The sequence below is a fragment of the Mytilus californianus genome, unplaced genomic scaffold (genome assembly GCF_021869535.1).
Source record: "Mytilus californianus isolate M0D057914Y unplaced genomic scaffold, xbMytCali1.0.p SCAF_8, whole genome shotgun sequence".
Lineage (NCBI taxonomy): Eukaryota > Metazoa > Mollusca > Bivalvia > Mytilida > Mytilidae > Mytilus > Mytilus californianus.
Window position 1 is genome coordinate 22,045,137 of NW_026262734.1, and position 266,610 is coordinate 22,311,746.

General features: G+C 32.6%; 10 protein-coding genes, 4 long non-coding RNA genes and 3 pseudogenes across 16 annotated transcripts; 8 read left to right on the forward strand and 9 right to left on the reverse strand.

Annotated features, from left to right (window-relative positions):
* Nucleotides 1-11,522: 11,522 nt before the first annotated feature.
* On the reverse strand, nucleotides 11,523-13,082 carry LOC127711946 (GTPase IMAP family member 4-like). Its single transcript, XM_052218103.1, has 3 exons — nucleotides 13,025-13,082; nucleotides 11,861-12,271; nucleotides 11,523-11,707 (listed from the first exon to the last, which is right to left on the reverse strand). The coding sequence occupies exons 1-3, from the start codon at nucleotides 13,080-13,082 to the stop codon at nucleotides 11,523-11,525; spliced, it is 654 nt and encodes a 217-aa protein (XP_052074063.1).
* Nucleotides 13,083-29,473: 16,391 nt separating this feature from the next.
* LOC127711947 (uncharacterized) lies at nucleotides 29,474-34,827 on the forward strand (annotated as a pseudogene).
* Nucleotides 34,828-41,064: 6,237 nt separating this feature from the next.
* Nucleotides 41,065-42,348, reverse strand: LOC127711545 (uncharacterized). Its single transcript, XM_052217627.1, has one exon. It carries the CDS (start codon nucleotides 42,305-42,307, stop codon nucleotides 41,087-41,089), a length of 1,221 nt encoding a protein of 406 aa, XP_052073587.1. The 5' UTR covers nucleotides 42,308-42,348; the 3' UTR covers nucleotides 41,065-41,086.
* Nucleotides 42,349-56,556: 14,208 nt separating this feature from the next.
* On the forward strand, nucleotides 56,557-68,256 carry LOC127711948 (polypeptide N-acetylgalactosaminyltransferase 13-like; annotated as a pseudogene).
* A 2,257-nt stretch (nucleotides 68,257-70,513) lies between these two features.
* On the reverse strand, nucleotides 70,514-73,375 carry LOC127710878 (uncharacterized). The gene is made up of 3 exons (XR_007986378.1): nucleotides 73,286-73,375; nucleotides 72,160-72,271; nucleotides 70,514-70,539 (listed from the first exon to the last, which is right to left on the reverse strand). It is a non-coding gene; the product is annotated as an uncharacterized LOC127710878 (long non-coding RNA).
* A 24,142-nt stretch (nucleotides 73,376-97,517) lies between these two features.
* LOC127710978 (uncharacterized) lies at nucleotides 97,518-110,802 on the forward strand. The gene is made up of 8 exons (XM_052216924.1): nucleotides 97,518-97,571; nucleotides 99,342-99,454; nucleotides 101,831-102,058; nucleotides 103,163-103,252; nucleotides 104,158-104,256; nucleotides 105,144-105,246; nucleotides 108,763-108,800; nucleotides 110,459-110,802. Exons 2-8 carry the CDS (start codon nucleotides 99,382-99,384, stop codon nucleotides 110,764-110,766), a joined length of 939 nt encoding a protein of 312 aa, XP_052072884.1. The 5' UTR covers nucleotides 97,518-97,571; nucleotides 99,342-99,381; the 3' UTR covers nucleotides 110,767-110,802.
* Nucleotides 110,803-116,761: 5,959 nt separating this feature from the next.
* On the forward strand, nucleotides 116,762-134,612 carry LOC127712989 (multiple epidermal growth factor-like domains protein 10). Its single transcript, XM_052219571.1, has 9 exons — nucleotides 116,762-116,879; nucleotides 120,589-120,734; nucleotides 123,780-123,839; nucleotides 125,256-125,368; nucleotides 128,991-129,155; nucleotides 130,080-130,235; nucleotides 130,751-130,835; nucleotides 132,098-132,138; nucleotides 133,331-134,612. The coding sequence occupies exons 2-9, from the start codon at nucleotides 120,601-120,603 to the stop codon at nucleotides 133,627-133,629; spliced, it is 1,053 nt and encodes a 350-aa protein (XP_052075531.1). The 5' UTR covers nucleotides 116,762-116,879; nucleotides 120,589-120,600; the 3' UTR covers nucleotides 133,630-134,612.
* Nucleotides 134,613-137,574: 2,962 nt separating this feature from the next.
* Nucleotides 137,575-170,237, forward strand: LOC127712988 (uncharacterized). Of its 2 annotated transcripts, none has more exons than XM_052219570.1 (10): nucleotides 137,575-137,877; nucleotides 142,303-142,461; nucleotides 150,285-150,344; nucleotides 154,611-154,726; nucleotides 156,842-157,000; nucleotides 157,700-157,807; nucleotides 158,758-158,847; nucleotides 163,050-163,161; nucleotides 167,260-167,303; nucleotides 168,141-170,237. In XM_052219570.1, the coding sequence occupies exons 2-10, from the start codon at nucleotides 142,319-142,321 to the stop codon at nucleotides 168,647-168,649; spliced, it is 1,341 nt and encodes a 446-aa protein (XP_052075530.1). In that variant the 5' UTR covers nucleotides 137,575-137,877; nucleotides 142,303-142,318; the 3' UTR covers nucleotides 168,650-170,237. The 2 variants fall into 2 exon arrangements, with proteins under 2 accessions (XP_052075530.1, XP_052075529.1); XM_052219569.1 differs by lacking the exon at nucleotides 137,575-137,877 and adding an exon at nucleotides 140,078-140,236.
* Nucleotides 170,238-178,327: 8,090 nt separating this feature from the next.
* LOC127710476 (mutS protein homolog 4-like) lies at nucleotides 178,328-231,161 on the reverse strand. The gene is made up of 26 exons (XM_052216352.1): nucleotides 230,896-231,161; nucleotides 227,624-227,699; nucleotides 226,993-227,083; nucleotides 226,393-226,658; nucleotides 225,888-226,036; nucleotides 222,965-223,088; nucleotides 222,106-222,172; nucleotides 217,146-217,267; nucleotides 205,715-205,858; nucleotides 204,667-204,938; nucleotides 204,012-204,131; nucleotides 203,454-203,466; nucleotides 201,055-201,108; nucleotides 199,892-200,064; nucleotides 199,154-199,166; nucleotides 198,024-198,069; nucleotides 196,957-197,081; nucleotides 195,901-195,995; nucleotides 194,104-194,151; nucleotides 193,165-193,332; nucleotides 192,688-192,760; nucleotides 184,880-184,944; nucleotides 184,334-184,404; nucleotides 182,344-182,447; nucleotides 179,336-179,424; nucleotides 178,328-178,650 (listed from the first exon to the last, which is right to left on the reverse strand). Exons 2-26 carry the CDS (start codon nucleotides 227,658-227,660, stop codon nucleotides 178,492-178,494), a joined length of 2,688 nt encoding a protein of 895 aa, XP_052072312.1. The 5' UTR covers nucleotides 227,661-227,699; nucleotides 230,896-231,161; the 3' UTR covers nucleotides 178,328-178,491.
* On the forward strand, nucleotides 185,731-188,332 carry LOC127710477 (uncharacterized). Its single transcript, XR_007986205.1, has 2 exons — nucleotides 185,731-186,143; nucleotides 186,820-188,332. It is a non-coding gene; the product is annotated as an uncharacterized LOC127710477 (long non-coding RNA).
* Nucleotides 189,213-192,388, reverse strand: LOC127710474 (uncharacterized). The gene is made up of 2 exons (XM_052216349.1): nucleotides 191,665-192,388; nucleotides 189,213-190,462 (listed from the first exon to the last, which is right to left on the reverse strand). Exons 1-2 carry the CDS (start codon nucleotides 192,219-192,221, stop codon nucleotides 189,295-189,297), a joined length of 1,725 nt encoding a protein of 574 aa, XP_052072309.1. The 5' UTR covers nucleotides 192,222-192,388; the 3' UTR covers nucleotides 189,213-189,294.
* LOC127710475 (uncharacterized) lies at nucleotides 214,297-216,991 on the forward strand. 2 transcript variants are annotated; one of them, XM_052216351.1, is made up of 2 exons: nucleotides 214,297-214,332; nucleotides 215,687-216,991. In XM_052216351.1, the coding sequence occupies exon 2, from the start codon at nucleotides 215,690-215,692 to the stop codon at nucleotides 216,479-216,481; it is 792 nt and encodes a 263-aa protein (XP_052072311.1). In that variant the 5' UTR covers nucleotides 214,297-214,332; nucleotides 215,687-215,689; the 3' UTR covers nucleotides 216,482-216,991. The 2 variants fall into 2 exon arrangements, with proteins under 2 accessions (XP_052072311.1, XP_052072310.1); XM_052216350.1 differs by having other exon boundaries at nucleotides 214,311-214,402.
* Nucleotides 218,601-221,511, forward strand: LOC127710472 (uncharacterized). Its single transcript, XM_052216347.1, has 2 exons — nucleotides 218,601-220,504; nucleotides 220,811-221,511. Exons 1-2 carry the CDS (start codon nucleotides 219,084-219,086, stop codon nucleotides 221,379-221,381), a joined length of 1,992 nt encoding a protein of 663 aa, XP_052072307.1. The 5' UTR covers nucleotides 218,601-219,083; the 3' UTR covers nucleotides 221,382-221,511.
* A 3,369-nt stretch (nucleotides 231,162-234,530) lies between the features above and the next one.
* On the reverse strand, nucleotides 234,531-237,943 carry LOC127711532 (probable thiopurine S-methyltransferase). Its single transcript, XM_052217612.1, has 3 exons — nucleotides 237,926-237,943; nucleotides 236,749-236,879; nucleotides 234,531-235,269 (listed from the first exon to the last, which is right to left on the reverse strand). The coding sequence occupies exons 2-3, from the start codon at nucleotides 236,851-236,853 to the stop codon at nucleotides 234,625-234,627; spliced, it is 750 nt and encodes a 249-aa protein (XP_052073572.1). The 5' UTR covers nucleotides 236,854-236,879; nucleotides 237,926-237,943; the 3' UTR covers nucleotides 234,531-234,624.
* Nucleotides 237,944-239,755: 1,812 nt separating this feature from the next.
* Nucleotides 239,756-241,729, reverse strand: LOC127711377 (uncharacterized). The gene is made up of 2 exons (XR_007986663.1): nucleotides 241,650-241,729; nucleotides 239,756-240,510 (listed from the first exon to the last, which is right to left on the reverse strand). It is a non-coding gene; the product is annotated as an uncharacterized LOC127711377 (long non-coding RNA).
* A 1,711-nt stretch (nucleotides 241,730-243,440) lies between these two features.
* Nucleotides 243,441-244,530, reverse strand: LOC127711949 (probable thiopurine S-methyltransferase; annotated as a pseudogene).
* A 5,950-nt stretch (nucleotides 244,531-250,480) lies between these two features.
* On the reverse strand, nucleotides 250,481-253,380 carry LOC127710497 (uncharacterized). The gene is made up of 2 exons (XR_007986209.1): nucleotides 253,125-253,380; nucleotides 250,481-251,266 (listed from the first exon to the last, which is right to left on the reverse strand). It is a non-coding gene; the product is annotated as an uncharacterized LOC127710497 (long non-coding RNA).
* Nucleotides 253,381-266,610: the final 13,230 nt, after the last annotated feature.

A 266,610-nucleotide genomic window follows, 5' to 3' on the forward strand; every position in this document is an offset into this window, starting at 1 on the left:
TTGGTCGGGTTGTTGTCTCTTTGATATTCTCCATTTCCATTCTCAATTTTAAACAATAAACTAATAAGACAATAGTGGTTTATTGGGGTAATAATTGTATTGATTGTATAAAAAAACAACTTTAAACTTAATCATAAAAAATAGAGAGAAAAAAGGTCAACATTAATGTATATATATATATATATATATTATTTTTATATTGAGGATATCCAGCTAGATTTCGACAAGGAGAGACAACTCCACCATTCTAATATTGCATATGTGGGTTTGATTTATTGCGCTTCATTTGAACTTTGTTAGATAGTTGTCTCATTGGCAATCATACCATATCTCCTTGTTTTTATATTAGTAATGAATCCCGATTTTCTGTTAGTGTAGATATCATATCTAATACAAGTTTTAAAACATAACTTTCTTCATTTAGTCATTAACAATAAAAATGTATTCTCTGAAGAAACCTTGATAAAAAATTTATATTTATAATTAAGATAATTGATGAATGGCTTTCTACAATTTTCAAGAACAGAGCAAACTAATTAGAAATGCTTCTCATCTTCTACTGTTTCCTTACATAAGTTACATTTTCTGTTTTTAATTTTTAAATGTAGGTTTCTACGTCTCTCTATATTTAGGTTATGATCGCTCAGTCGAAATTTGGCCAAATATTTTCTTTGCTCCTCTGAGCCTATAGTTAAGTAAGCTTCTAGTTCATATGCATATTTAGATTTTTGTATGTTCTTAATTTATTTCTAGCTTTGGCTCTTGTTTTATCGTCATCATTTAGTTCTCTGTGCCAAAGACCTATACATTTTGTTTTTAAACAAGATTTTACTTTATTTATTATATAACTCTGTTTATGTTTTGATATATTTATATATAAGTGTTCTAGATTCAAAAATTGAATATTTTTCTGAATACAATTAACCCATGATTCTTGCTTGGCAGTTGCCATAGCTACTGATTCTTTAAAACAGCTATTAAAATTTTATTATCATCATTACATTGAATTTTGTTCTTTTGAAATCCATTACAAATGTCCTGTAGTCGTAACAAAATTTAATCATACATAAGACATACACGATACAGCAATGGTAAACTTCCAAGTTCCCCCTCAGAACCCCTCATACCATTTCTTAAAGTATTTGGTCCAAATCCAAATTACAATTTGACAGAATTTTAGATTAATGTTCTCTTGGTTTATATTGTCCACATTTATATGATAAATTTTTCAGGGTCATTCATAAATTTCTGAACTTGGAATTCTCCTCATATTTTAGATTCATATAGTAAGACTGGTTTTACTGTATGATTAAATATTTGTATTAATGAAGAGATCTTTGGTTTAAATGGAATTATAACTTTTCGTAATTCATATAATGCTTTTTAGCCTTTATTATGAATATCAAGCTTGGCATATGAAAATGTACATTTTCAATTTCAACGCTATCATATCTGAATAAACTATTTTTCTTGATTCTAACTGAAACTAAAACTTTAGTCTTTGTAGTATTTATTTATAGATGCCATTCTTTGGCATATGATGGCAAATTCTTAATTGAATTTTGCAAGCCATTTTTACTGGTAGATATCAAAACTAAATCATCAACATATAAAAGGCAGTTAATATTAATGTCATGTAATGTAACAGGGTCAAACGAGGAGTCAAAATGTGATGGTAAATCACTGAATTATAAATTAAACAGATTAGGGCTAAAATTGTCTCACTGTCCAACACCAATAGAGGATGAGAAGTTAGTTCTCTAATTTCCTATTTTAACAAATAAATGTATATTACTATACAAAGACTTAATAATATCATGAAACTTGGATCCAACCTCTGCAGTTTCAGCTGTAAATAAACCAGCATGAGATACTGAATCAAAAGCACGTCTGAAGTCAACGAAACATGTGTATAATGACTTCGAATTATTTCGAATAAATTCTAATTTCTAATTCAAACATATGATCTGCAGCTCGGTTACCAGCTTTAAAGTCTATTTTTGAAGTATGTTGTTAGTCTTTTTTTTAAATATTTTATTGAATAATTTACTGACATTGTCACTTATTGTGATTCTCCTATAATTTGAAAGGTCACACACAGAATCCTTTTCATGCAGTGGTGCTACATAACTTTGTAACCAGAATTTAGGATACATTCCTTGTTTCATTAAAAACTTTTGTTATGAAAGGACAAAGTATATACTGTCCATCTTTTATCATATCATTTAATATCTTACTTAAACCACAAGCGTTTCCATATTTTAATGATTTTATTGCAGTCGAAACGTTTGATTTTATAGTCAAGTTCATTAAAAATTTTGTCTTTTTCAATATCATTCAACTTCAATAACAGATTAGTATAATCATACTTTACTTATTCAACTTTTCAAAATGATCTTTCCATTCTGTCACAACAATACTGGGCTCATTTTTGACACAATCTCTATGATTTTTCAATTTGTCCACTAAGTTTCAATATTCTTTTGGATTGTTTCTACACAAATTGTCTAATTTTACTATAAGATCTTTTCTAAAAGATCTTTTGGATTTTTTACTTGTATTCCTATATAATTTTAAACACTTCAAAACATTTCCGCGAGTATAGGGATTACTGGAGCATTTTTTATTTTTTTTACACTTATAATCAAGTTCCAATTTAAATTTCTTTATGTCATCATTGAACCATATTACGTCAATATAAATAATTGAATCATAATAGCCAAATTATATAGAAAAGAATAAACTTTACATCAAGTTTCATTTTCATCTTTACATCGGATTCCAATGAATCCACTGAAATAAAATTGTTAACATCAAGAAAAAAACCCTTCCATGCTTCTTTAATTGAACATCACTCACTTAATGCTGCCAGGGACACTATGTTGTGTTCAATACGAAAATCATATCATTATTTTCTACCTTTGTTAAGTGTCATGTCTAAAAATTCATTATTATTACACAATATCTGGATTTTATCTCAGTAAAACTTATAACGACATTTAAAAGTGTTTTAGTGCTTAAAGCAGGGAACAATAGACAAAGTGGTCAGTTTTGAAAGGAAGACAAAAGTGCTTTAATAACAAAAATATTTGTTTCGAAAAAAATATTTAAAAAAAAATGAGCAATTTTCGCAATCTTCTCTATATATGTATAATGTCTCACCCTGTATGATTATACGTTTATCCTCAAAGTAACTTGATCCTTACAAAGATAAGAATAATATTTCAACTAAGATTCAACTATGAGTTTTATACTTATAGCTTCTTTTTTGCGCTCTGCAGCAGTTTATCTACCTTCCGTTCTTTCAATCTTAGTCACAACTGGACTGTTTTATATAAAACTGCAAACTTTAGGCCTTGTGCTAACAAAAACAGAGTCAGATCGAAGGTACGCATTTGTGTGAGACGTTTTTATTAATTTAAAACAAAACAAAAATAATGTTAAAATAACGAGCATGAAAACTCTGGTAAAGCATAACTCAGAATTGAAATTTTAAAAGAAGAAAAAAATCAGCTGCAGAAAAATCATAATCATTTTTTATAACTAAAGGAAGAAGCCCTGCTTGCGGTTTCCTTCATCCTCTTTATCATTTTACAAGGTACATTTTTCTAATTGAGAGCAGATTGATTGTAATCTATCATATCCTCAGTCAATCAAGCTAAAACAAAATATGGCCTTAGAAAAAAATCATATGAATATATTTTGAATTATATTTTACAATATGAATATGCAAGTAAATAATAAGAACGGAAACAAACCAATAGATTGCTGGAGATTTTATATTTGTTTTGCTCTTGGGTGAATACATTTAGTGACATGAGTACACAGACTCTTCTACCCGTTTCACAAGTATTCCCTATTCCAAACTGAAAGAAAAATTAAAAGAATTGGTCCTGCATTGTTTCATAAAAAAGAATAGCCAAAATAGATACAAGTATCCTGTCTTAGGGAGGTCTACCTCGTATTTTCTAAAAAAAAAATCCTTCTGATACAAACAACAAGTTTTCTGCAACTAACTATATCAAAATCCTTTATTCCTTGATTAACTGCATATTTGTTACGTTTGGAGGACGTGTAATTCAACAAACTATAGGAACCAGTACAGGAGCTTCGTAGAGAGAACGAAAAGAAGCTAGCATGATCTTTTAACTTTATGTTCGCTATATAGATGATGTCTTCTCACTAAATAATTCAAGGTTTGGTGACTATGTCGAACGTATCTTTCTCTACGAACCTAGAATAAAGATACAACATATACAGTTTAGTCTGCCTCATATCTTGACACATCTAGAAATTGAACTGACACTGATGGTCGGATGAGAACAAAATAGATGAGTTCAGCTTCCCAATCGTGATGTTTCCATTTCTATGAAGCAATATTTCAACAGCGCCTGCATACGATATTCCAGAGCTTGCATTTCCTATGATTTCCTTGATCGATTTAAGAAAGAAGCTATTAAACCAAGAGTTCCAAGTAGTGAAGTTGATATCATTCCTTTAAAAATTTAAAGGACACCATTACAAGTTGGTTTACTGTTATGGAATATGTGTTTCAAAAATGACGACAGATACGTTCCAATTGTGAACAAAATCTGCTTACAAAGCTCCAGAGCACCTGACTTCACTCCCTGTGTTTGGTAGGGTTCGTGTTGATGAGTCTTTAATTTTCTGTGTTTTTTGTTGTTCACTGTTGTTTGTTATTTGATTGTTTTTCTTTTTTTCCCATAGCATTGTTAGTTTGTTTTTCGATTGATGAGTGTCCCTTAAGTATCATTCGCCTCTCCTTGATTGCATTTTTAGAAAAATAGGCATTCATGAAATATTAAAATTTGTAATAAGTTGTGTAAAACCTGGTCACAAAAGGATTACTAGGATAGTTAATTTTGTCACTCAGAAGGATCATATAAGTAAAGAAGGATCTAATAATGTGGTTAGCATTACTTAGAGAATAACAATTGGGAATGTTGAGTATCCTTGTTAAAAAGGAAATTGACTTTACAAGACGAATGAATGGCACATGATGCATGTTAGACAGGTTTTGAGGAATTTTGTAATGATGCTTTTTTAATGTATTTTCCAGTAAATAGATTAGTGGACAAAATATCCTTTCATATCAACAGATTTTGAAATTCAAAACGTAAGAGTCTTTTAAATCAGCACATGCTCCAAGAGCATTGAATAATATGAAGTCTCAATGCGAAGCATTGATTTGATTTTTTGTTGTTGTTATTGTCATCATTCCTAACTGAAATCATTATTATGTGATTTGAATTAGATTTGTTAGTATGCTTGTTTAGTCAGTGTTTAAGCATCCATATAAAAATGTGGATTCGATTAGAAATTGAAATCGTGGCAATTATCTTAATGTTATATGTACTAACAATTCAAATGTCAACACCGTTATTCAGAAACCAGTTCAAGATAGCCAGTTGATTATATACTAGTGTTTTTTTTGCTATGATGAAATTTATAATAATGCCATAATGTATGTGTTATGTGGCTTGACGAGTGCTTTAAGTAGATGAATAAAGAGATCAAAAGTCTTAATGAACTTGAAACAGACTCATAACTTCGAAGATGCCATAATTTGTAAGTGTTGTGTGGGTACATTTTGGGTATTTGCATAAATTAATGACACTGATTGTTATACTTAATATACGATAATGTTATGAGGTTGGTCTGCAAGCGCACTAAGATGTTTGATATTTGTTTTTGAATAATAAAAACGAAAAGGGCCTTAGAACCATTTTTTAGAATCTTCTCATACATGTGTAATATAGGACAAATTAGTAAAACCAAAAAATATAAAACGCATTTAACAAAATCTACTATGTTTTCACGCCATAATATGTGTACATTTCATAAAAAAGATACTGTTGGGTTTTATACAATTTTGAATTATAATACCTAAAGCTTCGTGCAAGGCAAATAGCATCAACATGGTTTTTGCAATGGTTGCTATTTGGTTTTTGCAATGGTTAATTGTCTAATTTGTTTTCCTTTGTGAACACTAATTGCTTAATTCATGTTTGGGGAAGTTTATGATAATTGTTGGTAACTCCTTTGACAATGTTTGAAAAGGGGAGTGGTTTATAAACTGTGATATAATTGCAATCTTTTATTAAATAGCGCTTTAAAGCATCAACACAATTTGTTTTGTTTGAAGAATAAAATGTAATAAATGATGAAAAAATAACAAAGCATAAAAGACAGATAGGGAAAATTCCAACCATTAGGGCTAGCTCTACATTATTTCAGGTGTAAGTACGTTCGTCGATTTATTTAACAGAGAATATTCACCATGTGCCATGAAGATCCGTTTCTTAAAGAACAAGATACACAGAAATCGACTAGAATTGGCCTACTATGAAGTTAGTAGAGTAGCCAATAGAAAGAATAACATCTGAACAACCTAACAGAATAACAGATTATACGATATATCAATCCAAATGTACCATTATTGAGTATAGTGGAAGACAAGTTACAAAATCATGACAAAGTAAACGCTCCACAAAATTACTAAGAAAACTACTTGCGGTGCAAATACTAAATTGAATTACAATTGAAGAAGGCAATTGCCCTATGTATTTTTTGGTGTGTATGAGAGAGATAGTCTCAACATACCATCCATCCAGCAAGCGTAAAATGTGTCATCTGCTCAGGAATAGACAATAATTCAAGCGAACTTGAAATAAAAGATACCACAGATACGATTTAGAATGCTACATATCTTAACTTGCATATAGAAATTAACAGAAAGGTCGACAAGAGTAATTTGAGCTTTTAGCTTTCAAATTTTGAATTGTCTTTAGATATGTAGCAACATTCCAGCAGTGCCGGTACACAGGTAAAATAGCTACGGACGCAAAACGTCCGTTTTACGGACGTTTAGTACCACGGACGTAAAACGTCCTTTTTTTCCCATCCGTATAACGTCCGTATTCATCTGTTACACGTCCATCATAAAGATTGTTAAATTACATCTATTTCATGGACTTATGAATAATAGTGACATAGCTCAGTATAACCACTGTACGAAACACAAATATGAGTATACACATAGTATTTAAATTTATGTAATTCTTTCAGACAAAGAGAGAGCCCTGAAATATGTTTAGTTGTGTTTCTTATTCCTCGGTTGTTCCCATGCAACCTTGTCTGGGTAAATACTGTTTGATCTCCTCATCATGGTTTTTAATAATCGATGTGAAGGTATATTACTACAAGAAGGTGTTATGCATATCACCATGATCATCATCTGATCTTAATTTAAAAAATAATTGATATTTTTCACACAGGTGCCCTATTTTGATCACAATGTTTGTTCGTCAACACATCTTTGTCTGACGATACGCCGAGATTGTCTCAGCATCTTTTTAAAGTCTTTAAGCACAGTGTTAGTATCTATAAAAGGAAAGAACCTATTTTTTTTGTGTTAAATTGAGACAGTAATTGTGATAAAAACTCAGTTTTTGTTGAAAACAATCTGTCAGAAGCATCTTCTGGAGCTAATATTTCATTAAAAAAAGTTGAGATATGGGTGCCATATGCTATTCAAAATTGTTTGAATATTAATATGTCAATATTAGTTTTTTCAATAAAAGAAGGGGAGGGAATTTAGTGAAAAATAAGATATTAGTTACAATATTTATTCCAAATTTACAATGGAAAAATTTTTTTTTTTAAGTTGCAGGTAAAAGTACCGTTAAAACTTAATTTCTGTTAAAAATTAAAGGAAAAGTTGAAATATCTTAAATGGTGGTCAGATTTTAAGAAAAATTGATGTATATATGTATTATATGCTATTCAAGAAAGTTTCCAGGTCCGAAAACTTGTTTTGTTTTTGTTTTTAATTAAAGAAGGAGATAAAATTTAATGTTGGCAAATTTATTTATTGTCAAAAATCACCAACTTTGTAGAATGTCTTCTTATGCTAGGATTTAAACTTGAGGCTCTCAAGAGCACGTGTCGCTCACCTTGGTCTATATACTAATTCAACAGTACACTCTCCAACATTGTAGACGAGAATAGAATTAATGACAACAGATCAGTTTTTTTGTTTGTTTTTTTTTTCATCTTATAGTGCTAATCATTGAATTCTGTTTAGTTTCTCTCTATCTTCATGATCTTATTTAGCTTTTGCTCCAAACACAAAAGAGGGTAAAAAAACTCCTATAGAGAGTAACAGTCTACTTATTATATCAGCAGCATTTGACTTGTTAGTAAGTCTTGTCTTGCTTATCATTTATGATTATCTAAGTTTCTATCTATCTATTATAATTTTTATCATATAAGGCAAAACGCAATAAAAATGGTAATAAACGTAATTAGAGGACAATAACTCCAATAAGGAGTCGTCAGACAATTTCCGCCATTTGTCTTAATTAATTGTATATCTTGTCTTGCTGATCATTTTTGTATGTTTAATTTTCTTTCTATCTATTATAAGTTTTTAGATATAAGACAAAAACGCAAAAAAATTGTACCTAATAAGTAGTCAACTGATGATTTCATCCATAGGACTAATTTGTATAACTTGTCCTTCTGATCATTTTTGCAACTTTAAGTATCTCTGAGTCTCTATCTATTTATAGTTTTCAAGATAATAGGCAAAAAAACGAAAAATAGTGGTATTTATTTTCAGTTAAGGGCAATACCTCCTTCAGGAAATCGTCTGACAGTAATGACGTATATGACACATTTTTAAAAGTAGATATGATGATTGTGGCCGAGTTTGGTTAACTGTGGCCCAGTAGTTTCAGAGGAGAAGAGTTTTGTAAAAATTAACTAACGACAGACACCAAATGATGAGAAAAGCTCACTTGTCCCTTTGGGCCAGGTGAGTTAAAAAAGTGATATACACGTGTAATAAATTATTTAAAAGTGATAGAAGGTACAAAAAAAATAATTAAACGAGTGGTATGAACTACCTTTTTGTTGAAAAACCTTAATTCTGGGAATCTTCAGTTTAAGTTAGGATTTCAAATTGATATATAGATATAAGATTATATTCCAAATTGTTACTCAATGTCTAGCAAAGAGTAAAAAGTTAGTTTTCGTGAGAATTTTTTAATATATATATAGGTGTAACTACATTAAAAATGATATATATATAAGTATAACTACATTAAAAATAATATATATAAGTATAACCAAATTCTAAATTGTTTCCTGATGTCAACATTGTGATATAAACTCCTTTCTTGTAAAGAGATGATAAACTTTAAGCAATATCATTCAGTTTTGCATTTCAATGGAAATCGAAAGATTTAATAACTCTGCAGATAACGTAATGATAAAAATATGCATATATGTATTGTTTTCCATATAAGTAGCCCATGTCAACACATCCATTTAACAAAAAAAAGACAATTCAAAAATTTTGAATACACTATGAAATTTACTTAGCAATTTTTATAATACAAAGTCTATCAACAAGATCTTTCTACGGCACTAAGTGAAATTTATTCTCATTTCTCATTAATTAGTCTTTGCTGGCAATGTAATACAAACACTTTTATATTTTTGTATTTTCTTCTTTTGTATGAATCAAAAGGTCAGTTAACCCTTCCACATGTTCATTTCACTGAAACCTAGTAAAAGGTTGTTTGACAATTCTGTCATATTTTATTTTGAGTATTTGTTGTTGACAGCTCGTCTCGATTGCTTCTGTTTAATCTATTGAAACTTGTATAGACTTGTGAGATTTAAGAGATCGGCTTATTGTTTAGACACCTGTCTATTGTCAAAGACCACATATATTGCCCTTTATATGTTGGTTTTTTTGTCATTGGGTTGCTGTCTCAACGATGTATATCCTTCTGTGCGTAATCTAGATATTTACATATACAAGTTACATGTGCATGTAAAACATGCCTTTCAGTTTACTTACAAATGTGATATGTATCAGTATCTTAGCACACTTTACACGTAATTCTTGATTGTACAATATTTACAATATGTGGTACACGTATAAAAATACTCTAAAAAACACTTGTGAGGATCTTGCGATTTACAGACATCGCTCGATGTATACATGACATTTACTTTTGTTGACATTCATAGATACATCATGCAGGCACCTTTACTACAAGACAGCAAACTAGTAACACAAACACGTAAAAGACAAGTTCATGCTATATTTGCAGGGCAGTATACCCTTAATTCATGACGGGATGTCAAAAACATGAACCTTTATTATAAACCAAAGCATGATATTTTCTTTTAAACCATTTTTTCACGTTAATATATCAATTTCTTAATATTAAAGTGAAAGAAATGTAAATATTTTACAAGGATTTTTTAATGAAAATAAAACATGTGATTTTACAGCCGTAATACGGACGTTTTAGAAACGTCCGTAAAACGGATGTTTTAGAACGTCCGTAATACGGAAGATCCGTTTTACGGACGTGGTACTATTTTTCCGTAAAACGTCCGTGGTACGGATGTTTTACGGACGTATTTCATAACGTCCGTAAAACGTCCGTAGCTATTTTACCTGTGTATATGGAGTATATATATCTCCGAATTTGTACTTACCATGATAACACGTCGGGTGCCACACATGGAGCAGGATTTACAGAGCTTACAATCTTGAGCATCTAATGTGACATCGTTTTTTTGTGAGGTTCGTTGTCTATGTAGTGTATCGCCGTTTTTTTTTTTTTTTGTCATGACTTTGTCGGTTTCTCTTCGACTTATCAGTTTTAGTTATCCCTAATACCTCTTTTTTATATACACAGGGGAATGCTTTTCATACCTGTACTTATTCTTGACAAATGGAATGACATCAGTTCGTTGTGCTATACAAACTATACAAAGAGAATAACACATCCTTTATCCTTTGCATAAAAAAAAATCTTAGGTCATTGCGTTCTACATTAATATTACAAGTTGGAGTATCTCAAATTATCATGATTTATACATGTATTTATCCTGCTCGACAAATCTAATTTGATAAATATTCCAAATTTGTAACTGTAGCTTTGGTCATACGCCTTGGCTTGGTAACCAGATGGAAACTAAAGCAATTGCCAAGCACCTAATAATTTCCATGTTTACACACCTTAGTCATTATCTTATGTATCGACAATAAATTTCATACATATATAACAACACAGGAGTCAACAATGAAATAGCATTTCATAAATGCTGCTCATAATGCAATATCAATTAATACAACACAAACATAAGTTTTTTTAGAGAATGTGCACTTATACATCCATGCTATTAAACAATGAAAAATGTAAATTTACATCAACTTATATAACTCTTGAGTGAATCTTAAGGAAAAATTGCAATTTTTGCTTATTAATTCTATCTCCGGATGGACATTATATATATATATATATATATATATAGATTTATTACACGTTTTGTTCACATATTAGTTTTGTAAAGGTTCTCTTTCAGTTTCCAAACCAGCTTGCTAAACCATTGAAAAGAGCAGGAGTACATGTGGCCTGCACAGCTGTTGAGACCATGTCCTTTCCAAAATCATAAATTCCATTGCCAATTTTCTATAAAATACCGCCGTCGGCTTCCACTTCGTTTCGAACAGATGTACGGCGATCGACCGCTGTCATTCTTTCATTTTCTTTCCTCAATTCATCCATTCGTTTTTGCAGTTCTTCCTCAGCTTTCTTGTACATTTCGTCTGTATAAAATGGTTGATCATTTTCTGTGATCATTTTGTCAATTATTTCTATTAACGATTTTAGTTGTTTCGTCTTCTGATTTTTTTATGTGAGTTTATTATTGAAAACTACAAACCTGTTGTCGCATTTCTGGACGAGTTTCTGAAGAGATGGTGCTGAATCTGCAACTCTTTGTTCAATAGAATCTTCTTTATGAATACTGTCTCCATGACTGAAAATAATAACCATGTAGTTCATGAGTTTTTCGCCAAATACATTAATGAATTGCAATGCAGTCGCCTCTTCTTTTTTGGTAAAACGAACCGCGAGCGGCACAACAAAAATAATAGCATGTGGACCTGGGGAGGTTATTCCGATGCACTTAACAACTTCTTTGGTTACGTCCACGGTTTTCATACCCGTGTCAAATAATCCAGGAGTATCGACAACAATGAGATTATATTTCTTGTTTCCTAGGTCGTGAATGTTTTCACCTCGTCTGCAGTGTGTCGTAGAGGATGAACTACTTGATGCTGACGCGAAAGCCTCTTTCTGAAGGATACTATTACCTGTTTCACTTTTACCACTTCCTGTTTTCCCGATCATTACTATACGTACTTCATTTTCTATTCCTACAAGGGAACAAATGTTATGGTACAAATTCGGTTATCTAAGTTAAAAAAGTAGACCGTAGTTGTTTATAACAGTTGTGTGCAAAAACTATTTAAACTTCAATTGAATGAAGATTAATTATGCAAACTTACTTATGTTTTGAAATTTTTCATAAAAAAATATGCTTGGGTTCTCAGTGAACTTCACCCTTTATCCTTTTCGTTATTATTACAACTTTTAAAAACTTATTCAAACTGACTAAAAGTCGATAAAGTTAACTCATTTGTGAAGTCTGCTGATTCTTTGGTACATTGAATATATTCCAATAGACTTTGTTGATTTTTGTGTTTGAAAAACCGACTTTACATCTGGAAAAACTTTGTAAAATAACTTTTGTTTCATCTTATTCCTGTACAGTAAACTTATTCAAAATTATAACAGTAATAATACTATTTGGTCTGTTTAAGAATGAATGAATAGATATCAAATTGTTATTAGTATCAAATATTTGATATTCGTGGGATACCAATTTGTGTGGAGGTCAATCACGAATTTAAATGTTCAACGAGGTTCAAATGTTTATAGGGTGTTTTGCAGATCCACAAAATCCAATATTGACGAAAATATAATTTTTACCAATCTACGCATATTGGTTTTCAAAAATAAAAAAAAATGAATCCACAGTACATTGAATTAATTTTGATATAATCCATGAATAATCATAATATCTAAATGAATACGCACTGGTGAAATAATGGATAACGACAACTTACGAGCATTTAAATCAACAACAATAACTAAAAATTGAAGTAATTTCTTATGAACAGGCATTACATTAATCGATTCCGAATACAAATGCATAGAGAATGATATCATACAAATGCTAGACTTTTTGATCGACAACATCATTTTTGAGTTTAATGAACTAGTATTTCAATAGTCCATGCCAACAGTCGGTTGTCCAATGGGAACTCATTGTGCACCCTACGTGCCGACTTCCTTTTGTACTGATATAAAGCAGAAAAAATGCAAAACCTTCTCAGAAACAAACAAAAACAGAAACGCAACGTTTTTCTAATGTTCGAATTCGCTTTCAAATAAATTAATAATGTCCTATCACTCAATAACCCAAATTTCAGTTAGTGCTTGTATCACTCATATCCCAATGATATTACCAACTAAAAGGTAGGCTTTATATCTTGATCGTTTTCTCGATACTGACACATATATGAACGACTTTATACTAGAAACTTTAACTCACTTGATGATTTGAACTTTCCATTCGCCTACTTTACATTTTTCAGAAATAACGTACTCCCTGTCCCATTGTTTGACCTTTACATATCTCCATTTATACGTTAGGCGGTTGCATGTTAACACTATATGGACTTCATTTGTGGGGGTCTGCTCATAACACAAAAACTGCTCCAATAGAAGTTTTTTGGTCACCATTACCAATGTGTTGATCGATAAGATATGACTGTTTCTCAACTCATTTGCGACACATGTTTACTGTCTAAGATCTGTTTGTACAAGTATGGTCGTCTTACTTGTATTTCTTGTCCTTTTTCCGATTGTGATATTTTGACTGATTGTGATGGCTTGTGGTGCATGCATAGCAGGAGACACTTATCACATCGACGCATACGGTTTAAGTCCTTTAGATATTCATGTGATTGTCTTATTTTGTTTGTTACCCTGATTTGTTTTCTTTGTCTATTTATGGTATTTGAACATCGCCTTAATTCATTGCATGACAAGCATCGCGTTGCATACAACATTAACCTGTCGGAAAACATAAAAAAACCGTTCATCACAACTAACATAAAAAAAAACAAAGATTAAAGTAAAATCATAGTCTTTGAATGATTTCCTGTGGTCGGCAATCGATATGTAGGCTGAAAGTAAAATAACAAAAATACAAATTTCCAATGAAAATTTAAATCGGAAAATCCCGTATCAAATGGCAAAATCAAATATTTGGAGAAACAAAAATTCAAACAATTGTTTACTTTCCATTACAAATAAACAAATATTTTCATACCTGCAGAACTGCATGAGAAGGTATTTCCCATTTCTATGATTTGTTATAGTACAAGTTTGCAATTTTCTGAAATAAATGAAATATGTCAAATCAAAATACAATCTAAGATCTTTATATGACAATTGATTGGGAAGAAAAATATTTTTAGAATCAAAAATAGTTAAAAAGCAGTTAAAAGAGTTTAATGTAAACAATCATATATCAATCCTCTGTGTACAATATTGGAGAGGTCTGATACCTTAGACTTTAGAATTGAACATCTCAAGCCTTCCATCATACTTTTAAAACATAATGTCAACGTAGACGTCATATGTGTCAAGAAATATCAATGCAATGTACTGTATTTTATTGACAAACAACATAGATATATATCTATATATATATTTGCCAACTAAAAAAACTTTTATCCTGGTATGCACTATTTTTTTTACATCAAAACTAATATGAAAATAAACAATAATGGATCGGAAATTGTGTATCGTTTGTCTTTTTGTCAGTTATTTGTCATGTATAGTAGCAAATTGTTGGGTCAACTACTTCTTATATAGTTTGTTCTAATGTAAATAATTCTGTCACAATCTGTATGTGCGTGCAAAAGCAATGATCCTATGTTCCAGTGGTTCTCGTTGGTGTCAATTAGCAATTATTATTTTTAGTGTAATGGTATTAGCTTTAACAATGTCGTTTATTCTCTATTATGCATTTGTTGATATTGCTATACTTACTATACGGTATATACGTTTTAGCTTATTGCCAAAGGCCACATGGTGACATGTTGTGGTTAACAGTGATGTCTGTTCATTTATTCATTAATTCATTCATAAATGCATACATTCATAAAATCATTCATGCATTCATTCATAAAATCATTCATGCGTTCATAAATTCATCCATTCATGCATTCATTCATGCATTCGTTCATTCATTATACATATTGATAAAACGTTTTAGAACCATTTAGTGGAGCAGAATTAGTTTAAACCCTGAATCATCAGCGTTTTAAATCTTTTTGTTTTTGTTTATTTTCGTGTAGCAGAATCTTTCATTTTCTGTTTAACTATTGGCTTACAGTTACAACAATTGGAAATATATTATGCTCTAAGTCGGTCCAAGTATAAAACTGTTGTTAATTAATTAATCAAATGCTATTGACAAACGCAAAAAATACTAAACTTCAGTCTGATTGAAAAAAACATATATTATACGTTTCTTCTCTTCACTTAAATAAATCTGACAACCCTCTATTTTTTATAACAACAAGGAGATAGTTATGTTTGCTAATGAGACAACTACTCACAAGAGACAAAATGCCGTAGATAAACACTTATATGTTCAGCATGTCCATCAACGTTGAACAAAACCTATACTGTGTATAAAATCTTTAAAAGACCCCGACATGACAAAAGGTAAACATATTTAAACGAGAGAGCTAACGACCTGAAGTACAAAACAGTAAACAAAATACAAATATTATAGACAGCAACCAACGACAACTACTAGATTACAAGCTCATGTCTCGAGACAGGTACACACAGAATGTAGCCGAAATAAAGACAAAAGACATAAAGTACCGATCTAAGAGTACTCGAAGTTCATGAATGCCAAAAACAACGCCAATTACAATTAATAGATGAATCATGTTCTCCAAGACTAAACTATCAATCATTACACATCTAATGGATTAATTTTAATGATGTCATAAACGGTCTGAGAAAAATATGACATGATTCAATTCCAAAATACAAATATCGACATATTTAGGACCATAAGCGTCCATAACTGTATTACGATACATTCTTAGTTATGTTGTTTTTAATAACAACATAATACATCTTAGTACCGATAGATTCAAAAACAATATTAAAGCATCTTATGGGATCGATGAGTTTACATGTATCGCGTCTTAAGTAACGAACTCTGTAAACAACCACTATCAAAAGGACAATGTGATAGCTCGTTTTTGATAGGTTTTATACAAAAAAAAACAAAATTCCAAACCAAATCTATATAACTATGACAAAAAAGGTAAAGGTTTTAAGTAATTTATTGTAACGAAATCCCTGACTTAATGTTATGCTTTCATAACCTTTCCATCAAGCGATGCAATTTATGAAGACAACATATTTAAGAAGAGTATGATTACATGTGTAACGTCACAGTACCCATATTGCACTGAGTACCCAAATTGTACCTATTGAGCAAAAATAGCAGCGGAAATCTTGAAAGTTTTCTTTGAGACGAAACCATTTGTATTTTTATGATTTGACATTATACACGTCTTTCAACATAAGTAAATATATTCAAATATACACAAGACGTCCACAGTATATACCAATAGATGAAGTATGAACTGGAATTAGTTAAATCTACGGAAACGTCGCCATGCGACGTCAACAAGAAGTCATCTTTTAAAAATGAGCAAATACAATATGTTACAAGCATCCATTTCTTAAAAAATGAATAGTAAGCTTGGACTAATGTCAAATTCTTCTAACTGTTTGAAGAAATAAAACAAAACATTTGTTATTCGATTTTTAGGGATGTTAATTTAAGCATGGATGCAATTTGGGTACTCCTCATTAGAGAGTAATTGATGATTTGGAGGTCGGTTCAAACCCATTTTTCTAAAAAAAAAATAAATTGGTGTAACTATATAGTAAATAAGGATACATCTACAAAATAAACACAGAATGGAAACTTTGGTGTGGATCATATATAAACGTAGGTAAAGAACTGTCAAAATAGGTGCAATTTGGGTACCCTCACGTTATACATCAATAAAGGCCGTGGCATTTCCGGCCTTTTCCAATGCATGCGTAATTTCCTTTGACACATACATAAATTTGATATTAGCTTTCATTCAATTCAAAGAGTCATTCTTTATTAATAAATGACGACATTTGGTATAATTGCGAATGAGACAACTTTCCACCAAAAGGACAATATGGCGGTACCAAACATGTTTGTAAGTAAGTGTGCAACCCTACCAATAATCAGTGACAGTGTTATTATAACAAAACATTAAAGCAGACAGTAAATATCGGGAGTAAATTTGATCATCAGATCGATATAAAGTTCAAGCCAATGGCCAATTAAAAAAATCATAATTATTGAAATTAGTTTTCAATTAGTACATTTATATGGTGTAAAAACGTCAAACGCGATCGGAGGAAATCAAGACCTTGTTCAGTATGGACAGGAACACAAGCGTTAATAGTTGGATTGTAATACATGCAAAATAATGCAATAAACTGTTGAAAATTAAATCAAAATAAGTGTATAATGCATCGATAAAAACAATATTCAAAGATCCTTGCCACAATAGTAAATTGATAATCTTTAAATTTTTAGCCATATAAATAACATTGTCGTAAAATTAGAATGTGATATCCCGTCTGTGATAAGACTTTTACAGATGAGCTAGACTTTACAAAAAAACATGCACAGTTTATTTTTAGTATTTTTTATGTAATTTGTAGTTACAAATCGCTGACATAATAATTTAACTAGTTATGAATTGATTATCTTAATATTGTGTTTCATTCTACAGGTGAAGGTCGAAGGTTTTAACTGAATTTTAAAATATAACGCAATTGTCGGAGTACAGACGCTCAGGTAAAAAAAACCGCGTAATATCTGTGTGTCTTTACAAAATACAAAAGCACTTTTTTCACGTAGCACGTAGAAACTTTGATGATATGACAATAAAAACATGCAATAAAATTTTGTTTTATCCATTTCTGTGTTAATTTGTTATTATTTTTTCTGTTCTAAAGTTTAATTTTGTTGTGTTTTTCTTCTTGTTTTTTTGGGGTGACGTCTTTGCTTGTTTTAAAAATGTTTTCTGCTTGTTTATTTGTTTGGTTTTTAAAAATTTTATTAACACCTATAAATAGAAAACATAATATTTTTTCATGAGCAGTGATATAAAATATTTGTTACTTTTTTCAACCAGCATACTTTTTTCAGATGGATAGGCATTTTGTAATTACTGATATTGTTCTTCTCTATAAAACTTCAAATACCTTCGAGGTATATTTTACTATGATATAAAACGTAGAGAAATATATTGAAGACGAAACGACAGTTTTGACAACTTAGAGCTAAGACAGTTTTTTGCTTAAGGAAAGCAACTACATTTGTAATATATATAAAAAAAATAAAGTGCACCAGAAATTGTCGCCACATAAATCCTAGAAAGATAAAAAAAAACTCGGTTACGGGGACAAGCATAAACATAATATCAGAAAAGGCAAATTGAAATATTGTTACTGCTATGAAACTTTTTATGAGACTACTTTGAAAACAACTTTATTTCGAAAACTGACAAACAAGAGATATGAATGAAACGTCTTACCTTTAAACCATCTACAAGTATTCAATTTCTATAATCACGTCACGAAATAATTGTTGACATATATCTCTTCAGATGTCAGTGCCACGGTAGTTCGAAGTATCCAGCTGCGTTCGTGTTTTTTTCTAGTAATTTTATCATGCATTTTCAAGTTTGATCAAGTTTTGTTTCGAGTGCATATGATCTAAGTTGTAAACAATATAAAATTAAGGAGATGTGGTATGATTGCCAATAAGACAACTGTCGACCAAAGTTCAAATGAAGTGGATAGGCAGCCGTACGGCCTTCTACAATGAGAAAAATCCCATTACGTATAGTCGGCTATAAAAAGCCTCGACATGAAAAATATGAAACAATTCAATTGAAAAAAATCATGCCCTAATTTATAACAAAACAATGTACGAAAAAATAAACATAACAGACATGAACAAAGGACAACCATTGAAAACAGTCTCCTGACTTAAGACAGGCACATGAAAAAGTGGCGGGGTTAAACATGTTTGAAGGCACCAACCCTCCAGCTACCCTGGAACAGTGGTGTAACTGCACAACATAAGAACAAACTATAAAATCAGTTGAAAAGAGCTTAACTCATTGGATTGATGCAAAGTAGAAAAACATCTAGCAAAAACACAAACCGGACATGGCATGGATCTAATACATACTTCCTTTCTAGTAAGAGGTGATTCAGAGCTTGAACTAAAAATAGAAGATCATACAATATAAACACTTATCAAAGATACATTACTTCTGATTTGGTACGCCAAACACACTTGAATCAAAACAGTTTGAAGGTCAGTTCAAATACGAAATTCAAATTCGAAAAATCCAAAAAGTTGAATCAAATACGACTACGGCAAACTATTACTGGGGGTAGAAAACTTAGTAATTCCAATAATACAACATTGTGAAACAGCTAATTTAGGAAAATGAACAAATCAATAATATATTATGTCAGCTCAAAAGTACTGAACTGCTGAGTTCGTATTTGTGAAGATATTATCAACCACACATTATTTTGTGTTTTTAATGTTTGATTTAGTCTTGAAATGTTTTTTGATACCCTAAACACAAAATAAAGCCCTTGTATACCCATAAGAAAGCAAATGCCAAAGGAAATGCATACAAAGAATATGTATATCCTTAAATATACAGACATTATACAAAAGTTCTTGTTATTGCATTAATAATAACATTTTTTGAGAATGTCCTGTTTTTTCGAGAAGCGTCCAGGGTTTCAACGAGTGAATAAACAAAACTCCTATGTGTTAAAATGTCGTTTATTAGTGCATTTACGTTTGAAGAAATAATGTTACTAAAGTCTCAAATAACGTATTTTTCATTTCATAAAATAATTGCTTTTAATCGAATTTGGTATTGCGATTATGCTGTGTTTACACATTTCATAGAAAAAACCATCATTCATTCTTATAAATTATCGTTTGTCACATCGAATAAACGCCTCGACACCGTTTTACGTATGTTTCGATAGGTCATACATGTTTGCGCAAAGGTAAAGACGGATAAATCCAATATGTGCACAGCCATGCTCTAATTATACGTGTGCAGATGTCGATTGCGTACTGTGAATTTGCTTGATGTATACAATCTTTTTGTGAATATACAGATGTAGATGCCATACAGTAAACTTTCGTGATATGAACAATCTTTGTTTATTGTATGAAAGGGATCACATTTAAGCTGATAGTTTATTCAATTGAAGTTACAGTGCCGTCACAAAAACTCATCAAAGATACTAGGCTTATAATTTTGTGCGCCAGACGCTCACCATATACGTCCTTTGGTCTCTTGTGGAGAGCTGTCTCATTGGCAGTCGTACCACATCTTTTTATTTTATAAAGTAATGTTGTGTTTTTACGTTTTGCGAATACGTTATTGTCCTTCACAAAATTACAACTATAAAATCAAGTTGGCATTTTTTCATATTCGTATTTTCTTTACAAAAACTTGACCATTTTTGTACACCTCCAAAGTTTAAAGTTTTTAACTAAAAAAAAGGGCAAAGGAAAAGGCTGAATTCAAGTGAAATACAACGAAATTGTGCGTCACTTGTGCTCAAACCAACTGCATAGTATTTAAAACAATAAGACGAATGGTCACGAAAAGAACTATAATATTATACTTGCGAAAGAGTAGTAAAACGATCTGATTGCATATAATTTCACTCAAAAAAAACCTATATAAATCCGACACTATACCTAAATTGAGTGTTGTTATATGTTATATTTCTTTTTTTCTGTATAGTCCTATTACAAATTGACAAGATAATATCTTTTTTTTATTATATTCATCAACATAAAGATTTTTTGTATTAAACTTACTCATTAAAGATACCAGGCTTATAATTTTGTAAGTTCAAAAAAAAAGTAAAGTACATTAAGGACCCAAAATTATGAACGTTTTTACTAAAGGCAGATAGGTAATCTATTTCTGGTGTAGAAAATCTTAAGTATAAAGGATTTTTGTTTGCTTGTAGTTTATTGTAAATAAATCAGAAGGATGACACTTACAAATTGACATGATAATACCTTTTTCAATAGATTGTAGTAATAAACATTAAGATTGGTTGTGTAAAGGAGTGTCGTTTGCTTGAAGTTTTTTGTAGATACACCGAAAGATACTTAAATGCAATATAAAACATGTATTGATTAATTATATTCCTTTGAACATTTAAATGCTTACGGATTAAATTGCCTGTGTAAATTTCAAGCATGTTTTTTCTCTCTTCATAATGATGACTAGGCAGACATGAATCATACAGGAGCCTCTTAGGAAGAATGACAAAAATCTAACACTATCCCTTAACTATACGTTCCGCTATATAAATGATGTCCTCTCACTAAAGTTTGGTAAATATGTTGAACGCATCTATCCCGTCGAACCTAAAATTATGGATACAACAGATACAGTTATTTCTGCTTCATATCTTGACTTGGGCCTCGAAGTTGACAAAATTTTACGACAAAAGATATGATATTACCTTCCAAATTATGAACTTTCCATTTCAATCTAACAACATTCCAGCAGCGGCTTTATATGGAGTATATAACTTCCAGTAGATACGATATTATAGAGCTTGCATTTCATATCATGATTTTCTTGATAGAGGGTTGCTGCTTACAAGGAAGCTATTAATCGAGGAGTTCCAAGTGTTCCAAAATTTTACGGACGCCATCCCGAGTTGGTTAACTGTTATGGAATATCTGTATCACAGCTGACGACAGATATATTTCAGTTAGTTATCTTAACCATAATCCTAAACTTTTTACCTTAACATGTGGAGCAGGATCTGTTTACTCTTCAAGAGCACCTGATATCCCTCCCTGCTTTTGATGGGATTCGTGTTGCACAGTCTTTAGTTTTCTATGTTGTGTTTTTTATACTGTTGTTTGCCTTTTGATCGGTTTTTGTTTTTACTATGGCCTTGTCATTTTGATTTCGAGTTTGAATATTCATTTGGTATATATTGCCATATATTCTCTTCTAAGAAACAGAAAACCAACCGCCGTTCAATTTTCCAGAGGAAACAAATAAGTTTGTGAATAGCAAATGCGTCTATAATCATGTGAGAAATTAAGTGCTGGTTGAATATGCAAGTAAGACGAGGGAAACTTTTAGAATTCTTTAATAACGTAATACAATTTAGATGTTTACAGTTTCTCTAATGCTGTATATATATGACCCGATTTATGACACACATAAAAAAACATAATAGACAGCGACCAAAGACATACCACTGCATTAGAGGCTCTTTACTTTGGACAGGCACATCAAAGGTCGGGGTTAAACATGTTTAGGATGTCTCAACCGTTCCATAATCTAGTAAGTTGTGTAACTGCACAAAATAAGAAAATTGTTAAATTCCCGACTCATCAGATCAACAGGAAGCTAAAGAAAACCCACAAAAGACAAAAGACACAAAGTACAAATCCAAACTGACAACTTTTTTAACCATCACAAAGTTGTTTTTCTTCAAGAACATGATAAAAGGGGAGTAACCCATTTTTGATTTATTATGATCAATAGTTGGTTGGATGCACTATACAGAAAGGACAGTTATAAAGTACATCCAAAAATATTATGTAGCAACATTCATGTAAAGAGGTCATTATCGACATATAATGCAAGTTTATCTTCCCCGATTTTTTATTAGCCTGATCAATTCGTGACTCAACCAAAGTCCAAATTATATTTGTGTATTCTTCTCTCTCATGTGCAGTGTCATAAAGTCTATACATATTTACTGACTAACATTGAATTAAAGGCAGTAATTTGATATAATTCTTTAAACAAAATTAAAGGGAACAAAACGTTACAGGTTGATCACTTTATCTGTGATAAATGACTATCGATAATGATAGTTGACCATCTAAATTTTCTATTTATAAAAACAACAAATTATATATCATGGCCTGTTTTTGTTTTAACCTATTTATTTATTTAACGACAAAATATAAAATATCAAAACTGAATGTGGAATAAGCAGAGCATTTATGGATATTAATTTGGAATAATAGTGTACTATTGGATGATGAGCATATATATAAAGATCTTATCTGAGGTGAAATTGAAAATATTGAAAAATACCCCAAAAAAATAAAAATACAGATCCATTTGTGTACTTGCAGTTACTGAAAGCTAGTAAATTGAACTATGTTATGACGTCACAGCTATATTTATAATGACATCATATATCGTAAAATACTGTTTTTTTGTACTTCCTCAATTTTGTTGTATAATATGCACAAATGAAAAATTTAAATTATAACTTGAAAAGTTAGCCCAAATAAGAAACTTGTTGCAACATGTTCTTTCAATTCTGAACTCTTTCTTTTCCGTGAAATGTACGAAGATTACATTTGATTTCTTTATGCCTAAGATTTGTTAATAAAATATGTAACACTTATCTTTCATTGCATCAACTTTGTGGATCACAGTGACTTATAATGTGTACCTATTAAAAGCTGATGTTTCTATCAAATTCAAACAATAAATGGACTGTATTCACTCAAACAATTCGATCCATGGAATATGATTCTCCATAAGAAAATCATGTAGAAAAGTTAATTGCATTATATGTCATCTGCATTCAAAATTTTTAATCTTAAAGAAAGAAGTGCAAAGGAAAGCTGGTGTTTTTCCCCATTTATCTAGCAAGTTTCAGTAATTTTATGTTATAAGCTCATATTGCTTGGCATAATCTGATTCTTTAACCCGGTGCTGTTATTAGAGTTGATTTCATTCTACCAATTCATAGATCAAAGTTTAATTTTTTTTAAATAGTTTTCATGAAACGATTTAAAAATAGATGCATCATATTCAACTTTCTGTTACTTTAACAATTTTTCATAAATGAACAAATGGTCTAGTACAGGCAATACTTTGTGCACATATATCGTACAAAACAAGAATAACGAAAACACCGAACTCCAAGGCAAGTTCAAAAAGTGGAAGCCCATAAAACTGACAAAATCAAACGCTATCAATCAATGGAAAAAGTAAAAACTACTGTCAAATTCCTGACTTGGTACAGACAATTCCCGAAGAAAATGGTGGGTTAAGCCTGGTTTTATAACTAGCATAACATCCCACTTGTGTGAAAGTTGTTTACAGTTCCGTTATATTGACTAACTTGAGGGAGCAACCCGAACAGAAATAATAAGTTAATGTGACAATAATAGGATCCAGCAGCCAAAGCATAAACACACCACAGACATACAACAAAACTGACTAAAAAATTCAAACAAACATACAAATTAATCTCACAAAAACGCCAATTAAAAAGGTGTAAACTTGACATTCTAATGCAATCACAACAATCCAGTAAAAGTCTGAAATGGCCTATAACTGTACTCGACTGTACTGATTTTTACTCGACCAGTCTGAATTGGTCTGAATTTTACTTAATATTACTTGACCCAGTCTTAACCATACTCGACTGTACTGATTTGTACTAGACCCTCATCTTTGCTATTGAAAATAGTCTCAAGTATTACTCGACCAGTCTGAAACAGTCTTAACCCAATCTCGACCTGTACTCGACCAATACTTGACCAGCTCTCAACCTATTTTTTCAGTCTGAACCGTACTCGACCAAAGGTCTGAACAATACTCGACCAGTTCGAACCATACTTGACCAAATAACCTCTACTTTTTATAATTTTGATTGTTAAAATGACTTTTTGACTGACATGACAACAGCCACAATAAAATAAAGATATATATAAAAACAGATTTTACATCCTTACATGATTCTCTTAGATTTATCAAATCGAGATAGTTAAATTATTTTAAAGTCTGAGTCTTGTTAAATAAAAAGACTTTCTTATACCTGAAAACCACACCTATACCGTGGGTAATAAAACCTTATTAAGGTTGTTTATGTTTGGCATGTGTTGTTTTTTTTTAAACAAAACTTGATTTTCCTAAATTCCTAAATAAAAACTACTTAGGTTCATGGTTACATACAATAATGATGTAACAACAGCCAACAAAATCACTGACATTGTTTAATCTTATATCAGAAATATACGGAAGCGTATATCGGTCACGCGTTATTAGTAATTTCGACGAAAACTTATTTTATGAGAATTAATGCCTTATAAGATGATAATATAGGACTATTATACAACGATTATGTCATTATTAATTATAATGTTGCGTTAGTTTTCTTTGGGTGTTACTTTATAATATTAAAAACAATTTAATTAAACTGTCGATATTATTATAATTGTAAACCCGTATTATTTTATGAGAATTAATGCTTTATAAGATGATAATATAGGACTATTATATAACGATTATGTCATTATTAATTATAATGTTGCTTTAGTTTTCTTTGGGTATTACTTTATAATATTAAAACCAATTTAATTAAACTGTCGATATTATTATAATTCTAAATTTGTGTTATTTTGTGAGGATTAATGCTTTATAAGATGATAATATAGGACTATTATGTAACGGTTATGCCATTATTAATTATAATGTTGCTTTAGTTTTCTTTGGGTGTAACTTTATAATATTAAAACCAATTTAATTAAACTGTCGATATTATTATAATTCTAAACTCGTGTTATTTTATGAGAATTAATGCTTTATAAGATGATAACATAGGACTATTATATAACGATTATGTCATTATTAATTATAATGTTGCTTTAGTTTTCTTTGTGTGTTACTTTATAATATTAAAACCAATTTAATTAAACTATCGATATTAATATAAATGTAAACTTGTGTTATTTTATGAGAATTAATGCTTTATAAGATGATTATATAGGACTATTATATAACGATTATACGGAATATATTTATTTCCCACGAAGTTCATTCTCACCATCATTCTATATGCTACACATGGAAGAAATGGGAGATGTAAGTGTCATTGCTCCGCCCGATGATAAACTGTGAATGAACATTGTTCTTGTATACTATTCACAGCGGTTCTAGAAACCGGGGGGGGGGGGGGGGGGGGGGGGGGGGGGGGGGGGGGTGTTACTTTTAACATAATACGCAAATTGCAGAAAACATAGGGCCTACCAAAATTGTTCATAGATTTTTTTTTCAGACTCCAATTTTATACATATAGTCTAATAAAATAATATATATAATAAAACTCATGGAATAGACACTCGAATATATTGGAAAAAACTCACCCTCATTTATCGCACATCCCCGTATATTTTATATATAAGGAGTCCCGCTAACATGTTTAACCCCGCCACATTATGTATGTATGTGCCTGTCCCAAGTCAGGAGTGTGTAATTTAGTGGTTGTCGTTTGTTGCTGTGTTACATATTTGTTTTTCGTTCATTTTTTGTACATTAATTAGGCCGTTAGTTTTCTCGTTTGAATTGTTTTACATTTGTCATTTCGGGGCCTTTTATAGCTGACTATGCGGTATGGGCTTTGCTCATTGTTGAAGGCCGTACGGTGACCTATAATTGTTAATTTCTGTGTCATTTGGTCTCTTCTGAAGAGTTGTCTCATTGGCAATTACACCACATCTTTTTTTATGTTATAGACTGACAAATGTTGCGATTTTGAGTTCCTTGCACTGGAAACTCTAATAGTTTGGATCTATTGATAATAACAAAAATCATGTTACATACATGAACATAAAAACATACTAAGCCATGAACCAGTTTGTCAAGATCGGTAATTTAAACACACTATATTGTGGAATTTTGTGGATGTCAAAGACAGACAAATAAAGGACACTGCACGTAAAACGAAAATTAAAAAACGGTCAGGATGTTGAACGATGTACGTTGAACTTCAAATAAACTATAAACAATGGTTTTATATATACATGCATGTATGTATGCCTAGAAATTCCGTCGTTTGTAGGACTACCGCATTAGAAAAGGTGTCGAGGAAGAATCTTTGGCATTCTGTTTCGGTACACTAGATTATTGTGGTGTCTTAACTTACCGCATCCCCCTCGGGATTTCATGTTTTAAGCTCGGGATTTCGGGATCCGTGAGGACCCCTCCGATCCCCCCTCAAATATCCAACTAAAGACATCTCGGTCAAGAAATCCTAAACATGGACCTGGCAAATAAAATGATGCAGAAACTCATGTTTATGATATTTTTTTGACAAAATTGTCAAGAATTTTTTTAGCATAAAACGTAGTCCAAATAATTGTGACGTCTTGCAAGGCTTTTTTAAATATTTTTTATGACGCCTTCCGACAACGTTTTTTTCGTAATTTTTTGTAATCTTTTACAAATATCTTTTCCGCTGAAACTACTAGGCCAAGTTCATTATAGATAGAGATAACTGTAAACAGCAAGAATGTTCAGTCAAGTAAGATCTACAAACAAGTCACCATCACCAAAACAGAGAATTTTGTCTTGAATTCTTTTATTGTCTTTATGTTGAAGATTGTCCTTTGTTTAATATGCACTGCAGCACATAGACCAAGGTGAGCGACACAGGCTCTTTAGAACCTCTAGTTCTTTCTTATTTTGGTCCTCATTGTTTTGTGGATCCCAATAGCAGATTTTGGATGTTGCTAGTGGAGGGGTTATCAATTTGTGAGCTTTGATCACGGTACATCTAGTTTGACTTATTATTATTGGCTATTTAAGACGCATCATTTTTATACGACCGCAAACAAATTTTTGCGTTGTACAATGCTATGATGTCATCGTCGTCCGAAGACACAATTGGTTTCCGGACAATAACTTTAGTTTAAGTGAATGGATCTCTGAGAAATTTTACCAGAAAGTCCAATACCACAAAAGGAAGGTTGGGATTGATTTTGGGGGTTATGGTACCATCAATTTAGGAATTAGGGGCCAAAAAGGGGCAAAAAACGCATTTTTGTAGTTTCTGGACAATAACTTGTGTGTAAGTGTATGGATCTCTCTGAAATTGTACCTCAAGGTTCCATATCACAAAGGAAAGGCTGGGATTGAGTTTGGGGTAATTGCCCAAAACGTTCAGGAATAAGGCGCAAAAAAGGGGCCAAAAACAAGCATTTTTCTAGTTTCCAGACAATAACTTGTGTTTTAGTGTATGGATCTCTCTAAAATTGTACTACAAGGTTCCAAACAACAAAGGGAAGGCTTGGATTGAGTTTGGGGGTAATTACTTTAGGGGGGGGGGGTTCAAAAAGTTTGGCGGGGGGGGGGATTTTCCTTTTTCAATTTTTTTTTTAGGGTTCATATTTTTTTTGTTGAAAATTTTTGAAATTTCAAATAATTGCACAGTATTGCGCAATAGCAAGAAATCTTCAATTGCACAGTATTGCGCAACAACATAGTATTGAGCAATAGCACAGTATTGCACAATAGCAAGACATCTTCAATTGAAAATAAAAACAAATCTTTTAACCAATTTCGATGGAATAAATTTAAAGTCTTTAATTCTTGGGGGTTCTAACCTTGTATTACATTTTGGATATTGGTCTACATTGAGGTCAAAAGGGTCCAAAATTAAATTGTGTTTGATTTCATTAAAAACTGAATTATTGCGGCAGTATGATATGCTGAATCTTATTGTGCATTTAAATTTTTTTTTTAGGCCCTGTTTCCGGTTTGAAGGGTCCAAAATTAAACTTGATTTCAACTAAAATTTTGGGGTTTGTTTTATGGTGAATCTAACCATGTTGTAAGATTTTGGATATCAGACCATTCTAGGTAAATTAAATGTCCCATTTCAAAATTTTAAGATCTTTAACCACATTTATTTTGTGTCAGAAACCTATATTATGTCAAAAATTTTATCACAATCCAAATTCAGACAGTATCAAGCTTGAATATTGTGTCCAAACTTGCCCTCTGCGGTCGTATCAGGCTGCGCTCAGCGAAGCATTTCATTCTAGTTTTCCCTCAATTGTGGGAATGGGCGTATCATGCCTTCATGTGCAGCTGTTTCTCATATTTGGACACAAAGCGGTGCGGATCACTTTACTCCATGGTCCTTTGTGTCCAAATGCAAAATTGACCAATCAAATAGTTAAGATTAATTGGTTTCTTCGCATTCTTTGCTGTAAACTTGAATTGGTTCCCTTTGTCCAAGTATCCGGCATAATTAATTGATCTTTTAATAAGTTTCTGAAAATCCATTAACTTTCAATGGTCTATTTCTTTTCAAAAATGCCATATTTTGTTGTTCTAAACTGGTTTAGTTTCGTTCCAACCTTGTTTTAAGTGAATCACCTTCCGAATAGATCGGCCCAATAACTTCTCCCCATTGAAAACCATATAAATTTCTAAAATTGATTTCTATATTTACAGGAAGATATCGACGTCAAAAAAGTAATGAACACGGAGGACCGAAAAGCATACATGCCACGTCATGGTGACCGAATAGCTACTGTAACAGTTGATTTCATTAAAAATATTGGAAAACAAAAAAAGGTTTCTCAAGAAGAAAAACTGTTTGCAAGGCTAAAAAAAAGGATAAGTAATGAAAAAGAAGTAGTGGCTGAAGGTAGTACTGACACAAAATCAGATCTGGAATCAGAAAATAATAAGAAAAGGACAAAATTAAAAGAAAAACGTTTTAAACTGAAAGGAAATGAAAATGCCAAAAAATTCAAAAGGCGGTTTGATTTGGGTTGGATAATATCTAATCCTAATAAAGCATCAGAGCCACACCAAGTAAAACAGAACGAAGGCGGAGGTACCCGAAAGTTAACAATCAACAAAACATTCACAAAAGAAGACGTCAAAGAAGAGGGAAAGAAGATTTTTTTTCCAAAAGGAAAAAATAAACATGGAAAACTGGAAGATTTCACCTTTGACGTTTAGGACTTTGCCCAAGATCCTATGATAACAATGTTACAATTGAAGATATATATGAGAAATCAAAAGTGAAAATTCTGAGATTGTACTTGGTATCTTCATTGCAATCTGGAAAATATTCCAATAAGGATTCATCTGGTAGTGAACTTCCTGACCCACAATTAGAACCTGGCAATCAAGAGAAAACAGATTTAATGTCCAATGCGGTGAAAAATGATATACTATCTGAGGCTTTGAAAAGCAGTGGTATAATGGATACATCCAGCAACGAAGATGAAAAACATGAAACACTAAATGATACAACATGTGAACAAGAGGTTTTCTTCAAACAAAGCAATTCAACTTTGGATCCTGATCCTGATCCTTATTTATTACCTAATCTTGTTTCATTAGAGACTACGTTGCCTTTAAATGTTAATATTGGTTCAACTAGTAATTTATTCAATGATTATCTTGATCAGTATGGTGCAGGTGAGGCAATGGCACATGAATATTCTAATTATACACGTATTTTGAAGATACATCAAGGTAATGTGCTCAAAGAGATGATTGCTTACTTCAAAGATCCACAAATCATAAAAGAACATTTATCAATAAAAAGATTCACAGGCCCAAGTGGACCTGAAAATGGAGAAGGATCGGGCTTACTTAGGGGTGTATATACTGAATTCTGGCCAGAATTTTATCTTGAATGCACAAATGGATGTATGTACAAAGTTCCAGTCCTCAGACATGATTTTCAGGAAGAAGAATGGGAGGCAGTTGGGAGAATCATCCTGAAAGGATATTTGGATGTTGGTTATTTTCCTGTTGGTATATCCAAATTCAGATATCCAAATATCCAAATTGTCGGCATTCCTATGGGAACGAACTGTGCGCCTCTCCTTGCCGACCTCTTCTTTTTTTCATATGAATCGGAGTTCCTTCAGACACTTGTCAAAAACAAGAAGATCAAAGAAGCCAGGTTATTTAATTTCACTTTCAGATATATTGATGATGTTCTTTCCATTAACAATCCGAACTTTTCTGATTGGGTTCCATTAATATATCCACCAGAACTAGAAATTAAAGAAACAACAGACACGGCTTCCTCCGCCTCATTTTAAAACTTATACCTCGAATTTGACATACATAGTCATCTCAGTACCAGAATCTATCACAAACGAGACGATTTTAATTTTGAAATTATCAATTTCCCCCACCTTAGTAGCAATATACCAACTTCACCTGCATATGGGATATATATTTCCCAACTTATTCGGTATTCAAGAGCTTGCAGCTCCTACTCAGACTTTGTAAAATGTCACCAGTGTCTGAGCAGAAAGTTGATAAACCAGGGATATGTCAAAGAACGTCTTGTCCTTTTTCTAAAAAAGTTCATCGGAAGGTACAAAGACCTTGTTGATAAATATTCCGTATCAACTTCACAAATAATACACGATGGTCTTGAAGTATAGATTCTGCGTACTGACGTTGTTTATCATCTTAAAAACGTGTTATAGTATTCTTTTATTTGTCTTTATTAATATTACTTTTACTGTTAAGTCTGTTTTTTTGAGATATCCATTTGACGTGACTCTGTACTTATGTATCCCGTCATACTTTGAACGACAAAATTATTTTATTTATTAATATTACTTTTACTGTTAAGTCTGTTTTTGTGATATCCATTTTACGTGACTCTGTACTTATGTATCCCGTCATACTTTGAACGACAAAATCTACCTGTGCGAATTTCAAACGCGCGATTTTACGCCAGTACTTAAAACCTTCCATCCTTTATGGGTGGATTTTACATAGATAAATAAAATCGTATAATAAAAAAGCAAAATGAGGATGTTAAATTTGATGTATGCCTTTTTGTGCTTCTTCGTTACATTTGTTTGTTTTTATAATGATTAAGATGATAACACAATGTTGACTGCTGTACCCCTATTTTTGACATTTTTACCTATTGTGTCTGTTTGTTTTGTTCACGCATCGTTGTCAATATAATGGAATCTGATGCGACTGTCATACAAGCGAGAGGTTTAGCTAGCTATAAAACCAGGTTCAATCCACCATTTTCTACTTAAGAAAATGCCTGTACCAAGTCAGGAATATGACAGTTGTTATCCATTCGTTTGATGTGTTTGAGCTTTTGATTTTGCCATTTGATTAGGGACTTTCCTTTTTGAATTTTCCTCGGAGTTCAGTATTTTTTGTGATTTTACTTTTTCCCCTACAATTATTGAAGAATGTTTATATGGCAAATTTTTGTCCAGTTTATTGGAATGTTTTTTTTCATTATATACCACAGTCGGAAGTAAAATGTACAAAAGAGGCTTTTGAAGATATCACAAGTGCTGACAAAGAGGAACTTGATGATATACTTGGCTCTCATCAATCTCATAGTATCTCAACCGCAGAAAACATAAAACTTTTGATATTAGAAATAGCGAATAAAGAATTAGTTCAGGATCCCAGATTTGTTGTTGATGCTTGGAAGAATGTTTTGAAGCCTTTAGCACACAGAGTGTCGCAATAAGAACTGAACAGTTTATATCAATCAGTTGTCCCAAATACCAAGAAGGTTTTAGATTTGTTGCAATTTTCAGATGCTTTAATCTCTGGACAGGCAAATACAATAAGGTTTATGAAAACCTTTATCAGGGAATTATACAATGAAATGATTAAGCTATTTCTCCGCTATTGCACTGGATCTGATCTAATCACCAAAGACATTGAAGAGTCAAAAATTAAAATTGATTATTTACATATGGAAGAAAATATCAGAGGACCGATAGGTCATACATGTGGATGTGTTTTACAGCTGTCTGATAATTTTAAGTAATTGCCTCAATTTAGTTCAGAGTTCAGTAATGTCTTGGAGAGTGGAGTATTCATAATGGATATAGTATAGATCCATGCAAAATGCCATTGTGGAGCATATTTCAATCATACATTGTAGTTTGCCTGTACCATACATCCAATTACTGGATGATCCAACATTGTAATGTCATTATATAAGTAATTACTTATTGTAAAAGTAGTTTCCATTTCATCTCTCTGGTACCAAAGCAAAATATTATCATCAGTCATGTGTCAGTGTCTTTTACTGAAAATTGAACAATATTTTTCTTGTGAACAAATTGTCAAATAGTGTCCTCTTAATACCAGATAAATGTTTTCTTTTCTCGTAAAAAATATCGCTTTCTACGAAATAGTTAAAAGATATAAAAAGATGATACCCTGTTTGTTCAAAAATTGTTTGCTTCAAAGAAATAAAAAAAATAAAAATTGCTCGCTCACTGCTATTTTTTTCATCAGCAGGTTGTAGGAAGAATTAGGAATTAATTTGGTGTAGCCTATTATTTATTTTTCTGGGTGATTTCTTATACTAGTAGTATGCCTTTATTTAGAAAAAATGAAAGTCCTAATTCTTAAGAGTGAGCAAATAAACCCTGTTTGATAGATTTAAATGAGAGAGTCATTACTGATTTTGTTTTAACTGGTGCTAAGGAAAGCATGGAGTTGTTAACTGCCGAAGGAAGGCGTTAGTTATTTGTTATTTCTTAGAAGCATATAGTCACCTGTAGGATCACTGATCGTGGTATTTTTTGCTGGCAACCTGTTAACTAGCATAAATAAGTTCTGTTTTCTGCTCCAACTTTGTTGATAAATAATGAACGAAACTTAAAATCAGAGGGTTGATAAAAAGCTATGAATGTAATAGTGAGTAACTAATACATTGGTTTATAAGAATTAATAATCCATCAAAATATTGTTCTGTATATAAAGTTAGAATCCTTTCATATATCAACATTGCTTGCGTCATCATTGGAATGGAGCTTGGATTATTAGCTAAATTGTTGAAATCATCAAGGCAGATCATTTCACTCCTATTATCATAGACTGGTGTAGGCTCCTTAACATTTTCTTTTTCCACTTTGTGACCAGGATCCCCATATCTCAGATCAATGGGGTATTTCTGCCAATATAACAGTTGATATTTGTTTCACTATTACGTCCACCCAAGATGGTGTTTTAATGTTGTTTGACAATTGGAGTATTTTTCCAATCTAACGGTAGGGGCCTCGGTGGCCAAGTGGTCTAAGTAGTTCTACTACAGTTATCACTAGCCAGTCAACACTGAAGTTGTGAGTTCGAACCCCGCTCGTGCTGGTGCACTCGACTCCAATCTTAATTCACTAGGATTGTCAGTTTTCCTATCGAAGGTCGTGGTTTTCTCCGGGAACTCCGGCTTCCTCCACCTAGAAAAACTGACCGCCACGAAATAGCCCAAATGTGGCGCTTAAAAGTGGTGTTGAAACACCAACAATCAATCAATCAATCCAATATAACGGTTCATATTTCTTTCACTACATCAACTAAGATGGTGTCTCATGTTGTTTGACAATTGAAACAATTTATTAAAAACTGTGTATAACAACCTGACATTTTGGTTTAATTAATGTTTTGTTCCTGATGAGCATAAGACCATTTGTTTGACAGTTGGAATATATAAAATTAAAATCTAAAACAATTGTACACCAGGTTTTGATGTCTACCAATATTCATGTCAAATTTTTTTTGTAAGATTATGTTATTGCTCCTCCAGAAGTCTCTGAATGAAAAATGTTTTAAAACGTTTAGGGGATCATTTCTGGAGTCTTTTTGAAATTAAAAGTTTATACATGTATTTACAGACATTTTTGCAATAACTTTTTATGTTCTCTGTTAATCCTTCGACTTTTTGAGTTTAAAAAAAAAAAAAAACTGCCCTTAGTACAACATATACAAGGAGAAATTGTCATTTTATTTATTGTTTTGAGACCATGATAATAAAGATGTTATCTGTTTAACTTTTATATCCATGGATTTCTTTCACTTGACAGGTTATTGATACTGAATGAAACTAAAGTCCCCAATCCAGTGGAGAGTATAATGGTTTGTCAGTAATCCTTGACATTTTTGTCGAGCCTGCGACTTTTGTCGCAGTAATCTTGACATAGGGATAGTGATCCGGCGGCGGCGGCGGCGTTAGCTAACCTCTTAAAAGCTTTATATTTCAGAGGGTAGAAGACCTGGATCCTTCATACTTTGTAAATAGATGCCTTATGTTATAAAGTTTCCGTCTGTCATATGTCGATTTTTCTTGACCTCATTTTCATGGTTCAGTGACTACTTGAAAAAAAAGATAGATTTTTAGTATTCTTAATTTTCTCTTATTATGAGTAATAGGATATCTATATTTGGTATGTGCGTACCTTGCAAGGTTCTCATGCCCGTCAGACAGTTTTCACTTGACCTCGACCTCATTTCATGGATCAGTGAACAAGGTTAAGTTTTCGTGGTTAAGTCCATATCTCAGATACTATAAGCAATAGGTCTCCTATATTTGATGTATGGAATAATGGTAAGGTGTACATGTCCAACTGGCATGTGTCATCTGACCTTGACCTCATTTTCATGGTTCAGTGGTTATGGACAAGTGTTTGCGTTTTGGTCTGTTTTTGTCTCGCCTTGACGGAGTCAAAAAGCGAGACATAGGTATGCTGTTGCCGGCGTCGGCGGCGTCATCAACAATGTATTAGTTTGTGATAAGTTCTAGTTTATGGTGAACCAATCATATTTGGTATGCAGTTGTATTAGCATTGGCACATCTCATTTCCATGGAGTTTATTTGGCCCTGCCCCCTCAGTCATGGTCTATCGACTTAGAAACTTTTGCTTAGTTTACATGTATTAGTTTGTGATTAAATCAGTTTAAGATGAACTGCTTATGTTAAGTCAATGATATTTGTATGCAAATTTATTGGCATTTGCAAGTATCGTTTCCATGGAGATTATATAGCCCATTCCCCTCTTTATGGTTCATTGACTTTAAAACTTTTACATAGTTTACAAGTTAATGTTTGTGTTTAGGTTTGTTAAAAGGGAACGACTTATAATGAGTCAATGGTATTTGGTATGCAGTTGTTAGCTTTGGCACATCTCATTTACATGGAGATTGTTTAGCCATGTACCTTAGTCATGGTTTATTGACTTTGAATATTTGCATAACTTACGAAATATGTTAAGGTATTGCTATTTTAGTTTCAACTTTTGCATAATCAAAATTACAAAAGGGCGAGACATATCTCTGTGATAACAGTTTATTCAATACCGTATGCAATAGGTCTACTATATTTGGTGTATGGAATGATTGTAAGGTGTACATGTCCATCTGGCAGGTGTCATCTGACCTTGACCTCATTTTCATGGTTCATAGGTTATAGTTAAGTTTTGTTTTGGTCTGTTGTTTTAATACTATATGCAATAGGTCAACTATATTTGGTGTATGAAAATATTTTACGATGTACATGTCAGTCTGGTATGTTTTATTTGACCTTGACTTCATTTTTATTGTCTCGCCTTGACGGAGTCAAAAAGCGAGACGTGATAGGTATGCTGTTTCAGGCGGCGTCGTCAACAATGCATTAGTTTGTGATTAGGTCTAGTTCATAGTGAACCACTAGTGGTATGTCAATGATATTTGGTATGCAGTTGTATTAGCATTGGCACATCTCATTACTATGGAGATTATTTGGCCCCGCCCCCTCAGTCATGGTCTATTGACTTTTGAAACTTTGCTTAGTTTACATGTATTAGTTTGTGATTAGGCCAGTTTATGGGGAACCACTAGTGGTAGGTCAATGATATTTGGTATGCAGTTGTATAAGCATTGGCATATCTGTTTTCCATGGAGATTGTTTAGCCCTGTACCTTCAGTCATGGTTCATTGACTTTGAATATTTGCATAACTTACATGTTAAAGTATTGCAACTTTAATTTCAACATTTGCATTATCAAAATAACAAATAGGCGAGACATATCTCTGTGTTAACAGTTTATGGTTCATTGCACAATGTTATTTTTTTGTTTGTTTTTCGGTCTGTTTTTCTAATACTTTAAGCAATAGGTCAACTATATTTGGTGTATGGAATGATTGTAAGGTTTATATGTCTGTCTGGCAATTATCATCTGACCTTGGCCTCATTTTCATGGTTCATTCATCAATGTTAAGTTTTCCTGGTTTAGTTTGTTTCTTCAATGTGCAATAGGTCAACTATATTTAAAGCGTATTTGGTGTATGGAATGATTGTAAGGTGTACATGTATTTCCAGTTTTGGTTTATCTGACCTTTACCTCATTTTCTTGGATCATGTTAAACTGATGTGATAGTTGTAGTAAAGCTTTATATTTAGGACTATCAACATAATATCAATGGTTAGTAAAGAAGGCGAGTCATTTCAGCGTGTGCACTCTTGTCTATATAAATAAGAAAATGTGATATGAGTGCCCATGAGATGACTCTCCATCCAAGTAACAATTTATTAAGGAACCGACCATTTAACTTCAAGGGAGGGGGTTATGTGTTGATAATTGTGTTTCGTCAAGAAACATAGCCGCCATAGCTAAATATAGGGCAAACTGCAGTTATTTGCAAAAATCTCAAAAAGTGGCATATAAAGGAAAATTGAGGGGACTGTTAAGCATTAAAAGCTCTACAACAGTCTTTATTTGGGTCAGATTCTATGATGACTCTTGTAAGAGTTATTGGTCCTTAAACGTCAACTTTCACGAAGTGATAAAAAATTACTACAACTAAGGAAAACTGTTTTAGATGACTAAAACATAACGTCTCTATATATTACTTTTATTTGACGTTGATGTAGAAGGTTGAGGTCACACGAAGGTCATTTCAAGATGTGACACATCGCCTTCTGAACACACATACTAAATGTCATTGACCTATCTTAAAAGACAAAAAAGTTGATTTGACCTTGAGGTAGAAGGTCATTGTGGAACGCGACACACCGCCTCATGGTGATGCACCAACATAACAAATATCGTTGACCTATCTTCAAAGACAAAAAAATGGTACAGACATGCTTCGGTCTGTCATATGACCAATGTCCTTATTTTCATGGTTCAGTGACTACTTGAGAAAAGATGAGATTTTTTGTTATGTTAATTTCTCTCTTATTAAAAGTAATTGGATAACTATATTAGGTACATGTATGTGCGTATCTCGCAATATCCTCATGCCTGTCAGAAAGTGTTCAATTTACCTCGAACTCATGTCATGGATCAGTGAACAAGGTTAAGTTTTCGTGGTCAAGTCCATATCTCGGATTTTAGTCCTTCTATATTTGCTATATGGAATGATTGTAAAGTGTACACCTCCAACTGGGAGTTGTCATCTGACCGTGACCTCATTTTCATGTTTCAGTGGTCAAAGTTCAGTTTTTGTGTTTTGGTCTTTTTCTCAGATACTATTTAGTATTTACAGTCAATTGTATTTGGTATATGGAATGCTTGTAAAGTTTATGTCTGTCTGGCAGTAATCATTTGATCTTGGCCTCATTGTCATGGTCCAGCAATGGTTATCTTTTGCGTCCGTCGTCGTTATCTTTTACAAAAATCTTCTCTGAAACTACTGAGACAAATTTTACCAAACTTGGCCACAATCATCATTAGGGTATCTAGTTTAAAAAATATGTCTGATGACCCCACCTTCTAACCAACATGGCCGACATGACTAAAGATAGAACATAGGGGTAAAATACAGTTTTTGGCTTATATCTCTGAAACTAAAGCATAAAGAGCAAATCTGACTTGGGTTAAAAATGTTTATCAGGTTTAGATCTATCTGCCCATTACATTTTAGACAAATCAGACAACCTGTTGTTGGGTTGCTGCCCTGAATTGGTAATTTTGAGGTAATTTTGCAGTTTTTGGTTATTTTGAATATTATTTTAGATAGAGATAAACTGTAAACAGCAGTAATGTTCAGCAAAGTAAGATCTGCAAATAAATCAACATGACCAAAATCGTCAATTGACATCTAGTTGGAGTTATTGTCCTTTAAAATCATTTCCTGCAATTTTTGGGTATTTTTTGTAATTTTTTTTTCAAAAATCTTCTGCTTTTAGTTTAACTACTGGGCCAAATTAAACCAAACTTGGCCTGAATCATTATTAGGGTAACTAATACTATTTATTATGATTTTAACCTTATTACACATGATTTCCAAAACCACAGTAGATAGAGGTGAGCGACACAGGCTCTTGAGAGCCTCTAGTTCAGATACTATAAGGAATAGGTGAACTATATTTGGCTTATGGAATGAATGTAAGGTGTACATATATGTCTGGCATGTTTCATCGAACCTTGACCTTACTTTCATGGTTCATTGGTCAATGTTGAATTTTTCTGAATTGGTCTGTTTTACAGATACTATAGGATAGTAGAACTATATGTTTGGTGTATTGGATAATTGTAGAGTGTACCTATCTGTCCGGCATGTGTCATCTTACCTTGACATAATGTCATGGTTCATTTGTCAAAGGTAATCTTTTGTATGAGGTTTGTTTCTGAGATACGTTAAGCAACAGGCTAACTGAATTTGGTGTTTGGAATGATTGTAAAGCCTGCATGTCTGTGTGAAGGTTTATTTCGACTTGAACTCTTGTACATTTTAAAATCATTTACATGTTATTTTAATGTAATGCTGTAAGAAAAACTTCTTTTTTTATTATCAACATAAATTCCAATGAGAATATTGGAACAGACAAGACATATAAGTTTGTCCACTCTTGTTGCTTTTTGGTCAATTTCTGCAAATTGATAGCTATGAAAACCAGGTGAGCGATTCACGCTTCTATGAGTTAAGTTAGATTACAGGAAATCGTTTAAGTGTCACCTCAATTTCACAATCCAATACTCGAGATTCATCGAATGAGCGATTCAGACTCCTAGTAGTTTAGATATATAACGTTCGCATAACATTTGTACTGAGGTTTTTTTCGAGGGGAATGGCCCATATAAAACGTTCTTATAAAACACCGGTACTGAGATGTTCAAGGTGATTGACCACTAGCGAACGTTCATACAACACTGATAATGAGTTGTTCGAAGTTTTTTTATATATCTGTAGGGAACATTCCAAAACACTGTTACTGAGATGTTCTAAGTGTATAACTCCTAGATAACGTTCATATAACACTGGTACTGAGTTATTCGAGGAGTATGACCCCTAGATAACGTTTATATAACACTTGAAATGAGTTTTTTATCGAGTGTGGTATGATAATGTATAACGTTAAAAACACTGGTACTAAGATTGACGAGGTGTATGACCCTAAAAAACTTTTATGGAACACTGGTACTGATATGTTCGAGGTGTATGACCAATAAAAACGTCCTTATATAATATACACAGGTACTGATATGATCGAGGTGTATGACCCCTTAAAACGTCCTTATAACACCAGTACTGAGATGTTAGGTAGTTAGTACCCTAGGTAATGGTCATATAACCCTATTAATGAGTTATTCAATGTGTATGACCCCTAGATAACGTTCATATACCACTGATCCTGAGTTATTCGAGAGGTATGACCCGTAGATAACGTTCATATAACACTGGTACTGAGATGTTCGAAGTGTATAACCCCTAGATAACGTGCATATCGAAGTTTTTCTCTGGGTATGACCGTAGATAACGTTCATATAACACTGGTGCTGATTTGTTTAAGGTGTGTGACCCCTATGAAATTCTAAAATTAACCGACTTTTACACATAAAAGATTTTTTTGGCAAAGTGGTTTATGAGCTATTTTTCAAATCGGAAACAAAAAGTTGTTATTTCAGGTCAATATTCGGATATATTTAGTGTAAATGCTGGCGTCCCTCAAGGATCAATATAAGGCCCCTTACTTTTTTTAGTATATATAAATGACATTGTATTCGACATAGACTGTAATATAAAACTTTATGCGGACGACACGTCTTTTTCATAGAAGTTGAAGATGAATATGCAGCAGCGAGAAAACTAAATTCTGACATAGGAACTATTAACAATTGGTCAATCCAATGGTTAGTTAACTTCAATCAAAAAAGACTAAAGCTATGACAAATTCTTAGAAATCAGTAAAACACCATCATCCATCCGTTTATATGAACGACAGTATAATTTCAAAAGTACAAAGCCAGGAGGATGGTTCGTGGCATTCTCATGTCAATAAAATAATTGATAAGATAACACCCATATTGAATATTTATATGTTATATTAATACAATTTGGCATTCTTTCAAATGGCTAATAACTGGAGGATTTCGTTTGTGATTAACCTAGCGCGTCGATGAGTCCTGTAATTTCAATAAAAAGTTGCTTTGCTTTATCAGGAGAGGCCACTGCATCAAAATCGTCCACGTTTAAGCCTGTTATTTCTTCAACAAAACCGATGAAGTCCGCAGAACAGCCTCTTTCCAACCTTGGCTGTGTATAGACCCGCTCGATCTCGTCTAGCACATCATGGCCACAAGGAATTTCGAATGCATAATCCGTAGTATCAAATAAAAATGGTTGAAAAAACATCACATCCGGTACGCCAGTTTGAATCTCAATTTGTCTCTGTGGACGAATTCTGTGAGAATTCCAACTAATCAAAAATGTGTTCAAATGATGTTGAATTATCGGCATGAAACAAAAGCGAATACATTCCAAATGAATTGGATCTGCATTATGCAGTTGGCCGCTGTCCACTATATCTATAAATAGGTTTCTCCAGTATGATGTGAAATATCTCATCAGAAAACTCCACAACATCTCTATTCTCTGATTGCTTGTTGATCTACCCACACTGAAACTCCTATGTCCTGCTACTTCATCACCGTGTGACGATCGCAATGCTATTTGTATGTCTCTTATAATAACGTTTTCGTTTCCTGCATCAGAACGAACCATTCTTGGAACACGTTTTAATTGTTTAAGATATGCTACAAAATACTGGGCAACGTAACGAGGGTTGTTAGTGTGGCTGGCATTCAACCATAATATTTTCCTTGAGAATCCATCAATGCAGCCATGGATTGCGATACCGAAAGGTTTAAGTTTGTCGTATCCATCTACGTGCAAACAAAAATGTGGACCTTTAATCGTATAGTGTCTTCGTCTTAGTCGATTTCTTCCTCTTATATTTACACCATCCCTATCAATGGCAATTTGGGCAAATCTCACCGTTTCTTGAGTGACATGAAGTCCACATCTTGTATTTAATAACTGCCACATCGACGGATATCCTACTTCAGAAAATCCATCGCTTCTAAGTCTTACTATACATCGAATGACATCTTGTAAATCGCTCTCATTTGACCTCCTCCACAGATTAAGCCTCCGTACAACTCTGTAAATTGTTTTTTCAGAAACTATGATGTTATGCACAAAAAGTAAAAACCCTTTTATTTCTCTGGCAGTATATAACAGATTGTGGTAATAGGCAATTAGTTCATCTCGTGATGCGTCCACAGCGGGTAAGCGAAAATCTGTATTCCAAAAAGTCGTCATGTCTGTCAATATACCTGTAGTAAAAAAGAAAAATGTGGGTATGCATGTTATACATGAACTATTATATAAAACATATATTAATCGGTATAAAATTGAAGAATCATAAGCCGAAAAAGTCTTATAGGGAAGATTTTAAATAGTTGTAGTCTGTCACCTCCAACATCACTTTACAAGCACTTTTTTAAATAACCACCCTCCAGGTGAGTATTCTAAGAACTATATGCTTTTTAGACAAGAAATGTATAGCAAATGCCTAGATTTTAATACTATATCTACAGGTAGATATCAGAGCTCAAAAATTATACCGCTGCAGCTGCAAAGTCCCATGTTTTTGTATTGGAAACACAAACAATGGCGTGTACGGTGTACCATATAATAAAATAAGAGGTGAACAATGGCATTATATGACGCAGATTCTGAGAAGTTTCGTTCAACTATAACCAGGGAGACGGATTTATATAAGATCACTGCTCTTGTTTCCTAATCCCAATTATTGAATCTCTTGTATGTTTTGTATTTATGTCTTTACCCTTGTAGCTATATATTATATCGATTTCTTTAATAAAATATGTTTACAGTAACAACTATAACCAGTGGTTAAGGAGGTTTCACTTATCATAATGAAATGAAACTCTCTCGTACTCTCAGGTTTTTAACCATAAAATGCCATTATGCACTTGTTTTTTTTAGGTCAAACTCATTTTTGAAGGTTTTTTCCCTCCAAAACATGGATTTACCATTGCCCTTTATATAAGGTGTGTGTGTGTGTGTGTGGGGGGGGGGGGGGGGGGTAACCATTTTGTATTTGCAACTCCTTTTAACCACTTATCATAATTTAATTAAACTTTCTCATATGTTTTATCGTATAATGCCATTGTGCATCTCTTATTTTGTTAACAATATTTAGGGGGTTTACTTTCCGTTGCCCATTTTGTATCAGCAACTACTCCTATACCACTGATTATAATATGATGAAACTTTCTCAGAATCTTCACCATTAATGCCATTGTTCGCCTCATATTTTTTTAAATGATTTTTTAAAAGGGCCGGGGTAATTATTTTGTAACAGTACCTCTAGGTTTTTTTGACGATTAAGGATTTTGTTTCGACAAAACGGTCGCTGAAGGTTAGAATGAAGGGTTGCTTTTCCGGGAGACCGCGGTTAATTCATGTACTACCATTACAGAGATAAAAAATCTGTATACCTATGTCGGTTTAGCTGGTATAGAAGAAAGAATGGAAACGGGTAATGTTTCAAAGAGACAACAACCCAACCAAAATATACAAGTCAACCCACGGCCACCATTTAATGGGTCTTCAACACAGTGAGAAATCACACACCCAGACGCAGTCCCGAGCAGGCCCCGAAACATAATGTGCACTAGATCAAGAAAAATTGACGTCATCCTATACTCCGAAACATATAGATGAACCAAAATTAAAAAACATACCCAACAAAGGTAGCAATACACAGTTAGCAAAAACAGTTATAATTTACCCTCATAATTTTTAGCCATCCTCTTTTCCTTGCTTTTTAATAGTAAAAGCTTAATGTTTGGGTCATATATGTGCATATGTCTATAATCAGAATCTTCCAAAGATTCTTTTTCCCAATCTGAAAATGGTGAACTTTTATTGATTTTTGCTATAAAATAGTGCTAAAATGGGGGTGAAGCTGTCATATGTTTCCCTAAAAATTTGGTCCAAACTAGAATTTCAATGCCCTTGAGTGATACCTTTTCTGGACCTATTTACATACAGCTATCAAAATGTTAAAGAAAAATCATGTCTTTCGCCTCATTTTTTCGTAAAATTGCGTTCAATAGTTCGTGGTAATTTACTGTGTTTAAAAACATTACTATTATTTCTGGACCAATGACCGGAATGGATACCAATATGCGGACTGCCAAACACAAAATGGCCCATTAAACATACTTAACACATATTGATGATCACACAAACACACTTTGAGGGCTATTTTTTACATCAGCTACCCGGTATCTTAAAATGGATTTTATTGTGCAAAATCTTTCATATTTGAAAAAACCACCATGGCCATATTGCAAAACTAAACTCCTAACTGTGTATTGCTACCAAAGGCTAGAGGTTCCTGACTTTACTAATAGAACAGACGCCAAAATGCTGCTGGGTTAAATATGTTTAGTGAGCGCTCAACCTTTCCCCCTTCACCTCTAGCCAATGTAAAATAAATAAACATACAACGATACGTACAATTAAAATACAATTCAAGAGAAGTCCGAGTTAAATGTTAGAAAATGCAGCGTACGAAACTAAGTAAAAATACAAAAAACTAAGCATATAAGCTGTCTGCACGTTGAATTGTTTTTAAGGATTATGTCCTTATACAGATGATACAATTTTTTAAAAGTTTTGACAAGTTTGTGATATCGAAAACCTTGGTGTTATAATTTTTCAGTTATACAGAGGACGTTGTTAACTTTAAATACATGGCAGTGGCTATTTTGCCGGCACCGACAAAATAGCAAATTTGCTATTTTGCCGGCTATGATCAAAATATCTTAATTATAACCGGCAAATAGCATATTTCTATAGCAATGGCTATTTTGCCTACGCTAATATTATTGTGATTTTTTTCAGTTTTGTCAGTTCTTTGTATATAAAGACGTATACATTGTATATGAGGGAATTTGTAAATTTATTTTGTAAAATTCTAGACAACCTGCATTGATTTTGCCTGGATTTTTCTGAAAAAAGGTGGATTTCGAATTTCTTGAAGTAAAAAAATAATTTGGATGGAGAGTTGTCTCATTGGCACTCATACCACATCTTATTTATATTTCACCCTTTACCTTTAACCTGATACAGCAGTATAACATTACAACAAGAAAAGACGCACTATAAAATATCAATGGAAAATGCCTTAATTAACTCTATCAAAAAAATAAACGAATTACACAAAATACAACTTTAGGAACAAGTATACCTCGCGACACATTACAAATGCAACAATAAAACGCATGTTCTTATAAAGCATGGCATTTTCCTATGCACGACCAAGATGAGTATGCGTATTCGTTAGGTCAGTTTTAATTATGTCAATATGGGCGGGTTTGAATTATATAGGATTGTAAGAAGTTGAACCTTAGTTTGTATATATAGAAATTCAAAAATGGCCGCAGTTTCCGTGGAATTGGTATAAGAAACATTCGAAATTACTTCAGTTGCCATGGAAACATGGGAATGTTTAACATTGAACTTTCGGGAAACTCATTGGTACCCATGAAAATAAAGGTTTTTTTTTTATTTCATACTCTTTGTTTATAACACTATGTCTATTATTTTGAGAACATAATAAAGAAGATTAGATAATGACACAAAATATTAATCAATTGGTGAAAAACTAGCTTAATTGCTGTCATCATCATGATCTGAATCTGGTGGCAATGTCATAAAATTGAGAATGGAAATGGGGAATGTGTCAAAGAGACAACAATCCGACCATAGAACAGACGACAGCATGCCTATCAGTGTCCTTAGAAAAAATATGTTTCTGGTATGTGCATATCAAAATCAAGCACTTCCTCTGTTTGCAAAACTACCCTTTGAGCGAGATCTAGAAATATTCTACTTTTCACCTCAGTCAAAGTCTGCAGAAAAACTGGCATGAAGACATTGACGATAAAATAACATTTCTCGTCCCTAAGAAGGCCAATGAAAACATAAAATGTGTTCAGGAAGATCATGGATATGAATGTTTGTAAGCTCTGTTATCGCAAAAGATTTCAGAATTTGCATCAAACGGTAAGATTCATTTGGGTTTCCACCATATTGCCTTTCAATAACCCAATGAAAATTACTAGACATTTTTCTACAATAGAAATAACAGAAAAAGTTTAAATATGACCGCTATAAATATTTGATACATGTATGTTTTTTTTCTTCTTAAATATTGACTCGAAGCTTGAAAATGATAACACTGGACCAAACTTAAGTACATAATTCAACATGCATACTCTTTTTCAGTAAAATAAGTGAACACTTCACATTAAAAAATACAGCATGCGAAAAAATATAAACAAAAAACGCACATTTGACAGTAAACATTGTTTATCGTTTGAAAGGCACCCTTGCATATTTTAACATATGACTGTACGTATACACTTGTTACATTGTAATTTAAGGGGTTTCGGGACAATTTAAGATAGTGTGACGTTCACTGCGCAGAATGTCACGCATTGAAAAGCAAAGTTATGCTATTTTTGAAAGGCCGATTTTGAGTTTAGATGAACGGCGACCCATTACTTTATCCCTTATTTTATATATTTTAAAATTAAAAATATTAAAGACATCATAATGTTCTAATTTTAATAGGCCCAAGACACTTTAATTCACAACGGCTATGTTTTATTTAACTGATGCAAAAGTTTGTCGCTTTCTCATTTTCGCTAAATATGAAATATATTAGTTAAACCAGAGGCTTCACGGAGCCTGTAATCGTTCGCCTGCAGCAAAACGTAACATTATATTTTCCGCAGCATTTCGGGTATCACCTGAACATTGTAAATCATGGAGATACACAACATCTGGTCTATACGGAGAATGTCATGTTAAAATTTATGAAAATGGGTCTTTTGTGTTAATAGTTCTATAGAAATATTATACGAATATATACATAAATAAATATTAAATACTCTTACCAATACAATGGTTATGACAGTCAACATGAGGAAGTATGGATGTGATGTTAATTCACGGAGATCTGGGTGTCCATCCACACACAACCGACGAGTCTGGTAATGATGATACGAAATATTTTACACAGTTAAGATAAAGACATAATCGTTATATAATAGTGCTATATTATCATCTTATAAAGCATTGATTCTCATAAAATAACACAAATTTACAATTTTAATAATATCGACAGTTTAATTAAATTGTTTTTAATATTATAAAGTAACACCCAAAGAAAACTAAAGCAACATTATAATTAATTATGACATAATCGTTATATAATAGTCCTATGTTGTTATCTTATAAAGCATTAATTCTCATAAATTAACACAAGTTTACAATCATAATAATATCGACAGTTTAATTAAATTGGTTTTAATATTATAAAGTAACAAACAAAGAAAACTAAAGCAACATTATAATTAATAATGCATAATCGTTACATAATAGTCCTATATTATCATCTTATAAAGCATTAATCCTCATAAAATAACACAAGTTTAGAATTATAATAATATCGACAGTTTAATTAAATTGTTTTTAATATTATAAAGTAACAACCAAAGAAAACTAAAGCAACATTATAATTAATAATGACATAATCGTTATATAATAGTCCTGTATTATCATCTTATAAAGCATTAATTCTCATAAAATTATACGGGTTTACAATTATAATAATATCGACAGTTTAATTAAATTGTTCTTAATATTATAAAGTAACACCCAAAGAAAACTAACGCAACATTATAATTAATAATGACATAATCGTTGTATAATAGTCCTATATTGTCATCTTATAAGGCATTAATTCTCATAAAATAACACAAGTTTTCGTCGAAATTACTAATAATGCGTGACCGATATACGCTTCCGTAGAAATATATCTATTGCTATTTATAATTTGGGATATATATATTTTAAAAAGGGATAAAAAATTAAAGAAATGATTAGGGGTAAACTATAAAGTAATACATCCTGCTTGGGGCACACTGATTAAAAAGATCACACCTGGTCAGAGTGTAATAAATTTTAAATAACATCCATTGAAAATTACAACATCCTGTAAAACTTAAATAACAAGGCCTTTTGAATTCACTAGATAAGTAATACACGAGTTTAAGAAAAAAAGGGTTTTCTTTTTACCTGTAAAACACACCTGTACTAAGGTAACTAAACCTTATTAAAGTGATTCTTGTATGCCATGTCTTTAATTTTGACAAAACGTATTTAAATTTAATTAAAATAAATTTCTACTGCAACTTTGGAATGCATTTCCTTTTTTAAAAGTTTATCAAGGATTGCTATGAAAGTTTTATTATTATTATTATATTAAATTCTAGGTTTTACAAAACAAAGGTGTCAATTTTAACATTTATTACTATTTTATATATATTTTGATAAAGAAAAATTTGAATAACATTTAAGATCTAGTATTTTTGATGTGCATTGTTATTAAAAGCAATGTGAACATGATATCATGTATATAAAAATTCATTTAACGAAAACTTAATTTATTAATAATCCAACCAGAAATTTGATTACCTTGTTTTATTTTAATTTTAAATGTGATATACATTGTATATATATATATAAACAAGTCTAAATTGAAAACAACGTTCAAACCTATGATTGCGTTGGATAAAAACCGCAATTTTTATACGTGTGCATGCAAAACAAATTTCTTGTTAGAGGGTTCTAAATACAGCACAAACAACATTTTCCATTGTATATATATATGTATAACAGTTCCTAAATTGATAAAATACAATAGATAGATACAAAAAATAGGTCTAGGTTGGTTAAGACTTGGTCGAGTATGGTTCAGACTAGGTCGAGCATGGTTCAGACTTGGTCGATAATGGTTAAGACTATGTCGAGTACGGTTCAGACTCGTATAAAATGGTTAAGTACTGGTTGAGTAAAGGTCGAGTACAAGTTCAGGCTGTTAAGTATGGTTCAGACTACAGTCGAGTAATATCAAGTAAATTTCAGACCAATTCAGACTGGTCGAGTTAAAATCAGTATAGTCGAGTACAGATATAAGCCATTTCAGACTTTTACTGGTTTGTAGTGAATTATATTGTATCAATGGTTCTGATTGGATGACAGTACGCGTAAAATTCTCTATCTCCCTGTCTGTAACTAAGGAAGCCGACATTTTGAATTCCGGAATGAATTGACATGTATTTTCTCAAATAATAAGCAAAAAACTCACATTTTGCACCTATAAATCTTCTTTATATCAAATTTTATTACATTTTGAGGCGGCCAAGAAGCAAGAAAACGTCCGGTGTTCACGTTTGACGCCGGAAGCATACCTATGACGTCACATAGTTTAGGGGCCAAAGAAGATAGCATCATTTCGTTTAATGAAAATTTTACACTGAATTAATGACTTAAATTGAATTATGTATTTATTTTGCATTAGATGACGTCAAAAAAAGGTTTTTGACATTGATAGTACATACCTTATATAGTAAACACTTTCTTGATTAAGTTCAAACCATCTTACATGCCTCAGATGAATATTTTACAAATATTTACTTTGCAAAAAAAATGTAATTAAAATATATTAGAGTTCCTTCGAAATACTAAAGATTTTCATAATCAAGTTAAGCAACGTACAATTAACATTGTCTTTGGTTATGCAAATATCTATCGAGTTAATTTTTATCCCCTCTTTTATTTGTCTATTTGTAAGGTCTTTAATGCATAATGATATATTTCACCAATCGACCAATCGAATTGTCATGCATTCATTTGATAGCATTACAGTTCAAAACGTCCCTTGTATGGTTTTTCTCGATAGTCGCGCCGACAACCAACGAAAATCATAGAATTAATGATATACTTAAAATATTTGTCGAATTTTTTTGCCGATACTATCTATTTATTTTTGTTTAATTGAAATTCTTTATTTTCGAATTTCTTATATTTGTTTTTCATCAAAAGGCATATATGGTGCATCAAATTAATTTCTTCGGCTTATAAAACTTTGTTTATAACATACACATAGATAATACTGGAGTAAAATGTCCCGGCTAATCCTGCAATTTGATTGGTTAGTTTTACTAGATATATGAGCCCCCATCCCCTGTGACGATCCAGAATAACATATAGTATCAGTTAAATCAAAATGCAATCCAATGAATAAAAAAATACAACTTGTACAAGTTTCATTCCTTTTTTATGGATCATCTGGTCAAGTTTTAGTGCGCATGTATATGTTCGTTACGTTACTTTTAAAATCATTTTCAACTAATTCAGAATACGGTTTACAAAACAACATCGCATGATAAATGTATTCATCGTCATGTAAGAACACATCATAATGGAAATTTGATATATGTTCAATATTATTTAGTCAAGGGATCGAGCCACTAGACTGGATTTAATTCTACCGTTTGTGTTCATGTTCCAATCCAAATCCCTAGCGCTTGAAATTGTTCGCAGGATTTATAAATTTAATATTTTTCAAGTCCTAAACCATCAGATGATACATATTACAGAATCACAAATAAAGTTGACAGGAAGATAATTTAATGAAAAAAACACTAACAACAACCTTAACGCCAGATATACTAGACGTTTCTGCTTTACTACTATAACCCGTCTTGTTACTCTTGAAACTACAAATCTGGTGATAAATGGTATTCGTTGATAAGTTATAATCGATATAAAAGATGATATAAATATCCCCTTTTGACAACCCAGTCGTTATCGCACCAAAAAAATATGGACGTGCACTAACAAGTCAACTCATCATAAATAAATTGACATCTTTACTTGATTAATTACTTTCCCCTTTGTACATCATATCTATCTTTTTTTCTCCAAAAGGAAAATAAAAGACAACACCTTTGTCTTTGCTTTACTTCACAGTAAACCATATCTGTCGATATCTAGCTAAGCTTAGGTTTATCCATAAAGTTGATCAAGTTGTAATTCGGGTATCCTCTTGGGAAAATTCTTCGGGAAAAAAACAATCAGCAGTCTTTTTTTATTTGTTAACTTAATGAATTGAAATTGAAATTACATAGCGGGTGGTGAGGCCATATGATAACGCTACCTTTTTTAATCAAAAGACAGAACAGGTTGTCAAGGAAATATGGCCATTGTGTCCATAGGAATCTCGAATATAATTACAAACCTACTCTGTGTGAAACATGTTCATATCAACACTACGTTCCATTTGCACTCTTTGTTTTATATCAAATAGTAGTTGTCAGAACTATAAATGTAACATAGCAAATGATTTCTTTTCTTGTTAATACTCTTACATGTACGGACATTTGTCAAATTATTTTCCTCATAGAACATATATGACAAACAACACAACTAAAATTATATTCAGCTGAATTACTGTTAGAAAATTCACTATCCAAGTTATCATCCGTTTGGATCAATTTATAAAAACGTTGTGTTTTTCGGCACCGACAGCTAGTTAAATATCGAACGTATGAAACAGAATCAGGCTTATGACGTATTACTATTTAGTTCACAAATCAGCTGATCTGATTTATGATAAACCACGTTGGTCGCCAAACATAGTGCTGTTTTGGGGCATTTCACAATGTTAGTCTAGCTCAGATTTATTAACTCCTTATTAAGTTAAACATAAAGTGTTTGTATATGCACTAATTCATCGAAAAATGCCTTAAAAGAGAGAAAAAATACCAAAGGGGCAATCTAAAATCGTTATCATAAAATAAGAAAGCAACGTGGTAAATAATAGCAACGACGAAAAAACAGACAATGACAATAAAACAAATCACTAGAAAAATAATGAATCATCAACACGAAATCTCATCTTGACCGGGGGTGAACTTACTTTTCGGAGATGTTAGCAGTTCTTGCTCTACAAATGGCTCTGTTTGAGTTTATCATGTAACCATACGTATTAAACGTAGATAATTGGTATTGGTCATTAACATGATAAGTATAAAGTTGGTGACAACTATTTCTTTAATTTGTAAAACAATATAATATGCTTGTACTATTCAATTGAGCCAAAAGGTAATCAGTTTCTTGATCATTATTACTAACAGGTGCCACATGTGGAGCAGGATCTTCTTACCCTACCGGAGCACATGATATCACCCCTGTTTTTAGTTGGGTTATTGTTGCTCAGTCTTTAAATTTTTTATGTTGTGTTTTGTATACTGTTGTTTGTCTTGTGTTTTTTTTTCCATGGCGTTGCCAGTAACTGTTTATTTTCGACTTATGAGTTAGAATGTCCCTTTGGTATCTTTCGTCTCTCTTTTTTAAAGTGATCTATTGATGTCACGCTACCTCACTATCCTTGGACTTCACGGGCCGTCAGAAAGTTCAAATTGTAGTTTTTAATAGTTCACTTTTAAGCAGTGAACATATACATCTGGGTTTGACACATTCTTTAACATACATTTGTAAACTTTTCTGTTGTTTAAACCATGAAGCTGAATGTATTTGTCATTCATTTTGATTTCAATGAGATAAGATAGATGAAATCAACATAGTACCCAAAGTTTAAATTGATCGATAAGAGAACACTGCAGCTGTAGAAGAGTGTGGTGATAAGATAAACTCACCTACACAGACTTCTCCTTATTGCTAGTTCGTATTTACCGCCATCTTTGTCGTTGTTTACATTGGTGAACTCCAAGGAAAATTCAAATGAAAGTCCCTCATCAAATTGCAAAACCAAAAGCTCAAACACATGAAAGAATGGAAAATAACTGTTATATTCCTGACTTGGTACAGGCATTTTCTGAAAATGATGGATTATACCTGGTTTTACAGCTAGCTAAACCTCTCACTTGTATAACAGTCGCATAGAATTCCATTATATTGACAACAATGTGCGAACAAAACAAACAGACATAATAGGTTAAAATGTCAAAAATAGGGGTACAGCAGTCAACATTGTGTTCTAATCTTAATCACTATAAAAACAAAGAAATGTGTCAACAAAGAAAAACAAAATGGCATATAGACAAAGTACATAAGCAAAAATGAAAGACAAGAATACAAAAAATGACCATAGCACAATAACACAATGGCGGGATGTATAAGTACCGAGCCACGCCAAAAGGATATTAATTACCAAAATTGGACTAAACAGTTGAGGTTAATAATTTAAAAAGATAAATACAAGAACACTAAAGGAGGAAACAAGAAAGGACAAGAGCTCATACCCCCTGTCCCCCTAGAAAAAAAATCCAAGTAGAATTAAAACTAATTTTTTCCTTCGATATTCTATTTTGTAAGTACATGTGCTTTCTTGCTATTCTCTAATAACTGTTGAGTAGATTGTCTGTCTTGTTTCACATGATGCTTTACGCCTGGACCTGGCTTTATTATGGTTGGCAATGATCCCGGCTTTAGTCTTAATTTTCCTTTGAATCCCAAAGATTGGCTATTTAGTTTATCTCAAAAAAGTTTTCTTCAAAATGATCTTAGCAAGCAACACGTAAACTCCATAGGAAAGTTTATATATTCAACTTGTCATTTTGTAGGTGGTCGATCCATAATTTACACTGCATTCTTTTCTCAGCGGATTTGTTTGGATCAGGGATTTCAAAAAATAATTTTATCACACTTTCCTTTTGTATTTGTACAATTTATCGCTTGACAAGAAGTCATAATCTGTTTGAAATCAAAGATAGTACGTGCGTTTGCTGATGTCAAAGCTTAGCGGGAAATCCGGAATAGAAGATGTGACGTAGAAAATTACGCTCTTTGTGCCCTTCAATTTCGAAGATTTCCACAAAATGTCACAACCCTAAATTGGCGGAAAATTCGAAATTTAATATTTTAATCCGACTATTTGTCCATTTTATTTGTTATATATATTAAAATAAGAAACGCTTACACTATTTTATAAAGTATTGTTTGCATTTAACATATATTTTATGTTGGATTTCCTTCTCCTTTAAGGTTCAACGTATTGTTTAAAGTTTAGCACAAACAGATACATGTATAATGTATTCATCTACTGGGTATTCATGGAATTAATTAGGCAAAACCACATTCTTGGTGACCTGGGTTGTCTGTTTACTATTCAAATTCGTACAGTGAAAATCTTTAACAGACAAAATATTATCAAAACTCTAATGATGAAAGGGAGTGATAATTGGGTGATATTTTCATAGAGGGCTATTTTGACTTTCCTCGCAGGTGACCGGTTGAAAGGAGATAGTTCATTTTTTTAAGGAAAAAAGAGAGTCTCCCTCTAGATCTAGAATGTTTGACTTTCCGTTTATTTATTATGATATTTTGAGGACTAGAATTTTGAAGATCAATTACAATTGTAGGTTGTATATTACAGGTGACGGATGCCCAGAAGTTTATGCCTTCGCTGACAATATCCTGGATCTCACTCTACATTGAGCCCATGGGATTAAAAATTTCTGCAAACCTGTTTTGGTAAAGTTACCCTTTTCATGACCATTATGTATCATTCAACATTGGTACAAATGTAAACTAGTTTTGCTCATACTTTTGCATGTTTGGTTTCAACCCCATTTATATTAATGAATTTGTCCTTTTATGTGATTTTACTATGCAGTGTACGAGTATGCAGCATTTACTTTTTCAGAGAGGCAATCATTAAAATAGAAAGTTCAAAACATAATATCTAAACTTTCATGTCATAATATAAAACAATGCTAATTTCTTATTCAAATTGATTAAATGTAACATCATAAAGGTTGGTCCCTCAACAGCTATCTTTTAATTTCATTCTGATTTCTTTAGTTCTACCAGATTTAATTCAATTTTATTTACTTCGTTTTAAATTCATGCCTATAAACCTAGATATATAAAACCGTGCCATTTGCTTTCTCTTTCGGCCTGGCACCTCATATAAAAAGCCAACTGATGAGTTCCGTTGCATATGATTACATTTTAACCAGTGTAAAGGGGACGAAACTCACAAGTCCGAACAAACGCTAAATGTAAGCATTGCAATTTTGGTATTATTAACAAAAAAAACTTTCTCTGATATTCTGAAGTATTAAATTATTGCTTTTTATATCTTGCATCAAATTCAAATTACAAAAGATTCGATCAACTTTTATCTTTTAAAATACTTGAATCCTTTAAATATCAGGCCGTAGGAGTCTTGGTATAATGAAACCAAAATGCCAAGTGCAAAGCTTTCTTATTACATTGTAAAAATTGTAAATGGGATGATCTTCACATCGCTAAACAAATTATAAATTCATTCATTGCTTTTTCAGTATTATTATCCAAATTTTTTTGCATTAAATTCATCTTCCATATATTTGATCAATTTCTAGCTTTAATTAAATCCTTTAAATTTCAGTTTGGTCTTTGGAGTCTAGGCATGAAAAATATAATATCAGATGCAACAGAACGACACCAGTCATGGTAATTTTTAAATGTTTGTCCTCGGAGTTTTCCTACATTGTTAGTGTTTTGTGACTTCCTAAAGTATCTGTATTACTTTTAAAATGTAGAACAGTTTCATCATTCGCCTACCAGACAACACAGCATATTTTTAGAGTGGTATAGGAGGATGTGGAAGGGGGTTTACAGAATAGAGAATAATGGGCCAAAAATATAAAGAATAGAGAAAAATGGACAAAAAAAAATAAAGAATAGAGAATAATGAGGTGCTCAAATATAAAGAAAAGAGAATAACGGGCAAAAAAGTATAAAGAATAGAGAAAAATGGCCTAAAATATTAAAGAATACAGAAATGAAAGAACCCCCCCCCCAACCCTCCATACCCTCGTATATGCTCCGGCTGGCACCCACCAGAATCTGCCCCTGCACAAGTCATAATCAACATTCGCCCATCAGACAACATAGGTATGTGTCCACACTTGTACAAATGATTAAAATGAATATATGATTGTAAAATTTAAAAAAATAAACATTACTGTTGTGTAGTTAAACATTCAATTTTGTATTCTCTCAAGATGATTGGCAAAAGAATCCACCTTGCAAAGTCTGAGGTGTATGTAGTTGTAAGCCTATCATGTCTCTGTATGGTTAAAAGTTTAATAGTCATGTCATAGCACATTCATTTCATAGCACATTCGTGTTTAAAGTCATTTCATAGCACATTGATATAGTTATATATAGCTAACAGTAAACATTAAAGACACTTTTAGTCATCACAGGACAGTTTTTGCTTGATATCTGAAGCCCAAGGAACACAAACATTTAGCTCTTGTAATCTGTCTTGACTGGTATTTCGACCACATTTCAAATACATATTCTAGTTTCTCTCTCTCAATTCTTGACTGAGGTGCCTGTTCATCAATAAAACGAATAGTAATGTAATTAAACGATTGTTGTTCAATGATAAAAATCCATCGTTGCATATCCATTTTTTCCCTTTACTAGTCTCTATACTTTAAACTCGATGTTTAAGAAGGTGTCAATGTGATCTAACTAACGACAAATATAAGTTGAATTTATTTACGTAATAAGTCATTGAAATTACAGGTAGATAAAAAGCGCAAACGTCCGGTCAAATTGATACAGGTGTATCAAAATTTAAAGCGCAAATGTCCATAATGGTTGGAGCGCAACTGTCCTATCGTGTTACAGGTAAAAAAAATCGCAAATGTCCAGTGACCCCTGTCTCATGGGACAACGGTCTGCAAAACCAATACAAATAGGTAAAAGAGAAAGAAAAAGATGTGGGCAAATATATTTCCTATACAGCGCTTAACATACTATATCTACATTTTTTTTGGAAAGTTACTTTTAGTTTTGTATCTATAAGATATATAAGGACCATCAATAATTGGGAAAATGTACTTATATTACTTAGTTCAAATATGTCGGACTTAACAGTTTATGTATAAATGCTGTTGGATTTTCCTTTGAGGAGCCCTAGTCATTTAACAAAATGTGTTGCTTTACCTATTTAATTATGACACCCCTTTATTTAACAGTTTATCCTGATAAAGGATTAACCATTGTTTTTACAATTATGTTTTTACTATTATATTTTAGACTATTTTATTTGATTTTCTAAACCACGGTTTTTTTATTGTGTAATTCGGTTTATCGATGAAGAAAAGAAAAAGTGAAGGAGTTATTACCTAAATATAGAATAAATGCTCTAGCTAGTGATTTAATTCCTTGAATAGACTCGTTCCGGGTTCAAGACCTCTAAAGTAAGACTTAATTGACGAGGGAAATCCCCAAAGGTGACTGGGGAATAGAAATGTGGTCACTCTTGGTCTTTTTTTCCGACCTGCAGTAAAACCCTTGCCAGAGTGGGGCGTTCGTTTTGACTGTGCGGGATGTACAAGTACGCAGCCACGTCCGGTCAGAATGGGGATGTTATATCACATGACTCGTGCAGAGAGAGTGTCACGCTCTCTAGATCTGCACGTTATGATCGCTTGCAACAACTCTGTGAGAGGTCCGTGGGTGGCCTGCTGCAAGGCAAAATTCCTGTTCCTAACCAATATACCCGCATTTGCCAGCGGCAGTCTAAATGTCTCCGATCTTCATCCCGAACGGACTCTTTAAAAGGACCTACATTGTACCTATTGTTGACAATTTGTTCTGTCCTGAACATACATGAAATATTTGCCACTGGACATTAAGCAACCAACAATCAATCATCATGAGGGAAATCTTTAAAACGTAATTCACATAGTAAAAAATTAAAAAAAAAAAAAAGGTAATGGTAATGCTGATGTATACAGTCCGCCAAAAGTTAAGCACCACCTATCTTTGTTGCATCGAAATTTTTTTCATTTAAAAAAACCATTAAATCCTCGAAAAAGAGAAAATATTCATGTAGCAATTTTGCTAACATATGCCATAAACAAACCATAAACTTAAGTTTGGTCACTAATGCAGGTTCTATGCATTTGAATTTTGCGTTCATAGAAATAGTGAAAATTACACAAATCAGAAACGGAATTTAAGTTTTACTTTGATTTTTATTTTTTTACAACAATTAATCACCCAAAATTATTAAAAGTTTCTACAAATAATCTTTGGTATGTTCGGCAAATTTAATGTCAATAATTAAGTCAATAGGATGTGTAACCTCCTCTCTTCCGGTAGAGTTCCATAACACGGCGTCTCATACTCTGTACAAGCCTTTTGAACTTTAGTTGAGCAAATTTATTCCATTCATCAACAATTGCCCCTCTTAAATCGCCAAGATTTTGCAAAGGTGGATCTCTGCGATTGCGATTTCTACCAATGGCATCCCAGACACGTTCGATAGCGTTTAGATCTGGCGACATGGAAGGCCAAAAGATAGTGTCAATGGCTTCTTGGTCTTTGTAATCGGTTACAATCCTTGCACTCTGTGTGGTCTAGCGTTGTCGTCCATGTACGAGGGTCTTGACGCAAGTTGGGGATTCTCAAAATGAGGGACTACAATGTTTCTAAGCACCAAATCCCCGAATGTCTGTCTGTTCATGTTACCCTGCAAAATATGCATACCAAGCTTACAACAGTATGAGAAGAACCCCCATACTGTAACACCACCATCAACGATTGCTGTCGTTGGGCAAATGTTGTTTTGGTGATAGGCAGTTTTATTTCCCCGCCAAACTCGTATTCTGCCGTCTATTGGTCGTAACAGAAACCAACTCTCATCTGACCAATGAATATTTTGCCAGGTTCTCATGTTCCATCGTCGATGGTCATTAGCCCTTTGAAACCTGATTATACGGTGCCTGGCTGTTAGGTCACGTCTTTTGACAACACGACGTGCTCTTAGGTAGCATCTATGAAGTCGACGGACCAATGTTCGAACACTAAAAGGACCACCTGGAGGCCAGTGGTGTCTAAGCTATGGGGCAGGAGTAAATGGGTTGGCTTTAGCACGACCAATTAATAGGTAGTTAAACGGGGTCTTCCGGACCTTGGTCTATCATTTACAGTTCCTGTGGCAATATGACGTTGTAAAAATCTGACAATGACGGTGCGATAAACATTGAAATGGTTACCAATGCTCCTAGTGCTCCTACCGGCATTTGACATGTCAATTGCTTGTCAACGTTCAGTCACAGATAACTTACCGCTTGCCATATTTTACAGTCACTTGGTGAAGGTCAAATTTCACCTATACGCGGGACAGTAGGAAGATGATTTAAAGGCATCGAAACAGTGTATTTGTAAAAGTGAAGATGACCTTTTATAAAAGGTTGCTTGGCGGGTATATCGGAGTTTATTTTTTTTGGTCGTAATGAATTTTCTTAGTGTATGCTATAGGCAATTCATAACACCAAACATAAATATTTTTTTCGCAATAGTTAAAAAAATATTGACAGTTAAATTTAGGTGATGCTTAACTTTGGCGGACTGTATATATTAAGGGCATGGTGGAGATAAAGAAACATAATTGTGAAAGCATTTTACTTTTAGGGATATATTTCATTTATACACATTTATGAGTTATCTGTCCCAATGTTTTGCAATATAAGGCGATATTTTCAGCATTAAGAATGGTTAGATGTTTGGGCAGAGCAATTTTCGAACATTTTTCAATCTTAAAAATTCCTCAAATTTATAGAGTGGCTACTTTTTGTGATTAATTTGATGTTGTGACCACATTTGTCGAATGAATGATTATCAAAAGAAATGACCGTAAACAAATATTTTAAAACAATTTGTGGAATTTTGATTAAATGTATCCAAAAACTTCGTAATCAGGACGTTGTTCTAATCAAAACGATTATTTCACAGAGAGTAAAGGTATGTATTATTTTTTCAGATACGAATTACTTCGTTTATGTTTTATATGAAAGTTCTTCAATGCAAAATTTTGCAAAAAGCATATAAAATTTGACACATAGTAACAGAAATGTATAGTACTTTCATGGATTTTTAGTTTATAATGTAGGAGAGTGTGGATGGGGGTTCAAAGAAAAGAGAATAACGGGGAAAATATAAAGAATAGAGAAAAATGGACCCAAAAAATAAAGAATAGAGAAATGAAGGACCCACCATCCACACCCTCGTGTATGTATTTCTTTATCATAATCATGGTCTGCATTTATAAACGAGAATACAGTAAAATAATCAGCCTTATATCGTGATTAATACACTTGAATCTAGCAACAAAGGAGCAAATTATATGACATTAATAGTAGTTCTCCCGTTCAGGCTGATGACATTTCTCTTATTGCCACAAATCACGAATCCGCCAAGAAATGGTATCAATATGTGAACGATACAGCGAATGATGGAGTTTCTCGTTTTCACACGCGAAAAGAAAAAATCGGATAAAACTGACAGGGCCAGATATATTCTAATACAACGAACCTATTGTACCAATTAAAAGTGCAAAACAAGTTGGTATATCACTGGACACTTCGATGAAAACAATGGATTGTACATTAAAAGCGTGTCGCAATCACTGCGTCTGTCATACGCTCCGGTATTCATCCTGCTGTCCCCAATCCTATAATACGTGCAAAGATTATTCGCCAAGTATGCTACCCAAAAGCTTAAGCTCTTTACGGATGCGAGATCTGGGGCAAGCTGTCTAAAACAGAAACACTTATGTTAGAACGAACGCATCACTATGTATGCAAGTTTATTCAAGGATTGAATAGACGTACAAGAACTGATATGTGCCTCTCTCTTATTGTTTGGTTTAACCTAAACAGTGAAAGTTATAGTTCTTCGGACGAAATTGTAATTTACTGCCAGGAGAAATTTCATTTCGTATTATTGTACGTAGACTTTTCGAACTGATGTATTTTAATATTGTGCATCAGATTTTCCAAATGATTGTGTTGATTTACTCTACAAATACAATTTATCGGTCTATTTAACACAGTTTATGTCTGACGGAACTTTTCCGTCTCAGCGTATATGGAAGCGAATAGTTAACAGCTCTATTTTTGAATATGAACTAAGTTAATGGCAGCAAGGCATGCGTGTTGACAGTGACTTTAACGTATTTAAGAAGATACATAAAATAGTCCAACCTCATCCTGCATGGACCGTTTCATTAGATTTTCCGTATTTGCGTAAACAGGCAAATTACATAGTATCCCTGTGTTGTTTAGTTCACAATACGAACACCGAAATTAATCTACTATGTGATAAATGTGGTAAATTTTTCACCGATCCGTGTATTCATGCAATCTCTTCGTGTGCTTACTTATCCGACATTCGTGATGAATTCTGGTGCGAGTTACTATGTATAAACCCAATCACTTTTAGTGCTTTTGTTAGTTTCTTAGCTGATGAAGATTTCTGTTATATGTTACTGTCATGAGAAACGAAATTTTAACTAGACTGTAAGCAGAAATAATGTTTCAATTTTTATGCGTCAACAACGTTTACAAATTTGGCAATTTTTTTTCTCTCTCCCCTTATTGACAATGTGAAATACGTTTAATATAATATCGCTTTTTCGTCTATTCAAATTGATATATTCTGTTATTTATTAATATTTGATTTGTATCTCTCTCTCTCCTAACGGAGGCTAGATACAGATATATAGGCCTATATATATTTCATTGGTCAATCAATAACATATAAAAAGACCCTTTCCTTTTGGCAAACTACTAATATTACGTCATACTACTTATCAAAACTTGGTCTTATCAAAATGTAATTTTTATTACGTAATGAAGCAATATTTCTAAATAAATAGTCCAATTCAAAAGTTATTTTGTTTCAATTGAACTTTCTGAACTTGGAGGTATGCCAAAATATGTCCGTTTACGAATACATTTACTGACGGACATAAGGTCGTCGTCTTCTTTCTCTATCTAAATCCTAGTCATATTAAATGATGTTAATTATTTGTAATAAATGTTGAAAATGGCTTGAAAATAAAATATAAGTGAAATAACTAAATACAGATTAGATGGATAAAGTACTTGTAATATGATATCACACTTTATCGTTGACCTTTAGTAGAGCTGAAAGTAAAACTAGACTGGTTCCCTGCCCTCTATCTATTTGGCTCTGACAGATATATCCGTATGTTGCAAGGGAGAGAACTAGCCTTAAAGTACAACAAACAAAACACAAACGAACGAACAACAGATACAGTAACTATATTTAACTCGTGTCTGTTCGGATGTCGAGTTGAGAAATCGTTGAAACAAGTTCCTGCCATTATGTCAATCTACTAGGAAACAATGATTTCTTTTATTATCCTTTATTATCTTCAAACTCTTAAAAACTGAGAAACCTGCAATTGTTCATTCTGATGAACGGCGAAACAGGAACCAAAGATTGATCGCTCCGAATTTGCAAGTCAGATCTTCATGCATTTACGCCTGCTCTTACGTAGAATCGTCGATACTAATTTCTTGTTTTAGGTCATAACAAATCTCACTTTGTGAAGAACCGAACTGATTCCAAAAACAAATACACCGAAGAAGGAAGATATCATATAAGGTACGGAATTTTTGATCGACAACATATTTGTTGAGTTTGATTAATTGATATATCAACAGACATTCGGTAATCCAATGGGTCCGAATTGTTCACCCCTTCTGGCAAACTTGTTTTTGTACTCATGTGAAGTAGACTTCATACACAACCTTCTTAAAGACAAAAAAAAAAAAACATCTTAAAAGTTCTTTATATACAATTTCACTTTCAGATATATTGATGATGTCCTGTAATTGATCGATAATCCACATTTCAGTAAGATTAAGGATAATACCGAAACTAGAAGGTCTGATTCATATCTTGATCTTTGATATTGACACAGATTGACGACTTCAAATTAGAATCTATGACAAACATGATGATTTCTACTTTCGAATTGTCAACTTCCCATTTCTCAGTAGTAACATACCATCTGCCCCATCGTATGGCGTTAACATATCTCAATTGATACGTTACGCTCATACATGTTTACACTATACTGAATCTATAAGCAGAGGTGTGATCCTTACACAAAAACTGCTCCAACAGAGTTATGAAGGAAAGACAGAAATAGACACTAAATAAGCTTTACTGTCACTATCACGAATTGGTTGACTGATACAATATGGCTTTGTCTCAACATACTATTGGCATGTTATCGCAGTCGTGTCTGTTATTTTAACGATTGTGTCCTATTCCCGATTGTGACATTTAACTGAGTGGGTTCGCATGGCAGACGTACATGGATAGCAGGAAACGTTTATCCTGTCTCTTTTGGAGTTCATGCAGGGGCCTCAGTTTTTTTGTTTGTTATTTTGATCTGTCTTCTTAATCGATTTATGAGATAATGTTGCCTTAATTTATTCTGTATTGTTTGTTACTTTATTAAGTATAAGTTTTCAACTAACATCAGTGAACTGGAAAACATACAAGATGTGACTTTGAGATGGAGAACAGCAATAAAAGCGCTGTTCCTTTGCTTTTTGTGTGTGTGTGTGGTGTGGTTTTTTTTTTGTTTGTTTTTTTGCTGTTCATGTACTGATTTTGTGTCATGGATAGATACCCCATATCCTTTGTTTTTCTAAACTATTTTGGTAGTATTTGTAACATATTAAAGATTTTATTTTCTATAATTTCAGGTGTAAATACCTGACCTACGCACATGATATCCCAACTACAAGTGTCATTATTCCATTTTATGACGAATGGCCATCGGTTTTAATTCGAACTGTATACAGCATAATTAACAGAACTCCTTAGCATTTACTTCTAGGGATTATATTAGTTGATGACAACAGTCAAATGAGTAGGTTACTTTTTGGTTAAAAACAACAGTCAAAAAGGCAAGTTACACATCGACTAAAAATATTATAAAGGATTGCTGCAAGGATTAATTGGCACGTTGAGGGCTTTGCACTTTCATAGCAAAAAGAATATATGACTGGGTCCCGATGGGGTTAACAGAATATTTAATATAAATTGTCCTCAACTGGACAAGTTGCTGTGTTCTTTGACAGTCAGATGAAAGTCAATATAGACTGGTATGTTACTAGCTTTACTATAAAGGTGTAAAACAGTCACGTGGAAGTCAATATAGACTGATATGCTACTAACTTTACTATAACGGTGAAAGACAGTCACATGGAAGTCAATATAGACTGGTATGTTACTAACTTAACTATAACGGTTAAAGACAGTCACATGGAAGACAATATAGACTAGTATGTTACTAACTTTACTATAACGGCGAAAGACAGTCACATGGAAGACAATATAGACTGGTGTATATATGTTACTAAGTTGACCTTTACTATAACGGTAAAAGACAGTCAAATGGAAGTCAATATAAACTGGCATGTTTCTAACTTTACAATAACGGTGAAAGACAGTCACATGGAAGTCAATATAGACTGATATGTTACTAACTTTACTATAACGGTGAAAGACAGTCAAATGGAAGTCAGTATAAACTGGCATGTTACTAGCTTAACTATAACGGTGAAAGACAGTCACATGGACGTCAATATAAACTGGCATGTTACTCGCTTTACTATAACGGTGAAAGACAGTCACATGGAAGTCAATATAGACTGGTATGTTACTCGCTTTACTATAACGGTGAAAGACAGTCACATGGACGTCAATATAGACTGATATGTTACTAACTTTACTATAACGGTGAAAGACAGTCACATGGAAGTCAATATAGACTGATATGTTACTAACTTTACTATAACGGTGAAAGACAGTCAAATGGAAGTCAGTATAAACTGGCATGTTACTAGCTTTACTATAGCTGTGAAAGACAGTCACATGGAAGACAATATAGACTAGTATGTTACTTACTTTACTGTAACTGTGTTAGACAGTCACATGTAAGTCAATATATTCTGATATGTTACTAACTTTAGAAAGGATGAAAGGATAGTCATGTGAGTCGCTTGGCATTTACATGAAAGCTAATATTAAACATGGTGGTAATAAACTAAGTCGGCTCATGGTTTGACGTACATATACAAACATGGGTATGGAAACTTTTAAAATCCCCTATAAGACCTTCAAAGCAAAAGAAGTATAATGTTTTACTGTTGTTCACCTGCCATGTAATTCCAGAAGTAAAGCAACCTTCGTGTATTCCGGCAGGCAACAACATGAAACTGACAATGCAATTGATTTGGACTAATGTAGTGTAGTACCTTTTAAGTTAACGCTTTGAAATTGGGTGGTGTGAAGCACCATTGTAGTTAATGCTGTGAGATTGGGTGGTTTGTAGTACCGTTTAAGTTAACGCTGTGAGATAAGGTGGTGTGAAGTACCGTTTAAGTTAACGCTGTGCGATTAGGTGTTGTGTAGTACCGTTTAAGTTAACGCTGTGATATTGGATGGTGTGTAGTACCGTTTAAGTTAACGCTATGAGATTAGGTGGTGTGTAGTACCGTTTAAATTAACGCTGTAAGAATATGTGGTGTGAAGTACCGTTTAAGTTAACGCTGTGAGATTAGGTGGTGTGTAGTACCGTTTTAGTTTACGCTGTGAGATTAGCTGATGTGAAGTACTGTTTAAGTTAATGCTTTGAAATGGGGGTAAAGTTTGAGAGGTTAATTTCATCGCTGAAAACCTCCAATTAATCATTTTGTCAAGAGGAGAAATACCAGTGAAAGTGTTGCTTCCTTAGTGTATTGGTTATTTACTAGTATTTCAAGAAATGTTTTGCTTAGCTAAATATATCCTAGATCCTATATTTTAATAATTCTAGGATTTAAGAATGAGTAACATTATTGTTAGATAAAAACATACAGTATGAAACAGGAATTATTGGTAATTTGTGATTACACACATAAAACAAATTTGATAATTTTTTAACCTTTGTCCTGTTTTTGAGTCTAAAGTACACCTCTACTTGTTATACCTCAATATTAATTAGAATATACTTAGTCATTATCAACTTACATGTGTACAAGGCTAGGTCAGAGGCTATTTCACTACCCAATAACGCATTGCGTCATTTATTGGTAGTGAAATATGATTTTTACTTCAACTATAACAAACTCATTCTTATAATGTAACGTCAACCCCCACCCCCATTATATGTATACTCTCTCAAATCTGTATGCATATAGTCAATGTTTTATTTTGAGTTGGTAAGAATGCTTATTTTGTACTGTGAAGTGCATTGGTTGTCTTTCAGGTTAAAATCCTTGCTAACAGAGGTTAAAAGGGACAGAAAAACAATAACTATGGCTGTACTTGATTATGTGAATAAAGAAAGTTTTGAATATTATTTTTACGAGAGTCAGTTGCCTCGCTATGGGTTTGAATGGAAACTTGGGTTTTTTTTAAACTTTCTTCAGACAAGATCAGATTGGAGCTACAGAGGAAGACGCAAGACCGTATCTTAATATTCAATAATGAGGAACATAACAAGTATTAAATTAAAATTGTAAACAACACTTTATTAATTTCATGCGTTCATAGGACTTTTCTGACTTTTCCTTAATCAGGAACGCTCGAATCTGAATACTAGTATTTGAAAGCCAAGGATGTATAAGAATCGAAACAGTTGAAGAGCTATATGTCCAAAAAGGACCTAAATATAATAGCCAAACCAATCAGCGGCGGTATCGACCCAGTGCTGTAATCCTATTAATATGTGTCGATAGCACATACATTGGTATGAAGTTAGGGGGCGGATATTTGAATTTTGGGATTGCAGGTAGAATTTTTCCAGACAAAACATTCATTTTTGTCTATTTCCAGGCCGGCAGATCATTTTCACACGGCTGCTTTTATTATCTCAATTTTGTACACAATTAATTTCGGCATTACTGTGGGCAGCACATTCTTTTCCATCTTTTCTTGGACAAAATTGTTTATTTTCAGTTCTTACGCGTCCACAATCTTCCTGTCCATCCCCCCGGAAATTAAAAGGCGATTCCATTTGTGTTGTGGATTGCCTATTCTTAGTATACCACATTATTAAAACACCAGGAGTAAACCATTTGCCTTTATTTACAATAATTATTGTTTTCTGATATTTATATTTCAGTGGTACGGTAATGGTTGGTGCTGCATATGCCGTGGATAGTAAATATTTTGGGGAGATAGGCACCTACGATGAAGGTATGTATATATGGGGTGGTGAAAATCTAGAAATGTTTTGGAGGGTATGCACTTATTAACGTAAATTGTATATACAGACATGAACTATTTTGAATATAGTTGATGGACAGGGTTCATTTTCCCAAACCATTTTTTCGCTGATACTTTTTTGATTAATTACACATAATGTCAGAAATAAAATAGCTTGATGGATATAACAAGACAACATGCATGACTTAGACAACTGTACATTAGTTAGTTGTGTTGCTGTCTGAGTGACATCTAGATCATATTTCCTCTCTAAAAAAGCTAAAAAAGTAGTTTTTGAACGATATAGACCTTATATTGAGGGTCGTTATATGCTCACCGAGGGAAGGGGGACCCAAGTCCTTTTGTGGTAGGGGTGAGAAGCTAAAATATCCAATACCCCACACTTTTCATATATTTTGAATAATGAAAATGTATACCATATCATATTTATGACATAAATACACCAGTAGCTATCATGATTATGATAATTCATGCAGAGATATCTGATGCATTTACGACTGAGGTTTTAATTGAATTGAATTTATGAGAAAAAAATCTACATATGATTAGTTTTAGATACCCATGATTCAATCAACAACCTTTCCATATATTTCAACTTATTTCCCGACCTCGTCATATATAATGAAGCCTGACATAGTGACCTATTCCAGCGACTCATTTCTACCACTCATTACATAGAAGTAACCCCCCCCCCCAATATATATGAAGCCTGACATACATGTAGTGACTTATTCCAGCGACTCATTCCTACCACTCATTACATAGTAGTATCCCCCCTCCATATATATGAAGCCTGACATACATGTAGTGACCTATTCCAGCGACGCATTCCTACCACTCATTACATAGTAGTATCCCCCCCTCCCCGAGCATCTTTTTGTTGTATCATGTTGATGAATTGCCATCTCATTTTCACTTTCGACACATTTCTTTTTATTCGTATCAATGTCAGATTGAAAATACAATTACTGTAATATTTATTTATTACATCTATTAAATTTAATTATCGCCTTTATCTTTTTTTTTTATAATTCTGGTTGTTAACTAAGGTCTGGATGTGTGGTGGACTTCTTATTCATATTCCCTGCTCTCACATTGAACATATACCACGTACACAGCCATACAGCTTTCCCAGTGGTAGAAAGTATGTTGAGGTTTACAATTACAAACGGGCAGTAGAAGTGTGGATGGAACCGAAACACATACGATTGGTTTATGATAGTTACCCAGAAATGGCGGTATGATACAGTTTGTTGCAGCTATAGTTAACTTATCGTGCACACATATTTTTATCATTCGTATGAAGTTGACGGTAAAATTACAGATCCACAAAATATGTACAAAATCAAATTACGACCTCTGGCAGCTTAGAATTTAAAGCAGCGACATATTTACATAGAACTACAATTTTAACAATAAATATTGCACATAATAATGTGTTCTCTAAATTAAATGCTTGGCCTTGATTTTGATATCTGTTTTAAAAGTTTTTCTCATTCAAGATTATCGCGAGATTCAGTTTGTTTATCATTTTTTTTTCAAGCACAAAATACACCAGCACATCACTGGACCGTTCATCTTTCTGACTAGAATCATACACGAGTTTATCTTAATCTTCATGCTCCTCGTCACTTGAGTTTCCGTCCCTTTGTATTGCTTTTGCTAAAGAATATGTCACATCATATGTTCCATTATCACTCAAGTCTCTGTCCCTGAACAGATAACTGTCACTTCGTGCGAATCGTAATGCAGTGTAAGGGTTGAGATACCCACACTCATCTGTTTCGATGTTTTCATCAGTTTCTGGCAGTATATAGTAATCATGATTGACAGGTCTGTCGGGAAGGTTTGGTGTATAACAGTTCCCATTTCGTAAACCTATTTCTTCTTCTTTCATTTCAGAATATACAGGTTCTGGATCGACATATTCTGTTGTTTCATCGGAGCAGGAAAATTTACCTGAAATTCAAATAAAACAAACCATTACAATCCATGATTTTTGAAGCAGAAATGAAAAACAATACGTGTTCAAACCATGAAAATCTGACAACAGAAAACATTGGATGTGAAACAAATTCTGAAATGCCATAAAACACTGGATGTGAAACAAATACCGAAATACCATTTGACTCCAGGAAAGACGTCGAATAAGTTTACTCTAGACCATTAGGCAAGAAGGTCAATATCGTGGCAGTCATACGACAACTTTATAATATGAATACAAGGAAATGTTAGGTAGATATAAATGAGACAGAAACCTAACGACATAAACAAAAACTAAATACAGGGTCAACGTCAAGTTTTCAAAACAGTCAGGTGTCTATACAGTATGACTAGCTCTTAATCAACCTGTGTCTTGAAATGTGTTAAAAGAAGACTATCGAAGTTAATTAGAAAGATCACTTCAACATGTAATTTATAGTGTCAACGTTCAGATTTGGAGCAAAATATTTACAAAAATGAATTGTAATATAAATGAGTAAGACGTTGGCACTGCCAACAGCTGCAGATTATCCCTTATCCGTAGATATATTGATAGAAAACACGAATGAAATTCATTGTCTGGCCTGTGTTTCATGGGTGCAAAATATAATGCTTGGAAATACCACCGGGGGGGGGGGGGGGGGGGGGGGAGTGTTAACTTCCTATTATTGGGTAAACGGGGATGTGCCAAAAATATGGGTCATAATTTTGCGACATTCTATATAAAAATGACCCTCCTTTTTAATGACTCCTATATTGAAATGTATTTACGTTTGATAACTGTATATTGATTTGGGGTATGATCTACATATCATATATAAATATGCTATTGAGAATCTTATATTACTAATGGTCAATTAATATATTAAATTAAATCAATTCATTTGAAACTTCACCTTTCAAATAAGTTCCAAAATGAACCCCAGAAATTTGTCTCCTGATTTGATCTTCAGTAACGTTTTGACGGCACTATAAATAAGTAACACCGTTCTCCTTCAGCACACTTCTACATAGTAGGATGGCTAATGCGCTATATACACCCGCTAAAATGTTACACCCACTTAAACATGCAGTTAATCTTATAATCCATGCTTATATATAACGATAAAATATATGTGCACCAAACGATGTCAATTCATATATAAAAAAACTGAAGGGTAACTGTATATTTATGAATAATGAGTGATGATATAGGTTTAGTGCTTAAATAAGCATGGGTCATATTTTAGATATTGTATATAAGTATAGGTCATTCTTTCTTTAATATGTATATAAATATAGGTACTGAATTTCAGTGAATGATATATTAAAATTGGTACGTTTTCTGAGGCAAAAACTGCACACCCTTACCAAAAAAATTTCTAAGTAAACCCCTCCCACCCCCCCCCCCCACCCCCCCCCCCCCCCAATCAAATTGGTATTCTATATTAACAATATTCGTTCAATTTTAGAAATCAAGGCAATTACATAATTGTGTAAAAGTTGTCATATATCTATACCTAGTGCTGATTTTGATGTTTTTCTGTTTCTGTTTTCTGTGATTTCTGAAAGAAAAAAAATGACGTTCACACAATAGTCAATATTTAAGCGTGTGATAGTAACCGAAAAGATTTTGAATTACAGTCATTAGGTTCTCTTTAGAGTGCAAAAAAGATAAACCGAAGATACCAAAGGGATATTTAAACTAATAAGTCGAAAACAAACTGACAATGCCATGGCATAACACTCAACACGGTCAACAGACAAAGACTAATATAGTCTTGGAAAGGAAACAAATGTGTATTTAATAAAATTTTAGAACCTCGAAACAAAGTCTAATCTTAATGGAACTACAAACCTGGTACGGTAAACTTTTACTGAGGGAATTGAAACTTTAAGTTTTCAATGTCTATTTACTATTTAAAACGCTTTATCTTCTGCTTTGACCAAGGTACAAACTATTCAGTCTTATAAAGCATGCTAGACATTACATGTAGCTACTTTATATAATGAACATCAATAGATCAAAATATGACTTCACACCAACAAATCTGACCTTGTTCTGCCAAAATGAATAGAATGAAAAGAATAGATATAAATTTTCGGACAACATAAATATGACTAAAAATTATATGTACATTAGGATACAATAATTAGGTTGTTTTGAATTCTATGTCTGTAGCAGTAAAACATGTATAAACACATTTTCTGATATGAGTTGGCATGAACACAGACATTCCAACGTGAAGTTTTTAGTCTGATCATCATGGATTGTTCCAACAGGTATACTAGAAATATATCAGCGGGCAATTAAAATTCATAAGTATAGGCATAGAATATGATATACTACAGTATAGTCAAGGGATCAAAGGTGCATACTTGAATAATGGTATCAAATAGAAAACTAAATACTGAACAACACGAATCTAAACACGAATTAAAATCACACAATAACTGTAATGATGTTAAAGATTAAGCATATCACAGTGGCATCCATGGTTTTGTTTACATAACGTCTTCATGTAAAAGGGAAGTCATGAGTCAATGATATATCAAACTTAACACTATCGGTGTTGTACGACGTGACTCAACACAATTACCGCAGTTAAATGTGTTAACATTAAATTTATCTTGGTGTAAAAAATGATCATTTCATCTAACCTTTTTTTTTATTGATGAGTCTTTTGTAGACAAAACGCGCGTCTGGCGTACAAAATTATAATCCTAGTATCTTTTAATGAGTGTATTTACAACCACTGAAAGTCGATGCCACTGCTGGTGAAGGTTTCCTACCCGAGGATATCATCAGCCCAGTAGTCAGCACTTCTGTGTTGACACGAGTCATCATTGATATGGTCATAATTAGAAATTAACTGTTTACAAAACTTTGACTTCTACGAAATATTAAGGATTTTCTACCCCAGGAATAGACTACCTCAGCTGTATTTGGCAAACCTTTCGGAACTTTGGGTCGTCAATGCTCTTAAACATCGTACTTTACAGGGCTTTTTAATTATTTTTTTTATTTGAGTGTCAGTCTTTTGTAGACGAAACGAGCGTCTGGCGTACAAAATTTTAATCCTTGTATCTATGATGAGTTTATTTCATATTTGTTTATTGTTTCATTTAATATATATATGTGCGTATTCAAATTTATTATTGTTGCTATCAAAATATTTACTCACCTTTCTCTTAAGTCAATACAGGTAATTAATAAAATTGTAATTATAGCTAAAGAAAGAACAACAGCTATCAATATTGTATGACCCTTTCCTAAGCCTTCTTTAACAGTACCTCCTAAAAAGGACGACACACTTGAATAAGTTCCAATACATGTTATTTTAAACATAGTAAACATGTATTTATTTATATGTATAAAGTAAATTGTAAAGGGTTCCATGAAACCAAGTGTAAATAGAAATAAGGAGATGTGGTATGAGTGCCAATGAGACAACTCTCCATCCAAGTCACAATGAGATTTGCTGATTTCAGTGTAAAGTATAATGTTGACTGACAAAAACAAAGACCATGTATCATTATGATGCAGAAAAGTATAAAAAAAAATCCAATTTTTCCCTTTAAATGCTATTTATTGATCTAAAGAAGCTTCTGTTCTAAGCTCATAATATTCTATAAAGGTTTGACAAAGTTATTCATGTTTTAAAGGCACATTGGTTACAAAGTTGACAAAAAATCAAAATATATTTTTTTGTTTCAAACATTAATAAATGCGGTATTGTGAAATGATATTTCTCTATTAGCATCCAGTTTTGTTCATTTTTTTGTCTAAATAACCTTAAATACATCGCTAATATATTTTGGCTTGCACGTCAATAATTCAACCTCATTTGAATCCCTATTCATGCGAACTTCAATTTGGCCCTTAACTGAAGATGAGTTACGTATGTGTTTTAAAAGCAAGTAAAGTAATTAGAAAGAAAAGAATCTCAACATTGAAAAGTGAAACAAGGCAGCCAGTAGGAAGAACTCTTTCGTTGACTGATATTCCCGCACAAAATCATTCTTGTATCTTACCCAAGTCAAGAGCCTGTACTTCAGTGGCTGTCATTTGTTGATGTCTGCATGCCGTATTTGTTTTTCGATTATTGATTAGCATAAAATTGTTTCACATTCTGTCTTTCCGGTGCCTTGTATAGATTACAATATGCATATGGTATATGGTTTCCTCATTATGGAAGACTGTTCAGTGACCCATAGTTGTATACATCCTCTTCTTTTGGCCTCTAATGAAAAATTGTTTCATTGGAAATCATACCGCATATCATCATTTTGTATCAATAGTTTACGTACCATGTCCTGCTGAAAATAAAGCACAACCGTGTTCATTTGAACAGTTTCCAAACTCTTCACATCTTTCACAAGGATGAACTGTAGTTATATCTGAATTAAATTAATAAACGGAAATACATATTTTTCTATCTGAAGTCGCAAATCACAAAAAAAAAAAACGTAAGGAATCTTACCATATTGTTCAATGAATTGTAGTTTCGGATGATTTGTTACATTATCCAAGCAGCACCCTATTAAACAAGGGTTTACAGAGGATAATGATGAAATAAATCTGATTAAGATACAAAGGCAGACAAAGACAATTACACGCAATATGAAGTAATTCTAAAGTGTTTTAAGTTTAGTTCTATTCCTGGTAAGCTGTTGGATATTTGACAGTCACAAACTTCCCATTCTTAGAGTTGGCATTTTCCGTGTTTTTTGTTATAAGATACACATAAAATAGGAAAGAAGGATATAACCAACAATCCATGGTGTGATATGTCCAGTTTCGTTCCATTTCTATGTAACATGGGAGGGACTTTATGTTGACAAACTTTTGATTGAAAAAAAAGACAGTTGGACAGTTATATCTTCCTACGTATGTGTAGAAGACATTAGCTCTCAAACATATAGGTCAAGGTTGTCCTATTTCACACATTTTGCAGAAGTAAGAACTGAATATTCATATATTTTCAACAAACTTCAAAATTCGCTTGAAACATGCATTTATCAGTTTGCATACTGAAGATATCTTGTTTATTTATAATTTCGTTTAAAGAAGAGTCGTATTTCCTCTTCCCTGTTGAGACAAAACTGTTTTATTACGTACTGTATTGAATTTCATTGTCAGCTTCAGTTGAAGTCACACCTATAACTGTTGATGGTGCAGAACTCTTCTCTGTTGACTGTGGTCTTAGTGTTGTACTATAGTCTGCAGAAATAATTTTATTTTAATATATTTATACATATAAGGGTGTTAAGAAGGTACAACTTCAACTGATAAAAATTAAATGATTCCTAACTATAATAAGTTTCACTACACCCATTTGAAAATTGTAATACGAGTATTTTTAAAAGAATGAAATAATGATTATTAAATTATCAGTTTACCTACTTCGATATGTTTATAAATCTGCTGCATACTTTTTTAAGTTTATTTTTTTTAATTTCGTAAAAGACAAAGGTTTACGTGATGCAATAACATTGGGTGTTACAGTCATTCTGCTAAATAAAGTTTGAAAATATAATATAAACAAGATAGAAAAAAAAAAAACTCAAGTTAGGAAATATCATAATAAAAATATGTAGACATTGAGTCAGTGAAAACTTAATAAAAAAAATCGCTACCTTTGGTTGATACTGTGGACTTATCGTCATCATCATTATCTCCTCCGTCATCATCTTCACATGGATTTTTTTGGCAATTCTTGCATTCTCCAGTTCTGCGGTCACACTTTTTGACAACTTTACAATTATATATATTCAGACAATCTAGACCGTATGTACCTTTGGGACATCCTGTAAGCATATTTTTGTAAAGATTATAACAGAGTCGTCATAAAATATTCTTTAGAAACTGAATCGTCTGCGTATCATAAAAATGTATGATATCACGTCAGTGTTTGTGTCTGGAATGAGTTCCACCAGTATAAAATATAAGGAGATGTGGTATAATACCTATGAGACAACTATCTACCAGTAACCAAACGACAAGGATGAAAACAACTACAGGGCATTGTATTGTCTACAAACCCCATACCAAATAGTAAGCTGTAAAAGGTACTTGCATGCCAAACTGTATACCACTAATGTAAGACTGCTGATTTTGGCCATGAAAACTCATTTGTAAATCGTTTTTTGCTATTTTTTTTCATCAGTTTTTTTCTATCTACTTAAAGTTCCGAGGAAACAAATAACACAAAAATATGGGTACAATTCGTCATTCAAGAACAATATCTCCTACAGGAGTCGACAGATCATTTCGCCAATGGTAAATTCGTTACTAGTATTCGTAGATCTAATGCCTGCTTATGATTTGTGACTATTTTCAGTTTCCCTCTATCTATTGTTTCCGATCAAAAACCCACAAAAAAGGTAAAAAGAAAAATCGGAAAAAAAAAAACGCTGACTGGACGTTATTGTCTGATACTTTAAAACTGTCTTTATTTCTACATAGATATAAGAAGATGTGGTATGAGTGCCAATTAGACAACTCTCCATCCAAGTCAAAATTTGTAAAAGTAAACCATTATAGGTCAAAGTACACTCTGTTAACCGTGCATATGGTCCTTCTTTTCTTACAGCAAATTCACTTAGTGGAAATATTCTTATTTATTCGAGATCAACTTTCCACCTGCCGATAATTATGTATTAAACGAAAAAAAGTTTGGTCCTTGTTAGTCACATTTGTATGGGCAAAATATAAGCCTATTGAAGAAAATAAGTGTTTTCATCTAAGTGCTTTGCACGTTGCTGATTTTTCTCGAGGAACGAAAAAAAAAAGAACAAAATATCTTAGAAAATATTTTACTTTTTAACATATATATATATATATCAATTCAAGTGAATTTTACTTCATTTTCATAATTACTTTTACAACGATAGTGTATATGATTTGTATCATTGTAGCGTATGATTTCTTCATGAAAGAAACATTAAAAGATCTTAAAAGACTACGATATAGCAAATTTCATTATCAAACTCCTCAAGCATTCAACTTTCATTTATCCTTCATACAAGTAAAGTTATGTAAATCCATAGTTTATCCCCAAAAGGCATACAAACCAAATGATATATCATACATAACGGAAAAAGTTTTTTTTTTTTTAAAATACAACTTGTACTAAATCACATGCTGTCAACGGCATCCTAGATGTCTTGACTGTTTCATTGTTTAGTGTTTCCTGTGCGAACCATGTCTTCATAACACAAAAAAATCACTTATAAGAGAACTCTTACATTATGAAAGTACATTTTACAGAGGAATTTGGCTAAAAAATTCACAATACACTAGATACACACAAAAAAAAACATTGCATAAATCACAAGTTAAAAAAGTAATGTGGAGAAAAATTAATTCCTTTCGGTAATTTTCAAAAACATACATAAATATTTAAGTACAAATGTAATAATAATAAATCAAAATTAAAGTTTACAACCAAATCACGTAACCTGGAATATTAAACAAATGTATGTGAGGTTAATCATTAGAAACTAAAATATACTCAGATTATTTCTGAAAAGGAATTGCACCAATTTCCCCTGAATTTATTTAAATTGAAAAAAGTCGTTAAATCTTTACAAAAATTAACAATATCACAGCTCTATGTGGGTAGTTGAGAGTTTACATCAACACCTACGTAATTCATATATCTGAATTGAACAACTTATAAAGATAGCTTATAACATGCAATTTTAAGGTTCGGTCAAACTTCGAGTATATTTCCTTAGATAAAATAAGAATGACATCCTAAACCACAACAAATGTGTCGGACGTAAATCGGTAAAGGAAGTCTGTCAGATACACATTTATTCATTTTGGTGAAACAAACACCGGGGAAATTGGCCCTACCTAGTGAAAGAAAAGGAATTCAAAATTGTTTTTTGACTTATTGATTTATATAAGATATATAAGGGTTAAAACAACAGGCACTTGTCTCTGAAAAAAAATTCCTATATATTAAGGTATATAGGAATTTTTTTTATAAGAGGCAAGTTCCTGTAAAATGACTTTTGTCGACACATTTTAGTATTCTATACGTAATAGGAACCTGAAGTTATACGTTTTTGTTTGCAGTAATATTTCTCCTAGTTAAGTAAATTGAAAAGCTTACTTTTACATCTCCCTTTTCTGTTTTTATAGAAGCCTGGACAGCAAATCTCCGTCGTTGTGGTATCATTAACCAATCCACCCGTATGCACTGCTGTTTCACATCTCTCTCTTTACTAAAAAAAAAATATACAAGTGTGATGGCTATTCAATAACTAGATCCTCTACGAAAATTTAATTTGTCCAATCATTAACATTCATTCTCTCTTAGAGTCTGAAAAAATGTAATACGTGTTTGAATAAAAAAGAACATTTACGTCTCTATTTATACATGATTATTTAATCATTGACTTATCTACCCAATGCAATAGTGTTCTTGAATCGAAAAGGGGAAAAAACTCCAAGGACTGACTAGTGTAGCAGTAAGACCCTCTAAAGTTCTGTTAGGCAATAAAACAAATCCTAACGGGCGTTTATTTGCTATAAATACGTTACCACGTCCGGACAGAATAGGAACATAAGATGTGATGCTTTGGGTAGGGTAAATCCTGTAAGTCAAATAATCATTACAACAGCTCTCGGAAGGTCTACTACTGGGTTGTTTGCACAGCAAATTTTTGCGCTATTTGTTTTGTGGTAGTACAATTTTCACCACTTTCATTCAAATTTTGCCGACCTTGTTCGCAGGACCTTACCATTGGATTATTGTTAATTTATTATCGCCCTGAACTTACAGAAACAGTTTGCTACTGGATGTTTAGCAAACAAAAATTAATATATCCAAACAAAAAAGACAGATTAAAAGAGTTAGTTAAGATTATATATTTAAAAAAAAATGAATTACCAACGTACTAATTTAAGTATCACATCATGATTAGGTACCAAATACTTTCAGAGTATGACATAATCGAAAGATTGACATTCTAAATATCGACACATTTGTAATATTTGGCGGAATTTGTTTTTTAATCAAAAGTTCTTTTTTAGCCAATTTGTTCAAACGAATCGAATCGAATTTCACGCAAAAGCTTCTAAATTTCGTCTGTAAGTCCTTTTCCTATGTCCTAAACTATGTTTTTTCTACAAGGTGACTATATTGACAGCATGAATGTACCATTAAACTTAAGATAAGGCAATGGCTCAGCTTTCAAGTATAACCAATTTGTTTTGTATTGCTGCTTTTAACATCAACATCTTTAAGGATAGTCAAAATAGTCAAAAAATTTACGAATACGCCAAGTCTCTCTGAACAAACACCTCTTTTTCAAAGTTACTTAACGATTCAAAGATTAAAAAATTAAAAGTTGTAATACCTAACATAAAACTTCAAATTTATTATGAAATTTATTATGAAATAAAAAATCGAAAAAGTTGATACAAAAAAAGCAGAATAAATATTATACATCTAACCGACTAACCTCTTTTGTACATGTATGTATCTTCCACCCACCAATTACCTAGTGATTTGAAAGATAGTGTTGACATTGTTTTGAAACTATTGAGAACATGAGTGCACACGCTGAAATGTCTAGCCTACTATACTGACCATTGATTTTATGTTGATAGTCCTACATATAAAGTTTTACTACAAGTATCACATTAATATTTATGATCCAAGAAAATGAGGTCAAGGTCAGATAAACCGGAAAATACATGTACACCTTTAATACAATCATTCCATACACAGAATATAGATGACGTATTGCTATACAAGAAACAGACCAAACCATGGAAATTCTATATTGACCAATGAACCATGAAAATGAAGTCAAGGTCAGAAGAACCCTGCCAGACAGACATGTACACCTTAAAATCTATCCATGCATCAAATATAGTTGACCTATTGCTTATAGTATCTAAGAAACAAAATTAACCAGGAAAACTAAACATTGACCAATGAACCATGAAAATGAGGTGAAGGTCAGATGATATCTGCCAGACTGACATATACACCTTACAATCATTCCATGCACCAAATATAGTTGACTTATTGCTTAAAGTTTAAGAAAAACAGACCAAAACACAAAAATTTAACATAAGCAATGAACCATGAAAATGAGGTCAGGGCAAATAAAACCTGCCAGACTGACACGTACATCGTAAAATATTTCCATACACCAAATATATAGTTGACCTTTAGCATACAGTATTAGAAAAACAGACCAAAACACAAAAACTTAACATTGAGCAATGAACCGTGAAAATGAGGTCAAGGTCAAATAAAACCTGCCAGACTGACATGTACATCGTAAAATATTTCCATACACCAAATATAGTTGACCTACTGCATACAGTATTAGAAAAACAGACCAAAACACAAAACGTAACATTGAGCAATGAACCATGAAAATGAGGTCAAGGTCAAATAAAACCTGCCAGACTGACATGTACATCATAAAATATTTCCATACACCAAATAGTTGAACTATTGCATACAGTATTAGAAAAACAGACCAAAACACAAAAACTAAACTATTACCACGGAACCATGAAAATGAGGTCCAGGTCAGATGACACCTGCCAGTTGGACATGTACACCTTACAATCATTACATACACAAAATATAGTAGACCTATTGCTTATAGTATCTGGGATATGGACTTGACCACGAAAACTTAACCTTGTTCACTGATCCATGAAATGAGGTCGAGGTCAAGTGAAAACTGTCTGACAGGCATGAGGACCTTGCAAGGTACGCACATACAAAATATAGTTATCCTATTACTCATAATAAGAGAGAAATTAACATTACAAAAAATCTGAACTTTTTTTTCAAGTAGTCACTGAACCTTGAAAATGAGGTCAAGGACAATGGTCATATGACAGACGGAAACTTCATAACTTAAGGCATCTATATACCAAGTATGAAGCATCCAGGTCTTCTACTTTCTGAAATATAAAGCTTTTAAGAAGTTAGTTAACGCCGCCGCCGCCGCCGCCGCCGGATCACCATCCCTTTGTCGAGCTTTCTTCGACAAAAGTCGCAGGCTCGACAAAAACTATTTATTTCAAATCATATAATTGCATTTATATATGAAAATTGTCCACGTACTTTGCAAGTAGAATACGTGAAAATTCTTATTAATAATAGGTGCTGTTTCAGTAGAAAAAATATCTAAATAAAATGCATGTAGCAAATACAAGTCTTTTTATTTCAAATTTTTACAACTCGGTGGTATAACTCAATACTTGTATAATTGCACTTACCCATCTCCTTTTTTCAGGACTCCTGGCAAGGTAACATAAACAGCCTGACTCTCCAGTTTCCTAACAAACAAGTAAATAATACGTAGGTATCAGTCAATCTTACGGCTATATTCGTAGTAAATGCTATGACATAATGACCCCTAAATTTGTTTTAGTCTAACCTTGATAGTTCTATTAAGTATACAAATGGGGGATGTTAGCGCATGCAGACTTTTTTTTAAAAATAGTACGGTTAAGAGAGAGGAAGAATAAAATCGTTTGCGTTATAAGAACAAAAATTACGGCGATGCACTCGTGCACATTCATTACATATAAAGTTATCTTCAACAAGGGGAAATTTACTTCTGTGACAAAATGAGATCAAATGCAAAAAAGAAACATTTTTTTCTGGAATAATCACCATAAAACAAAAAATTTCGAAAGTTTGAAATTTAAAGCATTTATAATAATAATCCTTTTAAAAAATTACATGTCCCATATCAGAATAACAATGTGTGGGACAAACTTCACCTAAATCATTGAAAAATCCAAGCAACACAAAATATAGAGGTTAAGATATGGTTCTACAACAAAAGACCAGTGTCTTTACCATATTTCAAGCTCTAATAAACATCGAGTTCTACGAAATTGTGAATAATTCACTACAAAACGTCTAACTTCAACTTGAAAAATTCTTTCATGAAAAACTCACACAGCTTTAAATTAAAACAATCACTGAAGAGGTTCCGGACTTAAATTTTTATAAAACTTCAAATATTCTTGAATGTCCCAGTTTTACTATACAATAAGTGTACATGGACTTATTTGTAAAAGAAAATACTTTATCTTATTAAAATCTTCTGAAATGTACAGCTATTGAAATATTGTCTTCCCGTACTCTAATTCCGAGATTAATAAATTGTAATTAACAAACGTGCACTGGGTGGTAAATAGTGTTACAGTCAAACCTGCCTTAACGACCACCTGTATTGAACGACCACCTGCTGTTAACGACCACTGTTGAAGCCCCCTCTAGATTTACCTATATATTTTAACTGTATTAAGCGACCACCTGCTCAACGCGACCAGCGACCGCAATAATTTGTTTAAAACGACATTGATAGTCTTGTATGATTTTTCTTTACAAATAGTATGTGATTAAAACAATCAGCGGATTTTTAATGAGTTAACTCCCTTAGGTGTTCTGTACCCCCTTATCATGTTTTGGTTATTGATTGATTGATTGATTGGTTGATTGATTGTTTGATTGATTGATTGATTTGGTAGATTGATCGATTGATTTATTGATTGGTGTTTATCGGCACTTTCAGCACTATTAGCTTTTTTTTGACGGTCAGTTTTTATTGGTGGAGTAAAACGGAGTGCCCTAAAGAGTAAGCTGGTTTTACAGTTTACCTAAAGTGAATCACCGACCTTCGGCAGGATTTTTTTAATTGAAGAATGTTCCTCATCATTATCAACTTGTCGACAAGAACCCATTTAGATTTAGAATTTTGTGACGGAATGCATTCATTTAATATATAAAATGTATCTAATTTTGTTAAATCCAGCAATTCATACAAAAAAACTTTTATCAGCTATTGTTTATTCATTAAAAACATCATAAAACGAGCCCTTAACCTTCTTTGCTTTGTCTCGGTTATGTAGTGTACCTACGATTTGAGAGTTCCTGGTCTCATATTGTTGCTTCAGTACTTTACTAGTATTTATTCGACTCGATCATAGAATAATTCTACGTGCGTAAGTCTGGATGCACAATCTGCATATTAGATACATACTGTTTTTAATAACAAAAAGGAATGACAACTCTTTTACTCGTTTGTATCAAACATTTTACTGGACTTATCACTAATACATTTAAATATTAAAATGTCGAGAAATTGTCATTTTGAAGTAAATTTCATCTTACTTCGTTATTTTTGTTCTTCTTCGAAAATAATTGAATTTTGCATAAAAGTCAAAAACTTCGAAGACAAAATATTCCCATTACATTGGTTATAATATGATCTAATTCGTTTTTTTAAATTGAAATAAAAAAAAATATTGGTATGGCTTAGTGTATGTTATAAAATGTTTTTGTTTAAAAAATAATTGGAATTAGATAGTGTCACTTATTTCTTTTCTAGGCATGGAATTTACATAACAATCAATGTTTAGACAATCATAGTTATCTATATTAAGCCTCACAAGCACTTTATCTGAAAATCTCTCTTTACAAACTGGAAACTCATGTAATCATGTTTATATTTTCTTAATTCATCCCTAAACTTTCATAGATATTCCTGACACGTTTTTTATCAGAACAAACCATTATATGCAGTAACTGCAGGTTATCGATACTTTGGTTTAATGTAATGTTTTCCGTCCGTGTTTTCCTAACTATTTGACAATACCAGATCGAAAAAAGTTATATCAACGTATTTGAAGTTCTAGATGGGGTTTACAGAATAGATAATAATGGACAAGGAATATAAAGAATAAGCAAAAATAGTACAATAGCATAAAGAATATAGAGAATAATGGGGTGCTAAAATAAAAAGACTAGAGATTAATTGGCAACAAATATAAAGAATAGAGAAAATGACCTACAAAATTCAAGAATACAGAAATGAAGGATGACCACGGGATATGTATGTTTTTTAACACGACATATTAGACACTTTCCTATTGTTGAAACCCGTACGTTGACCTCCTTAGTTATTTGTTGTCGTTAGGTTACTGTTTCATTGAGTTATACAATATATATATTTATTAATACGTCCTCCTCTTATTTAAAATTAAGGGTTTTCCTGGACCAAAGAGAAGCTACTTCGAACAAATTTACAGTGTGTGGTTGTGAAAGACATGCAAGAAGGTACCAGACCGGTGTTAGAAGGCTGTATTATAGGTCCTCGTGATACATGGGACCATAAAAGGTCTGTATGCTGGTGTTAAACAACTGTACTATATATGTATAATGACTTGCCTGGTTTCTAGAGCTCATGACACATATCAGGCTATAGGCTATAGTTTGAATATTACATTGAATAACTATTAGTTCTTGTTAAAGCATTTTGCTTTTCTTTGTCGTTCTGGTACTCGATTTGATGCGTGAGGGTGTGGATAGGGATTTACAGAATAGAGAATAATGGGCAGAAAATATAAAGAATAGAGAAAAATGGACACAAAAATGTAAAGAATTATATAGAAAAATGGACACAAAAAAGTAAAGAATAGAGAATAATGGCCTACATGGCATGCATTACTTGATTTACCTTGTTCGTATTTAATCAACAGAACTAACTGCAATATGCAAAATAAATTGTGAACGACGTAATTAAGGAACGCACTTAGGGATACATTTCCCACAACGACGATGATTTCAAGGTCTTCAATTGTGTAGTATAAAAATGAACTGACTAGTTTCTTGGTTGTACACATTTTCAGTTCAATCTGTCAAACATTTTCGAAGAAAAAGTTGTTTGTATGTACTTTCCAAAATGACAAATTCTGAAAAGGACCTTCCCAAGGACATTGTTACCAATTTCTTTTGGGTTCAGTGGTTTCAGAAGATAAGACTAACATGAAAAAATTGTAAACAGCAAAATGATCAGCAAAACAAGATCGACAAACAAGATACTCCTTAGAGCTTGAATCACTCACCTGGTAGATATGCCATTTTGATCTTAAGTTTTACCCTGATCATTTTTGTACTTATCTATTATAGTCTTCGAGATAATTAAACACAAAAATTAGTCAATTAGCAATTGTTTCGGTTGTATTTGCATTTTTGTAGAACGTGTCTTTCTGATTATTTTTGCTGTGAACGGTTTCTGCCTAACTTCTATAGTTTTTGAGATTATAGGCAAAAACACCAAAATTAGATAAAAATTGTCATTTACAGGCAACTACTCCTTAAAGGGGAATTAGCTACAAATTAGGATTTTTTTGTTTCAAATGTTTGAAAAAGCGGGATTTTGAAATTATAATTTTGCAATTAGAAGTCAGTTTGGTTCAATATTTTGTCAAAATTAGCTAAAAAACATTTATGTGACCTTCAGTTTGACCCTAAGTTGGAGATAAATTTTGTCAACATGCATGTAGTTATTAAAAAGAAAAGAATGTCAACATTGAAAAGGTGAAAGAATGAATCCAGCAGGAAAACATCATGTTGACTGATTCTGTCCACAAACAATTATTCTTATACAGTTAAAATGATGATTTATATATTTCTTAATATATGATATGTAATCAAACAGACCTCGAGAAATCATCATTTTACAATTGCACATGCTTGTCTGTGTAATTATATCTATGTTTATAGAAAAAGGAGCATCAGCATTCTTCGGAGGTCATCTCGATGGTTTATAAGATGGCGTCTAGTTTAAAATGCTGACGAAAAACTGAAACTTCATAACGAGTCCTTGCATTATAATTTGGGTATCCGTTTTAGTATGTTATAAATCAATATGAGAATTTGAATCAAATCAGTGAAATTGAATTTGACAACTAGTGGTACTTTAAATTTGTCATACAACAATGAAAATGAGGTCAAGGGCAATTGATATACGCCAGATTGAAACTTCAGAAAAGACGGTACCTGTATACAAGGTTTGGATTGTCGAGCTCTTCTAAAATACAAACCTTTATACAAAAAGAAGATGTTAACACTGTACGATTGGCATATCAATGTCCCACATTCCTCAACAATAAATATCCCATCATTGAACCAAAATAGCATTAAAGTGTAAAAGTATAAACATATCCTCATTTCTGTTACAGTAACAACAAACACACAGCATTTGATAGTTTCATTTCTGTTTTTATCTCCAATATGAAAACAATGTACACAATTTCCAATACACAAGAGTAGTATAGAATTATAATGTAAACTGTATATAAACCTGTTTACCAAAACAATAAGCACAAATATGTACACTTTTCTTTTGGCCTATTGTATGCTTAAACATGATGTTTTTTCCCAAACATAATAAGGATATAAAACAGGATGATCAATTGCTACATTACAGTTATAATTACTTCATTTATGAAAAGGCATGGTTGATGTGTGTTATTAAAAAAACTTGACATGAAGCTTATAAAACTCGATCACAACAGTTTTATGTGTTGGTTAGTTGGAGATTGGAGATTGGAATTAACACTGGAGGGAAAATTTTGGGGAGATCATATCGTAATTACAGATCATTGATCTTTATTTATCTTTAAAATCTGCAGTTCTGGTTTCTACCCTTTACGACCCATCCCTTTCTTTCCTGGATTAACTCCTGCTCAATAAATTTTATTATGCAGCATAACAAATCAATTAAATGCTTTTGTCTTAACATGCAATATCTATGTTGAAAAAAAAACCCATTGTATTCACAGTGAAATGATGTAAATAGACAATGCACAGGGGTATATCAAAGATTTTCGAAATTAAGGGTAAGCTTATTCCATAATACGGAACATATTTGATGTACACATTTCTTTTGGCCTAGTTAATGCCTAAACATGATGTTTTTTTCCGATCGTAGAGGGTGTATACCCTCTCAAACCCAACCCCTAAATATTGCACTGATGCAAACAGCTTCGACACTATGTCGTGTGAATCTTATAGTGTAATATAGATATAAGAAGATTTTATATGTTCACTTTTGATGCAGATAGCATTTTGGACTAGAAACTAATTCATGACAAAAATTTCTTTTGTCAAGACAGATTTGATACAAAAATAGTTTAATGACATCTTTGTGTCGACTCGTTTTTTTACAAATACATGTAAAACAAATAGTTAGAAAAATATCAACTATCACTTAGTCTAGAATAATTATAAGACTACTCGAGTTGTGAGTATATATATATATATAACAAGTCTAAAAGGGTACAACATCACCAAAAAATAATAAAATCATGAACAAATTTTAGATATTTCGGATAACTAATATCCTTCATCAGTAAGATGTAAAATGAATCTTATCTTGACATGTGGTAGTCAAACTGAAATAAAAATCTTGAATGCTATACAAATTATCAATAATCAATACGCTGGTAATTTTTTTTTCAATATTGATGTTTTGGAGGAGGAATAAATTTCTTAAAACTGTAAGTCTAAAACGGAAGACTGAGTTACTAGAAACAAGTGATGGTAGAGAAAATGAGTGACACATTCTATGTTTTTACACTTATGCCCTCTGGGGAAACTGTCCTAAGCTTTCTTATCCAAAAACTTTCCCGAGCAAGTCTGTCGGCCCCTGACCAACCCTCGTTGTGGTCTGTGATAGTGATTGTAAGGTTTTTGAGATCAGCTTGGGCGTACCCAGGTGATCTCAAATGACGACTTACGGGGAGGTCGGGCTTGCAGGTGTAGTCACTTCGATGACCATTCATGCGTTTGTTGAATGGCTGTTCTGTCTCGCCAACATACTGCATGCCACATCGACACTGAAGAAGGTATACAACATTCTGGGTTTTGCAAGTTACATTGCAAAATATAGTGTACACAGACCCAGTGGAGTGGCAAGTAAATGTTTGAGTATTCAGTATTTGTTGGCAAGTCAGACATCGTCTGTAACCACACGACTTGCACCATCCTGCAGTTGAACAGCTTTTATTAGAGGAGACATCAGCTCTCACAAATAAATCTTTCAGACTTGCTGGTCTCCGAAAAGCTAAGACAGGAGGTTTGGGAAAGATCTTGGATAATTTAGGGTGCTTGGCAATAGTTTGCCAATTGGCATGGATCAAACGTGAAAGGTTAGTAAAGGCGGGATTGTATGTTAAAACAAATGGAACTATTTTGCTGCGCCTCTTCTGTTTATATTGTAATAGGTCATTGCGGCTGTTATTGTTAGCACGTGCAAATCCCTTATCGATGTCCAATTTCTTATAACCTCGTTTGGTCAAAAATCCGCGAAGTTCCTGTAACCGTTTAGTGACAGCCTCCTCAGAGGAGCAAATCCGCTTTACTCTGAGCTTTGACTTTGGGGATACTTTTTGTACAGTGCTTGGGGTGACAGCTTTGGGGAGAAAGGTACTGATGTTTATCTGTAGGTTTACAGTAGAGGTCTGTTGATATGACACCGTCCTTTATAGATGTAGTAATATATCCCCTATAGTCAAGCTCTCAGAGTAAAGCGGATTTGCTCCTCCTTTTGAAATAGATCGTTTTTTCTTCATCACAACACAATGCAATCGTACCCTTACGGCCATCCATGCATATTCATTCATGGAAAACTATGTTTCATAAAGCAATTTGATTGAACGAGGCGTTGCAAACATTTATTGTGCTAAGTGTTTTGTGTTATTGAATAGTTTTTTAATCAAACAATTGGACAAAAAATTTCCTCTAAATATGTTTCCGTTCTTTTGAAGATATATTAAAACAATAAATGATTCATATATCTGGTAGAGGAAGTAGTTTTAAAACATACATCATACGAGCCTTTGTTCATTGATCTAAAACGGTTCTTTTACTGATATTTATTCTTTAAACAACAAATGGTAAGCTTTTCCTTTATCCTATCAGACAGAATTTTTTTATTTACATTTTTATGGAAATAAAAATATTTAGAAAACAATTTCTATTCCCGCCCATACATGTATTTGTCTATTGATTAGATTGGCATGCCTTTAATGCATACATGACATCTTCGGTGATTGACCAATCGAATATTAATGCGTTCATTTCATATCATTACTGTCAAAACAGTTTAACAAAAATACCGAACTCCAAGGTAAACTAATAAAGGGAGAAGTCCATAAAGAAAATGGCGGGTTAAACCTGGTTTTATAGCTAGCTTAAACTCCCACTTGTGTGACAGTTGTTTATAGTTTTTACATTGACAAAATTTGGTGAGCAATCAAAACAGACATAATAGGTTAATGTGACAATAATTGGGATCCAGCAGCCAAAATTGTGTAAACATACATCACAGACATACAACACAACTGGCTAAAAAATTCAAACAAACATGCAAAAACCATCTAACAAAGACGCCAACAAAAAAGTTGTTGTAGTTGATAGTACATTGACAAAGACTCCGATATAAAATAAGTTTTTTGTATTTGATAGTACATACCGTATATAGTATAAGCTTTCTCGATAAAGTACATGTCTCCTGAATATCCACATACAATGTGTTTGTTTGGTGCTTTTGATATATTTTGTTGATGCATCACGAATCGGTTGAGAAATATGATGTGTCTGTGTTTTAACCTAAGAAAACATTTATTTTTCTGTCTTAGAACCTTAAAAGGTCATTAGACATCAGAAGAGTCGTATAATTAGAACATTTCCCGATTGTAACCTTTTTAGCTCACCTGGCCCAATGGGCCAAGTGAGCTTTTCTCATCACTTGGCGTCCGTCGTCCGTCGTCGTCGTACGTTTACTTTTACAAAAATCCTCTCCTTTGAAACTACTGGGCCAAATTTAACCAAACTTGGCCACAATCATCATTGTGGTATCTAGTTTAAAAAATATGTCCGATGACCCGGCCCACCAACCAAGATGGCCCGCCATGGCTAAAAATAGAACATAGGGGTAAAATGTAGATTTTGGCTTATATCTCTGAAACCAAAGCATTTAAAGCAAATTTGACGGGGTAAAATTGTTCATCAGGTCACGATCTATCTGCCCTGAAATTTTCAGACAAATAAGACAACCCGTAGTTGGGTTGCTGCCCCTGAATTGGTAATTTTAAGGAAATTTTGCAGTTTTTTTGTTATCTTGAATATTATTATAGATAGAGATAAACTGTAAACAGCAATAATGTTCAGCAAAGTAAGATCTACAAATAAGTCAACGTGACCAAAATGGTCAATTGACCCCTTAAGGAGTTATTGCCCTTTATAGTCAATTTTTAACAATTTTTTGTAAATTTTTGTAATCTTTTACAAAAATCTTCTTCTCTGAAACTACATAGACAAATTTAACTAAACTTGGCCACAATCATCATTAGGTATCTAGTTTAAAAACTGTGTCCGATGACCCCGCCTTCCAACCAACATGGCCGACATGGCTAAAAATAAAACATAGGGGTAAAATGCAAGTTTTGTCTATTATTTTTTGAACCGTTATAAATAGAGAAAATCTGAAAGGAGAAAAAATATTCAGAATAATGAGCTCTACCAATTGTCCATATACGTCAAAACTGTTTGACAAATTCTTATAAGAGTTATTGCCCATAAATGACAAATTTTACCATTTTTTTTCATTTTTGCCTATTATCATGAAAACTATGATATTTAGAGAGAAACTATTTTTCCGTTATGCCTTATATGATTAAAATTATGATAGATAAATAAACACTTTAAATCACAAAAATGATCAGCAAGGCAAGATCTATTAAAAAGTCAAATTTTGCCGATATAGTTAGTAGACTGTTACTCTTCATAGGAGTGATTGCCCTTAAATGAGGATTTTTTTTACCCTCTTTTGTGTTTTGAGCAAAAACTAAAGAAGATAGAGAGAAACTAAACAGACTAAAAGATCAGTAATAGAAGATAAAAAAAAATAGAGATTTTTGTCGTGAAGTCTATTGTCGTCTACAATGTTGGAGAGTGTCCTTTGTTTGATATGAACATAGACCAAGGTGAGCGACACAGGCTCTTTAGAGCATCTAGTTCCTTATCGTGACACTTTTAACTGAGTATGGATTTGAATGCATAATAATACATACTTATCCAGTCGACACACCTGAGCTCGATATATTTGGAGTTAAACCCTCCGGATTGTTCTCTTAGTTCGTATATACCAATTGGAATTGTAAGTTATGAATTTTGGTAAAAATAATATTGCCTTTAAGTGCCTCCGGGTTACAATTTTGATTCCGCCTTAACTACTGTTTTGTTTGATATACTTTGCCTTATACTTGTATTTGTATTACTTTTATAAGTTTGGCCATTGATGAAATTTCATTTTGAGAAATCGTTCTTTAAAAAAGATACACTTTATTCTGTCAGTTGTGTATGCATCATTGTAGATACATTTGTGTTTCCTATGATTATTAGCTCATTCGTTGTGGATTACCATCCTTAATCATGTATCATCAATGTTAATATTGATAAAAAAAAAACATTCAAAATACCAATCAATTTGAAAAATAAGGATATTCACCCAAAACAGATTAGATTTATTTGTGATTTTATGATACACTTCATTTTTTTTCCTTTTAACAATTTCGAGATAATTTTTGGTTTAATTTATATAAATTACTATCAACAAATTAAATAAATGTTACTTTATGAATTCTTTTAAATTATTTATTTATCTTTGTTTTCGTTTTTGTTATTTGTCTTTGTTGTTTGTTTTTGTTGTTTGTTTTTGTTTCCGTTGGTTTTTTTTCTTCTTCTCGAAAAGATCGCAAAAGGGAGGAAGGTTTGATAAGACCAGTTTTCTGGCTTAAAATTAGCTTTAAATTAGGAATTTAGACTTTTGCTCACCATGTGTCTTGCAAAATACATGTTTTGGTTGTGTAGGTCCAATGTCATGGTCACAGTGTGCATGCATCAAAATAGGGAATACATTTTGTATGATATGAAAATAAGGACATATGATGTGGTTGCCAATGAAACAACTATCCAGAGTCCAAATAACGTGGATGTCAGCAACTATAGGTAATCGACGGGACCGGTATTATAAAAAAATAAGACAAAGCCATAAAATAAAATCAGCTATTTAATGCCCTGACATTACACAATGGGACACAATTCAAATGAGATAACAAAATGCTTGATTTGTGACAAAACAATTTAAGAAAAAAGCAAATATGAAAAACATCAACCAATGAAAAACAAATATGACAAACATCAACCTAAAGCCCCTGACTTGGGATAGACATGCAAAAATGTGGTGAGGTTAACATGTTTTGTGAGATGGTTGGGTTAATCCATCCTAGTCTGGAATAAAGACAACACTAGTATGGCAAGGATCATTTAAATAATAGATTTTTTCATCCACATACATATATTTGTGCAGATCAGTTATATTCAGGCCTTAATGAACTTTGTCGTTCTCCTAACGGTCTGTCACATATAGCCCTTTTCTTTCCCAGGTTTGTTTCAAAATATTACATGTTTAATCAAAGTGTAATTAAATACTATCATCTTTAAATTCAAACGAGTATACATTGCTGCTCATGTGGTAGTATGGTGAATGACGTTTTATTCTAAAAATAGGGTTTATAGAACATTCAGATGAGCTAATTAATCAAACGCTTCAATGTTTCCCTAAATTGTCTTTCTCCCAACCTGGGACACTGGTTTGGCACATACATGTACGAAAAAGCTTTGAAACCAGTTGAAAATGGTTTGAATCTACAGATTGGTACGAGTACAAAAGGCAACTTATATAAAAAAAAATCACAAAGTACCGATCTTAGATAACTCGCTGTTACTGAAAGTTTGTTCGAATCGAATAACAACTAAGAAAATAAGTCATGTTCACCCAGACTGGATGGAGAAGTATGTATGATTTTAAAGTTCATCACAAATCCCGGGCCAGTGGATAAATATATGAATGTGTATTGAGGGTTTTTTTTCTGAGAGAGAATAGGACAGTGAGGAAGAAACATAAAGTTATATGGCTATGAGTATTTTATCGCAAATGAACAATTTGATGATAAACTGTAAAGCAAACATATATATTACGTAAGTAAGTAAGTAATTAATTAAGTAAGTAAGTTTTATTTAAAGTCGGCATATATATACATGGAAACAGATAAAACATGAGCTCTGGTGAGCTCTTTAACCGACTATCATATAAAAATCATGCAGCTTCATGCAAATTCTAATAAATAAAAATAAAAAAGCATGCAAATATAATGCAAGCAAATTAATTTTGATTTCTGAACCTCCAGGGTCAATGCTCATGCGGCAAACACCTCTATGTGCATTGAATGGGGGAACCAGCAAATCACTGAAATATAAAAAAAACTAACAAACTAAAAAGCATAAAATAAATAAATAAATTAAGCACTGGCATTTAATAGCAGCTATATATAATACTAATGCATAAAAAAAAAACAAAGCAAAAGGCCAGAAAATAAAAAAAGAAGGAAAGAAATCTCAGCTATGAGACAGCACTAGATGGAAACGACGCGAACTGCAGTTGCATTTTTGACCTCCACACCAGGAATTTATATCATTCCTAAATTGGTCAAAAGAGGTCATAGTTCTAGCCTCATTGGGAAGGTAATTCCATACTTTTGCTGCCTCAAATCTAAAAGATCTTTTACCATAACTTGAGGTTCTTAGTCTAGGTACCTCAGCAGTATTCACATGACTGAAATTATATGAATTTGTTTTTTATAACACCTAGATCTTGAATAAATAATGGACATTTTTTGTTAATTATTTGAAAGGTCTCCAAGCCAATTGAGCGCATTCTACGAGTTTTTAGTTATGGAAGGTTTGAAATCTGCAGGAGTGTTTCGTACGAGTTGTGATGGTCTTCATAAATAAAACGAAGCGCTCGTTCTTGTATTTTTTCTATTTTTCTTGTACTTTGTTCCCCACAGAAATGCCAAGTCAAAGGGCAGTAACTTAAGTTTGACATAACAAATGAGTAATAAATTGTAAGTTTACTCAGTTTGTTTAGGTGTTTCCAAATTCTTTTCAAAACATTTAATTCCCTGACAGTCTTTTTACAATTATTTGAAATATGTAAATGGAAGTTTAATTTAAAATCAATTGTAACTCCAAGTAGTTTTACCTCATCCTCACATGATATAGAAATACCGTTCAAATCAAACACAACCTTTTTATCATGTGTTGTTTTACCAAGAGAGATAGCTTAAATTTTCTCTGGGTTGGCCTGTATTTTATTTGAAGAAAACCACGTGCACTGTAGTAAATAATTGCTGTCTTCCGCAAGAGCAGAAATTGCATCTTGTAAGGATTTTCCAGACTTTGACAAGTATTGTCATCAGCATAATTATACAAAGAACATTTTTTTACAAAAAAGAACAAATCATTTATAAAAATATGAAATAGGGTGGGTCCAAGGATGGAACCTTGTAGTACCCCTTTAAATATGTCAAGCATACCACTTAAACGTTGGTTTACTTTCACACACTGTTTTCTTTTTTGTTAAATAACTACATGTTTGTAACATATCAAGTGAGGATTTTGAAAGACCATAAGCTTTTAGTTTCAGTAGCAGTACGTCATGGGGGAGACAGTCAAAAGCTTTTGACAACTCCATCAGGATAGCTGCCAAGGTATTTATTTTGGTCTAGGGCGGATTTCCAATCTTCAATCACTCTTAGTAAAGTTGACTGACATCCAAAGCCTGATCTAAAAGCTGCCAAAAATGGGTGAAGATATTATTAAGTACTGTACTAATTGTACTTCTATGGCATTTTCAAAAGTTTTAGAAATGGCAGGTAACACACTTACCAGTCTATAATTTCCTTTTTCTAAAACACTATTCTTTTTGTGCATAGGTCAACTTAAGCTTTCTTAAAACGGTCAGGGAAGGTTGATGATGATAATGATAAGTCAACAATATCTGTAAGAGGTTTTACAATAGCAGGTTTAAAGTTAGAAAAATGAAGTAATTTAGGTGAAATACCATCTATTCCAGTGGCTTTTTTAACACTAATTTTACGTCTATGTTTCTCAACAAACTCTTGATCAATAGGGGAAAAAGTAAAACTGTTTTGGTCAAGATCTGGAAGATTATCTTTAATGGCCAAAATACTCGGAGTGATCATCATCAACCTTTGTTTGATTGCTTTTAATATTTTTGGCAACATTTACAAAATAGTTATTAAATATTTCACACACCACCTCTTGTTTTGTAATTAAAACATTATTTTCAGAGAGTACAGTTTCCTTTTGGTGTACATTACCTTTATTTGTAAGAAAAGGTTTCACTGTTGGCCAGAAATCTTTAGATTTCGGGCCCCCAGCACAACTCTCTATAAAATATTGGTTAATAGATTTATTTTAACCAATATTAACATGACCAATATTATATACGTTGTATTGCATATTCTACTTTCAGATTCACCTGATTGTTCGTTTTTGCTCTCTCTTTATTTTATTGTTTGTGGTTACTTTTGGTATGTCAACAGATAAACAAGGAACCGCAATAGTGTACACAGCAAATAGACGTATTTGTCGAAATATAACATGGTAATTATGATTTTGTATTATCCTTATATACCCAACATCAAAGATCTTATCCATTAACTTCAATGCGCTCAATCAAAGATGGTACATGTCGTTGATAGTTAGAAATTAAATTCGTCAATTTAACAGAGTACAATAGATAGGTCAACAAAACACCGTCAAATTGATTAAACGACAAAAAAATTCAATAATAAACGAGGAAAACAACTGAAGCTTTTTCTGACTTATTTCAGGCAAGAATGAAACATGATGAGATAAAAAAAAAACCTTTTAATTACTCAACCCTTTCCTATTTCATCTATATCAATAGAATAACGAACTACGTATAAGCGTAGCTTATATATAAAGCAATGAAATATAAATTGTCGATATCACAGACAACAAAACACAGGTGTTAGAAAAGCCACATTTATGATACTGTATCAAAGAATCCAAGCTGTTACTTAAAACAGACTCAAAGTACTCAATCTGCTATTACAGAAACATGTTTGTATACAATGTAAGATACGTCTTAATCAGAAATGTTTAATACATAAAGTTTGCACTAACAAAGTCATGTTTCTATATGTGGAGACTATTTGCCCACATTGGTTTTAACTAAATGTCAAAATAGTAAAATCCAATTAACAAGAGGTACATGTATTTGCAATCTTAATTCTAAATGTCGCTTAAAGCCACTTGATCACATGTTTTGTCTTAAAAATCTGTCTATATCCGAAATATGATAATCGCCCTCCAGCAGTTTTAGAACTTTTTTTTGTTATAATATAAGCATAGTTTGCCTTTCTGAGTTTCATATGATTTAACTATTGTATGTTTTTTTCTTTCTGATTATTTCATGTTCAGTATTAGGACACTAAGTGTTCTCTTAATAAGTTACTATAAATCATTTTTTGTCGATTACTAACATCCATGCCAGTTGGCCTCTGTTGGATAGTTGTCTAATTGGTAATCATACCACTTCTCCTTATTCTTTTATGTAGAAATCGCCAAAAATATTACCACATTGAACAACAGACCACATAATCCACCATCGCCCGTCTCCTCAGACAAAAATACAATTAAAAAAATGAGATTACAACGAACAACACATCTTTAAATAGCCTGACTTGATACGGGCACACAAAGGTTTGGAGCTGAGGATGTTCGCTACTCTTGATTTTAACTTTTTGTCAGATATTCGATATTTCTCTACTTTTATCCATGTAGTGCCAATGAATATTTTGCCCGCGAACCCCTACTTTTCTTTTTATAATTTTATTGAATATAGTTTAACAAGCCATATTAGAAAAACTATCAAATTCTTGTTATTTTTTCATAGTTTTTGAAAAAAAAAGTGACAATGTTAAATGTATGACAAATCTAGGGAGAATCATTTCCCGCCAAATTTTCAATGGCTTATATCATGTATATCTCGAAAACAAGGTCAGGGACCTTTTAATTAGGTCTTTCCACTTTTCCGTGAAAAGACCTATTGCTTTTGTTCTGATTATTTTTTTTTTTCTTCCACCTAATTTTTTTTTCTTCCTCAGTATTATTGTTTGACAAGATGTCGCTTTGATATTTTGTATATGATATCGAACAGTTTATACCCTTTTGAAACTGACCCTTTTTAACCAAACAATTTTTCTTGTAAGAATAACCTCCCCAAACACTGTTTGTCTTGTGGCCACTACTCCTTCGCAACCGTAAAATAAACTGACAAATTTATTTTACCAAATTGCTCATTATGTCCTCAGGATGTTGAGTTTGGTTTTGACCGAAGCGTTCCTTAAACTGCATCTGAGAGTTTTTTTCCCCTAGTGCATTTGTTAGAAGTGATATGCATTTGTAACTGGTAAACCATAAGTACCATAAGTGATAGAGACCTAGGTTCTTTTGATTTGAGGTCCTTGGTCCAAAAAAAAAAAAAAAAGAAACTTAGGTCAAGGTAAAAGGTCAGATCATGTTTTAAATTTTGATTTTGGCTTATTTTCACTTCTGTTCAAAAACCGTATAAGGTATCGACAAAATATGTTTACTAAATTGTTAGTTGCGACATGTGGTAACACTTAAATTTTGGTTCAAAGTTATTTGATATTCAATGAGTTTTTCCTTCCTTTTATATTTAAAATTACGCGTATGGTGATATAACTCATTAATGTGACGTTCTAGATTTTGACCTTTGCCTTAACTTCTAATGTATACATATTAACGCCATAAGACTTTGTGCATTAGGTTGTAAGCAATATGACCTTGAAAAAGCCAACCGGAAGTGACCTTGTGTAAACCGGAAGAAGCTATTGTTTTGTACTCATTATGTGTAAAAGTATATAGAACTACATATTTTAAGAATCAGTGTCAAGGTAACAATCAAATAATACAGGAAGTGACATTTTTCAAAACGGAAGTAACAAAATTAATTATCTCCCATATTTCAAACAATAGTGTATAGAAACCATATATTTTTGGAATCAGTGTTTGACACTGAAAATTTCATTTTAAACCAGATATTAATATTTTCATATCAAAATATATCGTTACGATAGGAAAGACCTTCAACTGTTCTCTGAACAATTGGTTTTTAATTATATCTGGTTTTTTTAGTTCCGTTATTTATATAGTGTCAATTTATATCATTTTTTTTTAGTTTTACGTGCTCATAATATTTGCAGTTGATGCAATACATAAGGATCTTAATGAATCTGACAATTTCTGTAAATGAGCTAACTTATTGTATTGCGCATTTTACTTCCATAGGTTTCCGTTTGCTTTATTTGACGTTTTTCGTGAGAATCTACAAATGTACTTACATTTCTCTCTATTTAATAAAAATTCCCTTACACGTTGTTAATGAAACTCATAGGAAGTCCCGTCTTATATTTTAGAATTGACATGTTAGCTTTTTCGTTTTCCAAAATATTATACGAACCAGTTGGTACAGTAATTTAAAAACACATCAAGGTTCAGACATTCTGAAAACAAATATGTGTCTATTAACTGATCTGTAATGTTAATATCCATTTAAATCTATTTTTCAAAGTCTTGGAGTATATTCTATAAGAATTGATGTCAAGATTAAAAAAAAAACTGAATTATCGAACCAAACATACAGATAGCTAGACTAATTTCGCGACAACCGAAAGGTATTTATTTTGTGTATTTTTTTAATTTAGGAAACTTGAGAGTGATGTTGTCTATGTAAACTTAACGAATGTCTTGAAAAAAGGAGATGGGTAAGTATTATGTTTTTGTCATCAGTTACAACTTATAAATATTAGTCTTAAACATGTATTCATATTTTTATACAAACGTATGATACCGCAATAAGTATAATTGACACATGTTACTGACATAATTTTCACTGAGAAGGCTCAGGACGAATCGATTTCATTATATCTTGTTTGGGAGCATAAAAAAAGACCAAAAACAAAACAATCCAATCTTTTTATAAAATCAATTTTGGCTGATAGAGTTTTAACATTGTAATCATGTATAATTAAAATATGATGCTTATCAGGAAATAGTGGGTGTATGTAAATGTATAGTAACCAAACTAAATAATTATGTTTCGATAGTACACGAATGTCTATACAATTTGTCGAGCTCTTATATTTGCCTCCAGTCCATAAAGGTGGAAAAAACTTACAGGAACAAACCATTGAGATAATAATCGAAGTCATCCATCTGTTGTTTTATCTATACCCTCACGTCTTTCATTATGATCAGTTGAATAACAAAAGATACCAAACATTACCGTGCAGCAAAAGTAAGTTCAGAAAAAATGACTTAATTATAAATATTTGGTATTACAGACATTAAAACATTAATACATTGGTATGAGTAAATGTCATATCTTAGAATGCGCGCAGCTATTTGAAGCAATCTCAGAGTGTAACATCTGTTGGATCATAAATCATACTTACTTACACTTATCGGCAGTTGTACTTCGGACGAGATTTAATGCAGCAAAGTCATGAAAGTGTAGTAAGTCACAATACTCTGTAATGCCTTAAAGATAAGGAAGTTTGTACTGAATTTCAATACAAAACAATTAACAGATACATGTTATACTGGTTTAAAACTATAAGTAAGCGAATTTATATAAGTTTCCTTAACTCTTGCCATAACGATTTAAAAACAACAGTACTATAACCCGTTTTGATTAACATTTTTAGTAAAAAAAAAAAATAGAATAAAAATTCAAAACCGTATTTGCTTAATAAATAAAGAAAACACTGGGTGCGAAATACTACTTTTTATCAAATACCAGCATTGAAGTTGAATCATATTTATTTCTACAATAAACCCGTACATTTCTTAAAAATATATTATCGAAATGATGATACATGTACACTATAAGGTATGTGCAATATCGGACTATCTCAAATAATGCAAGTAGCGTCTTCGATAAAAACAACAGTCAAATGGGTAGTTTGAATAATCGAACTAAGATAAAATTGAGAATGGAAAGGGGGAATGTGTCAAAGAGACAAAAACTCAAACCAAAGAGCAGAAAACAGCCCAATGACAACAATGGGTCTTCCACACAGCGAGAAAATCCCACACCCGGAGGCCGGCTTCATCTGGCTCCTAAACAATAATGTGTACTAGGTCAGTGAAAATGGACGTCACACTAATATCCGAAACATATACTTGAACAAAAAAAAAACATACAAGACTAACAAAGGCAAGAGGCTCCTGACTTGGAACAGGCGAAAAATGCGGTGGGGTTAAACGTGTTTTGTGAGATCTCAACCCTCCCCCTATACCTCTAGCCAATGTAGAATAAACAAACTCACAGCAATACGCACAGTAAAACCCCAATTTAATAGAAATCCGAATTCGGTGTTAGATGTTGTTTTTAATGAACTGGTTTCGACAAATTTAGTGTATTTTACAACAATTTTACACATCTTTGTTTTCGAATGCATTATACGACTGTTATGGTCATGTTGTAGTATTTTAATCAGTTGTCTTCACATGATTATGTTGCGTTTATTCAGTAAAGAGAGAAAGGTAGAAACTGGAGGGCTTACGTCTGTTATGGTTAATGGTACCACAACGAAGGAGATTTGCTGTCCAGGCTTCCATAATAGCAACAGAGGAAGGTGTAAAAGTAAGCTATCTCAATAACATATTTAAAGTTTGTAAAATTGTATGCTCCTGTCTTTTAACCATATTAGGTAAAATAAATTAGTTGGATCCGTTTGACAACGAATTTCTCTTCCATTAGGTCTTGGTTGTAGATGGGTAATTTTGAGAGGACGGCTTATAAATACATGCAAGCAAAAAAAAAATTTCTAGCATGCAAAAAAGAAATATTTCCTTATTTTGTTTACAAATGCTGTGGTTATGGATATTTCACACACTAAAACAAATAATTGCATTTCATCAAATGGACTCCGAAATGATGAACACTGAAAGAGAAACATTCATGAAAGTGCAATTAACTAGTGGCGCATTTTAATGCCTCCACCTTACCGGAGGGAGCTTTAAGTTTTACCCTTGTCCGTCTTTTGTCCGTCCATACGTACGTCCCGAAATTGGTTTCCGTTCTCTAACTTTAGTTTGCTTTAACCAAATGTTTTTAAACTTAAACACAATGCTTATTACCACAGAATACAGACCGAGTTTGAATTTGGGCGGCGTCACTTTTACCGTTCTAGAGTTATGCTCTTCACAAATTGAAAAAAAAATGTTTCACGGATTCAACCTACCTAAACCCTTTTTTCAAACGACTATATCTGCAATCGGGGTCAAAATAACAAAAGATACCAAATATAAGCGTACAGAACTTTTAAGGAAATGTCAGTATTTTTTAGTCTGAATATATATTTGACATCAGCTAAACGACACAATTACCCAAAAGGCCTCTAGAGGCCAAAACACAGTCTACAACAAAAGACAGCTTTTTTACCAGAAGCCAAGCTCTAAGTCGCCGGTTTAAACCATCTATGGGTACATTAAACAGGAGTTATCTACTATGAACGCCTTATCCTCCAAATTACAAAAACATTTAGTAGTGAAGTTGAAGTCATCTCTTCACAAATTTCAAGGACGCCATCAAGAGTTGGTTGACCGTTTTGGAATATCTGTTTCACAGATGACGACAGACATATATGTTCCGATTGTCGTAACCACAATCCCGTGGTCACTCTCTTCCTCAAATGTGATCTACCGAATAAGACTTATCACCGAATTTGTACTTACACGAGTAACACGACGGGTGCCACATGTGAAGCAGGATCTGCTTACTTTTCCGGAGTACATGAGATCACCCCTAGTTTTGTTTTAAAGGGGTTCGTGTTGCTCTTGCTTAAGATATAAGTGTTGTTCTTTGTGATTTTTGATTTTTCAATTTTTGTGTTGTTTATACCGGTAACAATATCGTCTGTCCTTTGTCATAAAAAAACATGTTTTAATGTCAAAATTTCATATTTGGCCAAGTTTCAGGGTTAAAAATTTCACATGACCGATGATCTAGAATTTGGTAATGTCTTAGAGTTAGGTAATAGTCAATAACCAATCCGCTATTTCGTGATATAACTTATAAAAGTATTTTATAGCAGTAACACAACGGGTGTCACATGTGAATCAGGATCTGCTACCCTTCCGGAGCACCTGAGATCATCCCCTGGTTTTGGTGGGGTTCGTGTTGCTTAGTCTTTAGTTTCTTTGTTGTGTTTTGTGTACTGTTTCTCTTTACGTCGTTTTTCGTTTTTTTGCCATGGCATTGGCAATATACAAATTAGAAAATGGTATATGATTGCCAATGAGACAACTCTCCACAAGAGATCAAATGACACAGAAATTAAAAACTATAGGTCACCGTACGGCCTTCAACAATGAGCAAAGCCCATACCGCATAGTCAGCTATAAAAGGCCCCGAAATGACAAATGTAAAACAATTCAAACGAGAAAACTTACGGCCTAATTTATGTACAAAATAATGATCAAACCCTCCCCTCTGTTTATTTTCGACTTGTGAGTTTTAATTCCTCTTTGGTATCTTTCGCCTCTCCTTTACAAAAATTGATTGCCTGTCTGTGAATTGATTTTTACTGTTATTAATGGGTCATTGTACTTTAAACTTCTCGAAAATTACCCGATAAACGGTATTTCTGCCGTTCTGGTTAGGCTCTCAAATGGTTAATTTATCTGTCGTCAACACATTTTATCTTGAACATATGACGTTTATTTAAAAATAATAAAACAACAGACCTGTCGTGTGCAAACAAATCGATAAGAACAAAAGTAAATACTGGTATACATTAATGAGACAGCAATTGCAACCAATCCAAATCTCAAGGTCAAAATGCGTCTTTATCATACACAACTGTTTCCGAGTCTTTCATTATCATAAGACTATTCTACTGTCAGTGAAATTAGAATTTGATACCGTTAAAAACCCATTACCGTGTTAGCAATATCTTATAGGATGTCCTACAAAGAAATTAATATCTTTCTTTTTTTTACAAAAATATACTTATAGGATGTCCCAAAGGTACATACGGTCTAGATTGTCTGAACAAATGTGATTGCACAGGCTTCAGAAAGTGTGACCGCAGAACTGGAGAATGCCAAAAATGCAAAAAAAAGCCATGTGAAGATGATGACGGAGGAGATGATGATAAGTCATCGGTATTGATCACCAAGAAATCAATAACTTCCGATGTATCAGTTTCGGTTCAAACTACAACAGACAGTGAAAACAAAAACGGTGCGTTAAAAGAAGTTCTGAAATGCATGTTACTTACACATATATATTGACATGTTTTTCGCTGTTTAAACAACAGCGTGATAAAATTCGCGATATATCTACACTGTTATGTTTTTGTTTTTATGTCTGTGATGTATGATTACAGTTTTGGCTGTCGGATCCCAATTTTTGACGAGTTGAACAATTATGTTTGTGTGGGTTGCTCACCCATATAACGGAACTATGAACAACTGTCATACAAGTGGGAGGTTTAGCTAGCTATAAAACCAGGTTTAAACTACAATTTCCTTCAGAAAATTCCTCCATCAAGTCAGGATTACGACAGTTGTTTTTTCATTCCGTTGGTTGATATAGTCGAACGTTTGATTTTGTCAGGTTTTATGTACTTCTTCCTTTTTGACCTTGACGTTAGGTATTTTTGTAAATACTGTTTTGCTGAACTTCCAGTGGCAAATGTTGCATGCATATTCACGAATAGAAAAACAAATAAAATATATATGTAAGGAAAGATCAGCCGGAATAAAGAGCGAGAAATTTGGACTGTCGCTGGGAAATAAGGGTGTTGGATAGGAAAAAAATTGTTGCTCGTGACAGGCCACATTTTGCAAGGGTTCTGTTACGTTTCGATTGCGTGTTACAGGTTTACTTTATAAGTTGATGAAAAGCTTACTTTCCCCGGAGTTATTTTTCCTTTAATTTTATGCTAATTTCATTTCAAGCCAGAATAAACAGACATCAATTTGAAAATGCTTTCACTGTTGTTTTTTTCTGCGGTACAAATTTGAAAAATATGAAAATTGTATTCACTGCACTCAACGGATGAAACAGCACCTGTGATCACCCCTGGTATTTGATGGGCTTTGTGTTGCTCAGTCTTTCGTTTTCTTTGTTGTGTTTTGTGTACTGTTTGTCATTTCGTCGTTTTCGTTTTTTTGCCATGGCGTTGTCAGTTTGTTTTCGACTTATGAGTTTGAATATCCCTTTTGTATCTTTCGCCTCTCTTTTACTGGATATTAAGTTATAAGTGTATTGAATATTTTTTATTTTGTTGTTTTTGTTGTTGTTTCAACATGTGTAAGCTACGACTGTTTTTGTTTATTACAGTTTTATCTACTGTTCGTACTTGTGATGTATGTAAAGAATTTGGAAACTGCTCCAGTGAACAAGAGTGTAGTGTATTTTCAGATCTGCATGGTAGGTAATAACATGTATTACTGCCCATTACGAATACAATTATTTACTGAACAATTATATAATTCGATATGCTCGTTAACTTTGTTTGTTGTGAAGTGTAAGATCTAAAGAGATTTAATAAGAGTTCATATTCAGACGATTTTTAAGCATCCGATTAAATATTGCCGTACAAATGTTTCGGTATTTTTCAATGTGGACTTTCCAAAAAATGTCTGACTAACTGCAAAATATTTCCAGAAAAATCTGCAACTATTTTTCGACATTTACTAAACATTATCCACTGACGTGATTGTTAACATATTTCAAATAGCAAAAAGAACAATTTCGTTGTTTTTTTTTTTTAATTTTATTAATTGTACGTTTATACTTAATTTATTCATATAGAGTTGAATTCTTACTTTATTGTGTTGATATGCGTTTTTCGGGAAATATTTGTAGTCAAAGTGCTAGAGTGTCACTCAAAATGATTGGTTGATTTAAAATATGCTTACATGTCATATGAATTTGAATCAAATTATACACACGAACTGATAAATGTGTTTATATGACTAATACCTCTTACACTCATCAGTGCTATCGAATTAATATATCAGCTTCTTATGCATTTTTCAAAACAATCTTCCATCAAATTAGTTCTCTTAAAATTATGTTTAATCAAAAGTATTTATTCATACATGTATATCTAAAAATTCACAAGATGAACTGTTGATGCAAATATTATATATGTTGCTTTTGAATATTTTTGATAGTAAAATGTAATGTTGAAATAGAAATGGCAATAGTTTAAATCAAATGTTGAAATTTAATTGGATGTTGAGTTATAAATGTATTGAATATTTTTTATTTTGTTGTTTTTTGTTGTTGTTGCAAAATGTGTATGCTACGACTGTTTTTGTTTATTGTAGTTATATCTACTGTTCACACTTGTGATGTTTGTGAAGAATTTGGAAACTGCTCCAGTGAACAAGAGTGTAGTATACATGGTGTAGTTTCCGATCAGCATGGTAGGTAATTACGTGTATTACTGCCCATTATGACTACAATTGTATACTGAACAATTGTATAATTCGATACGATCGTTAGCGTTGTTTGTTTGACGTATAAGATATCAAGAGATTTAATAAGATTTCTGATTCAGACGATTTTTAAGCATCCAATTAAATATTTCCTTACAAATGTTTTGGTATTTTTCAATGTCCCAAACAATGTCTGATTAACTGAAAAAATTTCCAAAATAATCCTCAACTAATTTTTGACATTTAGTAAACGTTATCCACCGACGTGACTGTAAACTTATTTCAAACAGCTAAAAGAACTATTTCGTTTTTTTTTATTACTTTGAGTAAATGTACGTTTTTACTTAATTTATCAAAAAGTAAAATAACAAAAATACCAACTCCAAGGAAATGTCAATATTGAGTTTAATTCTTACTTTATTGTGTTGATCTGTGTTTGTTGGGAACCATTTGTAGTCAAAGTACTAGAGTGTCACTCAAAATGAGTGGTTGATTTAAAATATGCTTATATATCTGATAAATTTGAATCAAATTATACACATGAACTGATAAACGTGTTTATATGACTGATACCTCTTACACTCATCAGTGCTTTCGAATTAATATATCAGCTTCTTATGCATTTTTTTGAAATGAAGAAGTTTGCTACTAAAACTCCTGAAATAAGAGCCAGTCAAATCAATAAATAAATACATTGTAGTAGACAATAAATTTAAGGAACTGTTTTTGAATAAAAAGCCAAATATTTTACTCTTTCGGTAACAAGAACCATTCTACTGTTTTGGTATCAGAAAAAATAAGAATGATAAGAGTTATTGAAAACTGTAACGGAATGTCTAATGAAATGAATATCATATTCTTTATTTTCATTGCAGATTCTGATTCTAGCCGCAAGACTGACAAGTGGACTATCATTATAATGGTATTGTCCGTAAGTGTCATAGGAAATGTCATCGCTTTTGTATTGGGATTCAGAAGGTTGGTTAAACTTATATAGATTTCAAAGAAATTAGCCAATATTTAAGTTCAAACCCTGACAGACATCAAATAATAGAATACCTTATCTATCATCTCTGTTAAAGAAAATGCTTTATTAAATACAAACCACAATTTAAATATAAACAAGGAAAAGACATAAAATGAACAAAACCTTTTAGTTCTCTCATATAGATAACTATGTCAATACATTCACTTATTCAGTATGTATTATAAACCAAATTTATAGTTTAAGGGAGAAAACCAAGTTTTTGGGAGGAGAGTACAACAACGGGAGGTTCCAAAGAATTTTTTCACTATATTATATATTATCATCAATTCAGTAATACTTAAATGAGGAACGGAGAATATGTTTATACCCTTTCTACATGGAAATCATTCACTCCATCCGTTTGCCAAGAAAATATAATCCTACAGGTACAAATGAATGGACTTGGCTTCATATTTGGTCAGTAATTTGGCAGTGATGAGTTGATCATCATCTCAGTATTCAGTGCTTTGGTACTGATTTAAATTCTTCATTGTTATTTTGAGAAATTATTAAGTAGCTTAGATTCTAACTCACTCGGGAGGAGTTCATCCTTTGTGGATTTGGCTTTTCTTTTTATATCCGTTAGGTCTTATATAGCTCCTGGAGTATTCAAATATTTATAAATCCTTTGAATTTTGAAGCGTTCCCGACGAAGATATATACAAATAATCAATTCGCACGCACGAACATTTATTAAGTATTGGTTCCTTTTTGCAACCTGTGGGCGCTTTCATATCTGTCAGACACCTAGTTTTATTTTCCGATATTAAAATTACAAATATGGTAGTGCTTAGCACGACAACGTGTACAATTTTATATGGTTTTTGTCTCGCCTGCGACGAAAGTCACAGTCTGGGAACATAGGGATTACTATACGGCGGCGGCGGTGTAAACTATTTGCGTAAAGCTTTATATTGCAGAAGGTATAAGACCTGGATAATTCATACCTTATGTGCAGATACCTTATGTTACGAAGTTTACGTCTGTCATATGACCATTGTCCTTGACCTCATTTTCATTGTTCAGCGACTGTTTGAAAAAAAGTTATTGTGTTTTTGTCATGTTAACTTCTCACTTATTATGAGTAATATGATAACTGTATTTGGTATATGGATTCCTTGCAACGTCTACATGTCCGTCAGACAGGATTCACCTGACCTCGATCTCATTTTATGGATCAGTGATCAAGGTAAACGTTACTTGATTATGTCCGTTTCTCAGAAACTTTAAGCAATAGGCCAACTATATGTGGTGTATGGAATGATTACAAGGGGTACATATCAGTCTGGCAGGTTCGACTGACCTTGACCTTATTTTCATGGTTCATTGGTCATGTTAAGTTTTTGTGTTTTGGTCTGTTTTTCAAGTATTATAAGCAATAGGTCAACTATATTTGGTGTAATGATAGATTGTAAGGTGTACATGTTTGTCTAGCAGGTATCATCTGACCTTGACCTCATTGGTCAATGTTAAGGATTTGTGTTTTTCGTCTATTTTTCAAATACTTTACGTAGTAGGTCAACTATATTTGGTGTATGGAATGATTGTAAGGTATACATGTCTGTCTGGCAGGTATAATCTGACCATGGCCTCATTTTCATGGTTCATTGGTCAAATTTAAGTCTTTGTGTTTTATCTGTTTACCATAAGCAATAGGTCAACCATATTTGGTGAATGGAATTATTATAAGGTGTACATGTCTGTCTGACAAGATTTATCAGACCTTGACCTTATTGTCATAGATCTTTAAAACGTTAAGTTTATGTGATACTTGTAAAAAACTTTTATCTTTAAGACTTTCAACATTAAATCAGTGGTCAGTAAAGCAGGCGAGACATTTCAGCGTTTGCACTCATGTTTTAATTGTATATGATAGAATATATATTTTTAGCAATTTTTTTATGGGAAAATCAGAAAAACTTAGAAATTTAACTGGACTTGTTTAGTGATAAACCATTTTACATAATTATATTTTTGCACAGAAAATATATATTCATAAGCTTAAATTTTTATTGGGTGAAAGAGTGATAAGAATGATAGAATAAAATAAGTACAATAAATCTTTGGATGAAAAATGATTTATTCTTTGTAAAAATTAAAAAAAAACAACTAAAATTCAATACAATAAAACAATTTTAGAAAAATATAAGTGGCAAAGGAAACAATGGATTGAAACAATGTTAATTTTAGATATGTCTCTTGTCGGTTAAAATATTTTAATCAAAGTAGAAATGTTTGTAAGGAATGGTACAGTTCCCATGACTTAGAAAATATGATTCGGTTTAATTTTAAGAAAGAACACGTCTAATTTGCCTGACAAACATATTGTCTATTATATAGGATTTGTAAAAAATAGTCACATGCTATTGAATACAAATGTAATTATATGAGCCATCGGACATTTAAAGCGATTGCAATTTTTATTTTCGCTTATAACTGTCAGTTTTGTACTTTTGTGAACAAATAAAGGAGTTTTGTTAAATTTCTGAGAGACAAGAACACACGAAAAGTTGTTATTCAGTTTACAATATTTTATTTATTTATGTTTCAAATTCAATGATTTCTTTATAAATAAAAATAAACAACTGAAACATGTGAATGTTTAACATCTGAAAAGCGTTATGGTATTGATTGACTGTTTTTTTCATTATTATAAAAACCAAATCTGTTAATCCAAAACATATTTTAAACTTTCACACTATTTGCCAATATTTTCTCTATTACGATTCCCCCTCCCCAATTTTTCTTGCAAGACGCTGATTACTCCCAAATGTCTATCAAAATATTGCAGTTTATTCATTTCCTTTTCGTTTTGAAAAATTCTTCCATTATTTATTTCTATACGGGAAAAAAAACTGTTGTTAAATAAGTGTTTATTGGAATCAATTGTATCCCTCTTCTTGCGGACCTGTTCCAGTTTTCGTATAAAGAGGCTTCATATATGAGCTTCTTAGGGAAATGAAAGTAGCCATCACATATCAATTTGAACTTTTGTTTCTTTAGAGATAATGTCCTCTTACTGAATAAGTTAGTGACGATCTTGATCACATCCATCCAAGCATACTTGATGTAAAGGATACCGGATATGCTAATCTGTATTTACATCTTGAAACAATTAATGTACACTGGCAACTTTCAATATGGAGCTCGTACGATTTAACTAGGATTGTGATTCATGATTGAGGATTGCTGTTAACTAACGACATCATAAATTTGAGAACCCTTATGAAATATATGATAGATTGAATAAATTCGTTGCATATTTCGTTTTTTTGTTGTTTTAAATACTAGAGCTAGACTATATTTTTTATATTTATATTTGATGTGTTTCCCTCGGTTTTGGTTTGTAACCCGGATTTGTTTTTTTCTCAATCGATTTGTGAATTTCGAACAGAGGTATACTACTGTTGCCTTTATTTATTGAGGTATAACCATATGTTTTGCATTTTCTCTTCGCCTAATTTCAGGTATCAAAGAAGGCGACAACGAAAGCAAAGTCAAACCGGTAATTAATTAATTAAGTTTACCTCGAAAATAAAATACTTTTCAAACAGTCAGCAACAACTCCTGTTCTATAACAGGAAGAAGAAGATAATGATGTGAATTAATTGAACAAGTCTCGTACAAATACACTACAAGTATGTAAATTGGTACTTAACAGTCTAATCCGAATTCTAAATTCATGTCCATCATTATTAAAACAATCCTATTTCTAGCTATTTTATTTTTGAATATTGAAATTGTTACTATAAGTTGCAAAATAAATATATGTCATATCTAAATATATGAATTTCAATTCATTAGTTAAAAGACAGTTCTGATCGTTTCGAGTATTAAGATTTTAAAATTAAAATCTAGATAGTGCTACTGATTGACATAATTTTGGTGGAGTTCGTGTTGCTCAGTCTTATGTACTATTGTTTGTCATTTCGTCGTTTTTACTTTTATTTCAATTACCTTGTCAGTTTGTTTTCGACTTACGAGTTTGATTTTGAATATCCCTTTGGTATATTTCGCCTCTCTTTTAAACTTGAGAGTATTGTCTACAAACAAAAATTATCACAACAGGTAAGTTGTCATAACACTACATCATTTACCAAAATTATATAAATCTTAGAAAATCGATTCAAAAATGTTAAAATGTTACCATTTTTCTATTGATTTAAACGATAAATGTTGTATCAAATGAATGCAACTTCACTTCTCGACTACTGTATCACTAGCCTGTCAACACTGAGGTTGTGAGTTTGAATCCCGCACGTGGCCGGTGCGCTCGACTTCAATCTTAATTGACTAGGATTGTCAGTTTTCCTACAGAAGGTCTGTGGTTTTCTCCGGGTACTCCGCCTTCCTAAAAAAAACTGACCGCCATCAAATCGCACATTAGTGCTGAAAGTGGCGTTATACTCCAATCATTCAACCAATCAATCAATCAAATTTCATTAAATTAATCATTATTATGCCCCACCTACGATAGTAGAGGGGCATTATGTTTTTCGGTCTGTGCGTCTGATCGTTCGTTCGTTCGTTTGTCCGTCCGTCCGTCCGTCCGTCTGTCCCGCTTCAGGTTAAAGTTTTTGGTCAAGGTAGTTTTTGATGAAGTCCAATCACCTTGAAACTTAGTACATATGTTCCCTATGATATGATCTTTCTAATTTTAATGGCAAATTAGACACCCAATTTCACGGTCCACTGAACAAAGAAAATGATAGTGCGAGTGGGGTATCCGTGTACTATGGACACATTCTTGTTTTCTGTTTTAAATTATTGGTGAAAAAATCAGCATCAGAAAAAAAAACTTGTTATTGCCACTTCAAACTTCAATATGAAGACATTAAGCTTAATGTTTGTTTTTTGGTAATATTAAGAAAGATATTGGTAACAAAGCATTATTGGAGGAAATAGCAGTTAAGCGATGTTCAAATCTTACAAATCCATTAAAAACATATTAATCAAGGTATAAAATTGGGGGAATCAAATTAACTCTTAAAGAAGCGAGACAGGGTGCACCGACAAGCTAAGATCTAACATAGCGAAATTATGTCGTTAGTGAGTTGAGACACTGAAACATCGTATCAGTCAACCAATGTCGTTATCTGGCTAATTTCGCCTTTGTATATCTTTGACAAACCTAAATACATTTTTCTAGATATTATTTTACAGCTCCAGTCATCCAATTAACGAATGAAGTTAATAATGGCGTGGAAGCTAACCAAGACAGCATGGCAGAAAATTACATGGTTGGGTATAGCCAGATGACGGACGATTGTCATTCCTACAATGTATTGGACAACAACAGAGCCTATGTCAGCATGTATAATGTCATTAACGACATTAACCAGTACACAAATGATATGACACTCAGTAGTAATGACCTTCATAACTTTCATTCTGCGGGGGAAATAGAGACAGCCAGACATTCAGAGACAGTCAGACATTCAGTTGAAAATGACTACGAAACTGTAGAGTAGCATGGCACTCGAATTATATATATATCATAATATGGATATGAACTGTCTCTTTTCTATTGGCTTCTGAATGTTTAATATTTTCATGAAAGATAATAAAGCATCAAGCAATATGTTCCGTAGTTTTCAAAGATGTCTTTGATGTTACTGATTTCATTGATTATACTAATTATTAAATTAAGAAAAAAATTGAATAATTGTTTTCCTATCAAACAAAAGTATAAAATAGAAATAATAAAAGGTGGTATGATTGCCAATGAGACATATCTCCACCAGAAGCCAAATGTCATAGAATGTCACCGTACAGCCTTTAACAAGCAAGACCCATACAGCATAATAAACTATAAAAGGTTCCGAAATGACAAATGTAAAACAATTCAAACGAGAAAAAAAATTTGTTTTTCTGTAAAGCAATGGAACATGTGGAAGTAAGTTGTTTATATTGAAGACTTCATCATTTTGATAGACCACTAGTCTAAATGCCACATGTTAAGATACTGTTAATGCAGAAAAATATTTCGAGGTTTTTATTGTTGCGAAGAATGCGACTGGGTGAGTATCGCAATAATAAGAACTCGCACTTTGGTATCTGATTCATTCATCTTTATGCAGATTTCCAGAAATCGCAATAATAAATCTCGCATTTTTGTTCATTCAGAAAAAAATCGGAACGCAATTATTTCTGGATTTAAAGTAGTCGATAAGATAAATTCGTTACACAGTGTGCTAGGGCCAGTAAATTCCATAGGGTTCGAGCTTCGCTCTCACCCCATATATATCGTATTAGGTCACTAGCACACTGTGTAACTAATATGATTAGAGAAGCTGAAGCACTGTAACAACCAACTGAACTGTAATGTTTAGCGTAGAACTAATAAAGCAATAATTAAATAGTTTTTCTTCTGCAATAGTACTTTAGTAGTTTCTGAGTAAACGTATATCTCGTGAAAATACTAGAATTTAAACATCCTCATATTGTTTCCACTAAGATACGTAACTGCTATAGACATGATAGAATAAGGGTTAATGATATGTTAACTTGCTGTTACTAAATTTAGAAATCATTCTAAATTCAAGATCAAACTGCCTATTCAGTTCTACTAGTGAAGTTTTCTTAATATTTTGTGTGTAGGTATTTCATGATTTTGGAAACAAAATAAAATGAAAAAAATTGGGGTCATAGAATTAGATACGTCGTTATAGCAAACCTTAGTTTCGTATTTTTCTCTATCGAACCTACAGACATAATTCTTTTTTTTCATGTTTATAGATAGGTATAGGAAGATGTGGTATGAGTGCCAATGAGACAACTCTCCATCCAAGTAACAATTTATAAAAGTAAACCATTATAGGTCAAGGTACGGCCTTCAACACGGAGCATTGGCTCACACCGAACAGCAAGCTATAAAGGGCCCCTAAAATTACTAGTGTAAAACCATTCAAACGGGAAAACCAACGGTCTAATCTATATAAAAACGAGAAACGAGAAACACGTATGAACTACATAAACAGACGACTTACTTACTTAGGACAGGTGCAAACATTTGCAGCGGGATTAAACGTTTTAATGGTACCAAACCTTCTCCCTTTTCAGAAACAATAGTATAACATCACAACATAGAAAGACACACTATAAAATATCAATTGGAAGGCTTAACTCAATCAAAAAACGTAAATTAACACACAATGAACGAATAAATTTGATCTGTGATAACTGAATAAAAATACATAGTTAATAACAATTATAAGGGATAAATAATTAAGGTTAAAAGTAAATAAACAGGTTTAACAGTAGATTTGTATCTATCAACTACAGATTTTACAGTTAAAGATTCTTGGTGTTTTGATCTTAAAAAGTATGATTTATTTATTCCCAAGTAAAGTATAAAAAACGTTTCAAGAATTTAAAAAATATCTTTCTGTGATTTTTTCATAAAAATGTCAAGAAGGAAAGTGCTTTTTGTACTCTTTCAAATGAAGCCCCAAAAAGTATGTCTCCGACCTTTTAAAAACGTATTGAGCAATTTTTATGTTTTTTTCCTATTTTGTTTTCAAGAAAAGAGTTGCCTTTCTTCAGAACACTGAATCTGACGTTATAGTACAAGTTGCCCGCAACTTTCGCAAATATAGCAAATTGGACGTTTGAAACTCACATTCAGATTTTCAATAATAACAAAAATATATTCCAGTTTTATCCTGTAATACAAGTGATCAAATGTATGTATCAGTATTTGTCATTCTGTTGCCGTAAAAAACATAGCCTTCAGAAATACCGTCCGTTGAAAAGTAGAATTGTTCGAAATCACCTTCTTCTCCACTTGAAAAAGGAAAGTTTGTTTTTGACCCTGCCATTTCTTTGACAGAATAATTGAAATTAAAAAAAAAAAAAAAATGAAAGATGACAGTGACTAACTTCTAGACAACGAGACTTTATTAGATTATATAAGTGTATATTTTTTTTGCTCGTCACTTTCAGAAGATTGCACCAGCCCACTTTTCAGTCTACTCCTTCGCCACGGTAGTATTGACTAACGGACATAAGCACGGACGGACTACGAAATACAATAATACGTCCCGACCAAAACGGGCATATAAAAACTTTTCCAACTTATATATGGATTCATTATTTCTGAATACTTATAATCTAAGGAACTTAGAATGATAGTTAGAATCAAGTTTTAAATTTTAAATGTTTCATGTATTTGGTCTATTATAAAGTACGATCTCAGTTATTACTCTTTCACAAGTCTTGAATAAATGAGAAAACACAAAATACATTTAAGCCGGAAAAGACGCCTAGTTTAGAATTAAACAATTTTCATTTGAACTTACATTTTGAAAATATAAATTATGTCTCAAAACAGTTTAAATGTAGAAGATTCGATAGAGTCTAATCTAATGAATCTAAAAAGTAAAATAACAGAAATTCCGAACTCCAAGGAAAATTCAAAACGAAATTCCGTTATCAAATGGCAAAATTAAAAGCTCAAACACATCAAACAAATGGAAAACAAATGTCATATTTCTAACTTTGTACAGGCATTTCCTTATGTAGAAAATGGTGAATTTAACCTTGTTTTATAGCCAGCTAAACCTCTCACTTGTATGACAGTCGCATATAATTCCATTATATTGACAACAATGTGTGAGTAAAACAAACCGGCATAATAGTTGAAAATGACTAAAATTGTGGTACAGCAGTCAACATTCCAGAAAAGAGCTTCGGACGCATGAAATTTATAAAGTTTTGTTTTCATTTTTTTTTCTTCAACATTGTGTTATAATCTTAACTACTATAAAAACAAACAACAATGTCAACAATGAAAAACAAAATGGCATATAGACACTCTTAAGACAAAGCATATAAGCAAAAATGAAAGACAAGAATACAAAACAACGACCATAGCACAATAACACAATGGCACGATGTATAAGTACCGAGCCATGCCAAAAGAATATTATCAAAAATGGACTAAACAGTAAAGGATTAAATTATACAAAGAACACTATAACACGTAATTAAGATGATAAACAACGTCAGTGCCTAAAATCTATACTTCAAGACCATCATGTACTATTTGTGAAGTTGATACGGAATATTTATCAACAAGGTCTTGGTATCTTCCGATAATTTTTTGGACTTGACCCTGGTTCATCAACTTTCTGCTCAGACAGTGGTGACGTTTTGTAAAGTCTGAGTGGCAGCTGCAAGCTCTTGAATGCGGAATGAGTTGGGAAATGATATTCCATATGCAGCGTGTTGGTTTATTGCTGCTAAGGTGGGGGAAATTTATAATTTCAAAATCAAAATCGTCTCGTTTGTCATAGATTCCGGTACTGAGATGACCTCTAATGTAAATTGACCTTTTTTAAAATTATTAAAGACATGACAACGTATACAAATGTTGTCTGTTCTATGGTCGGGTTGTTGTCTCTTTGACACATTCCCCATTTCCATTCTCAATTTTACTGAAAAAATATTTCATCAACTTTTCTATGACATATAGCTTTATGAAAGTGAGGAATTTAATGTTGAATTTTATTCTACAGTTTAGTATTATAAATCAAGCATAGATTTCTTTAAAATCTTGACTTAAGCTTCAGTGAGAGCAAGCGAAATCTTTATTATGTTTCACTTCAGGCAATTTTTAATGAAATAAATTACAAAATACAATGCATCTTGCTTTGTTTTAAAAGATTGTTTTCTTCAATTTAGCAGTATAAATTAAATTGAACTTCATTTCAAAACCGGACAATATTTTACGGGAATCAGTTAGACTAAACAATCCAGAGAATAAGTAAAAAGAAAATTTGGTGTTACCGTGTTAATATATATCGACACTACATGATTCATTATTTATCGGCCTAAACGTTTAAAAACTCAATTTACAAAAGTTCAAATTCTAAGCGTTAGTAAATTAAAAGTTATCCATTTACACATGTAAAAAAAAATCAACATTTGTAGTGGAACGGTTAACTGTCAAGGTAACAAGTAGTGTAGTATCTTTTGTTCATTTTGTTTAAATGTCCACTAGCTATTTGCGGTGCTCAATTTTACAAAACATATTTTGATGCATACATCGTTTTCGAATCTGTAAAATACGCAAACTGGGACCTTCTAATCTACCGCTTTTGCCTAACAGGAAACAAAGTCATAACGTTTTTACGTCATAATCAAGTTGCGTTAGCTAATGTGCACAATATTGGCTGTTTGTCTATCAAGGCATGTGAGAAATAAAGCAATGGAAATAATAGACAGAGGTTTATTCGAGAAAGAAGTGACACTGTATTGGCATAAGTTTTTATAAGCATCGGCAAATAAGATGGTTTCCGAAAAAAAAATTTGTAACAAGGCGTCATTGAAAGATTGTTTAATTGATATCTATTTTGATTCTCACAAAACAGTTGGAAATAAAAATATGAAAAGTATATTTAATCATTTGGAAACCACTCTATCTTTCTTGCTTATTCCAGTGTTTGACACTAGATCTTTATGATTATTATTTTATACCTATAAAATTGTGGTGACATATAAGACTGAACTCAAACTGTCTGTAGCATAATTTGCATTTTACTATACTTTTAAAAGAGTTGTTGAATAGTTTGTGTAAAGGTGTGCAGTGCACATGGTTACTGTTTTAAGAGAATCTTTAAGATGAATGGATGACAAATGTTCCTTTTCAATGGATTCTTATTTTCTTTCCCAGCGTCCCCTTTTCCCCGAACGTGACCTACCGAATTAAACTTATCACCGGGTTTGTACTAACATGTGCAACACGACGGGTGCCATATGTGGAGAAGGATCTGCTTACCCTTCCGTAGCACCTGAGATCACCCCCAGTTTTTGATGGGGTTCGTGTTGCTCAGTCTTTGGTTTTATATGTTGTTTTTGGTGTTCTGTTGTTTGTTTGTCTTTTCTTTTTTAGCAATGGCGTTTGCGGTTCATTTTCGACGAATGAGTTTGTTATCCTTCGCCTCTCTTTTTATGATTATAGGGAAAATGACATACACATATAAATCTTTCTTTTTAATATCCGCCGAATGATTACTGGAACTGCAATTAAGTCAAGTCTTATCAAATGTAAAGATTCCCTTTACAATAAAGTGTAGATCATTCATTCAAAATTAACTCACTTCTAACCAATCGCCTTATATTTCTATCTTAAAATCATACTTATAAATTAAGAGCCTCAGTGGTTGCTATGAGTCATTAATGAAAATTAAACTGAAATGGAACATACACATAGTATACATATACGGTGTAATAGACGTTTGTGTGAAATACGTCTAAAATTTTTTAAAAAGACTCGATTTCAATTTCATGTGTAACATAACAACGACAACGATTTCGTGCATCTTAAATATGAAGAGAATTTAGCTGAGATCAAATCAATCGATTTAGATGATCTGAATATGAAATCTGAAAATGAATATATAACGAACGGAAACCACAAATACAATCGGGTGTATAATTAGTTTAAAGTACTATAAACCTGGTTATCCAAATTAATCAATTAGTCATCCGGAAGAAATTAATCCATCAAAACATCATTTTTTCTTTCATGTAAAACGAATGCAAAGTTCTTTTCTTTTCAACAAAACTTGCAACATCCAAGGTAAGTGTTTAACAAAACTGAATCCAAGAACTTTGGTGGTATGTAATAATTTATTATTTTTATTGTTGTTGATGTGACAAACATAAAATTTCTGATGATATACTGCATAGACAATATATTAATTATTAAACTAAAAGAGAGGCGGAAGATACCAAAGGGATAGTCCAACTCCTAAGTCGAAAACGAACTGACAATACCATGGCAAAAAACAAAACTAAAGACAACAAATATAATATAACAATATAAATTCTATTCACATGTAAATCATATCACTTTGTTTGTGCAATAAAAAGAGACTACTAAATACATTAATTTTTTATTGAAAACATTTATGTGTTCGGTCTTTGCGTCAATGTCAGGTTAAAGTTTTTACTTTATGTAGTTCACGAATCGGAGGTGATATTGACGGTGTTTTCAAGCTATGCCAAGATTTGATGAATATTTATTCAACCTTTGCCTACATACAAAATACAAAAGGTGTTGTTATATACAATTATTAATTAATTACAGGTAAACAGTCAGTATTTTAAAGCATTAAATATTACTCTTTTAAAACCATAAAAATTAATATTTGCCAATTGTGATGTACTAAAAATTAAACATGTTAAATTAATTTAAAAGAAAAACAAAGAAAAGCCAAAAATCATAAAATAGAACACTTTATACTTTCAAACAAGTGTTGAATTAAATACTGAATTAATAATGCAACAATAGACAATATTCTATTATTATATAGAACACTAAATACTAGCAAAAAAATAAAGCTACAAATGAAAGTTTATTTGCAAATTGTAAAGATAACTTTTATTAATCATTTTTTATACAAAATATAAAACATGCCATAAACAAGCAACAAAATATACAAAAATCCTACAGGTTAATACCATGCTTTCGTCGACGGCGCAATCTTCCCACTGGTTTACGCATTAATACCTGGTAAAAGCCAAGTCGTCTACGTAAGGTTCTTGACACTTCTGAAACAAGCATGCAAACGCCATGATTTATAGCTATAACCAACTACTATCATCTTGGATTATGAAGTTGCAGTACGTAACTTATGGAGTATTTCATGGTTTTACAAGTAAAGGTTGCTTCTTTCATTATACCGAATGTATCTGGAGAAAGACACAGGATACTGGCCTTTAAACCCACCACAAGAACGACAATGAAATCAACAGACTGGTTCCATGTCCAGCAGTGCTCTCCCTTGTGCCAATTCAGCATGTACAGGATGTTTGGTTGAATATATTAGAAGAATTTGAAAAACACTAACACAAACATCAACACTTTAGGGTGTACAGACTACGTCACAGAATACTTGGTTAAGATTAACAGCCACTTCCGGAACCATTATGAAACAGTAGACCTAAGATGAAACAACCACTTAGAAAGTTGGCCTCTTAAACTAAAGAATCATGTAGAGCACCCACCCTAATTTGACAACAAACTAGCTAACCTAATACATAAACTCCTGGATACCAAAATTACACCTGTTCAGTACGCAGAAACAACATCATATCGTTACATATTAATAAGTGTTTTACTTTTGTGACAATCATAATAAACCTTTTCATATACTGTGTCTGTGAGGCGTGTGTCAATATTGTAGAATTTAATAGTTAACATTCAAACATTATGTTTTACTAAAAGTCAAAGACGTTTTCTTTAAATTGCATGCTATGTTAAGGAAATGTTTTACCTAATGCATGCATACATACTAAACTAAGTCATATATGCACGATTTTTTTACATTTATTACAAATACATAACATATAATCGATATAAAATATTTCATGCAGTGAACACGTTCTGTTCTATTTAACTTTCGTATTGTTTTGCAAACGTTTACCGAACGTGACATAAAAATACAATCAACACAGAATCATGGAGCACGTAAAAATAAGTGAGATAATAAACTTGCGATAGAGTGATGTTTATCTATTTTCAAATTTAAATATTTTCCATGCGTATCTGATTGTTATTAAAACTTACTGGAAGACAATTATTTAATAGCATTACATTTCTGAAGATTTCGATCAAATGAAGAGTTTTTTTGTTAAAGAAGCTCCGCGTACGCGTGTTTTAAATACTTTGTCTATCAAGTATTTAAAACATATCAAATTTTTTTCTTCAAATTTTTAGTATGACTTTGTCAGTTTTACAGAATATGTGTTTTAATAGTGCTATAGTCAGCATGTCAATGTATTTGAAGGAATCTATTTTACTTATCTTTAGATACTTTGATCATATATTGTATTTTATATTCATAAAAAAATACTGGTATATATTTAATATGAGCAGACGATTAATCCTTATTTTCTATTGTTTTATTATATGAATTGCTAATGATAAAAGAATCGTCATCACACAAATATTTACCTACATTTTCACTGTTACATGCGATATATGTAACACAAAGGGTTTTGAGTACACTTCAACTCTAAATTTAAACTGGTTATAATTTGATTGGCTCCTAATCAATTTATGTTGTTATACCACTTAATCTGTTATAAGTTGTTCAACCTATACCTATACAGTTTTTCATGCAATTTATACCTTAATTTCAAAATGATGGCATAGGTTGAATGAACCATATCGACATGTTGATTTGTACACATGTTCATTATGAGAATTTTTTAAATGTATGTGAAATTAGGGGTTTTACCATTATTTTATAGTTTTTCATTAATATAGAAATATATTGATGCGAGTTGAGCATGATGTTCTATGTACAATAGACAAAAAAAAAAGGATATGGGGTATCCATCCATGACACAAAATCAGTACATACACAGTAAAAAAGCACACAAAAAGCAAAGGAACTATATTAGTCCATTGATATGATTACAAAATATGTGACAGAATCGAACCAATGACATGTTTGTCTCTCAATGCTAACAATAATAGGCTTAAACTAAGGATCATAAACTGCCATTATTTGAATTATTTGTAACAATACGCAAACACACTCAAAAACAAAGAAACACATCGCAATGAACATGTACAGTTTCATTTATAGTACAGGTTCCTGTTAACACACATACACATTTAAAAAATGAATGCTTCTTTTTGTAATTTTATTGGGGTGTAAAAGTGTTGACCAAAGCACATTTTATATGAAGCGCGGATATGTGCACGATCAACACTTTTACCCAATGAAATTACAAAAAGAAGCATTCATTTCTTATAATTACATTTTTATGCTAATAAGACCATGAAAAAAAATCTTATCAAGTTTTTCTTTTATTTACCTGTGCACTTTTTTGTAGAAGCACGTGTCATCATGAATGAAACATTTCATTTAGATATGAAGATTAATTTTTGAATGACGCGCGATTGTTGTTAGCCAATCAAACTAACGAATTCTCGTGAAGCATACATGTGATGTAAACATTAATATATATAACATGTATAAGGCATTGTTTTCGTCCCAATACGAAATATAACATAAAAACATATTCATAGAATCATAGGCTATGTCAATTATTATTCTATTCTATAATTGGCTTAAATTTCAAATTAAGTAGCCACAACATTTTTGCTGTCTGATATTACACTGATACATATATGTTTCTAGTTCTGGAAATTAACTATCAGAACATTATCATGCCACTGTAATTTTTATGTAAATACAGATTAAGATACAAACGCCTAACACATGTGAAACATCAGTTTTGAACTAGGTATTAATAAAAAAAAATCTTTTTAGACTAAACTTGATATGATTGTTCATAAACATCAGATGACTGAATTAGGGATTGGTATGGTGTGTCTGATTGGTTTCGTTCTTTCCAATGACGATCGTGGAATTATACGTCCGACCAAAGAGAAAGGAACCTGCACAAAAACAACATGGTAATCTAACTAGTATATGATTGTGTTAAGGACAAAATAGAAGAGTAGAGAGAAAGAGACAGAAAGAAAGAGAGTGAGGGTAGTTGATTCAGACTAGATATATACTTTTATATACATTTTATTAAAAGGTGATCAAAGACAAAATACGTCTGATTCACTGGTTTATTTTTCAGAACTCTAATAATTCAAATGTAAATTGAGGAATGAATGTTCTGCTAATCATCCGAGATGCGAATTTAAGATTTTCCTTCAGTACATAAAAGTGACAAACGTTGAAGTTATTTTTCGATGTAAAATCAATTCAAAGTGGCGTCCGTGTATTTTTACGCAAAACAGGAGAAATTCACAATACGGAGGCTGTAAAGGGTATTTAAATATACATTTCATTTTTACCAGAAGCATACCGCTTGTATCAGTACTATCCTAGTTGTTTATTTAGATATAGAAAATATTGCCAATGGATAAACAAAAAAAAATGATGCTAGTTAAAACAACTGACGCTCCTCTTATTTCTACGTGTGGAATAACTCTCATATTAGAGGTTTCTCAACATCTTACGAACGGACGAAACTCGACGAACGTATCGTTAGGGAGCTGTAATTTTATGCAGTAAAATTTTCTACCGATATTGCAGCGTGTTTAAAGACAACAGTAAACAATTTAATATTCATTTTGCAACCTTGTAATTTATTGCTGTGGTTAAACATTAGTGTTCCCATTGGTTTTGTGTTGTTGAATGTTGCGTAACCTTACGTTGAGTTTCGTTTATTTACATGTCGAATATACGTTCGATTTATCTCCCTTATTCATTTAAAAAGAATAATGTTTTTGATAGTCGTTGTTAAAAAAAAATCTGCGCATTTGGTTTGCATTTGACTGAATGATTGTTGGATGTTTTTTTATAAAACGTTCAGTGGCGAGTATTCCATGCATTTCACGACGATATTAACATCTGATAAAGGATTGAAAAGTGGTTGAGAGGACACAACCTTTATATTTAAATCTCCAACTCTGGACTTAAAGTCATATGAAAACCTCAAATTAAAAAAAAATTATGCATATGTTTTTATTACTAAATGGATAGTTTTCATTATAAAACTTGTGAACATAAACTTTTTTCTGAAGAAATTTTTTAAAATTGTCCATATTTAGAAGAAGTTTACTTTTTTTTTAATTGCTTGCTTCCAGGAAGCAATTCGCCGACATATTTTCCATATGCAAGTGACCTTAGCGTGACCCTCCTCGTAAAATTCCGGTGATCGCAATACGCATGGATCTGCCATTAAAATGAACTATTATCTGATTTTACATGTTATACACGTGCTCAATATCCATGCGTCTTTTTTGATTGTTTACTATAAGGTTACAATCGGTAAACTACGGCTTCAAAACACGACAATTAAGTAGCTGCCATATTTTCACATCATAACAGACAGAGAGAAAAAAAATTGACGATTATACGATATGTTTGCGTAAATTATGATAAAATCGTGTACAGAAGACTAAGTTTATGATATATACATGCATTGGTTCAAGAATTGGATAAACATTATTTTTCACCAGTCTCTCGTTTCATATGACTTTAACATCTCTAGCGCTCGACTTTAGATCTACAGCGCTAGACTTTACACCCCAGCGCGCTGGACTTTAAAAACCACAACTCTATAACTGCGTGAGACCAGCAGATCACTGTATTATAGAGATGTTTTGCGTGGATTTATAGGCCACACAGACTAATATATCAGCAGTGCATATGGCCTTAGCTAGTTCTTATAGTTCAAACAAAGTAGACTAATCTTTTCCTATCCTTAATAATTGTTGACAAATAATAAAGATTGAATTTTGAAAGTCACAGAGAAATGAAATTTGGTTACTTCATAAACAAATCAAAGGTGGCAAGAAAGGTCTAACACAAAAACTCGTTAACCATAACCCATTTTTCATATATTTTGATTAATATTAATACATGTATAAGTATAAAACAACTTCGATAAATATATATACATATTGAATAAAAACGCATAAAGAGATAAGATGTGGTTTAAAACAGTTTAATTTCTTCATTTATCTCCACATTTATTCGATAGTATTCAATAATAAATATTTGGAACCACTCCTAACAGCAAGAACAGGCGGTATTTTTTATGTATCTTTGATATAAATGTCGTTAAAACCGCTATTTATTTATATGTATTCTAAAAGTTTTTTGGGGGAGTCAGTTATATTGTAAGTAATATATAATAAGTATAGTGGTGTGTATTCTAATGGAAAGTATGAGTGCTACAGCACCAACAGAACTGATTGTAATATAGATATTAAAATGTACATTGAAACAACTTAATTTATACTAATATACTAATAAGTGTACGATAATAAAAACATAGACAAAACGGATAAGAAAGGCCTTGAAAATAAAACAAAAATCAACAATACATTACAGAATATCTTTTCAAGTGAACTTTTTTTTCTCAAATATCTATTTCAGTATTTCCCTTTTTTCATTTTCTTGCCAATTTAGGTAGAAAATAGTTCAATAATAATTATGTAAGGTGAAGAACAGACCATTTGGATTTTATAGTTTTGAGGCAACAAAGTTATCTCGGACCAAAGGATTTTTTTTTTTTCAAATTAAAAACCAATTTTTTTCTAGAGTCGTTTACTCCTAGATTACATTTACCTCTTTTATGCGCAGGACTTTTTACCTTTGATCTGAGCCTAGATAAATTTCAAAAATATTCATTGCCCCTCCAATCTCAACAAAAAAGGACACTAAGTCACTAAGTACACATCAGAGAGAACTCGCATTCAATATAATAATATGTCCACAACTCAAAGTGGTTTAAAAGAACCCTGCATGCATATCTTAATGAAAGGAAGTGCACATCCGATAGTCCAAAATCAGTCAATAAATGAGTGCTCCCTCTTTTCTCGTTACGGCAAGTTACGTCAAGTTAAGGTGATTTTCGTCCGTTCGTAAGATGTTGAGAAACCTCTAATAACAGGTATCTAGAACTAACTTTGTCATGTATTTCCTCTTATTTACAGGAAACGGAAACCGATATCATTTTACCACAATGAAACGGGCATTTTAAAAAAAGGAGATGGGTAAACTACTTATTAATAATTTACTTATTATAAAATGCATTCAGTCCGTGAAAAGAGGCCTTCAGTTGTTTAAAAAGCGGTGGGTTTGAAATAACAATGATGAAAATATTTTGCACAACAATATTGAGCGTGTTCAGATTACAAACAAATATTAGTATGATTGTCTTTGGGAAAACTATCATGCATAATGACAGTACTTCAGCAATGGAAGCAGGTGTATATTTCGAAATGAGGATAAAAAGCACACGCTTTCCTGAAAGTCAAGGTGTTTACGTATATTTATCCCATTTTCGCAGCCCTCCGTTTTAAACAAAACAAACATACCATATTTAACCAGTGACCTTATACTCTCCATTTTTGAAATTCTGAATCCGCCACTGCGAAGTATCATTCAAAATCAGATATAAAAAGTAACGAGAATAGTTGATAATATAAAATTAAATAGATGTTTGACATCAAACATCTGAGGACCTCTTCCACCAATGTTTTACCCAAAAAATTACTTTGGAAAATCTTAAGGCCTCAGTGTTAAAGCTCAAAAATTGCATTTTGGTTATTGCTGTTTCTTGTTGAATATATTACTATAAATATACTATATCAACTGCCATTTCCCTTTCATTTTGACCAAACTTTACCAGCTGCATTCCATAGAATATGTTTTAATACTCTAAGTTCCTAGTGGTCAATAAGAGGGGCGAAAGATACCAAAAGTGCAAGCAAGCTCACAAGTCGAATACGAACTGACAATGCAGTAGCAAAAAACGAAAAACGACCAAAAGCCAAACAACAGTATACAAAACACAAAATAGAAAACTAGACTGAGCGAGACGAACTAACCAAAAACCGGAGGTGATTACGGGTGCCCCGGAAGAATAAGCAGATCCTGCTCAACATGTGGCACCCATCGTGCATGTAAGTACAAACCCGGTTCAAAGTCTTATTTGGTCACATTCGAGGAAAAGAGGACGGGGTTGTGGTAATTGGAAAATATACGTCATCATTTGTGAAACAGATATTTCATGACGATCAACCAACTAGGGATGACGTCACTATAATTTCCCAAGGAATTATTTCAACTTGATCACATTGATATCTTGATTCAAAAGCTTCTTTTCAAGACATCATGATTGGAAATGCAAGTTCTTGAATATCGTATTAACTGGCAGATATATACTCCACATGCAGGTGCTGCTGGAATATTGCTATATAGAAATGGAAAATTTACAATCGGAAGCTGAAAACATCTCTTTTGTCGTAATGCATTGTTCTCAACCGACCTTCACTGTAAATTTCTAGATGTAGGTCAAGATATGTTATTCAAAGTGTGTATATATCAAAGCTTATTCAGATGACTTCTTAATGATACATATCAATATCAACTAAGTAAACAAATTATTTGCTTTGTTATATTTTCAGGCGAAAGCAAATAGCTACCTTTGAAAGGAAGATATCAAGAATTTTTAACGTAACAGAAAATGTAACAATATGCTGCCCAGGATTCCACAAAAATGACAAAGGAACATGTGAACGTAATTTATCATTTAAACATTATCATGTGTAAACGCATTGGATACGGATATAAATGATTACATTCCTATATTTGAAGGCTCCAAGCCTAACTATCAATATTAAAATAAGCAGAAAGATATGATTGCCAATGAGATTTCTCAATATGACATATATGATAATTACAAATTTCAAAAGTAGACATTGAACCCTGCTTATGCATTGTCTGTAAATAGGGACATAATACACTAATTGACCATAGCACAATAACACAATGGCGGGATGTATAAGTACCGAGCCATGCCTAAAGTATATTACCAAAAACGGACTAAACAGTAAAGGTTAAAAATGTACAAGGACAAATAGAAAGAACACTATAACACGTAATTAAGATGACAAACAACGTCAGTGCCTAGAATCTATACTTCAAGACCACCATATATTATATGTGAAGTTGATACGGAATATTTATCAACAAGGATACCGTATAATAAGCTTTAAAAGGCACAAACATAACAAAATGTAAAACAATTAAAAATAGAAAATCCACTGCCTGATTTATGCTAAAACCAAAACATAAGTTTGACTCTGGCATACTTAGAAATATTATACAGCACAACTTCCGCTCAGAAAGATATTTGAACAGGAAGTATATGGGCCATGTTAAAACAAATGTCGAATTGTCAGTACACCTATGCTAACTTTTTTTAATTTTATTGGAAAATGCAGTTTTAGGTGTTTAAATGAAAGTTTGTAGGATTCATGAGTCGAAACATCAACAATAACTACGACTTAGATCTATTTTGATAAGATCAAAATATATTTAAGTCCGATTTTTGCGTAATTTATGTGCGTACATGTCACTTGGAATTCATAATATTCTGATGGTTTTTTAGTTCTCCACATATTTCTTTGTTTGCACATGAAATGACGGTTCCGTTAAGGTATAAACCACTTATTCATAATTTCCATGTTAAAATCTGCAATTTCAAGCGTTCATAATTATTTTCACTTTAGTTTAATAACTAAATTAATGTCAACACTATTCCTTATCCTGGTTTGTGCTGAAAATTCAACTTACCGTTAATTGCTTATTAGAGCGAACTGGTTCCTGAAAGTTTGGTAGTACAAAACAGGGACTTCTTATCTGAGCAACAGGGCAAATATGCCCTTCTATTTTAATTTTATATCTATTTTATACTTTTCAATTTTCATCAAGTTTTCTGCAGTGATCCCAATTCCTTTATAAGCTTTCATATGATACCAAAATTATCAAAATATTTATTTTTTTACAAAGTTATAGCAATGCATAGGAACTATTTGAATTAAAATATGTACTACTTTCTTGTATGTTCTTTCTGACCAGCTCAAGTTAGTGGTTCTTTATCTTAACAAGGTATATTACCTTAAAATTTAGATTCAGAAATGTATATCAGTCAAATTTTCTTGAGTAAAACTGTTGCTCTGATTCAATTTTATCGAAAGTCAGGAATATGACAGTGGTTTTCCATTCATTTGATGTGTTTGAGCTTTTGATTTTGCCATTTGATAAGAGACTTTCCGTTTTGAATTTTCCTTGGAGTTCGGTATTTTTGTTATTTTACTTTCTATACATAATATGATCATATGTGGTATTATAAAAGATAATTTAAGTCACAGTGACAAATCAAATAAATTGTCAACACTCAAATTATCAGCCTTAATTTCAAAATCATTTATAAATAAAGATTCAATCACTGAGGGAAAGTTTGCTAACTAATAATATCATTTGTATCGTAAGGTATAACAATTCGAATACCAGTAGTTGGAGGAATGACGGAGAAGTAAAGAAGACGTCATTCTTCTAATGTACATCTGCAGATTCTTAAATTTCAATCTACATTTCATCATTCAATGGTGTGCAGTCGTAAAACAAGCTTTTTATGATAATATTAACGATACCAATTTTATTGCACCAGATGCACATTTCGACAATTTATGTCTCTTCAGTGATGATCGAGGCCACATTATTTGAAAATCTAAAAACTAATACAAACGTTGGAGAGCTGATATAACCAAAAGGGCCAAAACATAGACATAATCCTCGATTTAATAGTTATACTTAAATATCAGGAAGAATTTTATTGTGTATTGATATTAATTTCCCAGCTGACAACAATCAACCCATTATCGATACGGATATCCTTTGCATTTTTTTTTTTGCAAGTGCACATATCTGTTTCTCGAATATTTGTACCATTTCATGAAAAAAACGTTATTCCATAACGGATGTCCTTACCATTGTTCACATAACAAATAAATACATTTCCTGGATGTTTCGGTATTTCCACTAAAACAATCGTGATAGAAAGCCTTTGTGTATTGTAAATAATTGTTTGGTAATTCTTGATTGATGCTATCTAGGTCAACCGCTAGGATGTGTGTTTAGCACATTCTAAAATAATAATGGAATTGCACATAATTTACGTGACATTTTGTAATAGAAAAGTTTGAAAGGTCTGTAAAAAATACTTTTGTTAATTAAAAACAATACATACTTACGATAAAGTTGCATTTTGGCACGAAACACACAAGATCACAGCAAATGAGTATTTCTACAAGTATTTATTTGAATGTACAAACATACCTGATAAAGACATTCCAGAACCAAGTGTCATGCTCATTAAAATCTGCATGTTACATTGATATATTGCAATACCATTATATAATAGTCTTAACGAAAATAACACGTAACAAAATTCGTGCGTTTGAAGCGCTTTTCTGTTTTTATCTTTATCAAGAACGGTAATACCTAAACATTTGAGTCAGGATTGTTTAAATACGTAGAAATGATGGGAGCTTTATGTCCATAAAGGACCTAAAACTGAATACCAAATTCTTCTAACAGATTCTCAAACATTATGATATCAATAATATATATAAATGAGTATATGTCTCATATCATACTGTAAAAAATCATCAAATGCACTAGGCTTATAATTTGGTACGAAAGACGCCGCGAGATTCGTCTCTACAAGACTCGTCAGTTTGTTAACCCTTTGAAAACCTATGGCATCGCCCGTATATGATAGATTATTCAAGAAACATGTGTCGTGTACAAAGAAAATAAATATCTCTTTTTATAGCTATTATTAATTGCAACTAAACTACAAACATGCAAGGACACGTGTACTCTGGTAAAATAGAAAAGCATGATTGGCATTAAGGATGTTCGCTACTCTGTTTCAAAATAACAAGCTTTTTAAAAGACTGTTATAAATTGATAGTATATAAATAAAGGAACTAAAAAAGCAGAAAAAAAGGGTCCGTGTGCTTGTTTTCGAGATATAAGCCATTGAAAATTTGGCGGGAAATAATTCTCTCTAGCCTTTTCATACATTTAACATTGGCAACCTTTTTCTTTAAAAAAATGAAAAAATAACAAGGGTTTTATAGCATTTTCGAATATGGCTTTTTTTACTATATGTAATAAAATTATGAAAAAAAAAGTAGGGGTTAGCGGGGAAAATTTTTTAATGGCAGTACATGGATAAAAACAGAGGATTCCGAATATCTGGCAAAAATTCAAAAGCAAGAGGTGCGAACATCCTTAAATAATTTTAAAGTTACTTTTTATAATTCTCTTTATAATATTTGTATCTATAGAGTGTCCAGAATTTACTTATGGTTTGAACTGTTCAAATAAATGTAGATGTCTTTCGTCTGAACATTGTAATCACACAACTGGAGAATGTAAAAAGTGCAATGAAAATCCAGCTGGGACCAGATGTGACGAAGAAACAAGCAGTGGAACATCGGAAACTAGAACAGGTATTCATATAAAAATAAAGAAGTGGAAAGTTGACAATGTCAACAGATACTCTACGTACCACACTTTTATTAAGAGATGGTCTGTTCTGTATGACAAGAGTTCGAAATACTAGTATGGTTGGAGAGACAAAATAAAACATGTACTATTATTGCTAGTTATATATCTTTATAAATGTTTTACAATCCATTATGGGATACTTGAGTCATTGTTCAAACACGTGACTAAGCAAGGAATATATGATGTAGGGAGTATAAAATTTCAGGTATCTAGAAATAAAAATTGTTATCATACTTGCTTCAGACCCCCTGTACAGAAAAAATATGTCTGATGCACCGCTTTGTTTAAATTGAGCATGGTTACCAGCGAGTGATGTATGCAAAACAAGAGACGCGTACCCTGTCAACGCAATCAGTCTCATTTCTGATGGAGATCATGCGATTCCTTCCGGTCTTGTTTCACCTTGATTTGTATATGTTCTGAATTGGTTTATAAGATTTGAACAACGGTAAACTATTGTTACCTTTAATGTTATAAGTTTTTTGCATGCCCATTTAGATTTATTATAAGAGGGGGTGGTGAAACTAAAACAAACATAAATATAGTTCCGTCAAGGTTCACCAAACGGTCATCTTGCTACATACACAATACCAGTATTTATTTGACCATATTAATTTGCAGTGAGCATGATAAAGAATGCATAATTGTCAGTGGGGTATTGTATACGCAAAAACAAAATGATAACATGATCACATACTACCTCAAATTGATGCAGGTTATGTTATTGAGAGAGGTGAAGATGTGTTAAATATAATATCATTGATAATAATTAAAATAAATAAAGTTTTGTTTTATTATTTTGTACATGTAGGAGTCAAATTCATGAAATATATTTTCGTTACTCATTCCGATTTTTCTTATTATAGAGTCATCGTCGATCTTTACAATTGTTTCACATACCACACTCTTCCATCGACAAAAAATGATAACGAAATCTTCACCAAATACCAAACAAATCGATGTGAGCGTATTCTCAACTGCAGAAGAAAGTAAACAGGATCCAAAAAAAGCATTACAGCGTGGTAATATAAATATTGAATTATATCCATAATCAGTGACATTTAAATTCGAAAAAGAATCACTTTACGATTATACCTAAATTTCAAAATGTAACAACATTGTCAAATATCAATTGATAAGCATTACAAATTTAAGTTACCTTAATTGTTTTTTTAACATTATTACTCTTTACTGTCAAATCAGTTATTTCGTTATTTGGCTGGGTATCAATTAAAGTGAATTTAGAAAAAAAACTTCATTTTCTTTAATATTTTTGTGACATTGAAAATTCTGCATTTGAGTCTAAGGGAAAATTATTTTCCTTAAACACTTAAATCCCTGTTATCCTATACCCACGAATGTCATAAAAATAAGTATCATTGAAACCACAGTATGTTTTTTTTTATTTGTGCTCCTACATGTTTCGTTTTTGTCCCATGTTTCATTTTGGAACGTCGTATTTTAAAACGTTCGTTATTTTTTTTCAATAATCAAAGAATAAGATTGTTCATTTAACTACAAAGTGTTTATTTTGTAGGCGTTGTTTCTACACCAATTGTTACAATATCAGTTGTCATATCAGTCCTTGTGATGATCATCGTCCTTGCTTTATTAGTGAAAAGGTTTGTTAAACAGAATATTAAAAATGTTTTAGATATTATTTTATTTAAATGTCTTTGAAATCATCTTTCATTAACCTAGTCATATAATGTCTCTCAAAATATCGATTGGACTAAAACCACTATAAATGAGTGTCTTGTCTTGTGTTTTACCTATTATGTGTCGAGTTGGCATCCATAAGTAAAACATTGTACATATGGTATGAATATTTAGCAAACTCCACCCTGTAAGAATATATAGAAATAACAGAATCAGAATTTAAAAAGAAACAAATGCCATAGTAAAGACTTTAAACTCTTACAGCATAAAATGAATCTATAAATGTATATAGTGACTAGCTGATTGAAAATTAACAAACGTACCCGTTGAATATTTATATCTAAACGTATGACAGCATGTACAATAGTTGTAATGACAATATGTGACATAAAAAGATGTGATATGTTTGCCGATGAGACAACAGAGTCCAAATGAAGTGTCTTAAAAAAGTAATTAGATTTTGTATGATTGCCAATGAGACAACACTCCACCAGAGACCAAATGACATAGAAGTTAACAACTGTAGGTCACCGTGTGGTCTTCAACAATGAACAAAACCCATACCTCATAGTCAGCTGTCAAAGGCACCGAACCGACAAAATTTATATAAAACAATTTAGTTCACCGTACGACCTTTAACAATGAGCAAACCCCATAATTTAGTCGGCTATAAAAGACCCCGACATATCAAAATATGAAACAATTCAAACGAGAAAAAAAAAAAGATTGATGATGAAACAATAAACGAAAACAAAAGATGACAAATAGTAACCAACGGCAATCACTGAATTACACTATCCTTGTTTAGAACGCGTATGAAATAAGATCTTAACATATAATCGCCTTATAAACACTAAAGAAAATGTATAAAGTTTGAAAATAATCATTGCTTACTAGCATTCAATATATTCTTTTTAATATGCTACTATTATTAGATACTAGTATGTTTTGGTGCATTCGATATTCTTATCACCGGGTTTGTGATAACATGAGCAACACGACGGGTGCCACGTGTAGAGCAGGATCTGCTTATCATTCCGGAGCACCTAAGATGACCCCCAGTTTTTTGGTCGGGTTCGTGTTGCTCAGTCTTTAGTTTTCACTGTGGTGTTTTATGTACTGTGTTTGTCTTTTGGTCTTTTTCTTTTTTTGCCATGGCGTTATCAGTTTATTTTCGACTTATGAGTTTGAATCCCATTTGGTATCTTTCGCCTGTGTTTTTCAGGTATCATGGTAGATATAATGTCAAGAAACGTGGAACCACAGGTAAATAGTTAGTGTGTTTCAATTATCCAAGATAGTGATCTTGCAGCTACCATTACTTTATTTTCATATTACATGTAGTACATGTTGACATTTTCGTCCCCGACAGGAATATTTTTTAAACAAATACACTTGATAAAGCAAACACTTCAGTCCTTCTTATTTCGCTCATAACAGTAGCATTTAACTGGTTTTTTACTTTAAACATACAATTGATATAGATTCAATTTCTCGATTCATCTAATCCGACATTTTTAAACCCTTGAAAGAAACATTCTGAATGTTCGAAACGTTTGGAAAGACTACAATTTTAATTTAGAAATTCATCTCTTTTGATTACCTGGTAAAATCTGTATGTATGGTGTATAATTACGGAACGTTGTAAAGGTCCCAATGGTAGCGATCTCGCGGGTGGTATGCCGATCGTCATGGAAACTTGTACACCTCGCTCTAAATTCGTCAACTTGAATGGACGAATCAAGAAACTGATTGAATTGTGTAAATGTAGAACAGAAGAATTGAAACAATGCATATATGAATATCTTAAAAAAATATGAAAACGCCGAAGTACAGCCGAAAAATATTAGATAGAAAAAAACAACTACAAAAATAACACCATGGAGACATAAAAGAAGATGTGGTATGATTGCCAATGAGACAACTCTCCACAAGAGACCAAATGACACACAAATTAACAATTATACTAGTAGGTCATCGTACAGCCTTCAACAATGAGCAAAGCACAAACCGCAAAGTCAGCTATAAAAGGCCCCGGAATGACAAATGTGAAACAATCCAAACGAGAAAACTAACGGCCTAATTTATGTACAAAATAATGAATGAAAAACAAATATGTTACACAGCAACAAAAGACAACTACTGAATTACAGGCTCCTGACTTGGTACTGGCACATACAGAATGTGGCGAGGTTAAGCTCGTTTATTGGCGCCAAACTCTCCGCCTAACCTGGGACAGTGGTGTATCGGCACAACATAAAAACTAATGCAAAACAATAAACAAAAATAAAACAAATATGAGAAACAGCAAAAAACGACAACCACTAAATTACATGCATTTGTAAACGATATATTAAACTAAAAACTGAAACCTCAGACAAAATAAACACGTAGAAAATTTAAAAAACTTATACAATATCAGACTTAAATACTATCTTATTGGCAATGATATTTTTAGAATCAGTTCACAAGTTGATGAGTGAGAGCAGCCATACAATGAATGAAAGCCACGAATTAACTCAAGTTAATACCAGTGAAGAAATACTGAGGGGTGATAGTTTTGGTTACAAAGACGTGGATGGTAATAGGGTTTACGTTAGCATGTACAATGCAATGAATGTCGGTGTTCGTCACGAAGACTCAGAATTGGAAGGAAAGAGCAAAGATCTACAATACATTAGCATGCATTTACAGTATTTAACTGAAAGCATGCGACAATCTGTTCCAAATGACCATGAAACTGTAGAATCTAAATGAGATTATGTGTTCACAAATGACGCATTTGTCGGACAACATGTAGTTATTTCAAAGATCTAAATTGTGCAGATCCACAAGCAATTATTTTATTCAAATTTTCTGCATACTGTAAGCAGAACTGTTAATTGAAACATAATTGTTATTTTTGTGTGTACATTGATATGCACTCTATAAAAAACACATCCATTCAAATTGAACTTGACGATAAAGTACGTTTCTAACTCACTCAGGAATTTACGAAACTTAGTTTCTAAATCACTTAGGCAAAAATTACTTGGTTATTCCTTTAAACTCAAATAACAGGTAATTTTACTTCAAAGCTAAGAACGCATCATTTTTGGGATACAAAGCTTAAGCACGGAATCAATAGTTAAAATAATATTTGTTCAGAAAAACTAATTTTTATTTTTGAACGCATTCTTTATATCAAATAAAAAAAAGATTCTTTCAATTATGCATGAATGGCAATCAAAACCATTTTTGAAGAGTTAAAACACAATTTGATGATCAGATTATTCTTGTTCTTTGTCAAAATCCAAACTACATCAAATAGTTTAAACGACTGGTGCCACATGTGGAGCAGGATCTGCTTTCACTTCCGGAGCACCTCAGATCACCCCCAGTTTTTGGTGGGGTTCGTATTTAAATTTTTTCATCTTTTGTGAATGTGATGTTATTGGCAGATCTATGACTTTCTCTGCTCAATTACTTCACTGACGATTTTATACATTTTGACATAAGCAATAAACGTGCACTTTTCTACTGTTGAGGCCGTATGTTGATCTTAAGATGGTTGTTTGATTTTTGATACATCTGGTCACTAGTTTTTGAATTTATAACATATATGCAAAATAATACTGTGTCACGTGCATGATGTATGGATGAAATCTCAGAAGTTTTAATTAATTTTGCTTAATACATTTGTAAAAATTGTATAAAAAATGTTTTAGTCTAATCTCAATGTAAATATAACTTTTTGTTTATTTGTTTTTTGATGTCAAACACAAACAGAAGCAAAAAATATTAACAAAAAAACCGAAATCTGACAAAATCAAACGCTCGACTATATCAACCAACGGAAAAATGGAAAACAACTGAAATATTCCTGACTTGTCAAACACAAAAAAGTAGCACAACTGTACAACCTGGCGGATATCCGTACTTCTATTTATTCTCCTACAGAACAAGATTTATTAGTTGATTGATTGATTGATAAATGTTTAACATTTCGTGCCAATTATTTTATGCACATGAAGGTCAATAGGCAAGATAGGAAGACTTGAATAAGGGGAGGGAAATTCAGACGGTCCCTGGAAACGGAAATGAGTAATACTAAATGTTGTACATATTTTAAAGAGGTAGATATTTTGCAACGCCGTATGCGAACTGCGGGCCCCTTGGAGAGTGGTTGCAATTGTTCTTTTACGTGTAGAGGGCGTGGCACTCTCCCTACAGGAGTATTCGGATTGAATATTCCCGTTCCGATCGGATGTGGATGCAAGTTTGTACATCCTGCACAGACACAGACGCCTCACTTTTGCAAGGGTTTTAGTAATAATACTATCGGAGTGGGAGAAGTCCACGAATTACTATATTTCTATACTATGGTCAAACCTGTGTTGCAAAACAAAAATTGACGAAAGAAGGAAAATATTAAGGGGTTATCAAATATAATAATTCGAAGACATACAGACGAAAACAAAACTACAATTTATTATACACAACACAGAAAAAAAGAACCGATTGGCAACCAAAAAGGTGAACTCAGTAAATAAAAACAATGCTTGCTACACTTGTGACACATCGTGTGTTGGTTAGACAAGTAAAAACCAGTGATAAATCTGATTTTGACTTGTCATACCGAGCACAGAAGGATAAGATATGTAACACAGCCAAATGGGCGCCCTTTTTTAGAATGTGATTGACTGTTGGATGGAAAACGACCAGTGATCACTATTGTGTGTACCCCAGTTAGCCTAGTTGTTTACAATTTGAAATACTAACGTCTAAATGGTTCAGAGGTGAAGTGTTTGATACTACTATATATGGAGATAAATCGTAAATGTCCACTGGGATGAAAGGCAAGAAATTCAGACTGTCCCTAGAAAAGTTATGTTGGATAGACGTGGAAATATTGTTTTTAACAGGCCACCTACGAACCCTCAAAAGAGCTGTTGAAATGATTCTTTGACATGCAAACAAAAGCGTGGTCCTCTCACTACACACAAGATGCATCATATTTATAGTCTTTATTAAGACTGGACGGAACTTCGTATTTATACATCCCGCACAGCCAAAAGGACGCGTTTCTTTAACATTTGTTTCATTGAAGAATTATATTAGTCGAAATACAAAGATGACCATATTTTTATAACCCATTCATCCATTCATCCATATTCTTTCCCTTTTCCAATCTCCTGACTGCACCTGTACAAATGTTCTTTTCGCGTATAATACAGCTGTTCGTGATATTTGTTTTTAGTGACTGCATCTTCCTTCACTGTATTGGACAACCACTTAACATGAGTGTCCTAACAAATAACGTAAAGTTCCATGTGAGCAAATTCTACACAAAACATCTTAACCGTTTTTATCTTCTATTCCTCTCTTTTCTTAAGAATAATTGGGCTTAAACGTTACTGTAATACAACCGCCTTTGTTCAAACACCCTAAGCAGTCTGTTAATAAATGTGAAAGTCTTTCTTTCAGGCATACCTGATGTATCAGTATTTCTGTTAATTTCTATCTCATTGTGATAGATGAAATGTACAAGTCATGTAGTATATCTTTAATTTTATATTCAAGTCTAAATTGAAAACAATGTTCAAACCTATGATTGCGTTGGATAAAATTGATATACGAAAGTAAATCGCCCACATGTGTTTAACGGAAGACGATTCTAAAAGAAAAGGCTAAAAACAAATTTTCATTTTTAAATATCATCTCAGGTGAGGTTCATACGAGCAAACAAATATTCCACAAAAAAAAACAGTACAAACCGGAATACCAAAAGTTTGTTCTAAAAATAAGGCGACAGCGTTCACTAAAGACGATTAAAAACTTCGCACAATATCTTCTGTTTATTGAATTCCGTTTTTACTCTTGACCCAAATGAGCAATAAGGAGCAATAACTTATATATTTTGGGTCCAGATTACACGGTCTTCGTCTAAGTAATAAAACAAAAGTTTATAGTAGCGTAAAAATGTATGAATTTAGAATTCTGTTGAAGATATAAAAGTTACATTTTAGAAGTTAAAGACGGACTAAAGGTTTAGGCAGAAAAAAACCGCCTTTAAAAACCTTAGTAAAAATGGCAGTACTGAATTCTCTGTGATATTGGCATAGTAACCCTACATAACGATGTGCATAAAACATGATTTTTTCCTCTAAATCCGTCCAAAATATAGCAGACAACAGCTATGATTCGGCTACTTCCTGTGAAATAAGAAAGCAATTTAAAAGTGTACAAGCGGCATTTAAAGGGTTAGACGAAGAAAAAAGCCTTTGGAATCTGTCCTGCTTTGTTATAACAGACCGAGGGGTTAAAGTCCCAGTAAGGCAATGTTACCATTGCTGCACTTATAAATTTTAACGAACAAATGATAATTTTAGGCTACGTTGAGTTGTATTCCTAAAACCAGATAACTTTGTATTATACATCTCTCTATATCTCGGTACATTTATCACAGCTTAATTGTCTTCTCCTTGAGATTTGTATTTAAGGTAGGTTTTTTTTATGACAATTGTCCTATCTGTTATATCACAGAATGAGACTTACATGTGTCATCTAATTTCTTTCTATTATCAACACAACGGGTGCCACATGTGGAGCAGGATCTGCTTATCGCACCATTTTAGCACCCGGTTATGATAGGGGTTGTGTTGCACATGCTCAGTCTTAAATTTCATATGTTGTGTTAGTTTTGTTGTCCTTATCGGAGTTTAAAATTTGCCATGTTGTTTTCTAGCTTTATCTTCGACTTGTGCATTTGGAATGCCCATGTGGTATCTTCGGCATTTTTTTCTATCTGTCATCATAATGTTCTCAAAATATGTACACGTAGTTAAATTATAGTTGAACACTTTAACAAAATGTCTATGTGTGAAATTAATGGATTAATTTTATGTCAATGACCACTTTACTGCATTGAATGAGGATTAAAATAATTGGATTGGTTCAATCTATAATATTAATACTAGGAGTATTTTGGTGGAATGAGGTCTTGACCGCTTAACAATAGTAAAGGTAAATATGATTTTGTGATCAAATCTAGACGAGTTGGTGATAAACACGCTTTGAAAAAACGGGGAGGGGGATTCATTGCATTATACTTGTTTGGTTGTGTTGTGTGTTTTATTATGCGTCTTTGAAAATAATAATAAAAAAATAGTATTAGGGTTCTCATTATCGAATAAGTCCAACAAACGAAAAATAAAGTTTCACGTTTAAAGTTGATGATGGGGAATATTTTGTTTGATTACCATAATGGCGATTATTAATTCATATAACTTCAGCGTACAAACTGATTATAGTTTTGATTTGGCATATTTGTGGTGCTTAAGTTTACGAAAAGATTGCCTTGACTATAGTTTTATGATTTCGTAATTCGAATCATTTAAATAGTTGGACGGATATAGTCAGTATAGCGTTTCTAGTGAATTTTCTGCCTTTATCCATATTAACAATCGGCTTCTACATGCCATTGTCATCAATATATATAGTTTACACAAATCAGCATCTTGTCACATTATAAAAGAGGACACGAAGTCATTTGATTTGACGAATTACACCTGGATGAAAGTTGTGTAAAAGCTGTCCTTTCAAACAGCACACACTAAATAGTAATATAACTACTACAGCGGGGGGATGGGGTACCGTTCCCGACTACCAAAAAAAAAGGTTCATTTGTTTGCATACTGCATGTCTAATAACGGTACCATTGTACACTTTGTATCCTGTACCATCTTACATGTGTTTGTCCTAATAGTTGTAGTTGCTACAAGGAGGTCTCAACATAGAATGTTGGGTACACGTAGACCTGCAGCAGGGATTTCATAAACGCTCCATTCACACACTGAAGTCTTGTGAAAATCACGACTTATATAAATATTTTATGGCAGAATCAAAACCCATTCATATCTCAGTTATCACATATTCAATCATTGACATCTTAATTTGTTTAGTATTAAGTTATTATCTAACTTTGTTAATTAAAGTTGTTTAACACATGCATGGATCACTAATATTAATTGGCCCATAAGGAGTGCTGTACAGTATATACCGGCATTATAACTTAAGATGAAAATTACTGGCCCATTGACATATTACCTTGTTAAGATTGCAACCCATCGAATCATTTAACATATTAAAAGAGACCCATGCCCATTCCAGTGGCACGTTTCTGTGTAAAAATTCACTACGAAGAGACCCCTACCCCCTGGGGCAAGAAAAGGTCACTTTTTTTCGGAACCTTGAATTCGGATATCAATATAAAAGTGATAAAAAGTTGACAAATTATAATTCTGAAGATATATATATATAAGATATTTGTCTGTCGGATATTAGTTTTTAAAATTTTGAATTTTTTCTTTAATGACAAGCAGTAAGATTTTCCTACTGTCAGACATAGAAAAAGATGACACAAGCTAGGTTTGAAATCCATTTCCTTTGAAATGCTTTTCATCTTTTTGTAGTTGATTTTGCTTTCCAACTGTTTTCATTTTAAAAGCGCCAGTAATGGTGTACTAAACTATCATAAGCCAGATATCTGATAAGTTGTCACAAAAATCCAATAAAAAAGATGTAAGTTTGGCAAAATGATCCAAAATCTTCCGACCTGGATGAACGGGCCTGGGAATTTCAACTGCAACTAAGAAATGAGGATTATACAAGTTGGATAGGGGCAGACATTTTGCCTTGCAACAGGCCACCGGGTGTCCCTACAAAAATTGAAAAAAAATGTCTTGTAAAGATATAATTAAGTGACGGTGATATCGCCGGATAGGTGTAATTATTTAATTGTATTACTTTTTTTATTTATTAAATCATATTTTCGCTCTCCAAAAATCTTTTTTTGTTTTAATTAGCAAAAAATGAGTTGCATCTCAACCTATCTTGCACCACCGGTCTCCCCCCCTTCCCACCCCAAAAATAAGGCAGAAAAAAAAACCTACACCCACTCACTCACACAACGTTGCCCTTACATGTATACCCACACAAGTATCCCACCGCCTTTTGATAAATGCACACTTAGCGAGAGAGTATAAAAAGTCAGGTTTGACGTCATTGATCATTTTCATCCTACCAAATACAAGATTAATTTTTGTGAATTTGTACAATTCAATTTCACACGTTTCACTCTTAAACTTCCTCATTCTATATTTCCGTTACTGACATTACACAGGAAAAAACAATCAAATGATTCATATGTCGGTACAAGCAATACCCTATCGGCAAACCGAGTACTTTTCACCACACTTGACTTTTGAAATTTAATATGAAAAGCACTCGAGCGTTTTGTTCTATATTTAGAAAGTTTTAACTTCCTTACATGGCGAACTATCAAATGATTATATTGTAAACGAGGAATTTATTATTTCAAAGGGTAAGATAAATGTTTATAATAATGATCCATTGTATGTGTAAGTTGAAACAGATCATATTATTTTATATGATGAAGTCAATGTTCAGTATTTCAATTGTTTAATGACACATTTAACTATTTTACCTGTATTATTATTCAAGGTGTGTAAATGATATCATAATTACACATAAATTACTCACTCTTTTTTCGAAAGATTAAAACTGATCACAAAAACAAATGATTGTCTCTCGTTATTTTACACGAACGGCCTTTACCACATGCAGTTGAACATTTCAATATAAATGTTGTTGTTTTTTATTTGATTGTAAACGTCGAGACGCAAATAAATTAATATGCTATTGTATTGCCAACCAACAGTACTGACAAATAGTATCATAATATTTATATTAAATTGTTAAAAAAGCAAAATGGCTTGTTCCTTTAAAAACAAGGAGTTCCGATGAGGGGAAATGTTTGTAGTTATTAGCTTGTATATGACTTTCGAGAACACCTACGCACAAATCGATATATTACACAATACATGCTTAATCATATTTAAAGACGATAAAATTCCATAAACTGATAGTATTTGGTTAATCGTAGAGTGAACCTTAGGGTCAGCCAATAAAAGAGATTTAGGAATGCCTCTTTTATCCGACAGAAGTCCGTAAACATGATGCATGCGTACGGAAACAACGACTTACGTGTATAACATAATATATAAGAAACACAAGTTATACAAATGTAGGTTCACCCGAATTCTACACGTAATTATTGGCAATTTGCTATTATATGGAAGAAGATGGAAAATGCCACGGATGATACTAGAAGCCTTCAAAATCTATTAAAACAATTATCTTTCTTCTAAAAAAGAAACCACCAGCCCAAACCCGTAAAATCCAATATTTGCCTCCTTCCCATAAGTCATAGAAAAAATAAGAAGAAAGTAACTGAATTTCCTGTTGAAATTAGTGTCAACAATTTATGCACGTATTTTCATTAAAGCTTAGAACTATTTCTTCTTCCAACATTTTTAGATGAAGCGTTCATTACTGTCAAAGTCCTGAAAAGATTTCAGATTTGAAGAGGAAACCTATCTAGAAAATTTTAATACACCACCAGTCAAAATTAATAGCCTGTTACATAATTTTCAACTTTTTGATTTTAAGAACAAAGTTTGTATTATTGAAAAGCAACATAATATTTCCCACAGAACTTAACGAATAGTTAGCGTGCAATATCATACACTAATTTACCGTCTATACTAGTATATGAGGACAAAAAGCAAGTGTATTGTCCCACGACATATCAACTATACCCCGATTTTTAGATGAGTGAAATACTGGGTTTGGAGGGGACAATAAACTTGAAATTGTCCAAATAACCTGTAAATAAGTATTTCATTATCTCGTTAAAGCAATACTTTTGGAAACTATCAACCCGCGGTAAATAGCCTTTTACGGGGAAATGCTTGATTACAGTAAATAGTTCATACTGAGTGAAAAGGTTTTGAAATTATTGACCAGTACATAGTCTTTTTCAGACAATTTCGTAAAAAAGCAAAGTTATTTGTTTGGAAATTTATACAGAAAATACAAACTGAGGTATAAAATATAATGCACGCGAACTTTTCGTTCTTATGTTTTGCGGGAAATATGTTGCTATTCAATAATACAAATTGTGTGCTGAAAAAAATAACAAACGGTAAATAACATAATCTATAAATATAAACAAATGAGAACAACCACCGTCAAAATAAATGAAACGTATTGAATGGGAATTATTATGGCACCTTATATGTATGAATACATTCACCATTACGAGTATGTTGTGTCAATATATTGATTAGTGTCTTGAACAAGGGAGCCTTTGTAATTAAATAGATTTGCTAATTATTACACTTGTCAGCGGTAATATTAAATTATTGGGAGTTTACTGCCTTACAATCACACATTGGCATAAATGACATTTTCTGTAATTGCCACATGGGTTCCTATAAATCATTCCATGACTATTATTAAATGTACAGGAAAATATGCAACCTATTTGATTTTTTGACTTTCTGAATGTGAATGTATTTGTTTTAGATTCGTGGAATTCTTCATGCATGTGATGCTTCATACTACAAACATATTTTGTACGTGTACCCTGATATTGTGTATTGCCAATTTGGGAGTATCAACAGATACACAAGGAACAGGGATAGTTTACACATCGGAGAAACGTATATGTCAAAATATAACATGGTAATATGACTTTCTTCATTTTCGAATCGATTGATACATTTTGTAACTATTTGTAAAAAATAATTCTTGTATTTATTGATTTTCATGCAGTCCAAGGAGACATTTCATTTCAAAATCATAAAAAGAGGTTTAAGAAAACACAAAATATACATGTACTTGTACGTACCGTTTAAATTATCGACTTGAACTTTGGATTCATGTAGTAAATATTGCCTTCTATTGTAATCTATATAATGTGGAGGAAGCCGGAGTGCCAGGAAAGAACAAACGACCTTCGACAGGAAAACTTGCAATCCTAGTCAATAATGACCGGAGTCGAATACATCTGCCACGTGCGGGGCTCCAACTCACAACTTCAGTGTTGACATGCTAGTGATCGCTTTAGATGAACTTATTAGACCATTAAGCAACAGAGTCCCCAGAATGGAATATTTCATTTAAAGTAATCATTATTAGTATTTTGTCATTTTGAGCATGATTATCGCATTCACATAAAGGATCCTTACCACTCAGTCGGGGGTCTCGTGGTAGCATGCTTGCCTTGTGTACGGGAAGTCGTGTGTCGATCCCGACCGGGTCATCCAATGACTAAAATTGCTATCGCTATTATTGTATTTGCTGCATAGAGCAGATAAGTATAACTTGGCTTTCACATTGTTGCGTAAACCCTTTCTTGAAGATGACTTTCTATATAGTCAAAGTTCACGCGTGCATTGTTCTTGTAACGCAGACGATTTTATTCTTCCTCTCTCTACCTCTTAGTATATGTCTAATGTTATTCATCTGGTCGATATTACACGGGGAACCAGCCTATCACATGTACATTGTAATAATTGTATCTATCACAAGTCAGGCACCTCTTCAGTGATGTTCTTAATTTAAGCTTTATGTTAGTTCCATGAAAGAATTTTCATGTTGAAAAGTCATATGGTTTGTCTGTGTCTGAAGTTATTCACAATTTAGCAGAACTTGGGCGAATTATAATAATAATTCGCTTGACATGCACTACAAAAGTCTAAAAGTCTGAAAAGACCAGTTTTTGTTATAATTTGCATGAACTTTTACTCGACATTCTCCAAAAGTATGACTTGTGTCTTTATTTTTCTTGACAAATTCTCATTTATATTAAAGAGGTAGGGCCATTTTCCCTTGAGTTTTTTTTTCATTTGATTAGCTAGGTAAATCATGTTTTTAAATAGCCCGATAGATACTAATTATAGTATATGAAAACACGTCACATCATCTATTTTCATACTTTGAACAGGTAGTCCTACAATAATCAAGGCCAAGACTATTGATTTTTTTTTGTTTATCTAAACCAATATTGATTTTGTTTGTAAATGCCCCTGAGGAGCAATAAAATATGAATTATCAACTAATAGATATTCAAAATTAGTTTTGTATTAAAAAACGTGGTGCTTCAGTTAGCGTGTTAATGTTGGTAGGTGATTTGTAGCGTACAGTCACGTATTTCACAGCTTTGTTTAACTTAAAACTAACAAAATATTAAACAAGAATGTGTCCATAGTACACGGATGCCCCACTATGTTCAGTGAACTATGAAATTGGGATAAAAACTGTAATTTAGCATTAAAATGAGAAAGATCATATCATAGGGATCATGTGTACTAAGTTTCAAGTTGGTTGGACTTCCACTTCATCAAAAACTAACTTGACCAAAAACTTTAACCTCAAATGGGACAGACGGACGAACGAAGGGACGGACGGATGAACGAACGAACAGACGCACAGACCGAAAAACTGAATTCCCCTAAGTGGCGCCTAAAAAAGGGGGTTAAATATAAATACAAGAAACATTTAATAATCTAATTATCTGATATAAATCAGCTAATCTAATTCAAGATCGGTCTCTGTTTTAATGCCAAGAAGCCAAAAAATATCGGACGCATTTAACTGGGATGTTGTTTTCCTCATTCTGGATGTATCTATATCTATACACTGTTCCAGCTTTTAAGGTTTACCGTCTATATAAACCGGACAACAGCTTACTCCAGTTGGTACTAGAACGGCTTGCGTAACAAACACATGTAATCTGGTCTTTTCTGCATGTCATTGTACCAAATGGATCGACTCTATGTTGTGATACAGATTCAACACTTTCTTGATGTTTTACCTACAGTCACGATTAATTGGTAGTGTAATTGATTTTTTCTGTGGTGTTGTTTCATTTTCTGATGACTTAGGTTCCGGTGTAGGGACGGTGGTACAATGTAACAATGCCAGTACTAGTATCTACACAGTTGGTGGGTTGGCAATAAAATTACTGTCTGCATTTGTTACATTTCATACCATTTTCTAAAACGTTCTTGTTCAAGATTTAGAAAAAATATTTTTGTTGTTTTGAAATTTTTCTGCTATGGCCTTTTTTCGTTATGTGTATAACACACACAACATTTGGGCTTCATTGCTATATAATCAATTCTCGTGTTATTGGTTATGTACAAGCACCTCCTTCAGTGTGACTCTTTGAATAAACAAACATCCGAAAAAATGTGATAGAAACATAACATTTTAATATTTCAACATAAAAAACGAGAAAAATTCGCGGTACGTCTAAACACCGCTCAGGACCTCCTGAGTGCACTCAGGACATACAAAGTGCACTCAGGACATGAAATAGTTGTTTTAGTGAGTAGTGAAGGTATGCATTCGATAGATAATTTAATTCTCCATCTGATAATTTTTTTTTTGATAAAATCAATTTAATATTTAAGAAGTTATTGAAGTTTTCATTGGCACGCGCCGATTTTATGAAATATGTCAGGCATGCCCGATGATTATATTGAATATCAATTATCATGTTGATTAGGTCGTTTGATCTTTAATAATTAGGAGTGATTAGTAATGGTACTAACCTCATACAAGTAAGCTTGGCAAACAAACAAAACCAAGATGTCTTTTGAAAAATAAAGAACAATGAAGATATATTGTTTTAGAAAAAAATGTTAAATAAACTTTTCGTACTGTTTGTAATAATTGAAGCCATTTGAGAAATGTGAGAAATCTACATATAGTTGGGAAATTTTAATTCAATTCATTTCATTTGAAAACGTTCAAAAATATAGATATAAATTATTGCAAAATGTGGCGATTATTTCATGTAGTAAGATTTGGTTTTACATTGAGCTCGTTCTTGTCCAGTATTAAGATTCCTTGAGCAGTTTTAATGTAAAAGTAAATGCTGAAGAATGATTTGTTGTAAAACAGTGAAAAGAAAATGTCTAAATTTTATTTCTGAGTAATACGAATGTTTAACAAATCAGCATTTAGTAAGATTTTATTTCTCATTTAAATCGTTCTTGTCCATGCAGTAATACAAGCCTAGAACGAATTTCAATGTGTAAATAAATTCTGAAAAAAATGAATTTGTCTCCGTTTTCTGAAAATTATCATATTTGGGTATTATTTCTAAACATTTTGTAAGTAAGATTGTAGTATGATTCTAAACTAAATTAAAAAAAATGATTTTTTTTATTGTAAAACAAATGAAAGATATTTAATTTTGTTTCTCAGTTCTTCCCATGTTTATTTTTGTCAGTTTACTGTCCTAAATAAGTGCTATCGTATATTGAACTCTCGCCATTTATCATATTTTGGTATTTTACTTTTAAAAAAAATATGAACATTTCGGTCCGTACAGAAAACATGATGTATCATTTCAATGTTGGTTTTCGAAAACAAAAGAACAGCGAGAAAGACTATTTCGGAGACTGTTGATTGACACGAAATCCGTCCAAACCACGACTAAGTCTTCGTGCACATATTTTGAAGTGCCAAAACCCCAGAAACTTGCTCGTTAGCAAAACCAAAGAAAAAGACCAAGGGCAGCATGTACGCAGCCAAGATATTAGACTTACCAAATCATATCAATAAATTCATCTAAATATTTTCATTGTAAATATTGTACATAATTGTCTTCTCTATGCCTATGTATATGGTTTATTGAGAATAAAGATATACAAATTCAATAAAATTTGATATTCAGTAAACATTGTTTTTGTTTATTAAGTTGATTTGGAGAGAGAGTAGTTGTGTAATCAGTGACACGTGCCCTCATTATTTTATAAGAATTGACATATCTATCTAAGTTCGATTTCAAATTCTACCAAACTTTAACTCTTAAATAATAAGTAGCATGTAACGAATATATACAGCCATCCTGTGTGCAAATACGATGCCTATAAAGGGTCCTGAGTGCACTTTGTATGTCCTGAGTGCACTCAGGAGGTCCTGAGCAGTGTTTAGACGTACCCAAAAATTAGCGTGAGATTTGAACCCCATCTTTAAAACAATCCATTATTTACAGTTTTAAGCGCTATCGATGGAGCCACGGTGACTCTTGAAAACAAAGTCGATATTAAGCATCTATATAGGTAAAATTTAGTGATGTTCCACTTTTTATTAAAAAAGTTGATTTTTAGGTATAAAGGACACAATAAACCAATTTCATTTTTGAGGGGAAAAGTTGTATAAATTACAACAACAACAAAAAACATAACTTTTTTTGGAGGTTAAATTAACTATTTTCCAGACATAACATAATACATAAAAATCGCGTTATTGACCAAAAAATATTTTTATTTCATGTTTTTATCGTAGATTTTATTCTTTTAGCACTTTTTGAAATTGGCCCTTCTGTGAAAAAAATTAAGGGGAAATTGGCCCTACCTGTTTGTATGAAATTTACTCGACATATTCTCGACATTCTGAATATGGTCCTAAAATTTCTTGACAAATTCTTGACATTTGAATACTGTCTTGAAATTTCTCGACATATTCTCGACATTCTTATTTTTTCTCAGTATGGCTTGACATATTCTGAACATTTTGAATGGTGTCTTAAATTTACTTGACAGTTCTGAGTTTTACAAATCATGACCAATATTCATGATATAACTTTAATCTTTATTTTTTTATATATGATATACTGTTGTTTCAAGTTACACTTCTTTACAACAAAAATAAAAGTTGGGCATGTAAAATAATTGAAAAATTTGGGTATATAAATATTTTTACAAATGCAAATATGGCTATGAAATCTAAAGTATAAAATAATTCAAATGTGGGTGTGTTGATATAAAAACAATTTCAATGTGGGTTTTTGAATAATTGCAAATTTTGATTCCTAAATCTTATAAATTAAATGATTCAAACCAATCATACTGTAAACATATTTCATTCTACATTCATAATATTATATGTTGATATGGTAAATAATTATTATACCAAAATGTGGTTTATATAAATAGCAAATTATGATGATATACAAATCATTCATTAAACAGAAGAAAAATTTGTGTAATGTCATCTGTTGGAATATATTAAGTATTACACATGGACAGGATGTTCCCCATAAAATTAAGGTATTCCACACCCCAGAGTACACGCAACTGTCAAATAGAAGTTATTGCTTTACCTGTAATCAGCCATACAACTTATCAGTTGACCGACCATGCCACTACAATTTAAAAAGTTTGTTGATAGATGAAAATGAAAATCATCATTTTGATGAAAAAAAAAATGAATAATTCCCAAAGATTAAAAGAAAATTATTATCTACTCCAGGAATAATAAAAAATATGTATTTATAATGGGTCCCATCAATGATTTCTATAGAAATCATCGGTCTTATGAAATGGTTCTCAAACAGACATGCATAATATAGATCTAAACATTTTTTTCTTTTCAGGAGGAGTTATCACAAATATTTATTTTTGATAAAAAATTATAAAATTCAACACTCAATTTGAATAAAAAATGTTTTTGTGTTGTTCTAAAAAATGAATAAGGTTTTTGAATCAAGATGGGAACAAATTCTTTGACCTAAACGAAAGCCCCCCCCCTCTTTTTTTAAGCCACACAAACCCAAAAGATGAATTGTGGGGTCCAAAAGAGATACAAGACACTTATTTTAGTAAAGCAAATTTGACTGGCAGTTTAGCGAACGGCAAAAATCTAAATGCTGTTTGTCAATACCTTCGACTTATATTCCAAGTGAAAACAATTACTTAAATGTTTAATAAAAATAAATCAAAATTAAACTACATGGGGGATTATTCAGGGTATTCCAACTTAGTTGCACCAAAAGTGTATCTTACTATACCAAATTAATCCTTGATTCTTCAAAGTTTAGTTTAGCCATAATAAAAAGGAGTATATAACAGCAATAGAATGTCATAAACAGTGCAGAATAAGTCTGTTCACATTTCAGGCGAAATTTATACTGTTGAGATAGTGTCAAGACATATTTAAGACTGTCAAGAATGTGTCGAGACATATTCAGACATTATTTAGAATGTCAAGAATATGTCGAGACATATTCAGACATTATTAAGAATGTCAAGAATATGTCAAGACAGATCGAGACAAATTTAAGACAGTCAAGAATTGGTCGAGACTAATCCATACTCTTATCAGATGATACAGGAAGTGTCGAGAAATTTTAAGACAATGTTCATACTGTCAAGACACTAGTCAAGAAAAATCAAGAACCTTATTAGACAAATTCATACTATGTCAAGAATTTTTAAAAATTATTCAGACAAATTAAGAATGTCGAGTAAAAATTCATGCAAATTCAGACAAAAACTGGTCTTTTCAGACTTTTTGACTTTTGTAGTGATGTGATGTAGACACTTGTCTTTTTAATGAAGAACATATATTATCCTCTATGTTTTTTCTAATTAAATTTATTCTAAAATAAGACAAGGAATGTATTTAAAAGGAATTCATTAGAAACATATATTGTCACATAAGTAACCGTATTAAGGTAGATGGGGTGTCTAAATTATAATCCATAGAATTTTTTAATAATTTGCCAAAATGTAGTTTATATCATGTTTTTTAAAAAAAAATAATAAAAAGAATGGGTCACGGGGCTTATTTTCACGCTACAGGTTGTGCAAAATTGACAGATTTTGTATAGATTATGCATGGAAAACCCAATTTTCTGCCATAAAACGAAAACTACACCATAGAATTTTGAGATAAAATATGAGAAGATAGCTCTGATATTATGCTTTCAGATAAGAAAAAGAAAAAATGGGGTCACGGGACCCGTTTTCTTGCTACATAATAAAATAGGTAAATTACTAACACATTCTATAGTAAAAGTAACTTTATCTGAATTATCTGCCCTTACATTTGAGTTGCCTCCCCTTATGTGGCAAAGTTGGAAAAAATTGAATCAAACAAAAAGTATTCTGTTTTTTGTAAAATATAACCACAAATATGATAAAACATGTCATTTCCTATATTGAAATGAAAATTCTTACACATGAACTACCTACTACTCTCAAAATTTGCACATTTTCTTAAAGATCTAGACCGATTGTTTTCTGGTATTTCAAAATCCAAGATGGAGGAAGACACCCTATCTACCTTAAGTTGATATTGAGATGTTTGTTTTTTTGGTTTCCCTGAGCAGCTTTTTCTAAATTTATGATTTACAAAATGTACTTAAACTTAGGTTTAATAGTTTTGTTTTAATTTGACTATTGCATAGAGCAGATAAGTATAAATTGGCTTTCACATTGATGCGTAAATTTCTCTTTCTTAAAGACCACTTTCTATATAGTGAAAAATCACGCGTGCATTGTTCCTGTAACGCAGACAATGTTTTCTTTCTCTCTCTACCTCTTAGTATTTGTGCATTTTTTTCCATGTCAATCTAACATCCACCATTTGTGTTGATAATAGTAACTACATACAAACCATCAAGGTTAGAAGGGTCCATTATGTCATTTATTCGAATATAGATGTAAGATTAACTAATGCCTACCTATTATTTACTTGTTTGTTAGGAAACTGGTGAATCATTCTGTTTATGTTAACGTGTCAGGAGTCCTGAAAACAGGAGATGGGTAAGTGCAATTATACAATTATTGAGTTGTACAACTGAGTTTTAATAAATGTGAAATAAAAAAATTTGCTACATGCATTACGAGATATTTTTCTACTGTGACAGCACTTATTATTAATAACATGTTTGTCGTATCCTATTTTCAAAGGACATGGAGGATTTTCATTTTTGTTGAGCCTGCGACTTCTGTCGCAGAAAGCTCGACATAGGAATAGTGATCCGGCGGCGGCGGCGGCGGCGGCGGCGGCGTTAACTAACTTCTTGAAAGCTTAATATTTCAGAAGGTAGAATGACCTGGACGATTCATACTTTGTATATAGATGTCTCATGATATTACGTTTCCGTCTGTCATATGTCCATTGTCCTTGACATCATTTTCATGGTTTCAGTGACTACTTGAAAAAAATTAAGATTTTTTGTAATGTTAATTTCTCTCTTATTATGAGTAATAGGACAACTATATTTGGTATGTGCGTACCTTGCAAGGTCCTCATGCCTGTCAGACAGTTTCACTTGACCTCGACCTCATTGAACAAGTTGAAGTTTTCGTGGTCAAGTCCATATCTCAGATACTAAAAGCAATAGGTCTACTATATTTGGTGAATGTTATGATTGTAAGGTGTCATATGACCTTGACCTCATTTCCATGGTCCATTGCTGTATGTTAAGTTTTTGTGTTTTGGTCTGTTTTTCTAATACTATTAGCAATAGATCAACTATATTTGATGAATGGAATGATTTTAAGATGTACATGTCTGTCTGGCAGGGTTCATCTAACCTTGATCTCATTTTCATGGTTCATTGGTCAATATAAAATTTTCATTTTTTGGTCTGTTTCTTTTATACTATAAGCAAAAGGTCATCTATATTCGGTGTATGGAATGATTGTATTAAAGGTGTACATGTATTTTCGGCTTGGTTTATTTGACCTTGACCTCATTTTCTTGGATCATAAATGTTAATATAATACATGTAGTTACACTTTATATTTAGGACTATCAACATAAACTCAATGGTCAGTATAGTAGTCGAGACATTTCAGCGTGTGCACTCTTGTTTAATGCAATTATATGATTTGAAATAAAAAGTTATTCTCTAAGTTTTATCACAATTTTAACACCGTCTTTCAAATCGCAAGGTTATTGATGGGTGGAAAATACCTGTACAAAAGAGGTTAGCCAGTTACACGTGAGATGTTTATTCTGGGTGTTAATTATCAACTTCCTATTTTTTTCACTTAAAACTTCGTGATGAATTTGAAATTTTGTATTAGGTAATACTACTTTTCTGATCGTAAACATTGAACAAGAAGTGATTGTTCAGAGATAGATACATTGCGTATGCGTACATTTGTTCGACTACTTGGACTATCCTTATAGATGTTGATACAAAAAGCAGCAATATAAACAAAATGGTTATGCTTGTAAGCTGAGCCACTGCCCTACCTTAAATTTAATGCTGGAAACGTAGTCACCAGAGGCGGATTAAGAGGGATGTCCGGGCCTCCCTTATGGAGCTACATTTATAGTTAATCCAGACTTTCGCATTCCAAACTTTGTATAGTTTGGGGGTCCACGGGCCACCCTTTTTAAAAATCCTGGATCAGCATCTGATCACAATGCAGTAATTACATCGTTTAGGATATGGAAAATGGGACTTACAGTCGAAAATTTGAAGCTCATACCCAACTATATCAGTCCTATTCAGGACCGATAACTCTGTCGATAAATATTGTCGGGTATACAGTGTTGTTGAAATCAGAGCAATTGTATTATATGTCTCTGTTGAAATGTATACAATAATAATTTTTTTTACACAAGTTTAACTTTATATCGATTTATTGAATGCCTGGATTTTGCTTAAAATATTGAATTAAAAAAATAAATAATAAAATCATATTCAATGAAATCTCGTTTAATTTTTTACGAAATAATACAAAATCCATTTAAATTAAAATTTGAATCAAAATATTTTTTTTAAATAATTATAGAAACATAAATATTAGTTTGATTATCTTTTAAAGCAAAAAATTTTTTTTTAAAGATTTTTTTTTATAATATTCATATTTTCTTTAAGTTTATTATGATACATACTTCTTTTGGTTTGACACGGGGAAGAGAAGATATTTATTTGTACAGTTATGAAAACTTTTGTATATCACAAAATTTAAACTCTGGTAATACATGTATACACAGGATGTTTAATGTCACCTGGTTGCTTTTGGTTTGCACGTCTACCTGACAATATATTGTTATGTAACATTACATCCAAAGTCAGAGTTCACCTGTTCGTCAAGTGATGGGATTTTGAAGGTATGGAATATTTATCTATAATAATTGTTGGGATTTTTTTCTCTCTTGGGACGTAAATATTTTTTTGTTCTAAAAGGAATGTATAAATATATTTCTAAAGAAAGATAAATTATACAGAAAACAGGAAAAAAACCTTTTAAAAAAAGAAGAGAAAAAATTTTATTATAAATTTTATTGTTAACTATTTTCTGGTAACAGTATATCCTGGATATCTGTCAAAATAAAAGTTTCCCGTGTCACACTTAAAATAATATTTTTTTATTTAAATCAATAACTTTTGAAATCAATCATATCGAAATATCACCAAAGAAAATAACAGAAACATCAGAGATTCTACATGAAAATTAAATTAAATCAAGGAAAGTCTTACTATACAAATCCTCGATTTGATGCAACATTTCCATATACATCATCCGCCATTTTGAAAAATCCCGAAATATTCACTTTTTTAAATCGATTTTTGACCGAAATTGCCCAGAAATTAAACTGTTTTGAATAGTATTTTTCGCCAGATATATGTTTGAATATACTTAATCGAGTTGCAAAGTTTTATTTTTATTAACGGAATTTCTTTATTTGTTATACAAGTAGACATGGGTATCGGTAATTTAGCATTGAGTCAACGGAGAAATAACGAGAAAAAGTACATGTTTTTACGATTCTCCAGTGACAGAATTTAATCAAAAATTAAACTGTTAGGACCAACATTGTTTGATAGAAATATGTTTGAATATCAAGGAATGATTTGCAAAAGTTAGAAAACGGGTCAGGTTCATGAGAAAACTCAACTTTATTGAAGCACCTATGCATTTTATATGGGGCAATATAACACAAAATGGCGGCTAGTATACGTCACAAAAGTCACGTGATGTCTGACTTAGTTGGATATGTTTTAGTACCTGAAATCCGTTTCTTTTGAACAAATTGGCCATGCACGGTCTATTGACTTTGAATGTTTTGCATAATTTACCTGTTAAAGTTTGTGATTAGATCTTGTTTAGATGAACAACTAAATGTCAAGTCAGTGATATTTGGTACGCAGTTGTAATAGCATTTGCACGTCTCATTTCCATGGAGATTATATGTACGCGCCACGTCATCATGGTTCATTGACTTTAAAACGTTTACATAGTTTGTGTTTAGGTTCGTTTAAAAGAAACCACTGCTGATAGGTCAATGCATGGTATTTGCATGGTTTGCAGTTTTATAAACATTTGCATTTCTAATTTCCATGGAGGTTATTTGGCCCTGCAACTCCTGTTATGGTTCATTGACTTTGAATGTTTTGCATCATAGTTAACGATTAAATATTTCCATTTAGATTTAGTATTTGCATTACACTATCAAAATTACAAAAAGGCGAGTCAACAGTTTATTACATATTATAATCCGAACTAGCTCTAAATACGTCTTTTTGTTTTGGATTGATTGATTTTTGTTTCCTTAACATCCAGGAGTCAACTGTTCCTGTACATTCAGGACAATAACAAATTAACAATAATCCAATGGTAAGGTTCTGCAAGCAGGATCGACCTGGCCCACTAATCGACCGCTCCGAGAGTTTGTGTAATGATTATTTTTACGTACGGCATTCACCCTGTACTCTAGGCATTGGATTTTATATCCCCATTCCGTCTGGACGTGGTAGCGTATTTATAAATGTGAACAGTCAAATGCACGCCCATTAGGATTTGTCTTACTGTCGGACATAACTTTAGATTACCATATTTCTTGACCAATGTCAGTCCTTGAAGATTTTTTTCTGTTCGATCGATCCAGGAACAATATTGCATTTGGTAGAGAAGTCAAATGATTTAATAATCCTGTATTGATAGAGAGACGTTAATGTTCCTTGTCTTTATTTAAACAAGTCTGCTATTTATGTTTATAAGAATCTTAGATTATTTAAATTATTGAATTGCCATCACACGCTTATGTTATGTGTTTTTTTTTAGTAAGGAGAGAAATGCACATGGTAACGTGCCTACATCTGGATTAGTTAATATTACTACATCAAAGACGGAGATTTGCTGTCCAGGCTTCTATAAAAAACACAGAAAGGGGTGTAAAAGTAAGCTTTTCAATTTACTCAACTAGGAAAAGTATTACTGCAAACGAAAACGTACAACTTCAGATTCCTATTATGTATACGAGACAAAAGTCATACATACTTTCCCTTGAATATTTTATATAACTCAATAAATTAAAAAAATTTTTTTTTAAGTCATTTCTATCCACAAGGAAGGGCCAATTTCCTGGGTTGGAAATTTGTTTCACCAAAATGATTAATTTGTATCTGAAAGATTTTATTTACTTTTACCTCTTTACTTTACATTACTTTTGGTTTTTGATAAGACTGTCGTTGTTAATTGTTTAGGAGAATACACCCGAAGTTCGTCCGAATCCTTGAAAACTGCAGTTATGAGCTATATCGTTAATGGTTATTTAAATTCGAAAATTATATATGTTGTTATAAATTCTTTAAATACCCATATAGAGCTATGATACTGTCGATTTTGGTAAATTTGTCGAGTTTTTTTCTCGGAATTAAAATTAAATTCAGGGGAATTTGCCCTATCTCTTTTCAGCAATAATCTTGAGTATATATTTTAGTTTCTAATGATTACTCTCAGTTACATACTCTTTCTAATATTCTAGATTTCATGATTAAGTAGAACATTTACTTAAAAAAAGCAGATAAGCTTATAATATCAAGACATACAAATAATTAAGTTGACTTTGTGTTTAAGTCAGATTCAGCAAGATGGTGAATTAGTATAATTACAAGAATTAACAAATATGTCCCACTTCACATTGTGCAATCTATGAAACGTTCTTTTGTGTATCTGCTGTAGTATTGTGAACTTTTTTAGCAAACGTCTTCTGTAAATTTACTTTCATAATGTAAGAGTCCTATATTAAGTGATGGTTTTGTTTTATGAGGACATGGTTCTGATAGGAAACACTATACAATACCGTATTCAAGATAGAGGATGCCGTTTACATAGTGTGATTTAGTACAGAATGTATTCTTAAATAAACCGTTTTCCGTTATGTATGATATATCATTTGTTTTGTTTGCCTTTTAGGGAAGAACAATGGATTTACATAACTTTACTTGTATGAAGGATAAATAAAAGTTAAATGCTTGAGGAGGTTAATAATGAAAGTTGCTTTCATCGTAGTCTTTTAATAGTAAACATATGCTACAATGATACAAATCATATACACTGTCGTTGTACAAGTAATTATGAAATGAAGTAAAATTCACTTGAATAAGTAGATATGATGAAACGAAAAACATTTTCTAAGTTATGATGCTTTGTTCTTTATCATCGAGTTTCATGAAACAGTTTATTTTCTCAAATAGGATTATTATTTGCCCCTACACCGATTTAAAATCATACTTATACCAACCTTCGTCAATTTCGCCTTATATATTATCGGCAGTTGGGAGGTTGATCTCTAATAAATCAAGATATTATCCTAATCTCAATTTTCTGTAAGAAAAGAAGGATCTTATGTACGATTAACATAGTGTAGAAATAAAGATAACTTTTAAGTATAAGGCAATTACATCTAGTTAGCGTTTCCTTTATTCCTGTTTTGTTTTGTTTGTTTTATTTTCCTTTTTTGGTTTTTTTTTCGAAAACCAAAGTAAAAAGAGGGAAACTGAAAATAACCAAAAATGATAAGCAAACAGGAGATCTACAAATGAGTTACCATTCAGCATTGGCGAACTAATCTATCGACTCCTTTGGAGATATTGTCCTTGAATATTTTTACCCATTTATGTTTTCTTCTTCTTCGGAAACTATAGTGAATGGAGAGAAACTGATAAAAAGGAAAACAATAAGCAAAATAAGTTTTATAAATGAGTTTTCAAAATCACCAGTCTTACATTTGTGTTATACATTTTGTCATGCAAGGACCTTTTATAGCTTACTATATGGTATGGGATTTGAAGACAGTCAGTGATCTATAGTTGTTTTCATCCTTGTCGTTTGGTTACTGGTAGATAGTTGTGTCATAGGAATCATACCACATCTCCTTATATTTCATATTCGTGGAACTCATTCAAGACAGAGATAAGATATTATACATTTGTATTATACGCAGACGATTCAGTTTATAAAGAGTGTTTTATGACGACTCTGTTAAAATCTTTACAAACATATACTTATAGGATGTCGCAACAATACATATGGTCTAGATTGTCAGAATAAATGTAATTGCACAGACGTCCAAAAGTGTGACCGCAGAACTGGAGAATGCAAGGAATGCAAAAGGAAGTGTGAAGATGATGACGGAGGAGATGATGATAAGTCCACAGTATCAACCCACGGTAGCGATCTTTTTCATTAAGTTTTCACTGACTCAATGTTTACATATTTTTATTATGATATTTCCTTATATTGAGTGTTCTGTTTTTTCCTATCTTGTTTATATTATATTTTTAAACTTTATTTAGCAGAATGACTATAACACCCAATGTTATTGCATCACGTAAACAATTGTCAAAATGAAACTTAGAAAAGTATGCAGCAGATTTATAAACATATTGAAGAAGTTTAACTGATAATTTATTAATCAATATTTCATTCTTTTGAAAATACACGTATTACAATTTTCAAAGAGGTGTAGTGAAACCTATAGTTAGTCATCATTTCATTTTCATTAGTTGATGTTGTACTTATTAAGGATGTACCTAGGTGAGGGTTTGGATTTTTTGTCAGATGTTCTGACTCCTTTTTTTTTCCTACGATACAGGTGTTTGCCCCATAACACCCATTTTTCTTTTCATATAAGACTTCAATAGCTCATAAAAGGTCATTAGCCAAAATTTAAGCAGATTCTAGATTTCTTTTCCTTCGATTGAGACCCAAATATTATCAAAGCAAATATAATTTAAAAGTCCGCGTCAGCCTTTTCCCGCCATTTAAAAAAGATTAAATATTTCGAAAAGGATTTTTTTAATTGCACCTAAGTACATCCTTAACACCCAAATATGTATAAATATATTAAAATAAAATTACCTCTGCAGACTATAGTACAACACGTGCACAAAGACCACAGTCAACAGGGAAAAGTTCTGCACCTTCAACAGTTATAGGTGTGACTCCAACTGGAGCTGACAATGGAATTCAATACAGTACGTAATTAAACAGTTTTGTCTCAACAGGAGAGAGGAAAACTGACTCTATCTTAACTAAAATTATGAATAAACAAGATATGTTCAGTATAAAACAAATGCATGTTTCAAACGATTTTTGCAGTTGCTAGGAAAATATGAATATTCAGTTCTTACTTCGGCATAAGGTATGAAAGGACTGGACAACTGGGACCTGAGTCCTAATGTGTTCTCAACACATGTATAAAATCCATACCATGTTACATAGGAATTGAACCAACCTGGACACCAAGGATTATTTTACACACCACTTTTTATTTTTATGCACCACCTAGGGGCATTATGTTTTTCGGTCTGTGTGTCCGTCCGTCCGTCCGTCCGTTCGTCCGTCTGTCCCACTACAGGTTAAAGTTTTTGGTCAAGGTAGTTTTTGATGAAGTTGAAGTCCAATCAACTTGAAACTTAGTACACATGTTCCCTATGATATGATCTTTCTAATTTTAATGCCAAATTAGAGTTTTGACTCCAATTTCACGGTCCACTGAACATAGAAAATGATAGGGCGAGTGGGGCATCCGTGTTCTATAGCACATTCTTGTTATTTTATATTTGTGTTTCCAATAACAAAAAAATAGTAGGCCATTGATACCAATGGGAAGTTTATGCCTGTAAAATATCAAACAGTTTACCAAACAATGGAACTAAACTGAATACATGTATGTAGATCACTTTACATCACCTATAATTGTCCATGTCCAAATTTGTATCTTGATCAGATTTACATCACTATTGTCCACTTTAAACATTTGATAAGAAGGTTTGTATTTTGATAATGTAACCAGTTATTCGAAAGTACAATAATTATTCATTGTATAAAATGGTAAGATTTCTTAAGATTGTTTTATGAATGTGTGACTGTTAGATAGCAAAAATTGGATTTTAAGTCTTTCCGTTTTTTTTATTTAATTCAGATATAACTACAGTCCATCCTTGTGACATATGTGAACAGTTTGGAAACTGTTCGAATGAACCCGGCTGCGCTTTAGTACCAGCAGGACATGGTACGTAAACTATTAATACAAAAATAGAAATAAGCGGTCCGATTGCCAATGAGATTCGTCTGAGGCCTTCGGAAGAGGACGTATACATCTTTAGGTCACCAAACGGTCTGCAATAATGAACAAACCATTAGCCAATGACAGCTTCTGAAGTACAGGGTCCTGACTTTGGTAAGGCACACACATACAGTGGCGGGGTTTAACATATTTGGGAACGTTCACCCCTCCCTAAACATGAAACAGTATTGTAAGAACACAACATAACACACTGTTAAAATAAGTTGAGAGAGTCATGTATCAAATTGAATTTACGAAGGTACTTTGCAGATTACCAATCAGTATCTCATAAAATCTATAAGTTATACAGTCTAATAACATTCCCAATTAAAAAGTATATTTGAGTAAAATGACGAAATAATTTGGTAAATAGAATGACGATATCATAGAGAGAATTACATTTTTTTAGAAATACTATTTTCGAGATCTGATCTTAGGGGAAGGGAAACTTTATTTAAATTTTTGAAACTCCGAGAATTCTGATAGTCATATGAAGTTGTCTCATTGGAAATCATACTGTTTATGGTGTAAACATTAATTTAAATACAAATACACACGTGCACTCGTCTAAATACGATTTTTCTAGGTCGTTTTGATTTCATGTTATTGATATATGATTTAAATATATGATAAGCAAGTCTCAAAGGGTACTAAATCCCCAAAACAAAGTAAGATCATAAACAAATATTAAATATTTCGGATAACTAATATCCTTCATCAGTAAGATGTCAAATGATTCTTATCTTGACATGTGGTAGTCAAACTGAAATAATGATCTTGATCGTTATACAAATTATCACGTATCAATACGCTGTTTAATTTTTTAAATATTGATGTTTGGGAGGAGGTATAAATTCCTTAAAACTGTGGGAGTCCTGTACTGAAGCCTAAGTTACAGGAAACAAGTGATAGTAGGGACTCATGTTTTTTCATTAATGCCCTCTGGGGTAACTGTCCTTAACTTTCTTATCCAAAAACTTTCCCGAGCAAGTCTGTCGACCCTTGAACAACCCTCGTTGTGGTCTATGATAGTGATGATAAGGTTTTTGAGATCAGATTGGGCTTCCCCAGGTGGTCTCAAATGACTACTTACGGGGAGGTCGTTCATGCGTATTTTGAAATGCTGTTCTGTCTCGCCAACATACTGCATGCCACATCGACACTGAAGAAGGTATACAACAATCTGGGTATTGCAAGTTACATTGCAATATATAGTGTTTACGGACCCAGTGAAGTGGCAAGTAAATGTTTGAGTATTCAGTATTTGTTGGCAAGTTAGACATCGTCTGTTACCGCACGACTTGCACCGATATATATATGTATAATCGTTTTTATATAATACTCTTTGCGAAAATGATTTTGTGTGGGAAGATTAGTCAACGTAGGAGTTTTTCACACTGACTGCCTTGTTTCACTTTTAAATGTTGTCATTCTTTTCTGAACCTTGCTGCTTGACGTTGTAATCTGTTGCTGCATTTTCTACTATTGAACGCACTAGTAAAGAATGCGGGACAACTCGGCCCGGAGACAAGTCGGACCGAGTCCAATCGGACCGACTAATAAGACAACTCGGACCGTCTATGAAGACAATTTGGACCGTCAATAAGTCAACCACGACCGTCCATAATGACAATTCAGACAACGTATTAAAAGGAGGATTTGAACTATATAAATGATTATAAATTATTAAATGTTATATTTTACATGACAATATCATTTCGGCATGCTGCTGAAGTTGTAAAACATGATAAAAATACTGTATAATGTGAATACAAATTTCTACATGTCTTTTTCAATTTATTAATTTAATTTGCAAAACAAGATAAAAAAAAATTGGTTAAATGTGAATACAAATTTTTACTTGTGTTTATCAATTTATTATAAAACTTAACTGAGGCAAAACAAAGTCTAGGTTGAATTTGTTTTATTTATTTTTTGAATTCTTTATTAATTATTTTAACGTCAACTGGGACCCTAAATAATGCCAACTATAACGAAGTATAAGTATTTATCTTATGTGAATGACATACTTGTTTTGATTTATTGTACCTCTTAGGTTTTACTTAGTGCTTAAATTATCTGTTTTTATGTAAATAATGCACTTGCTAATTGATAAAATAAAGATATGTATGTATATATTATAGTTATAGTCTTTTGGAAATTGGAGTATGCTTGGACTAATTCTACAATACTTGAGGATATATTAAACAAAACAAAACAAAAAAAAGAGAATCTACCAAAACATTACAAACATTATTTACTAACACAGCTTTCAAACAACAGAAATAAAAAAAATCTAGAGAACATCACTCAATTGTATTTTTAGATGTCTAGACGGCCTTCTTAGACGGTCCGAATTGTCTTTTTCGTTATTTATATACTCAAAATCGGCATCAAAACTTTATTAGAAACTTCCCATCAGACACAGTCTTTTCATTAAATCATTTATTTCGTCAAAACTCTAATTTTATACTTAGTCTGGGTTGTCATTATAGACGGTCCGAGTTGTCTTCATAAACGGTCCGAGTTGTCTTTTTTGTAGACGGTCCGAGTTGTCTCCTGGCCGACTTGTCTCGCACCCCTGGTAAAATGCAAGCAGTTTTCTTACACTCCAGTGGGCAGCACCTTATGCTCCTTCCTAGAAAACCTTGAGTTTGCCTTTTTTGCAACATTTGTTATGTGTGTGGTTCACTTCAGATCTTCTGTTATTTGAACTCTTAGTCATGGGTTGTTTTGGACTTGTTGGATGATTTGAGTGTATAAAATATCTGGCTATTGTTTTTAATGCGTAAGATGTAACATTGTTTTGCATTCTTCTAGGTTCGCTAGATCTTAATGCAATAGTTTGTGGTCTTTTTCTGTTTTGATGGTCTAAACAGTAAACCGTCATCAGCGAACAGTCATACTTAAGATATTACAGTGTCCCGGAGGTCATTTATTTGACATAAGAATAACGGACAATATACAGTTCCATTAAGGATTGCTATGTCAGTTTGAAGGCTGGCGTCGAATGTGTTCATGAAGTCATGTCGGGTGACTAGCAATTGTGTTTCGCACGAATAGCCAGATCTGAATCCATGAATGAGCTATGCTAATACTCTATGCATTTTAAGATGTTTTGAGATGTGCTTGCACATTACATGTTCTAGTAGTGTGCAAGGTACCAATGTCAATGAGACTGGTCTGTAACTGTCGGCAGCGCGTTCTCTCACTTCTTGAATACACACGAAATGAGTCTTCAGTCTTCAGATAATATTCTAGCGTATATTGATGTTTGGAAGATAGCAGTTAGGCCTGGTGATATTTCTGTTGCACATTCTTTCAGAGTTTTGTTTGGTATACCCTCTGGTCCAGATGCTTTAGATGGATTTACATCTTTAAGTTGTTTTCACAACCTTTTGATGGTATTTGTTGTTGAAGTATAGATTCGTTTATGTATTTCGTTGTTTTGGGTTTTGATGTTAAAAGGTCAATTGTGAATACTTATCTAAATTGTTGGATTAATATTTCCGTATTCTATTTGTTGTCAACTGATCAATTTCCCTTTGGTTATTAATGGTTTTTAAAGGTGATGAATCGATGTTATCAGCTTTTCTGGATTTGGTGTACTTCCAAAATAGCTTAGTGTTGTTTGATTCAAGGCCTTTGATGATGGTATCATTGATGTACGAGTATTCTACTTTTCTGACTTACCTTTTTACTTCTTTTTGGAATTGTTTATAGTTTGTTCCTTTTTTAGTTCGCTTAACTTGTTGGTGTAGCCTTTATTTATTATTTTTGTGGCTTATCCAGGTTAGGTTATTCTTGGAGCGGATTTCTTTATATGGTATATTTTTGCCCATACTTTGTAAATCTTCTCTCTTGAAGGTGTCGCTCATGTCTTGTACATTTATATATGTTTTCTACATCTGTCTTATTTTTGTTGATGTTGCTTCGTAGCTAATTATGCTAATGTCCCTTTCAGACATCAATAATTTTGTCAAACTTTCGCATAATACATGTGTAATATTAATTGCATGCTAAACGCTTGATTCTACGGAACCCTTTACGATTAAAAAAAATGCATTGTATACATATGAAAGAATAAATGCTTACTATGTTTAAAATAACCTGTTTTGAAACTAATTCAAGTGTGTTATTCTTTTCAGGAAGTAAGGTTAAAGAAGGCTTAGGAAAGGGTCATACAATATTAATTGCCGTTGTTCTGTCTTTAGCCATACTTACAATTCTATTAATTACCTGTATTGTCTTAAGAGAAAGGTGAGTAAATATTTTCGGATAACTATAGTAATAGATTTAAATACACACATACATACATTATATGAAACAATAATTACTACTACAGATTAAAAGAATTCAAAACAATTAGTATATCCTAATGTAACAAATAATATTTTGTCATATTTAAGTTGTCTGAAAAAGTGTAAATTTATTCTATCCATTCTTTTCATTTCGGCAGACCGAGTTCAGATTTGTTTGTTTGAAGTCAAATCTGTTGATATTCGTTTAATAAAGAAGCTATATGTCATATCATGCTTATAGACTGAACATTTTGTACCTAGGTCAAAGCAGAAGATAAAGAGTTTCGTCAATGATAAAAGAGAGGCGAAAGATACCAGAGGGACATTCATACTCATAAATTGAAAATAAACTGAAAACGCCATGTTAAAAAAGAAAAAGAAAAACAATAGTTCACAAAACATAACATTGAAAACTAAAGACTAAGCAACGGGAACCCAACCAAAAACTGGGGATGATCATAGGTGCTCCGGAAGGGTAAGCAGATCCTGCTCCACATGTGGCACTCGTCGTGTTGCTCATGTTAGTACAAACCCTGTAATAAGTCCAATGCGGTAGGTCACATTCGTGAAAAGGGGAACGAGATTGTAGTTACGGCATAAGGAACATATCCGCTATCATCTGAGAAACGGATATTCCATAACGTCAACCAACTCGTGATGGTGTCCTTAAAATTTACGAGGGGATGATTTCAATTTCACCATTTGGAACACTTGGTTTAATAGCTTCCTTGTGAGCAGCAACCCTACTGTGAGCAGTATTGTAAACATACATTACCAACCTTAAGTTGCAAGTCCCTGAGTAAAAGTCTACCATAGACAGATTTTTCAGTTTCATTTAGAATTTATTTGTTTTCGACTTTCTAGGGTACACAATGTTATTATATACTAATGTATTTGCCTTCACTGATTTGAATGATGTTTCTCTTTTGGTCGTTTTGTGGTTTTTATACGACCGCAAAAAAATTTTGTGGTCGTATATTGGTATGACGTTGGCGTCGTCGTCGTCGTCGTCGTCGTCCGGCGTCGTCGTCGTCGTCGTCGTCGTCCGGCGTCGTCGTCGTCGTCGTCGTCCGGCGTCGTCGTCCGAATACACATTGGTTTTCGCACTCTAACTTTAGTTTAAGTGAATGGATCTTTTTGAAATTTGACCATAAGGTTAAATACCACAAAAGGAAGGTTGGGATTGATTTTGGGGGTTATGGTACCAACAGTTAAGGAATTAGGGGCCAAAAAGGGGCCAAAAATAAGCATTTTCTAGTTTCCAGACAATAACTGTGCAACGGTGTATGGATCTCTCTGAAATTATACTACAAGTTTCCATACCACAAAGGGATGGTAAGGATTTGCATTGGGGGGTTATGGCTCAAACCGTTTAGGAATTAGGGGCAAAAAAGGGGGAAAAACAATGTTGTCCTGGTTAATGGACAAATACTTTAGTACAAAACATAATTTAAAGCAGTGTAAGGGAGATAAATCAAATACATCATTGAAATTATCTCCCTTACACTGCTTTTAAATTATGTATAAAGTAATGGTTAATGAACAATAAAGATAATTTAAAACAGTGTAAGGGAGGTAATCCAAATACAACGTTTTAGTTACTTCCCTTACACTGCTTTTAAATTATGTTTAAAGAAATGCATTTTTATAAAGGAAGACCAGTAAAAATATCTGCAAATGTTGCATCTTTTTTTTTTACAAAAAAATCCATATGAAAGATTTGACACTATATTTTTAATTCTATTATAAAATAGATTAAGTTAGCACTATGGTAAATTTAAATGGGTAATTATGGTTGCCAACTCCATTGGAAATTTGAATTGAGATTATGACTATATCTTGAGGGAAAGAATTTTTTGGGGGAAAAAAGGTGGGGGGGGGGGGGGGGGGATAAAAAGAAATTGTGGGGGGTCAATTTTTTCTCATTTCAGATTTCAGAAATTAAAAAGAATTATTCTTCAAATATTTTTTTTTTTCAAATTTCAAATATTGAAAAATTTCAAGAAGTAATCTTTAATTGCACAGTATGGCGCATTAGATTTGTAAAATCTTTGATCACATTTATTTATTTGTTATGCCGAATCTAACAGTGTATTTAGATTTTTAATTTTGGGTCCAGTTTTCAAATTGGTCTACATTAAGGTCCAAAGGGTCCAAAATTAAACTTTGTTTGATTTTAGCAAAAATTGAATATATGAGGTTCTTTGATATGCTGAATCTAAACATGTATTTAGATTTTTGATTTTTGGCCCAGTTTTCAAGTTGGTCCAAATTGGGGTCCAAAATTAAACTTTGTTTGATTTCAACAAAAATTGAATATATGGGGTTCTTTGATATGCTGAATCTAACCATGTATTTAGATTTTTTATTTGTGGACCCCGTTATCAAATTGGTTCATATTGATGTCAAAAGGGTCCAAAATTAAACTTTGTTTGATTTCATCTAAAATTGAATTATTGGGGTTCTTTGATATTCCAAATCTAACCGTGTATTTAGATTTTTAATTTTGGGTCCTGTTTTTTAATTTGGTCTACATTAAGGTCCAAAGGGTCCAAAATTAAGCTTAGTTTGATTTTAACAAAAATTGAATTCTTGGGGTTCTTTGATATGCCGAATCTAAACATGTGTTTAGATTTTTGATTATGGGCCCAGTTTTCAAGTTGGTCCAAGATAGGGTCCAGTATTTAAACTTTGTTTGATTTCAACAAAAATTGAATATATGGGGTTCTTTGATATGCTGAATCTAAACATGTATTTAGATTTTTGATTATGGGCCCAGTTTTCAAGTTGGTCCAAATTGGGGTCCAAAATTAAACTTTGTTTGATTTCCACAAAAATTGAATATATTAGGTTCTTTGATATGCTGAATCTAACCATGTATTTAGATTTTTTTATTTGTGGGCCCCCCTATCAAATTGGTTCATATTGAGGTCAAAAGGGTCCAAAATTAAACTTTGTTTGATTTCATCAAAAATTGAATTATTGGGGTTCTTTGATATTCCAAATCTAACCGTGTATTTAGATTTTTAATTTTAGGTCCCGTTTTTTAAATTGGTCTACATTAAGGTCCAAAGGGTCCAAAATTAAACTTAGTTTGATTTTAGCAAAAATTGAATTCTTGGGGTTCTTTGATATGCTGAATCTAAACATGTGTTTAGATTTTTGATTATGGGCCCAGTTTTCAAGTTTGTCCAAGTTGGGGTCCAAAATTAAACTTTTTTTGATTTCAACAAAAATTGAATATATGGGGTTCTTTGATATGCTGAATCTAACCATGAATTTAGATTTTTTATTTGTGGGCCCGCTATCAAATTGGTTCATATTGAGGTCAAAAGGGTCCAAAATTAAACTTTGTTTGATTTCATCAAAAATTGAATTATTGGGGTTCTTTGATATTCCAAATCTAACCGTGTATTTAGATTTTTAATTTTAAGTCCCGTTTTTTAAATTGGTCTACATTAAGGTCCAAAGGGTCCAAAATTAAACTTAGTTTGATTTTAGCAAAAATTGAATTCTTGGGGTTCTTTGATATGCTGAATCTAAACATGTGTTTAGATTTTTGATTATGGGCCCAGTTTTCAAGTTTGTCCAAGTTGGGGTCCAAAATTAAAATTTGTTTGATTTTAACAAAAATTGAATATATGGGGTTCTTTGATATGCTGAATCTAACCATGTATTTTGATTTTGGACATTGGACCATAATAGGTAAATTAAAAAAATTCAAGTTCTTAGACCACATTCTTTCTGTGTCAGAAACCTATGCTGTGTCAAATATTTAATAACAATCCAAATTCAGAGCTGTATCAAGCTTGAATGTTGTGTCCATACTTGCCCCAACTGTTCAGGGTTCGACCTCTGCGGTCGTATCAAGCTGCGCCCCAGCGAAGCATTTTATTTGCCATGGCATCGTCTGTTTATTTTCGACTTATGACTTTGAATATTCCTTAGATATCGATCGACTCTATTTTTCAGAGTACGTAATCAATGCAATTAAAAAAAGTTCAATTGTTTAATCATATATTGACTACTTATATTAACATCATTTGCTCCTTTTCAGAAATCACAGAAAACAGAAACAGAAAATAAAAGAATCAGCACTAGGTATAGATATATGACAACTTTTACACAATTATATTATCGGCTTGATTTGTAAAACTGAACAAATATTGTAAATAGAGAATACGAATTTGAGTGGATCAATAATAATAGATGTTCATCTTAACTATGTAAATTATTTCAGTGCTTTTTAACTTTGTAAGGACGTAATAGATGGTGACAATTAGTAGTTCTGATTGATCAGGGGCAACCTATCGTATCTAAACATAAATATTAGTCGTACTGGTCAATTTGTAGCACCCTTGATTTGGTTTCAAGCATTCAAAACACATGTAGCCAGTAGTTATATCCATTCACCAATAGTTGTATAACCGTTGTATTATCCATGTTATGGGGATTTTGAGTGATTGATTGATTATACCATTATGGATTATAACATATGTATTGAAGCTCGAAAATTTGCAATAAAAGTAAATGTTTTCTATGTCTATCCAAGTATTATATTTTGCACCCTTATAATACTGTCCCGACATTCATGTTTTCTCTCAATAAATGTTCGGATAAGGAATTATCTGTTGGCAATGCCAATTGTGTACTTGTTTGTAGAATAATTACAATTCATTTTTCCAAACATTTCGCTAGAAATATGACTGTTGACATTATGAATTTAACTTTTGTAGTGATCTTTCTAAGTAAGTTTGATAGTCTTTGTTAATCTTACTAACATATTTTAAGACATGGATTGCTTAGACTTGTCATACTGTTTAGCCACTGGCTGTTTTGGAGACCTGTCTTTAGTTTATTATGTTGTTAGGTTTTTGGCTTATTGATCTATATCCGCAAAGATCATGGATTGTGATGTTTTTTTAATTTAAATTTCAGTTAAATTTTCCAGCTCCGATGAAACAACAGAGTATGTCGATCCAGAACCTGTATATTCTGAAATAAAAGAAGAAGAAATAGGTGTACGAAATGGGAACTGTTATACACCAAACCTTCCAGACATACCTGTCAATCATGAATACTATAAACTGCCAGAAACAGATAAAAACATCGAAACAGATGAGTGTGGGTATCTCAACCCTTACACTGCATTACGATTCGCACGAAGTGAAAGTAATCTGTTCAGAGACAGAGACTTGCGTGATAAAGGAACATATGATGTAACATATTCCTTAGCAAAAGCGATACAAAGGGACGATAACTCAAGTGCCGAGGAGCATGGAGATTTGGATAAACTCATGAATGATTCTAGTCAGAAAGATGAACGGTCCAGTGATGTGCCGGTTTATTTTGTGCTGGAAAAAAATGATAAACAAACTGAATCTCATGATAACCCTGAACGAGAAAAACTTTTGAAACGGGAGTCAAAATCAAGGTCGAGCATTTAATTTAGACAAACACATTATTTAGTGCAATATTTATTGTTAAAATTGCAGTTATATGTCAATATGACGTTGCTTTGAATTCTAAGCTGACAAAGATCAGTCTATATAGTAATTGCATCATTGTTGATCTGTAGTTACTAAGTTTCCGTCATACTGGTACTTATTTATTTAATATATTGAATTGGTATGTTCTCAAGTTAAACTAGAGATACAATTGCTACTTTCCTAGGAAAAGTTTGTTTGAACTATTTTGATGTTTTGTACAGGTCATTTTAGGTAGTTTTGTCTCAACATTTTTGACTTTGTGTATATGTGTATCAAACTTTTTGTGTATTTAACTTCTTAATTGTTAGGCCATGAGCGTATGTCATTTGATTTATTCCTTGATACACTTGTCATGTGCACTAAAAAATTAGAATAACAGTATCTTTAATGTATGAAATGTGTGTACAAACATGTCAATTTGACATGATATACACTAATATTACCTTATATAGCCCTGCTTGTAGATAATTATACTGTTGACCATGTATCAAGCACGTTCCATTTGTATCTGAACAGTTTACATTCTGGTGTTTTGCAATAGTTTTTCAGATTTAGGTATGTAGCTGGTCGGAATGGTTCATCAACTATATATATGTTACGTCACCCTATATCATGATAAAATAGTGTCAGAATATGACTGTATATACTGTCACCAACAAAATCAATACAATAATAAGTTACAGCTTTTCTCAAATAATATTTGATAGTTGTGCATTCGAATATTTAAAAAAAATAATTAAAAAAGTAAGTTACTTCATCGGTGTTTTATATCCAAATAGAAAGATATAAATCAAAGTTAAAATAATTGTAATTTCAAAAATTACATACATTTCAAGAGCATATATAACCGAAAAAGACAAATAAAAGTATAGTATAACACAGATAAAAAATCAGAGATATGCACTAGAGAGAAAATACTTTAATTGAATATCAGTTCCTTAATTTCATAGCAGCAAAATCCAATAAAATCAGTATTTTCATGCCAGTACAGAAATACTGAGCTACTGGACTGGTCCACCAACAGAGAACTTGTGATAGTTATGACATTTACTGCACAACTTTCGCATTTCGACAATTAAGGTATCTCTAGTGATGCTTGCGGCCAAAATAATTGAAAAACCTAATTCGAACTGAAAGGGGAAATTATTTCAATGTGCATTTATTTCAACAATCAGAATGAGATTAAATAGAATAGGGAAGTAGATATGGCATTTAGTAAGCTAGAATAAACATGACAATGTGCAATATTGATTATATTTGAGTGATATTGTATTCAGATATATAAGTATATCTGAATGATATACATGGTTACTACTGTTATTTTGACATCAGTGAGGGGTCTATTGGTTTTTATTTAGGTTAAATTTTAAGTCGTAAATTTTATTTGGGATTGTTTTCCTAGTGACTTTTATCCAACATTTCGTTTTATTCATTAGTATTAAAAGACAAAAATGTGTTTAATTTGCTACATTTCTTACTTTTAGGTAGATTTTTAACACTTTAAAATCATCTTATTCCATGTGTACAATAAATATTTACATTCATACTGCTTTGTTATTTCTTTCATAGAGTACAGTCACAGACGGAAAGTTTATCAGCCCTTTAATACCTAAGTATACTAATGTCTGCAGTGGCATAGCCAGGGCTTAATGGATGTGGATGCCAAAAATTCTTTTGGACCATTTTATGCAGAAAATTATATTTTTTCCCTGAATGCATGTGTACTACCCCCAGAATCCGACACTAGTTAGATTTTTGTTTCAATTCCATAAATAAGTGCCTTGAAAATATTGAATATGGTTCCAATGATAATTTATTTACAAAATTAACAATTCAGATTATTTACAACAAAACGTTCAGCTTTCTTCCCTTAACAGATGCAAATTTTGTAACTACAGTCCCTCTTTTTCCTGACGAGTAACATATCTAAAAGATAAACCCATCAGTAACCAGATAAATGAACAGTTTGTCTTTGACACCATTATCTGCGAAGACAGTACAACTTCCGAAATAGAGTGCATCAGTAAACATCGAATGTCTTAGCCATGGATTCTCTTTAAACCAAAACGCATTCATTTTTCTCTCCAGACCATAGATAACCCTACAATTTAATCAAAACTTTAAATCATAGATTGTGCCAATATAAATTCCATATTTTTAGATACAAACAAAAAGAAGACTGGAAATTGAAAGCAAAGCCCAATACATGATACTCACATTCCCCCTAAGCCCAGACCCCTAAGTAAGCATGGGGGTCACTTATATATATTTGGCATACCTGAGGCTGTGTAGCTTTGAATTTCAATTTAACCAACAATTCATATATTTCCAATAGAATTTTATTGTTTTCTTGAAACTACCATCATTCAATTAATAAATATATAATGTAAAAGTCCCCCCCCCCTTTTTTTATTTGACAGCTCAAAAACGGACCCATTAGAGTGGCACTTCTGTTTATGGAAATTTGGAATATAAGAACCAGTGACCCCCTTTTCCCGGAATTCGAGCCTCCCCATAGGGTTTTTGAATTATGATTACTTAGCCTTTTTAGTGGTGATATTGCCAAAACATGTGATAATAAAATTAATATTTGTACCTAGATGGAAACGGGTATTTATAAGCCCAGGAATGATCGCACTCTGTCACAAATTGAGTTTTGATCAATTTGTCTTTCATGTCACTGGAAGCGATATCAGAATATGGGGTTTATTTGGTGGTAACGTTGTTACTTCGTCAGATGTTGAATCCATTGCTCCGCTTGGCTCAGTTTCAGACGAAACTTGTCCGCGGGTCTGCGTATCATCATCCTCTGCGCTTGCAGTAGCCGATGATGTAGACTTTTTACGAAAAAAGTCGAGAACACTTTTCTGCTTTTCCATCTTGTTTATATAAACTAAATGAAGAACACATGCTTCGGAAATGATTTGGCGTTGTTCTCATATCCTTACCCCTGTAACATTCGGAGACCTACGCGTTTATCTGCTGCGAACATATGCGATTATATGCAATTATATACTTTTTTTATTTTTTATTTTTTTGTCAAAATGATGTAGATGCTTGAGCATCTGAGCATACATGCAAGCTATGCCACTGGTCTGTCCTCAGATACGTGGAATTCAAATTTATCTTATATTCGCCTTACTGCATCTGAATCAATACATTAGAGGCAACAGTAGTGTACCTATGTTTAAATCGGATAAATCCACCAAGAATAACCAAATCTAGATTTGGAACAACTAAGGGAATCGCATGAACTTTAAAGTTAAAGTAACCACTTAACAGTCACCTCGATTCTATAAGCTTCCTCATGCAAAGTAGACATAATATGCTTTACGTGTTTTGTTCTGGTCGTCTTTCGTCTATTACATTTGTATTTCCTTACCGAAACATCTAGAGTCTTATTCAAAACTAGTAAATGACAGGTAAATATAACCTTTAAACTATAAATGAAAGATATTTAAGTTGCCAAGAAAATCCTCAAAACGTCAAAGTTCGGCTAAGTTGAATATTTATGTAATCGGGTCCAGTGAAATATAACTATCATACTGTGAAAAAAGCTGCCATAAGTAGTATACAACTTAGAGTACAAAAAGTAACAATAAATCTCGAAAAAGATGGATGAATCTGGGTGGGGGAGCAGTTCCTTTGCTACTATTGGTAAATTTTGTTTTGCTCATGACAAGGAAAACATCAGTCATAAGACACATTGTGATAAGCGACAGGATTGTGGCTACGACAAATGTTAAATATCTCTGGTCATATCTGAAATAAATATTCCATAACGATCAACTAAATCATGATGGCGTCTTTAAAATTTGAATAAGATGACTTCAATTTTATCATTCTGAATAGGTTCCTTGTAAGCATCAATCATCTATTTAAGAAATGGTAAGTGCTAAATGACGTTAGTAAGCCCTGGATACTCGTAGATAATGACATATATATATATATATATATATATATATATATACTCCATATGCAGGTAATGCTGGAATCTTGCTACAGACAATTGAAAAGATCACAATGTAAAAATTAAAGTCCTCTTGTTTGTCTTACATTCTATTTATCACTCACTGGAAATTGTAAGGTGACCGTGAAGATTAATGTATCTGTGGTAATGCTTTCCCTTATTTCAAGTAATAGGTTAGATGCTATGAACATAGTCACAAAACTTTGAATTTTGCAAGGAGTGGCTATTATCAATACAGTATAATGAGCGGCTTCTTTTCATTCTTTTTGTCTCCTTGGTAACGGTATCTTTCTTTGAGCGAAGTATTTTTCATACGTTTTCAAAATAATAACGGTGAAAAAAGATGCACAATTGGTTCGCACCGAAAATTATGTATTCTGTTCAAAACACGTTCCCTTCACGTGAGAAAAAGGTTGTCAATAAAATAATAAAGGATCATGATGAGTTCAGTTACACTGATTTTTTTGTTATAAACGGAACGATTTTTGCCCACTTAACCAAGATAATTGTAGATGTCTGTCATTACTTTTACGAAGTTAGGCTAACTCTTGCATATTGTTTAATGGCTTTTGGTGGCCGAGTGGGCTCAGTAGTTCAAGTACTGTATCACTGGCCTGTCAACACTGTGGTTATTAGATTGAACCCCGCACATGCCAGGTGCGTTCGACTCCAATTCTAATTGACTAGTATTGTCAGTTTTCCTGCCTAAGGTTGACGGTTCTCTCCGGGCACTCTGTCTTACTCTATTAATAAAAACTGACCGCCATGATATAGCCAATAGTGATGAAAGTGGTATTAAACACCAACAAGCAATCAATCAATCCACATGGTTAACAATGAGGAATATTTGTGTATAAAAAGTGAAAAAGTGTATCTGCTATTGTAGAATGAGAGGGGCTAGACTGGGTACAAAATATTTGACATGGAGGTAAGACAGGCGCCTTTGAAGAAAACTTTTATATGAATTTTCAAAGACAAAACAAGTTTTGGAATTGAAGATATCCAATATAATTGATATTTTCTCAGAGATCAGATAAATATATTTTATTCTAAATCAATACTTTTCAGATAACCTTTTCTTAGTATCAAAGTGGGGTTTCATTTGTTAAAAGTATGATGTATCACGTCCTAAAATTTCTATTTGTATCGTACTGTCAAAATATCTCTATTAAATCATTGTGGTAAGAATTGGTACTATGCTGGTATGGTTTGGTATATATGGAGTATTCTGTGAGTGATTGCGGTTGTAATTTTTCACCGTAGAACCTACCTGTTACAGGTTTTCCCTGCCTCTTGGTCTAAAGCAAAACGTACGTATTGTGTTTGTATGTGCCAATATATAGAAATGTAGCCTATTACCAAGCCGATGAGTATCTAGTAAAAATAGTCAGTTAAAAAGTACTTATTTGGTAACATCATCCAGTAAATTAGTGGTGGTATTTGGTAAGCTGCTTAATTTAATTGTACCTGATTATTCAACTAAATAGTGTTTAGTTTCCAGTGAGGCTAACCAGTAGTAATAAACGTGCTTTATAGGTATTCGAAGTAGAACTAATTAATACCCGGTGAAAACTTCGTAAACATGGTAAATTTACATTCATTGAAATCAGGATTTTAAAATTCCTGACCATCTGCATTGGAATATTGGTGGTTTACCTAGATTGTGGCACAAGGTATTCTTTTTACATGATGTAGGATTGCACTTGTAAGTATATTGTCTTTCTGAGTCGGTTTGCCCTGTTGAAGGTTTTGACAACAGGGTTTCTCCCTGAAAATGAATTATTTTTTTCATTTTAGCATTATCCTTCCTTTGAAGGTTTAACCCTCTAGCGGTTTTGTTGAGGTGACCTTTCATACTAGAAATGTAAATGAATAATACAGATTTTAGTGTTCACAACACATGCTCCTTGGTCAATCTCATCAGGAGACCAAATGCCAGTAAAGTCAAATGCATAAAAAACGTTTAAGAATATAAAATTTAAACTGGGTCTCAACAGAACAGCCAAAACTGTATGAGGCTCTCAATATAGCTGAAATTTTACAAAATCGTTTAAATTCCTTTTGATATGTGTATATTGACTAGATGGGCCCATTACACGTTTTATATCATGGATGAGTTAAAATTAGGTAAGAATGTGTGTTAGCTGCTTTAGTGTATTATTATACTTTTATCTTACATTTCTGTTGTATTGGCCATATGTTGAGCAATACACACTCAACACTCTAAAATTTAGATGTGAATTTGAATGAGTGATCGTCATTGATGAGGTGGATGATGAAGATTTGACAAGTGGATGCATTTAAGGACTATGCCAGAAAATGAGTAAAACGCCATCCAGATAAACCAAAACTTGACACTTTGTTTGAATGGATCAAAACTGTTCAGTGATTGATTTAGAAGCGCATTCAAAATCTACGATGACGAATGAGGTCACAGGTTTCTGATCCTTTCAGGAAACCCGAGTTTGTGGATGCTTTATCCTCTCTTGATGACAAATATGTTGTTGTTTCAGTAGATAAAGCCTTAAACAATAGTGTTTTTACATGCAAAAATCATTTTTTGGAAAGTCTCATTGAAGAACTTGGATTTCAGCAGGCAGTTTGTATTCCAATGGGTACTAATTGTGCATTGACTGATTTGTTTTACTCATATGAAGCAGAATTCATACAATCTTCTCGAAGACAAAATGAAAATTCTTACTGTGTGAAGAACCACACCTATTCCAAAGAGAAATACACTGAAGATGATATCATCCCAATGCTAGACTTTTTTTTTATCTAAAACATTGTTAAGCTTGGTAAGTTGATATTTCAGCAGACATTTTGTATTCCAATGGGTACTAATTGTTTTTGTACTCAGAAGTAAGCAGAATTCATACAGAATCTTCTCAAAGACAAAAAGAAAAAGCTAAGTTATTTAGTTTCACTTTCACATACCGGTATATTAATGATGTTCTGTCACTCAATAACCCACATTTCAATAAGTGGTTACATCATTTATATTCTCAAGAACTAATACAATGTGTCTGTATCTGAAGTCAATAGCAAATAACCAAAATATTTCAGTCCCTTCACATTTTTTTATGGGCCATTGTGGCTGAGTGGTCTAGGTAGTCCGACTACTGTATCACTAGCCTGTCAAAACTGAGGTAGTGAGTATGAGTAATGCAAGTGGCAGGTGCGTTTCATTTCAATCTTTGACTAGGATTTCAATCTTTGACTAGGATTGTCAGTTTTCCTGCCAAAGGTTGTGGTTCTTTTTGGGCACTCAGGCTTCTAACACCAAGAAAAAACTGGCCACCAGGAAATAGCCAACAGTGCTGAAAGTGGCGTTTAACTCCAATCAATTAATCATTTAAATCAATTCACAGTTGTGGTGTGATCGTCAGTTTGCAAAAATATTCCACTCAAACCGGTTCTTAGGGCGGTCTTAAACTTGCAGTGTAGTAAGAGTTTTTTTGCTTTGTGTTGAAGGCCTCACTGTGACTTTGAGATGAAGAACAGCAATAACAGGACAGTTCCTTTGCTTTTTGTGTTTTTTGCTGTGCATGTACTGATTTTGTGTCATGGATGGATATCACATATCCTTTTTTTCTATTGTGTATTATCAAAAGCACAGTCAACAATACTAAGTCTGGTTATGCATAAACTAGAGGCTCTCAAGAGCCTGTGTCGCTCACCTGATTCTACTTTGGTTTTGGAAATCATGTAAAAATAGATTAAAATCATAACAGATACCCTAATAATGAGTGAGGCCAAATTTGGTTTAATATTGGTCCTGTAATTTGATAAAAAATCCTGGTGGCCATCTTGAACAGTAAATCGGCAACAAACTAGCAACACTTCATCAGCACCTCATAAGAAACATTTATGCCATGTTTTGGTTTCATTCCATTCAGTGCACCTCTAGAAAAAGCATTTGTATGTATTTCCCATAGGGTCTTATGTTAAAGGAAGTCCCCCCATTGGCGGCCATCATGGATGAAGGATCAGCTTCAAAGTAACAAAACTTAGTACCTCATAAGGAACATTCATGCCATGTTTGGTTTCAATCCATTCAGTATGTGGTTCTCTAAAAGAAGACATTTGTATGTATTGTCCATAGGGTCCTTTGTTAAACATTGTCCCCATCTGGCGGCCATCGTGGATGAAGGATCAGCTTCAAAGTAACAACACTTGGTCAGCACCTCAAAAGGAACATGCATGCCATGTTTGGTTTCATTCCATTCAATTTCTCTAAAAGAAAACATTTGTATGTATTTCTCTTAGGGTCCTATGTTAAACTAAGTCCTCCTCTGGCGGCCATCTTAGATTATGGATAGGCTTCATAGTAACAACACTTGGTCAGTACCTCATAAGGAACATTCATGACATGTTTGGTTTCATTGCATTCAGTGGTTCTCTAAAAGAAAACATTTGTATGTATTTCCAAAAGGGTCCTATGTTAAACTAAGTCCCGCGCTGGCGGCCATCTTGGATGATGGATCAGCTTCAAAGTAACAACACTTGGTCAGCACCTCATAAGGAACATTCATGTCATGTTTGGTTTCATTCCATTCAGTGGTTCTCTAAAAGAAGACATTTGTATGTATTTCCCATAGGGTCCTATGTTAAACTAAGTTCCCCTGCTGGCGGCCATCTTGGATTATGGATCAGCTTCATAGTAACAACACTTGGTCAGCACCTCATAAGGAACATTCATGCCATGTTTGGTTTCATTCCATTCAGTGGTTCTATAAGAAGACATTTGTATGTATTTCTCATAGGGTCCCATGTTAAATTGAGTCCCCTGCTGGCGGCCATCTTGGATTATGGATCAGCTTCAAAGTAACAACACTCGGTCAGCACCTCATAAGAAACATTCATGCCATGTTTGGTTTTATTCCATTCAGTGGTTCTCTAAAAGAAGACATTTGTATTTATTTCCCATAGGGTCCAATGTTAAACTAAGTCCCCTGCTGGCGGCCATCTTGGATTATGGATAGGCTCCATGGTAACAACACTTGGTCAGCACCTCATAAGGAACATTCATGCCATGTTTGGTTTCATTCCATTCAGTGGTTCTCTAAAAGAAGACATTTGTATGTATTTCCCATAGGGTCCCATGTTAAACTAAGTCCCCCGGCTGGCGGCCATCTTGGATTATGGATCGGCTTCAAAGTAACAACACTCGGTCAGCACCTCATAAGGAACATTCATACCATGTTTGGTTTCATTCCATTCAGTGGTTCTCTAAAAGAAAACATTTGTATGTATTTCCCATAGGGTCCTATGTTAAACTAAGTCCCCCGCTGGCGGCCATCTTGGATAATGAATCAGCTTCAATGTAACAACACTTGGTCAGCACCTCATAAGGAGCATTCATGCCATGTTTGGTTTCATTCCATTCAGTGGTTCTCTAAAAGAAGACATTTGTATGTATTTCCCATAGGGTCCTATGTTAAACTAAGTCCCCCGCTGGCGGCCATCTTGGATGATGGATCTGCTACAAAGTAACAACACTTGGTCAGCACCTCATAAGGAACATTCATGCCATGTTTGGTTTCATTCCATTCAGTGGTTCTCTAGAAGAAGTTCAAAATGTAAAAAGTTAACAACGACGACGGACGCCAAGTGATGAGAAAAGCTCACTTGGCCCTTTGGGCCAGGTGAGCTAAAAATGGAGATTTTTATCTTCAAAAATTTAATTAACTCGCTAATACATACAAAAAGTAGCACACATTGTAAATATGCAGCAATACCATATGAATAATGTAGAGAAAAAAATTAACAGAAACAACTTTAATAAACAACAGGTATTCCTCTGCTAATATTAATAAAAAGTCTATTATCAATGGACTATAGTCTCCTCATATTGCTTCTTAAGCGATTTAAAATATAGTCTAAGTCCATTTTCATCCAGTCTCGAGTTCCTGGCAGCCTGAACAAGCCTAGTGGCTAACTTAAAGATGGCTCTCTGTTCTCTTAGTTCTCCTAATTCTTGATTTGCCTGTGAAAATTAATTGTGCATGATCAATTTGTGGTGCAACTATTTGAAATCAAACTTTACTTTCCTGTTAGTAAAACTATTTTACATATATACTAGCATTGCTTCCATAAACTATGGCTAGCTTTTGAAGTTCATCTAAAATCGTACCAACTGCTTTCCATAAAGTTCAGTGAATATTTTAGTAACTTGATTTCTATTCATTTCATAGCCATGTTAGGCTGATAACAAAGCTATATGAGAATTCTTTGCTTCAAAAAATCATACAAGGCCTTCTGTTGTGTTTGTTTATAACTGTAAAAGTACTGTTATTAATGGCCTTACATTTTTAAAATTGTTCTTCTAAACTGATACCAAAAAGAAAATAAAAAATTAGCAATGTTCTCTGATATCTGCAAGTCGAAACAAAAGATGTGAAGGATATGCCAATGAAGAACTACGACTACTGGTGAACATTTTGTCCATGATGACATCATCTGCCCAGTAGCCTTCAATGTATGACACTTTGAAGATCGTATCTCTTTTCTATAAATTTTTAGGCAGTAGATAGATCATAGGCTATTTTCTTACATTGAATGTTTTTTTGCAAATTGGTAGAATATGATAAGTTGAACAGAACAGGTAGAAGATTGGGACTTCACTTCTGAGTTAATTGGAAAATTTGTAAATAATGAAAAAAAAATTTTACCTGTTTTTCTGTGGATATTTTCATTGCAATTTCTTTTGCTTTGTCAAGGACTGCTTTTGGCATTGTAGAGATCTCAGCCAACTGAAGACCTAGAAAAAAGAAATAGTTTTTGTATAGTTCAAATGAGCATGTATGGGTCATTCAAGAATTTTTCATATTTTTCACAGACTTCCATAAATCTTTAAAACATTTAGTTCATTACATTTCAGGTATATTTTATGACAAAACTATCCTAAAATTTTCAACTGACTTCATAAGAGACAGACAATATCTAGAAAACAAGGTTGAAAAAATTGGGATCTTTTACAGAGGGAAAACAAGATTAGGATGAGCTATACTGATTACTAATTTATACCCCCGCTGAGTGATCTTGCTTTTGAGTAAAAGGAAATACATCTACGCTATGTAAGAAGAATACTGAAAGAAGATTAACGCCTATTTTAGCTTACCAATATTGAACTTGATATTAAATATCAAGAAGCTATGATTTGTAGCTGTTGAGAACATGCTCATATATTTTATAGGCATCAATGAAAAGAGCATGCACATACCCAGCAAATAGAGAATAGATAAGTAAAGAATCTGAAAATGAGACACACAGCATAGCTAACAAATTTGTTATGATACTTGGAACCAAATATCAAGTAGCTTTGACAGCCAACAGTTGCTGTAAAAAAATAAGAGGAAACTAATATAAAACTTGGTATCAAATTATATCAAATAGCTTCAATTTGATGTGGCTGAGAAAAAATAGATACAAATTTCTTATACATGCATCAATGTGAGGAACACAACAAAGTAATAGATCTGAAATAAGTTTCATTGGTACCAAATATTGAAATGTTCTGATATGTAGTTGCTAAGAAAATGTTACAGAAATGTGTCATGAATGGACAGAAAACAGAGGTAAATCAGTGAATCCTCAATCTTTTGGAGCAGGAGTAGAAAAAATGAACCCTGTTTCCACTGTTACAAATCCACAATCTATCTCAATCTCAATCAGACCTAACCAAAAAAAAACAAAAAATGTTTTGTCAAAATAAGTCATAGTATAATATTTTTCATCATAAACATACAGGATATATACGACCTCCCACACTTTTCCTATTAGAAATTAATTTCTCTATAATACATTGTACACTGAAACTGATAATGTAGACAGGAAACAAAGATGCAATTTAAAAAAAATATCTACCAGTATATAAAAATCTCTTTAATTTAGTATTGTTTTACTAGAAATGGTGTGAATATTTCATCATTCATGGATGAAGATAAAATAGACTAAAAAACTAGTTTTAATACCACTGCATAAAATTGTTCCTAATATTTGTTCATATCTCAATGTTATTTTACTATGAAAAATTTGGTGCTGATAGAAGATCTTTGATAGTCTCTTGTTTGATCCAAATTTCAATTTTCTAGGCTCTAGCTTGAGATAATTAGGGAAAGGCACCTTCTTTTTCTTTTATAGGATATCAACCCTATTTGCAGGGTCACCCCATTAAAAAATATATGCATTTATTTTTTCAAATAAAAAATTCAAAAAATAAATTTACTTGTTAAAATTTAGTTAGTTTAGTTTAAACATATTGTATTCGCTCAAAGCAAAAAGGATAAGACACAAATAAAACATACTTAATATGAAGTCTTCTCCATATAACAATACAAATTGAATGTGAGCATGCATTATATAATATAAACATCATAAATATTACTAAACTGAAAAAATTCGTAAGGGTTCCGCGGAACCCAGTGTCTCGCTTACTTTTTCTGTTAATCGCAGGCTCAACAAAAATGAGGAAGTAAATCAATAAAAATATTCCTCTTGATACTATCTTTTGGTTGTAAGAAGCTTCTGTCCAAGTTTGGTAAAAACCCAGGATAGTTTATGAATCTAATAAATGTTTAAAAACTTTAATTGCAGACTGAATGTAATGTTAACTGGAAGAAAACAAAATTTCCTTCTAGATACTAGCATTTGATCATAAACAAGCTTTTGTCCAAGTTTGGTACAAATCCAAAATAGTATAAGAAAGTAATTAAAATTTTAAAAACTTTAACCACAGAGTGAATATGTTGTTTCCTGGCAGAAAATCTAAGTCCATTTAAAAGTAAAATACGGAAAAAATGGATTTATTTTTTTACAAAATTTCCTTCTAGATACTAGCTTTTGATCATAAACAAGGTTCTGTCCAAGTTTGGTACAAATCCAAAATAGTTTAAGAAAATTATTAAAATTTTAAAAACTTTAACCACAGAGCGAATGTGTTGTTTCCTGGCAGAAAATCTAAGTCCATTTAAAAGTAAAATAAGGAAAAAATGGATTTATTTTTTTACAAAATTTACTTCTAGATACTATCTTATGATCATAAACAAGCTTCTGTCCAAGTTTGGTACAAACCCAGGATAGTTTAAGAAAGTTATTAAAATTTTAAAAACTTTAACCATAGAGTGAATGTAATATTTCCCGGCAGAAAAACTAAGTCCATTTATAAGTAAAATACGGAAAAAATGGAATTTTATTTTTATAAAATTTACTTCTGGATATGATCTTATGATCATAAACAAGCTTCTGTCCAAGTTTGGTAGACATCCAGGATAGTTTAAGAAAGTTATTAAAATTTCAAAAACTTTAACCACAGAGTGAATATTTGTGGACGCCGCCGACGACGACGATGCCGACGGAATGTAGGATCGCTATGTCTCGCTTTTTCGACTAAAGTCGAAGGCTCGACAAAAAAGGAAAGGGGATAAAAAAAAACCCAGAGATTAGGATGATGATAATGATAAAATTTAGTTATATATGTCTATTGTGTATTTTTTATATTGATGTTGGGTATCTGTTTCATCAACACATACATCATTTACAAAATAATTTCTAGTACTAACATGGTTTAACTTTGAAGACAGCATCAATTAATTAACTATATAATTGAATACATTTGACAATTCTCAGTGGACAAAGGAATTTACAAGAATACAATAAGTGTACTCTCTAAAATACTTACCATAATGTTTCTCCATTGTTTTTCCTTTTGCCAATACATGTGTATATATTATCTTTTCACAATTCCAATCTGTGTTGAATGATCTCTGGATCTGGAAACAGTAGCTACAAAATATGTTAAGAGACTCATGTGATTTTTCTAGCATTAGTCAAAATCTCTTGTTTTTAGACCCTCTTCAGCCCCTCCTATTAAAATCATAATCTTCCACTTTTTGATAATTTCAATCTGGAAATATTTCAGTAGACATACTGATGTTTATATACCTACCTACAGATGCCTTGTATATAGTTTCCAAATAATTTAGAGTACAAATCAATAATAAAATACCTGAAAATATGAAAAAAGCGGCAACTTTTGAATTAAAAGCTCATCAAATATTTATACTTTGTGAGTATGCATTGCATATGCCTTTTAATTATAGAATTGCAAAGCACACATTATTTGGTAAAACTGTGGATTCATTATTTATTTGTCTGGTACTGACTCTCATGGATTTCTTTGGTATAGGTTAAGCACAAATTAACATGTTCAACAAAGGTAAAGCACAAATTAACATGTTCAACAAAGGTTAAGCACAAATTAACATGTTCAACAAAGGTTAAGTACAAATTAACATGTTCAACAAAGGTTAAGTACAAATTAACATGTTCAACAAAGGTTAAGTACAAATTAACATGTTCAACAAAGGTTAAGTACAAATTAACATGTTCAACAAAGGTAAAGTACAAATTAACATGTTCAACAAAGGATAAGCACAATTTAACATGTTCAACAAAGGTAAAGCACAAATTAACATGTTCAACAAAGATAAAGCACAAACTAACATGTTCAACAAAGGTAAAGTACAAATTAAAATGTTCAACATAGGATAAGCACAAATTAACATGTTCAACAAAGGATAAGCACAAATTAACATGATCAACAAATACAAATTTCCTTAAGGAAATGCCCCTTTAAGGAATGAGAATTTTTGAAAAATTACAAACTGATGCATCCATCAAAAACAATTTATACTTGAACTATTTGTATCCATGAAAGTAAATTAAATGAATCCACAGTACCAGGTAGTTATATTCTTATGCTAAATAAAGACCTAAATGCACCCCTTCCTTTGTAAATTTCATGTGCTTCTAAAATTAAAACAAGTATGGGTAAGTTTAAAATCAAAATTTTGAAGGACACCTTCAAATAACTTGACTTGACTTAAAATCATTAATGGTTAGGTTAGAATTTTGGCTGAAATATACTACTGCAACAGTTTGTCATCATAACTCCTCTGAAACCACACAACAGAATTTCATGAAACGTTGTAGTTAATGAGGACATAATATGTAGATATGCATATCCATAAGTTGCTATGACACGAACAGGACTGACGGACAGACAGGTCATAAACATTATACCCTACGCAACTTTGTTGTGTGGGGTATAAAATAGATGGAAACAAGTCCTCAAAGCACTACACAGAAATTAATAAAGAGAGCAAAAACTAGGGGTATTCTGAAAGGATAAGCAGTTCTTGCTGTACAAAGTGGAATTTGTTATGTTTCTTCATTTGTTATACATGTTCAATGCATTGAATTTAAATTATACAAAATCAATGAAATGGAATGATTGTTTTCAGAAACAAACTCAGCATTAGTTCTAGCTATACATTTTTAAATGATCATATTTTAAAATAAGTTTTTGTCTCTATGCTGTGCCATTATCTTTACACAGAACTTCAGAGGGGTGTAAAACTATCTATACTCATTTCTAAATGGGTAGCAGATGTGTCAATATCTTGACAACGAGCATTAGCAAGGTGTAAAATGTTGACAAATATAATACCATGTTCAAAAGAGCATAGGCCGTACTGTGACATAGAATTGCTGATATCAACGTCATTTCAACTCTGGTGGATAGTTGTCTCGTTTGCAATCATATCACATCTCCTTATTTTCATATAGAACTTAAATTTCTGATATCAAAATATAGTACCTGTACTTACTTCTCAACATTTGGATACAAACTATCTAAATTAGTCAGCTCTATAAAATGGGTAACAAAAAAAGTAAAAGCCTGTTGAAAGAAATGATATGAATTAGAAGAACTGAACAAAAAAAATTTTAGGCATATTTTTTATAAGGCATTAGTATATTACAAACTAAATTTGGTTTACTTGTCTCCTTCCACTTTTTCCAAAAACAGTGTCCACCATTATATCACAAAGAAAATGTTTCTTGTATTATGTACTTTAAATATTCCTCAGAGTTGTCTTTCATTTTTTAAGTTCATGGTGGACTGTCCATACAGTTAGAATATTACAGGAAACAATTGCTTCTGTTCTTTGAAATCATGAAATCATGACTAGCATACTCCTTTATACAAGAAAAGGTTATCATTGTGCTATCTGCATTTAAAGTACTGCTGTTATCAAAAGTTTCATTCACATTTTGTCCAATAAGGAGTTTTGTGATGATGCCAGATCTTTGATCAATTCTTTTACATTTGAATAGACTTAATAATGACATAATTGTTACAAAACTATAAGTACCTTTATTCCTAGTAGGAATTCACAAACTGAATGACATATTCCAACTCCTTCTTCAGCACTTGTACCTTAAAAACAACTATAGTATGAAACAAGTGTAACAGTCATGACAGTATTCTTTAAATATGGATTGCTAAAACAATATTGTCATTAAAATAGGTATTAAGTCTGCAATTCTTAAGATTTTATGAAACCTTCTCAAATACAGGGAAAATGTATCCACTACTTCTCTGAATTTAAGAACGTGAAATTGAAGGAATAGCCTTCAGTTTTGAAAAATAATTTGATAAGCTTTTATCAAGTCATTTGAATTTCAAGAAATAGAAATTCATTCTTAAATTGAGGTCTTCCTGAAAAAAAACCTATATGATTGTAAGAAAAACTTTAATATGTAATGAAGAAATAAGTTTTTACTGTATGACTGCATAAACTCATCTCAAAGTTACCAAGCTTATTATTATGTATGCCAGACGCATGTTTCAACTAAACAAGACTCATCAGTGATGTTTGGATCAAAATAGTTAATGAATAGCTGCGCCACGAGCGCATGATACGCCCGTCGTCTTGTGTGTGAGGTTTTATGCAATAATCATAAATCATTTCTGAGATACGGCGCGACATGTGAAAACCCCCCTTTTTTTATAAAAAAAATCAATAATTCTAAAATAAAATTTTGAATCGTCACCAAAAAGTATACAGATCTTAAGATTAATATAACTAAGAAGTGTGTAAAGTTTTAAGCAATAATCATAAATCGTTTTTGAGATACGAAGCGACATGTGAAAAAAACACCCCCCTGTTTTAGTTACAAAGTCCTGCAACTCAAAAAGTTTTAATCTTATTTTCACCAAAAAGTATAGCCCTTTCCGATAACTAGGTTATCTTTCCTGAAATTTGGAACTCTCCTGTGAAAGGAGATAGTGGTAAAAGTACTTCCGGTAGGTACCCGGCAAATTGAAACGTAACTGGTTGCACGGCAGATAAAGTCAGAATATAGCGAGATATAGTCATGGGAAAACTATATTGTTGTGCTACAAATTGTCATAACTATAGTGGCAAAAGCGTAAATGGCAATACTGTGACTTTACATAGGTTTCCTGTACACAGAAGACACAAATCTATATGGCAATGCCGTGTCAGTCGCAAACAATGGAAGCCAACAAGTTGTTCCAGACTTTGTTCAGAGCATTTCATAACCAAGAGAGGTCCAACAAAAGATCATCCATTGCCTTCAATATTTGACCACAAGATATTTAAGACAACAAACGTAAGTATTTGTTTTTATTTCTAAACACTTTTAAAAAGTTTTATTGTGTGTTTTTAAAAGGTGTCGGAAGTTCAACATATACATGTCTATAAATCATTTGTTTTAAGTGTTTTTAAGAAATTATTTAAAAGTTTTTGTTACAATACTGGTGTGATTTATTATAATTTCATGTGTGTATATTATTTCTATGGCCATATCAGATGTTTAAAGGTGTCCAAAAACATACATGACATGTACAAAAAGTGTAATTTCATGTACATGATTTCCATTATCGTTTGCCCTTGGACTTTTATCCCTATCTTTTATTAGCCGGCAGCATACACCGACCCAATTGAAAGAATAAGAAAAGCATGTATCATATGGTTCTCTTTTTTGGTGCCTACACCATGTACAATAATTAATATTGACACATCCTGAACTCTTGGAAATTGATTTTTAAAAGTTTAGACATGCCATTTCATGTCAGGAATCTCTCAAGAAATTGTTAAATATGTGGTCCATTCGTGTATATATATTATATGTATATCAATTACTCAAAATATCTTCTTTTTTTTTCTTTATTTAAAGCATATTTTTGTATTTGTATTCCATGCCTTTATATATGTGTATTTAATCCTTTAATAAATTAGCAGTCTTTTGCTTCATATATCTGATTTGCCCTTTTTTTTTTTTTTAGTTTGATTCATCTTTTAAAGAATTTGAAGAAAACAAGGATTGTACTGAATATGAAGCAGATCATGATATCATTTGTGATGGAAACGAAGAGGCAAATAATGACCTAGCTGATGACCCAAGTAAACATTTTTTCACTGTTGACAATCCTTCTACTATAAATACTTCTGTCATGTTGAACGATTACTGTGGTTATATTGATCCGTCACATATCAGCTCTAAACTTAATCAGGAAACACAATGCGAAAATACATGTACTGGTATTTTAAATGACACTAGTTCACAGACTGATACTTTAACAACAGAAAAAGAAAACAAACCTTATATACTGTATTCCCTATCACGGATGCTGAAGTTAACACTACACTGCCATTTTTAGCTATTGAAGATCTCAGTAGTGAGGAAGTAACATTTTATACAGGTTTACCTTATAAGCCGACATTTTATTTATTGTATGAACATATAATGTCAAATAGAAAAACTGTTGACCCAGAAACTGGAGGTAGACCTCAAAAACTTAGAGGTGTAGATGAATTTTTTATGGTTCTTATGAGATTGCGTCTGGGTTTACTTACTCAGGATTTGGCACGCCGTTTTAATGTTTCAGTTTCAACTTGTAGTAAAATATTTAACAAATGGATTGACCTGATGTATGAACATTTAAATTTCCTTGTTGCCTGGCCTGATAGAGAAACTGTCAAATGTAATATGCCTGACAGTTTTAAAAGGAGGTATCCAAATTGTCGTGTAATTGTAGATTGTACTGAAATATTCACAGAAACGCCACAGTCATTATCTAATAAAGGAAGAATGTATTCTGACTACAAGTCACATATGACATGGAAAGTTTTAATAGGAATAAGCCCGAATGGTGTGATTACTCATGTATCTGACCTTTGGTCAGGTAGTATATCAGATAAACAAATAACAAAATCTAGTGGTCTTATTGACAAGTGTGAACCAGGTGATGCAATAATGGGGGATAAAGGATTTCTTATTTCTGACATGTGTACTCCGAAAGGAATTTATCTCATAGTACCACCAACCAAAAAAAATGGCAAATTGACAAAACATGAAGTTGAAAAAACAAGGAGGATAGCTAATCTTAGAATACATGTGGAGCGTGCCATGGAAAGAATTAAAAACTTTCGTATTATACAAGGAGTTATGCCAATTTCTATGTCAGAAAAAGTATCAAAGATTGTATTTATTGTTTGTGCTCTTTGCAATTTGCTTCCACCTCTTATTCAACAATAAGTTATAATTGTTTCACTTTGTAAATACAATCATTGTCACACGATTGTTTAGCATTGATAAGGATTATGTAGTCAAACAGTTTTCACTCTGTCCTTCTGTCTGTCAACAATTTTCGAAAACACAAAAACTCCAAAAGTATATATTAATGTTTATTTATGACCCCAAATGAAATTTTTGTTGTTTACATATGTATAATAAGCATGATTAACAAGGAATAAATTAATTTCAACATGATACAATTAAACGTTTTTCAGCATGGATTCATAGTATGTTGATTTTATAACACAAAGAGATGTGTTGTGATAGCCAATGAGAAAACTATGCACCAGAGAACCAATAACGTGTAGTTTGCCTTGAGAACTTCGAAAAAAAAATCCATACACCATACATGTACCAAGCTAAAACAGGTTTGACAACAAAATGTAAAACAAATCAAAAGAGAAAACCACTGGTTAAAATTTGTTTCATAAGGTAATACATGTACATGTATGAATAAAAGGATTTATGGTTTATACATCTTTGACACAGCAATCATGCTGTCCTAATATCGGTCACTGTACTTCACAGAATGTTTACAGCTTATTTACATGTGAAGCACACCATGGTGAAAGTCTTGTTTTAGTGTTGGGATAATATGAACCATCATTTGCAAATTACAATGTATAGCGTAGGCTACAGATTTTGAGTGTTCATTCAGGAATAAATTTCAGATATCTGACGTGACTTTCAGGTTCACCCATTCTCAGACTTTTCTAATTCACTTTGGAGTCAATTACATTTTGATGGGTACCAATTTTTATGGATTAATGAAACTTGTCTTTCCTCTGGATATTTGATTGTGGTTTTGATAAAGCCTGCATACAAGCCTTTTAATATTTTTTTTTTTATTTGATCATTTAAATTCATGATTTTACCTTCACAAATTGCAAGAAAATTTGTATACAACAATAAAGAATGAATCCACAGTAATTAATATGACTTTTTTTGTGTGCATTTAAGAAATACTATTAGAAAAGATAACTAAATTTTAATGTGTGGACTCGCAACTGCCATGATTTTTTTGGACTAGAAATATATAAATATAAACAGGTATGTAAATGTACATGTCTCTTATTCACGTGTTAAAGTAACTTGATGAACTAAAGCACTTGAAATTTTAAAACCATAAAATATCTCCTGTTCAAATACATTGTTGCACATTAAACGACTAATCAGAGAGAAGTTAATTGTACAATTTCAGCCTTCGTTTTACACGGCTTGTAAATAGTTCTGGTATGATGGCACTAGAGAAAAATGCATTTAACTTAGGTAACATGATGTTTTCCCAAAGTTCTTTGTCCCAGTCTATTGTTTCAAACTCCATCCCTTTATTGGTCCAAACAACGAAATGGCACCATGTGCGTTTAGTTATTGCTAGTTGTCCCTGCACTTGGTAGTAATATGAATGATTACGTTTAAGTCTTAAACGGCCAAGACTATCCACTTCACAAAAAAAATTGCTCTGTCTTGCAGCTTCTAACGGATGCAAGTCTCTTAGGGCATAAGGACATTTTACCTCAATCACACCATGATATGGTTTACAATGCGGACAATAAATTAATCCATCAGGAGTAGCACCCAAATGAGGCAAATGTTCATTTATAATGACACCATTTTGTGTAGCTGTGAGTGGTGGATGACTCTCCCTTACACGAATGAGATAGCTATCAATAGCTATTTGTTCATGATCTCTGCCCCAGCTGATTGCTGCATTTGTGAAAGATGGTGTGTACTCCAAAAGATACTTAATTAGGTTGTCAGGTTCAGTGTCTGCCTTTCTCCTGACTATGTTCCCAAATTTTGATGCTGTTAGGCGCCCTCTACGCACCTGTTTCCATAGAGGGTTTTTGTGTTGCTCTCTTGTAGCCATTTCAATTTTACTGCATTCATCTTTCGTAATTTTTAAACTATCAAAATAGGATGAAAAATGTTGAACACATTCAATACTTGAAATATCAACTGAATCCATGTATGAAAAGTTTATATTATGCAGTTTTGGCAATGTTGATACATTTGTACAAGTTTCAGAAGCTGAAGTTTGAGGAAAGTTCTTCAACCATCCTGCATCAGGGTTTACATTCATAAGTCTTTCCTTAAAACTCTGAATTACTGGAGTTGACAGATCTTTAGAGAAAGATGCATTAAGACTGTAAAGGGAAACTTTTCTATCAGGAGACTTAAATTTATTGAATACCATTTCTTGCGATTTTTTAGGAGACAAGTTTCTGTTGCGTTGCTTTATCCATTCACAAGCCTTTGAGGTTGGTGCAATCTTTCCAGAATATTTCTGCTGTGTAATGTCTGCTATGCCATACAGAAGGGCTGCAATGTGATTACAGGATTCTCCAGCCCTGAAAAAAAATTCTTTATCAATACTTGTAGTCAAATAGCTATAAAAACAAACGAAAAAATAGTTGAAACACTTTAAAATAATGGTGTTACCATAATAAGAGCTCTTGCTAAGGCCAGAACATGGAATAAACCAAAAAACTTCAGTGAAGGATCTAGATTCTAAAGGGACACACCAGAAATTCATAGTTTGCAATGTGAAGGGTATCTATAAAAATGTGAAATATTTAATGAACCATTAAATATCCAAGGGTCCAAAATGCATTCTAAATAAATATAATGTCTGTGGTGTTGCGAATAAGGAAACTTTATTAACATTAATTTATTGGAATTAGATTAGGGATAGGCAGTGAATGTACATGTAGGTAAAAAAAAATAAGCTTGCTTCTACATTGTAAGAATGGTTATTATTTTTACTGTCATGCTCTAATTTATGATTTTTAAGTACATGTAATCATTTCATGTTGCTTTAAATAATTATCAGTTGATCATTAATTAAAGATATCACAGTGTTGACATGATTTAATTTAATTCACAACATGAACCTTGATTGTGAAAATTTGTCCAAAAACACATGTTCTACCTATGACCATATAATCTAATTGACACCTATAAGATAATCTTGATTGGTTCAGTATATTAATTTATTACAGGAAAACCTGCCATTTTACAGGTACAAAATGTAGTCTGTCTGCACAGCTTGGTCTTGTTACCAGCTGATAACAGGAAATAATATAGTGTCAATGAAATTGAATATGATTATTTGATCAAAAATAAAATGAGACAAAAAAAAAAGGTCATTTATTATGTGTGTAATTAAATTTTTTTTATATTGTTTAGTGAATTTAACTCCATGTAGACCTTAAAAAAAAGCAATACCAAAAATGTATGTAAAATTACTCAAATGGTAAAATAAAAAAAAAAATCCAATCAAATTCAAATTACTTAATTTGGGAATAATCATACTAAGTCAAAAATCGAAATAATTGAACTAAGAGATTAAAATCATTAAACTCTCTTTATATATTTTTACTGATCCGTTTTTACATTACCAGATCTACAAAATAAAAATGTCTTATTTCTAGCAGTAGTATTTTTTTAAATAAGAATTAAATGCATGTGATGCACTAACAAATCAATTTTTGCTTTATATTGACGATTGTTCATAGATTTTGCAAAAAAAAACTATTTTAAAGAGACTTACCCTGCTACACAGTTACACTCTGCATTATGAACCCTCCCAGTAACTTTAGACAAAAACACCCAAGTCTGGTATGCTGGCTTCTTTTTCTTATCCTTTGTTGGGATAGACGGGAGACAGTGGCACTTGATAATGCAGTGGGAGCACTTTGCAGATATTTGGTGGCACTTTATGTCAGAAATGTGTCCTTCCTGATAAAAAACCTTTGCCTTCAGTTGCCGTCTAGCTCCCATTTCACTGGCATCGTAGGACCTATGTCTACTAAGCACTAAAAAGTTATACAGTTCTTTATGCGTGAAGTCCGGAAATTGGTCACAGTTAGAAGACCAACCTTCTTTTAATTCTGACGGACTTGGTAAATTTTCACCTAATGGCGTGAGAAGAGGCGACTTAATATCATCCAGCACTCGGGGTGCATTATTGTTTATGTCAAGGCCCAGGGCTTTAGCTCCTTTTGCCCGCTCTATTAATTCGGGCTTATTTCCGAAAGTTGGCTGGTTACACTTCTTCAGAAAATCCTGTAACTCTTTCTTTTTCCAAGTACTAAAGTCACTTTCCATTGCTATCTCAAAAAACTGTCCTGTCTCACGTATGTATCGATATATAATAAACTAGTAACTGATGGATGGGGGGTTGTTAGGAACGCTGGTAGGTTGTACCTACCGGAAGCAATAAATCTCCGATAGCGGAGAACGCCTAAAGGGAAATAACCTAGTTATCGGAAAGGGCTATACAGATCATTTGATCACCATAAGAAACAACAATGTAAAGTTTCATGAAATTTGGATAAGTCGCTCTCAAGTTACGGTGCGACATGTGGACGCCGGACAGACGGACATTTGTATACCATAATACGTCCCGTCAAAATTTTGACGGGCGTATAAAAAGCCAAATCAAGTAACAAGTTGAAGAGCATTGAGGACCAAGCAATTAGAGAATTATGCCAAATATGGCTAAGGTAATTCTATCTTATCTTGTAAGATATATAAACAGGCCTATACCTATATCTACTACAAAAAGATATACCTCTTCCAAGTTCGTCAATTATAATCAAAGATTTGTCTGTTGAGTTCTGTACAATGTAGTTAATTTCTCTCATCTGAAAAATAAGTACCTTTCTTAATCAAATTAATATAGAGCAGGTTTATAGTAGACACAAATTGAAAGACAATTCTTCATATAAGATATTTGTTGTTACTTTCAATACATATATACATTTTATTCATATAGCAATATACCGGTACCTCATTTAAATATGCTTGTAATATATTCGACAAGAATCTTAGTATGAAATATCTACTGTCTTTATTTCTTCTGTTTTAATTTTGTCCCCACTCTTTACATTACAACATATAAGTCAATAATATCTGGTCAATATTTCCAATATTTTCTAGTCTTAATTAATTTTTTTTGCTGTTCTTGCTGTTATTATGTTTCATTGAAATTTTATAATTTGCTATTTGCGTAATCCTAAATTGACCTTGACCTTTCTCCTATACCAACCTCAACCATAAATGTGGAGGAGTTAGTTTCCATGTCATCATCACTACCAATCCTAGAAAAGATCTGATTGGTTATTCTAAATGAGGCGTAGTCTGCAGGAACGTAGGATCCAATCTGTGCCATGATCTGAAGCATTGCAATCTGACGTAGGTATGTGCTCTTACCACTCTGTAAGTATGAACAATATGGTAACTGGTATAAAATCAATTATAGGCTTTAATTACAATGTACTGGTTACATCATGGGTTTTGGTTACATTGAAATACACAAAGATATATAAAATAGTTTTTTCCAATATTTGATAAATCCATATTCCTTATCTCTTTGCATGTTTTATGATTTTTATTCATAATACAATATGTAGAGTAGTTTCAAATTGGAAGCACCTTCATAAACAAGTTGCAAAGCAGATAAATTATTTACTTATTTTCCTGTGTTGATGCCATTCAAGTGGTAACTCAGAAGTTGTTAACATGATATATTACATAGTGTAGCATTCTTCTTTTTTCATTGGTTATTACAATCACATGATTCAAAGGATATTCCATGTAACTGAAGCCTTGATTCTATTTTTAAGTTTATTGACGCTATGTTTCTATTTATAAAAATATTGACGCTATATCTCTAAATTTAGATCCGGATATAAGCCGTTCCAGTCCAAAATTACTCTCCACCACAGAAAGAACATTGAAGCCAATTTCAATAATACACTATTTACATATGTAGTATATAAATTAAGGACTTTCACTCAGTCCATACTAAATATATATGGACCTATTAGATTACATTGATCCTGGGACTTCGTCCTCGGTCAATATAATATGAACAGGTTCATATATAATGTAGTGACCAAATCTAAATTCCATAACTGATAACTATGTTCTACTGTATAAATCAAACAAACATAAGACACTATAACAATGATAGAGTGGTACTAACCATATTAGGTCCTGTTATAACAATAAAGTTGCTGTCATCAGATGCATACTACAAATATAAAAAGATTAAAGGTTTCTATTCATAAAATACTAACATTCACAGGGGTTAACTGAAAGCAAAGAGTACTAGTTTAAACCACTACAAATTTTGTGCCTGTCTAGCCATCTAGCCAAAATATTGTTCTTTGTTACTAGTCTTGGTCTGCTTTCTCTCTTCTATATGTTAGTTGTTGGTTGTTGGTTGAATATTGTTATTTATTGCTAGTCTTTGTCAGCGTTTTTACTTCTTCAAGTTGGTTGTTGGTTGGTGCAGTTTAGTTACATATATTAACTTTTTATTTGTTTATTACTAATTATTTTACTTTTGTTTGTTATTTTACAAACATTTAAGCATGTACATTGTCACAAGGTGACTTTATTTACTCGTATATGTATAGTTATTTTGGTTGATGTATTCTATTTCAATTTGCAGACCGTCAGTATCTTATAAATTGTATATTCTGCAAACTACAGTGTATAATGCATGTCCACATTTTACATCTAATTAATTAGGTGGTGTCCACTTTTTACTTGGGCATTTACCTGTAAACTCGTCGAACGGGTTGAGTATCACGTGATACCTGTTCTTGATGAGCTGAGTATTCATTATCAGGTAACACCTTAACGAGTGAAGGTGTGGCTGGTGTATATATGTTTAAAATTTAGTTTGCAATGTGGCGTGGATGCACTCACTGGATTTCTGAGGTAGGATTCAATTTATTCTTATTGTTAATATTTATTCGTGCTAAAATGTTCAGTTTTCTGCAACAATGCAAATATATGATATTTATTTACATTTCAATTTCTGACATTGTAATTTTATCAACGAAATAAGTTAATTAATGTTCTATATAATGATAGTTTAGAACATGTGTATGCTTCCGCCTATAGTAAATAAGTGATTATCGAAACAGTTAGTATTTTATGTAACTTTGCTTACGATAATGCAATGGTGTATGTATCTCCATAAGTATGTAAAGCAATATGCAAAGTATGTATATTCAGCGTTAAAGCTATATATTGTGTGAAGTAATTGTATAATGGCATTATACGACATAGTCAAGTATGTGACATGTAACGTAAGGCATTACGCGATATGCCATACTGTAAATTCAGAAATTATTGCGAAGTTTTTATTATTGCGAAAAATGCGACATGGTTATAATCGCAATAATTTAAACTCGCATTTTGAAATTTTTTATATAAATTAAACAGGATTTTTCTCAATATCGCAAAAATTGAAATCGCATTTTAGTCTAAAATGACAAAATCGCAATAATAAACGCACGCAATAATTTCTGAATTTACAGTAATTATTTATTGTGTAAAGTAAAGCATTAGTTAAGGTGCCGCAATCTTCTATAGATTGAATGCATAAGTAGTCGTACTTAGTATTGATAATACTGTGTGTAAAACATAAGCCTATTTATATGTCTTAAGTAAATTAAAGCATTATAACGTATACTATGTTTTTCGATAGGTCCCAGTCAGAGTGTTGAGTAGTATGATGTAGTTATTAGTATGTAGTTTGGAGATAAACAGCCAACAGTACAAGTAATAAGCCATCATACAAGTAATTACTTGTACAAAATGTTTGTAAAGTAATAACTTGCACAAAATATTAACATGTACACGACATATATACTGAAATGTAATAATTCTTATGAGTACTTAACATTGTAATTCTCATGTCGATTCAAAAGTTTTATCAAATCAATAAAAAATAATTGTAGTTTGAACAAAAAAGAACTGTACTTACTGTATTATTAGGTACAGGACTATCACAGCAGATCTTTTCTAGGATTGGATGTCTTCCCTGTTTGATAGCCAAAGTGTCCGTGAATTCTGGTCTCACTGTTTAAACAATAATATGTTATATTGAAATAAAAGCCTCTTTAAAAGTCTTATTTTATAATTGTTTTGACATTTAACAATCATGACAATCTGTGGGTAAATTTTTGGGATTTCAAACCAGTGCTAGGGGGCGTCTTAAACATGCAGTGAGGTGTGTTTTTTATCCGTGTTGAAGGCCTCGCTGTGAATCTGAGATAAAGAACAGCAATAAAAGCGCTGTTCCTTTGCTTTTTTGTGTTTTTTGCTGTGCATGTACTGATTATGTACCTTGGATGGATACCGCATATCGTTTCTTTTCTATTGGTTTGATTTTCAATATTATCAACATGAAATAGGACCATGATTTGGTGTGTATCTTATTATATTTCAGTCAACAAACCAATCAAATTATCTGTCATAATACATCTTTAAGGTTGTTATAATGAATGCAAGCTGTTGTCAGGTTGTTAAAAACTTTGACCATCAGCTTGACTAAGGGCCTTAATTCTAGTATACAAGTTGTCAATCTGGAAGTTTGCCTAGGTCATTCTGTGAGAGGATTCATTAGTGCAAGCGGGGAAATATTAATGCCATCTGAGATTTTAACAAGGATCGAGGAAGAGAAGCTTTATACCCCACTGATAATAGCCATAGACAATCAGTTTTGTTTTTCAAATGTGTACACAATTGGAAATTAAAACCCATGATTTCCAACTCAGTTGGAGTTATTTCCCTTTAACCAGTGGTAGAACACTGATTTTTTAAAGCTCTATAGTATTGATTTATGTTTGGGATACATACAAGATAATGACCTTTTTCTGCTGACAAGGCATCATCTGAGAACCAGAAATTTCATAACACATGGCCTTATCATTACACAGCGTGCAAGAGATAAGAAACACATCTAGCAGAACTACATATTACGGTCATCTATACCAATTAGAACTGTAAAAAAATTATAAAATCTTACAGTATGACTTACCATAATCAGACAGTGTACAACTGTTGGCAAAGGATAGTAACATGTCCAGCAGGGATACAGCTTCTGTTAGTTTGTATAGACAGCCAATCTGGTCTCTGATACTACCTAGAACCTCTTTTACCACTCTGTAAGACATAATGCAACAAGAGATATCTAATGATTTTATATCACTAGCATAACATAACATGCATAATGGGTATTGGAAATATCAGCTTTAACAAATAAAACTTCATGATGTACCTCAAGCAGTAAATGTAGGTCACAGTGACCAAAATACAGTTGAACAAGATTTAGGATTAAATTATGAAAAGTCAAGATATTGTCTATTAAAGTTTTAGGCAGAAGTTATTTTCATGTGAACCAGGTGACTTGTACATGTGATATGTCCTTGCAAATGTGAGTTTTTAAAAATAGTAAGGAAATATATTTTTCTAATTCTTAGTTGATTTTTCTTTTCTTTCTTTTCTACAACCAATTTTGTCACGATAAAAAGGCGACCATGCCTGATGACATCACATAGAAAGAACAAATATTTTTGCATATCATTGATGAATAAAGATAAAGTTTGCCTACATATTGTCTAAAATTCATTAGAGAAACAGATTCCACCAATTAATCTCTTGCAATACTAACTTTCTTCCCTCTTGACAATTAAATTCTAAATATTTAAAAAACTCTGCAAGCCTCAAAGCCTTGAAAATATAACTGTCTCAAGTGGAATATTTTATCACACTTGATGCAGTGGTAGAATCTATGAGACTCTGGAATGAAAAAAAAATAGTTAAGTTGTCAAAAAAGTGTATTTTATTAACATGTAGACCATTCCTTATAATCTGTTGAATTTTGTGTTTATTTAACTTTGGTCATATTGGCAATCATACCACATCTTCTTATTTTTATATTAAGGTAAATTGCACTAGTTCATGCCCGACACACAATGGTAAACATGGTAAATCTTTAAATAAATTACTTCTTCAAAAGGCATAAGCAAACTTTTACATTTTTTTAATTGATCTTGGAATTCACTGACTCTCATTATTCTCTTATGAAGAGGAGTGTAAACTTACATGTTAGTCATTAGATATATCTCATGGAGTGACTGTTTAATTCTGTCTGCAAAAAAATACAACATTCTGTCAAGTTAATAAATTTACCTTACAGAATCCATTGCAAATTAATCTAAACATATGAACATGATTAAATATAAAATGCAATAATACATTTGTCATATTAAAATGGATATAATTATTTCATTGGAAACCAAGGCCTAAACAAAAAAGCACATAAAACATAAAAAACAAGTGAAACTGTGAGCTACTGCTCACTGATGATATCCCCGCCCAAATACTTGACGGTAAACAGGAAGTTGTTGAGTGATGAATCTGAAAACGCATCACACGGTATAGCTGACATATATAAACCCTGAAACCAAATTTCAGAAATCCTTGTAGTGTATTTCCTGAGAAAGATGCGACAAAAAATATTCATTGGACGGACGGACTGACGGATGAATGGATGGATGGACGGATGGATGGACGGACGGACGAATGGACGGGCGGACGAATGGACGGACAGACTGACGGATGAATGGATGGATGGAAGGATGGATGGATGGATGGACGGACGGACGAATGGACGGACAGAGGTAAAACAGTATACCCCCACTTTTTTAAAGCGGGGGTATAAAAATCATTCAACCTGAAAAAAGTGGGTTTAATCAATTATGGCATGTAAACTACAACCATGTGTCTTATGATTACTGGAAAGTCATATTATATAACAAAAATTCTTTACAACAATCAAACAGGAGTAAAATTTGTACTGCCTTTTTTACAAGTCATAAATATATATCTATTTCAAAAGGATAGAACTATCTCCAATAATGTGAACATATTTTTTCTTTCTCAGCATGTGATCTTCTGTTGTTTTTTTGTGGAAACAAATGTAATCAAATAAATTTGGATGCTCCTTCTTATTTATTTACTGTTTTTTGGTGTGTTTTTTTTCTTTAACTTAAACACAACCACAGATCTACTGTTTACTTCTATGATAGCAAAAATCAATTTTTGAAATCAATGTTTGATATAAATGTGAAAACTCAGTAAATATCAATCATAAAAAGAGAACAGCTGAAAATAAACTAACAAAGAAAACCAAAGAAATTAATAAGAATTCAAACAGATTCAGGTTTTCTCACCATTTAATTTTATCTGTAATATAAATGATGGAAAAACATGTAAATAAAATGTACTTTCAGTTTAACAAGGTTGTACAAAAATCAATTATAAATACCAATCTTCATCTTCTTTATTGTATACTACTATGTTTAATCATTCAATTTACTTTATTCTATTTTTGTTGTTTCAAAACTAGTGCATGCCTTATTGCAGAAATTAACAAAAGATTTTTCTATCATACTTAATTTTACAGTTCATCTTTACATAGAAATTTCTAAAATTTAGAATCTCACATTTTATAATAAACTCACATTAATACAGCATATAAGAAAAAAACATACATGCCACATAATTCATACTTTCTTTGAAAGTATAAGACATATCTCACATACATATAATGTATTTGTATTGTAACCTTACTTTCTAATTGAGATTTATCCTGATAAATGGGAGATAATCCAATCTGAACCATGTTCCATCAACAATTACAAAATGCATTATACACCTAATACTAAAGTTAAGTAAACTTTATGTGGGGGCCTTTAATAGTTGATTATAGGGGGTGGGTTTAGCTCATTGTTGAAAGCTGTACATTGACCAATAGTTGCTTAATTTCACTTCATTTGGACTGTGTCAGATAGTTACCCATTGGTACTCATATCACATCGGCTTATTTCATATTATGTATTTATGTATAAGTTAAGTTGTTTGTGCAGGTTGTGTGTTTTTCTCTAATTGGAGATACATGTAACACGTACCAGATCTGCACATGTAAAACTAAGAGTGGTCCTCTGTTTGGTGACTTTCATAAATATCCCTGGTAGATTATCATCTTTATCTTTACTATACAACTGTATGTAAAATCCTCTAGTTGTGTTATAACTTGTCTTCAATGGCAGACAGTATTCTTCTGCTAACTGTTTTACCAAATCTGTTAAAACCATTAACAAGTACATTTAAGGATGTTCCCTGATCTTGTTTTTTATTTTGGAATCCTCTGGTTTCATCGATGCAGTGCAACCAAAATTTTTGCCCACTAACCCGAAAAAATCATCTGGTGGTAGAACTTATATTTTTCAATATAAATTTCTTTTACAATGATTGCTTCATGTAAGTTCATGTGGATGGTAAAAGGGATTTTTTTGTGAAATATTTTTACTTTCTGAGTTTTTCTGCTTTGTTTTGTGCAAAAAGGCTGAAATGCCTCATTCAAGCCATAAAACTGTTTTTCCTAGGCATATTTATATTCATCCCCCCTTTTATGTTTTTCTTTATAATGCAAAAAATTATTGAGGATGAACATATATACAAATGAACCAGTAATTATTCATTTACAATAGTATGCTAAATCACAATCAAACATGTTTAACCCCGACAAATTCTATAGGTGCCTGTCCCAAGTCAGGAGCCTGTAGTTCAGGAATTATCGTCGGTTCATAAGTTTTTTTTCCCTAAAAAGTGTTTTATAAATCAGGCTGTTAGTTTTCTCAATTGAATTGTTTCATATTTTTCATGTCGGGGCCTTTTATACAGTATGGGTTTTTTTCTTTGTTGAATGCCATACGGATGCCTCTAATTGCTTACATCCACTTCATTTGAAACTTGGTGGATAGTTGTCTCCTTGGCAATCATACCACTTCTCCTTATTTTCCTATATAGAAAAACCACTCATAAGTGTTTCTTTTAGGTGAAAACTGGACAACATAATGGGAGTTGTCACTGAATTATATCATAAGCACAATGACATAAATAAATAGTGACTCAAAATATCATGTAAGTGACGAGTCCATGACTTTTATTTCAGATTTTTTTTTCATATGCTTCCATGCATAATCTAGTTTCTAATAAACACCATTCTAATGTTCAAGCCTTTATGTATCAGTATTATATAAGATAATTTTCTATTGAATTATATACTAACTAGATACGTCATCCACAACTTCTGTGTAAGTTGTCCTAGCAACATCTAATAAACCTGAAATAAAACAAAAACAAGCAATGAGTATTAACAGAATCATGTGTTTTTCAACAACAGACAGGTTTTTATTTCCAATATCAAGTTTAAAAATCTAAGTTCTGCAATAAACACCTAATTTCTCACAAAGGTTAGCAAAAAAAGTGTGATTCCTTACTCTGCAAAGACAAATTATTTATGTGGTATGGTTTGGTAGAAATCTTGTTCTTTTCAATTCCTTAGGGTCAGTGATTTTGCTAGCGCTCGTCATTTTCGTCATTTACGAAACGGTTTCCAAAATGACGAAAATATTACAAATCAATTTCGTCACTTAAATTTGGAAAGTGTAAAAATATTTTCGTATGAAAATACTATAATTCTACCTGTCTCCATGTTTCTGACAAGTTTATGACCACTTTTGTTTATGACCCTCTGCTAATTAACATTTACAACAGGTGTTATAAGTTAATCCGTTAATTATAAACCTCATAATTGACCATCATAATAATTTTTCCCAGTAATATTTGCAGTTTGTCGTAGTTTCGTCAATATTGAACAGAATTGTTTTCCCCCGCAGCCGACTTGTTCGCATTTTAATTTCAATATTTCTCAAACGATCACAATTTGCAGTTCGTTTGTCGTAGTTTCGTCATTTGAACGTATTTTCGTCATATTTGATATAACTTTTCATCAAAAACTTTCGACAATTTCGATTAAAAAGATAGAACTTTATTCAAAACGTGTCAGAAATGTTTTCACGAGTCAAACAGGTGCTTCCTTTACTATGTCCTGCACATGCGTGAAAGTATTCCTGTGAATTTAAAGACACTAAATACGTAAAATATGAATTCATTTAGTATCAAATTCAACGAGAGAGACAAATATATATCTCTTACTAAGCAAATTTAATTTAAAAAAAGATAATGTCCTGCCTATTTTTAAACACGAACCAATCCATAGTTGAATCCGGATTCATTCTGAATTTATTATCCATGTATCACTTCCCGTTTTCATTTCATTTGAAAATCGAAAGTAAACGAACGTGATGATCTATTCTTGATTGATTTACTACCTCTTTACAGTCATTAGAATCATTCCAATAAATTCTTGTTTCCAACTTTATAGAAATGAATTCCAAATATCGATTTAAACGGTTTTTTTAAGGATAATGATTATGCAGTGAAATATTCGTTACAAGTTCATTTGTGCTGTGTCCCTAGCCTGTGATTCCTGATTTAAATAAAAAAAATGAATTCATTTTTTGTTGGTCAGGAATGTCCACTGAAACAAACTGAAGTGAAAGTTGAGAACTAGATTTCCGGATCCTATATCATAATCTTTATACTTAAGTGCCACATCAGTCAAATCATGCAATAACTGCCTAGCATGCATAAGTCCTTCAAAGTCTGACAAAGATGTATAGCTAGTAGTATACATCCTTGGTCCCTTGCTATTACCCAAAATAAGGTTGGTTTTCATCTTGCGCAAAAGTGACAAAAGCCCTCAAAATCCTAGCTTATACCCTGCTTAGGGTTACATATGGCCTATCTTTACTACCTTAAATTGTTGCATACATGGAATTTCTGGACAGCTTCTGACATTTACTTTAAAGAAATAACTTATGACAGGCAATGTCATGAACAAATTTTTCTAGTTAACTTTTATAGTGTTATAGAAGCAACAGTTGTATGGTAGTTTTACATACTAATACATGTATTCATATGACAATTTTACGATTTTGAACAAAGAATAGAGAGAAGGTAATCCATTATTACTGTAACAATATTGGTCAGAAGCAGACAAAGTTCACATCAATGAAAGATTTAATGATTTCTTAAAGATAGTTTTACAACTGAAATTGAATAAAAGGAATTAATGGGGATGTTTTGCCATTTATATCGTCTCAAGATCAGCACAGTTTTAGAAATCTTTTAACAGAAGATGCAGGTTACAAGCTTCTCAAATGTAAATTGTGATGTCTTTCATTTTTGTAAAAAATCCAGTTTTACCCTAGCTCTTGTTTGCTTCTCTCCACTATAGTTAAAAAGGATCTGTTGGTTATTTCAATGTATCTAATGACACTGTTGTCACATATACATTCCACCCTTGTCCTTTCATTAAACTGCATATTTACACATTTCTGAGTTACTTCAGAAATTATTGCATGCATTTGTTATTGCAAATTTTGAAGAATGAATAAAAACGCAAGATTAATTATTGTGATTTCAGGAAAATCTGTATACAGTTGTATGTATCAGATATCAGAATGCAAGTTTTTATTGTTGCGATACTCATTCAGTCCCATTATTCGCATTAATAAAAACCTCACAATAATTTCTGAATTTACAGTAACCAAACGTACTTACCATTGATTTCTGGCTGAAAAAAAAGATCATTTGAATCATCATTTTGTTAATTGCACATTGTCTAATGTTGCATGTTCTTAAAGATTTAAATACATAATAATGAAAATAAAAATATAACTAAGAAATATATTGTGCAGATGAAAAGAAGGCTTTCATTTCTTTTTCTCAATTTTATAGTACATCTGTTAAACTCACATTTGATCTTTCAGGACAAGGTTCTAAAAAAAATGATCTTTTATTCTCCTGTGTATTATATCAACTAAGTGAACAAAAATATGTGTATAATTGAAATGAAAACCCTAGCCTGATATACAGAACTGAGGTCATTTGGTCCCTATTGGGTAGTTGTCTCATGCACAATCTAACTACATTTCCTTATTTTATATAAAGTTGCTGTCATATATGCCATTTGGTCTCTGGTGGAGAGATGTTTCATTGGTAGTCATAACACTTCTCCTTGTCATATATAAAGTTGCTTACATCCATGTCATTTGGTCTCTGGTTGATAGTTGTCTCATTGGCAATCATACCACATCTCATTAACTTTATAATAAATACCTTTACAGCAAAACATTTTTGAGTCCTCATGTGGAGTGTTCCTTTCTGGTATCTTGTATCCTCATGTATAACACTGATAATCTTTGTCATAATAATGTCATATCTAGGATCTTCTAGTAACTAAAAAAATAAATTGTTAATTGTTGTTCTTTATTCATTCAAATTAATGAGTGTTCTGAGTTTTTTTCAGGGAAACAAAGCTGTTTACAGAAGGAAAACAGCATAAAAGCATACAACAGTAATGAATGCAGCGATTGTCAAATTTTTTACATACTGCAATTTCAAAAACTTACAAATATTTAATGTGTATATTCCATAAAAATAGATAAAACAACACCAATAGTATGTTATTAAAGTATGCTGGAAATATAAAACATGAAAACTCATTTCGTTTTATAGACATGGAATTCAGGTTCTCCAATAATTAGCCTTAGTCACAACTGCCTATTACTGGTATATTTAACATATATTTAACAAATCCAATATATATAATAATGTCCAAAAAATTTTGAAATTTGCTTTCTTAAACATGTTAAATTGTACATCTTTCAAAGTTTGCCTTGTCAACCATTTTTTTACAAGGACATTTTCCATGGACTGCAATGACTTCATGCATAATCAAAACAAATATTTTTTTGGGAGAGTTAAAAGGTACCTTATAGTAAGTTTTCAGCAGTGGATTTTCAAAATCTTTCAAAGCTTCTCTAAGTGGTTCAATTAGTTCTAAGGTATGTTTGAGGTAAATGACATTAGCTATGTTATTCTCTGCTGTCTTCATAGAGTCTTGCTTTGGAATTTGTACAAATAGTGACAAGAGATGATCAATGTCCAGAAAACGTCCAACAATAGTCTGTAAATTGTAGAAATATTCTTCTTTTGATGTCAGTTCTGCCACTACTTCCTGTCTCATACATATTGTTTCTAAATCTGAAAATTAATCATATTATCAAGTTAGTTTCTTTGAATCTTGAAGAGAGTGGCCCATATTTAAGTTTTTTTTTCTTTAGATCTGCTCGTTTAAAAAAAATGCTACGAAATGCATTTTAACTGCAAAATTAGGAATAATAATCACCTGAGCTTATATCAAGAAATTATCTATCAGTGAAACCCCTAAAAAATCTTACTCTCAAGACAAACAATTCTTTTTAACTTCAATCATTTTTTTTAAACATCAGTGCTGTTTTTAATTATATTTTATTAATTTTTAATAGACACCAAACAGCTTTTTCACTTCCTTTCGGAAACAAAATTGTTTCAAGAAATTTATAATCAAACAATTCAAGACATTTTAAAAAAAACATGCTTCACCCACATAAAATGAATGGTCAGTGCCTTCATGTACTACCTGTTTAAACTTGATGTCTAGTGTACTTGAGAATTTTCTGATCATCATTGTGTTATAAAGTATGTATCAGTTGCCAATCATTGTGTATTGTAAAACATGTAACTTCTTCATATAAATCTAGTCATGGCATTTCTCATAATTGCAGAAATCTATGACAAATTTTATCTATGATTTCAGCAGATCAAACACGAAGCATTAAATTTCATCAAAATTTATATAGGATTTGCAAATAGATATATTGATGGACAGACAAAATAAACCTAGTTTATGTTTTTTTATATACACCATCCACATTATAGTATAATTATATAGTTTTATAAGGAAAACAAGTAGTTATACTATATTTGTATGATCTAACCCGATGGTGGTTGTAGTATATTAGCTCTCAGTAGTCTATTCCCTCCAGCAGTCTTTGTATGGTTCAGTACTCCATACAGTGTGTGTTCACTTTTAGGATCTCTTGCATTCTGTAACAGTTCCAGATTTTTTACAGTTGTGGCATCTGAAACAAATATGTATTGGTTAAAATATGAAAGTGTAAAGAGCTGTACCATAAATTAGATTGACAAATCCAAACAGGAATTTACATGACCACCGAATTATAAAAATTAAAGAGCTGATAGCTCTGAGATGGAAGAAGATGCATAAAAGGTAACTTTAATTACCATGAAAGCAGCCCACACCAACCCAGCCTGCTCTGTCCAATTTTTACTTTAACTAGAGTATGCTTGCTCGGTTTGGAACCCTCATACTGCTAAACAATGCAATAAACTTGAGATGGTTCAGCGTCGGGCTGCTAGGTATGCCTGTAATCGTTATCATAACACCAATAGTGTTACAGACATGCTCAATACTCTAAACCGGCCTACCTTACAACAACGGAGACTTAAAACTAGACTCATAATGTTCTGTAAATTGTTCACCATATTGTCGCAGTACCATCAGAATTACTTATACCAACAGACAATAGAACCCGACAAATTCATCCACAAACTTACAGACACCTGCTTACATCTAAAGACTGTTACAAATATTCATTTTTTCCTTTTACAATTAGACAATGGAATTTACTACCTCAAAATGCAGTACTTTCCCCATCACTAAATATTTTTAGAGAACAGTTGACACCTACTGTTCTGTACAATATAGAACAGTAAACCTTAGTAGTTATGTAAATAGTTTTAACCACATGTCATGTTAGTATTTTTTTTTTGCACATTTCTTTTGTAAATATTTATTTATAATTATCCTACGCGTGCGCAGCAGTTAGTTATCATAAAAAAGCTGATAGATAACTGGATATCATAAGAAGAAGAAGGAGACATATTTTTTTTCTTCCAAAAATAATATTCTTAAATAATACTCATGTCTCAACCAAAACTGACTATACTAAACATAAAAATCTACAAATACTGTTGATTCAAATTACATTTTTCTATGATTCCATACATTCGTCTCAGCTGGTCAACTTGATGCAAGCAATTATAGCAGTAATTGATTAGGTTTCACTTGAAATTTTTTCTGTCAACGGTAGATATAAAAAAAGAAGATGTGGTATGTTTGCCAATGAGACAACCCTTCACAAGAGACCAAATGACACAGAAATTAACAACTATAGGTCACCGTACGGCCTTCAACAATGAGCAAAGCCTATACAGCATAGTCAGCTATAAAAAGGCATATCCTTCCTACAAAATAACTGGCCACCATGATTTAAGTCAAGTGTGCTTAAAGTAGGGTTTAACACCAACATCAATCAGTTAATCATGAATTGTTATAGTTGTTCACAGTTACTTGGTTTTTTTTTCATTATAAACATATATTGAAAAATGCTAAATATATCCAATGTAGATTTGTCTCAGGTCTTTTGAGCACTTGTTAACATTTCAAACCTGTTCATTTTCTGTATGTGCTTGACCCAAATCGGGAACCACTAATTTGCAGCTGTTAATCATATTTGTTATTCCTCTAAAATTTTTACACAAAAGTATGAGGGTAAGAATGCCCTTTTCCGTCAGGCGTCAAACGGTCATTTTCTGAAATGTTTCATGAAAATAATACAGTTGACAGCAACAAATTACTGGTTCCGTACTCGGGGGTCGTAATGGGGTTACCTTCATGACGAATAACGGTAAAATATGGACTGTTTATTTGTTAAATCCCGTTTTTGATCACTTAAAACGTTGAAACGTAAGGCAATAAAGGTAATCATTGGGGACATTCCGACAATGACTGACATGAAAACTACATACTTTCGATATGGATTCCGTCAACTGACATTTATGATAAGTTCGTACATTGATATTTCTGTGAACTGACGGTGCATCGTTTGCAGTGTAAAACACCAGCAGATTTATATATCGCATTAACATACTGAAATTTTCTAACTTTCGTTTTAAAAAACGCATGTTTCTAAAACCGGAATATGACTTGATTGCCTTAAAGATCTGAACACAGACAGAACAATTAAATCCGTGTATTTTTGTCAAGCATCATTGAGTTGAAGTCGTATTCTCCATGAAGATACTCAAAATAACATTTGTTAAATTAATGAAAAATCTGTTTATAATTATTTTGAAACTTTCGGATGCACAGTTAAGGTGCACATGTGAAGATACGTAACCAACGTGGTTTGGATTAACCCGAATAATCCAGTTGTTTTATTCCGATTACTCCAACGAGAAACAGCAGTGGATGGAGGATGCTGAATCTTTTAAAACTTTATCACCCCACCACGATATGTAAATATCTGTGTAAATATCTGCTAAGTGTTAAACCTATATCCCAAGTTGGAGTGTGCTGGTATATAACGGAGGAAATACCTTTACAGAACATTCGAGTTAGTTTCGGAATATAATTAAATTAACGCATGCGTACTACCAAATCTACTTTAAAAACATCCGGTTACAGGTAAATAAATAACGCATGTAAGATGAGATGAAATCTAATTATTAACATAAATAACTAGAGGCTCTCAAGAGCCTGTGTCGCTCACCTGATTCTACTTTGGTTTTGGAAATCATGTAAAAATAGATTAAAATCATAACAGATACCCTAATAATGAGTGAGGCCAAATTTGGTTTAATATTGGTCCTGTATTTTAATAAAAAATCCTGGTGGCCATCTTGAACAGTAAATCAGCAACAAAGTAGCAACACTTCATCAGCACCTCATAAGAAACATTTATGCCATGTTTTGGTTTCATTCCATTCAGTGCACCTCTAGAAGAAGCATTTGTATGTATTTCCCATAGGGTCTTGTGTTAAAGGAAGTCCCCCCATTGGCGGCCATCATGGATGAAGGATCAGCTTCAAAGTAACAAAACTTAGTCAGCACCTCATAAGGAACATTCATGCCATGTTTGGTTTCAATCCATTCAGTATGTGGTTCTCTAAAAGAAGACATTTGTATGTATTGTCCATAGGGTCCTTTGTTAAACATTGTCCCCATCTGGCGGCCATAGTGGATGAAGGATCAGCTTCAAATTAACATCACTTGGTCAGCACCTCAAAAGGAACATGCATGCCATGTTTGGTTTCATTCCATTCAATGGTTCTCTAAAAGAAAACATTTGTATGTATTTCTCATAGGGTCCTATGTTAAACTAAGTCCTCCACTGGCGGCCATCTTAGATTATGGATCGGCTTCAAAGTAACAACACTCGGTCAGCATCTCATAAGGAACATTCATGCCATGTTTGGTTTCATTCCATTCAGTGGTTCTCTAAAAGAAGACATTTGTATGTATTTCTCATAGGGTCCCATGTTAAACTAAGTCCCCTGCTGGCGGCCATCTAGTTATGGATCGGCTTCAAAGTAACAACACTCGATCAGCACCTCATAAGAAACATTCATGCCATGTTTGGTTTCATTCCATTTAGTGGTTCTCTAAAAGAAGACATTTGTATGTATTTCCCATAGGGTCCTATGTTAAACTAAGTCCCCCGCTGGTGGCCATCTTGGATTATGGATTGGCTTCATAGTAACAATACTTGGTCAACACCTCATAAGGAACATTCATGCCATGTTTGGTTTCATTCCATTTAGTGGTTCTCTAAAAGAAGACATTTGTATGTATTTCCCATAGGGTCCTATGTTAAACTAAGTCCCCCGCTGACGGCCATCTTGGATGATGGATCAGCTTCAAAGTAACAACACTTGGGAAGCACCTCATAAGGAACATTCATGCCATGTTTGGTTTCATTCCATTCAGTGGTTCTCTAAAAGAAGACATTTTATGTATTTCCCGTAGGGTCCTATGTTAAACTAAGTCCCCCGCTGGCGGCCATCTTGAATGATGGATCAGCTTCAAAGTAACAACACTTGGTCAACACCTCATAAGGAACATTCATGTCATGTTTGGTTTAATTCCATTCAGTGGTTCTCTAAAAGAAGACATTTGCATGTATTTCCCATAGGGTCCTATGTTAAATTAAGTCCCCTGCTGGCGGCCATCTTGGATTATGGATCGGCTTCATAGTAACAACACTTGGTCAGCACCTCATAAGAACATTCATGCCATGTTTGGTTTCATTTCATTCAGTGGTTCTCTAAAAGAAGACATTTGTATGTATTTCCCATAGGGTCCCATGTTAAACTAAGTCCCCTGCTGGCGGCCATCTTGGATTATGGATCGGCTTCAAAGTAACAACACTCGGTCAGCATCTCATAAGGAACATTCATGCCATGTTTGGTTTCATTCCATTCAGTGGTTCTCTAAAAGAAGACATTTGTATGTATTTCTCATAGGGTCCCATGTTAAACTAAGTCCCCTGCTGGCGGCCATCTAGTTATGGATCGGCTTCAAAGTAACAACACTCGATCAGCACCTCATAAGAAACATTCATGCCATGTTTGGTTTCATTCCATTTAGTGGTTCTCTAAAAGAAGACATTTGTATGTATTTCCCATAGGGTCCTATGTTAAACTAAGTCCCCCGCTGGTGGCCATCTTGGATTATGGATTGGCTTCATAGTAACAACACTTGGTCAACACCTCATAAGGAACATTCATGCCATGTTTGGTTTCATTCCATTCAGTGGTTCTCTAAAAGAAGACATTTGTATGTATTTCCCATAGGGTCCTATGTTAAACTAAGTCCCCCGCTGACGGCCATCTTGGATGATGGATCGGCTTCAAAGTAACAACACTTGGGAAGCACCTCATAAGGAACATTTATGCCATGTTTGGTTTCATTCCATTCAGTGGTTCTCTAAAAGAAGACATTTTATGTATTTCCCATAGGGTCCTATGTTAAACTTAGTCCCCCGCTGGCGGCCATCTTTAGATGATGGATCGGCTTCAAAGTAACAACACTTGATCAGCACCTCATAGGGAACATTCATGCCATGTTTGGTTTCATTCACTTCAGTGGTTCTCTAAAAGAAGACATTTGTATGTATTTCCCATAGGGTCCTATGTTAAACTAAGTCCCCCGCTGGTGGCCATCTTGGATTATGGATTGGCTTCATAGTAACAATACTTGGTCAACACCTCATAAGGAACATTCATGCCATGTTTGGTTTCATTCCATTTAGTGGTTCTCTAAAAGAAGACATTTGTATGTATTTCCCATAGGGTCCTATGTTAAACTAAGTCCCCCGCTGACGGCCATCTTGGATGATGGATCAGCTTCAAAGTAACAACACTTGGGAAGCACCTCATAAGGAACATTCATGCCATGTTTGGTTTCATTCCATTCAGTGGTTCTCTAAAAGAAGACATTTTATGTTTTTCCCGTAGGGTCCTATGTTAAACTAAGTCCCCCGCTGGCGGCCATCTTGAATGATGGATCAGCTTCAAAGTAACAACACTTGGTCAACACCTCATAAGGAACATTCATGTCATGTTTGGTTTAATTCCATTCAGTGGTTCTCTAAAAGAAGACATTTGCATGTATTTCCCATAGGGTCCTATGTTAAATTAAGTCCCCTGCTGGCGGCCATCTTGGATTATGGATCGGCTTCATAGTAACAACACTTGGTCAGCACCTCATAAGAACATTCATGCCATGTTTGGTTTCATTTCATTCAGTGGTTCTCTAAAAGAAGACATTTGTATGTATTTCCCATAGGGTCCCATGTTAAACTAAGTCCCCTGCTGGCGGCCATCTTGGATTATGGATCGGCTTCAAAGTAACAACACTCGGTCAGCATCTCATAAGGAACATTCATGCCATGTTTGGTTTCATTCCATTCAGTGGTTCTCTAAAAGAAGACATTTGTATGTATTTCTCATAGGGTCCCATGTTAAACTAAGTCCCCTGCTGGCGGCCATCTAGTTATGGATCGGCTTCAAAGTAACAACACTCGATCAGCACCTCATAAGAAACATTCATGCCATGTTTGGTTTCATTCCATTTAGTGGTTCTCTAAAAGAAGACATTTGTATGTATTTCCCATAGGGTCCTATGTTAAACTAAGTCCCCCGCTGGTGGCCATCTTGGATTATGGATTGGCTTCATAGTAACAACACTTGGTCAACACCTCATAAGGAACATTCATGCCATGTTTGGTTTCATTCCATTCAGTGGTTCTCTAAAAGAAGACATTTGTATGTATTTCCCATAGGGTCCTATGTTAAACTAAGTCCCCCGCTGACGGCCATCTTGGATGATGGATCGGCTTCAAAGTAACAACACTTGGGAAGCACCTCATAAGGAACATTTATGCCATGTTTGGTTTCATTCCATTCAGTGGTTCTCTAAAAGAAGACATTTTATGTATTTCCCATAGGGTCCTATGTTAAACTTAGTCCCCCGCTGGCGGCCATCTTTAGATGATGGATCGGCTTCAAAGTAACAACACTTGATCAGCACCTCATAGGGAACATTCATGCCATGTTTGGTTTCATTCACTTCAGTGGTTCTCTAAAAGAAGACATTTGTATGTATTTCCCATAGGGTCCTATGTTAAACTAAGTCCCCCTCGCTGGCGGCCATCTTGGATGATGGATCGGCTTCAAAGTAACAACACTTGGTCAGCACCTCATAAGGAACATTCATGCCATGTTTGGTTCCATTCCATTCAGTGGTTCTCTAGAAGAAGTTCAAAATGTAAAAAGTTAATGACGACGACGGACAACGGACGCCAAGTGATGAGAAAAGCTCACTTGGCCCTTCGGGCCAGGTGAGCTAAAAAGGTAGATATCAAAACATTTAAACATGAGAAATTATAATACTAACGATAGTGATTATTTTTTCAGGCCTAGCTGTACTTTTGTTTTATAAAATAATGCAGATGCTCTTTTACAAACTTGAAACCAACCATGTGTAAACATCGGTGTCAAGATATAGCACGGAAGTTATGAAATTGTAAAGCACAGAAAGGGATACGGCAACACTCCTGGTGACGGTTCAATGATTTTACAGCCGGCAGTATAGGATTTCAGAAGACTTCAGTCTTCTTCCACCAAAAATCTCAAAATCAACGAAAAAAATAACAATATAAGGGTAGACAAAAGAAACTTATCATTAGTTTAGGGAAGTTTGTATTTCACTCAAATATAAAGGGTACATGTATATCTTTTAATAATTTAATTTTGGATGTAACACGTCTTCTGATTGGCTGAAAGGGTTTTATCTATCAGCTCATAGACATAATTTTGTCATGTGACCTTGATGTCATCAACGTTTTTATCATGATTTACTCCTTTTTAGAATTAAATTATAAGGAATGACTGTAATATTTTTTCTGTCTATTCGAAATAACATAAAAATGTGGTGCACACTTTTAAATAACCCGCTACGCGGGTTATTCAGTGTGCACCACATTTTTGATGTTATTTCTTCATAGACAGAAAAATATTGCAGTCATTCCTTAAACATTTTTTACCTTTGTTGATTGTTTCCATAAAGAGGCTGTCACATATCAAAGCAATCTCTAACTATCTGTAGCTAACACTTTGTACAAACAAGAATGTGTTTCCATAAGACACCATGCCCACACAAATTATCGTTTTCAGTTGCCCATGAACTTTGGGTCAAATATCTAATATACTACATTTGTACTATATATTTTTTAAAAGTTCACATCATTATGAACATCTGTACTCAGTTTCAAGTTCATTCATGAGATATAAAAAAGCAATTCACATAAGTGAACAATTTGTTTATTTTTTGTCGAATCTCAGAATCAATTAGCATTCATTTATCTAAATAAATATAAACAATATTCAAAATGAGAAAACATTAATTTATTTGCAGGGCTTTTCATCTGCTGAATATCAAAGGAGTAGGTCCAGTAAGACCCCTTTTTGGCCCCAAAATATAGCAGTTTTACAAAATTGTTAAAATGTAAACTTTTAGCTATTTATTGGAAAGTAGAATACTTCTGCTGCATATGGGCTTGTTTTGACAAAACAATGCACATATATCGGGTACTAGCATCATTAAGTCATGCTAAATCATGAAATCTTCACAATTTTAGCATTTGAGTTAAATTTTATACTGTTTTCGTCTTTAATGGAAGTGGCCGCATTTGTGTTCATTCTTAATATTTAAATGTAAGTTGTATTTGATGATAATACATAACATATATAAAGATTGAGAGTGAACACGGATGCGGCCACTTTCATTTTTGACAAAAACCATCTGAAAAGTGACAAATTATGGCATATTTGATAGATTTGTCATATTTAAGTTTGTATTTGAGCGTATTTAATGACTAAATCAGTTCAAATCTTTCACATAAACTAATTGAATAGACTGAAGTAGACACTTAAGTGTTTAAAAAGTGTCCAAAATCTTTCATCAGAAGAACCTGAAATTTGAGGCCAAAATCGGCCCTTATCGGACCTACTCCTTTGAAAGAATCAAATGTGGATCTATTTCAATAAGGCAAATAAAAGACCAAAACAAATTTAAATCTGTCTATAAAGGATAAATATAGATAGATCGATATATGACACAGTTCATCAAATATTCAAAGACATTTAAATGTGTACTGTTTACCTGGATCAGGTATAAATAGGACATGAGGTATGCCCACATTAAGTGGAAAAAAGTATTTATTATTTGTAATGCTGTAGTGACTTTAACAAAACAAAAGGTATGCATATTTGAAAAAATACAACTTTCATATTTTATTTCAACTATATATGTAAAGATTCACTGAATGATTTTACAGGACTTAGATTTGTACAAAACTGCAGGATTTTGAGTTGTTTCTTTTATTTATTTTTGAAAAAAAAACTCATTACCACACCATGAATGAGTTCTAGAATCAAAGTGTGATTGCCCCGAGATTAAGGAACTTTTTTTATACATAAAAAATGTTTCAGGGTTCTACTGACCCTGTGCCTTACCACAGTCGCCTGCATTTCTAGCAATAAATGATTAAAAATAGGTTAAAATAAATTGGGAATGTGTCTATGGATGATGCCCCCGCTTGCATACAACCTTATAAAGGGACAAAACTCAAGAACGGTAAAAGTGATGCTACCCAAATTTGTACTTGATCCGATTTTTGTGGTAATAAGCATTGTGTATAAGTTTCATAACATTTGGTTGATGCAAAGTTAAGTTACAACAGCATTTGTAAAGGGGCATAACTCTAGAACAGTAAAAGTGACACCACCAAAATTCAAACTTGATCTGTGTTTTGTGGTAATAAGCATTAATGGTAATAATTTTTGGGGCCCTTTATAGCTTGCTGTTTTCGGTGTGAGCCAAGGCTTCGTGTTGAAGACCATACTTTGACCTATAATGGTTTACTTTTATAAATTTTGACTTGGATGGAGAGTTGTTTCATTGGCACTCATACCACATCTTCTTATATCTATTGTGTATAAGTTTCATAACATTTGGTTGAGGCAAACTAAAGTTAAAGAACGGAAACCAATTTCGTGACGTACAGATGGATGTATGGACGGACAAGGGTAAAACTTAATGCCCCCTCCGCTACGACGGGTGCAAAAAAAAAATAACAACTACAGTATTGTACTATATACATTATTTTTTTTAACTTTTATTCTAATCATTTATTGCTAGTTTAATTTAGGTGGAAAAGTGTTGTGTTGGATACTAAAAAAAAATGGTTTAATGATCTAAAAATAAACTTGCCCATGGAGCTATCTCTTGATTATGAAGAACCTTTGTCCAAGCTTTGTGAAATACAAAAAAATGGTGACAAATTCATTGATGTCTAAAAACATTTAAACCCAGGCTGTACAGTATCTAAATTTATATTACTGCAAAAGGGAAAAAATTAAGTCTATTTTATCAGTAAAATACAAAAGAAAAAAACATTAAAAAAAATTCTCTGAATGCTGTCACTTATTGAAGAAACTTTAGTCCAACCTTGCTCAATAATTTATATTTTGTATATGTTAAGGTAATGACATCCAGTAAACCTATACGATGTGCACCGTACCAAGAAGGAAAAGTAAACAACAGGACAATCAATATAGAGACAAAGATAGAGATCAATGTGAGGAAGAAACCTATCAGTGACATGATATGTCTGATGGATGGAAGAATTCTTGTTGTAGAATGGTATGGTAAAGTGTACCAACTTACTTCTAATGGCGAACTAGACAAACAGTTCAAAATACCTGGTGAAGCCTCTAATGTCACACAGATCAATCAGGACACTATTGCCATAAATTATCCTAGTGAGAAAGTTATTAAGATCTTCAATATGAAAAATAAAAGAGTAACTAAAGTTATCAAACTAGACAGTCCATGCTGGGGTTTATCATTCTCCAATAATTCTCTAGCTATTAGTTTGTTCACTGGTGAAATCCGTATTATAGACTTGGAAGGAAATATACTAAGGTCAATAGTAAAAGGGTGTGACTCAACTCGCGATTTCCTTGTTTACTGCAATGACAGAATAACATACAGTGACCATTATGGCAAATCAGTACACTGCATTGATGGATCAGGTAAACAAATCTGGCGATATACACAGGATTTAGAAGGGCCAAAAGCACTTTGTACAGATAATTACTGTAACATTATTGTGGCAGACTATGAATCTGATAGAATAATAGTAATATCAAAAGATGGACAGAATAGTAAAGTACTAATTAAAAAAGAAGATGGACTGAAGAATCCTCATCATATTTGTTTTAATTGTCATTGCTGGGGTTCATACTTGGCAGAATTTGATATTACTTATGAATAAATTGTATAACCATATAAATTCTTATGATATAACTTGCCGTTTTTATTTCAACTCTGTAAATATTATGTTATTATCAGTCAATGAGTGCTACGTCAGCAAAAATTATGTATGGACACTCGACTTTTAAAAAAATTCTCAAATATTGAAGCAATAAACAGATGTTCAGACAAGTTCAAGGTCAGTAACTTCAGGTTCAATTTCATTGACTGATATTTTATTTACTTATTTATAAGCAGCTTTCAAGATAATTTCAAAAACAGCTCCTACAAGAAGTCTATCCACAAATTCAGTAACATTTACCTATTTTTTTTTTTCGATTGGCCAAGTAGTTTCAGAGGAGAAGATTTTTGTTTAAGTAAATAGATGACAGGAGTCAAGCAATGACAAAAGCTCACATTGGTCCTTGGAGTCAGGTGTATTAAAAAACATCAAAATCTGATGAAAAACAAAGGCTGTACATTTATACTTATAAAAACACTGTATTGAGTCCAATTGTTTATTCTTTTTACAAAAAATAAATGAATTAATTGTGAAAAAACATAATGTCTTTAGATAAATATCAACAAACCCAACACACTAATATGACTGCTAAAAACTTTTAAAAGTTGAAATTGTGTTCCTGACACCTGCATTCCATATAGTTTTAAATGAAATAAATCCTTACCTATCATTGTGGTGTTTTCACTGCCTTTAAACACAATCTTCATAGACCTTGGCGCAAATACAATATTTTGTATGAATTCTACATACTTCACCAGGGCTGCTGCTGCTGCCAAACAATAGTACCTACAAACACAAAGTGTTTGCCAAATTTGCAGTAATTTATGGTAAAATAAATCACCAATGAAATAGAACAAACCTGAAGAGGTAATAATTCAAGTCAGAGGCAGATTTATGGGGGGAGGGGGTATCCAGGGGGCCCGTGCCCCCCCTTTTGTGAGAAAAATTTGGTTGATTATAAAGGGAATCACTGAAGCATGACTGGAGCGGGCCCCCTCTTAGGCAATCAGTGGGCCCCCTTTTATGAAAATTTCTGGATCCTCCACTGCAAGTGATAATACATATAACATGATTATGATTTAAAAGAGTTTACATACTAAAATGCCTCGCTTGGTTTACTGTTTATGGTATAATTTCATTTAAGTCTTTAAGATGAAGGTTAACCACAGGTATCACATAAACTTAACATCATTATCAATGATCCATGAAAAAGAGGTCAAGATCAGATGAACCCTGCAAAAGGGACATGTATAACTTAGGATCATTTCATACAGCAATTATAGTTGACCTATTGCTTGTAGGATCTAAGAAATAGGTAGAACTTATCACAAAAAAACTAAATATTGATCACTGATGACTGAAATGAGGTCAAAGTAAGATGAACCCAGTCTGATATACAGGTACACTACAATGATTGCATACATCAAATATAGTTTACATAGTGCTTAATGGATCTGAGAAAAGGACCTAATCACATAAAACTTAAAATTAACCATGAAAATCGGTCAAGGTCAGATGAATCATGCCAGACAGACATGTAGACCTTAAAATCATCCATACACAAAATATTGTTGATCTAATATTTAAGGTATCTGAGAAACAGAACTAACTAGATATCATTGAGATGGGAGCCATCTCTGTGGGCCCCGCTGTGAATAATGTGTGGTAAAAAATTTGTATCTTTATCATTGGACATGGGGTTGTCAACTGAAACCAAAGTTTTTGACCTTGACCTTTGACCTAGGAAGTTGTACATAAATTATGACACACCCTCTGGTTTTGGTTTATATACATGTCAAGTATAAACTTTGAAATCATAACGGTTCTCAAGATATAGAGCGGACACGATCTTTACCATAGGACATGGGGTTGTCAACTAAAACCAAAGTTTTTGACCTTGACCTTTGACCTAGGAAGTTGTACATACATTATGACACACCCTCTGGTGTTGGTTAATATACATGTCAAGTATAAACTTTGAAATCATCAGACCTGCCAACTATCCCGATTTTGGCGGTATTATCCCGATTTTCATGCCTCAACCCGAATCCCGATATCGAGTTCCTAAAACAAGCAAAAAACCCAATTTTCATAAATTCTACCCGAGAAAATGTTATTCTTACCGATTTCCGGTAATGGAGGACAACATAGAGATATTATCCAATCAAATTCATCGTAGTATCTGATATTCGGGTCATGTTGATTTACCTGAGGATTATCGATCTGTTTTGACACTAAGTATTATGTAAACATATACACGTGCCTCAATAAAATCAATGATTTGTCAAAGTTTTATGGGTCTTAATTGGTAATAAAATTATTGATCTTTGTTATTTATACGGATCAGCTTGGGAGTTACATAATTAACTGTTTTAATTTTTTTACTTATCATTTAATTGAGATTAATTATATTATAATCAAGTTAACTAGTTAAAAAAATTCTTTAATCAGGTGAACATAGTTAATAATTATCTTAATTATAACTGATCAAAGGAATTTTGCAAATTAAACGTAAAGGCTTGGATGCTGTTTGCACATTGAGACAATTGTTATAAAAGGATATGAAAGATGGAATTGAATCATAACAGTTCAAACTATCACAATGGTTGTTACTCCACCCAGCAAGAAGAAACGTTTGCCATGCCGTTTTCTTGAAAAATGGCAGAATGACCTGAAGTTTTCAGGATGGTTGACCAAGTCCAACACAGGAGACTCCCATGCTTACTGCAAATTATGGAATAAAGACTTCAGAATAGACCACGGTGGCCTTAATGATGTTAATAAACACACCAACACAGCAATGCACATTAAGAACCTACAAGCACAGAACAGTACCAAGTCTGCCTCCAACTTCTTCACCCGCCCAGATGATGATGGTGTGACAAAAGCAGAAGTCGTCTTCGCCTACTCTATAGCAGAACACAACATACCCTTCTCTTATGCAGACCATTTCACCAAACTTTGCAAAGTGATGTTTCCAGACAGCAAGATCGCAACCAAATTTGCTTGTGGCAGAACCAAGGCTACTCAGATCGTCAAAAGATCCCTGGCACCTGCACTTCAGCAAGATGTCATCACCAACCTTAGAACCCAACCATTCTCACTTGCAATAGATGAAAGCAACGATAGAAACACTGACAAATGCCTGGCCATCTTAGTGAGGTACTTCACTTCAGACAGTGCTAAGACCAGATTCTTAACTATGCCAATCTGCAACATAGGAATTTCACAGAACATCTTTGATCAACTACAGCAAACTTTTGCCAACTACACAATACCTTGGACCAACGTACTCAGCTTCATGTCAGGCAACTGCAGTGTGATGATGGGAAAGAATAACTCTGTGATGACCCGCATCAAAGAACAGTCACCTGACGTTTTTGACTTTGGTTGTGTATGCCACTTAGCCAACCTTTGTGCAGTAGCCGGTGTTAAAGCTCTACCAGTATCCATCGATGACATGCTTGTAGACATCTACTACCACTTCCACCATAGTTCCAAGCGAAAAGAACAGTACAAAGAGTTCCTAGACTTCTGTGACGTAGAACCAAGCAAGCTACTCAAACACGCAACTACAAGATGGCTCAGTTTGGAAACCTGTGTTGACCGCACTCTTCATCACTGGCCAGCTCTCACCAGTTACTTCAACTCCCACTGTGAGGTAGAGAAACCCGGACGTATTCAGAGAGTAGCAACTCAACTCAGTGACCATGAGATCCACCTTTACTTCTACTTCCTCAGCTTTATCTTGGGACCACTCAACAACTTCAACACCATCTTCCAAGCTTCAGAGGCACGTATTGGTTACCTGGCAGCAGAGATGAAGACCCTTCTACGTACCTTCCTGGGAAAATTCGTCAAAGCCAAACTCATTCACACTACTCAAGATCTGACAACCATAGATTACAGCAATCCTGACAACCAACTACCAAACAGTATTCTCAGTATTGGACCCAACGCAAGAGGCTACCTGTATGACCACTCAGATGATATATCTCCAACAGTACTTCAGAGACTTTTTAGGTATTTATAACATTTTTTACTATAAATTATAAGCACTTGGGGTATATGTCAATGAGATATAAAGTCAAGTACTTGCCACAGGACATTCAGCAATTATGCAAAACAATGAGACAATTATTTCTATAACTTTATTAGCAGTTGTGGTATGTGTCAATGAGATAAAATGTTAATGAGTTAACTGTCCTGAACATGCATGAAGTATTTGCCACTGGACAAAACAATCTAATAGATAAAATATGATTTGTACTCTTTGGCTTAAGTGTGCTGTTATAGTCTTAGATATTTATTATTTTATTTCTTTTTCAGCTCAGTTCGTCAATTCTATTGTGCAGTAGTAAAGAAGATGTTGACCAAGTTTCCTTTCAATGATCCAGTTGTTTCATGTTTGGCTTTCCTCAACCCAGCAGAGAGAGGTAATCTAGACTTCAATGACACACTGAAGATTGTCAAGAGATTTCCAGTACTTGTACCATCTACCCAGTTTGCAGCATTGGAAGAAGAGTTCATTGACTACCAGGTGACACCAGCTGATGAGCTACCCAAGTTTGACTCAGATACCAGAGTAGACTCCTACTGGGCTGCAGTTTCAGCAATGACAAACAAGATCACAGGAACAGCAAGATTTCCACTACTAACAAGAGTTACCAGAGCAATGTGTTGTATACCCAACTCCAATGCAGATTATGAGAGAGTCTTCAGTATGGTCAAGAAGATACACACAGAACACAGGTCATCACTGGACAACTCAACACTCTGTGACCTACTTACCACTAAGATCAACTCAGACTGTGCATGCTACCAGCTAAAACCAGACAAAGACTTGTTGAAGACAGCAAAGAAAGCATGTGTTGCTTACAACAAAGACTGTGGAAATTAGTGCCAAATGACAATTTTATAGTGCTGACAATTTTAAGTGATGATAATGTAACTTAGTGCTTTCTACTTAGTGCAAAATGAACATTAGTAGCTTTTATGTTTTTTTGCTCCTTGTGTATTATTGTTTTGTATTGTTTTTATTTCCTTTAAATGCTACTGAATAAATATGACATTTACCTTGTTTATCTTTTCATGACATAGTTTGCAATGTATGCATTAATGAAGCAACCAAGTCATTGTTTATCAATTTATTTTAAATAGATACAGTGAAAATACAAATAAAACACTGAAATAAAACAAATATAACACTGAAATAAAACAAATAAAACAAATGAACCAAATGAAAGAAACATCTTTACACAGAATGATACACACAGCATCAAAACAATCTCAAGAGTTCAAGAAACAAACCAAAATTGATCCTAAATATACATGAAATACTTTCTACTGGACATTATAAAAAAAAACAGTCACAAGATGAAGCGATACATTTAAATTTTTTTCCCCGGGGAAAATCCCCCATGGAGGTTTTCAAAAGTTGGCAGGTCTGAATCATAACGGTTCTCTAGATATAGAGCGGACACAATTTGTTACGAACAGATGGACGGACGGACGGACAGACAAACGGACAGACTGATCACTATAGGGCGTCCGCCTAATTAAATACACTTAACCTTGACCAGTGAACAATAAAAAAATTCTTTATCATCAATTTATATACATACTTGGAAGTGACCTCCATTTCAATTGTACTAAACTCTGGTACACACAGCTGTTTCACATACTGTATTCCTACAAGTACAAACAAACCTGTCTACAGTGAACTTTATTATACAAACAAACCTGTCTACAGTGAACTCTGATATAAAGAAACCTGTCTACAGTAAACTATATGATATAAAGAAACCTGTCTACAGTGAACTCTATGATATAATGAAACCTGTCTACAGTGAACTAGATGATGCAAAGAACCAGTGTCTTCAGCAAATGCTGACAACTTAAATCTATGACATTTACAAAATAACTACAAGAAGTATGCCTAAGTAAACAACACATACATAGTACATTTTACCAGTAATTTGTGTATTAACAAATCTATGTATACACTGTAAATTCCTAAACTTTCTGTGTGCATGTTTTATGGCGATTGTTAAATAACGGATAAAAATGTGAGATTGATTATTACAATTTTCAAGAAATATTATATACATATATAATGCTATCAGAATTTAAAAAAAATTCAATTTTCATGAGCCATTTATTTTTTACAACTTTCACTAGTAGAAACATGTCGTGAATATAAATCATCACAAACAAGTATTCACATTATTTTGAAATCAATATTGTTGTTTCCAAATATTATTTAAAAAAGTGCATAAGTTTACCATTATAATGACATGTTATTGTACTTGTATCCTTGTTATGATCAGGGTGGTCTGTTTTTACATGTATGGTTGACTATTTATATAATAATCATATTTATACAATTTTCTTTACAAAATTTTAAAGTGCTTGTCTGGCATCATATTTTTTTCAGAATAGATAAATATACAATGTATACTAAATATGTACTGCAAAGATTACCTCTTGCTTCATTAAAATATTTCCTTTGAACAGCTGATAGACTTGTGTTGACAAACTGGTCATTAACAAGAGTAAATAGTTTTGTCATCGTACCACTTTCACATGCTGTGTTAGGCATTATTACCTAAAACAGAAAAAAATGCTTCTTTCAGAACTAGTACATCGATAGAGCTCTTCAAGATTTGTTTTAAAATTGACAATTAACACAAATTGGGAATTTTTATCAACAAAGAATACCATGCACTCTGTATTGGGTAAAGCTACTGCATTTAAACTAATTACCAGACATGCATGAATTTCTTTTACATTCTTTTCAACACTGGAAACAAAAGTGGAAGGATCGAAAACTCATAAAAATAGTTTATATCTGACAACATACTATTGCCTGCACAAAATCAGAGGTTTTGTTGGTGGCTGTCTTTAATGCTTGATGGTGGATCTTGTCTCTAGGCAAGATATTAGTCATCTCTTAAGACTGAGATTATTCACTAGTCTAGATTCAGATCAGCCATACTGTTTGGGCAATTGTCCATCATTAAAATCCTAAAGGGATCTACAGAATAAAATTGAGAATGGAAATGGGGAATGTGTCAAAGAGACAACAACCCGACCAAAGAGCAGTAAACAGCCCAAGGCCACCAATGGGTCTTCAACACAGCTGTCCCCTAAACAAAAATGTGCACTAGTTCAGTGAAAATGGACGTCACACTAAACTCCAAAACATATAAATGAACTAAAATTAAAAACATACAAGACTAACAAAGGCCAGAGGCTCCTGACTTTGGACAGGCACAAAAATGTGGCAGGGTTAAACATGTTTTGTGAGATGTCAACCCTCCCCCTATACCTCTAGCCAATGTAGAATAAACAAACACACAGCAATATGCACAGTAAAACTCAGTTTAAAAGAAGTTCGAGTCCGATGTCAGAATAGGTAACAAAAGAAACTAAGCAAAATGACAATGATACATAAATTAGCAAAGGACTACTAGCAGTTACTGACATGCCAGCTCCAGACCTCAATTCAACTGATTGAAAGATTATGTCTTCATCATATGAAAATCAAGCACAATCCCTCCCGTTAGGAGTTTAGTATCATACCATCATAAAATATATGAGAAGAACATAACCTGTATCATGCCAACAACTGGTTTTAGAATAAATGTGTTTATTTCCGATGCAAAGACCCTATGAGTGAATCAATATTAATACCAAAATATGCCATCTTTAATGATCTGACAACAGTATCGTAACTATATCCCTTCTAAATAAGTCTGTTTAAAGGTTTGGTTAGCTTTTGAGGTGAATGCAGACATTTTTGTGCTTTGTATAGAATATTACCATAAAAGATTGGATGTGATATACCTGAACATATAAGATGTCTGCATGTTGATTTATATTTACAAATGATGTCCTTGTACCAATGATAAAATTTAGTAAACTTTTTGACTAGTTTGTGATATCGAAATCCCTGGTGTAATAATTTTTCAGTAACACAGAGAATTCTTTCGTTAAAATCAAATACGTTGTTACATACACGAGCGAATCGAACAAGTTGAGATATATAAACACCATAAGATGGTGACAAGGGAACTTTTGGTATTAAGCTTCCCGTTAAAGATATAGATAATTAGATATCAAGATCCATGAAAGGGCAGTGGTTATTGTTAGTATTAGCTTTATTTAAAGTCAGTTCAGCAGGATAAATCTCTTTAGTGTACATTCTGAAGTCATTATTGAGAGCCAATATATCATCCAAATATCTAAAAGTGTTTTTATATTTTTGTATCAGATGTTGTTTGGATGGGTCTTTGCTGATTTTAGTCATAAATTGTAACTCATAACAATACAGAAACAGGTCCGCAATAAGTGGTGCACAGTTAGTCCCCATTGGAATTCTGATAACTTGATGATATACAGAATCTCCATAGCGAACAATAATGTTATCTAGTAAAAATTCAAGGGCAGTTATCGTATCAAAGCAGGTCCAATTGACATAGTTCTTGTGTTTGTTGTTACTTAAAAATGACTACTTTTATTGAAGTTTTTTTCATTGGGCTGCCCGCTCTCTAATGTTTTCAAACAGCTTTTTTCTTATATTCATTATCACGATTATTTCTTTTGTTTTAAATGTTTTTGAAATTAAATATTAATGAATTCAAACTCAACGGAGCAAACAACAATCAATCAATCACAATCTAACATAGATATCCTTACAGAGGCATCATGCATCAAATCAGAAACCTGGAGGCCAAAGTATTTACCGCATGACATGGATATTACTGTAAACCAACTAATTTTCGCGAACGATTTATTTTCGTCGCGAATATGTAAAACTTGGATCTTTCCTTATTTAACTACGTTAAGTTAATTTGAAAATCGTGAAATTAAATCGCCGCGAAATAGACTAGAAAGGGATAAACGCGAAATAAAGTATCCGCGAAAATAAGTTTGTTTACAGTATTCATTATGTAAAATAAATTAACAACAAACCTGTTTACACAGTCATGTCAGTACTCATCTGGAACTAAAACGTTTCTCTGACCATTAAAAGATAAAATTCACAATGTGTGTGGATATTATAAAAATGCTTATTTACCGTAGTGAGCAGGAGCTGTTGAACCTTCTAATTCTAGAGTACCTGAGTTCATCCCTTGTTTAAGGTGGGTTTGATGTTGATTAATTCTTAGTTTTTGGAGTAGTGTCACATTTGTGGACTGTTATTTGTGTTTTCGTTGTTTATCTTTTGGCAGTGGTGTTATCTAGTTTTCTTTCACTTGTGGTTGCTCCTTGATGGCTTTTCTACATTTACACCGGTTTTCAATAAGGCAGTATTCACCACAGTGTTTAATTCAACATTATCATAAAAACAAAACAAAATAAATGTAAGCATGTCAGAGTCCCTATAATTATAATTACTAACCTCAACAGGAAGAAGTATCTGTAGTTTGGTGATAGTTTTGACATACGTTGGTGTGTCTGAAAACTGGGACAATGTAAGGACAGGACTTTTCAAATTAATACTAGCCATGCCTATCTCTCCTCTGGCAAGACCTCTTCCTTCTACAACAGCTGTGTGAAAAAAATTAATAATTTGCAATATACAAATGTATTTTCAACTTAAATATGCATGGACTATGGAGAATATTTACATAATATGAAAATAAGGAGATGTGGTATGATTGCCTATGATATAATTACAGAAAGAGTAGACAAAAGGTAGTGCATTACTATATTTTTTTTGCTTATTGGATTTTAATGTGTTGAATATAAAGCTGAAATGTTTGAACTTAGAAAAATTAAATGTCCCATGTTCTCCCAGTAAATTTATTCGTAATTGGTCCTTTGCATACCTTTGAAGTACTTTTGTGATAAGTTTTATCAATTCATTGTATGACAAATGTAAAATTGTACTAGAGAGGTCATACCAACAATAACAGATGAGTTGACATCCATTGGTGTTGTACTGGAGTATGGTGTCTTCCTCTTACTGCCAGGGGTTGTAATAGAGGTACTGCCTCTCCGACCTGGTGTGTATGATGAAGTACTTCTCCTCCCTGGAGTGTATGATGTGGAGCTCCCTCTTCCAGGCGTATATGACATGGAACTCCCGTGGCTGGGCGTGAAGGATGAAGAGCTTCTTTGTCCTGGAGTATACAAGTTTGAGTTCCCTCGGCCAGTAGTGTATGAAGAACTGAAGTCAAAGCATAAAGTCTAAGGATTTGTAGGTGAATACTAAAATGGCAAATTTTTTTAGGGTTGTCAAGAAAATCACAAGATCTTATTTTGAGATTTCATGTGCGGGTATATACAGATCCTAACTAAAGTTAAGAGTGCTTATCTTGATTTTGTCAAAATATTTTTAGATAGGCCAAAAAATTAGGGACAGCCAAGCATTAAAGAATAATGTCTGTTTTTCTTTTGGCCTTATGCAAATTACATGATAAATCTTTTAATCTTGATATTGAACGTATGATAAACAATAGGAAAAGAGTCCATTGGACTATCAATGTTCTAATTTTTAGTACCTGGATACCGAGTGATTAGGTCTGACTGATGATGTATTAGTACTGGTACTGTCATTTTGGTTGTTCACTGGAGTCTCCAATATATCCAGTTCTGAAAAAAAATCATTCAGTTCTAAAGAAAATAACAGTAACAATCTAAATAATCTGGTCAAGTATGACTTCAAAAGGATTACTGTACATTTAGTTTGTGAGTTAATCGCAGATCGCACATCAACAATTATATAAACCACTAGAAAAAATTTAATTTGTTTAATCCTATAGTATATATCGTACAACACAAATGCTTCAAGTGGTAACTTTAAGAACAATGGGAAAGATTCATACACTTTATGAAAGACAAACGATTCTTGAAATGACTTATATCAGGAACTATATATATGGGATTTGAAAATTACTATAGTCATAATAGTGTTATCTTGTGCCACTTTATAAAGTTTTGAGTCCTGGTAACATGCATTAGCTTACAATTCAGCTCACAGACATTATACATGTTATATGTGTTTTCCAGCTGATATGTTGACTTATTAATATATAAAAAGTTTTGTTTTAGTCAAAACGGAACAAATGTTAAATTTTAATGAACTTGTACATTTTCTAATACATTTATCATTGTTTATATTGCATTACTTACGATATTTGGGTTTCTTAGCATCCGACTGAAACATCATCAACTAATGGATCAAAGTAATATACAAGAAATCATAAATCTGAAAATAAATAATCTTATAGTAATACAAAATAAAAGAAGAATATGTCCATGGGACACAGACATGACAGATGACCCTTGTTGTTAATTTGCAAGGTCAATGTTCTTATTCAAATCTACTGAAGTTTTTTTTCTCTCTCAAACTTAATGACATTTGTTTCTGACTATAACGCAAATTGCACCAAGTTCCCAAATTGCACCAATTTAGCAAAATAGCAGGGAAAATCTTATGAGTTTTCTTAAGAGACTAAACAATTTATATTTTTATTATTTGACATTATGCACGTCTTTCAACTATCTAAATATGCACAAAACATTCACAGTATATATAAATCGATGAAGTGTTTACCGTAAAAAGTAAAATCTACGAAAACGTCGCCATGCGACATACACAAATAGTCAGTTTCTAAAAATGAGCAATTAAATATATATATATATATTGTTACAGGCATCCATTTAAAAAAAATTAATAGTTAGCATGGAATATAGTCAAATTGTTCTGAATATTTGGAGAAATAAAACAAAACATCAGTTATTCGATTTTTACGGATGTTAATCTAAGCATGGATGCAATTTTGGTATTCCTTATTATAGTCTAGAATTATGGATCGTTTGGAGGTCATGCAGTTCAACCCCATTTTTTCTATGATTCAATATGGATTTAAAATTAAATTGTTGGAAGCATATAGCAATTAAGGATACATATTCAAAAATAAACACAGAATGGAAACTTTTGTCTTGGTCATAAATAAACGTATGTGAAACAAAAAGTCAAAATAGGTGCAATTTGGGTACCCTCACATTATAGACTTTAGAGATTGATTGGGTGTTTGAGTGCTCTCATTGTTGAATAACAAATAGGTGAAATATACATAGCTATCAAAATGTAGGTGACGAATACTTTTGGACGCGTACAAAATGTACTCAGTCAGGTACTGTATCTTCAGATCTTGTCGGCTTTGAATTTAAGCTTATCTGATTTGAATCAGTACACTCCCGATGAAAAATAATTTTGAATACGAACACAAAAATGTGTTATCCATATGATCGACAATCTTTTGTTTGTCCTTTTTTCTGAACTGGTTACGCTAACGAATCGTTAACAAGATGCAAGCTGAGGATGCAAGTGGGAAAGACCACGGAGATACTAAAGTAGGGGGAAGGAACGAACAACAAGGTGTGTAAAAAATTATCCGTTATATTTTTTTTATATATGTGGGTTCGTGGTCTAGTGGTTAAGACCGATGGCTTCAGTGCTTAAGGTCCCGAGTTCGATTCTGACTCGGGGAGCTAAAAATATCAGAACATCAGACGGGTGATTTTCACGCTCCCACACACATCTCTTGTACCCAGACCGGAGTTTAAACTAGAATGGGTACTTTGGGCCCGGACTTTGGGGGCCTCGGTTGGTCAAAGTTGCCACCGACTTTGACCTGGAGATCAATCTGCTGATATCTCTTTGGTTTGTCTGTTTCCGCCGAGCAGCCCGGTGTACATACATACATACATACATACATAGTAGTACTTGTGCTATTAATATTCATAATATGTAAATGAGAATTGTACCACGTGATAATAGTTTGAACTGGACTGGCTTGATATCATTAAAATCTTTAAAACACGGATATTATAAGTTGCCCGTCACAGAGTCCTTACGGTTTATAATCACTCTGATATTTCCGTTAAGTTGTCAGGCGGTCAAAATCAAAACAATGAACGCGAATTTAGTGAATTTTTCGTGTTTTCGTGAGTTTATTCTTCTTGAAATAGGGGCATTTTAACTTTACGTGGGAACCTAAAGTTCAACGACTACACATACAAGGTTTGGACTTGCTTATTCTTTGGACATTCAAGTTTCAAGTTTCATCCCGGCAACCTGTTTTTGTAATGACCTTGTTAGCCAATTTTCAACACAAAGTTATCAAATTTGACGTTTCAGCCATTTTAGCCTGTATTTTATACTGCAATGTTAAAATTTAAAGCCTCTCGCTTCGATTTTTAAAATAGCTCAGGAACCTTGATTTTTGCAACGATAGTCATTATGTTTCGTTTAAATGGTGTATATTGTTGTGTATATTTATTTTCTGTCCCGGCAACCTGTCTATCACTTAAATTAAAGTTGAAAACAGACATTTTTTTCAAAATTCCCTATCATTTCAATATAATTTCCGTGACCCGTATCCGATTTCTTTAGTATAATATTCAAATAAGCAAAGTGGCGTTGATTTCTGGATATGCCATAATAAAGTAGTAGATGAGGTTCACTTCTTCTTTGAGTGTTCTTGTCTCAAAAAAAATGTACTAGACAAACTTCTCTCATTTGTCATCTGATTATAAATTAATTTTAGTTATTCAGTAATAATTCAATTTTGGATGTAACACGCGTTGCCGTATGTCTTCTGATTGTCTGAAAGTTTTTGTCTATCACCTCATAGACATAATTTTGTCATGTGACCGTGACGTCATCAACGTTTTTTTATGATTTACTCCTTAAAAATGGAATTTAGAATTACATTATAAGGAATGACTGTTATAATATTTTTCTGTTTATTCGAAAAAAAAAACTCAAAAATGCTACGCGGCTTATTCAGTGTGTATAACTAGTTTAATTTATCAATCATCAATACGCTTTTGGGATCATCGGGATGTAGGGGATAAAAAAGTGAGATCTGGGAAAAAAGACTATGGAGAAAAGGTGTGAAATCGGAACAAATTGCAGAAAAAAGAGAGATTTGGGAAAGGTGCAACCCCGTTTAAGCATAATCGTACATTATTTTTTTTTAAAGTCGATTTCTACTGTTTGCACCAAGATTAATGATGATACTACTATATTGCGTTACACCATGCCTGAAGGTTCCAAGAAACCTTGACAAATTATTATTGCAAAGTGGGATTTAGTTGGGCCTTGCGAATCTAAATACTAATATATGATTAAGGCATAGACTTTTTACAAGTTCCACTCCTAACGTTGTCTTGGTGCCCCCTATCAAAATCCTGGATCCAAGTCTATATTGTGTATAATAGCAGTACGTGGAATAATACAATGAAGTATATGTCTCTGGTAATGGCAGTTTCATGGTATATCATGATTAATATCAATCTCCGGTATTAGAAGATCACCGAATCACGACTGAAAAGCTCCTAAAGCTATTGAATATTCGATTGGCATTTAGTAAAGGAAATACTCTAATACATACGTCATGTAAAGCCAAATCATTGACAGAAGAAATGTAGATCACGGTGACTTGCTTTTGATATTTTACGCAACCAACGCATTGTTTGTGGGATATTCCGAGGCAATTTCAGCATAAGAGCTTAAATCGGATCTCATGCATACAAAATTGTGATAATCAGTAATTACTGACTTGTAACCAACACCATAAGAAAATGCCAAAAATAACAGATTTCTTCTTTAATATGTTCTAAATAAAATGAGGTATGTATTGATGTATATTGTAAAAACGTATTTTCATATTTTAGAAATAGTGTATAGATGTAATCCTGCGAAGCCATAAGATTCTAGTTTTTCATCAGCTTTCAGGAAATCACTTTCTTCCACTCTGAATCCACCATTGAACCAAGTCCTAAGTTTTTCACAAGTAACTGATAATTCGTCTGCAACGGTCAGATTTATGCATTTATTTCCCATAAGCGATTTGATAATATTAACATACTTGTCCTGGTCTGCCAAGTTGACGGCATTAAGAGCACCACTATCCCAAACTGCCCCAAATTCACTTTCAATAGTTGAGTTAAACAGATAGAAATCGCAGCAATATAACCGTATTCTTCCATCATCACTTTTATATAATTTCCCTTTGACCTCCGGAATTTCTACAATACTATAATCGATTTTGTTCTCTGCAAAAAAATCTTTAAGTGCTTCCTCACCACATTCGACGCCGATAACTTCATGTCCTTTATCCCAAAGCCATTTCATTTCTACAACTTTTCCACAAAAGGGGATAAACGTTTTTACTTTTTCACGACTGTTTAACATTTTGTCAACATGTTTGGTAAACATCAAGCAAAGTTCTGGTATAACAAAATCTGTTTTACCATCTTTCCACAATTGCCTCCACTCGTCCACATTCACATCACCAGTATAATCTTCTTCCATTACAACCTACGATAAAACATATAAATGCTGCATTTAGAAATAACGATATTTTCATGGATTTTCTCTTACAGCGTTGTTAGACTAGGTCAGCAACTACCACACTTTAACCTTAGCGCGTTCTAGAAACACTCATTTCAGAGAGTTTGGTAGTATAAAAATAAGAGATGTTGTTTGATTGCCAATGATACCACTATCCACCAGCAACCTGAGGACGAGGATGCAATCATTTATAGGTCACCATACAGCTTTCAACAATAAGCAAAACCCTAACGTTATAACAATTCAAAAGAAAAACCAACAACTCGATCTATTTCGTGCTAAAACAACAAATGAAAAACAATTAAAACGGACAGCAACCAACGACAACCACTGAAAAACAAGATCATGACTTGGAACAGCGCTCAAACCCCTACCCTTGGACAGTGTTGTAGTCATTTCTAACGTTAGATCATCAAAATCTCTTACAATGGCAAACGCTAAAATATTTTTCAGATAAGGTTGGTCTTCAAATGGACAAAAATGCTGGCAGATCTATAATACAATATTTTAAAAGGAGGACTATTTTAATTGTTGCTGAAATTAAACGTTCTTTCTACACAGGCAAATTTTCCGAGGGGCAATACGTGATCTTCACGTTAATTTCACGTATAATGAGATTCACATGAATTTCATGTGAAATTTTTCATGTGAATATTACAAAAAATGATATTTTTCATATTTTAATTAAATTTGAAAATTAAGATGTTATTTGAATAACTTTATTTTGAAAATTCACGTGAATTTCGCATGAAAAAAGTCAGGTCCTCTCGTGAAATCTACGTTAATTTCACATGACATTCACGTGAAACTCCCATGAAATCAGTTCACGTGAGTTTCACGTATAAGCTCGTTTGAGGTGAAATTCACGTTAGTGATATTTTCCTGTGTAGACCTGTCAAGATACGATTTGAATATAGTAAACACACTTCTGATCTGCTACATATTTAAGACTATAGGACAAATATATTTGACAACACAATATGTAAAGACGGAATGTTGAGAGAACAAACATGAGATATCTTCAGTAAATGCAGGCCGGGCATGTTTACATGAAAAAAATGAAAAAGGAATAAACTTGAGATTAAGGATCCATTCAAATGAGGGTCAAAATGGTATGCGATATTCTACCAAAATATAATACCCAAAGTATCTTAAGACTAGGTGGAAAGAATTTATATTTTACAACATGGAAGATGATGTCATTCGGGCATGCTATTATAAACAGGTACCAGGAACACACATACCAAACTTACTGTACTTCAATTTCTGCAATGACAGTCCATTTGTGTCTGACTTTTGGTCAGTAAATATATAAACTTATTGCCATGCATATGTGTGCCTTTTTAAAAAAATGTCCATTTTTGACAACTGGAAAATGAACAAACAAATGTTGAGAAATAAGTGATTTAATTGTACATGTCAATACTTTAACATCAGTATAAACTAAATACAAAATATGCTACCTTAAACTGAACGGTAAGTTTGACAACAACTCTGTAAAAGTGAACATGATGTACCAAGATGTCCCCTTCGCAACGATTTTTTAAGGCTCTACCATGCTAAAAAATTATAATTTAAAAGGTATTTTTTCTTCAAGAATCTGACAAAATAAATGATTTTATACGGTTTAACTATTTGATTTGCAATTATAACTACTAGAAAATATTGAAAGCCGTTTTTAAAATATTCACAAATGTCCATTGCGTAACGACATATGTCCCCTATGAAAAGCTCTGTGTCCACTTCGAAACGAAATGTTGCGTAGTGGACCGTGTTAGCAGCTATTGTTGTTACACGCGGTTTCTCAGATACTTGTTTTTATGATTATTGTCTTAGATAATACATTTTATTTCATAAACTCCACGTTTTTTATGATTTGAGGTCAACATTTCTTAAAAAAAAGACGTTGCAAAGTTGACAAGTAAAAAAGTACGCTATCAATAGGACTTGCCAATTGATTCAATGCAAACGAACTATATCATCAGCACCCAAAGATGACCGCCATTTTACTTAATGAAGTTGTATTAGGGGCAAGTAAAAGAAAAGACTACAATTTGAATAAAAGAAAGATTATAAATTTACCAATTGTTTGTTGTCGTTGCGAAGTGGACATTTTTTCATGGACGCCGCTTAAAAGTTACAAGCACAATTTGAACTTGAATACTTTTTGTAATGTAGCTCTATGACAAAACATTGGAAAAGGAGCAAAAAAATTAGAAAATTGTATGAAATTTTGCCGCGGAAAATTTGAATAAACTTTCAAATGTGGACAGAGCGTTTTTGCTGTTTTTGAGCCCTTTGGTCTGATATTTTTAGAGAGTCCTTAAAACCAGAGACATATAATACAACTTTATTATGTAACTCAATTCCCCTTTTTACCTTCATAAAAATAACAAAAACGCCACGGTAATAATATGCAACTTCTGCAGCAATAGAGACAGGTCTGCATATTGATGACGTATTCTGATAATTTTAAGTTATGATAATTATGAATTTTCTATGAACATTTTTGTTTTTCGTGGTTCAGTGTCATTAACATCAGTCCCATATCTCCATGTATCATTAATACGTGCAATGAACATGTAAAGGCAATGCTTTATTTTTAAAAATGATTTTCGAAATTATTTGAAATTTAAACAATTCAAAATAATGACAACATAACAGTATGCGAAATCAGATATAGTATCATTTATTATGTTTTTCAGAAGAAAGAAACAAATCAAGATGTGTATTGATAAACATACTACATTGTTAATTATACAAATTGTCATATTTTGAATATTGTGTATAGTTGATGTCCTTTGATGCCAAAATTTTTTAGGTTTTTGTCTGCTTTCGCATAATCACTTGCTTCGACTCTGAACCCATCTGTGAACCAAGTCCTGATTTTGTCATAATTCACAGATAACTCGTCGAGAACAGTGAGATTCACACACGTTTCCCCCATAAGTGGTTTGATGATATCAACATACTTTTCCTGTTCATCCAAGTCGACGGCAATAAGAGAACCACTATGATCCCAAACTGCTCCAAATCCACTTTCAATAGCTGAGTTGAACTGATAAAAATCGCAGCAATACAACCGTATTCTTCCATCATCACTTTTATATAATTTCCCTTTAACCGCCGGGATTGTTTCTACACTGTATCCGATTTTGTTCTCTTCGAAAAATTCTTTAAGTGCCTTGTCACCACAGTTGACTCCGACAACTTCATGCCCTTTATCCCAAAGCCATTTTATTTCAACAGCTTTTCCACAGTGAGGGACAAAAGTTTTAACTTTTTCACGGCTGTTTATCAATTTGTCGACGTGTTTGGTAAACATGGTACACAGTTTTGAAGTGTGATTTGTTTTGTCTTCCTTCCACAACTTCGTCCACTTGTCCTCCGTCATGTGCTCTTCCATTTCAATCTAAAAAGAATAGAAAAATATTGTTTTTTATTCAACAACAATATTGCACATACTGTTAACAGATTTCTTCACTGGTACAGCTATTTCAGTGGAGCTCCCTGTACATTAGTACCTAAAGACCAGGGTATCTTCAGGTATATATTTATAATTTTGTTAGTATATATATTATTTATCATTAATCCATTATTTCTCTATCATCTTACTATTATAGCTCTAAATATGAACTTTATATGAAAAAAACAGTAGTCCATAATATATTATTGTTAACTATCTCATAAATGTTGAGAGTAAAAAATAATAACGGAAAAATATTAGTAATAAAAGACAAGAACGATAAAACATTCTGCAATAAAAAAAATATAAGGATATTGTAGGGTTGTTCTCGTACAGCGCTATCTGGTATTAATTTTTTTTATCCAACTGTTTTGTCTTTTTCAACATGCTCAATGAGACATTGTCTTGTAGATGCATTTATTTTAGATACTGTTGAATATGCTTTATGACTTTCAAGTGGATTTTTGTCAGACTTTATCTGTTCTGGGACCAATAGATAAATGTTTTAGTCCAAGATTTGTTAGCAATTTTAATTGCAAGTTATCAATATTGTTTAAAAGATAAGATGGGAGTTTCAATGATATTGTACAATTCTTTCATGGGCTTTCCCCTGTGAAGAACAAATCATCGAATAATTAGTGGTACAATGGTATAACTGGATTTAAATTCCTGCATTTAAAACAGCTGTGCTTTTAAATACAATATTGTTGAAAGCCTATTGTAATCAAAAGCGTAACACATGAGGTAATGTTCTGGATCTGCATATAAAATATCTGACAACCAGAATTTTGTGTTGATGACAGCTCAGGAACTAGCAAAATCTTGTGCTCTTCTTAATTAAATTGTTCGTCATACAATTTCAACATGAAATCTACATAACATTTAGCTCCTAACTGGATTGCTTGTATAAATTTCAACAAATCATGAGAATGTGATGCATGCATTGTACAATATGTATTTATGTAAATTAAAAATACTGCAGTTCAAATTCATGTTGTGTTACTTTTAGTATAATGTTGCTTAGGTTGTCGTTTAAGATGGCCATGATATGTTATAAGTGTTTTATTTGCCCATGTTATGTTTCGAGAATAATTAATGAACTACCCATGTCAACGTATTCCCAAACTCTGATTTTTGTTTTACATTTTGTCCTACATTATTTGCTATATGATCTGGTGTTTTAAATATTTCAACGGGTAATATATAATCTGCATAAATGACAGATGGGTGTGAGGTTTAACCAGGTGAACAACGTTGATAAATTGTTTCTGTTGAAAGTACTATGGTAGTTGACATTAATGGAATAAGAGGAAGAACGACATTAGTTAATAGAACGCATTGTTGTAGGCGTTGAGATACTTGTATTCGAATAGTGGTTACACTTGTCCCCGAGGAACATGAATATAACCTAGTTGTAATACTTACTGAAACATCTGAATGTTGGCGCTTAGCCTTCTTAACCGCTGCTGTGGCATGTCCACTATTAGCCCTATTCGTTTGTGTCCTCTTTCTTTCTGATCTTCTATACATGGTCTGATCCGAAACACAATAATAACCTGTTAATTACACTGCATTTGGATACATGTAGTAATATTAATGTATTCTTGAATAAAACATGAGTGCACGTACCAAACCACACACGAATATCATAAGGCTAGGTGATGGCGTAAAAAGGACGACGATTTGTGCATGGTAAGGCTAACATGGCCGCACCTTACCAAATCTGCATATTTGTACTTGTTCTGTGGCAGTCATGTTTTTTTTCAGGAAAGATACCAATAGATAAATTGACTTAAGTATAAAAACTTCGTTAGGCTACCAAATATCAACAACCGAATACATGTCTAACAGGTTAGATTAAGGGTTATTTCAAATTAAGATATTCCTAGATTGCCAATTAGACCACTGTTTACCAAAGACGAGAAGTCAAATATGTGAACAACTATAAATCACCATGGGGCTTACTGCAATATGAAAAAGCCGTATCGCATAGAAAGCTATCAAAGGCCCCAGGATGACAAAATGTGAAACAAATAAAAAAGAAAACCATTTATGCTGAAAACAATTAAGTTAAACGAAAACAAATTATGGCAGACATCCCTCAACGATAATTGCTGGAATACAGGCTCCTGGTTTTGGGCAAACGCATACAAAATGTGACGGGGTTAAATACATCTGTGAGCATCCAACCCTCCCACGAATCCTGTGTAATAGACTATAGATATAAACAAACAGTTGTTTAGTATTTAAAAAAAAAATACTCAATATCTAATAGTGGGTTTTTTTATATTTTTTTTTCAGAAATTTAGCGCGTTTCTAACTTTCAAATTGAAAAATGTAAGTAAGTAAACTGTATGTGTTGCATGACTGACTCATATTTATTTTATCACTTTATAACTTTGAGTAGCCTAGGCTAGATTATGATCAATTTATTCTAAGGCTTGTATTCGTAAATAGTATACAGAAAAGGAACAGTAACATTTTGAATATATCAAACCAGCGAAGAAACATATTTCGTTTTAAGGACTTTTCCTTAATTGAAAATTAAGGAGCTGATCATGAAGTTAATTAAAAATTAAATACAATTAGATAAAAAAAATACCTTTTGCTCTGTTAAACACCAGTTATTGGAGTCAACAATATATATTACACAGGTAGACATCGTTCTATATTTCGAGGCAACCAAAGGGATTTCGGAAATAATACTGTTATAAGCAATTGATTTTCTAATAATGAATATTGAAACGTTTTGGTATAAAAGGCGTTCTAATTTTAAGGCTATCAAATGGATTGTTTGATTAATAAGTGCGTAACGTCCACCACAAATATTTCTGTAATATTCAACGTGTTCAGGTCAATCTCTCGTTAGATAATTTAACTTGAACTAATATATATATATATGTATATGAAATTCATTGGACAAAATGCGATTTGATATAGATATTGACTTTCTCCAAGGAATAAAACAGTTACACGTTATAATCATGGTTATATATTAAATGGATAACACATGTAAAAGACACCAAAAAGGCAATCAAAACGTCAAGAAAAGAACCAAAGAAATCAAAAACCAAAAACACAAAAAACTCGACAATAAAAATAAGTAAAACAATCAAAACACCATGACATAAATGAAATAATGAATAAATAAAAAACAAAAAAGGAATAGCAGATCTGTGTGTTAAGAGTTTGCATATGACATTTGCAAATCTGCAAAGACATACTGTTATTCCTATTGTAATGCAACACATATACAATGTTTAAAATGAAACATTTGAAATATCCTGGAAACTTCGAGTAAGATTACGCAATGTTGTTATCAATAACTCTGACCGTCAACCGTGGCATTGATATATAATACATCTTCAATTCTAGATGTAAAAAGAGACTTTATCCATGATGAATAAATCTGCAAATATTCCTATTGACGAATACAAAGAAATGTGGGATAAACTGATTGATTGGTGGTTGCTTTACGCCGCCTCAGCACAAAAAGGCTATATCGCAGCGATCGTCAGTGGGACAGGAACTCGACGAGATAGTAAAACCAATTGATATCTAAATGCGCTAGCTCTTGCTGCTAGGTCAGATCTTATTGAAAATAAAACAGAAAATGGACAGTTTACGATAGATTAATAATCTTAACATTAATGTTTGTTTATGCTTGAATCACTCTTCATCTCATCGATTCTGTATCTATACAAAAAAATACGATAAGAAGATGTTATTAGAACAAAACATGAAGAACAGTTAGGTACACTTTTCACTTAATAATGTAGAAATCACCGTCTACAAATCATAAATACTTGAGACCAGAGATTTCTATTAGAACATTTAAATTCGCAAATTGCGAAAATCTCACGATTTCAAAAGGTGGCGATTTAACGAGGAAAGAAATGTCCATGTATTGGCATCGTTCACACAAGTAGGTAACGTCACCATCCATAATAATACCGAATCAGCATTTTTTTATATGAAGACATAAATTAAGGCAACCTGTATCATTTGTAAACTTTAATTTGTTGCACCAGTAATTTGCAACAACAAAAAATTGTGCTTACCTCCGGAATATCCACGTTTTAATTACGAAATATTTGCTCTGTGTCGAAGTGGAATCGACCAATTCTCCATGTTCGTGACTTATTACCGGATCTTTCAAAGAACAACCATACGAGGAACTAATGTGGGATAGGAACTGCTGAATATTCCAAATATAAAAAGAAGAATTGGTATGATTGCCAATGAGACAACTCTCCACAAGAGACCAAATGACACAGAAATTAACAACTATAGGTCACCGTACGGCCTTCAACAAATGAGCAGTACATATGTGTACAGACCCTTTTATTTTTAAATGGTTTTGTTTTGCTTTGGTTTCTGTTGATCTCCCCCTTTCTTCTTTCATTGTAAGCAATAACGATACAACAAGATATGACATTAGGAATAGTTATTCTTTATTGTGTTTATTCAGAAAGAAAAATAAAACAAGATATGCATTGATGTACAAGTTGTAAAGACACATTTTCATATTTTAGATATAGTGTACAGTTGTTGCCCTTTGATACCGAAAGATTGTAATTTTTCGTCAGCTTTCACATAATCACTTGCTTCCACACTGAATTCATCTTTAAACCAAGTCCTCATTTTGTCAAAATTAACTGGAATTTCCCAATCCGTAGCGTCGTCGATAACAGTGAGGTTAACGCATTTATTTCCCATAAGTGATTTGATGATAGCAACATACTTCTCCTGGTCCGTTAAGTTGATGGCATTTAAAGCACCACTATCCCAAACTGCTCCAAATCCACTTTCAATGCCTGCGTTAAACAGATAAAAATCACAGCAATATAACCGTATTCTTCCATCATCACTTTTATATAATTTCCCTTTAAGCTCAGGAATTTCTACTATACTGTATCCTATTTTGTTCTCTTTAAAAAATTCTTTCAGTGCTTCTTCACCACATTCGATTCCGACAACTTCGTGTCCTTTATCCCAAAGCCATTTCATTTCTACAGCTTTTCCACAGAGGGGAACGAACGTTTTAACCTTTTCGCGATTGTTTAACAGTTTGTCAACGTGTTTAGTAAACATGTTGCAAAGTTCGGAAATGTGAAAATCTGTTTTGCCATCTTTCCACAATTTTGTCCACTCGTCTACAGTCACAGTGCCATCTTCCATTATTAACTAAAAAAAGAAAGATGTTTGTAATAAAAAGAAAATAGGTTAGAGTAAAATAAAATAAAACAGTACTGCATTAAAAAATAAGGATATTGCAGGGCCTTAGTTGACAGTTTTTGTTTACGCAAGAATCAGTTTCGTGGTAGCTCCTCCTTTCCAACTAAAAATTTAAAGCACAATAATTAATGTTTAGAACTAAAAGGGGTAATTTCCCATATTTCTAAAAGGGCTTTATGTTATATGTAAAAAAGTGAAAAGTAAATCGCTTTAAGATCAAATATTCAAATCATAGAATTGTCTAAAACATATGCGACATTTTATCATACTGTGACGCACCACACTCAAATGGTAAGAATTAATGAACAGATTTAAAAAAAAATCCTAGGGTGTAGAAAAGGTGGGCTTTCCCCAACTCCCCCTATTTTGATTTCTTTATTGGCAAACCATTTGTGTCTATGATTTTGAATAATAAATATGAGCACAAGTATATATGTATAAGCATTCCCTTAATCAACACCCAAACACATTGTACACAACTTAACGGTTTGAAAAAAAATGCTATAGATGTGAAAAAATTAATAATATTTAGATATAACCTAGTTTTGGACTGTTTTTATTTCTTTCTTTCAAATATTTCCCGCATTTCTAACTTAAAAATAAAAAAATTGAGGTTATTAACCTTCACTTGCTTAAAATGATAATTCAATTCGATGCCCAATAAACCACACTATTTCTTCTATATAATTAGAATATAATTTTATGAACAAAGTTAAAATTGAAATTTTAAAATACAAAAACAGATCAGTAAACTTTTGAATACATTAAAACCTGAGAAGAAACATATTTGGTTCCAAATAATCAATTCTCATTAAGATATTATAATTTAAGCCATCACTATTTATTTATTGCTTTTGGCAAAATCAGATGTTTTGGTTTTTTTCTCTGAATGTTTTCACATTTTTCATGCCCATGTCTGTATACTGTGGTAAAATTTGAAGGCCGTACGCATGGCACGGTAAACTCTAGTTGTTTACATCCTCGTCCTTTGGTTTATGTTGGAAAGTTGTCTTATTGACAATCATATACCATATTCCCTTATTTTTATACTCAACATAAATTTGCTTAAATGTAAAATGAAATCCTACCTTTTAATAATTTGTTAACCCACCAGTTTACGCGTTTATATACCTGGATTCTACACCACTTGTCGATCCATATAAAGAGGTACCCAAAGGGTGTTTAGTGTTATTATTACTATAAATAATTTCTAAAAATAGATATTGTGACGCCTTGGTATAGTATACGTTCTATATTTTGAGGCAACCAAAGGTCTATCTTGTTTGCTAATTTCATTGATTGTTGCTTAACGGCTAGTGGCAAAGATTTCCAACACAATTAAGTCTATCTTTTGTTAGATATTTTCGCTAAAATAATATTCAAATTACTGTAAAATATATGTATAGACTCGGCAAAATAAACATATATTATACATGTTCACTTGAATAAAAACAGTTACACATTCATGATCAAATGGAGATAACAGGGAAAACACCAAGAGGAATCGAAATGACAACCTGAAAAAGAACGAAATAAAATGAAATAAACTTAGCGAAAAAACAAAACCCACAGAAGAATAGACTAATATACTAAACATTTAAGAAGATGTTTTTAGAACAAAACATCAGGAACAGTTAGGTACACTTTTCACTTAATAATGTAGAAATCACCGTCTACAAATCATTAATATCTGGAATTCAAAACAATTTCTTAAGACCAGAGATTTCTATTAGAACATTTAAATTCTCAAATTGCCAAAATCTCACGATTTCAAAAGGTGGCGATTTAACGAAGAAACAACTGTACATGTATATGCATCTCTCAGACAAGTAGGCAACGTCACCACCCATAATAACACCGAATCAGCACAGGACATTGTGCAAGGTAGCAATATATAGTTCTTTTTTATATGAAGGCATGAATTAAGGCAACATGTATCACCAATTTTTTAAGCTGTAATTTGTTGCCCCAGTAATTTTCAAAAAGACATTTCTGCTTACCTCCGGTAATTCTCTATTTTCGTGACTTATTACCGGATCTTTCAATGACCAACCATACTAAGAACTAATGTGGGATAGGAACTGCTGAAAATTCCAAAGTACATATGTGTACATACACTTTTATATCTAAATGTTGTTTTTTTTTTGTTTTGGTTTCTGTTGATGCGGAGTATTAATATAATTTTTTTCGTGCTGTTATGATTTGATTTTTGTCCAATTTCTAGAGTTCTATTGATGAATTCTGCCACTTTTGGTGTTTTCCTCATAGATAACCAAGTCAACCTGATGTTCCCTTCTTATGTACTTTGAAGTGTCATTTTCAATTTGGATACTTCTGCAATTTTATGTACAACTGTATTAACAATTTGCGTATATGGGTCTGTTGTTCATGAATATTGTTGCAATATTATGCATAGCTTTTACAAGTGATAAATCATATCAGCAAAAAATAAAAATGACTTGACCACGGATATGTTCCACTAGTGTTACTGAGCAACAATACCTTAGCGTCTTCTTTTCTTCGATTGACATCACTGAATGCACTTTCTCACCAAATTTTTAATTACAAAGAAGCAACAAGACGGTTGCCAAAAAATGGAACACAAATTGCTTACCCTTTCGGAACACATGAAGACTCCAGGGTTTTATCGATTTGTGTTGTTTTCTGGACAGTGTAGTCTATCTGCATGTTTTTTTTTGTGTTTATCGTTTGATCTTACTTCTACATTTTGTTTTGGATTTTCCCCTTGATGGCTTCTCCCCTTTTCTTCTTACGATACAACAAGATATGACATTATGAATAGTTATTCTTTATTGCGTTTTTTAGAAAGAAGAATAAAACAAGATATGCATTGATGTACAAGTTGTAAAGACATATTTTCATATTCTAGATATAGTGTAGAGTTGGTGCCCTTTGATGCCCAAAGATTTTTCGTCAGCTTTCACATAATCACTTGCTTCCACACTAAATTCATCTTTAAACCAAGTCCTCATTTTGTCCAAATTTACTGGAATTTCCCAATCCGTAGCCTCGTCGAAAACAGTGAGGTTTACGCATTTATTTCCAATAAGCGATTTGATGATAGCAATATACTTCTCCTGGTCTGTTAAGTTGATGGCATTTAAGGCACCACTATCCCAAACTGCCCCAAATCTATATCAATAGCTGAGTTAAAAAGATAAAAATCGCAGCAATATAGCTGTATTTTTCCATCATCACTTTTATATAATTTCCCTTTCAGCTCCGGAATTTTTACTATACTGTATCCGATTTTGTTCTCTTCGAAAAAGTCTTTAGGTGGCACGGTAGTATTTCCTGGTCCATAGGGATAATGATAGCCTTTTTAAAATTTTCACCACTTTCTAACACTGCCAAGAATTCTACATACACAGTTAACTGATGTACTTTCATTATAATATTCAGAAATGAATTTGAATATGTATCATGACCGTTTACTTTTTTTGCTATCTTTAAAACCCTAAGGCCACCAGTGCTTTTAGGTCTTTTATCATGCAGTGAATACAAAATTTAAAAAAATTCTCAAAAATTCATTTTCACCTGTATGTAAAATTATTTCATATTTTTCTACATCTGATTCAACCCTCAGTTTTGGAAAGTATGTTCAGTTGATACTGTATTTTCTGTCCAATCACACTGTTCAGATACATTGACTTAAGTAGGGTACACAAAAGAGCAACCTAAATTCTGGAATGCAAATACTACCGTGCCACCTTAAAAAGCTTCCTCACCACATGCGATGCCAACTACTTCATGTCCTTTATCAAAAGGCCATTTCATCTCCACGGCTTTTCCACAGAGGGGAACGAATGTTTTAACTTTTTCACGACTGTTTAACATTTTGTCAACGTATTTAGTAAACATATTGCAAAGTTCTGGAATATGAAAATCTGTTTTGCCATCTTTCCACAATTTTGTCAACTCGTCTACAGTCACAGTGCCATCTTTCATTATAACTTAAAACAAATATAGTATCATCAAAAGAAAAAGTTAGAGTCAAACATGATAAAACGATACAGCATTAAGAAATAAGGATATTGCATGGGTGTTCACGTACAGCCTTAGTTGACAATTTTATTTTAACTGCACTAGAATCAGTTTTGTGATATTCCTTCCCCTTCCTCCCCCAAAAATGAAAAGCAAAACATGGCAGTCCAAAATTAAAAGAATATTTTAAGATCTAATAGGAAATTTTTTCGCATAAATCTAACCGGATATTTTGATGTTATATGTAAAAGAGTGCAAAATAAATTGCTTAAAGATAAACAATTCGTCAGGTCACAGAAAGGTAAAAACAAATATGCTAAAAAGTAAAATAACAAAAATACCGAACTCAAAGGAAAATAAAACGGAAAGTCCTTTAACAAACGGCAAAATCAAAAGCTCAAACACACCAAACGAATGAAAAATAACTGTCATATTTCTGACTTGGTACAGGCATTTCCTTATGTCGAAAATGGTAGATTAAACCTAGTTTTATAGCTAACTAAACCTCTCACTTGTATGACCGTCGCTGAAAATTCGTTTATATTGACAAAAATGTGTGGGCAAAAAACAAACAGACATAATAGGTAAAAATGTCAAAAAATTGGAGTACAGCAGTCAAAATTGTGTTATAAACTTAATCACTATAAAAACAAACAACCTTGTCAACAAAGAAAAATAAAATAGACGCTCTATAGACAAAGCACATAAGCAAAAACGAAAGACAAGAATACAAAAATGACCATCGCACAATAACACAATGGCGGGATGTATAAATACCGAGCCACGCCAACAGGATATTACAGGAAAGTTAAAAAATATACAAAGCCAAATAAAAAGAGCACTACAAAACGTAACTAAGATAATAAAACAACGTCATTACCTAGAATCTATACTTCAAGACATTCATGTATTATATGTGAAGTTGATACGGAATATTCATCAACAAGGTCTTGATATCTTCCGATGAACTTTTTTAGAAATAAAATACGAGACGTTCTTTGACATAAACCTGGTTCATCAACTTTCTGCTCAGACAACGGTGACATTATATCATACTATCAACAGATGTTATGTAATTACAAAGCCTAGGGTGTAGAAAAAGTGGGCCTTCCCATATTTTGATTTCGTTAATGTCAATCCACTTGTGTCTATGATTTTGAAAAATAGATAAATAAACAGATTGTTTTAAATATGAGCATAAATATATAAAGAAATAAGAAGATGTGGTATGAGTGCCAATGCGACAACTCTCCATCCAAGTCACAATGTGTAGAAAGTAAACAATTATAGGTAAAAGTACGGCCTTCAACACGGAGCCTTGGCTCACACCAAACAGCAAGCTATAAAGGCCCCTAAAATGACTAGTGTAAAACAATTCAAACAGAAAAACCAACGGTCTTATCTATATAAAAAACGAGAAACGAGAAACACCTATGAACCACATCAACAAATGACAATCACTGAACAACTGGTTCCTGACTTAAGGCAGGTATGATATCTTTCACCTCTCTTTAACAGATAAACATGAAGCGATAAACGTATAGTTTACGTTTATAGTCTACTGGTATCTTGCTACTGTTGAGAGCAAACGGTTATGTTCAAATTACTGTTTACATAACAGTTCAATTTTATGTCCTCCTTGTGGTCCGCGTTTTAGTCATGTCGATTTGATTCAAAATCATATTCAACTATTTGGATGAAAACAAACTATACGTTTAAGGTCAATGTTAAATTCGTTCACTGTAGGAAAATATAGAATGTATTTGTACTCGCTACGAAACAGCTTTCCCGTTTCTTTTTTTTTCCGTTTCTAAAGCTCGTCCAATAAATTTTATATTTGCCTACATTGTACGAATATTGTATATATATTTGTGAATAGTGTATATACTGTTTTCTGTTTGTTTTCTATATCTGTGCTATTTATTACATGTAACTTTTGTTTACCATTGTATTGAAAAAAAGGTTTATCAGAATAATGATATATTTATAAACATTCCGTTAATCAACAATCAAATACATTTTACATATCCAAACGGTTTTTGAAATGCTACAGATGTAAAAACTGTGAGTACTATTTACAAATTAACTAATTTTGAAGTTTCTTTTCATTTATTTCTTGCAAATATTTCCCGCATTTCTAACTTAGTCACCTTTACCTGTAAAATGATTATCCAATTCGATGCAAATAAAACAACCGTATTTCTAATTTCTAATTGATTTTAAAATTTCAATTTCAACTTTGATCACGAAATTACATTCTATTTATAGAATACAAAAACGGATCAGCAAAACAGTGAATACATTAAACCCTCGCGATGGAATCCATTTTCTGGAAAATAATTAATTCTCATTGAGATGTTTTTTTAGCATAAATAGGATGGTTAGTTTTCTCTTTTGCCGGGGTCTTTTATAGCTTACTATACGGTTGATAATATTGATGAACTATAGTTGTTTGTAAACATCCTCGTACATTTGGTTTCAGTTGGATAGTTCTCTTATTAGCAATCATATCATATATATAGTTAGCAAAGGTACCAGGTTTATAATTTAATACGCCAGACGCGCGTTTCGTCTACATAAGACTCATCAGTGACGCTCAGATCAAAATAGTTATAAAGCCAAACAAGTACAAAGTTGAAGAGCATTGAGGACCCAAAATTCCAAAAAGTTGTGCCAAATACGGCTACGGTAATATATTCCTGGGATAATAAAATCCTTAGTTATATATCTTACATTTCATATATTTGTTAAATCAAAGAAAAAATCCTACCTATAATACTGTGTTAACCCGCCAGTTTAAAAGTTTATATACCTGGGTTGTACATTACTTGTCGATCTAAATTTAGAGGCAACCAAAGGATGTTTTGTAATATTATTACTGTAAATGATTTTACAAATAGATATTGTGACGCCTTGGTATAGTATACGTTCTATTTTTTGAGGCGACCTTGTAGGCTTATTTGATTGATTTTTGCTTGACGGCCAGTGACAAATACTTCTAACACATTCAGGCTATCTTTTGTTAAATATGTTCATTAAAATATTCAAATCACTGTGAAATATATGGATGTAGTTGGCAAAATTCAAAATTCACATGAATAAAAACAGTTAAACATTCAAGCAAAAACACCAAAGGGAATCGAAATGCAAACTTGAAAAAGAACGAAACACAATCAAATCAACTAAGTTGAAAAACAAAGCAAAACCCAAAACAAGCATTATAAAATAACTAAAAAAAAAAAAAAAAAAAAAAAATAACCATGTACACATGGTACATTTTCTTCCCTCATTTACTTCTTAGTTATCGTAAAATTACTCACTCATTATTTATTCATTTTACACGTTCCCTATAAATTTGCTTTTCGTTTCAATGGATACTCTAGAATATAATTGAAAGTACAAGAAATGAGATGTGTTAGATTAAAATATTTGAGCCGCTGGAACAGGTCACTACAAAACGAAAGAAAAAACATAAAGGCTATAATGATAGACAACCACTAATGAGTTTCCTGACATTCGATCAATGGAAATATTAGTCTTTTTTGTTAATAAAGATAACTTATGAAAGCCATTCATATGTATGTAAACATAAAAATATTTAAAAATCTCAAATTATATCAAATGGTCTTCATCAGCAAAGCAGAGAAGTAAAATTTGAATTGATGTTAAATTGTTGAAAAACATTATGAGTATACATCATTGGAACTTTTTTATATACATAGTCCACGTTATTTTATCAAGCTTATGAATTTTGACCCCATGAGTTTAAAAACTCTACAGGATTCACAACACCTCAATTTACGAAACATACAATGTAATAAACTAAGATGTTTTTGTGACTTTGTCTGTTATATTTAAATTTGGAATCTCGCTGGATATGAACACGAGATTTTGGGTTTGAGTCAATGAGACATCAACCCAACGACCCTAAAACAATTTGACATTTCGTTTTTTTTTTTCGTTTTTATTTTTTTAATTTGTCATATGTGAAGAGATCGAGCAGAGACGCAAACACTAGATTTATAATTGATAATAATTGCTTGCTTGCATGGGAGTTATCTTTTCCTTCAAATTTTGGAGCATGTATTATTTCTCTTCAAAGTATCAATGTACATAATAATAAGAACTAGGGGTAGATGTGGGCGATAGCTATAATGCAGCTAATTCAAAGAGAGGCGAAAGATACCAAAGGGATATTCAAACTCATAAGTCGAACACAAACATGAAATGCCATGACAAAAAAAAAAAAAAACGAAAAACGACCAAAGGACAAAAAAAAACCCAGCATACAAAACACTACATACAAAAACTAAAGACTGAGCAACAAAAACCCCACAATAAACCAGGAATGATGTCAGGGACTCAGAATGGTTAAGCAGTGTTACAATAATGCAACAACATAAGAAAATCACGAAATAAAAAAAAGATTACGTTAATGAATAATGTAAATTCAGAAATTATTGCTGGATGAGTATCGCAACAAAATCCTACCTTTTAATACTGTGTTAACCAGCCAGTTTAAGCGTTTATATACCTGGATTATACATCACTCGTCGATCTAAACTTAACTCACTTCCGACATGTTTTTGCGGTCTTAGATCTTTCGATACTAGTAAAGACGTCTGGTCTCATTACATTGTAACAGGGATTTGACATATTCCTTACAAAAAGAAACTGCTCCAATATAGTAATGAGGACGAACGACTGAAATCGACACTACAACGTTTTACGGTCACCATCACGATATATCGGTGACTTAACTCACTTCCGACATGATTTGTGGTCTTAGATCTTTCGATACTTGTAAAGACGTCTGGTCTGTTTACCAATTGATTCCTATACCCGATTGTGACATTTTTCTGACTGCGAATTCGCAAGGCGGGTAATACCTACATAGCAGGAAACGCTTACCCTGTTGGTGCACCCGATATTGCTCCGTTTTGACGTTCATATTATATGATTCTGTTTGTTACCTTCATTTGTCTCTAATCGATTTTAAACATCGGTTAACTATTTCTGTCGCCTAAATTAATCTTTGTTTTCAATGACTAAATATTTATGTGGAAGTCTACTAACTCTTCTTGTTCATGATTCATTACCGGATCTACAAATGTGCAAAAGTACTTTTGATTAATGACTGATAGTACACCAGCCCGGTATCGACCAAGGAATTGCCGAATATTCGGAACAACTTTTCAGGTTTCTTTTGTTGTTTTTTTTCTTGCTTTTCTGTTTGTTTTGGTTATAAATAATCTATTTCTTTTTGTGTGCTGTTATGATTTGTCTTTCATCGGTTAACATTATTAACCGATACTTCTCCCTACTCCTCAAGATATTTTTAGATTCCACAAAGATAATAAAGCATCGTGTAAACTGATTTTATCCTTTTAGATGTTCTCTTCCTTGTTTAATTAGTAAATCTGTAATTTGATATTATTGAAATGTGTTTTTCTGTTCTGTTGTTCACCAATATTCTTACAATATTATATACCGATTTTTATCACTACCGCTAAGTTAAAGTTAAACGGAGGACTACAACCAAATTCACTCGCGGATATATTCAACTTATTTATAGTAGCCACAATCCCATTCCATTTTCATCGATTGATATCACCAATTTCAACGTATTACCATTTTTTTTTATGTCAGCCTGGCGGGTGAAAATATAGTGAGCCGGAACTGTCTTCTCGTACAAAATGACGCAGTTGACACCGGCTTTTGGTGGGGTTCGTATTGCTCTATTTAATTTTGTGTGTATTGTTATGTTGACTGTCTTTTTTTTGCGTTTTTCTCTTGTTTTTTTTTCTGTTTTTGTACAACCTTTTGTCTTTGATTGCACACTAAGTGACTTCTTCCCCTTTGTTCTACTAACATTGTAAGCAACAAGATTGCATGTAGGATTCAAGACAGGAAGTTCAAAACTGAATAATGGTTTATTACTTACACAACAACAAGCGAAATCAAATGCAGTTATTCTGTATTATGTTTTACCAAATAAGAATAAAACAAGATAAGAATTGAGGTACAATGTTAGTACATATTTTTATATTTTGGATATAGTGTACAGTTGTTGCCCTTTGATGCCAAAGGATTCTAGCTTTTCGTCAGCTTTTACATAATCATTTGCTTCCACCCTGAATCCGTCTTTGAACCAAGTCCTCATTTTATCAAAATTAACTGGAATTTCCCAATCCGTAGCGTCGTCAATAACAGTAAGATTCACACATTTATTTCCCATAAGTGATTTGATGATATCAACATACTTCTCCTGGTCAGTTACGTTGATGGCATTTAGAGCACCACTATCCCAAACTGCCCCAAATTTACTTTCAATAGCTGAGTTAAACAGATAGAAATCGCAGCAATACAACCGTATTCTTCCATCATCACTTTTATATAATTTCCCTTTGATCTCCGGAATTTCTTTGATACTACATCCAATTTTGTTTTCTTCGAAAAATTCTTTAAGTGCTTCCTCACCACATTCGACGCCGACAACTTCATGTCCTTTATCCCAAAGCCATTTCATTTCTACAGCTTTTCCACAAAGGGGGACAAAACATTTAACTTGTTTACGACCGTTTAACATTTTTTCAACTTTTTTAGTAAACATATCGCAAAGTTCTGGAATGTGGCTCGTTTTGCCCTCTTTCCAAGCCTTCGCCCACATGTCCACCGTCATGTTTTCTTCCATTTTAACCTTAAAAGAAAAACATTGTAATAACAAAATTCCAAAATTATAAATCAACATCTTATTAGAAATGATTAAAAAATACATATGTTATAGGGTTGTCCTTGTACACAATAGTTTAAAATTTGGAAAGGAACATTGCTAGTCTTAAACAGTTATTTTCATGTTTAATCTTCACCAAGAAAGCTCAAATAAATAAAGGCAAATTTACACACTTAAACATGTGAGGAAGATATATGACCAAAAAGATAATCAAGTTCATCTGTCAATCTTCCATGAGTACGTTATCACCCTTGTTTCTGATTTATATGACAATTCATCAACGGACAATTAAGGAAGGATATGTTATAAAACAGAGGATGAAGATACTAAAGATAAATGTATAACTGATAAGTCGAGGAAAATCTGACTGCGCAATTGCAAATAACGTAATACGTCGAAAAGACGATTAGGTCCACAAATTATTACACAGAAACTTAAGTCTGAGCAACATAACCCCGACTTAAACCCGAGATTAGAACTCAGGTGCTCAGGAATGGTAAGCATCTCCTGTTCAACAAGTGGCAGCCAAAATGTTGCTCACGCAAGTATAAATCCTGTGATAGTCCTCATGCCATGATGTTTCAATAGAAGAAATGAGGACGGAATTGTTGGTTCGATAATTGGAACATGGCCGTTGTCCTTTGTGGCATAGATATTCCATAACGGCCAACCACACAGTGATGGCATCCGTACAACTTTCGATGGAATTACTTCAACTTTACCACTTAGAACCCTTAGTTTAATAGCTTCCTCGTAAGGAGCACCCTCTATCACCGAAATCATGATAGGGCACGCAAGCTCTGGAAAATCGTACCACAAACCAGATAAATCCTCTATTTGATGGCGCTGTCGAAATTTTGCTACTTAGGAAGGGTAAGTTCACAATTTAAAAGCTAAAATCACCCCTTTTATCGTAAGGGCGTTCTTCTCAACCGAACTTCATTGTTAATTTCAAGATTTCAGTCAAGATGTTAGGCAGACATAACCGTATATATCGGATCCTTTATTTCAAGTTTGATAAAATATGTCAGTACATCCTTGGCTTTTTAATGTTTTAGTTTGAGCGTTCATGATGAAGGTAAATCCTAAAACGGTGTTCCGACGTGCGAAATATACAAAATGTTTTTTTTATTCAATTCAGCACCATTGATAAAAAAAACCGTATGATCATTATTTTACATTCGGCACATCTCTTCAGATTAGAGGTAGAATCACGTAACCTTTGAGGTTTTCCAAAGAGAAATTGACAACGCCATGGAAAGACGATAGGAGAAGCAACTTCCATAAAACTCTATATAAAAAAATATAAAGAAAGAGCAACACTACAAATAAAACAGATTAAAAAAACACACAATTTTACCGGTTTGAATAGAGGTCAATACACTAGATGTTGAAACAGCCAATTGCTAATATTTACAAATTAACATATATTCATGCTGTGTTTTCATTAAATTCTTGGTCGTTTTTCCTCTCAAAAATTTCCCGCGTTTCTAACTTAGACATTAAAAATTGTAGGACAGTCTCAGGACAGTAACCTTTTCGCTTTACATGCTGTGGTTGCATATTTAATCACTCTATTTTGAAAATTAATACGGATATTTATACTTTATTTTAACAATTTGGACACACCTGTTTAGAAAAATAGAATATTTCTTTTATCAATAATACACAAACAGGAACAGAATTATATATTGAATATATTAAAACCCCGCGAAGTCACAGGTTTTGTTTACAATAATAATTTATGTTTGTTTATTTATCATCGAGAAACTGAATTTCAGTAAAGACTAAACACAGATTATTTTAAATAAAACAAAATGCATACCTTTTACAATGTTTTACTCAGTTAAGCAGCCAGTGAAATAAAGCGTGGCAATACCTGGAGTCAAACAGTATATATATTAATATCACCGAGTGATCTATATTTAGAGGCAACCGAAGGATCTATTGGAATAATATTACTATAAATAATTTTACAAAATAGACATTGTGACGTATTGGGAAAAGAATGTGTTCTATATTTTGAGGCATCCAAAGGTTTCTCTCATTGGACTTTTTGATTGATCGGGCTGAACGTCCAGTTGCATATATTGAAATATATCTAGCATTAAATAGTTTTACTTAAATATTAAAATAAATGTAAAATAGTGTAAATGAAATGCACACGATAAAATTACACACATGTTCAAGATATTCATTTGAATGAAAACAGTTAAACTATTCTTGATCAGATGGAGATAACAGGTAAATGCATGAATCAAGGACATCGACTGAAGGTCAAGGAGGTCATTAGCAAAACAAAATTTCATCCACTAGACAATAAACAAATAAGTATGAACAGAGACATGTATACCCAGGTTGGTACAGCAAACCCTTCTTATCTAACCAGGGATTCTGTTTTCTGTTTCCTCTTACGGGTTTTCAAGATCTTCTCTATCTTATAAAGTTCATCTTAGAATAAAATATATATGTTGTTTTTCAAATTAAGAAAATTTGATAAAATAAAACAATGAAATAAATGATTAAAAACAAGCAAATAATAAAAACAAAACCCTCCGTTAACTTTCTTTGCATTTGTTACTTCTTGTAGTCATAGAAGTATATTCTGTATTCGCTAATTTTCTATTTCCCAATCTCAATCTACAATATTTGAGACAATATCTGAAAATGTCTAATTTTTGGCAATAGGATCAACAAAAACATGTCTTTAGAACCGGTATTTTTAATAGCACAAATCGAAGAACAAACATTGAGGATTCAGGAACTGTTGTCTGTAATTCAAACAATTGTTAAATGTGGTAACAATGGCAATTTTAAAAATGGTAACAAAAAGTCCAGTTCTTTCTTGTTACCAAAGTGAATCAATTTAAAAAAAAGTTTCTTATGGGAATAAAGAATAAGTTTAAGATACAATATCTGGTTTACTAGTATATCCTACAATATTTTATCAAATGCCAATTATTTATTTTAGCATTTACAATACAAAAGGTTAAGAAATATACTAAAATATAGTCCGATATGTTGGTAACATGAAAGAATCTTGAGTAACAGGACAGAATTGGTAACAGGAAGGAATTATTTTTTCAAAACAATTCTTTTATTTCATAGTTTAAGAAAAATACATCATTACAAACTGGTCACAATTGGAAGATAACAGCAAACAATGTCGTTTAGCTTTTAAAACTTTATTTGCAAGATGAAAAATCTGCCTAGAAAATGAAAAATTCTAAAATAAATTCCTTTCTGTCACCATCTACTATACTAGAATTGCACAATATTCTCTGCTGTTATCAAAACTCAATAACCTGTCTTTTCATTCAAAATACTGTATATTATGTTGAGATTTATTTAATATGATGATAATAACTTATATTAAATGCAATGGTTGGCATATAGTAGATTAACTTTGTGTTTCATTAGTGAAATTGTCCTTTAACATCCTTCCTGTTACTGATTATGGCTATGCTGTTACTTTTTATCAGGTAACATGACAGAACGTAACAGAAAGGAATTACACACTACTTTTTGTCATTTTATTTGAATTGTGTGGAAGTTTACTTCCATCTACATATCAATTTAATTAGATACTATAAAAACACATTCAATGTTATAGTGCTGACAATCAAATATTCTCAGAAGGTACACAAAAAGGCTGTAAAAGGAGAGAACAACACAATTATTTTTCACTAAATTCTTTCCTTGGGTGAGCTCGGATTTTTCAAACTGGCTGCCATTCAAACTATACATGTGGAGGAAATGATGCTCTTCTCATTGCATTATAAGAAATCAAATCTTGGTTTTTCAAACGTTTCCACAGGTGAAAAAAAAACAGTGGTAACAGGAAGGAAAATTACCCTTTGGGACAAAATTTATTTTTTCTTAAATTTGCAAAATTTTATTACATGCTTTAGTTATAATAAAAACATACCAGTAAAGGACACGTTTCTTATATGATCTATCATATGATATTTGTGAAAATCGGAAGCCTGTTTACTTAATTTGGATATTCTTAGAATGATTTAGTGGGTCAGAAAAACAACACGGGACAACATGATTTTTGAGGGGGGGGGGGGGGGGGGGGGGGGGGGGTTCAAAATTCAAAGTATTATATTTTATTGGAAGAAATATAAGAAGGAGTGTTTAATTGGCAATAGTTGGTGCAATATATACTCTAGTTAATACTGAAATTTAAAATTTTCTAAAAAGATGGTTGAATAAAAAAATAATTGCCGGTGAAAGATGGAACCAGGAAATTAGACTTTTTCAGATAATGTCTCATTTCAGAAATGAAAAGGACATTATGAATTTTACCAGGTATGAACAAACGAGATGTGGTATGATTAACCCACCATAGGCCAATCAAATGACATGGGGATAAATAAGCTTCTATATGCCACTCGGAGATTAGGGAAGGGAATATCCGCCATAATTATACAATTCTTCATATGTAAAATGTAATTTCTTAATTTGTAGCATGCAATTTCTTAATTTGTAACATGTACTTTTTCAATCCGTTACATAAATTTCTACATTTCTTGATTTGTGAAATGTAACTTCTTAATTTGTAAATACAATTTCTTAATTTGTTAACGTATTTTCGTCATTCGTTACATGAATTTCTATATATTTCTTAATTTGTGAAATCTAATTTCTTTGTTTGAGTCACAGTTCACAATTCAAATAAAAACAAACGTGTTTGAGTCACGTTTTGAGAGATCGCGTCAGTGTAATTGTTACCGCTGTAAGCCAATGAGAAGTTCCGTTTTTAAAGAAAAACTACAAGTTACAAATCAACATGTTACAAGTCAAGAAGTTTTACAAGTCTAGAAGTTTTACAAGTCTAGAATGAAATAGTTTCACAATATTCCTCACGAGGTCGCTGTAGAGCCATGTCAACTCGTTCCTTCGCCAACTCGTACTCAACATACTCATTTTACTCATTAAAGATTTAAGTTCTTTTATATAAAATATATAGATTTTATTTTCATATAAGAAATATCTCAGTTAATCATTCGTCTCTAGAAGAAAGTGAGTATATGAAATTGTTTGAACGATAATTTATTTCATATACATGTTGAATAATTATAATCACACAATATTCTAATCAGTGATCATTACTCAGTGGTGGGGAAGGGATGGGAAGTTCCGGAGTTTGATCCCCCCTTTTTGTTTGACTGCTAATGCTTTTGTATGGGGACATATGGTTGGAACACCAATTTCTATTTAATTTGAAAGTGTTGGAACCCCCCCTTTTTAAAATGGTTGGATTTGCGCCTGATTAATGGACAATAGGCTCGAGCATACACAAATAGATTAGAATTGTTTTAATGAAAAATAAACATAGACGGGTGTATGAATCAAAACTACACTTTGAACACCATAATCCATTCAGTTTTACTTATCAATTTTGTTAAAACTAAGATTGGGGGAAAATAAGGGCGAAATGTATGATCTTTCGATTTTAATCATGGATCGTATTTGTTATAGTATCTAAATAACTGTATATATGTAAAACTTTTGGACTATGTTTAATTCATGTGCTTGCTTGGTCGCTTCAAAAAGATTAGATAAGCATTCATTTATAAACTAACTAGGCAAATCTTCTTGAACACATGTTCGACGCAAAAATCGGTAAAAAAAATATCCTATGAAGCTTTTTTCACTGATCTTTGCGTTGAACATATGTTCAAGAAGATTTTTCTATTTAGTTTATATATGAAATATAAAAAAAGAAGATGTGGTATGATTGCCAATGAGACAGCTCTCCACAAGAGACCAAAATGACACAGAAACTAACAACTATAGATCACCGTAAGGCCTTCAACAATGAGCAAAGTCCATACCGCATAGTCAGCTATATATATAAAAGGCCTCGAAATGAAAAATGTAAAACAATTCAAACGAGAAAACTAACGGCCTAATTTATGTACAAAAAAATGAACGAAAAACAAATATATAACACATCAACATACGACAACCACTGAATTACAGGCTCCTGACTTGGGACAGGCACATGCTTACAGAATGTGGCGGGGTTAAACATGGTAGCGTGTTCCCAACCCTCCCCTAACCTGCTGGGACAGTGGTGTAACAGTACAACATAAGAACGACCTATAAAAATCAGTTGAAAAAGGATTAACTCATCAGATGGATACAAATAGAAATAAAGCTTTTCGTATCTTTTTGATTGATTGGTTGTGTTTTAACGCCACTTTTAAGCGCCACTTTTAGGCTATTTCGTGGCGGTCAGTTTTTATTGGTGGAGGAAGCCGGAATACCCGGAGAAAATCACCGACCTTCGATAGGGAAGCTGACAACCTGTATCTTTTTGAAGCGACAAAGTCAGCACAAGAATTAAACATAATAAAAATGAATACAATCGTCTAGTAGGTTTAAAGAATCTATGTCAGTTAACATCGTTTCATAAAGAATACAGATATGAAGTCCAAGCAAGATTTCAATGAAATCCGGAGACAGCACTTCTTTTGTTCAGCCCACAAACATATAAGAAAATAATCTTTAAGCTATCAATGTTCAATTTTTATTCATTATTAACAGTTCTATTACTGGTCGATTTCTTTTTAGAAAGTCCACTTGCGCCCTACCTCTGTCTGCAAGCAGTTAGTAGAGAATTTGCGTTCGGTGAACGAGGGGACGCCCCCTGGCACTGTCTTGTGCTATTTGGGGTATCACTACACTAAGACCCTTTTTGGTATTGGGTACTAGTTGGTAGAAATACGAGTTGGTAAATATTGGGTACGAGTTGGCGAAGGTATGAGTTGACATGGCTCCACAGCGACCTCGTGTGGAATATTGTGAAACCATTTCATTCTAGACTTGTAAAACTTCTACACTTGTCAAACTTCTTGATTTGTAACTTTTTGATTTGTAACTTGTAGTTTTTCTTTCACTGAGAAACGAAACTTCTTATTGGCTGGCAGCGGTAACAAGTACACTGACGCGATCTTTAAAACGTAACTCAAAAAAAGTAGCTACATTTCATAAATCATTAAGAAAAGTAGAAATTCATGTAACGAATGAAGAAAATACGTTAACAAATAAGAAATTGCATTTACACATTAAAAAGTTAAATTTCACAAATCAAGAAATGTAGAAATTCATGTAACGGATGGAAAAATTACATGTTACAAATTAAGAAATTACAATTTACTAATTAAGAAATTGCATGTTACAAATTTAGAAATTGCATTTCACAAATTAAGAATTGTTTAATTATGGCGGATATTCCCTTCCATAAGAGATAGGACTTTTTCAATGAGCAACATCCATACCGTATAGTAAGCTGAATTACGGCTTCAAAATTACAAAATCTTACAAAATTCACAGAAAAAACAAATGGCCTGTCGTATGATAAAAAATATATATTATAGACAGCCACTAATTATAAGCATCTAACTTGAAATAGGCGAAAAAAGACAACATATATGCGGCAATCAATCCTCGCCTAACATATAAAAGTGGTGTGACACCACAACAGCACACCATAGAAATAACCTGCGAATGAATTAGTTCAGAACGATTCACGCACACAACAATAAAAAAAAACCAAAAAAAAAACCAAACACATAAAGTTCTTTTCGAAGGGTACTCGCGAGTTCAAAGTCACGTGCAAATAATGAATAAATCATTTTTTCCAGACGGACAATATCAACCAGTACACCTCTAACTGGTTTAGTGTACACTCGTCCGCAACAAAATGCATACACACATGTATCAACACCCTTTTTTATCTAGAGCTGTCATCCACCTACATCAACCTAATCTGAGTCAGCTCTTTATAATAATTGCATTCCTTTTTGACGTCAAATACGTTGACTGTGCTTTACTTAGTTTGACCATTACTTATCATGGACATCATGTTTGAACTGTCTTTGATATATTAGATCCTTAAATCTAAGTCATCCTCTGATTTGCTTGTGAAACACAGCAGAACTACATTGGTAAAAGATACATAGATACAACCCGATGAATTGATTTTAAAATTAATCATAATGATCGATATTGCAAAATACCAAATATCGACAAAACGATATTTAATGTAACACGCAGCTGATTTTTAAAATACAAAACGCCTGATAATCGGTACTGATAAGATTATAACAAATGAAAAAAATATGTTCAGATAAACCGTCCACAAAAGTATAGAAAAGTATGGCTGTGGGCACAAAACTAAATTGTTTCTTGGAAAACCTTTTAAAATTGTAGTTTTCAGTAAACGTGTATATGTGTAAAATGTCTTGAGAATATTAAAAGAGGGACGAAAGATACCAGAGGGACTGTCAAACTCATAGATCAAAAACAAACTGACAACGCCATGGCCAAAAAAAAAAAAAGACAAACAGACAAATAATAATACAGATGATACAACATAGACAACTTAAGACTAAGCAACACGAACCCCACCAAAAACTGGGGGTAATCTCAGGTGCTCCGAAAGGGTAAGCAGATCACTATCTTGGAAAGTCACTACAGATCTTTTAGAATAATGCAGTGTATATTTACATAATTCATTTCAACTAAATATAGTTGGTAAACGTGGTAAACGCAAATGAAATATGATGGATTGTTGATTGTTTTCCTATGTCCAGTGTCAAATACTTCATGCATGTATAGGACGAGAAAATAAATTTCACAACAATTACATTAGGTAGGTCCGATCGTAATGAAGGGTTGGAAATTTAAACTGACACTGGGACATGAGGATATATTGGATAGGAATACTTTGCTCATTGTTGAAGGCCTTACGGTGAACTATAGTTGTTAATTACTGTGTCATTTAGTCTCTTGTGGAGAGTTGTCTCATTGGCAATCATACCACATCTTCTTTTTTATATTGATCCTTGCAACATACCATCTATGGACCCCTTTAAACTTTGCTGCAATAGTTTTAAACATGCATAGAGCGTGGCACTCTACACAAGATTTAACGCCAAAAAATGTGACCGGACAAGGCTGCGTATTTGTACATCTCGCAAAAGCAAACGCCCACTTTAGGGAGGGTTTGACTGCCGATCGGAAGACGAAGATAGACTATTTTTTATTCAAAAGGCACCCTTTGGGTTTAAAAAAATACTAAAAAGACTCAATGTATCAGTTAACAAGAGTGATATGTCTACTTCTTTACGGAAAATATAACTATATTGACTGACCAATATTCCAAATAAATATCTCGTGGTAGGCTACTCTTCAAAATCCAGTTCATTTAAATTTAAGTTAGGTTAATATCTCAAGTCTTACATCAATAAATAATCCGATTAGCATATCAAAACATCTATAAAAGTTTCTAATTGAAATTAAGAAGAACGTGTCTCAATCCACTTGACTTAGGTGTTTTTGACACCGTGATATCTAGTGAACGTAGTTAATACTTGAAATTTACATATTAAGTGTTTGCTTACTACGCTTTAGAAAGTTTGTCTTCCTGTTTTAAGTTTCTTCCTTCATTCATCTCGGTCAAACGAGAACTGAGTTTTTTCAACGTGGGTGTATGACATATGTTAAGGAAACAGTCAAACTAATATATTTGTCAATTGACATGCATTCGGATTAGTTACTTCATTCATACTTTTTCAAATTTTTCCATAAATTTCTATATGCAGTTGTGACGGCGGTATTCTATAAAGAACATATATAAAAGACAGCATTACCAAAACCTGGAATCCTGATAAAACATGTTTGATCTCTCAAGCTTCACTTCAAAAGCCCGCTTACCATTGAATATGAGACCAGATTGCTTTTTTTGCTCGGTTCAAAAGTTTAAACACATCACAAGATGGAAAACAACGTTCATAGTCTTTACTTGGAACAGGCATTTCCTGAATATGTAGAAAATGGTGAATTAAACTTTACGTTAGTTGTGTAACGCTAAACCTCACACTTGTATTACAGTCCAATAGAATTATATTATACTGACAACAATGTGTGCTCTTAGACATATTTTATTTGCAAAGTTAGCAAAAAGGATTGGACACAAGTTATAACAACATTAGTGTCGTCCTCTCCCCATATAGAATAAACACAAAATACATAAGTTAATGACGAAAAACAAAGTAGGAATGCATGTAAACAACAAATAAAAACTAAAACTAAAAATACAAAATACAAAATAATATGGAATGCAAAATGTATCATATAAGACTGGTTTGAGCGAAGTTTTGGAAAGTAGGAATCAGAATTTTTATTGAATATGTGTAATTTTGATATAAGATAGTACAGAATCAACAATTTATTTATTTTGATGAAATGAAATGTCAGCGTCACCAGCCAACAGAAGCTCAATCGATATAGCATATCTTTCTAATTTGAAAAAACAATATTTCTCTTGCTTAGTTGTCAAAAAGGCACCTGAACAAATTGTGAATACCATCCTCAACAGGAAGGCCACAGCTGTATGCGGAATTGGGTTAAATATTAAAACGGTGCAGATCTGCATTTCAATGAAAAACTGCACATATTTCTCGAGCGTGTATGAAAACATTTTCTTTCACGACTAAAACAGGAGGTTGGCTGTATCAATTTAGATTTCATCTTTCGTTTGAATAATATATTTGTATTTCGGTAAGTAAGTATGTCGGAGGTTACGGCTATTCCATTCCAAAGCAGTAGATGAAAAAGGATTGTATATCCATATCTAGTTTATAGCGGGGTACTTCATAATTATTGCTGTTTTTGTCTCGCCCTGACGTCAAAAAGCGAGACATAGGTATGCTGTTTCAGGCGTCGGCGACGGCGACGGCGGCGGCGGCGGCGGCGGCGTCAACAATGTATTAGTTTGTGATTAGGTCTAGTTTATGGTGAACCACTAGTGGTAGGTCAATGATATTTAGTATGCAGTTGTATTAGCATTAGCACATCTCATTACCATGGAGATTATTTGGCCCTGCCCCCTCAGTCATGGTCTATTGACTTCTAAACTTTGCTTAGTTTACATGTATTAGTTGGTGATTAGGTCAGTTTATGGGGAACCACTAGTGGTAGGTCAATGATATTTGGTATGCAGTTGTATAAGCATTGGCATATCTCATTTCCATGGAGATTATTTGGTCCCGCTCCCTTGGTCATGGTCTATTGACTTTGAAACTTTTGCTTAGTTTACATATGTATTAGTTTGTGATTAGGTCAGTTTAAGGGGGACCGTTAGTGTTGGGCCAATGTTAATTGGTATGCAGTTGTATAAGCATTAGCATATCTCATTTCCATGGAAAATATTTGGCCCCACCCCATCAGTCATGGTCTATTGACTTTGAAACTTTTGCTTAGTTTACATATGTATTAGTTTGTGATTAGGTCCATTTAAGATGAACCACTAATGTTAAGTCAATGATATTTTGTATGCGAATGTTTTGGCATTTGCAAGTTTCATTTTCATGGAAATTAGATAACCCCACCCCCTCATTATGGTTCATTGACTTTGAAACTTTTACATAGTTTACAAGTTAATGTTTGTGTTTAGATTTGTTTAAAGGGAACGACTTATGAAAATTCAATGGTATTTGGTATCATGGGTATGCAGTTGTATTAGCATTGGCACATCTGATTTCCATGGAGATTGTTTAGCCCTGTACCTTCAGTCATGGTTCATTGACTTTGAATATTTGCATAACTTACATGTTAAAGTATTGCTATTTTAATTTCAACATTTGCATTATCAAAATAACAAATAGGCGAGACATATCTCTGTGCTAACAGTTTATTTAAATCATAATTAGATACTTGACCAACAAGTGGGGCATTACATCGCAGAGATAATCAGGAGCAGGCCCATTATGTAAAGAGTAGACCATATTGAGCGTTCTGGACTTTCTTCTGTCTACTAGTGATTGCAAGTCTGTTTTGAAATATATAGCTTCCTAACACGCAAACACGGACAACCCTGTTACTAATCTTCTTGCTTCCAACTGATTATGTTCTAAATTGTCGGAATCTTGTTGAGTACCACCATCTCATAATTCGCATGCATATTCCATAATTGGTATAATAAGTGTTAAATATATGTGTGAAAGACAAATTCTATACATATCTCAATTCTTTAAGAACATTTAACCTTGTGTTTGCACAATTTATTATGTTTATATACATGTTAAAGGATTAAAGATGAAAGATAATAGAGTTATAAAAAAATAATTTAAATATTACAAATGTTCATAATTGTACATATATGCAAAAAAACAAAAAAGTTAAAAAGGAGCCAAAAGTTGTAGGTTAAATAATAATCTGATTTTATACCAGACTTTAAAGTCTATGCTTAAAGAAAACAATGACTGTTGATATACAAGCAAAGGAACTTTTCCGAAAGAAAATTACATGTACATTTATCAATAAAAAGTAAGTATTTTTAGTTGAATTATCGTAAACTTGACATTTATTGGGTGAGTTTTACATGTATAATTATAGAAAAAAAAACATATAACCTAAAGGTGACGTATATTACATTGTGTGCTCTTCTAAATGAAGAAATTTAAGATATAATAAATTTTAATCAAAGCAGGAAAAAAACGCAAATTTGTATATTTCAATTGTTTACATCGATGCTCAATAGCTAGTAGATACATTTGTCTTTTAACATACAACTGGCATATAAGGACCGTAATTGGCAAATTTATCGACCAAAAAAACGATCTATTATACTCGGTTTTCATGAGCTTAATTGACAGCGCGGCATCCCTACAATGACCGCCATTTTAACATCGCGATGACCGTGAGATCATTCCGATGTATTGTTGCCACAGAGATTTCTACTTACGTAACTTTCGTTTTGGACTGGTAACCGATCTATTAATACGCGGATATTATCGAATGCAAAATAACATTCCTTATGGCTTGTTATAAATTCATTTCGTCAATGAATACTCATAAACATATTTTTTTATAACATAAATTAATAATATGAAAATGTTTTGTCGTTAGAAAAAATATATATAAGTAAAATTATTAATATCTATGCACACGTACAGCAAAATTGTGTTTACTCATGCGAAAGAATATCACAAGAACTTTTTGCGGGAAAATATGAATGCCTACTCAAATCCAATCTATTAGAAAAATCGAATTATTACAGAAGAGTGTCCACCATGCACTTGCACTGCACTATTATTAGAATAGTAGAAAATAATGATCATATACAAATGGATAAAAATTATATATACATGTAACTGTAATATACAAATATTAATATAATATATATCAACACAATAAAAAAGAAATTACGGTGAGGTTGAATTCAATGTCATTTATTCATCATCCACGCACGAACTTGTCTCAGAAAAATATAATTCTTTGTACATTAACCTCACTTTCAGGTATAGAGATTTAATTTTTGTCTGAGACAAGTGTTTGTGACCATCCACAATAACGTGCGGTCATCCGATGTTCAGTACTTTAGTGCTTTGATTACGATTGTACACATTAGGTGGCGTAATGGGGAGATAATTTTGACGAAGTAGAATCCTAACTAATAGACGTGTTAGGAAACTCAATACGATTTTGACGCTGATGATAAATACCAATACCACTACAGGCTATTGTGGGGACCATCTCAAAAAGCCCAGGTAATCATTCATTATAGTTACCTGTATGGGTTTGTTTGATAATGCTGAGATGTTTTTATACAATTAAATAATAACAATTTACACAGAGGAGGATCCAGCAAAACAACACGATCATTATTAATATTATCGTAAAATTGCCTTGGTTAATAGTAGTGATCGAATAATTCTAAGATCGTTGTTCCCCCATTTCTTACTATGTTGTTGAACGACTACAAGGAAAATCTGAAAAATGATAAAAAATAAATGAATAAAAAAAAACACTGCAATCAAATCACATCCGAATGCGATTTTTTACTGCACGTCAATCTTTGTTCAAAATGTTCGTTTATTTGAAATTTATTTAAGATATACCTTTCATAGCATTTATACGGGATGGGTTTTGCTCCTTTTTTTTGGGGGGGGGGGGGGGGGGGGGCATACGGTGACCTATAGTTGCAAACAATTGCGTCATTTGGTCTCTGGTAGATAGTTGTCTACTTTGGCAATCATACCACATCTCCTTAATTTAAATCATTTTCTAGATTAGAGAAATGTGTAGCTTAAAATACTAATAAAAAAACCTAGAAATTTGTGTACTTGACAATTAAAAAAAATAAAAGAATGAAACAAAAGCTATTTCAATTTGACAATCTTTATCTTTTTATTTTAGAAAGGTCACTCTGGCAATTCAATGTAATGTTGAAAAGGGACAATACCTAAAAAAAAACCCGTTGAAATGTGTGAATTAATTATTCTTATTCACATTTTAACTGACACTTTCTTTCTATCAACTTTTGTCATTTAGTTTTTCGGACAGAAGAGGTTATCGAATTAAGTTATAAAAGATTACCACATTTGGGCATTATTCAAGCATGTTAAATTTACATTTCGGTGAAGGGTCGGAAGTATTTTTTTCTTGGTATCACGGCTTCCTCCGCCAACAAAACAGAACATCACGATTAAATTGAAATTTGTTGAAAGTGGCGTTAAACTTTCATATGGAGAAGTTAATTTTATTATCCTTGGGTCAGAAGGATATTTTGAAAATGGAATATTCGTTTTCACCTCTTGCAAAGCCTGCTAAATTATATGTCGGGCAATTTTTTTTCTCGATTTCCTTCATTTTGTTCTACCTAATATTCACTATACTCTCCGCTTTCTAAATTGGACGGTATATAGTGATGGTTGGATGGGTCAATCCGTGCGTTCTTTCTTCCTTCTGTCCATGCATTGCATTCCTACCCAGATATTATTAGACAATACGAATCACATACGACTTGTGGAAAGTGGTTTTCTTGAACATTAAAACGATGCGCCAGCAAGACAACCTTACATATTCTACTCATATTATTTAATGTATATATTTGGACTTGTGGCCGTAGAATCCGCCATTCCCATTCTTGACCCTTACATATATTTTTTTAAAGTTTTGTTTTGCACTCCCAAATCAAACAAATACAAATGAATGTATGAAGATCTATGTAAGGCCAATGCACGTCGACGTTAACCGTTTGCTTCATATCAAACACACCACAAAGCTAAACTAAACTACTCCGGGATACTTTTAAATGCAATTGCATTTTGAGAAAGTCCACACTTAAATCTTGTATCGGTATTGGTATTTAACATCAGCGCAGTATTTAAACCCCTTTCCTAACACGTCTAATAAGATATGAATTCATATTAAGGTTTAATTCTGCAATGCGAAAGGATAATTTTGTAATGTCACTTGAAGGTGTGATCTGTCCTAAATTGGTCAGAAAA

Bases quoted from the DNA above. Each gene is read 5' to 3' on its own strand.
- LOC127710475 (XM_052216350.1), top strand. From the start codon at position 214,328: ATGAGGTATGCCCACATTAAGTGGAAAAAAGTATTTATTATTTGTAAT. The intron at 214,403-215,686 runs GTATGCATATTT...GTATATGTTAAG, and splicing joins TGACTTTAACAAAACAAAAG to GTAATGACATCCAGTAAACC.
- LOC127712989 (XM_052219571.1), top strand. From the start codon at position 120,601: ATGATTGTTCATAAACATCAGATGACTGAATTAGGGATTGGTATGGTG. The intron at 123,840-125,255 runs GTAAACTACTTA...TTATATTTTCAG, and splicing joins ATTTTAAAAAAAGGAGATGG to GCGAAAGCAAATAGCTACCT. The intron at 132,139-133,330 runs GTAAATAGTTAG...TGATATTTTTAG, and splicing joins CAAGAAACGTGGAACCACAG to AATCAGTTCACAAGTTGATG.
- LOC127711946 (XM_052218103.1), bottom strand. From the start codon at position 13,082: ATGCCTGTTCATAAGAAATTACTTCAATTTTTAGTTATTGTTGTTGAT. The intron at 12,272-13,024 runs GTAAGTTGTCGT...GTTCCCTTGTAG, and splicing joins TGTTGTTGATTTAAATGCTC to GAATAGAAAATGAAGTACGT. The intron at 11,708-11,860 runs GTATTCATAAAG...AATCGTTAATAG, and splicing joins TATTTTCAGTCATGGAGACA to AAATAATTGACAAAATGATC.
- LOC127710978 (XM_052216924.1), top strand. From the start codon at position 99,382: ATGGTTAATGGTACCACAACGAAGGAGATTTGCTGTCCAGGCTTCCAT. The intron at 104,257-105,143 runs GTAGGTAATTAC...TTTTCATTGCAG, and splicing joins TGTAGTTTCCGATCAGCATG to ATTCTGATTCTAGCCGCAAG. The intron at 108,801-110,458 runs GTAATTAATTAA...ATTATTTTACAG, and splicing joins ACGAAAGCAAAGTCAAACCG to CTCCAGTCATCCAATTAACG.
- LOC127711532 (XM_052217612.1), bottom strand. From the start codon at position 236,853: ATGTATAGAAGATCAGAAAGAAAGAGGACACAAACGAATAGGGCTAAT. The intron at 235,270-236,748 runs GTAAGTATTACA...TATTCTTTTTAG, and splicing joins GCCAACATTCAGATGTTTCA to ATTGAAATGGAAGAGCACAT.
- LOC127712988 (XM_052219570.1), top strand. From the start codon at position 142,319: ATGCATGTGATGCTTCATACTACAAACATATTTTGTACGTGTACCCTG. The intron at 157,808-158,757 runs GTACGTAATTAA...TATTTAATTCAG, and splicing joins TGACAATGGAATTCAATACA to ATATAACTACAGTCCATCCT. The intron at 163,162-167,259 runs GTGAGTAAATAT...GCTCCTTTTCAG, and splicing joins TGTATTGTCTTAAGAGAAAG to AAATCACAGAAAACAGAAAC.
- LOC127710474 (XM_052216349.1), bottom strand. From the start codon at position 192,221: ATGGAAAGTGACTTTAGTACTTGGAAAAAGAAAGAGTTACAGGATTTT. The intron at 190,463-191,664 runs GTAAGTCTCTTT...ATTTTTTTTCAG, and splicing joins GAGTGTAACTGTGTAGCAGG to GGCTGGAGAATCCTGTAATC.
- LOC127711545 (XM_052217627.1), bottom strand. From the start codon at position 42,307: ATGACGACTTTTTGGAATACAGATTTTCGCTTACCCGCTGTGGACGCA.
- LOC127710472 (XM_052216347.1), top strand. From the start codon at position 219,084: ATGGTTGTTACTCCACCCAGCAAGAAGAAACGTTTGCCATGCCGTTTT. The intron at 220,505-220,810 runs GTATTTATAACA...TTTCTTTTTCAG, and splicing joins GTACTTCAGAGACTTTTTAG to CTCAGTTCGTCAATTCTATT.
- LOC127710476 (XM_052216352.1), bottom strand. From the start codon at position 227,660: ATGATGTTTCAGTCGGATGCTAAGAAACCCAAATATC. The intron at 223,089-225,887 runs GTTAGTAATTAT...TTTCTGTTTTAG, and splicing joins AGATACTTCTTCCTGTTGAG to GTAATAATGCCTAACACAGC. The intron at 197,082-198,023 runs GTAAGTTTACAC...TATGTCTTACAG, and splicing joins ATATATCTAATGACTAACAT to AGTGGTAAAAGAGGTTCTAG.